Raw genomic sequence first — 288,358 nt, forward strand, 5'->3', positions numbered from 1 at the left:
AAAAATGAACACAACATGATAAATCAACTATATACTCCATTATAAATTTAAAATTAAATTAAAGAAAAGAAAAATGATCACTAAATTTGTTTAGTCGCAGTGAACGTACTAGTGTCACATCCCTGGACACAGACACAATTTGGTCCCAAGGCTGGACTGTTGTGGGCCTGAGGACCTCGGGAGGATATGCCAGCTAATTCGCCCCCCTTGAACATGTAGTACCTGGTCCCCTCTGCATGGGATCACTATCTCCAGATCTAAGTGTGCCCTCATACTACTAAACCAACCCTCTGACACCCAAAGGATGGTGGACTCTCTGGGCTGGATGACATTTGGAAAATCACCTGCTCTCAACATATCCTGGTGTTTGGGTTCCGACCTCCTGACTCCTTCGTAAGGGTCATCCCACTCTACAAGACAGCACCCTCAACAGGTGATTTTGCAGGGGTTTATACTTGTTCGGGGGATGAAGGGTAAGGGGGAAGAAGGAATGGGACAGAAGCCCTTACATGTTTGGTCAGGCACATTCCACTCTAATTTAATACCCAAGAACAGGACTTGCCCTACATCTAAGGTTGTGTCAGTAACCAGAGAGGGACAGTAGAAATCCTGCCGCCTTCTGTTTCCCATAACAACAATTCTAAAACTGGACCTTATACGCACTTCATATTCACAATGCCTGGGGAGCTGTAAATGACAACAGCCCTCAAAAAATGTCTTGGGGTAGGTAATCGAAGTAGACTTCAAAACAAGGCAACCTTTCAATAACCCTTTTTCAAGGGATAAATCTTACTGACACTGTTCAAAAAAAAAAGCACATATGAAGATACTCACCATTGCTTTATGTTAGACAAATGCAAATCAGATGTACAAAGAAGTATCACCTGGAACCACTCAGAATAGCCATCATCACAATGTCTACAAACAAGAAATGCTTCAGAGGGTGTGGAAAAAAGAGAAACCTACTACTTATTTTTTTTTTTTAATCTGCCTTGGGTCTTCGTTGCTGCGCACGGCTTTTCTATAGTTGCAGCAAGCGGGGGCTACTCATCGTTGTGGTACGAAGCCTTCTCTTTGTGGTGGCTTCTCTTGTTGTGGAGCACAAGCTGTAGGCACACAGGCTTCAGTAGTTGTGGCTCGTGGGCTCTAGAGCGCAGACTGAGTAGTTGTGCATGGGCTTACTTGTTCTGTGGCATGTGAGATCTTCCCGGGTCAGGGCTCGAACCTGTGTCCCCTGAACTGGCAGGCAGATTCTTAACCACTGCGCCACCAATTCTATGCTATCGGTGGCAATGCCAATTGGTAACAGCCACTATGGAGCACAGAATGGAGGTTACCAGAGTAAGGGGAGGTGGGAGGGATAAATTGGAAATTGGGATTGACATATACACACCACTATATATAAAAGAGATAACAAATAAGGGCTTACTGTATAGCACAGGGAACTCTACTCAATACTCTGTAATGACCTGTATGGGAAAGGAATCCAAAAAGGATTGGATATATGTATAACTGCTTCACTGTGCTGTGCAGCAGAAAGTAACACAACATTGTAAATCAACTCTATTCCAAAAAAATTGAAATTGAAATGAAATGAAGTAAAATCAAATAAAATAGAGCTACCAGATGATCCAGCAAGTTCACTCCTGTGTGCATATCTGGAGGAAAGCATAAATCGAAAAGACACATCTTCCCCAATGTTCACTGCAACACGCTTTACAATAGCGAAGACATGGAAGCAACCAAAATGTCCATCAACATATGAATATAGGTAAAGAATATGTGATACATACATATAATGGAATATGACTCAGCCATAAAATAGAAGAAAATAATGCCAGTTGCAGTAACATGGATGGACCTAGAGATGATTGTACTAAGTGAAGTAAGTCAGACAGAGTAAGACAAATATTGGATGATATCACTTCTAGGTGGAAGCTAAAAATTGATACAAATGAACTAACTTACAAAAGAGAGGCAGACTCACAGACTTGGAAAACAAACTTATGGTTACCAAAGGGGAGAGGTGGGGGGTAGGGATAAATCAGGAGCTTGGGGTAAATATACGAATACTACTATATATAACAGATAAGCAACAAGGACCTACTGTATAGCACAGGGAGCTCTACTCAGTATTCTGGGAATACCGTTATCAGAAAAGAATCTGAAAAAGAATGAATATATGCATATGTGTAACTGAATCACTTGCTGTGCAGCTGAAATGAACACAACATTGTAAATCAACTATACTCCAATAAGATTTAAATTTCAAAATAAAGAAAATCACCTATATTTCAAAAGAAAATAAAAAGAATTCCCATCTCTTTATATGGCTTGATAGCTTACTTATTTAGTGCTCAATATTATCCCATTCCCAGAATATATTAATACTATATCATTTCATTCACCTATTGGAGGACACCTTAGTTTCATTCACATTTTGGCAATATTGAATTAGGTGCTATAAATATCCATATGCAGGTTTTCCTCTGGAAGTATGTTTTAAACTACTTTCAGTAAATATCCATGAGAACACTTGACGGATTGTACAGTAAGGGAATGCTCAATATTCTAGCAAGTGTCAATCAGACTACCAAAGTAGCTGTATTATTTTTCATTTCCACCAATGACAAATGACATTTCCTATTGTTCCACATCTCCTACAGAATTTGTTCTTGTCATTGTTCACATTTTAGCCATTCTAAGTGTTACATAGTGGTATGTAATTGTATTTTTAATTTGCTTTTTCATGGCAGCATGTAATCTGGATTATTCTTCTGTATACTTATATGCATAGTGTCTATTTTCTTTGGTGAGGTGTCCATAAAGTATATTGGTCCACATTTTATTTAGGTTGCTTTCATTTTTTTCTACCCAATCTGTATTTGTTTTATTTATTTTCGTGCCTTATTGCATTAACAAGGACTTGGAGTAAAATATGGAAAAGGAGTCATGAAAGGGGACATCCTTGCTTTTACCTGAACTTAGTGGAAAAGCTTCATGGTTTTGACCATTAATCATGATGTAAGATAAAAGTTTCCTGTAAATCTTTGTTATCAACTTGAGAAAGCTCCAGTCTATTTCTTTAACTGAGAGTTTTTATGAAGAATGGGTGTTAGATTTTTTCAAAGGTCTTCTGAATCTATTGATATGCTAATGATTGTCTTTAAGGTGTTGATATGATGGATATAATTATTTGATTCTAGAATGTTGAACCAGCCTTTCATACCTGGGATTATTTCCTCTCATTCATGATATAAAATTCTCTCAAAATATTGTTGGATTCGATTTGGTAATATTTTGTTGAGGATTTTTGCATTGATGTTCCTGAGAGATACTGGTCAGTTTTCTTTACTATTCATATGTTCTTCTAAGTTTGGATGTTGTGGATTTAGTGTCAGACATTCATTTGGGGAGATTCTCAGTCATTTTTAAAAAATATTTTCTGTTCTTTATTATCTTTATTCTCCTCCTGCTATACCCATTATGTATAGGTCACAGCATTTTTCATTGTTCCACAATTATTGATTACTCTGTTCTGTTGATTTCTTTCCTGCCCATTTTCTCTTTTCTTTTGAGATTTAAAGGTTTCTCCTGATATGTCTTCAAGCTCACAGATATTTCTCCTCAGCCAGCTCTTTGACTGCTAGAACAAAATACGAGAGACTTGGTATTTTATAAACAACAGAATATTTTTGTTTTCTCATAATTGCTGAGGCTGAAAGGTTCAAGAGCAAGTAACCAGGGGCTTCCCTGGAGGTGCAGTGGTTAAGAATCTGCCTATCAATAAAGGGGACAAGGGTTCGAGCCCTGGTCCAGGAAGATCCCACATGCCATGGAACAACTAAGCCCGTGCACCACAAATACTGAGCCTGTGCTCTAGAGTCCACAGGCCACAACTACTGAGCCTGTGAGCCACAACTACTGAAACCCACACGCCTAGAGCCCGTGCTCCGCAACAAGAGAAGCCACTCAATGAGAAGCCCGCGCACCGCACCAAAGACCCAACACAGCCAAAAAATTAATTAATTAATTATCTAATTAATTTTTTTAAAAAAAGAACAAGTTGCCAGCTGACTTAGTGTCTGGCGAGGGACCAATTTCTGGTTCATAATGTGGGTCTTCTCGCTCGACAATGAAATCCTGGAATGGTCATAAGATCTTCTGTGTGCTACATTTATTAGGTCACTAATCCCATGTTTGAGCTCTCTGGCCTCATAACCTAATCACCTCCCAAAAGCCCCACCTCCTAATACCATCAACATGGGAGCTGGGTTTCAAAATTTTTAAATTAGAGGTACAAAGTATTTACACCATAACAGGGACCACAGAGTTAACTGATTTTTCCTTTCATGTTAAAGGTTTGCACATTTATATTTATTATATAATCCCAAAACCCTTGCTTTTTTTTTATAAGATTCTTTTTCCGTATACGCCAGTACAGACCACTGAGTAGAGTTCCCTGTGCTATAAAGCAGGTCTTTATCTATTTTATATATAGTAGTGTGTATAAGTCAGTCCCAATCTCCCAATTTATCCCTTCCCCACTTATCCCCTGGTAACCATAAGTTTGTTTTCTATATCCATGATTCTATTTCTGTTGTGTAAATAAGTTCATTTGTACCTTTTTTTTTTCTTTTTTAGATTCCTCATATAAGCAATATCATATGATATCTGTCTTTCTGTGTCTGACTTGCTTCACTCAGTATAACAATCTCTAGGTCCATCCATGTTGCTACAAAACCCTTAATTGTTAAGGATAACTCTCAATTTTTCCCAGTATCATCAGCAATTCATTCTGGCAGACACGTGATAACACTTTTTAAACAGGGATATTGAGACCAAGGCTCCTGACCTGCAAACAAACAAAACATCATTCATATAGTGAAAACTTTGCAAATCAAAGGATGAAAGCACTTGGTCTAAATCCCTTTGCACCCACTGCTGACAGAGGGCAGAGGAGTTTGACTCACTAATCTTCCTTACGTGCACTTCTTCCTAATGGGGTATTCCATCTAAAACTTATAAGAAGCGGGGATGTATCATGGAACACACCAATCGCTACTACAGATTCTGAAGCAGCAAAAAAAAAAAAAAAAACATGATGAATCCATCCAAAGGGTTCCGTCCACATTGTTACAATAGTTTCCCTCACACTGTGAACCCTTTTCAAACCCTATCACTTGAACCTATTTTTATTTTTTTCAACAAAAATAATGTTAATCTGCAGTCAGACACTCCAGTAATATTACACTATCCCTTGTGCAAGTATGTAGGGATTTGAGGAGCTATGGGAGGCCACCATGAGAGGTTGCCTAGAGTAATTCAGACATTTCATTTAATGTTGGTTCTTCTCCCTAAGATGTCTGCTATCCTCTTCTTTTTGTAGCTACTAGCATTGAGAAAGTGACCAAGATAAGGCCCTTCTCTTTTACTGCCCATGAATGCAACTGTGATTAACCCCACAGAACTTGGTGTTTCCAGAATCCCCTGAACCTACTGACCCTCCATGCATGGCATGACATAGATAAGGATGGTGACGTGTATCCTTGTATAGAGCATGTTATAAAATGTTTGACTCTTCCCTTCCTCATAATTCCAAAGAATAGATTTATTTGGATTTCTGCTTAATGCTGCTGGAGTTGGTACATAAGTTGAGGGAGGTATCAGGGCACACCAAAAGAGAGGGTAACTGCACAGAAAATACAAGCAGGTACATTTCTGTGTAGTTTCAAGCAGCTTATTTGCTATATCAACCATGGTGACATGTTGACCCTTCCTCTTTCTACTAGTAGTACAACAAACATAAAGGATATTTAGGCTGCTTGTTTTATCCCCACCTCTCACAATTGATCTGCATTAACATATAGGACAAGGAAGGGCCCATTCTACCATCTTAACCAATATTTGAGAACTAGAAAATGTCCAGATTTTGGGGGGTTTATTTTCATATTCCCCAATCAGGCCTATGAAGGAATCTTACCTATTGTGTTTAATGAAGTCATATCTCTGACGGCATCCCATCATCAACAAAACTGGAAAGAAATTTGAAGGGTCTTCGATTTTACCATATTTGAAATAACAATATTTTAGCCTGACACGTTTTTGGATTTTAGAAAAAAATATTTTAAATGAGACAAAAAATCATTTTTATGACACAAAAAGACAGCAATAGTTTTATATTTTTATCTGTTCCACTTGCACACAAGTGTCTCATGGGGTTATGTACAGCTCTCCTGTTGGGTGCTGTGCATGGTGCAAGTATGGATTAAAGCTTAGGAATCTTAAGCTTCAGTCACCTGAAACATTTAAATTAGGATGCAAGCAATCCTGTCCAACATTTGAAAAGAGCAAGACACTCTCTTTATTTTATTTGTTAGGTAATTAATCTGTCTTTTCCCCAAGGAGAGAAACAAGTGGCATCTTCCATCAATGTGTTGCACAAATATCTTTGAACAGAGAGTGCAAGCAGAGGCTGATACAGGATGTGAAAAAAAAATGAGAGACCCTCTTGTGGCATTTTCTCCTAACTTATTGCAATCTCCCATTTAAAATGTGGGAATAATCGATCTTCTGAGGAAAAAGGCCCAAGGAAGGTTTTTGCTTCTGTGGAATAATGGGATTGCTAAAGATTTCAGGAGGCAAGACGAGTTAGTGAGAATGACCATGAGAAATCAGAGAAAAGTCAGATCCATGGATGAAGTGATGTTTACCACTGTGAATCAATGAGAAGTAGGAGCAAATGAAAAGAAAGCTGATACAACATTTTCTGAATAAATGTAACCTTTCAGCTGTCATAGAAAAATTAATACTCACTATGATACAACATATTTACTTTAGAAAGTTAACTTAAATTTAAAGCTTAATAATTACATTTATTGAAGAAATGAAAACATATTTGTGGTTTAGAATAAATAATGTGCTCTGCTACAGGTAAGAAGACTACATAAATCAATAGAAATAAGACTAAATAAATAAAGAGGAAAATAACAAATTAGATGTTATTAACATTGAAAACTGACACTCATCTAATGAAAGAGAAGGAGAGACAGAAAGAGAGAAGAACTCATCTCAAGCATGTATTAAAAACTCCTAAATAAGAAGTCTTCAGATGTTAAAAAAAAAAAAAAAAAAAACAGGAAGTCTTCAATAAGAAGATAATGGAATAGCAAAATGGGGGAAATATACCAAAAGATATTTCAAAAAAGAGAGTACAGAATGTTAAGTAAACATATCAATAGAAGCTTGGCTTCTTAGTAGTCAATTAAATGCAAAAGCGTGATACCTGGAATTATCACTCACCAACCAGAAAGTTCAAATGAAAATGACAGGTATTATCAAGTTTGACAAGAATGTGTATAATCCTTGAATCTCATTCACTGCTGCTGAAGATGAAAAATCATACAAATGTTTTGAAAATATTTAGAAATATCTAAAAAGATAAACACAAGAAAGCTATGACTCGAACATTTTACTACTACGTGTATACTGAACAATAATTTATACACACATCACCAAAGCTCAAGTTCTAGAATTTATATACCAGTGCTGTTCTCAATAGACACAAACTGAAAATCACTCATATTGTAATACATATTGGAATAAATTAATTAATAGTTAAATATTTACATTATGGAATCCTATGCAACAGTGGCAATGCATGATCACAGCAACAGACAACCATATAGGCATATTCACAAACAACATAAAATAAAAAAGCCCAATCCAAAAGTGATTTTACTGTGCCATAACATTTATATCAAATACAAAATACAGGTAAAGTTATCTTTTTGTTAGGTACCAGAACAATATTAAACCTTAAGGGGAGTCACTAGAATGGGACCAGGGGACCTCTGAGTATCTGGCAATTTTCTGTGTCTTTATCTAGAAGCTATGTTTAGAGTGTATTCAGATGCTGAATTTTCTGAAATTTGTCATTTCCTTACAAACCATGCATGTTTTTCGTTGTTTTTTATACATAACAAAAACTAAAAAAGATAGACCAGGGAAGGTAATTGTATTGGCACTTTAATATCCATGCTTTTCAAGGTGGAAGTGAAAAGTATTAAATACTTGACATTGTGATTACTTCTTAAAAGTAAGGTGAAAATTTGAGGTTAATAAATAAGACATACTTCTTCATATATAATCCTCAAAGAGGAGGGGTAGAAAGGAGTATTATTATTTTTTCTTTAATACAGAATCGTTAAGATAGAAAATAATGAAAACAGACTAGGTTTAAAAAAGAGCACACTGGACTTCCCTGGTGGCACAGTGGGTAAGAATTTGCCTGCCAATGCAGGGAACAGGGGATCCATCCCTGGTCTGGGAAGATCCCACATGCCGCAGAGCAACTAAGCCCGTGTGCCACAAGTACTGAGCCTGTGCTCTAGAGCCTGCAAGCAACAACTATTGAGCCTGCATGACACAACTACTGAAGCCCATGCACCTAGAGCCCATACTCCACAACAAGAGAAACCACCGCAAGGAGAAGCCCGTGCACCACAACGATGAGTAACCCCTGCTTCTCTAGTAACAACTGGAGAAACCCTGTGCAGCAACGAAGACCCAACACAACCAAAAATTTAAAAAAATTAAATCTTTTGACTTCTGAGATGACTCACTCACGTGGCTGTAGGTAAGAGGCCTCAGTTCCTTGCCACATGGATCTCTCCTTAGGGCTGCTTGAGTGTCCTCATGACATGGCAGCTGGCTTACCCCAGGATGAGTGATCTAGCAGAAACCAAAGCAGAAGCTGCAATGTCTTTTATAACTTTGGAAGCTGCACTTTGTCATTTCTGCAATTTCTTATTAGTTAAACAGTCAACCCTTTTCAAGTGCGAGGAGCCACACTGGTACATGGAGACTGGGAGATAATTAGGGGATAATTAGGTCCATCTTGGAGGCTGGCTACCAAAGTGGCTGACTAGCCAAAGTCTGAATTTTGTTTTCTTCACTTCTGGAGAGAAAATGGTCAGTGAACCTCATTGGTGGTCTTTGAGATGTACCAAAGCTACCTCTTGCTCTCACCCCCAGCTGTGTGGCTGACAGGGTCTTGGTGCTCCAGCCGGGTGTCAAGCCTGTGCCTCTAAGGTGGGAGAGCCGAGTTCAGGACTTTGGTCTACCAGAGACCTCTGGCACCTTGTAATATCAAATGGCGAAAGCTCTCCCAGAGATATCCGTCTCAACGCTAAGACCCAGCTCCACTCAGAGACCAGCAAGATCCAGTGCTGGACATCCCATGCCAAACAACTAGCAAGACAGGAATGCAGGCCCACCCATTAGCAGAGAGGCTGCCAAAAATCACAATAAGGTCACAGACACCCCAAAACACACCACCAGATGCGGATCTGTCCACCAGAAAGACAAGATCCAGACACACCCACCAGAACACAGGCACCAGTCCCCTCCATCAGAAAGCCTACACAACCCACTGAACCAACCTTAGCCACTGGGGGCAGACACCAAATACAACGGGAACTACGAATCTGCAGCCTCTGAAAAGGAGACCCCAAACACAGTCCCCAAAGCCAAATGAGAAGACACAGAAACACACAGCAGATGAAGGAGCAAGGTAAAAACCCACCAGACCAAACAAATGTGGAGGAAATAGGCAGTCTACCTGAAAAAGAATTCAGAGTAATGATAGTAAAGATGATCCCAAATCTTGGAACTGGAATGGAGAATAGACAAGAAACCTTTAACAAGGACCTAGAAGAACTAAAGAGCAAACAAACAATGATGAACAACACAATAAATGGAATTAAAAATTCTCTAGAAGGAAACAATAGCAGAATAACTGAGGCAGAAGAATGGATGAATGACCTGGAAGATAAAATAGTGGAAATAACTACTGCAAAGCAAAATAAAGAAAAAAGAATGAAAAGAATTGAGGACAATCTGAGACATCTCTGGGAAAACATTAAACGCACCAACATTCGAATATAGGGGTCCCAGAAGTAGAAGAGAAAAAGAAAGACACTGAGAAAATATTTAAAGAGATTATAGTTGAAAACTTCCCTAATATGGGAAAGGAAATCGTTAATCAAGTCCAGGAAGCGCAGGGAGTCCCATACAAGATAAACCCAAGGAGAAACATGCCAAAACATATATTAATCAAACTATCAAAAATTAAATACAAAGAAAAAATATTAAAAGCAGCAAGGGAAAAACAACAAATAACATACAAGGGAATCCCCATAAGGTTAACAGCTGAACTTTCAGCAGAAACTCTGCAAGCCAGAAGGGACTGGCAGGACATATTTAAAGTAATGAAAGGGGAACAGCTACAACCAAGATTACTCGACCCACCAAGGATCTCGTTCAGATTCGACAGAGAAATTAAAACCTTTACAGACAAGCAAAAGCTAAGAGAATTCAGCACCACCAAACCCGCTTTACAACAAATGCTAAAGGAACTTCTCTAGGCAGGAAACACAAGAGAAGGAAAAGACCTACACTAAGAAACCCAAAACAATTAAGAAAATGGTAATAAGAACATACATATCAATAATTACCTTAAATGTAAATGGATCAAATGCTCCAACCGAAAGACATAGACTGGCTGAATGGATCCGAAAACACGACCGGTATGTATGTGGTCTACAAGAGACCCACTTCAGACATAGGGACACATACAGATGGAAAGTGAGGGGATGGAATAAGATATCCCATGCAAATGGAAATCAAAAGAAAGCTAGAGTAGCAATTCTCATATCAGACAAAAAAGACTTTAAAATAAAGACTATTACAGGAGACAAAGAAGGACACTACATAATGATCAAGGGATCAATCCAAGAAGAAGATATAACAATTGCATATATTTAGGCACCCAACATAGGAGCACCTCAATACATAAGGCAAATGCTAACAGCCATAAAAGGGGAAATCGACAGTAACACAATCATAGTAGGGGACTTTAGCACCCCTCTTTCACCAATGAACAGATCATCCACAATGAAAATAAATAAGGAAACACAAGCTTTAAATGATACATTAAACAAGATGGACTTAATTGATATTTATAGGACATTCCATCCAAAAACAACAGAATACACTTTTTCTCAAGTGCTCCTGGAACATTCTCCAGGATAGATCATATCTTGGGTCACAAATCAAGCCTTGGTAAATATAAGAAAATTGAAATCGTATCAAGTATCTTTTCCGACCACAATGCTATCAGACTAGATATCAATTACAGGAAAAAAATCTGTAAAAAATAGAAACACATGGACGCTCAACAATACACTACTTAATAACCAAGACACCACTGAAGAAATCAAAGAGGAAATAAAAAAATACCTAGAAACAAATGACAATGAACACATGAAGACCCAAAACCTATGGGATGCAGCAAGAGCAGTTCTAAGAGAGAAGTTTATAGCAATACAATCCTACCTCAAGAAACAAGAACTATCTCAAATAAGCAAGTTAACCTTACACCTAAAGCAATTAGAGAAAGAAAGAAAAAAAAAAAACAAAGTCAGCAGAGGAAAGACATCATAAAGATCAGACCAGAAATAAATGAAAAAGAAATGAAGGAAACAACAGCAAAGATCAAAAAAACTAAAAGCTGGTTCTTTGAGAAGATAAACAAAATTGATAAACCATTAGCCAGACTCATCAAGAAAAAAAGGGAGACGACTCAAATCAACAGAATTACAAATGAAAAAGGAGAAGTAACAACTGACACTGCAGACATACAAAGGATCATGAGAGATTACTGCAAGCAACTATATGCCAATAAAATGGACAACCTGGAAGAAATGGACAAATTCTTAGAAAAGCACAACCTTCCAAGACTGAACCAGGAAGAAATAGAAACTACAAACAAACCAATCCCAAGCACTGAACTTGAGACTGTGATTAAAAATCTTCCAACAAACAAAAGCCCAGGACCAGATGGCTTCACAGGCAAATTCTATCAAACATTTAGAGAAGAGTTAACACCTATCCTTCTCAAACTCTTCCAAAATATAGCAGAGGGAGGAACTCTCCCAAACTTATTCTATGAGACCACCATCTCCCTGACACCAAAACCAGACAAAGATGTCACAAAGAAAGAAAACTACAGGTCAATATCACTGATGAACATAGCTGCAAAAATCCACTGCACAATACTAGCCAACAGAATGCAACAGCGCCTTAAAAGGATCATACACCATGATCAAGTGGGGTTTATCTCAGGGATGCAAGGATTCTTCAGTACATGCAAATCAATGTGATACACCATATTAAAAAACTGAAGGAGAAAAACCATATGGTCGTCTCAATAGATGCAGAAAATGCTTTCGACAATATTAAACACCCATTTATCATAAAAACCCTCCAGAAAGTAGGCATAGAGGGAACTTTCCTCAACATAATAAAGGCCATATATGACAAACCCACAGCCAGCATCGTTCTCAATGGTGAAAAAGTGAAAACATTTCCACCAAGATCAGGAACAAGACAAGGTTGCCCACTCTCACCACTATTATTCCACACACTTTTGGAATTTTTAGCTACAGCAATCAGAGAAGAAAAAGAAATAAAAGGAATCCAAATCGGAAAAGAAGAAGTTAAGCTCTCACTGTTTGCAGATGACATGATACTATACATAGAGAATCCTAAAGATGCTACCAGAAACCTACTAGAGTTAATCAATGAACTGGTAAGGTTGCAGGATACAAAATTAATGTACAGATATCTCTTTCATTCCTATACACTAAAGATGAAAATTCTGAAAGAAAAATTAGGGAAACACTCCCATTTACCACTGCAACACAAAGAATAAAATACCTAGGAATAAACCTACCTAAGGAGACAAAAGACGTTTACTCAACAAACTATAAGACACAGATGAAAGAAATCAAAGATGACACAAACAGATACAGAGATATACCATGTTCTTGGATTGGAAGAATCAACATTGTGAAAATGACTCTACTACCCAACGCAATCTACAGATTCAATGCAATCCCTATCAAACTACCAATGGAAGTTTTCAGAGAACTAGAACAAAAATATTTCACAATTTGTATGGAAACACAAAAGACCCCGAACAGCCAAAGCAATCTTGAGAAGAAAAACAGAGCTGGAGGAATCAGGCTCCCTGACTTCAGACAATACTACAAAGCTACAGTAGTCAAGACAGTATGGTACTGGCACAAAAACAGAAATATAGAGCAATGGAACAGGAGAGAAAGCCCAGACATAAACCCATACACATATGGTCACCTTATTTTTGATAAAGGAGGCAAGAATATACAATGGAGAAATCACAGCCTCTTCAATAAGTGGTGCTGGGAAAACTGGACAGCTACCGGTAAAAGAATGAAATCAGAAGACTCCCTAACACCATACACAAAAATAAACTCAAAATGGATTAAAGACCTCAATGTAAGGCCAGACACTATCAAACTCTTAGAGGAAAACATAGGCAGAACACTCTATGACATCAATCACAGCAAGATCCTTTTTGACCCACCTCCTAGAAAACGGAAATTAAAAAGAAACATAAACAAATGAGACCTAAGGAGACTTAAAAGCTTTTGCACAGCAAAGGAAAACGTAAACAAGACGAAAAGGCCACCCTCAGAATGGGAGAAAATATTTGCCAACGAAGCAGCTGACCATGGATTAATCTCCAAACTTTACAAGCAGCCCATGCAGCTCAATATCAAAAAACAAACAAACAAACAAACAACCCAATCCATAAATGGGCAGAAGACCTAAATAGACATTTCTCCAAAGAAGATATACAGATTGCCAACAAACACATGAAAGAATGCTCAACATCACTGATCATTAGAGAAATGCAACTCGAAATTACAATGAGGTATCACCACACACAGGTAAGAATGGCCATCATCAAAAAAATCTACAAACAATAAATGCTGCAGAGGTGTGGAAAAAAGGGAACCCTCTTGCACCGTTGGTGGGAGTGTAAATTGATAGAGCCACTATCGAGAACGGTATCGAGGTTCCTTAAAAAACTAAAAATAGAACTACCATATGACACAGCAATCCCACTACTGGGCATATACCTGGAGAAAACCATAATTCAAAAAGAGTCATGTTCCACAATGTTCATTGCAGCTCTATTTGCAATAGCCAGGACATGGAAGCAACCTAAGTGTCCATCAACTGATGAATGGGTAAAAAAGATGTTGCACATCTTCAATATAAAATGGAATATTACTCAGCCATAAAAAGAAATGAAATTGAGTTATTTGTAGTGAGATGGATGGACCTAGAGTCTGTCATACAGAGTGAAGTAAGTCAGAAAGAGAAAAACGAATACTGTATGCTAACACATATATGTGGAATCTAAAAAGAAAAGGAAAAGAAACGGTTGGGAAGAACCTAGGGACAGGACAGGAATAAAGACGCAGACATAGAGAATGGACTTGAGGACATGGGGAGGGGGAAGGGTAAGCTGGGACGAAGTGAGAGAGTGGCATGGACTTATATATACTACCAAATGTAAAATAGCTAGCTAGTAGGAAACAGCTGCATAGAAGAGGGAGATCAGCTCAGTGCTTTATGACCACTTAGAGGGGTGGGATAGGGAGGGCGGGAGGGAGACGCAACAGGGAGGAGATATGGGGATATATGGATATGTATAGCTGATTCACTTTGTTCTAAAGCAGAGACTAACACACCATTGTAAAGCAATTATAGTCCAATAAAGATGTTAAAATTAAATAAATAAATGAATAATTTATGCCCCCCCTCCAAATTAAATCTTTTTTAAAAATAAATAAATAAAAAAGAGCACTCAATGACATGGAACGCTAAACCTAAGTATTTTCAGTACCATAGTAAATGTAAATGGATTAATATCTCCTATTAAAGTGTAATTTTTTATATTATGTGCAATTAAATTTTTTTCACAATATACAGGTAAAATAAAAGAATTACATTAGAAAGGAGAAAACATTCCATGTATTTAAAAACAATAAAACAATAAGCATATAATATGCATCTTAGATATAAGTAGTCTTTAAGTTCAGAACAATTTGTCATTATTGTAATTAGTATTATTATACCAATTTCTTTAAAACATTTCAATACTTGTTGTATTTGAAAAAATATTTTAATATTTTTTCTTCTCTCTTTTGTGGTCTAATCCATGGTAAGTATTTAGCTGCTAACATAACTTAAAAATATATTTTGTTTTTTTACAGCCGAACAAAACTGAATCAAGAAGAAATAGATAACTTGAACATACTGATCACTAAAAGCAAAATAGAGGGCTTCCCTGGTGGCGCGGCGGTTGAGAATCTGCCTGCCAATGCAGGGGACACAGGTTCGAGCCCTGGTCTAGGAAGATACCACATGCCGCGGAGCAACTGGGCCCGTGAGCCACAACTACTGAGCCTGAGCGTCTGGAGCCCGTGCTCCACAACAAGAGAGGTCACGATAGTGAGAGGCCCACGCACCGTGATGAAGAGTGGCCCCCGCTCGCTGCAACTAGAGAAAGCCCTTGCACAGAAACGAAGACCCAACACAGCCAAAATAAATAAATAAATAAATAGAATTTTTTAAAAAATAGAATCGGTAATTTAAAAAAACTCCCTACCAACAGAAGTCCAGGATCAGATGGTTTCACAGGCAAATTCTACCAAATATAAAAAGCAGAACTTACACTGATTCTTCTCAAACTCTTCGAAAAGATTGAAGAGTAAGGAATACTTCCAAAGACATTCTATGAAGCCACTATCACGCTGATATCAAAAACAGATGGGGAGGGGGGACTTCCCTGGTGGCACAGTGGTTAAGAATCTGTCTGCCACTGCAGGGGACATAGGTTCGAGACCTGGTCTGGAAAGATCCCACATGCCATGGAGCAACTAAGCCTGTGTGCCACAACTACTGAGCCTGCGCTCTACAGCCCACGAGCCACAACTACTGAGCCTGATAGCCACAACTGCTGAAGCCCACGCACCTAGAGCCCATGATCTGCAACAAAAGAAGCCACCACAATGAACAGCCTGCACACCACAACGAAGAGTAGTCCCCGCTCACCACAACTAGAGAGAGCCCGAGCACAGCAACGAATGCCCAATGCATCCAGAAATAAAGAAAGAAAGAAATTTACTTAAAAAAAAAAAACAAATAAAACAGATGGGGACTTTTCTGGTGGTCCAGCAGTTAAGATTTCGCCTTCCAGTGCAGGGGGTGCCTGTTCGATCCCTGGTTTTGGAGCTAAGATCCCACATGCCTCACAAACAAGAAACCAAAACATAAAACAGAAGCAATATTGGAACAAATTCAATAAAGACTTTAAAAAAAACACAGAGAAAGACACTACCAAAAAAGAAAACTGCAGGCCAATATCGTTGATAAATATAGATGCAAAAATTCTCAACTGAATATTAGAAAACCGAATCCGACAACACATAAGAGGATCATACACCATGACCAAATTTGATTCACCCCAGTTTCACACAGCTGTTTCAACATATGCAAATCAATCAACATGATACACCCCATCGACAAAGGAAACACAAGAAACAAACGACCATCTCAGTAGATGGCGAAAAAGCATTTGAAAAGCTTCAACATCCATTCATGGTAAAAACACTTACCAACGTGGGTACAGAGGAAACATATCTCAACATAATAAAACCTATTTATGACAAACCCACAGCCAATATAATACTCAACGTTCATAAGCTGAAAGCCTTCCCGCTAAAATCTGGAACAAGACAAGGATGCCCACTCTCACGTCTTCTCTTCAACATAGTATTGGAAGCCCTAGCCACAACAATCAGACAAGAAAAAGAAATAAAATCTAACCAAATTGGAAGGGAAGAGGTAAAGTTGTCATTATATGCAGATGACATGATAATATATATAAAGGAAACCCTAAAAATTCCACACAAACACTACTAGAACTGATAAACAAATTCAGCAAAGTAGCAGGATACAAGATTAACATATATAAATTGGTTGCCTTTCCTGGTTTTTCTTTCTTTTTTTTTTAAATTTTATTTTGGCTGCATTGGGTCTTCATTGCTGTGCACGGGCTTTCTCTAGTTGTGGCCAGTGGGGACTAGACTTTCTTGTGGTGCACAGGCTTCTCATTGCAGTGGCTTCTCTTATTGTGGAGCACGGGCTCTAGGCATGCAGGCTTAAGTAGTTGTGGCACATGGGCTCAGCATTTGTGGCTCACTGGCTCTAGAGTGCAGGCTAAGTAGTTGTGGCACACAGGTTTAGTGGCTCCACGGCATGTGAGATCTTCCTGCATCAGGGCTCAAACCCGTGTCCCCTGTATTGGCAGGCGGATTCTCAACCACGGAGCCACCAGGGAAGTCCCTGGTTGCATTTCTTTACACTAACAATGAAATATCAGAAAGGAAATGTAAACAAGCAATCCTTTTATTAATGGCATCAAAAAAATAAAATGCTTAGGAATAAACCTCACCAAGGAGGTGAAAGACTTATATACTGAGAACTACAAAACATTAGTAAAGGAAGCTGAAGATGATTCAAAGAAATGGAAAGACATCCCACGCTCTTGGATGGGAGGAATTCATACTGTTAAAATGGCTATACTACCCAAAGCAATCTACAGATTTAATGTGATCCTTATCAAATTACCCATGACATTTTCCCCAGAACTAGAACAAATAATCCTAAAATGTATCTGGAACCATAAAAAGTCAGAAATGTGAACACAATCCCCAGGAAAAAGAACAAAGCAGGAGGCATAACCCTCCTAAACTTCAGAAAATACTACAAAGTTACAGTAATCAAAGCCGCATTGTATTGGCACAGAAAGAGATACCTGGATCAATGGAATAGAATAGAGAGCTAAGAAATAAACCCTCACACCTATGGTCAATTAATCTTTGACAAAGGAGGCAAGAATATACAATGGGGAAAAGGCAGTCTCTTCAGCAAGTGGTGTTTTGAAAGTTGGAGAGCCGTATGCAAATCAGTGAAGTCAGAACATACCCTCACACCATACACAAAAATAAACTCAAAACGGCTTATATGCTTAAATATAAGATAGGACACCATATAACTCCTAGAAGAGAACATAAGCAAAACATTCTCTGACATAAGTCATACCAAAATTTTCCTAGGTAGTTCTCCCTAGGCAGTACAAATACAGTAAGTCACCTACATACGAACCTTCAAGTTGCAAACTTTCAAAGATGCAAACGTCCATTCGCGTGTCCAATCATGTAAGTTAGTTCACGTGTCTGGCATACATTGTCACGTGCGTGCTTCCTCTATATGTGGTTGTGCTTTTGTGTACTTTGCAGTACTGTATAGAGTACAGTAGTACAGTACCTTTATTTCAAGCCCAAGATGTCTGGAAGCAAGTGTAAAAGCAGAGGTGATGTAGCTGGTACTGTTAAGAAGCGCCAAGCGATAATGACGGAAACAAAAGTGAAAGTAATTGAGAGAGTGGAGCGAGGCAAAAAGATGTTAGACATCGCTCATTCTTATAATATGAATCATTCAATCATTGGCACGAATCTAAAGAACAAGGACAAGATCATGGAACATGTGAAGTCTGCTGTGCCGACGATGTTGACACAATATCCAAGAAGCATGGAAAAGTGATGGAGGAGATGGAGAAACTTCTCAGTGTGCGGATGCAGGCTCAACATCAGCGCTGAGTCCTTCTCAGCTTAACGCTGATTCAAGAGAAAGCTAAAAGCCTTTATGAAGACTTGAAGAAGAAACATGGCAAAGAATCAGAGGGCACATCTTTTAATGCCAGCCATGGCTGGTTTCATCGGTTCAAGGCTAGAGCCAGCCTTCACAATGTAAAAGTAAGTGGAGAGACAGCAAGTGCAGATAGGATAGCTGTCCAGGAACTTCCAGAAACACTTTGAGAAATTATTGATGATGGTGTGTATTTACCCAACCAGGTTTTTAATGTGGATGAGACACAACTGTAGTGGAAGAGGATGCCAGACCGAAGTTACGTCAGTAAGGAGGAAAAGTTGATGCCGGGCTGTAAAGCAGCAAAGGATAGGCTAACTGTTGTTTGGTGGCAATGCTTCCGGTGAATTGAAGCTGAAACTTCTCTTAGTTTATCATTCACAGAACCCAAGAACCCTTAAAAACATAGCCAAGGGCTCTCTTCCTGTTGTGTGGAAGCGTAACCCCAAATCCCGGATTACACAGGCCACGTTCCAGGACTGGTTTTGCCACCACTTTATCCCAGATGTAGAGAAATATTGCTTGGAGAAGGACGTTCCAGCAAAACATTCTTTTGCTGCTCGACTATGCTCTGGGCCACCCCCCATTCATGGATGACTTTCATCCCAACGTCAAAGTACTGCATCTGTCACCAAATACTACATTGCTCATCCAACCTATGGACCAGGGCCTTATAGCGACTTTCAAGAAATATTATTTATGTCACACTTTTTGTCAGGCAGTAAAGGTAAGTGACAAATCAGGAACAACCTAGGGACAGCTTTGGGAGGACTATAACATCTACAAGACCATAAAAAACATTGACTTTGCATGGTGTGAGGGTATGGCGGTCACGATGAATGGGGTTTGGAAGAACCTTTGCCCACAGTTTGTTCATGATTTTTGTGGATTTGAGAAGGTAGATCAGAAGTCCGAAGAGGTCTTCAGCAACGTAGTGACCCTCAGCGAGAAGCTGGAGCTAGATCTGCAAGAGGACGATTTCGCTGAACTCCTTGCTGTGCAACATGAGGAGCTTACTGATGGAATTGGAGGCCCAGAGAAAGGATGAAGAGGGACAGGAGGAAGAAAAAGTAACTGAAGAACTGAAGAGATTCACGACACAGAAAATGGCAAGGGAATCTTCGTTATTTGAGGAAGCACTGTTAGTTTTTGAGGCACAGGACCCGAACCTAGAATGGGACCCAAAGGTGGCAGCAGCCATTCAGATTGCAATCCAGTGTTACCTTGTCATCTATGATGAGAAAAAAAGAGCTACTACCCAGACATCAATGGATCATTCTTTCAAGAGGGTAGATAGAATTAAATCCAGCAAGGAACCAGAACCTTTGCCATCAACGGCAGGTATGAGTGAAATTGCAGCTTGCCCTCTGTCTCCTACTGTTGATAATCCTTCACCCCTACCATCTCCCACCTCCCCTCCCTCCTCCAATCAGTAACTCTGCTCGCCTGTTCCTTCGATGCCAGCCCGAGTATCCTAGCTGTTGTACTGTATTACTGTACTTTTCAAGTTACTGTACTGTAAGATTAAAAATGCTTTCTTTGTTTTTGTGCTTGTTTTCTATGTATTGTTTGCGTGAAAAGTATTATAAACCTATTACGGTACAATACCATACAGCCGACTGTGTAAGTTGGGTACCTAGGAGAACTTTGTTGGACTTACAAACAAATTGAACTTACAAACGCACTCTTGGAACAGAACTTGTTCATATGTAGGGGACTTACTGTAAAAGCAAAAGAGAAACAGGAACTAATCAAACTTATAAGCTTTTGCACAGCAAAGGAAACCATAATCAAAATGAAAATACAACCTATGGACTGGGAGAAAATATTAGCAAATGATGAGACTGACAAGGGCTTAATTTCCAAACTATACAAACAGCTCATACAACTCAATAACAAAATAACAAATAACTCAATGGAAAAATGGGTAGAAGACCTAAATAAACATTTCTCCAAAGAAGACATACAGAGAGCCAATAGGCACATGAAAAGGGGCTCATCATCACTAATTATTAGATAAATGCAAATCCAAATTACAATGAGGTATCACTTCACACTGATCAGAGTGGCCATCATTAAAAAGAAAATCTACAATTAACAAATGCTGGAGGGGGTATGGAGAAAAGGGAACCCTTCTACACTGTCGGTGGCCATGTAAGTTGGTGCAGCCACTATGGAAAACAGTATGGAGGTTCCTCAAAAAAACTATAAAGAGAGTTGCCATATGATCTAGCAATCCCACTTGTGGACATATATCTAGACAAAACTATAATTCAAAAAGATACATGAAACCCTATGTTCATAGCAGCACTATTTATAACACCCAAGACATGGAAACAACCTAAATGTTCATTGAAAAATGAGTGTATAAAGAAGGTGTGGTATACGTATACAAAAGATATTACTCAGACATAAAAAAGAATGAAATAATGCCATTTGCAGCAACATGGATGGACCTAGAGATAATGATACTAAGTGAAGTAAGTCAGAGAGAGAAAGACAAATACCATATAATATCACTTACATGTGGAATCGAAAACAGGACACAAATGAGCATGTCAGCGAAACAGAAACAAACACACAGATATAGAAAAGAGAGTTGTGGTTGCCAAGGAGAGAGTGAAGGAAAGATTGGGAGTTTTGGAATAGCAGAAGCAAACTATTCTACATAGGATGGACAACCCACCAAGACCTACTGTATAGCACAGGAAACTATATTCAATACCCTGTGATAAACCATAATGGAAAAGAATATATAGAGATATATAGATATAGATATATAGATATAGATAGATACATAGATAGATAGATAGATAGATAGATATAAAACTGAATCACTTTGCTGCACAGCAGAAATTAATACAACAATGTGTAAAGGCTGCAGAGGGTGTGGAGAAAAGGGAACCCTCCTGAACTGTTGGTGGGAATGTAAACTGATAGAGCCACTATGGAGAACAGTATGGAGATTCCTTAAAAGCTAAAAAATAGAACTACCATACGACCCAGCAATCCCACTACTGGGCATATACCCGGAGAAAACCATAATTCAAAAAGATACATGTACCACAATGTTCACTGTAGCACTATTTACAATAGCCAGGACATAGAAGCAACCTAAATGTCCATCGACAGATGAATATATAAAGAAGATGTGGCACATCTATACAATGGAGTATTACTCAGCCATAAAAAGGAACAAAATTGAGTTATTTGCAGTGAGGTGGTTGGACCTAGAGTCTGTCATACAGAGTGAAGTAAGTCAGAAAGAGAAAAAACAAATACCGTACGCTAACACATATATATGGAATCTAGAAAAATGGTACTGACGAACCTAGTGACAGGGCAGGAATAAAGACACAGATGTAGAGAACGGACTTAAGGACACAAGGGGCAAGGGGAGACAGGGACGTAGTGAGAGAGTAGCACTGACATATATACACTACCAAATGTAAAATAGCTAGTGGTAAGCTGCCGCATAGCACAGGGAGATCAGCTCGGTGCTTTATGTCTCCCAGAGGGGTGGGATAGGGAGTGTGGGAGGGAGGCTCAAGGGGGGGGGGATATGGGGAATATATGTATACATATAGCTGATTCACTTTGTTGTAAAGCAGAAACTAATACAGTGTTATAAAGTAAGTATACTCCAATAAACATGTATTTAAAAAAACCCACAACATTGTAAATCAACTACACTTGAAAATATTTCTTAAGTGCAAACAATTTTCTGAATGTAAGTTTTACTGTGTGTGTGTGTACCACAGGTTCAATATATATGAATTATGTCAAATTGATTACATTGCTTTTCAAAATAAAGAGTTTTTGATATTTCACATCAGCCTCATGTTATAAATGCAGAAAAACTATATTATTTTTTTCTAAAGTTCAGAAATAGCCATTTTGCTCATTCGGTATGCTATAAACCATTAACTATTAAAAAGGGATTCGTGACCTCTTCCTTCCAAAGAAATATTTCTCCACTCACACAAGTTTAATAGAATGTTCCACCATGAACTGACTTCCCACCTTAGAGACACGAGATTTGCATCCTGAAATCTCTTTCTTGCAAAAATGTCCAATTATCATCCTAGCATTACAGAAAAGAAATGCTTTTTTCCAGATCTCAAATTCCATACAACTTTAGTCAAGACATCATGTATGTTTTTTTTTTCACACGCACACAGACTGTATTTTATTTTTACAAGAGATAAATCAACTGACACCAAGCACTGTAAATGGATGACCACAACAAAAGCAACAATGGTTGCAATTACCAAACACGAAACACACTCATACTATGTCATAATATTGACATTCAGTCCAGTAATCCTCCACTGTAACAGCTCATTTACTTTGCAGTGAAAGACATCATGCATTTTTAAATAATCAGCACTCACCTGAGGTCTTTAAAAATCAACATAAACATAATGTTGTGTTCTCTTTCATTTACTCTGGTTCTAAGTGGTCATTTCTAAACGAAAGTATTTAAGTATGTTAACGTCATCTTATAACATCATATTTCAAATGACTACCGTGTCTCCAAAGATGAAATATGAGGAACTCACAATTAGGCTCTCCAAAGTTTTGCTCTCTGAATGTGTATGACCCTTCTGCTGAACTCCACACTGTTCATTATTCTCTGAGAATATTCTTTTTCTTGTATGGGCATCTCACATGCTCTTTCATTTCATGAAGTTTTTTCCTACAATGTTATGCCTAGTTTATTTCTGAGAATATGCATTATTTCAGAATGATATTTATAGACACAAAGACTTCTCTATAATTCCCTGAGAGTTTCAAGAACTCCTTCTTTTTTTTTTTTTTTTTAATACCTAGATTCTGAAGCTCTCCACAAAGCATTACTAAACTTGCATTTACATAAGTATCTACATATTAATCACACATTAATGCATTCACAATTGTATTATGATTTATTGCTAATTTTGGAGCTGTCTTATATACCACCCTCTTGGAAATCACTTTAATATTTGCACTTAGGACTTGAAAGAGAATGGATAAATAAAAACCTGAAGAATATGCAAATACAATTTATATATTTCTCATAAAATTAGGTGATTATCTAACCTTTATCCAGAAAAAAAGAAGAGCCCAGATACTCTGCAGGCATGATCCTCGAGAATGTGTGGTCTTCCAGCAGGAAAACATGCAGTAATCCATGTGGCAGAGTTTACCTGTGACCAGCTGGGGTTAGTGACCTATGCATTCCTTACATGCAACATATCAGGAGTGGAAAAAGGGAATTTGTCCGTTGTGGCAATAAGTATAATGAAGATTTGTAGCAGGTCATGCTCATATGTTCAACACAGGTACAATCAAAAGTTTGCTCAATTCTGGTAGATCTAAGTCTGTATCTGTTACCTTGTCTTTAACGAGGAAATGTCAGAACTGACTTACCAAAAAAAAAGTGTTTTGTTTGTTTGTTTGTTTTAATTAGAGTCACGGTGAGTAAGGCAGAGTTCAGAACAGCTAATGTGACTTAGTGATTCTCTCATCAGGAAATACAGTTTCTACTTCCCTGTTTATTCTCCACATCCTGTAGTAAGTCAAGTTTCAATGAAAGATAAATCTACAGCGTGAAAAGAAAAGAAAACTTACAGGTGTTGATAGGGTCATTTTGACAGGTTTTACCACGTATGTCAGTGTTTCTGGGGATGGACACAAGCCAGAGCTCCCTACTCTGACATTTTCACTGATGTCATTCCCCTTGATCCTCAATTTGAAAGTGGATAAAAATGCTTTCTATGCTTTCTTCTTTAAGAAATTAAATAAAGAATGTTTTCTAGACATGATCCTCTAATGATCTGCAGTCAGTGGTCATCAACAGAGGAAAAGCACAGAATCTCATCCCCACAGAAGGGTGACATTCAGTCAGGTAAGAAAATTCTCCCCGAAATCAGAGCTTCATCTTTAACATGCAATCAAAGGCTTTCACAGGTTCTTCATCACTCTGCACTCAGCCCTACCATATGGGATTGGCTCTGAGAATCTCACATCAGATGACTGACAAACATGTCATAGTACACTGATCTGGTACCAGATCCTGCCTCTCTTAATGATCTCCCACAGGGACATTGGAATATTCTAGGATATTTCCTGGAGCCCTCTATTCTACACAGGTACACTTCCAAGTAGAAACAGAAGCTTGGATTCTCACTGGGACCCCTGCTCTGTCCAACCAACCTCTCTAGAAATATGATGTTCTAATCTCTCCTGATTAGAACATTTCAAGGTCTCTCCCTGTGCTAATTTAGTAAAGGTAAAAGAGAAACAAGAAAGAGCAAACTATGCAGGGAGCAATATATAAGATTCCTTTACTTAACGTATTTATCTGATATACCCAAATACTGAGAAATATAGATTCATTTCATAATGTTCAAGAAAAGAGGAGGAGGAACCTCCATGCCAACAGTATATATAAAATGGAATCAATATTGTATAAGCTCCAGCTTAAGCTTAGCTACGAGGTACTAACCCTTCTCATAAAGAAGCAATAGTTCTCCATCATTTGAAGCACACTGAGGACTCAGACAGCTGGACACTGAAGGTGTAGCCTCCTCACTCGAATTCTGTACCTGCATCACAGAGCAGTGAAATATTCCCAAAGAATTATTAAGGATGGGGGGGGGGAGGCGAAATAAAAAAGATGAATCCATCGTCTGTCCTACCGTCTGTTCTGTCGGATATTACCACCATCTTGGCCCAATATGACCTTCCCACTTTTCTCTGGGTCTCCCTACTTTCCACCTCCATCCTCTCATTATATCTTACCTACACTTGGGAACGACTCTAGTTTTTCCACTTATCTTTATCAACAAGTAATCCAAATAGCAACTGTGTATATAACTCCTTAGAAACCTCAGGTCTGACTCAGTAATAATACATGACCTTCAAAGTCCAAAGTTTTCCTAATTCCCTTTATTATTATTTTTTTCTAATTGCCATGTACTTACACTCTTAAGACCTCCACTGTTCTCAGGTTCGTCTTCCCTGCAAAATCTGTCAACCTAGACATAGACTTAAGTACCACCCTCTAATTATCTCCTAGGGAATCCAGTTTTTAAAAAAGCCTCAGCAAGCCTTATGGACTTTATTAAAGACTCTTTAAGATAACCCATGGGAGATAGCAGCACACCCACAGATATCTACCTAATACACCCTCAGAGTAATTTTTTTTTTTCTCTTTTATAAAGTCTCTTCTGGCCAATGAAGACTCTCAGCTCTTCTTCTTCAACATATGCAGTGTCTCACCCTTCTGATTACTCTCTGCTCTATCCCAGGTCCACTCCCTTTCCTGATATTACATTCTTTCCCAATTTTGTATGTTGGTAAAATCAAATAACATAAAATATAACATGTTAGTTATTATAAAGTGCACCGTTCAGTGATATTAAATGCATTCATATTATTGGGCGATCAACATCCCCCTTTATCTTTCTAATTCTTTTCTACGTTTTAAAACTGTAACTCTATATCCTTTAAATATAACTTTCCTTTTTGTTCCATAACCACCTGAAAAGCGTCATTACCCTCCCAATTTCTATGGTTTTGACTACACTAAGTACCCCCATATAATTGAAATAAGTAGTTGTATTGTTATGACTCACTAAAAGTCACAAAAATGGCATTTTTGGTAGCTAAATTTCCTCAAGATTCATCCATGTTGTAGCATATTCCTAGATCTTTTCCTTTTTAACACTGAATAATATTGTATTATATGGGTATACCACACTTTGCTTATCCAGGAACTAGTGGATGAACACTTAGGTTGCTTTCATATTTTAGCTACTGTGATTATTACTGCTCTAAACACTGGAGTACAAATATTTCTTTAAGACCCTGATTTCAATACCTTTGGGTATACCTCATAGTAAAATTCCTGGATCATGTAGTAAGTCTATTTTTCAATATCTGAAAAATTGCCATACTCTTTTGCAAAGCAGCTGTATCATTCTGCATTCCCTCTGACATAGCACAATGGTTCCAACTCCCTCACATCCTCACCAATAGTTGTTTTCTGCTTGTGTATGTGTGTGTGTGCTTGTGTGTATATGCATGCACACAAATATATAAACATGCATTTAGTGATATGGAGCATCTATTCAAGTGCTTAGTCATTTGTACATCTTTGTGAAGAACCATCTATTCAAGTCTTTTATCCATTTTTGAATCAGGGTGTTTGCTTTTTGTTCAGTTGTAGGAGTTCTCTGTATATTCTGAATAGAAATCTCTTGTCAGATAGATGGCTCTGAAATATTTTCTCCCATCTTGTGGGTTGCCATTTTATTCTGTTTACATTTCTTTGATACACATTTTTTTTAACTTATGTACTGAAAATTGTTTATTTTTTTGTTAGCTGTACCTTTGTTGTTCCTTCGTTTCATATGGAGGAAAACACTGCCAAATCCAATATCATGAAGCTCTTGTCCTCTATCTTCTTCTAAGACTTTTTATATTATTAGGTCTTATATTTAGTTTCTTGGTACGTTTTCATTAATTTTTGCATATGATGTTAGGTAAGGGTCCATCCTCTTTCTTTTGCATGTTGCCCACAAGACTTCTCAGCACCATGTGTTGAAAATACTATCCTTTCTACTTTGAAAAGTCTTGGCAACTTGTCAAAAATCATTTGGCCATATATCAGGGTTTACTTCTGGGTGTTGTATTCTATTCTATTCTATTGGTCTTGAATAAGGGAGAAAATAGTATAACCTATCCAGGTTGATGAAGAACATAAAGAAAGACCAGGACTGAGAATTAGGAGGGCAATATAAAACAGCAGGGAGTAAAAGACAGTGTGAGAGAAGATCTTGTATTTGCGAGTTCATGGAAATAGGATCATGCTAAAACCACTAAACGCCTGCCTTTGAACAATACGGTAAATGTGCCAGCAAGAAACATAACACTTACCCATCTCTGGGAAATATAGTATGGGCATAAAGATAAACTACACACAAATATATTAAAAAGGGAAGGGTTTTCATGGTGTGAGAATATTGTGGCATTTGAAATACAATTTACTTCTGTTCTACCATTGTCTCTAAAATTTATCAAAGTGTATATACAAGCAATTCCAATTCTGGTAATGTGCTTGACAGGTTTATATATGAACTTCAGTAGAGCAGTAAATGTACATTCATAGTAGGACTGTTCCCTAAACCAAAAAACAAAACACAAAAACTGCAAAGACTAGAGTTCACTTTGTCAACACACATACAGATGCAATGATGGTTAACGGTCCGAAAACAGAAGGTGAGCATGGGTGCAAGAGGTTAATCCCCAGGCTGGGGTGGGGTGCAGAGTTTGAGGGTAACACAAGTAGAAAAGGCTTTTGTCCTATCCTTGATTTTTGAGGTATGGAAATTCACAGGTCACTACCTTCATTTCAAACTGAATGAATGCACTATTCAATTTTTTTAGACAGGCGAAGTAAACATGAGTGATAATAAATTTCAAACTGTCGCTAATCAAATAAGATACTAAGAAAACTTAAATAATATGATTTAGGAATGAAGTAGAGAGATTGTCCAACATGGTAGCATTCAAAGACCCAGAGCTTGATGCCTCTCATGGGCACACCAAAGTCACAACTGTTTACAGAACAGCAATTGATGAAAAAGGCCGGGACCTACCATAAAAGATGTTTTACAGCTAAAGATATAAGGAAGGCACCTCGACAAGACAGAAAGGAAGGGCAAAATCTCAATAGAGTCAAGACCCATACCACCAAGTGGGTGGCCCACAAATGGGAGGATAATTACAATTTCAGAGGTGCTCCCAGGTAGCAAGGGGTATGAAGCCAACATCAGGCTCCCAAGCCCAGGGATCCTGTTGTGGAAAGAAGAGCTCCTAGAAAGTTGGGCTTTGAAGACCAGTAGTGCTTATTTTCCAGAGAGCCAGAGGGATGTGGGAAATAGAGATTCCACTCTTAAAAGATGCTCACAAAATCCCACATGATCTGAGAATCAGAACAGAAGCAGTCATTTGAAAGGATCCCGGGTCACACCTACCTCCTGATCTTGGAGAGTCTCCCAGAGAGGCAAGAGGCAACTACAGCACAGCCTCAGGGACAGAGACACTGGCAGCAGCCATTCGGGGGAGCTCCTTCTACCTCGTGGACGCTGGTACCAGCAAGCATAATTTCAGAATCCTCCCTGTAGCTTATCAGCCTCAGGACCGAGCCCCACCCATTTCCACCAGACTACAGACGCAAGTACTAGGATGCTGCAGGCCAAGCAACTAACTGAGCAGGGGCATAGCCCCATCCACCAGCAAACAGGCTGCCTTCAGATCCTCTCAGTGCACAGCTGCCCCTGGACATGGGTCCAGCCACCAAAAGCCCCAGGACCAGCCTCCACACCTCAGTGGACAGGCACCAGCCCCAGAGTCCCTGGCCCCTCTGACAAGTGAGCCTGCTCTGGCCTTGGAGTCAGCCTCACCATCGGCAGGTGGTAACTGCACAGGGACTGGATGGAGCTTGGACCTACCCAACAGCAAACCTGCTTTAGCAGTGGGATCAGCCTCATACACCAACAGGCACACACCAGCTCCAGGAATACCACAGCCCAGCAGCCTGTGTAACCAGGCCACTTAATTGCAGGCCAGAAGCAGCCATGGACTCAGCTGGGTCCTGACCCTGCCCATCAGAATGCCAACACAAGATTAGGGATACCCCCGGCCCTGCAGAGAGCTGTGTCAGGAACAGTGATCCAACACCAACTCTGTGGCTCCTGGGCCCTGCAGCCAGAACGCAGAACCTGTCTCTTCCTCCCAGTAGCCAGCATAGCCCCAGAACCAGTGACTGGGCACTAGCCCTGATATCACCTGGACTGCAATTCTACCCATAAGTGAACCAGCACCAGATTTGGTGTCCCCCAGAGTTGTGCAGCCAGCTGCCTTATGATTTAGTCTCACCAAGCAGCACAGACAGCCTCCATACAAGGCAGAGCCTGGCAAACAAGCAGTCTGGGGGCAGCCAAGCCTACCAGACTACCCACAGTAGTCACCGCACCACAGCAGAAGAGCCCAAGCAGCCCACATAGGGGGTACACCTAGAATATATAGCTCTAGTGACCAGGGGAGAGGGGGCTGCTGGGACCCATAGGACAGCTCCTACAAAAGGCCACTTCCCCAAGGTCAGGAAATGTAACGAACCTACTACACACATAGCAATAAAAACAGGAAGTTAAGAAAAATGAGGTGACACAGAAACACGATCCAAATGAAGGACCAAGATAAGAATTCAGAAGAAGATCTAAGTGAAGTGGAGATAGCCAATCTCCTCAACAAAGGGTTCAAGGTAATGACTGTAAAGATGATCAAAGAACTCAGGAGAAGAATGGACGACCAGAGCAAGAAGTTAGAATTTTTTTTTTTTTAAAAAGAGTTAGACCATTAAAGAACAACAAAACAGAGATGAGGAATACAATAACCGAAATGAAAAATACATTAAAGGAAACTACTGTAGACTAAATGATACAGAGGAATGAATCAGAAAACTGAAGGACAGAGTACTGGCAATCACTGAAGATGAATGGTAAAACAATAGATTAAAATGAAATGAGGAAAGTTGAACAGACTTGTGAAACAACATCAAGTGTACTAATATTTGCATTATACTGGTCCCAGAAGCAAAAAAGGAAAGACAAAGCAGTGTAGAACATACCTGAAGACATAAGAGTTGAAAACTTCCCTAACCTGGGAAAGAAAACAGACATCCAAGTCCAGTAAACACAGTAAGGCCAAAACAGGATCAACCCAAAGAGGACCACACCAAGACTCATTGTAATTAAAATGGAAAAAAAAATAAAGATAAAAAGACACTATTAAAAGGAGCAAAGGAAAAGCAACAAGTTACAAACATGGGAAATTGCATAAAGTTATCTGCTGACTTTTCAGGATAACCTCTGCATGCCAGAAGGGAGTGGCATGGTATATTTAAAGTCATGAAAGGGAAAAGCCTATAAGCAAAAATACTCTACCCAGCAAGGCTCTCCTTCAGATTTGATGGTGAGATCTAAAGTTTTACAGAGAAGCAAAACTAAAAGAGCTCAACATCGCCAAACCAGCTTTATGAGAAATCTTAAAGGGGCTTTTCTAAGTGAAAAAGAAAAGGTCACGATTGAAACATAAAAATTAGGAAAGGAAACCTACTAAATGAAAAACCTCATTGGTTAAGGCAAATATTCAACAAAGGTAGTAAATCAACCATGGACACAGCTAATAGGAAGGATGAAAAAAAAAACAGTAATAAAATCATCTATATTCACAATAAGAAGTTAAGGGACACACAAAACAAGTAGATGTAAAATATAAGGTCAAATTCAGTAACTGTGGGGGAGCAGAGTAACAATGCAGGGTTGTTAGTGTCCATGTGAAATTAAGAGCTCAGCAACTTAAATAATCACACACACACACACACACACACACACACACACACATAAACAAAACTGAAAGAAATCCAAACATAATATTAAAGATAGTCCTCACATCACAGATGAAGGGAATAAAAGGGGAAGAAAGGAACACTGAAGAAATTAAAGAGGGATTCTAAAAATACCCAAGACAAATGAAAATGAACACAAAATGATCCAAAATCTATGGGACACAGCCAACGCAGTTCACAGGGGGAAGTTATAGTGATACAAGCTTATTCTTAGGAATCAAGAAAAATATCAAATAAACAACCTAACATTACACCTGAAGGAATTAGAAAAAGAAGAAAAAACAAAACTCAAAGCTGTCAGAAAGAAAAATTAAGAAAACTATACCATATGCAATGACATCAAAAAGAATAAGATACCTAGGAATAAACACACCTAAGCAGGTAAAAGACATGTGCTCAGAAATCTATCAGCCATTGGTGAAAGAAGTTGAAGACAACACAAAAAGATGGAAAAATATAGCATGTGCATCGACTGGAAGAATTAATACTGTTAAAATAACCATACTACCAAAGACAATCTACAGATTTAATGCAATCCCTATCAGAATACCAAAGCATTTTCACAGAACTTGAAAAAGTAATTTTAAAATTTGTATAGAAACACAAAGACCCCAAATAGCCAAACAATCTTGAGAAAGAACACAGCTGGAGGCATCACGCACCTTGACTTCAGACTATACTGCAAAGCGACAGTAATCAAAGAGAAAGGGACCAGAGCAAAAACAGACACAAAGATCACTGGAATAGAATAGAGATCCCAGAAGTAAGCCCACACACTTATATTTAATTGATTTATGACAAAGCAGGCAATATGGAGAAAAAACTGTCTCTTCAATAAGTGGTACTGGGAAAACTGGTCAGCTACATGGAAAAGAATAAAATTAGATTATTTTAGCACACCATATATAAAATAAATGCAAAACTGAATAAAGGCCTAAATGTAGGACCAGAAACCATAAAACCCCTAGAGGAAAATATAGAACATTCTTCAACATAAATGATAGCAACAGTTTTAGGTTCAGTCTACTAAGGCAAATGAAATAAAAGCAAAAATAAACAAATGGGACTTCACTAAACTTAAAAGATTTTGCACAGCAAAGGAAACCAAAGACAAAATGAAAAGACAACCTGCTGAGGGAGAGACAATATTTGCACATGATAAGAGGTTAACATCAAAAAAGATGACCAAGCAAGGGTTCATACCTAAACTACAGAAACAGCACATACAACTCAATATCAAAAAAACACCCAAAATCTTTTTTTAAAAAATGAGAAGCCCTAAATAGACATTTTTTCCAAGGAAAAACTACATACAGACAGCCAGAACTCACAAAGATGCTAAACATAGCTAATCGGCAGTAAAATGCAAATCAAAACTGTGAGATATATCACCTCAGTCTTGTCAGAATGGCTGTCATCCAAAAGATCACAAATAACAAAGGTTAGTGAGGATGTGGAGAAAGGGAAACTCTTGTACACTCTTGATGTGAATGTGAAGTAGTGCAGCTACTGTGGAAAGCAGAATGGAGGTTCCACAAAAAACTAAAAATAGAACTACCATAATATCCAGCAATTTCACTGTTGGGTATATCAGAAGAAAACAAAAACACTATTTCAAAAAAAATAACTGCACACCAATGTTCATAACAGTGTTATTTGCCATAGCCAAGATATAGAGTCAAACTAAGTGTTCATCAATAGCTTAGTGGATAAAAAAGATTTTTTATGATGACTTCAGCAAAAAATGAAATTTTGCCATTTGCAAGAACATGGATGGATTTGGAGGGTATTATGCTTAGTAAAATAAGCCGCAGAGAAAACAAGCATGGCATGTTATGAGAAAAAAAGCATGGTATGGTATGAGAAAACAAGCATGGTATGTTATCACTTACACGTGGCATCTAAAAAATTGAATACAATAACAACAAAAAAACAGACTCACAGATTAAAGAACAGACTAGTGGTTACCAGCAGGGAGAGATAGGGTGGAGGAGCAAAATAGTGGTAGGAGATTTTGAGGTACAATCCACTATGTATAAAATCAATAATCTACAGTGATGTACTGTATAGCATGGGGAATATAGCCACTCTTTTATAATAACTATAAATGGAGAAGAACCTAAACATTTATGAATCACTATGCTGTACCTCTGAAACTAATATAATAATGTAAATTAACTATAGATCAATAAAATATAAAGTAAGAAACAATAAAGGGGAGACACAGATTATTAGATAGAAATCAATTAAATAAACACAAGTTTTGGAAAGCAAGGAATTAAAAAACAACACGTAAGACACAACATTGGCATTTAAAGTGTACAATCTATTCATTTAAAAGAAATCATTTAAGTGGTAAAAAATGGTACCCATTCTCACAATTTTGTATATCTAGGATAAATTATTATCTACAAAAATATGTTACAAATATTCGCTCAAAAAGAAAGAGAAAATTGGGATAAACCCATTTTAGTATCCAAATTTAATATCAAAGTCTCTATGCAAAATTGATTTGAATAAGTTCTGTTAGCCACTTCTAGTTTCTTTGTGATGTAAAATCTTTTAAAGCATAAAAATCAGCCTTTCTACATTATTCCATTAGACATACATAGAAGTTAAAAGAAATGAGAAGACAGAACAATCAACCAGGAAGGTGAATTTACTGAGAAACAGTCATTCGTTCTCCCTCCTCCTTTTCTTTTCCTCCTTTTCCAGGTCTCTTTCGGTTCCGATCAAGAGAAATCTTGAGAGTTCTGAGAATATTTCTTTGAGGGCTTCAAATCACCATACCTACATCCTCTGCCACAACTACACACACGGGAACAAAAATCAACCTCTGCTATCTACTCACGTAGGAGGGATTCATGCAAAATAAACTCCTACATGGAGACCAACAGGTGAGTTTTCTACCTGTTCTTTCTAATGTCCTTCCATTATAGTAAATCCCACACATTATGAGGAAGAAACGGTTATGCGAGCTTTTCCTTGAAGTCAAAAAACTTGCATTCATTTCAAGTACCTGGTGATCATAGGGTACAGCCAGGGAAGGTGCCATCCCCCTTGGGGGGAGGGGCGGTGGATGGGCTCCCGCACCCATGCACCTCCTGATGCACAGATTCTGGAGAAACAAAGGGTGGTCACACCGCAGTCAGCCTGTCAGGCTGTCGGGCCACTGGGCAACCCGACCAGCCTGGAAGTGCCCCATCAGTTTGCTGAAAGCAAAACCCTGTCCCCCCTGTGAAGCCAGGCAATTTGGGTCAGAGAGTCAGAGGAGACCGGTAATCAACTCCTCCTCTCTGCTCACCTCCTTGGGGTTACAGCAACCCCATCTCCAAACCCAAATCTGACCCTGGAGTGCCAAACTGGGAGTGGCAGGTGGGCTCTGCCGGTGCTTCAGCGCCCTCTGGAGGTTGTCTGCTCTAATGGCAACTCTCAGCCCTTCCTCCTCCTCCTTCCCTAGTCCTGGGGGCTGCCTTGGCCTCCTGCAGCTGCTGGCCTGAATTCATTCTTCTTTTTTCTCCAATTACAATGAAGTGTCTTACAGAGGTTTGGAATCTCTTGAAGAAGGAAGATCTTTTAGCCAATACACCTTAACCGTGAGAAGTTGGTTTCAAGAATGAACCTGAAATACTGTATTTTTCTCCTGATGATTCCAAAGAGAGACAGCTCAAGTTTTCTAAATCATAAGAAAAACCAAGGTAAATCTGATATTCTGAGCCAGGGATGAAAAAGCAGTTTTTAGCAGCCCCTCCTCATGTCATATGACCGGGATTTAAATCAATCAACTGCCACTGGTTTTTAAATCAAGTGACCCAACTTTAAATCCATCAGCTGCTTCCCTGTAACTCACGTGACTTGGCTTTGAATAGTAAGAAATGCAGAGGTATAAAAATGATGTTCTGAACAATAAATGGAAAGACAACATTTTAGAAAGTTTTTTTCCTTTTCGAATGGACCATTCATTGCCTACAGAATAAAGGATTCCCTTGTGGATTTCTTGAACTGTAAACACTTACATTGTCTCCGTTGGCTTGATTGACTTAGATTTTGGGTTTTTTTTGTTGTTGTTGTTGTCGTCGTTAACATCTTTATTGGAGTATAATTGCTTTACCTTGTTGTGTTAGCTTCTGCTGTATAACAAAGTGAATCAACTATTCGTATACATATATCCCCATATCCTCTCCCTCTTGTGTCTCCCTCCCACCTTCCCTATCCCACCCCTCTAGGTGGTCACAAAGCACTGAGCTGATGTCCCTGTGCTATATGCAGCTGCTTCCCAATAGCTATCTATTTCACCTTTGGTAGTGTATATATGTCCACGCCACTCTCTCACTTCATCCCAGCTTACCCTTCCCGCTCCCTGTGTCCTCACGTCCGTTCTCTACATCTACGTCTTTATTCCTCTGCAGCGACTCCTGCTAGGGACGGATACTTCCTTTTATGCTCAGGGAAATCCCCTAGTTTGAATATGATTTGAGTTTGATCCTGTGAAACCATCAGAACTTCCCACCAGAGATAAATGAGGAGATTCTGGCCTTTATTAGTATGCATGATGAACACGGGTGTCCTGGCTGTACTTGCCAACCCTCCTATTTTACCCACCTATTTTTATCCACCTTCCTCCCTGTGAGTACCTTTGACCAACCCTGAGTTCAGACTCCTGACCTATTACAGTGACTTTGTCAGCCTTTCTTTAAAAATGGACAGGTAATAAAACGAATTTAACCTAGAAGCAGCAGCTCAGTAAGGGAAATAAAATCATCAGAAGTTACCTAATCACAGCCACAGCCATCCAGGGCTCTGTCTTACCTGCTGGGTCATAAGAATGGGACCTTCCTAAACTTGAAGGGCATCCAATCAAATAAGTAAAGGTCTGCTCACCTCTGGCTCTTGGAGGGATTGCTAGGCACTCTACCCAGTGTATACTAACTGCAAAACACTGTCATGGTTGTGAAACACCTATGTTCCAGGAAAGCTTTTTGGGGTGCATGGGGAAGGCTTCTTTTTGACATCAAGCAAAAAATAAATCACCAAGCTCTTTGAGCACAGGGGTTCTTAAGAGGGCAGTAGAAGGAAGGAATGGGCAGAAAAGACGATCTCCAGTGAAGTGAAGGCCGTTTTTCCAAAAGAGTAGGATTTAGTCTCAGTTTAAGGAGAACACTTTTACATAGCTGGGACAGCGCCAAACTGCAGTTTAGGGAACGAGTGCTTCAAAAGAACAGTGCTTTAAAAGTCCTGGCAAGGCAGCAAGAGGATGAAGAGTTGGTTTTGCATAGTTTTGAACACAGGAGTAAAGAAGCAGAGGCATCTCTGACTAAAAGGCCCTGAGATCCTATGGCATCAATGGGTCAGTTGCAGGGGCAGGGGGTGTGGGGGGCGATATTTCTCTCTCAACGTCTCCCAGGGCAGCCACCCCTCCCGACCCCACACCCCCACTCCCTTCGCCCTTCCTCCCTCCACTGTTGGGTCCCCAGGGACAGCACTTTTCAAGCTGGAGCCCTCAGGCACCATCTCTGCTGTCTGGATTCTTCCTGGAGCCTGGCAAGTTCTGGGACAGGAAGGCGGGTCTGCAAGGCCGCTGCGGTGCAGTCGGACCTGGAGGCCTGGAGGGGAACTGGAGCCCTGAAGCCCACCCACGTCCTTGAAGCCGAGGGAGGAACACATCCTCCTAACAGTACTTCTCAGGGGTCAGCGTGCTCCCCACCCAACGGTGATCCATACTCACTTGAGGCAGCAAGGACTGCCTCTAACTGGCCCCCTCGATTCCGCCTTAAGGGTCCTCGCACATGTGTGATAGCGCAGGCCCCGGATCTCTTTAGTCAGCTGAGGCCAGTGCTGCCGGCATCCCTCCAGTCCCATCCCCCAGCCCCTCCCTCTGGGACTGTATCTAATAGAAGAAAGAGCACAGAGGAATTGGCTGAATCAAGGGACCTGGGAGCCTGGGGATGAGTTTGAAGACCGAGAACCTAAGGCGCAATTACATATTATTGGAAACTCTTGTGGAGTGTGGGGGGGGGAGGTTAGGAGGCTGAGAGGCTGAGTCGACCTGGTGAGTCCAGCCCCAGGACACCACACAGCCCTGTCCCCCTTTCCCTGCCATCAGACAAGCGGTGCCGCAACTCCAGCCGGGACTCTGCACTTCCCCCTCCCTGATTCTCCAGAAGAGCAGGTGGCCCCCCTCTGAGGGCAGGGGCAAGACAACGGACCAAGTCCCCCTGCACTAAGGCGCTACTGGAATCTCTTCCTGAACAGCAGTGCTGGCTTGGAGCGAACCCGTGCACCGCCAAAGTTGGTCTCGTCCTGCAGCTGAGGGACGCAGGCTTTAAGTCAGCTGCCTTGGCTTTAAATCAATCAGTCCCCCCTTTAAGTCAGGTGACCCGACTTTAAATCACTGTGTGCCCCTCAAGCCTGCCACTTCAAAAGTTGGGAACTTCACTTTGATCCCAGCACCTCACACAGCTGAATGCACACTGTAGTCACCCCCAAGCCTGGCTTACAGGCAGGATATAAGGTAAGGGGATGGGCTGCACACATGGTGAGGAGGGTGCACTTCATGTACCAGAAGGGTCCAGGTACTCTGGGTACAGCAAGCAGTGCACGATACAGCAGCTCCCTGGCAAAGCTGGTGATGCACAGGGGGAGCAGGCACACCCAGGCACGCAGAGGTTTCAGGCCGGGAGCTGGGGCACAGCCAGCCGGCAGGGTGTGAAAGCCGAGGATCTGAGCCTTCTTGAGAAAGGCAGACACAGAGGATGGATGAGAAACAAAGAACAGATGAAACATGGATTTGAAAAGCACACCCTGCTCTTGAAATTGGGGTGGGGTCACCCCCGATTTGAGTCTTCTTACGCCCCAGTACCTAGTGCTTTGGCATTTGCCCAATTACTTATAAAATGTGACTGATAATATCTAAACCATAGAATACTGCATTTGGAGTGGTTTTGCGTGTTTATGTTTCTATAGTGGAATAATCTTTTCTACAAGAAAAATGTACACAATCTGAAATAAATTCAAACCCCTCTTTAAAAAGTACTATATCGGACTTCCCTGGTGGCGCAGTGGTTAAGAATCTGCCTGCCAAGGCAGGGGACATGGGTTCGAGCCCTGGTCAGGGAAGATCCCACATGCCGCGGAGTAGCTAAGCCCATGGGCCACAACTACTGAGCCTGCAGACCACAACTACTGAAGCCCGCGTGCCTAGAACCGGTGCTCCACAACAAGCGCAGCAAGAGAAGCCACCGCAATGAGAAGCCCGCGCACCGCAACAAAGAGTAGCCCCCGCTTGCCGCAACTAGAGAAAGCCTGCGCATAGCAACGAAGACTCAACGCAGCCAAAAACAAATTAATTAATTAATTAGTTAACTATTTTAAAAAGGTACTATATCCTTCTGTACAGCTTCTCTGGGAAGAACAGAGAGATGGCGTAGGAGAGTGAGAAAGACCAATATTTAGTGCACATCTCTCATGCAGGTGCTCTGCTGGCTCAGATAGATTTATGCCCACTTTACACAGGAGGAAATAGTCTCAGAGAGGTTTAGTAATTTTCCCAAAGCCAAACAGCTATGGAGTGGCAGAACCAAGATCTGAACCAAGTCTGTTACCTTCAAAGCCTAAGTCCTCATCACAGCAAAACTCAATTAATATTTACATTTATCGAATTACATTGCAACCTGGGGAGTTCTTGGCACAATCCTGAATAAGAGTGAGAAAGAAAGAAATAGCATTGTTCCTACAGTCAACCCAAATTTTTGGAGCAGCTCCTAGATGCCTGGCCCTTTTTGGGGTTCAGCAGTGATGAAGACAGGAAGAGTCCTGCTTTCATGAACCACGTAGTGGGGAGGAGAGACGGGTGCAACTTGGGTGAGGGATTTCACCTTGCTGGACCTCTGTTTTGTCATCTGGAAAATGGGATGGGTGTTCCTCATTTTCTGGGATTGTCCAGCCCTCACATTCTCTGATTCCATAAGAAGCATTTGTTTTCCTGTTTCTTTAAACTTCATTCAGGCCGTGAGCTGTGATGAATGTTGTTAGCTGCTCCCCAAAGCACTCTATTCCCACCCTTTTCCTGTGATCAGGTCTTTCCCGAAACATGACTCACAGTCAGTCAGTCAAGTCACAGAACCTAAGGGGCACCCAGCAGAAAAATTCCAACCCTTGCTTCCCAGGAGCTCTGCGGTCTACCTGCCAGGTAAACTTAACTCACCTGGCACAAGGTGGCCATCCCTGGTTTCACATCAACATGATCTCAGGCACAAACCTCCTTGTTTTTCCATTTTGTCTTTAAGTTACTTGTTGAAACAACTGCACAAATATGACAAAGGTATAAAATCAGGCATCTTCTGCCCCCAGTGTCTACTAATAAATGATTTTCTGCCACTTTAATGATAAAGATAGAACATTTCAACATTCTGCTACCCTTATTATTTGTCATTTTTGTTGATATTTCTATTGACTACATCTTTCAATATTTTAACAATGGAACATTTATTTAGGTTGTTCCAGACCCAGCCTTTAGTGGTAAAGGTTTTGTTGTTATATTTCTATTATGTTTCCTTTAAAAATCATTATCCTATTTAAATGGATTAAGTCAATTCTATAGGCATTTATCTTATGATATTGATGAAATTGATACATAGAGGGCAGTAGTACAAGTTGATTGGACTTGAGAACCTCTATTAGCACAGTTAAGTATAAATATTGTCTATATGTAAACCAAAGTACAGGCCGAGTGAGATTCTCCGACTTTTTTTCACTGTCTGCCCCTCAAGCCGGTGGGAAATGGAATATTTCTTGCCCTATCAGTAAACAAAGGATGTCACAGTCTTCAGCACTTGCAGCCCTCCAATGTGAGCCGGCGGGCCCTGAGGCACTCAGGATATGCAAATACGGAATGCAGGCCCCAGAGAGCTGAGGTGCATATCAAAGGAAGGATTTCAGTGAGCCCAGGCAAAGAAAAGCGCCGCATTCCTCACCTTGGGAGAGCTGGTTTTCCTTAGTTAACAATCACCTTTTGATGTTCCCCATTACCTGCGCCAGTCCCCTGCCCTGTCCCCTCCCCCCGGTACTTTAGCTCAGGGAGGAAGGAGCGCGGAGGGACTCGGCTGAATAAGGGGCCTGCGCGCCTCGGGAGGAGTTTTCAGCCGCTTTCCCCGCAGTCGGGAGGAGGGGCGCTGACGCTGCAGCCGGACCCTGCGCCTCCCTTGCCCCATTTCCCCTCAGGACGCTCAGGCCGACCCCCTCCCCACGCCCACCAGGCCTCGCGAGCCAGGCCGAGGGCAGGGGCGGGAGGAGGGACCGAAGTTCCCGGGGACCAGACGCTGGAGGCCGCTCTTTCTGCACAGCAGCGGCGGGCGGCACAGCGAACCCCTGCCCCTCAGAAGCTGGTGTTGTGCTGCCGCCCGGGCACCAGACCAGGCGGAGGGTCGGCGCCCACTTACCCGGCCCGCCGTCCCCGCGACTGTCACGGCTTCGGCCGCCGGGGCACCTCCAGAGCCGGCAGCCTCAGTGAGGTCGCCCTCCCCTCGGGCTCTGGGGCAGTTCCGTGAAGGCGGAAGGAAGAGACCCCGCCCGAGCCGGGAGTTCCAGCTCTGAGGAAACGCGGGCTCTGTTCAGCGTGCAGTGGGTGGGACCGCTCTGCCCCGAGGCCTTCCGGGAGGGAGCGGGGCGGCGGGGGAGGGAGCCGCCAGGAGCGCAGGGCCCCGTCGGGGGTCCTGGAGGGGCGGCCCGGCCTGGGGGCCACGCCCACTGTGGCCGCAGCCCAGGCCTTTTTCCTGGAATCCTACACAAAAAGTTAGAAAGATACACAGTCTATAGTAAATATTCACAAATGATTGTTGCTGCCGTGCTCACTATTCTATTAAAGGTGTAAAATCCATAAAACACTTTAAGTTCAAAATTAAATATGAATTTTTACCTTTCTAATTATGTCTCTGATATTCACAGTTGTGGTTAATGAATCAGAGACTGTGGCATCACTACTTAAAAATGAGCTTGTTAAAAAAATAGAACTCAGGCCCACCGGACCTACTGAATCACAATCTGCACTTTTACAATCTCCCCAGTGTACTTGTGTACCCATGAATAGTTGAAAGGTACAGTTCTACCTCGACAGGTCTTTTCTCTATGAGAAATACACACATTTTATCCAGTTTGATATAAATAAAACACTCAAAAATGCATATGCCTGTGTTGAAACCATCATTTTATCATTTCTTTTCCAGACAAGTATAGTCTCTATACTGGTTTTGTGGATCACATGCCATACTCTTTTCTTGTAGTTAGAAATAAGGTAGAGAAAGTTACTTTGTAAAAAAAAAAAAAAAATATATATATATATATATATATATATATATATATATATATATATATATATATTAGTGGATAATTGAAGACACTCTTGTAAATTAAAACCTTCTCTTAACTTGCTGTTTTCTTCTTGGGTCATATTATGAACTCTTCCCGTGGCCACATGGCATGTGTACTTTTAATTTCAGGGACTGCTGACATTCCAGGATGTGGCCATAGATTTCTGTCAAGAGGAGTGAGAATGCATGGACCAAGATCAATGGGAATTGTACAGGAATGTGATGTTATAGAAGTATAGGAACCTTCTCTCCTTGGGTGAGGATACCTTCCTTCCAGAATTCCTTATCCAACCACAGGGTTTCGAGTCCTTCATTTGTACAATGTCTCCTGGAATCTTCTGCTTCCTACAATAGGGTTTCAGATTGCAACGTTTCAGGAAAGATTGGGAGTTTGTGGGTATAATTTTTCTTATTCTTTTAAAATTGCAGCCTCCCATTTAATATCCTTTGTAACTGCTTGGGATGTGTCTATATGAACTGTGCACTATATGCTTCTGTTATAGTCCTTACAATATTTTATTGTCTTATTTTCTGTAACCATTTTCCATGGATTTTTTGGGCTTAAGGTATATTAAAAGGGAGACTGCGATTCTCCCTTTAAAAGGGGACTTATTAAAAGGGGACTTCCCTGGTGATGCAGTGATTAAGAATTCGCCTACCAATGCAGGGGACCCGGTTCAATCCCCGGCCCGGGAAGATCTCACGTGCCACGGAACAACTAAGCCAGTGGGCCACAACTACTGAGTCTGCACGCCACAACTACTGAAGCCGGTGTGTCTTGAGCCCGCGCGCCATTTATTTTTTGGAGAATAAAACCACTTCTGAGTGATTAAAATTTAGGCCAGCTAGTCAAAATGCTTTATCACCTGTTCTTCTAAAACACTGATCAATGGAACAAGTTTTACTAGGGATAACAGTGTAATTGTATTCTGGAGTTCATATGGACAATATGGTTTATGACCTTGATGCTGGATCACGACATTTCAATGGTATAACTGCTATTAATTGTCTGTTTGTTCAACGATTAAAGTCTCACGTGATCTGAGTTCAGACTGGAGTCATCCTGGTTGGTTTCTGTCTATTGCAGATTTCTTCCAGTATGAAAGGACAAGAGCAATACGGCTTACTTTACAAAATGTCTTCAAACTAAATGATGATATAATCTACATTCAATTAATTTATACATACCCTACTGTAGAACAGGGTTCGTTACGCTGGCAGAGCCCGGTAATTATGTAAAACTGAAACTTTTTCTGCACTGGTTCAGGTCCTCTTCCTAAGAATATGTTTATAATCAACATTCTTTCACAAATTACCCAATTTAATTCACCATAGCATTCCTCATATTAACTAAATGGAAAATCCTAGGCTATATACAAATCCAGAAAGGGCCAAAAATCATCAACCCCATGGATGATTACAACCCATTGCTGAGACATTCAAATTACTTATTAAACAACCACTGTGTCCATCAACATCATCAATTTATATATTATTGCCCCAATGCTAGCCTTAACCCTGGCTCTCACAACATGAATTCCTCTTCCCATATCTTATCCACTAATTAGTATAAATGTAGGCATATTATTTCTATTAACCATATCACACCTAGGCATTTATTCCATCCTCAGATCTGGATGAACTTCACATTCAAAATACTCACTCACTGGAGCTCTAGGAACAATAACACAGACAATCATCTCATATGAAGTAATGTAGCAGTTATTCTCTTCTCAGTCTTACTGATAAATGGATCATTTACACTTTCAACAGTAATTATTACACAAGAACACCTATGACTAATTTTCTCCTGACCGCTACCCAGAATTTGATTATTTCCGCAGTAGCAGAAATCCAATGAAGCCCCACTTGATTTAACAGAAGTAGCATCAAAACCTGTATATGTCTTCAATGTAGAAAATGTAGCAGGCCCATTCACCCCGTCCCTCCTAGAGAATATGTCAATTTCCCTATAATAAACATTTCCACAGCAATCTATTTTTAGAAGCATTCGACAATCCCTAGGTGCCAGAATTATAGATTCTTTCATCTTGTAAATATATTTTTGAAAAAAAATAATTTTTATAGTTTTACTACCTTTAAACAAAATGTACTCCATAGCTGTGGAATATTCCTTCATAGGAGCGTGCATGGTTCATTTCTGCATCCGCCTGTGATGGCCTTCAGGTTCTTTCAGGTTTGGCTCCTGTGGCTGCGAGTCCATGTCCGTGTGTCCTGGTGCAGGGCTGGTGGGTTTGTGTTCAACTGGGGTGAGCACTGTGGGTCTCTGTGCAGGGACTTCGCTATCTGAGGCCCGATTGTTTCAGAAGTGGTTGCATCCCCCCGTTGCGTATCAGGCTTTCCATTGCTCCACATCCTGCTGATATTTGATACTATGTCTTTCATGTCTGCCATTCTGGTAGGTGTATGCACAGTATTTTTCTTATGGCTTTAATCCCTCTGTTGTTAGTGAAGTTGTGCATCTTGTGGTATTCATGGACTATTTCCTGTTGTTTTTTAAAAAGTTTTAAAAATTGTGGTCAGATATACATAACATAAAATTTACTATCTTAACCATTTTTAAGTGCACATTTCAGGGTCAAGAAGTAATTCACACTGTTGTGCAAACCTGACCACCATCATCCTCCAGAACTTTTTCATCTTGCAAAATTGAAACAGTCCCCATTAAACACTCACTCCCCATTGTCCCTCCCTCAGCCCCTGGCACTCAACATCCTACTTTATGTCTCTATGTTTCCGACTGCTCTAGGGGCCTTGTATGAGTGGATCAAGCACTGTTTGTTTTTGTGTGTGTTTAGCTTACATCACTGAGCATAATGCCCTCAAGGTTCATCCCTGCTGCAGCCTGTGTCAGAATTGCCTTCCTTTTTAGGCTGAATAGCATCCCCTTGTATTGATGGACCGTGTTTTTCTTCTCCATTCATCCATTAGTGGACACATGTAATATCTACATTCATTTCTCCTGTCATAATATTTGTGGAATAACATCAGAAAGTCCTATGAATCAAAAGTCATTTGCCATTAACTTTTTTCTTAAACTTTTTGTTGTGGAAAACATCAAGGCTAAGAAAAGGGAAAAATACATGTCAGCTTCACTTGTGTTCAGGAATTAATGCTTTACGGATTCACTTTATTCCCTGTGTGTGTGCTATGCGTGTGCATGTGCCTGTTTGCATACCTATGCTGTGCATGTGCATAGGTGTGTGCACTTGCACACATTAGTGTGTGCATGGGCATATGCGTGCATGTGTGTTCACATGCTAGTGTGTGAATATATTTGTGCTGTGCACGTGCATATGTTTGTGTGTGTGCTGTGCCTGCCTGTGCGCACACCTGTGTGTTTGCTGGAACCACTTGCAAGTTGGTTGCAGACTGAATTGTGCCCCAGATATATCCGCACGCAGCTGCTCTAACAATCCTGCGTAGCCACGTAAAGGTCACAGATCTCAGGGATTTAAATGGATGGAGCAGGATATCCTGACACAGAGTTTGTCTTCCAATGACTGTCACTGTCTCAGTAACATCCTTCACACCTTCTTTTAGCCCCATTCAGGGTCCAGTTTAGACTCCCATTACATTGAGTCGCCTGCCCCAGCTCCCCTAAAGCAACAATGTCACCGATGGAGAGCCCGGCCAAGGCTGGGGGTGCCCCTCCTGTTGGCCTGGCCTCCAGGCCCTGCCCTTGGCTCCTGTGTTCCCATCTCTCAGCCAGGCCCCGACTTGGATGGGGCCGCCACCTCTTTCCACACAGGGTCCCATCTCCCATCGCCCAGTCAAGGGGGTTCATTCTCCCCAAACACAGCATCAGGAGTGGGGGGGGGGTGCCAGTCCCCACTGGGTCTCCTTCACGTGAGACCCTGTGCTGTTGAAAGAGCAGGCACCCTGCCCTCGGGGGTGGGGGGCTGGGGGGTGACATGCGGCCCACGATGGGCAGGCGGGTCTCCGGGTGGGGCGAGCCAGTGTGCAAGGAGTTCCGCGGTGGGTTCTCCTCTCCAACGGCTTCTGTGCCCCTACCTCTCCCCGTGCCTCCCCTCGAAGACAGCGCGGAGCCCGGGACGGGAGCCATGGGAGCCGTCAGTCACCGCCCCCTCTACACACACACACACACACGCACACGCACACGCACACGCACACGCTGCAGGGAAGCAGGACCTGAGTGCAGGGCTCTCAGCGGCCCTGAGTGCCCCGCCCGGAATCGGCCAGCCGAATGGACAGACCGGGTCTCCCGGCCCGGACCATGCAGGACTCTCCTGCCTGGGCTTCCAGTGTGGCCGCCTCCTTCTGGAAGCCTGGGAGGCTGGAATCAGGCCACTTCTTGTCTGTCCTGGCAGCAGACTGGGCTGCACTCTAAGAAGTTCGTGGCTCGCCCGTGGATCCTGACCATCAGGTGGCCAGAGAAATTGGGAACATTTCTGTTTTGCCTGTTGAAATGTTTAATGACAAAGATTTTGTTCAGTTTCCTGATGTGGGTGTCCAAAGATGAGAGACCCATGTGTGTGATCTGTACCTCCTATGAGATCAGCCCTAAGCTAGTTTAAACATGATCAAGTTGTGTCTACATGGTAGATTTAGACCTCTGCATGTCCTGTCTACTGATTATGTTTGGAGCTGACCATGTGTTGTCTATAATAAGAAGATTTAGACCTGACCATGTTCTGTGTACGCTAGGACTATGGGGACCTGGGTAGAGACCCGGCCTGGCCTCAGTACTGGGAAGCTCCGTGCCTGCATCTGAATGTCAGTGCTTAGATGTCTGGGGTCTGGAGCTGAGGTGGGCTTGTCTACGTAACAGCCTCTCTTCTGAGTGTGGGGACCTGGTCCTCCCAAGGGTCAGTGCTATGGTCGGGGCCTTAGTCTTAATCCCTGCAAGGTTCACCTTCCCTGGGGCTCATGGAGAATCCTCAGGAGGACTACCTGGCAATAATTCCAATTTACCAGCACGTGCATGGTGCATAGGGAAGCAGGTTTAGCTGGTGAATTGATTGCAGGGCACGCAGATCGGGCAAAAGGCCGATGGGTGACAGCTGAGGCTGCTGCTGAGCTCTCCCTCCAGTCTACCGTCCCTACTCAGCAGAGTCCAGAGCTGCCCGTCGGCTTTCAGCCCTGCTGTCCTGTGAGTTTTCTCAACATGTAAGTGAGACGAGAAAGGACTGAGCATGCCAGCACCAGGGTCGTGTGTTCAACTCTAGTATGAAAGCTTTAAAAAGAGTTAAAATCACACAGAACCAAAGTGAGAAGAGGAGGACTCCTCTGGGACAAGTGTGGGGAAAGGAGACCCACCTGACACTTTTTCCCATCCCAGGAGGTCCCAGGGACCCAGCTTGTTTCCACATTGGGGGAGCCCCCTGCAGAGCCATGGTGTCCTGACCAAGGGGACGTGTGACCCCAGGTGCAGGGTCTGGGGAGGTGAGGTCACCCTGGGACTGTGGACATGTGACCCAGGTGGAGGGGTCTGGGGAGGTGGGTCACCCTGGTGAGGGTGGATGTGTGGCCCCAGGTATAGGGTGCGGGGACTGTGTGGGTCTCACCATACCTGCATGGATCAGGATCACATGTATGGGGAGACCGCATATGCGCTCTTTGCCTGCAGTGTGTCCTGTCCCCTTTGAGATTTCCAACCTCTGCATTAAGGGTGTTGTCCTGATTAACCTGTGGTTCCTTTTCTTCTCTTCATCTTGTCACAATCATATGAGGTCAGGCATGTTTGAGTGGGTTGCTGCTCTGTGTTCCGGTGAGTGACAACACTTGGTGGTATCATATTAATACTATAGTATATCATATGTCTAATCTATGGGGGTCACCACTGCCTGGGTCCCCCTGGACAGAGGTCAGGTGAGCACAGACTAGCCCCCCCTAAGAATGGTCTCCCACGTGCTCTGTGAGGGTACCGTGATGGCCCCTAAGGTAGGGGACTGTGTCTGGGCCTCCGACATTTGTGATGAAGGGGAGTCGAAATGGAATCTCAATTAACAAGACATTATTTTAAGAATTTATTTTAAGTGAAATAAAACACACGTCACATACCCTTTACCATCATCACCATTTTAAGTGCACGTTTCTGAGGCCTCAGATATATTCACTTTCTCGTGGAGCCATCACCACCATCCCTAGAACTTTTCATCTTGCAAAACCAAAATTCCACAACCATGAAAGTCTCATTCCCCATTCCCTCCCACTGCCCCTGGCACCGATATCCACTTCAGTCCCTGAGTTGTCGACTCCAGGGCACCCACTGGAGTGGAATCCTGCAGTGTTTGCTGACGGGTCATTTTGGAAGAGCTGACTTTCAATCTGAAGCTCTGCCTGTTTGCATCTGAAGAATCTGCATTTAAGGAGAGGGTGTATGAGGAAGGGGGTGTATGCGGGACAAAGGTGTCCGGGGTGCAGGTGAGCCAGGACCTGACCAGCTGCCTTTTGGGTCCTCTGGTCCCATCTCTTGGTCTGTGCCTCATCTGCATCATCACTGTCCCCGCTGGCACCGCTGGGGTGTTGTCTGAGTGAGAGTCCCCTGGTGCCCCTGCTCTCCTCCCCTCCTCCTGCTGGTTGGGGAGGGAACTGCTTGCTGTGTGGTCTCTACTCCTGAGGCATGAAGGACCCTGTAGCATGGACCTGCAGAGTGTGGGGTGTGGTCCCAAGAGCATGGGGCCCACATAGGACACGACATCGGGGCGTGACAAGTGCTAGGGCTGCCTCATCACTGACAGGGAATGTTGCCCAGATCCTGCTCGAGAGGGCGTGGTGGGTGGCCTGGGACCCTAGAGGCCCCATTCCTATACTGGAGCTTGGAGAGTGCATCCCCATGGGCTCCAGATTCACCCCATATCTCAGCCATGTCCCTCTGTCCTGTCTTTGAACTCAGGAAAACGAGCTCTCTTGTCCACAACATAGGCCTGGTCCTGTTGATATTAGGATTCTTTAAGTTAGGCGTCCTGGGATAGCAGCTCTTTTTAGGCCTGAGAAGGAACAACTCCGGAGTGTACAACAATTTCAGATGAAACTAATATTCAATGACTATCCCTAACTACTCGGTTGTTGACTTCTATTAGTCATTATTCTCCTGGTTTTAGCTCTGATGTGGGGATTACAGAGGAGTCAACATTTAAATCTTCATAATCTGTGTATTTGTAGCTTCAGTATCATTACTGACCCATAGTTTTTTATGGTTTGGGAAGAGTTATTGATTTCATGTATCATGTAAAGGATTCACAATGATGATAGGGCAATTAAGATTACAATAATAGCTAGTAAATTGTTCACATTTTCTCTACCTGTGCATCTATTGTATGCATATGAGTTTAGATGTCAATATTAGTGAAATGATATAGAGGACAAGAGAACTTATTTTAAAAATCACTATTAATGTGTGATGAAGAAAATGTAAAAGTTCTACCATAATCGGTGATGTTGTATCTTGAGAGCCTAGATGAAATTGATATGCCTTAGTGATGTACAGGATTTTAGCCTATCATTTAACTTTGACAAAGCTACATCACTTTTTACTTTTATCTCATTTATTGAGGAAGACATAATTGTTATGGTGTTGGCTTGAAACTGGTTGAAAAGGACTTGAGTCCTTCCTTATTTTACATTTCCATAGGGAGGATCTTGAAACATAGGATATGGTGGAGGACATCCGTGTAACCATTCTAGGTTAGGAGTAGCAATTTCCACTGCTAAGACTTCTTGTTTAGACACAAATGCTTTTCAAAGTATGAAGATTATTAGCATTACTGCTGCTACTGAGATGAATGAGCCTAAAGACAAAATATTTCATGTTGTGTGTGCCTCAGGATACTCAGACTAACGTAGTGACATCCCTGAGAGGCCACGAAAGTGCTGCAGGAAGTCATATTTACTACTACAAATATACTTGTGAAGTGAATTTTTGCTCATGCTGAGTTAACTGTATAACCTGAGAATAGTGGGAATCAGTGTAGGAAGCCTCCTATAATAGTGAGGACTGCTCCCATGGACATTAGGTCATGGAAGTGTGCTACTACATAGTATGTATCCTGGAGGACAATGTCTGGGGATGAGATGGCTAAGATGATTCCTGTCAAACCACCTACTGTAAAAAGAAAAACTAAAGCCTAAAACTCATAATATAGTGGGAGGTCATATAGTATTACCTCCGTGAACAGTTGCTAACCAGGGACTTCCCTGGTGACGCAGTGGTTAAGAATTCGCCTGCCAATGCAGGGGACACGGGGTCGAGCCCTTGTCTGGGAAGATTCCACATGCCGCGGAGCAAAAAGCCCGTGTGCCACAACTACTGAGCCTGCCCTCTAGAGCCCGCAAGCCACAACTACTGAAGCCCACGCGCCTAGAGGCCGTGCTCTGCAACAAGAGAAGCCACTGCAATGAAAGGGCCGCACACCGCAACGAAGAGTAGCTGCCGCTCACCGCAACCAGAGAAAGCCCATGCGCAGCAACCAAGACCCAACTCAGCCACAAAAAAAAAAAGAAAAGAAAAATTAAATAAAGAGTTGCTAATCAGCTAGATACTTTTACTCCTGTAGGGATAGAAGTAATTATGGTAGCTGATGCAAAGTATGCTCCTGAGTCCACAGCTATCCCTATGGTAAACATATGATGGGCCCACAAGAGAACTCCTAAAAAACCAGTGGACATGACTCATACTATTCCCAGATAGCTGAAAGGCAATTTTTGTCCTAAATAGTATGTAATGATATGTGAGTTTATAACAAACCCTGTTAGGCCATGAATACAGACTTCAGGGTGAGCAAAGTATCAACATAGGTGTTGGTATAGGATTCGGTCTCCTCCTGCAGGGTCAAAGAAAGTAGTGTTTAGATTTCTATCTCTTAACAGCATGGCAATTCTGGCTGCTTGGACTGAGATTGGTAATTATAGTAATATGGTTATAGTTGGGGAAGATTAAACAAATAATGGTGTTTGGTATTGGGATATGACTGCTGGTTTTGTGTTAAAGACTATAGTAATAAAAGTAATAATATCAAGAATTGAGGAGACACCTGCTAAATGTAAGGAGAAAACAGTTAGGTCGACAGAGGCTCCTGCATGGGCCAGATTGCAGGCTAGAGCTGAATACACGGTTCCACTGGTACCAGAACCAGCTTCTACTATTGGTGATATGAGTAGGAGTAAGAATGATGGGGGAAGTAGTCAAAAGTTTATATGATTTATTGGGGGAAATGCTACTTCAGGTGTCTGAGTTATTAGTGGCCCAAGTCAGTTTTCAAAGCCTGCAATCATAATGGGTACAGCTATAAAGAAAATTATTACAAGTGCAGGGACTGTTATGACTACCTTACAGATTTAGGCATCTCCAAGTAGCGGTCCAGGTCAGCATAGCTCAGCCTCGATTAATATAATTAAGGTGCTGCCTGCTACTCCAGCTCAAGCACCAAATAGTAAATATAAAATGCCGATATCTTTGTGATTTGTTGAAAATAATCAGCAGTGTATGAACAGAGGTAAAATGACTGAGTTAGCATTAGACTGTAAATCTAAAGACAGAGATTGAGCCCTCTTTCTGGCAAACCCTGTGGTGAATCAACAAATTGAATTGTAACTTCAGAGAAGCAGCTTCAATTCTGCCAGTGATTTTCCTGCTTTTTTTTCTTCTTTTTTTCTTTCTCAAATGAAGGAGAAGTAGACTGAAGCCAGTTGACTAGAGGATTTGCCTGTTAACTAAAGTTTCCTGGGGTTAAAACTCATCAATCTCCTAAAGATTTGGCTTCAATACAGTGTTTGCTTTACATTCAATTGATGTAGAATAAAGTCTTGCAATCCTTATTTTTAGGAATTAAGTAAATTTCACTTGTTTAGGGTTTTGAAAGCTCTTGGTCTGAACTAACCTAAATTCCTAGTCCAGCACCGATAGAATGGGTGTTGTGTGTAGTAATCGTGTGGGTATTATGATTGGTAATGATAGGAAGGTTATTTCTTTGTATGTTCAAATTGTTTTGTGTTTGTGTTGTTTAATGAAGGGAATATAGTTAGTGATGTGGAGTATGTTAGCTGCAAGTAGAAATATATGCTGAGGACTGCTATAATGGCTATTAGTGTTGGTAGAATGATGTTGTCGTTTTTGTTATCTCTTGGATAATTATTCATTTGGGTAGAAACCCTGATAGTGATGGGCGATGTCCTAATGATACTATAATGGTGAGGAAAATGATTGTGATGGGAGGTGTTTTATCTCATGTGTGTGATAATGATACTCTTGTAGTACATGATCTGGGCATAAATAAGAAGAAGGTAGTGTTGTTATGATATAAATTAGTATGTTTTGGATTGTTATAATCTGAATATACATTATAATAGCTGTTATTCATCCTATATGGGCAATTGATGAGGAGCGTGTAATATTTTCCAGGTGAGTATGGCGAAGTCTGCCTCAGCCTCCAGCTATGATTTATAATATCACTATGATTAATAGTATATTTAGGTTGATGGATGGTGACATGTGGTATAAAACTGATAGGGGTGCAATTTTGTCATGTTGATAGCATCAGGTCTGCTGTTCATGGGATGCCTTGTGTGACTTCAGGCACTCAGAAGTGAAATGGGGAAAGTCCTACTTTTGTGACAAGGGCGATTGTCATGAGGGTGGGTGCTGCTGGATTAAAGATTTTTGTTATTCATTGTGCTCTTTGACCAGAGTATATTAGATTAATGATAATAGCCATTATAAGTAGTATTGATGTGGTGGACTGTTTTAGGAAATATTTGTTGGATGCTTCTGTAGCTTATGGGTTCATGTTTTTTATTAGAATGGGGATACCATTAACCAGTGTGAGCTGGTTATACAATTACATTTCCTGAGAAAATGGTCAGTAGAATGATGGTAAAAACAATGAGAGTTTATTTGCACAGGAAGGATATACAAAAATATTTTGGGGGTATGGGCCTGAAGCTTACTTAGAGAACTTTACTATATAGCATGTGGTGTAATGTGGTAGGTAGCATGGAGAATGTAAAATTATTAGGAAGAATTCAATTCCAGGAATAAGAGCATTGAAACCTCTATGATTTACTCTATCAAAGTAACTCTTTTGTCAGACATATTTCTTAAATTTGTGGTGGGTTGCCTGGTATGATGACAAGTAGTGAAAACTCTCATATACATAGGGTTAATGTTAGTCGTAAAAAAAACTTTTTATAAGAGATGTATGCGTTGATCATATCAAAATTGTAGGTAGGAGGCTCAAATTCATAGAAAGGAGATTGTTAGATGTGTTTTAATGATGACTTGGGCTGTATATAATTCTGGCACCTAGGGATTGTCGAATGCTCCTAAAAATAGATTGCTGTGGAAATGTTTATTATAGGGAAATTGACATATTCTCTAGGAGGGACGGGGTGAATGGGCCTGCTACATTTTCTACATTGAAGACATATACAGGTTTTGATGCTACTTCTGTTAAATCAAGTGGGGCTTCATTGGATTTCTGCTACTGTGGAGATAATCAAATTCTGGGTAGGGGTCAGGAGAAAATTAGTCATAGGTGTTCTTGTGTGATAATTACTGTTGAAAGTGTAAATGATCCATTTATCAGTAAGACCGAGAAGAGAATAACTGCTACATTACTTCATATGAGATGATTGTCTGTGTTATTGTTCCTAGAGCTCCAGTGAGTGAGTATTTTGAATGTGAAGTTCATCCAGATCTGAGGATGAAATAAATGGCTAGGTGTGATATGGCTAATAGAAATAATATGCCTACCTTTATACTAATTAGTGGATAAGATATGGGAAGAGGAATTCATGTTGTGAGAGCCAGGGTTAAGGCCAGCATTGGGGCAATAATATATAAATTGATGATGTTGATGGATATAGTGGTTCTTTAATAAGTAATTTGAAAGCCTCAGCAATGGGTTGTAATCATCCATGGGGGCTGATGATTTTTGGCGCTTTCTGGATTTGTATATAGCCTAGGATTTTCCATTTAGTTTATATGAGGAATGCTATGGTGAATTAAATTGGGTAATTTGTGAAAGAATGTTGATTATAAACACATTCTTAGGAAGAGGACTTGAACCAGTGCAGAAAAAGTTTCAGTTTTACATAATTACTGGGCTCTGCCAGCGTAACGAACCCTGTTCTACAGTAGGGTATGTATAAATTAATTGAATGTAGATTATATCATCATTTAGTTTGAAAATATTTTGTAAAGTAAGCCGTATTGCTCTTGTCCTTTCATACTGGAAGAAATCTGCAATAGACAGAAACCAACCAGGATGACTCCAGTCTGAACTCAGATCACGTGAGACTTTAATCGTTGAACAAACAGACAATTAATAGCAGTTATACCATTGAAATGTCGTGATCCAGCATCAAGGTCATAAACCATATTGTCCATATGAACTCCAGAATACAATTACACTGTTATCCCTAGTAAAACTTGTTCCATTGATCAGTGTTTTAGAAGAACAGGTGATAAAGCATTTTGACTAGCTGGCCTAAATTTTAATCACTCAGAAGTGGTTTTATTCTCCAAAAAATAAATGGCGCGCGGGCTCAAGACACACCGGCTTCAGTAGTTGTGGCGTGCAGACTCAGTAGTTGTGGCCCACTGGCTTAGTTGTTCCGTGGCACGTGAGATCTTCCCGGGCCAGGGATTGAACCGGGTCCCCTGCATTGGTAGGCGAATTCTTAATCACTGCATCACCAGGGAAGTCCCCTTTTAATAAGTCCCCTTTTAAAGGGAGAATCGCAGTCTCCCTTTTAATATACCTTAAGCCCAAAGAATCCATGGAAAATGGTTACAGAAAATAAGACAATAAAATATTGTAAGGACTATAACAGAAGCATATAGTGCACAGTTCATATAGACACATCCCAAGCAGTTACAAAGGATATTAAATGGGAGGCTGCAATTTTAAAAGAATAAGAAAAATTATACCCACAAACTCCCAATCTTTCCTGAAACGTTGTAATCTGAAACCCTATTGTAGGAAGCAGAAGATTCCAGGAGACATTGTACAAATGAAGGACTCGAAACCCTGTGGTTGGATAAGGAATTCTGGAAGGAAGGTATCCTCACCCAAGGAGAGAAGGTTCCTATACTTCTATAACATCACATTCCTGTACAATTCCCATTGATCTTGGTCCATGCATTCTCACTCCTCTTGACAGAAATCTATGGCCACATCCTGGAATGTCAGCAGTCCCTGAAATTAAAAGTACACATGCCATGTGGCCACGGGAAGAGTTCATAATATGACCCAAGAAGAAAACAGCAAGTTAAGAGAAGGTTTTAATTTACAAGAGTGTCTTCAATTATCCACTAATATATATATATATATATATATATATATATATATATATATATATATATATATATATATATTTTTACAAAGTAACTTTCTCTACCTTATTTCTAACTACAAGAAAAGAGTATGGCATGTGATCCACAAAACCAGTATAGAGACTATACTTGTCTGGAAAAGAAATGATAAAATGATGGTTTCAACACAGGCATATGCATTTTTGAGTGTTTTATTTATATCAAACTGGATAAAATGTGTGTATTTCTCATAGAGAAAAGACCTGTCGAGGTAGAACTGTACCTTTCAACTATTCATGGGTACACAAGTACACTGGGGAGATTGTAAAAGTGCAGATTGTGATTCAGTAGGTCCGGTGGGCCTGAGTTCTATTTTTTTAACAAGCTCATTTTTAAGTAGTGATGCCACAGTCTCTGATTCATTAACCACAACTGTGAATATCAGAGACATAATTAGAAAGGTAAAAATTCATATTTAATTTTGAACTTAAAGTGTTTTATGGATTTTACACCTTTAATAGAATAGTGAGCACGGCAGCAACAATCATTTGTGAATATTTACTATAGACTGTGTATCTTTCTAACTTTTTGTGTAGGATTCCAGGAAAAAGGCCTGGGCTGCGGCCACAGTGGGCGTGGCCCCCAGGCCGGGCCGCCCCTCCAGGACCCCCGACGGGGCCCTGCGCTCCTGGCGGCTCCCTCCCCCGCCGCCCCGCTCCCTCCCGGAAGGCCTCGGGGCAGAGCGGTCCCACCCACTGCACGCTGAACAGAGCCCGCGTTTCCTCAGAGCTGGAACTCCCGGCTCGGGCGGGGTCTCTTCCTTCCGCCTTCACGGAACTGCCCCAGAGCCCGAGGGGAGGGCGACCTCACTGAGGCTGCCGGCTCTGGAGGTGCCCCGGCGGCCGAAGCCGTGACAGTCGCGGGGACGGCGGGCCGGGTAAGTGGGCGCCGACCCTCCGCCTGGTCTGGTGCCCGGGCGGCAGCACAACACCAGCTTCTGAGGGGCAGGGGTTCGCTGTGCCGCCCGCCGCTGCTGTGCAGAAAGAGCGGCCTCCAGCGTCTGGTCCCCGGGAACTTCGGTCCCTCCTCCCGCCCCTGCCCTCGGCCTGGCTCGCGAGGCCTGGTGGGCGTGGGGAGGGGGTCGGCCTGAGCGTCCTGAGGGGAAACGGGGCAAGGGAGGCGCAGGGTCCGGCTGCAGCGTCAGCGCCCCTCCTCCCGACTGCGGGGAAAGCGGCTGAAAACTCCTCCCGAGGCGCGCAGGCCCCTTATTCAGCCGAGTCCCTCCGCGCTCCTTCCTCCCTGAGCTAAAGTACCGGGGGGAGGGGACAGGGCAGGGGACTGGCGCAGGTAATGGGGAACATCAAAAGGTGATTGTTAACTAAGGAAAACCAGCTCTCCCAAGGTGAGGAATGCGGCGCTTTTCTTTGCCTGGGCTCACTGAAATCCTTCCTTTGATATGCACCTCAGCTCTCTGGGGCCTGCATTCCGTATTTGCATATCCCGAGTGCCTCAGGGCCCGCCGGCTCACATTGGAGGGCTGCAAGTGCTGAAGACTGTGACATCCTTTGTTTACTGATAGGGCAAGAAATATTCCATTTCCCACCGGCTTGAGGGGCAGACAGTGAAAAAAAGTCGGAGAATCTCACTCGGCCTGTACTTTGGTTTACATATAGACAATATTTATACTTAACTGTGCTAATAGAGGTTCTCAAGTCCAATCAACTTGTACTACTGCCCTCTATGTATCAATTTCATCAATATCATAAGATAAATGCCTATAGAATTGACTTAATCCATTTAAATAGGATAATGATTTTTAAAGGAAACATAATAGAAATATAACAACAAAACCTTTACCACTAAAGGCTGGGTCTGGAACAACCTAAATAAATGTTCCATTGTTAAAATATTGAAAGATGTAGTCAATAGAAATATCAACAAAAATGACAAATAATAAGGGTAGCAGAATGTTGAAATGTTCTATCTTTATCATTAAAGTGGCAGAAAATCATTTATTAGTAGACACTGGGGGCAGAAGATGCGTGATTTTATACCTTTGTCATATTTGTGCAGTTGTTTCAACAAGTAACTTAAAGACAAAATGGAAAAACAAGGAGGTTTGTGCCTGAGATCATGTTGATGTGAAACCAGGGATGGCCACCTTGTGCCAGGTGAGTTAAGTTTACCTGGCAGGTAGACCGCAGAGCTCCTGGGAAGCAAGGGTTGGAATTTTTCTGCTGGGTGCCCCTTAGGTTCTGTGACTTGACTGACTGACTGTGAGTCATGTTTCGGGAAAGACCTGATCACAGGAAAAGGGTGGGAATAGAGTGCTTTGGGGAGCAGCTAACAACATTCATCACAGCTCACGGCCTGAATGAAGTTTAAAGAAACAGGAAAACAAATGCTTCTTATGGAATCAGAGAATGTGAGGGCTGGACAATCCCAGAAAATGAGGAACACCCATCCCATTTTCCAGATGACAAAACAGAGGTCCAGCAAGGTGAAATCCCTCACCCAAGTTGCACCCGTCTCTCCTCCCCACTACGTGGTTCATGAAAGCAGGACTCTTCCTGTCTTCATCACTGCTGAACCCCAAAAAGGGCCAGGCATCTAGGAGCTGCTCCAAAAATTTGGGTTGACTGTAGGAACAATGCTATTTCTTTCTTTCTCACTCTTATTCAGGATTGTGCCAAGAACTCCCCAGGTTGCAATGTAATTCGATAAATGTAAATATTAATTGAGTTTTGCTGTGATGAGGACTTAGGCTTTGAAGGTAACAGACTTGGTTCAGATCTTGGTTCTGCCACTCCATAGCTGTTTGGCTTTGGGAAAATTACTAAACCTCTCTGAGACTATTTCCTCCTGTGTAAAGTGGGCATAAATCTATCTGAGCCAGCAGAGCACCTGCATGAGAGATGTGCACTAAATATTGGTCTTTCTCACTCTCCTACGCCATCTCTCTGTTCTTCCCAGAGAAGCTGTACAGAAGGATATAGTACCTTTTTAAAATAGTTAACTAATTAATTAATTAATTTGTTTTTGGCTGCGTTGGGTCTTCGTTGCTATGCGCAGGCTTTCTCTAGTTGCGGCAAGCGGGGGCTACTCTTTGTTGCGGTGCGCGGGCTTCTCATTGCGGTGGCTTCTCTTGCTGCGCTTGTTGTGGAGCACCGGTTCTAGGCACGCGGGCTTCAGTAGTTGTGGTCTGCAGGCTCAGTAGTTGTGGCCCATGGGCTTAGCTACTCCGCGGCATGTGGGATCTTCCCTGACCAGGGCTCGAACCCATGTCCCCTGCCTTGGCAGGCAGATTCTTAACCACTGCGCCACCAGGGAAGTCCGATATAGTACTTTTTAAAGAGGGGTTTGAATTTATTTCAGATTGTGTACATTTTTCTTGTAGAAAAGATTATTCCACTATAGAAACATAAACACGCAAAACCACTCCAAATGCAGTATTCTATGGTTTAGATATTATCAGTCACATTTTATAAGTAATTGGGCAAATGCCAAAGCACTAGGTACTGGGGCGTAAGAAGACTCAAATCGGGGGTGACCCCACCCCAATTTCAAGAGCAGGGTGTGCTTTTCAAATCCATGTTTCATCTGTTCTTTGTTTCTCATCCATCCTCTGTGTCTGCCTTTCTCAAGAAGGCTCAGATCCTCGGCTTTCACACCCTGCCGGCTGGCTGTGCCCCAGCTCCCGGCCTGAAACCTCTGCGTGCCTGGGTGTGCCTGCTCCCCCTGTGCATCACCAGCTTTGCCAGGGAGCTGCTGTATCGTGCACTGCTTGCTGTACCCAGAGTACCTGGACCCTTCTGGTACATGAAGTGCACCCTCCTCACCATGTGTGCAGCCCATCCCCTTACCTTATATCCTGCCTGTAAGCCAGGCTTGGGGGTGACTACAGTGTGCATTCAGCTGTGTGAGGTGCTGGGATCAAAGTGAAGTTCCCAACTTTTGAAGTGGCAGGCTTGAGGGGCACACAGTGATTTAAAGTCGGGTCACCTGACTTAAAGGGGGGACTGATTGATTTAAAGCCAAGGCAGCTGACTTAAAGCCTGCGTCCCTCAGCTGCAGGACGAGACCAACTTTGGCGGTGCACGGGTTCGCTCCAAGCCAGCACTGCTGTTCAGGAAGAGATTCCAGTAGCGCCTTAGTGCAGGGGGACTTGGTCCGTTGTCTTGCCCCTGCCCTCAGAGGGGGGCCACCTGCTCTTCTGGAGAATCAGGGAGGGGGAAGTGCAGAGTCCCGGCTGGAGTTGCGGCACCGCTTGTCTGATGGCAGGGAAAGGGGGACAGGGCTGTGTGGTGTCCTGGGGCTGGACTCACCAGGTCGACTCAGCCTCTCAGCCTCCTAACCTCCCCCCCCCCCACACTCCACAAGAGTTTCCAATAATATGTAATTGCGCCTTAGGTTCTCGGTCTTCAAACTCATCCCCAGGCTCCCAGGTCCCTTGATTCAGCCAATTCCTCTGTGCTCTTTCTTCTATTAGATACAGTCCCAGAGGGAGGGGCTGGGGGATGGGACTGGAGGGATGCCGGCAGCACTGGCCTCAGCTGACTAAAGAGATCCGGGGCCTGCGCTATCACACATGTGCGAGGACCCTTAAGGCGGAATCGAGGGGGCCAGTTAGAGGCAGTCCTTGCTGCCTCAAGTGAGTATGGATCACCGTTGGGTGGGGAGCACGCTGACCCCTGAGAAGTACTGTTAGGAGGATGTGTTCCTCCCTCGGCTTCAAGGACGTGGGTGGGCTTCAGGGCTCCAGTTCCCCTCCAGGCCTCCAGGTCCGACTGCACCGCAGCGGCCTTGCAGACCCGCCTTCCTGTCCCAGAACTTGCCAGGCTCCAGGAAGAATCCAGACAGCAGAGATGGTGCCTGAGGGCTCCAGCTTGAAAAGTGCTGTCCCTGGGGACCCAACAGTGGAGGGAGGAAGGGCGAAGGGAGTGGGGGTGTGGGGTCGGGAGGGGTGGCTGCCCTGGGAGACGTTGAGAGAGAAATATCGCCCCCCACACCCCCTGCCCCTGCAACTGACCCATTGATGCCATAGGATCTCAGGGCCTTTTAGTCAGAGATGCCTCTGCTTCTTTACTCCTGTGTTCAAAACTATGCAAAACCAACTCTTCATCCTCTTGCTGCCTTGCCAGGACTTTTAAAGCACTGTTCTTTTGAAGCACTCGTTCCCTAAACTGCAGTTTGGCGCTGTCCCAGCTATGTAAAAGTGTTCTCCTTAAACTGAGACTAAATCCTACTCTTTTGGAAAAACGGCCTTCACTTCACTGGAGATCGTCTTTTCTGCCCATTCCTTCCTTCTACTGCCCTCTTAAGAACCCCTGTGCTCAAAGAGCTTGGTGATTTATTTTTTGCTTGATGTCAAAAAGAAGCCTTCCCCATGCACCCCAAAAAGCTTTCCTGGAACATAGGTGTTTCACAACCATGACAGTGTTTTGCAGTTAGTATACACTGGGTAGAGTGCCTAGCAATCCCTCCAAGAGCCAGAGGTGAGCAGACCTTTACTTATTTGATTGGATGCCCTTCAAGTTTAGGAAGGTCCCATTCTTATGACCCAGCAGGTAAGACAGAGCCCTGGATGGCTGTGGCTGTGATTAGATAACTTCTGATGATTTTATTTCCCTTACTGAGCTGCTGCTTCTAGGTTAAATTCGTTTTATTACCTGTCCATTTTTAAAGAAAGGCTGACAAAGTCACTGTAATAGGTCAGGAGTCTGAACTCAGGGTTGGTCAAAGGTACTCACAGGGAGGAAGGTGGATAAAAATAGGTGGGTAAAATAGGAGGGTTGGCAAGTACAGCCAGGACACCCGTGTTCATCATGCATACTAATAAAGGCCAGAATCTCCTCATTTATCTCTGGTGGGAAGTTCTGATGGTTTCACAGGATCAAACTCAAATCATATTCAAGCTAGGGGATTTCCCTGAGCATAAAAGGAAGTATCCGTCCCTAGCAGGAGTCGCTGCAGAGGAATAAAGACGTAGATGTAGAGAACGGACGTGAGGACACAGGGAGCGGGAAGGGTAAGCTGGGATGAAGTGAGAGAGTGGCGTGGACATATATACACTACCAAAGGTGAAATAGATAGCTATTGGGAAGCAGCTGCATATAGCACAGGGACATCAGCTCAGTGCTTTGTGACCACCTAGAGGGGTGGGATAGGGAAGGTGGGAGGGAGACACAAGAGGGAGAGGATATGGGGATATATGTATACGAATAGTTGATTCACTTTGTTATACAGCAGAAGCTAACACAACAAGGTAAAGCAATTATACTCCAATAAAGATGTTAACGACGACAACAACAACAACAAAAAAAACCCAAAATCTAAGTCAATCAAGCCAACGGAGACAATGTAAGTGTTTACAGTTCAAGAAATCCACAAGGGAATCCTTTATTCTGTAGGCAATGAATGGTCCATTCGAAAAGGAAAAAAACTTTCTAAAATGTTGTCTTTCCATTTATTGTTCAGAACATCATTTTTATACCTCTGCATTTCTTACTATTCAAAGCCAAGTCACGTGAGTTACAGGGAAGCAGCTGATGGATTTAAAGTTGGGTCACTTGATTTAAAAACCAGTGGCAGTTGATTGATTTAAATCCCGGTCATATGACATGAGGAGGGGCTGCTAAAAACTGCTTTTTCATCCCTGGCTCAGAATATCAGATTTACCTTGGTTTTTCTTATGATTTAGAAAACTTGAGCTGTCTCTCTTTGGAATCATCAGGAGAAAAATACAGTATTTCAGGTTCATTCTTGAAACCAACTTCTCACGGTTAAGGTGTATTGGCTAAAAGATCTTCCTTCTTCAAGAGATTCCAAACCTCTGTAAGACACTTCATTGTAATTGGAGAAAAAAGAAGAATGAATTCAGGCCAGCAGCTGCAGGAGGCCAAGGCAGCCCCCAGGACTAGGGAAGGAGGAGGAGGAAGGGCTGAGAGTTGCCATTAGAGCAGACAACCTCCAGAGGGCGCTGAAGCACCGGCAGAGCCCACCTGCCACTCCCAGTTTGGCACTCCAGGGTCAGATTTGGGTTTGGAGATGGGGTTGCTGTAACCCCAAGGAGGTGAGCAGAGAGGAGGAGTTGATTACCGGTCTCCTCTGACTCTCTGACCCAAATTGCCTGGCTTCACAGGGGGGACAGGGTTTTGCTTTCAGCAAACTGATGGGGCACTTCCAGGCTGGTCGGGTTGCCCAGTGGCCCGACAGCCTGACAGGCTGACTGCGGTGTGACCACCCTTTGTTTCTCCAGAATCTGTGCATCAGGAGGTGCATGGGTGCGGGAGCCCATCCACCGCCCCTCCCCCCAAGGGGGATGGCACCTTCCCTGGCTGTACCCTATGATCACCAGGTACTTGAAATGAATGCAAGTTTTTTGACTTCAAGGAAAAGCTCGCATAACCGTTTCTTCCTCATAATGTGTGGGATTTACTATAATGGAAGGACATTAGAAAGAACAGGTAGAAAACTCACCTGTTGGTCTCCATGTAGGAGTTTATTTTGCATGAATCCCTCCTACGTGAGTAGATAGCAGAGGTTGATTTTTGTTCCCGTGTGTGTAGTTGTGGCAGAGGATGTAGGTATGGTGATTTGAAGCCCTCAAAGAAATATTCTCAGAACTCTCAAGATTTCTCTTGATCGGAACCGAAAGAGACCTGGAAAAGGAGGAAAAGAAAAGGAGGAGGGAGAACGAATGACTGTTTCTCAGTAAATTCACCTTCCTGGTTGATTGTTCTGTCTTCTCATTTCTTTTAACTTCTATGTATGTCTAATGGAATAATGTAGAAAGGCTGATTTTTATGCTTTAAAAGATTTTACATCACAAAGAAACTAGAAGTGGCTAACAGAACTTATTCAAATCAATTTTGCATAGAGACTTTGATATTAAATTTGGATACTAAAATGGGTTTATCCCAATTTTCTCTTTCTTTTTGAGCGAATATTTGTAACATATTTTTGTAGATAATAATTTATCCTAGATATACAAAATTGTGAGAATGGGTACCATTTTTTACCACTTAAATGATTTCTTTTAAATGAATAGATTGTACACTTTAAATGCCAATGTTGTGTCTTACGTGTTGTTTTTTAATTCCTTGCTTTCCAAAACTTGTGTTTATTTAATTGATTTCTATCTAATAATCTGTGTCTCCCCTTTATTGTTTCTTACTTTATATTTTATTGATCTATAGTTAATTTACATTATTATATTAGTTTCAGAGGTACAGCATAGTGATTCATAAATGTTTAGGTTCTTCTCCATTTATAGTTATTATAAAAGAGTGGCTATATTCCCCATGCTATACAGTACATCACTGTAGATTATTGATTTTATACATAGTGGATTGTACCTCAAAATCTCCTACCACTATTTTGCTCCTCCACCCTATCTCTCCCTGCTGGTAACCACTAGTCTGTTCTTTAATCTGTGAGTCTGTTTTTTTGTTGTTATTGTATTCAATTTTTTAGATGCCACGTGTAAGTGATAACATACCATGCTTGTTTTCTCATACCATACCATGCTTTTTTTCTCATAACATGCCATGCTTGTTTTCTCTGCGGCTTATTTTACTAAGCATAATACCCTCCAAATCCATCCATGTTCTTGCAAATGGCAAAATTTCATTTTTTGCTGAAGTCATCATAAAAAATCTTTTTTATCCACTAAGCTATTGATGAACACTTAGTTTGACTCTATATCTTGGCTATGGCAAATAACACTGTTATGAACATTGGTGTGCAGTTATTTTTTTTGAAATAGTGTTTTTGTTTTCTTCTGATATACCCAACAGTGAAATTGCTGGATATTATGGTAGTTCTATTTTTAGTTTTTTGTGGAACCTCCATTCTGCTTTCCACAGTAGCTGCACTACTTCACATTCACATCAAGAGTGTACAAGAGTTTCCCTTTCTCCACATCCTCACTAACCTTTGTTATTTGTGATCTTTTGGATGACAGCCATTCTGACAAGACTGAGGTGATATATCTCACAGTTTTGATTTGCATTTTACTGCCGATTAGCTATGTTTAGCATCTTTGTGAGTTCTGGCTGTCTGTATGTAGTTTTTCCTTGGAAAAAATGTCTATTTAGGGCTTCTCATTTTTTAAAAAAAGATTTTGGGTGTTTTTTTGATATTGAGTTGTATGTGCTGTTTCTGTAGTTTAGGTATGAACCCTTGCTTGGTCATCTTTTTTGATGTTAACCTCTTATCATGTGCAAATATTGTCTCTCCCTCAGCAGGTTGTCTTTTCATTTTGTCTTTGGTTTCCTTTGCTGTGCAAAATCTTTTAAGTTTAGTGAAGTCCCATTTGTTTATTTTTGCTTTTATTTCATTTGCCTTAGTAGACTGAACCTAAAACTGTTGCTATCATTTATGTTGAAGAATGTTCTATATTTTCCTCTAGGGGTTTTATGGTTTCTGGTCCTACATTTAGGCCTTTATTCAGTTTTGCATTTATTTTATATATGGTGTGCTAAAATAATCTAATTTTATTCTTTTCCATGTAGCTGACCAGTTTTCCCAGTACCACTTATTGAAGAGACAGTTTTTTCTCCATATTGCCTGCTTTGTCATAAATCAATTAAATATAAGTGTGTGGGCTTACTTCTGGGATCTCTATTCTATTCCAGTGATCTTTGTGTCTGTTTTTGCTCTGGTCCCTTTCTCTTTGATTACTGTCGCTTTGCAGTATAGTCTGAAGTCAAGGTGCGTGATGCCTCCAGCTGTGTTCTTTCTCAAGATTGTTTGGCTATTTGGGGTCTTTGTGTTTCTATACAAATTTTAAAATTACTTTTTCAAGTTCTGTGAAAATGCTTTGGTATTCTGATAGGGATTGCATTAAATCTGTAGATTGTCTTTGGTAGTATGGTTATTTTAACAGTATTAATTCTTCCAGTCGATGCACATGCTATATTTTTCCATCTTTTTGTGTTGTCTTCAACTTCTTTCACCAATGGCTGATAGATTTCTGAGCACATGTCTTTTACCTGCTTAGGTGTGTTTATTCCTAGGTATCTTATTCTTTTTGATGTCATTGCATATGGTATAGTTTTCTTAATTTTTCTTTCTGACAGCTTTGAGTTTTGTTTTTTCTTCTTTTTCTAATTCCTTCAGGTGTAATGTTAGGTTGTTTATTTGATATTTTTCTTGATTCCTAAGAATAAGCTTGTATCACTATAACTTCCCCCTGTGAACTGCGTTGGCTGTGTCCCATAGATTTTGGATCATTTTGTGTTCATTTTCATTTGTCTTGGGTATTTTTAGAATCCCTCTTTAATTTCTTCAGTGTTCCTTTCTTCCCCTTTTATTCCCTTCATCTGTGATGTGAGGACTATCTTTAATATTATGTTTGGATTTCTTTCAGTTTTGTTTATGTGTGTGTGTGTGTGTGTGTGTGTGTGTGTGTGATTATTTAAGTTGCTGAGCTCTTAATTTCACATGGACACTAACAACCCTGCATTGTTACTCTGCTCCCCCACAGTTACTGAATTTGACCTTATATTTTACATCTACTTGTTTTGTGTGTCCCTTAACTTCTTATTGTGAATATAGATGATTTTATTACTGTTTTTTTTTTCATCCTTCCTATTAGCTGTGTCCATGGTTGATTTACTACCTTTGTTGAATATTTGCCTTAACCAATGAGGTTTTTCATTTAGTAGGTTTCCTTTCCTAATTTTTATGTTTCAATCGTGACCTTTTCTTTTTCACTTAGAAAAGCCCCTTTAAGATTTCTCATAAAGCTGGTTTGGCGATGTTGAGCTCTTTTAGTTTTGCTTCTCTGTAAAACTTTAGATCTCACCATCAAATCTGAAGGAGAGCCTTGCTGGGTAGAGTATTTTTGCTTATAGGCTTTTCCCTTTCATGACTTTAAATATACCATGCCACTCCCTTCTGGCATGCAGAGGTTATCCTGAAAAGTCAGCAGATAACTTTATGCAATTTCCCATGTTTGTAACTTGTTGCTTTTCCTTTGCTCCTTTTAATAGTGTCTTTTTATCTTTATTTTTTTTTTCCATTTTAATTACAATGAGTCTTGGTGTGGTCCTCTTTGGGTTGATCCTGTTTTGGCCTTACTGTGTTTACTGGACTTGGATGTCTGTTTTCTTTCCCAGGTTAGGGAAGTTTTCAACTCTTATGTCTTCAGGTATGTTCTACACTGCTTTGTCTTTCCTTTTTTGCTTCTGGGACCAGTATAATGCAAATATTAGTACACTTGATGTTGTTTCACAAGTCTGTTCAACTTTCCTCATTTCATTTTAATCTATTGTTTTACCGTTCATCTTCAGTGATTGCCAGTACTCTGTCCTTCAGTTTTCTGATTCATTCCTCTGTATCATTTAGTCTACAGTAGTTTCCTTTAATGTATTTTTCATTTCGGTTATTGTATTCCTCATCTCTGTTTTGTTGTTCTTTAATGGTCTAACTCTTTTTAAAAAAAAAAAAATTCTAACTTCTTGCTCTGGTCGTCCATTCTTCTCCTGAGTTCTTTGATCATCTTTACAGTCATTACCTTGAACCCTTTGTTGAGGAGATTGGCTATCTCCACTTCACTTAGATCTTCTTCTGAATTCTTATCTTGGTCCTTCATTTGGATCGTGTTTCTGTGTCACCTCATTTTTCTTAACTTCCTGTTTTTATTGCTATGTGTGTAGTAGGTTCGTTACATTTCCTGACCTTGGGGAAGTGGCCTTTTGTAGGAGCTGTCCTATGGGTCCCAGCAGCCCCCTCTCCCCTGGTCACTAGAGCTATATATTCTAGGTGTACCCCCTATGTGGGCTGCTTGGGCTCTTCTGCTGTGGTGCGCTGACTACTGTGGGTAGTCTGGTAGGCTTGGCTGCCCCCAGACTGCTTGTTTGCCAGGCTCTGCCTTGTATGGAGGCTGTCTGTGCTGCTTGGTGAGACTAAATCATAAGGCAGCTGGCTGCACAACTCTGGGGGACACCAAATCTGGTGCTGGTTCACTTATGGGTAGAATTGCAGTCCAGGTGATATCAGGGCTAGTGCCCAGTCACTGGTTCTGGGGCTATGCTGGCTACTGGGAGGAAGAGACAGGTTCTGCGTTCTGGCTGCAGGGCCCAGGAGCCACAGAGTTGGTGTTGGATCACTGTTCCTGACACAGCTCTCTGCAGGGCCGGGGGTATCCCTAATCTTTTTTTTTTTTTTTTTTTTTTTTTTTTTTTTTTTAAGATTTTTAGAAATTTCATGTAATGTCTGAAACATTTATATTAACATATTTCCATACATATTTCCATACAAATACAAATATGATTTTTAGAAATTTCATGTAATGTCTGAAACATTTATATTAACATATTTCCATACATATTTCCATACAAATACAAATATAAGATTTTTAGAAATTTCATGTAATGTCTGAAACATTTATATTAACATGTTTCCATACAAATAACCCAATGAAAGTTTAGTATTAGTTGTTTTGTTTGTTTTTTTATACTGCAGGTTCTTATTAGGCATCAGTTTTATACACATCAGTGTCCTAATCTTGTGTTGGCATTCTGATGGGCAGGGTCTGGACCCAGCTGAGTCCATGGCTGCTTCTGGCCTGCAATTAAGTGGCCTGGTTACACAGGCTGCTGGGCTGTGGTATTCCTGGAGCTGGTGTGTGCCTGTTGGTGTATGAGGCTGATCCCACTGCTAAAGCAGGTTTGCTGTTGGGTAGGTCCAAGCTCCATCCAGTCCCTGTGCAGTTACCACCTGCCGATGGTGAGGCTGACTCCAAGGCCAGAGCAGGCTCACTTGTCAGAGGGGCCAGGGACTCTGGGGCTGGTGCCTGTCCACTGAGGTGTGGAGGCTGGTCCTGGGGCTTTTGGTGGCTGAACCCATGTCCAGGGGCAGCTGTGCACTGAGAGGATCTGAAGGCAGCCTGTTTGCTGGTGGATGGGGCTATGCCCCTGCTCAGTTAGTTGCTTGGCCTGCAGCATCCTAGTACTTGCGTCTGTAGTCTGGTGGAAATGGGTGGGGCTCGGTCCTGAGGCTGATAAGCTACAGGGAGGATTCTGAAATTATGCTTGCTGGTACCAGCGTCCACGAGGTAGAAGGAGCTCCCCCGAATGGCTGCTGCCAGTGTCTCTGTCCCTGAGGCTGTGCTGTAGTTGCCTCTTGCCTCTCTGGGAGACTCTCCAAGATCAGGAGGTAGGTGTGACCCGGGATCCTTTCAAATGACTGCTTCTGTTCTGATTCTCAGATCATGTGGGATTTTGTGAGCATCTTTTAAGAGTGGAATCTCTATTTCCCACATCCCTCTGGCTCTCTGGAAAATAAGCACTACTGGTCTTCAAAGCCCAACTTTCTAGGAGCTCTTCTTTCCACAACAGGATCCCTGGGCTTGGGAGCCTGATGTTGGCTTCATACCCCTTGCTACCTGGGAGCACCTCTGAAATTGTAATTATCCTCCCATTTGTGGGCCACCCACTTGGTGGTATGGGTCTTGACTCTATTGAGATTTTGCCCTTCCTTTCTGTCTTGTCGAGGTGCCTTCCTTATATCTTTAGCTGTAAAACATCTTTTATGGTAGGTCCCGGCCTTTTTCATCAATTGCTGTTCTGTAAACAGTTGTGACTTTGGTGTGCCCATGAGAGGCATCAAGCTCTGGGTCTTTGAATGCTACCATGTTGGACAATCTCTCTACTTCATTCCTAAATCATATTATTTAAGTTTTCTTAGTATCTTATTTGATTAGCGACAGTTTGAAATTTATTATCACTCATGTTTACTTCGCCTGTCTAAAAAAATTGAATAGTGCATTCATTCAGTTTGAAATGAAGGTAGTGACCTGTGAATTTCCATACCTCAAAAATCAAGGATAGGACAAAAGCCTTTTCTACTTGTGTTACCCTCAAACTCTGCACCCCACCCCAGCCTGGGGATTAACCTCTTGCACCCATGCTCACCTTCTGTTTTCGGACCGTTAACCATCATTGCATCTGTATGTGTGTTGACAAAGTGAACTCTAGTCTTTGCAGTTTTTGTGTTTTGTTTTTTGGTTTAGGGAACAGTCCTACTATGAATGTACATTTACTGCTCTACTGAAGTTCATATATAAACCTGTCAAGCACATTACCAGAATTGGAATTGCTTGTATATACACTTTGATAAATTTTAGAGACAATGGTAGAACAGAAGTAAATTGTATTTCAAATGCCACAATATTCTCACACCATGAAAACCCTTCCCTTTTTAATATATTTGTGTGTAGTTTATCTTTATGCCCATACTATATTTCCCAGAGATGGGTAAGTGTTATGTTTCTTGCTGGCACATTTACCGTATTGTTCAAAGGCAGGCGTTTAGTGGTTTTAGCATGATCCTATTTCCATGAACTCGCAAATACAAGATCTTCTCTCACACTGTCTTTTACTCCCTGCTGTTTTATATTGCCCTCCTAATTCTCAGTCCTGGTCTTTCTTTATGTTCTTCATCAACCTGGATAGGTTATACTATTTTCTCCCTTATTCAAGACCAATAGAATAGAATAGAATACAACACCCAGAAGTAAACCCTGATATATGGCCAAATGATTTTTGACAAGTTGCCAAGACTTTTCAAAGTAGAAAGGATAGTATTTTCAACACATGGTGCTGAGAAGTCTTGTGGGCAACATGCAAAAGAAAGAGGATGGACCCTTACCTAACATCATATGCAAAAATTAATGAAAACGTACCAAGAAACTAAATATAAGACCTAATAATATAAAAAGTCTTAGAAGAAGATAGAGGACAAGAGCTTCATGATATTGGATTTGGCAGTGTTTTCCTCCATATGAAACGAAGGAACAACAAAGGTACAGCTAACAAAAAAATAAACAATTTTCAGTACATAAGTTAAAAAAAATGTGTATCAAAGAAATGTAAACAGAATAAAATGGCAACCCACAAGATGGGAGAAAATATTTCAGAGCCATCTATCTGACAAGAGATTTCTATTCAGAATATACAGAGAACTCCTACAACTGAACAAAAAGCAAACACCCTGATTCAAAAATGGATAAAAGACTTGAATAGATGGTTCTTCACAAAGATGTACAAATGACTAAGCACTTGAATAGATGCTCCATATCACTAAATGCATGTTTATATATTTGTGTGCATGCATATACACACAAGCACACACACACATACACAAGCAGAAAACAACTATTGGTGAGGATGTGAGGGAGTTGGAACCATTGTGCTATGTCAGAGGGAATGCAGAATGATACAGCTGCTTTGCAAAAGAGTATGGCAATTTTTCAGATATTGAAAAATAGACTTACTACATGATCCAGGAATTTTACTATGAGGTATACCCAAAGGTATTGAAATCAGGGTCTTAAAGAAATATTTGTACTCCAGTGTTTAGAGCAGTAATAATCACAGTAGCTAAAATATGAAAGCAACCTAAGTGTTCATCCACTAGTTCCTGGATAAGCAAAGTGTGGTATACCCATATAATACAATATTATTCAGTGTTAAAAAGGAAAAGATCTAGGAATATGCTACAACATGGATGAATCTTGAGGAAATTTAGCTACCAAAAATGCCATTTTTGTGACTTTTAGTGAGTCATAACAATACAACTACTTATTTCAATTATATGGGGGTACTTAGTGTAGTCAAAACCATAGAAATTGGGAGGGTAATGACGCTTTTCAGGTGGTTATGGAACAAAAAGGAAAGTTATATTTAAAGGATATAGAGTTACAGTTTTAAAACGTAGAAAAGAATTAGAAAGATAAAGGGGGATGTTGATCGCCCAATAATATGAATGCATTTAATATCACTGAACGGTGCACTTTATAATAACTAACATGTTATATTTTATGTTATTTGATTTTACCAACATACAAAATTGGGAAAGAATGTAATATCAGGAAAGGGAGTGGACCTGGGATAGAGCAGAGAGTAATCAGAAGGGTGAGACACTGCATATGTTGAAGAAGAGCTGAGAGTCTTCATTGGCCAGAAGAGACTTTATAAAAGAGAAAAAAAAAAATTACTCTGAGGGTGTATTAGGTAGATATCTGTGGGTGTGCTGCTATCTCCCATGGGTTATCTTAAAGAGTCTTTAATAAAGTCCATAAGGCTTGCTGAGGCTTTTTTAAAAACTGGATTCCCTAGGAGATAATTAGAGGGTGGTACTTAAGTCTATGTCTAGGTTGACAGATTTTGCAGGGAAGACGAACCTGAGAACAGTGGAGGTCTTAAGAGTGTAAGTACATGGCAATTAGAAAAAAATAATAATAAAGGGAATTAGGAAAACTTTGGACTTTGAAGGTCATGTATTATTACTGAGTCAGACCTGAGGTTTCTAAGGAGTTATATACACAGTTGCTATTTGGATTACTTGTTGATAAAGATAAGTGGAAAAACTAGAGTCGTTCCCAAGTGTAGGTAAGATATAATGAGAGGATGGAGGTGGAAAGTAGGGAGACCCAGAGAAAAGTGGGAAGGTCATATTGGGCCAAGATGGTGGTAATATCCGACAGAACAGACGGTAGGACAGACGATGGATTCATCTTTTTTATTTCGCCTCCCCCCCCCCCATCCTTAATAATTCTTTGGGAATATTTCACTGCTCTGTGATGCAGGTACAGAATTCGAGTGAGGAGGCTACACCTTCAGTGTCCAGCTGTCTGAGTCCTCAGTGTGCTTCAAATGATGGAGAACTATTGCTTCTTTATGAGAAGGGTTAGTACCTCGTAGCTAAGCTTAAGCTGGAGCTTATACAATATTGATTCCATTTTATATATACTGTTGGCATGGAGGTTCCTCCTCCTCTTTTCTTGAACATTATGAAATGAATCTATATTTCTCAGTATTTGGGTATATCAGATAAATACGTTAAGTAAAGGAATCTTATATATTGCTCCCTGCATAGTTTGCTCTTTCTTGTTTCTCTTTTACCTTTACTAAATTAGCACAGGGAGAGACCTTGAAATGTTCTAATCAGGAGAGATTAGAACATCATATTTCTAGAGAGGTTGGTTGGACAGAGCAGGGGTCCCAGTGAGAATCCAAGCTTCTGTTTCTACTTGGAAGTGTACCTGTGTAGAATAGAGGGCTCCAGGAAATATCCTAGAATATTCCAATGTCCCTGTGGGAGATCATTAAGAGAGGCAGGATCTGGTACCAGATCAGTGTACTATGACATGTTTGTCAGTCATCTGATGTGAGATTCTCAGAGCCAATCCCATATGGTAGGGCTGAGTGCAGAGTGATGAAGAACCTGTGAAAGCCTTTGATTGCATGTTAAAGATGAAGCTCTGATTTCGGGGAGAATTTTCTTACCTGACTGAATGTCACCCTTCTGTGGGGATGAGATTCTGTGCTTTTCCTCTGTTGATGACCACTGACTGCAGATCATTAGAGGATCATGTCTAGAAAACATTCTTTATTTAATTTCTTAAAGAAGAAAGCATAGAAAGCATTTTTATCCACTTTCAAATTGAGGATCAAGGGGAATGACATCAGTGAAAATGTCAGAGTAGGGAGCTCTGGCTTGTGTCCATCCCCAGAAACACTGACATACGTGGTAAAACCTGTCAAAATGACCCTATCAACACCTGTAAGTTTTCTTTTCTTTTCACGCTGTAGATTTATCTTTCATTGAAACTTGACTTACTACAGGATGTGGAGAATAAACAGGGAAGTAGAAACTGTATTTCCTGATGAGAGAATCACTAAGTCACATTAGCTGTTCTGAACTCTGCCTTACTCACCGTGACTCTAATTAAAACAAACAAACAAACAAAACACTTTTTTTTGGTAAGTCAGTTCTGACATTTCCTCGTTAAAGACAAGGTAACAGATACAGACTTAGATCTACCAGAATTGAGCAAACTTTTGATTGTACCTGTGTTGAACATATGAGCATGACCTGCTACAAATCTTCATTATACTTATTGCCACAACGGACAAATTCCCTTTTTCCACTCCTGATATGTTGCATGTAAGGAATGCATAGGTCACTAACCCCAGCTGGTCACAGGTAAACTCTGCCACATGGATTACTGCATGTTTTCCTGCTGGAAGACCACACATTCTCGAGGATCATGCCTGCAGAGTATCTGGGCTCTTCTTTTTTTCTGGATAAAGGTTAGATAATCACCTAATTTTATGAGAAATATATAAATTGTATTTGCATATTCTTCAGGTTTTTATTTATCCATTCTCTTTCAAGTCCTAAGTGCAAATATTAAAGTGATTTCCAAGAGGGTGGTATATAAGACAGCTCCAAAATTAGCAATAAATCATAATACAATTGTGAATGCATTAATGTGTGATTAATATGTAGATACTTATGTAAATGCAAGTTTAGTAATGCTTTGTGGAGAGCTTCAGAATCTAGGTATTAAAAAAAAAAAAAAAAAAGGAGTTCTTGAAACTCTCAGGGAATTATAGAGAAGTCTTTGTGTCTATAAATATCATTCTGAAATAATGCATATTCTCAGAAATAAACTAGGCATAACATTGTAGGAAAAAACTTCATGAAATGAAAGAGCATGTGAGATGGCCATACAAGAAAAAGAATATACTCAGAGAATAATGAACAGTGTGGAGTTCAGCAGAAGGGTCATACACATTCAGAGAGCAAAACTTTGGAGAGCCTAATTGTGAGTTCCTCATATTTCATCTTTGGAGACACGGTAGTCATTTGAAATATGATGTTATAAGATGATGTTAACATACTTAAATACTTTCGTTTAGAAATGACCACTTAGAACCAGAGTAAATGAAAGAGAACACAACATTATGTTTATGTTGATTTTTAAAGACCTCAGGTGAGTGCTGATTATTTAAAAATGCATGATGTCTTTCACTGCAAAGTAAATGAGCTGTTACAGTGGAGGATTACTGGACTGAATGTCAATATTATGACATAGTATGAGTGTGTTTCGTGTTTGGTAATTGCAACCATTGTTGCTTTTGTTGTGGTCATCCATTTACAGTGCTTGGTGTCAGTTGATTTATCTCTTGTAAAAATAAAATACAGTCTGTGTGCGTGTGAAAAAAAAAACATACATGATGTCTTGACTAAAGTTGTATGGAATTTGAGATCTGGAAAAAAGCATTTCTTTTCTGTAATGCTAGGATGATAATTGGACATTTTTGCAAGAAAGAGATTTCAGGATGCAAATCTCGTGTCTCTAAGGTGGGAAGTCAGTTCATGGTGGAACATTCTATTAAACTTGTGTGAGTGGAGAAATATTTCTTTGGAAGGAAGAGGTCACGAATCCCTTTTTAATAGTTAATGGTTTATAGCATACCGAATGAGCAAAATGGCTATTTCTGAACTTTAGAAAAAAATAATATAGTTTTTCTGCATTTATAACATGAGGCTGATGTGAAATATCAAAAACTCTTTATTTTGAAAAGCAATGTAATCAATTTGACATAATTCATATATATTGAACCTGTGGTACACACACACACAGTAAAACTTACATTCAGAGAATTGTTTGCACTTAAGAAATATTTTCAAGTGTAGTTGATTTACAATGTTGTGGGTTTTTTTAAATACATGTTTATTGGAGTATACTTACTTTATAACACTGTATTAGTTTCTGCTTTACAACAAAGTGAATCAGCTATATGTATACATATATTCCCCATATCCCCCCCCCCCTTGAGCCTCCCTCCCACACTCCCTATCCCACCCCTCTGGGAGACATAAAGCACCGAGCTGATCTCCCTGTGCTATGCGGCAGCTTACCACTAGCTATTTTACATTTGGTAGTGTATATATGTCAGTGCTACTCTCTCACTACGTCCCTGTCTCCCCTTGCCCCTTGTGTCCTTAAGTCCGTTCTCTACATCTGTGTCTTTATTCCTGCCCTGTCACTAGGTTCGTCAGTACCATTTTTCTAGATTCCATATATATGTGTTAGCGTACGGTATTTGTTTTTTCTCTTTCTGACTTACTTCACTCTGTATGACAGACTCTAGGTCCAACCACCTCACTGCAAATAACTCAATTTTGTTCCTTTTTATGGCTGAGTAATACTCCATTGTATAGATGTGCCACATCTTCTTTATATATTCATCTGTCGATGGACATTTAGGTTGCTTCTATGTCCTGGCTATTGTAAATAGTGCTACAGTGAACATTGTGGTACATGTATCTTTTTGAATTATGGTTTTCTCCGGGTATATGCCCAGTAGTGGGATTGCTGGGTCGTATGGTAGTTCTATTTTTTAGCTTTTAAGGAATCTCCATACTGTTCTCCATAGTGGCTCTATCAGTTTACATTCCCACCAACAGTTCAGGAGGGTTCCCTTTTCTCCACACCCTCTGCAGCCTTTACACATTGTTGTATTAATTTCTGCTGTGCAGCAAAGTGATTCAGTTTTATATCTATCTATCTATCTATCTATCTATCTATATCTATATATCTCTATATATTCTTTTCCATTATGGTTTATCACAGGGTATTGAATATAGTTTCCTGTGCTATACAGTAGGTCTTGGTGGGTTGTCCATCCTATGTAGAATAGTTTGCTTCTGCTATTCCAAAACTCCCAATCTTTCCTTCACTCTCTCCTTGGCAACCACAACTCTCTTTTCTATATCTGTGTGTTTGTTTCTGTTTCGCTGACATGCTCATTTGTGTCCTGTTTTCGATTCCACATGTAAGTGATATTATATGGTATTTGTCTTTCTCTCTCTGACTTACTTCACTTAGTATCATTATCTCTAGGTCCATCCATGTTGCTGCAAATGGCATTATTTCATTCTTTTTTATGTCTGAGTAATATCTTTTGTATACGTATACCACACCTTCTTTATACACTCATTTTTCAATGAACATTTAGGTTGTTTCCATGTCTTGGCTGTTATAAATAGTGCTGCTATGAACATAGGGTTTCATGTATCTTTTTGAATTATAGTTTTGTCTAGATATATGTCCACAAGTGGGATTGCTAGATCATATGGCAACTCTCTTTATAGTTTTTTTGAGGAACCTCCATACTGTTTTCCATAGTGGCTGCACCAACTTACATGGCCACCGACAGTGTAGAAGGGTTCCCTTTTCTCCATACCCCCTCCAGCATTTGTTAATTGTAGATTTTCTTTTTAATGATGGCCACTCTGATCAGTGTGAAGTGATACCTCATTGTAATTTGGATTTGCATTTATCTAATAATTAGTGATGATGAGCCCCTTTTCATGTGCCTATTGGCTCTCTGTATGTCTTCTTTGGAGAAATGTTTATTTAGGTCTTCTACCCATTTTTCCATTGAGTTATTTGTTATTTTGTTATTGAGTTGTATGAGCTGTTTGTATAGTTTGGAAATTAAGTCCTTGTCAGTCTCATCATTTGCTAATATTTTCTCCCAGTCCATAGGTTGTATTTTCATTTTGATTATGGTTTCCTTTGCTGTGCAAAAGCTTATAAGTTTGATTAGTTCCTGTTTCTCTTTTGCTTTTACAGTAAGTCCCCTACATATGAACAAGTTCTGTTCCAAGAGTGCGTTTGTAAGTTCAATTTGTTTGTAAGTCCAACAAAGTTCTCCTAGGTACCCAACTTACACAGTCGGCTGTATGGTATTGTACCGTAATAGGTTTATAATACTTTTCACGCAAACAATACATAAAAAACAAGCACAAAAACAAAGAAAGCATTTTTAATCTTACAGTACAGTAACTTGAAAAGTACAGTAATACAGTACAACAGCTAGGATACTCGGGCTGGCATCGAAGGAACAGGCGAGCAGAGTTACTGATTGGAGGAGGGAGGGGAGGTGGGAGATGGTAGGGGTGAAGGATTATCAACAGTAGGAGACAGAGGGCAAGCTGCAATTTCACTCATACCTGCCGTTGATGGCAAAGGTTCTGGTTCCTTGCTGGATTTAATTCTATCTACCCTCTTGAAAGAATGATCCATTGATGTCTGGGTAGTAGCTCTTTTTTTCTCATCATAGATGACAAGGTAACACTGGATTGCAATCTGAATGGCTGCTGCCACCTTTGGGTCCCATTCTAGGTTCGGGTCCTGTGCCTCAAAAACTAACAGTGCTTCCTCAAATAACGAAGATTCCCTTGCCATTTTCTGTGTCGTGAATCTCTTCAGTTCTTCAGTTACTTTTTCTTCCTCCTGTCCCTCTTCATCCTTTCTCTGGGCCTCCAATTCCATCAGTAAGCTCCTCATGTTGCACAGCAAGGAGTTCAGCGAAATCGTCCTCTTGCAGATCTAGCTCCAGCTTCTCGCTGAGGGTCACTACGTTGCTGAAGACCTCTTCGGACTTCTGATCTACCTTCTCAAATCCACAAAAATCATGAACAAACTGTGGGCAAAGGTTCTTCCAAACCCCATTCATCGTGACCGCCATACCCTCACACCATGCAAAGTCAATGTTTTTTATGGTCTTGTAGATGTTATAGTCCTCCCAAAGCTGTCCCTAGGTTGTTCCTGATTTGTCACTTACCTTTACTGCCTGACAAAAAGTGTGACATAAATAATATTTCTTGAAAGTCGCTATAAGGCCCTGGTCCATAGGTTGGATGAGCAATGTAGTATTTGGTGACAGATGCAGTACTTTGACGTTGGGATGAAAGTCATCCATGAATGGGGGGTGGCCCAGAGCATAGTCGAGCAGCAAAAGAATGTTTTGCTGGAACGTCCTTCTCCAAGCAATATTTCTCTACATCTGGGATAAAGTGGTGGCAAAACCAGTCCTGGAACGTGGCCTGTGTAATCCGGGATTTGGGGTTACGCTTCCACACAACAGGAAGAGAGCCCTTGGCTATGTTTTTAAGGGTTCTTGGGTTCTGTGAATGATAAACTAAGAGAAGTTTCAGCTTCAATTCACCGGAAGCATTGCCACCAAACAACAGTTAGCCTATCCTTTGCTGCTTTACAGCCCGGCATCAACTTTTCCTCCTTACTGATGTAACTTCGGTCTGGCATCCTCTTCCACTACAGTTGTGTCTCATCCACATTAAAAACCTGGTTGGGTAAATACACACCATCATCAATAATTTCTCAAAGTGTTTCTGGAAGTTCCTGGACAGCTATCCTATCTGCACTTGCTGTCTCTCCACTTACTTTTACATTGTGAAGGCTGGCTCTAGCCTTGAACCGATGAAACCAGCCATGGCTGGCATTAAAAGATGTGCCCTCTGATTCTTTGCCATGTTTCTTCTTCAAGTCTTCATAAAGGCTTTTAGCTTTCTCTTGAATCAGCGTTAAGCTGAGAAGGACTCAGCGCTGATGTTGAGCCTGCATCCGCACACTGAGAAGTTTCTCCATCTCCTCCATCACTTTTCCATGCTTCTTGGATATTGTGTCAACATCGTCGGCACAGCAGACTTCACATGTTCCATGATCTTGTCCTTGTTCTTTAGATTCGTGCCAATGATTGAATGATTCATATTATAAGAATGAGCGATGTCTAACATCTTTTTGCCTCGCTCCACTCTCTCAATTACTTTCACTTTTGTTTCCGTCATTATCGCTTGGCGCTTCTTAACAGTACCAGCTACATCACCTCTGCTTTTACACTTGCTTCCAGACATCTTGGGCTTGAAATAAAGGTACTGTACTACTGTACTCTATACAGTACTGCAAAGTACACAAAAGCACAACCACATATAGAGGAAGCACGCACGTGACAATGTATGCCAGACACGTGAACTAACTTACATGATTGGACACGCGAATGGACGTTTGCATCTTTGAAAGTTTGCAACTTGAAGGTTCGTATGTAGGTGACTTACTGTATTTGTACTGCCTAGGGAGAACTACCTAGGAAAATTTTGGTATGACTTATGTCAGAGAATGTTTTGCTTATGTTCTCTTCTAGGAGTTATATGGTGTCCTATCTTATATTTAAGCATATAAGCCGTTTTGAGTTTATTTTTGTGTATGGTGTGAGGGTATGTTCTGACTTCACTGATTTGCATACGGCTCTCCAACTTTCAAAACACCACTTGCTGAAGAGACTGTCTTTTCCCCATTGTATATTCTTGCCTCCTTTGTCAAAGATTAATTGACCATAGGTGTGAGGGTTTATTTCTTAGCTCTCTATTCTATTCCATTGATCCAGGTATCTCTTTCTGTGCCAATACAATGCGGCTTTGATTACTGTAACTTTGTAGTATTTTCTGAAGTTTAGGAGGGTTATGCCTCCTGCTTTGTTCTTTTTCCTGGGGATTGTGTTCACATTTCTGACTTTTTATGGTTCCAGATACATTTTAGGATTATTTGTTCTAGTTCTGGGGAAAATGTCATGGGTAATTTGATAGGGATCACATTAAATCTGTAGATTGCTTTGGGTAGTATAGCCATTTTAACAGTATGAATTCCTCCCATCCAAGAGCGTGGGATGTCTTTCCATTTCTTTGAATCATCTTCAGCTTCCTTTACTAATGTTTTGTAGTTCTCAGTATATAAGTCTTTCACCTCCTTGGTGAGGTTTATTCCTAAGCATTTTATTTTTTTGATGCCATTAATAAAAGGATTGCTTGTTTACATTTCCTTTCTGATATTTCATTGTTAGTGTAAAGAAATGCAACCAGGGACTTCCCTGGTGGCTCCGTGGTTGAGAATCCGCCTGCCAATACAGGGGACACGGGTTTGAGCCCTGATGCAGGAAGATCTCACATGCCGTGGAGCCACTAAACCTGTGTGCCACAACTACTTAGCCTGCACTCTAGAGCCAGTGAGCCACAAATGCTGAGCCCATGTGCCACAACTACTTAAGCCTGCATGCCTAGAGCCCGTGCTCCACAATAAGAGAAGCCACTGCAATGAGAAGCCTGCACACCACAAGAAAGTCTAGTCCCCACTGGCCACAACTAGAGAAAGCCCGTGCACAGCAATGAAGACCCAATGCAGCCAAAATAAAATTTAAAAAAAAAAGAAAGAAAAACCAGGAAAGGCAACCAATTTATATATGTTAATCTTGTATCCTGCTACTTTGCTGAATTTGTTTATCAGTTCTAGTAGTGTTTGTGTGGAATTTTTAGGGTTTCCTTTATATATATTATCATGTCATCTGCATATAATGACAACTTTACCTCTTCCCTTCCAATTTGGTTAGATTTTATTTCTTTTTCTTGTCTGATTGTTGTGGCTAGGGCTTCCAATACTATGTTGAAGAGAAGACGTGAGAGTGGGCATCCTTGTCTTGTTCCAGATTTTAGCGGGAAGGCTTTCAGCTTATGAACGTTGAGTATTATATTGGCTGTGGGTTTGTCATAAATAGGTTTTATTATGTTGAGATATGTTTCCTCTGTACCCACGTTGGTAAGTGTTTTTACCATGAATGGATGTTGAAGCTTTTCAAATGCTTTTTCGCCATCTACTGAGATGGTCGTTTGTTTCTTGTGTTTCCTTTGTCGATGGGGTGTATCATGTTGATTGATTTGCATATGTTGAAACAGCTGTGTGAAACTGGGGTGAATCAAATTTGGTCATGGTGTATGATCCTCTTATGTGTTGTCGGATTCGGTTTTCTAATATTCAGTTGAGAATTTTTGCATCTATATTTATCAACGATATTGGCCTGCAGTTTTCTTTTTTGGTAGTGTCTTTCTCTGTGTTTTTTTTAAAGTTTTTATTGAATTTGTTCCAATATTGCTTCTGTTTTATGTTTTGGTTTCTTGTTTGTGAGGCATGTGGGATCTTAGCTCCAAAACCAGGGATCGAACAGGCACCCCCTGCACTGGAAGGCGAAATCTTAACTGCTGGACCACCAGAAAAGTCCCCATCTGTTTTATTTGTTTTTTTTTTTTTAAGTAAATTTCTTTCTTTCTTTATTTCTGGATGCATTGGGCATTCGTTGCTGTGCTCGGGCTCTCTCTAGTTGTGGTGAGCGGGGACTACTCTTCGTTGTGGTGTGCAGGCTGTTCATTGTGGTGGCTTCTTTTGTTGCAGATCATGGGCTCTAGGTGCGTGGGCTTCAGCAGTTGTGGCTATCAGGCTCAGTAGTTGTGGCTCGTGGGCTGTAGAGCGCAGGCTCAGTAGTTGTGGCACACAGGCTTAGTTGCTCCATGGCATGTGGGATCTTTCCAGACAAGGTCTCGAACCTATGTCCCCTGCAGTGGCAGACAGATTCTTAACCACTGTGCCACCAGGGAAGTCCCCCCTCCCCATCTGTTTTTGATATCAGCGTGATAGTGGCTTCATAGAATGTCTTTGGAAGTATTCCTTACTCTTCAATCTTTTCGAAGAGTTTGAGAAGAATCAGTGTAAGTTCTGCTTTTTATATTTGGTAGAATTTGCCTGTGAAACCATCTGATCCTGGACTTCTGTTGGTAGGGAGTTTTTTTAAATTACCGATTCTATTTTTTAAAAAATTCTATTTATTTATTTATTTATTTTGGCTGTGTTGGGTCTTCGTTTCTGTGCAAGGGCTTTCTCTAGTTGCAGCGAGCGGGGGCCACTCTTCATCACGGTGCGTGGGCCTCTCACTATCGTGACCTCTCTTGTTGTGGAGCACGGGCTCCAGACGCTCAGGCTCAGTAGTTGTGGCTCACGGGCCCAGTTGCTCCGCGGCATGTGGTATCTTCCTAGACCAGGGCTCGAACCCGTGTCCCCTGCATTGGCAGGCAGATTCTCAACCGCCGCGCCACCAGGGAAGCCCTCTATTTTGCTTTTAGTGATCAGTATGTTCAAGTTATCTATTTCTTCTTGATTCAGTTTTGTTCGGCTGTAAAAAAACAAAATATATTTTTAAGTTATGTTAGCAGCTAAATACTTACCATGGATTAGACCACAAAAGAGAGAAGAAAAAATATTAAAATATTTTTTCAAATACAACAAGTATTGAAATGTTTTAAAGAAATTGGTATAATAATACTAATTACAATAATGACAAATTGTTCTGAACTTAAAGACTACTTATATCTAAGATGCATATTATATGCTTATTGTTTTATTGTTTTTAAATACATGGAATGTTTTCTCCTTTCTAATGTAATTCTTTTATTTTACCTGTATATTGTGAAAAAAATTTAATTGCACATAATATAAAAAATTACACTTTAATAGGAGATATTAATCCATTTACATTTACTATGGTACTGAAAATACTTAGGTTTAGCGTTCCATGTCATTGAGTGCTCTTTTTTATTTATTTATTTTTAAAAAAGATTTAATTTGGAGGGGGGGGCATAAATTATTCATTTATTTATTTAATTTTAACATCTTTATTGGACTATAATTACTTTACAATGGTGTGTTAGTCTCTGCTTTAGAACAAAGTGAATCAGCTATACATATCCATATATCCCCATATCTCCTCCCTGTTGCGTCTCCCTCCCGCCCTCCCTATCCCACCCCTCTAAGTGGTCATAAAGCACTGAGCTGATCTCCCTCTTCTATGCAGCTGTTTCCTACTAGCTAGCTATTTTACATTTGGTAGTATATATAAGTCCATGCCACTCTCTCACTTCGTCCCAGCTTACCCTTCCCCCTCCCCATGTCCTCAAGTCCATTCTCTATGTCTGCGTCTTTATTCCTGTCCTGTCCCTAGGTTCTTCCCAACCGTTTCTTTTCCTTTTCTTTTTAGATTCCACATATATGTGTTAGCATACAGTATTCGTTTTTCTCTTTCTGACTTACTTCACTCTGTATGACAGACTCTAGGTCCATCCATCTCACTACAAATAACTCAATTTCATTTCTTTTTATGGCTGAGTAATATTCCATTTTATATTGAAGATGTGCAACATCTTTTTTACCCATTCATCAGTTGATGGACACTTAGGTTGCTTCCATGTCCTGGCTATTGCAAATAGAGCTGCAATGAACATTGTGGAACATGACTCTTTTTGAATTATGGTTTTCTCCAGGTATATGCCCAGTAGTGGGATTGCTGTGTCATATGGTAGTTCTATTTTTAGTTTTTTAAGGAACCTCGATACCGTTCTCGATAGTGGCTCTATCAATTTACACTCCCACCAACGGTGCAAGAGGGTTCCCTTTTTTCCACACCTCTGCAGCATTTATTGTTTGTAGATTTTTTTGATGATGGCCATTCTTACCTGTGTGTGGTGATACCTCATTGTAATTTCGAGTTGCATTTCTCTAATGATCAGTGATGTTGAGCATTCTTTCATGTGTTTGTTGGCAATCTGTATATCTTCTTTGGAGAAATGTCTATTTAGGTCTTCTGCCCATTTATGGATTGGGTTGTTTGTTTGTTTGTTTGTTTTTTGATATTGAGCTGCATGGGCTGCTTGTAAAGTTTGGAGATTAATCCATGGTCAGCTGCTTCGTTGGCAAATATTTTCTCCCATTCTGAGGGTGGCCTTTTCGTCTTGTTTACGTTTTCCTTTGCTGTGCAAAAGCTTTTAAGTCTCCTTAGGTCTCATTTGTTTATGTTTCTTTTTAATTTCCGTTTTCTAGGAGGTGGGTCAAAAAGGATCTTGCTGTGATTGATGTCATAGAGTGTTCTGCCTATGTTTTCCTCTAAGAGTTTGATAGTGTCTGGCCTTACATTGAGGTCTTTAATCCATTTTGAGTTTATTTTTGTGTATGGTGTTAGGGAGTCTTCTGATTTCATTCTTTTACCGGTAGCTGTCCAGTTTTCCCAGCACCACTTATTGAAGAGGCTGTGATTTCTCCATTGTATATTCTTGCCTCCTTTATCAAAAATAAGGTGACCATATGTGTATGGGTTTATGTCTGGGCTTTCTCTCCTGTTCCATTGCTCTATATTTCTGTTTTTGTGCCAGTACCATACTGTCTTGACTACTGTAGCTTTGTAGTATTGTCTGAAGTCAGGGAGCCTGATTCCTCCAGCTCTGTTTTTCTTCTCAAGATTGCTTTGGCTGTTCGGGGTCTTTTGTGTTTCCATACAAATTGTGAAATATTTTTGTTCTAGTTCTCTGAAAACTTCCATTGGTAGTTTGATAGGGATTGCATTGAATCTGTAGATTGCGTTGGGTAGTAGAGTCATTTTCACAATGTTGATTCTTCCAATCCAAGAACATGGTATATCTCTGTATCTGTTTGTGTCATCTTTGATTTCTTTCATCTGTGTCTTATAGTTTGTTGAGTAAACGTCTTTTGTCTCCTTAGGTAGGTTTATTCCTAGGTATTTTATTCTTTGTGTTGCAGTGGTAAATGGGAGTGTTTCCCTAATTTTTCTTTCAGAATTTTCATCTTTAGTGTATAGGAATGAAAGAGATATCTGTACATTAATTTTGTATCCTGCAACCTTACCAGTTCATTGATTAACTCTAGTAGGTTTCTGGTAGCATCTTTAGGATTCTCTATGTATAGTATCATGTCATCTGCAAACAGTGAGAGCTTAACTTCTTCTTTTCCGATTTGGATTCCTTTTATTTCTTTTTCTTCTCTGATTGCTGTAGCTAAAAATTCCAAAAGTGTGTGGAATAATAGTGGTGAGAGTGGGCAACCTTGTCTTGTTCCTGATCTTGGTGGAAATGTTTTCACTTTTTCACCATTGAGAACGATGCTGGCTGTGGGTTTGTCATATATGGCCTTTATTATGTTGAGGAAAGTTCCCTCTATGCCTACTTTCTGGAGGGTTTTTATGATAAATGGGTGTTTAATATTGTCGAAAGCATTTTCTGCATCTATTGAGACGACCATATGGTTTTTCTCCTTCAGTTTTTTAATATGGTGTATCACATTGATTTGCATGTACTGAAGAATCCTTGCATCCCTGAGATAAACCCCACTTGATCATGGTGTATGATCCTTTTAAGGCGCTGTTGCATTCTGTTGGCTAGTATTGTGCAGTGGATTTTTGCAGCTATGTTCATCAGTGATATTGACCTGTAGTTTTCTTTCTTTGTGACATCTTTGTCTGGTTTTGGTGTCAGGGAGATGGTGGTCTCATAGAATAAGTTTGGGAGAGTTCCTCCCTCTGCTATATTTTGGAAGAGTTTGAGAAGGATAGGTGTTAACTCTTCTCTAAATGTTTGATAGAATTTGCCTGTGAAGCCATCTGGTCCTGGGCTTTTGTTTGTTGGAAGATTTTTAATCACAGTCTCAAGTTCAGTGCTTGGGATTGGTTTGTTTGTAGTTTCTATTTCTTCCTGGTTCAGTCTTGGAAGGTTGTGCTTTTCTAAGAATTTGTCCATTTCTTCCAGGTTGTCCATTTTATTGGCATATAGTTGCTTGCAGTAATCTCTCATGATCCTTTGTATGTCTGCAGTGTCAGTTGTTACTTCTCCTTTTTCATTTGTAATTCTGTTGATTTGAGTCGTCTCCCTTTTTTTCTTGATGAGTCTGGCTAATGGTTTATCAATTTTGTTTATCTTCTCAAAGAACCAGCTTTTAGTTTTTTTGATCTTTGCTGTTGTTTCCTTCATTTCTTTTTCATTTATTTCTGGTCTGATCTTTATGATGTCTTTCCTCTGCTGACTTTGTTTTTTTTTTTTCTTTCTTTCTCTAATTGCTTTAGGTGTAAGGTTAACTTGCTTATTTGAGATAGTTCTTGTTTCTTGAGGTAGGATTGTATTGCTATAAACTTCTCTCTTAGAACTGCTCTTGCTGCATCCCATAGGTTTTGGGTCTTCATGTGTTCATTGTCATTTGTTTCTAGGTATTTTTTTATTTCCTCTTTGATTTCTTCAGTGGTGTCTTGGTTATTAAGTAGTGTATTGTTGAGCGTCCATGTGTTTCTATTTTTTACAGATTTTTTTCCTGTAATTGATATCTAGTCTGATAGCATTGTGGTCGGAAAAGATACTTGATACGATTTCAATTTTCTTATATTTACCAAGGCTTGATTTGTGACCCAAGATATGATCTATCCTGGAGAATGTTCCAGGAGCACTTGAGAAAAAGTGTATTCTGTTGTTTTTGGATGGAATGTCCTATAAATATCAATTAAGTCCATCTTGTTTAATGTATCATTTAAAGCTTGTGTTTCCTTATTTATTTTCATTGTGGATGATCTGTTCATTGGTGAAAGAGGGGTGCTAAAGTCCCCTACTATGATTGTGTTACTGTCGATTTCCCCTTTTATGGCTGTTAGCATTTGCCTTATGTATTGAGGTGCTCCTATGTTGGGTGCCTAAATATATGCAATTGTTATATCTTCTTCTTGGATTGATCCCTTGATCATTATGTAGTGTCCTTCTTTGTCTCCTGTAATAGTCTTTATTTTAAAGTCTTTTTTGTCTGATATGAGAATTGCTACTCTAGCTTTCTTTTGATTTCCATTTGCATGGGATATCTTATTCCATCCCCTCACTTTCCATCTGTATGTGTCCCTATGTCTGAAGTGGGTCTCTTGTAGACCACATACATACCGGTCGTGTTTTCGGATCCATTCAGCCAGTCTATGTCTTTCGGTTGGAGCATTTGATCCATTTACATTTAAGGTAATTATTGATATGTATGTTCTTATTACCATTTTCTTAATTGTTTTGGGTTTCTTAGTGTAGGTCTTTTCCTTCTCTTGTGTTTCCTGCCTAGAGAAGTTCCTTTAGCATTTGTTGTAAAGCGGGTTTGGTGGTGCTGAATTCTCTTAGCTTTTGCTTGTCTGTAAAGGTTTTAATTTCTCTGTCGAATCTGAACGAGATCCTTGGTGGGTCGAGTAATCTTGGTTGTAGCTGTTCCCCTTTCATTACTTTAAATATGTCCTGCCAGTCCCTTCTGGCTTGCAGAGTTTCTGCTGAAAGTTCAGCTGTTAACCTTATGGGGATTCCCTTGTATGTTATTTGTTGTTTTTCCCTTGCTGCTTTTAATATTTTTTCTTTGTATTTAATTTTTGATAGTTTGATTAATATATGTTTTGGCATGTTTCTCCTTGGGTTTATCTTGTATGGGACTCCCTGCGCTTCCTGGACTTGATTAACGATTTCCTTTCCCATATTAGGGAAGTTTTCAACTATAATCTCTTTAAATATTTTCTCAGTGTCTTTCTTTTTCTCTTCTACTTCTGGGACCCCTATATTCGAATGTTGGTGCGTTTAATGTTTTCCCAGAGATGTCTCAGATTGTCCTCAATTCTTTTCATTCTTTTTTCTTTATTTTGCTTTGCAGTAGTTATTTCCACTATTTTATCTTCCAGGTCATTCATCCATTCTTCTGCCTCAGTTATTCTGCTATTGTTTCCTTCTAGAGAATTTTTAATTCCATTTATTGTGTTGTTCATCATTGTTTGTTTGCTCTTTAGTTCTTCTAGGTCCTTGTTAAAGGTTTCTTGTCTATTCTCCATTCCAGTTCCAAGATTTGGGATCATCTTTACTATCATTACTCTGAATTCTTTTTCAGGTAGACTGCCTATTTCCTCCACATTTGTTTGGTCTGGTGGGTTTTTACCTTGCTCCTTCATCTGCTGTGTGTTTCTGTGTCTTCTCATTTGGCTTTGGGGACTGTGTTTGGGGTCTCCTTTTCAGAGGCTGCAGATTCGTAGTTCCCGTTGTATTTGGTGTCTGCCCCCAGTGGCTAAGGTTGGTTCAGTGGGTTGTGTAGGCTTTCTGATGGAGGGGACTGGTGCCTGTGTTCTGGTGGGTGTGTCTGGATCTTGTCTTTCTGGTGGACAGATCCGCATCTGGTGGTGTGTTTTGGGGTGTCTGTGACCTTATTGTGATTTTTGGCAGCCTCTCTGCTAATGGGTGGGCCTGCATTCCTGTCTTGCTAGTTGTTTGGCATGGGATGTCCAGCACTGGATCTTGCTGGTCTCTGAGTGGAGCTGGGTCTTAGCGTTGAGACGGATATCTCTGGGAGAGCTTTCGCCATTTGATATTACAAGGTGCCAGAGGTCTCTGGTAGACCAAAGTCCTGAACTCGGCTCTCCCACCTTAGAGGCACAGGCTTGACACCCGGCTGGAGCACCAAGACCCTGTCAGCCACACAGCTGGGGGTGAGAGCAAGAGGTAGCTTTGGTACATCTCAAAGACCACCAATGAGGTTCACTGACCATTTTCTCTCCAGAAGTGAAGAAAACAAAATTCAGACTTTGGCTAGTCAGCCACTTTGGTAGCCAGCCTCCAAGATGGACCTAATTATCCCCTAATTATCTCCCAGTCTCCATGTACCAGTGTGGCTCCTCGCACTTGAAAAGGGTTGACTGTTTAACTAATAAGAAATTGCAGAAATGACAAAGTGCAGCTTCCAAAGTTATAAAAGACATTGCAGCTTCTGCTTTGGTTTCTGCTAGATCACTCATCCTGGGGTAAGCCAGCTGCCATGTCATGAGGACACTCAAGCAGCCCTAAGGAGAGATCCATGTGGCAAGGAACTGAGGCCTCTTACCTACAGCCACGTGAGTGAGTCATCTCAGAAGTCAAAAGATTTAATTTTTTTAAATTTTTGGTTGTGTTGGGTCTTCGTTGCTGCACAGGGTTTCTCCAGTTGTTACTAGAGAAGCAGGGGTTACTCATCGTTGTGGTGCACGGGCTTCTCCTTGCGGTGGTTTCTCTTGTTGTGGAGTATGGGCTCTAGGTGCATGGGCTTCAGTAGTTGTGTCATGCAGGCTCAATAGTTGTTGCTTGCAGGCTCTAGAGCACAGGCTCAGTACTTGTGGCACACGGGCTTAGTTGCTCTGCGGCATGTGGGATCTTCCCAGACCAGGGATGGATCCCCTGTTCCCTGCATTGGCAGGCAAATTCTTACCCACTGTGCCACCAGGGAAGTCCAGTGTGCTCTTTTTTAAACCTAGTCTGTTTTCATTATTTTCTATCTTAACGATTCTGTATTAAAGAAAAAATAATAATACTCCTTTCTACCCCTCCTCTTTGAGGATTATATATGAAGAAGTATGTCTTATTTATTAACCTCAAATTTTCACCTTACTTTTAAGAAGTAATCACAATGTCAAGTATTTAATACTTTTCACTTCCACCTTGAAAAGCATGGATATTAAAGTGCCAATACAATTACCTTCCCTGGTCTATCTTTTTTAGTTTTTGTTATGTATAAAAAACAACGAAAAACATGCATGGTTTGTAAGGAAATGACAAATTTCAGAAAATTCAGCATCTGAATACACTCTAAACATAGCTTCTAGATAAAGACACAGAAAATTGCCAGATACTCAGAGGTCCCCTGGTCCCATTCTAGTGACTCCCCTTAAGGTTTAATATTGTTCTGGTACCTAACAAAAAGATAACTTTACCTGTATTTTGTATTTGATATAAATGTTATGGCACAGTAAAATCACTTTTGGATTGGGCTTTTTTATTTTATGTTGTTTGTGAATATGCCTATATGGTTGTCTGTTGCTGTGATCATGCATTGCCACTGTTGCATAGGATTCCATAATGTAAATATTTAACTATTAATTAATTTATTCCAATATGTATTACAATATGAGTGATTTTCAGTTTGTGTCTATTGAGAACAGCACTGGTATATAAATTCTAGAACTTGAGCTTTGGTGATGTGTGTATAAATTATTGTTCAGTATACACGTAGTAGTAAAATGTTCGAGTCATAGCTTTCTTGTGTTTATCTTTTTAGATATTTCTAAATATTTTCAAAACATTTGTATGATTTTTCATCTTCAGCAGCAGTGAATGAGATTCAAGGATTATACACATTCTTGTCAAACTTGATAATACCTGTCATTTTCATTTGAACTTTCTGGTTGGTGAGTGATAATTCCAGGTATCACGCTTTTGCATTTAATTGACTACTAAGAAGCCAAGCTTCTATTGATATGTTTACTTAACATTCTGTACTCTCTTTTTTGAAATATCTTTTGGTATATTTCCCCCATTTTGCTATTCCATTATCTTCTTATTGAAGACTTCCTGTTTTTTTTTTTTTTTTTTTTAACATCTGAAGACTTCTTATTTAGGAGTTTTTAATACATGCTTGAGATGAGTTCTTCTCTCTTTCTGTCTCTCCTTCTCTTTCATTAGATGAGTGTCAGTTTTCAATGTTAATAACATCTAATTTGTTATTTTCCTCTTTATTTATTTAGTCTTATTTCTATTGATTTATGTAGTCTTCTTACCTGTAGCAGAGCACATTATTTATTCTAAACCACAAATATGTTTTCATTTCTTCAATAAATGTAATTATTAAGCTTTAAATTTAAGTTAACTTTCTAAAGTAAATATGTTGTATCATAGTGAGTATTAATTTTTCTATGACAGCTGAAAGGTTACATTTATTCAGAAAATGTTGTATCAGCTTTCTTTTCATTTGCTCCTACTTCTCATTGATTCACAGTGGTAAACATCACTTCATCCATGGATCTGACTTTTCTCTGATTTCTCATGGTCATTCTCACTAACTCGTCTTGCCTCCTGAAATCTTTAGCAATCCCATTATTCCACAGAAGCAAAAACCTTCCTTGGGCCTTTTTCCTCAGAAGATCGATTATTCCCACATTTTAAATGGGAGATTGCAATAAGTTAGGAGAAAATGCCACAAGAGGGTCTCTCATTTTTTTTTCACATCCTGTATCAGCCTCTGCTTGCACTCTCTGTTCAAAGATATTTGTGCAACACATTGATGGAAGATGCCACTTGTTTCTCTCCTTGGGGAAAAGACAGATTAATTACCTAACAAATAAAATAAAGAGAGTGTCTTGCTCTTTTCAAATGTTGGACAGGATTGCTTGCATCCTAATTTAAATGTTTCAGGTGACTGAAGCTTAAGATTCCTAAGCTTTAATCCATACTTGCACCATGCACAGCACCCAACAGGAGAGCTGTACATAACCCCATGAGACACTTGTGTGCAAGTGGAACAGATAAAAATATAAAACTATTGCTGTCTTTTTGTGTCATAAAAATGATTTTTTGTCTCATTTAAAATATTTTTTTCTAAAATCCAAAAACGTGTCAGGCTAAAATATTGTTATTTCAAATATGGTAAAATCGAAGACCCTTCAAATTTCTTTCCAGTTTTGTTGATGATGGGATGCCGTCAGAGATATGACTTCATTAAACACAATAGGTAAGATTCCTTCATAGGCCTGATTGGGGAATATGAAAATAAACCCCCCAAAATCTGGACATTTTCTAGTTCTCAAATATTGGTTAAGATGGTAGAATGGGCCCTTCCTTGTCCTATATGTTAATGCAGATCAATTGTGAGAGGTGGGGATAAAACAAGCAGCCTAAATATCCTTTATGTTTGTTGTACTACTAGTAGAAAGAGGAAGGGTCAACATGTCACCATGGTTGATATAGCAAATAAGCTGCTTGAAACTACACAGAAATGTACCTGCTTGTATTTTCTGTGCAGTTACCCTCTCTTTTGGTGTGCCCTGATACCTCCCTCAACTTATGTACCAACTCCAGCAGCATTAAGCAGAAATCCAAATAAATCTATTCTTTGGAATTATGAGGAAGGGAAGAGTCAAACATTTTATAACATGCTCTATACAAGGATACACGTCACCATCCTTATCTATGTCATGCCATGCATGGAGGGTCAGTAGGTTCAGGGGATTCTGGAAACACCAAGTTCTGTGGGGTTAATCACAGTTGCATTCATGGGCAGTAAAAGAGAAGGGCCTTATCTTGGTCACTTTCTCAATGCTAGTAGCTACAAAAAGAAGAGGATAGCAGACATCTTAGGGAGAAGAACCAACATTAAATGAAATGTCTGAATTACTCTAGGCAACCTCTCATGGTGGCCTCCCATAGCTCCTCAAATCCCTACATACTTGCACAAGGGATAGTGTAATATTACTGGAGTGTCTGACTGCAGATTAACATTATTTTTGTTGAAAAAAATAAAAATAGGTTCAAGTGATAGGGTTTGAAAAGGGTTCACAGTGTGAGGGAAACTATTGTAACAATGTGGACGGAACCCTTTGGATGGATTCATCATGTTTTTTTTTTTTTTTTTTTTTTTTTTTTTTGCTGCTTCAGAATCTGTAGTAGCGATTGGTGTGTTCCATGATACATCCCCGCTTCTTATAAGTTTTAGATGGAATACCCCATTAGGAAGAAGTGCACGTAAGGAAGATTAGTGAGTCAAACTCCTCTGCCCTCTGTCAGCAGTGGGTGCAAAGGGATTTAGACCAAGTGCTTTCATCCTTTGATTTGCAAAGTTTTCACTATATGAATGATGTTTTGTTTGTTTGCAGGTCAGGAGCCTTGGTCTCAATATCCCTGTTTAAAAAGTGTTATCACGTGTCTGCCAGAATGAATTGCTGATGATACTGGGAAAAATTGAGAGTTATCCTTAACAATTAAGGGTTTTGTAGCAACATGGATGGACCTAGAGATTGTTATACTGAGTGAAGCAAGTCAGACACAGAAAGACAGATATCATATGATATTGCTTATATGAGGAATCTAAAAAAGAAAAAAAAAAGGTACAAATGAACTTATTTACACAACAGAAATAGAATCATGGATATAGAAAACAAACTTATGGTTACCAGGGGATAAGTGGGGAAGGGATAAATTGGGAGATTGGGACTGACTTATACACACTACTATATATAAAATAGATAAAGACCTGCTTTATAGCACAGGGAACTCTACTCAGTGGTCTGTACTGGCGTATACGGAAAAAGAATCTTATAAAAAAAAGCAAGGGTTTTGGGATTATATAATAAATATAAATGTGCAAACCTTTAACATGAAAGGAAAAATCAGTTAACTCTGTGGTCCCTGTTATGGTGTAAATACTTTGTACCTCTAATTTAAAAATTTTGAAACCCAGCTCCCATGTTGATGGTATTAGGAGGTGGGGCTTTTGGGAGGTGATTAGGTTATGAGGCCAGAGAGCTCAAACATGGGATTAGTGACCTAATAAATGTAGCACACAGAAGATCTTATGACCATTCCAGGATTTCATTGTCGAGCGAGAAGACCCACATTATTTTTTTTTTTTTTTTTTTAATGTCTGAAACATTTATATTAACATATTTCCATACATATTTCCATACAAATACAAATATAAGATTTTTAGAAATTTCATGTAATGTCTGAAACATTTATATTAACATGTTTCCATACAAATAACCCAATGAAAGTTTAGTATTAGTTGTTTTGTTTGTTTTTTTATACTGCAGGTTCTTATTAGGCATCAGTTTTATACACATCAGTGTATACATGTCAATCCCAATCGCCCAATTCAGCACACCACCATCCCCACCCCACCGCAGTTTTCCCCCCTTGGTGTCCATATGTCCATTCTCTACATCTGTGTCTCAACTTCTGCCCTGCAAACTGGCTCATCTGTACCATTCTTCTAGGTTCTGCATACATGCATTAATATACGATATTTGTTTTTCTCTTTCTGACTTACTTCACTCTGTATGACAGTCTCTAGATCCATCCACGTCTCAACAAATGACTCAATTTCGTTCCTTTTTATGGCTGAGTAATATTCCATTGTATATATGTACCACATCTTCTTTATCCATTCGTCTGTTGATGGGCATTTAGGTTGCTTCCATGACCTGGCTATTGTAAATAGTGCTGCAATGAACATTCGGGTGCATGTGTCTTTTTGAATTACGGTTTTCTCTGGGTATATGCCCAGTAGTGGGATTGCTGGGTCATATGGTAATTCTATTTTTAGTTTTTTAAGGAACCTCCATATTGTTCTCCATAGTGGCTGTATCAATTTACATTCCCACCAACAGTGCAAGAGGGTTCCCTTTTCACCACACCCTCTCCAGCATTTGTTGTTTGTAGATTTTCTGATGATGCCCATTCTAACAGGAGTGAGGTGATACCTCATTGTAGTTTTGATTTGCATTTCTCTAATAATTAGTGATGTTGAGCATCTTTTCATGTGCTTCGTGGCCATCTGTATGTCTTCTTTGGAGAAATGTCTATTTAGGTCTTCTGCCCATTTTTGGATTGGGGTGTTTGTTTCTTTGATATTGAGCAGAATGAGCTGTTTATATATTTTGGAGATTAATCCTTTGTCCGTTGATTCATTTGCAAATATTTTCTCCCATTCTGAGGGTTGTCTTTTCGTCTTGTTTATGGTTTCCTTTGCTGTGCAAAAGCTTTGAAGTTTCATTAGGTCCCATTTGTTTATTTTTGTTTTTATTTCCATTACTCTAGGAGGTGGATCAAAAAAGATCTTGCTGTGATTTATGTCAAAGAGTGTTCTTCCTATGTTTTCCTCTAAGAGTTTTATAGTGTCCACTCTTATATTTAGGTCTCTAATCCATTTTGAGTTTATTTTTGTGTATGGTGTTAGAGAGTATTCTAATTTCATTCTTTTACATGTAGCTGTCCAGTTTTCCCAGCACCACTTATTGAAGAGACTGTCTTTTCTCCATTGTATATCTTTGCCTCCTTTGTCATAGATTAGTTGACCATAGGTGCGTGGGTTAATCTCTGGGCTTTCTATCTTGTTCCATTGATCTATGTTTCTGTTTTTGTGCCAGTACCATATTGTCTTGATTACTGTAGCTTTGTAGTATAGTCTGAAGTCAGGGAGTCTGATTCCTCCAGCTCCATTTTTTTGCCTCAAGACTGCTTTGCCTATTCGGGGTCTTTTGTGTCTCCATACAAATTTTAAGATGATTTGTTCTAGCTCCGTAAAAAATGCCATTGGTAATTTGATAGGGATTGCATTGAATCTGTAGATTGCTTTGGGTAGTATACTCATTTTCACAATGTTGATTCTTCCAATCCAAGAACATGGTATATCTCTCCATCTGTTGGTATCATCTTTAATTTCTTTCATCAGTGTCTTATAGTTTTCTGCATACAGGTCTTTTGTCTCCCTAGGTAGGTTTATTCCTAGGTATTTTATTCTTTTTGTTGCAATGGTAAATGGGAGTGTTTCCATAATTTCTCTTTCAGATTTTTCATCATTAGTGTATAGGAATGCAAGAGATTTCTGTGCATTAATTTTGTATCCTGCAACTTTACCATATTCATTAATTAGCTCTAGCAGTTTTCTGGTGGCAGTTTTAGGATTCTCTATGTATAGTATCATGTCATCCGCAAACAGTGACAGTTTTACTTCTTCTTTTCCAATTTGTATTCCTTTTATTTCTTTTTCTTCTCTGATTGCCGTGGCTAGGACTTCCAAAACTATGTTGAATAATAGTGGTGAGAGTGGACATCCTTGTCTCGTTCCTGATCTTAGAGGAAATGCTTTCAGTTTTTCACCATTGAGAATGATGTTTGCTGTGGGTTTGTCATATATGGCCTTTATTATGTTGAGGTAGGTTCCCTCTATGCCCACTTTCTGGAGAGTTTTTATCAGAAATGGGTGTTGAATTTTGTCAAAAGCTTTTTCTGCATCTATTGAGATGATCATATGGTTTTTATTCTTTAATTTGTTAATATGGTGTATCACATTGATTGATTTGCGTATATTGAAGAATCCTTGCATCCCTGGGATAAATCCCACTTGATCGTGGTGTATGATCCTTTTAATGTGTTGTTGGATTCTGTTTGCTAGTATTTTGTTGAGGATTTTTGCATCTATATTCATCAGTGATATTGGTCTGTAATTTTCTTTTTTTGTAGTGTCTTTGTCTGGTTTTGGTATCAGGGTGATGGTGGCCTCATAGAATGAGTTTGGGAGTGTTCCTTCCTCTGCAATTTTTTGGAAGAGTTTGAGAAGGATGGGTGTTAGCTCTTCTCTAAATGTTTGATAGAATTCACCTGTGAAGCCATCTGGTCCTGGACTTTTGTTTGTTGGAAGATTTTTAATCACAGTTTCAATTTCATTACTTGTGATTGGTCTGTTCATATTTTCTATTTCTTCCTGGTTCAGTCTTGGAAGGTTATACCTTTCTAAGAATTTGTCCATTTCTTCCAGGTTGTCCATTTTATTGGCATAAAGTTGCTTGTAGTAGTCTCTTAGGATGCTTTGTATTTCTGCAGTGTCTGTTGTAACTTCTCCTTTTTCATTTCTGATTTTATTGATTTGAGTCCTCTCCCTCTTTTTCTTGATGAGTCTGGCTAATGGTTTATCAATTTTGTTTATCTTCTCAAAGAACCAACTTTTAGTTTTATTGATCTTTGCTATTGTTTTCTTTGTTTCTATTTCATTTATTTCTGCTCTGATCTTTATGATTTCTTTCCTTCTGCTAACTTTGGGTTTTGTTTGTTCTTCTTTCTCTAGTTTCTTTAAGTGTAAGGTTAGATTGTTTACTTGAGCTTTTTCTTGTTTCTTTAGGTAGGCTTGTATAGCTATAAACTTCCCTCTTAGAACTGCTTTTGCTGCATCCCATAAGTTTTGGGTCGTCGTGTTTTCATTGTCATTTGTCTCTAGGTATTTTTTGATTTCCTCTTTGATTTCTTCAGTGATCTCTTGGTTATTTAGTAACGTATTGTTTAGCCTCCATGTGTTTGTCCTTTTTACGTTTTTTTCCCTGTAATTCATTTCTAATCTCATAGCGTTGTGGTCAGAAAAGATGCTTGATATGATTTCAATTTTCTTAAATTTACTGAGGCTTGATTTGTGACCCAAGATGTGATCTATCTTGGAGAATGTTCCGTGCGCACTTGAGAAGAACGTGTAATCTGCTGTTTTTGGATGGAATGTCCGATATATATCAATTAAATCTATCTGGTCTATTGTGTCATTTAAAGCTTCTGTTTCCTTATTTATTTTCATTTTGGATGATCTGTCCATTGGTGTAAGTGAGGTGTTAAAGTCCCCCACTATTATTGTGTTACTGTCGATTTCCTCTTTTATAGCTGTTAGCAGTTGCCTTATGTATTGAGGTGCTCCTATGTTGGGTGCATATATATTTATAATTGTTATATCTTCTTCTTGGATTGATCCCTGGATCATTATGTAGTGTCCTTCCTTGTCTCTTGTAACATTCTTTAATTTAAAGTCTATTTTATCTGATATGAGTATAGCTACTCCAGCTTTCTTTTGATTTCCATTTGCATGGAATATCTTTTTCCATCCCATCACTTTCAGTCTGTATGTGTCCCTAGGTCTAAAGTGGGTCTCTTGTAGACAGCATATATATGGGTCTTGTTTTTGTATCCATTCAGCCAGTCTATGTCTTTTGGTTGGGGCATTTAATCCATTCACGTTTAAGGTAATTATCGATATGTATGTTCCTATGACCATTTTCTTAATTGTTTTGTGTTTGTTTTTGTAGGTCCTTTTCTTCTCTTGTGTTTCCCACTTAGAGAAGTTCCTTTAGCATTTGTTGTAGAGCTGGTTTGGTGGTGCTGAATTCTCTTAGCTTTTGCTTGTCTGTAAAGCTTTTGATTTCTCCATCAAATCTAAATGAGATCCTTGCCGGGTAGAGTAATCTTGGTTGTAGGTTCTTCCCTTTCATCACTTTAAGTATATCATGCCACTCCCTTCTGGCTTGCAGAGTTTCTGCTGAGAAATCAGCTGTTAACCTTATGGGAGTTCCCTTGTATGTTATTTGTCGTTTTTCCCTTGCTGCTTTCAATAACTTTTCTTTGTCTTTAATTTTTGCCACTTTGATTACTATGTGTCTCGGCGTGTTTCTCCTTGGGTTTATCCTGTATGGGACTCTCTGCGCTTCCTGGACTTGGGTGGCTATTTCCTTTCCCATGTTAGGGAAGTTTTCGACTATAATCTCTTCAAATATTTTCTCTGGTCCTTTCTCTCTCTCTTCTCCTTCTGGGACCCCTATAATGCGAATGTTGTTGCGTTTAATGTTATCCCAGAGGTCTCTTAGGCTGTCTTCATTTCTTTTCATTCTTTTTTCTTTAGTCTGTTCCGCAGCAGTGAATTCCATCATTCTGTCTTCCAGGTCACTTATCCGTTCTTCTGCCTCAGTTATTCTGCTATTGATTCCTTCTAGTGTAGTTTTCATTTCAGTTATTGTATTGGTCATCTCTGTTTGTTTGTTCTTTAATTCTTCTAGGTCTTTGTTAATCATTTCTTGCATCTTCTCAATCTTTGCCTCCATTCTTATTCCAAGGTCCTGGATCATCTTCACTATCATTATTCTGAATTCTTTTTCTGGAAGGTTGCCTATCTCCACTTCATTTAGTTGTTTTTCTGGGGTTTTTTCTTGTTCCTTCATCTGGTACATAGCCCTCTGCCTTTTCATCTTCTCTATCTTTCTGTAACTGTGGTTTTTGGTCCACAGGCTGCAGGATTATAGTTTTTCTTGCTTCTGTTGTCTGCCCTCTGGTGGTTGAGGCTATCTAAGAGGCTTGATGGGAGGCTCTGGTGGTGGGTAGAGCTGACTGTTGCTGTGGCGGTCAGAGCTCAGTAAAACCTTAATCCACTTGACTGTTGATGGGTGGGGCTGGGTTCCCTCCCTGTTGCTGTGGCGGTCAGAGCTCAGTAAAACCTTAATCCACTTGACTGTTGATGGGTGGGGCTGGGTTCCCTCCCTGTTGGCTGTTTTGCCTGAGGCAACCCAACACTGGAGCCTACCCGTGCTCTTTGGTGGGGTTAATGGCAGACTCTGGGAGGGCTCACGCCAAGGAGAACTTCCCAGAACCTCTGCTGCCAGTGTCCTTATCCCCACGGTGAAACAGAGCCACCACTCGCCTCTGCAGGAGACCCCCCAACACCAGCAGGTAGGTCTGGTTCAGTCTCCCCCAGGCTCACTGCTCCTTCCCCTGGGTCCTGATGCACACATTACTTTGTGTGTGCCCTCCAAGAGTGGGGTCTCTGTTTCCCCCAGTCCCGTCAAAGTCCTGCAATCCAATTCCCACTAGGCTTCAAAGTCTGATTCTCTAGGAATTCCTCCTCCCGTTGCCTGACCCCCAGGTTGGGAAGCCTGACGTGGGGCTCAGAACCTTTACTCCAGTGGGTGGACTTCTGTGGTATAAGTGTTCGCCAGTCTGTGAGTCACCCACCCAGCAGTTACGGGGTTTGATTTTACTCTGCTTGCGCCCCTCCTACCGTCTCACTGTGGCTTCTCCTCTGTCCTTGGACGTGGGGTATCCTCCTTGGTGAAGTCCAGGGTCTTCCTGTCAATGATGGTCCAGCAGTCAGTTGTGATTCTGGTGCTCTCGCAAGAGGGAGTGACAGCACGTCCTTCTACTCCGCCATCTTGGTTAATCTGAGACCCACATTATGAACCAGAAATTGGTCCCTCGCCAGACACTAAGTCAGCTGGCAACTTGTTCTTTTTTTAAAAAAAATTAATTAGATAATTAATTAATTAATTTTTTGGCTGTGTTGGGTCTTTGGTGCGGTGCGCGGGCTTCTCATTGAGTGGCTTCTCTTGTTGCGGAGCACGGGCTCTAGGCGTGTGGGTTTCAGTAGTTGTGGCTCACAGGCTCAGTAGTTGTGGCCTGTGGACTCTAGAGCACAGGCTCAGTATTTGTGGTGCACGGGCTTAGTTGTTCCATGGCATGTGGGATCTTCCTGGACCAGGGCTCGAACCCTTGTCCCCTTTATTGATAGGCAGATTCTTAACCACTGCACCTCCAGGGAAGCCCCTGGTTACTTGCTCTTGAACCTTTCAGCCTCAGCAATTATGAGAAAACAAAAATATTCTGTTGTTTATAAAATACCAAGTCTCTCGTATTTTGTTCTAGCAGTCAAAGAGCTGGCTGAGGAGAAATATCTGTGAGCTTGAAGACATATCAGGAGAAACCTTTAAATCTCAAAAGAAAAGAGAAAATGGGCAGGAAAGAAATCAACAGAACAGAGTAATCAATAATTGTGGAACAATGAAAAATGCTGTGACCTATACATAATGGGTATAGCAGGAGGAGAATAAAGATAATAAAGAACAGAAAATATTTTTTAAAAATGACTGAGAATCTCCCCAAATGAATGTCTGACACTAAATCCACAACATCCAAACTTAGAAGAACATATGAATAGTAAAGAAAACTGACCAGTATCTCTCAGGAACATCAATGCAAAAATCCTCAACAAAATATTACCAAATCGAATCCAACAATATTTTGAGAGAATTTTATATCATGAATGAGAGGAAATAATCCCAGGTATGAAAGGCTGGTTCAACATTCTAGAATCAAATAATTATATCCATCATATCAACACCTTAAAGACAATCATTAGCATATCAATAGATTCAGAAGACCTTTGAAAAAATCTAACACCCATTCTTCATAAAAACTCTCAGTTAAAGAAATAGACTGGAGCTTTCTCAAGTTGATAACAAAGATTTACAGGAAACTTTTATCTTACATCATGATTAATGGTCAAAACCATGAAGCTTTTCCACTAAGTTCAGGTAAAAGCAAGGATGTCCCCTTTCATGACTCCTTTTCCATATTTTACTCCAAGTCCTTGTTAATGCAATAAGGCACGAAAATAAATAAAACAAATACAGATTGGGTAGAAAAAAATGAAAGCAACCTAAATAAAATGTGGACCAATATACTTTATGGACACCTCACCAAAGAAAATAGACACTATGCATATAAGTATACAGAAGAATAATCCAGATTACATGCTGCCATGAAAAAGCAAATTAAAAATACAATTACATACCACTATGTAACACTTAGAATGGCTAAAATGTGAACAATGACAAGAACAAATTCTGTAGGAGATGTGGAACAATAGGAAATGTCATTTGTCATTGGTGGAAATGAAAAATAATACAGCTACTTTGGTAGTCTGATTGACACTTGCTAGAATATTGAGCATTCCCTTACTGTACAATCCGTCAAGTGTTCTCATGGATATTTACTGAAAGTAGTTTAAAACATACTTCCAGAGGAAAACCTGCATATGGATATTTATAGCACCTAATTCAATATTGCCAAAATGTGAATGAAACTAAGGTGTCCTCCAATAGGTGAATGAAATGATATAGTATTAATATATCCTGGGAATGGGATAATATTGAGCACTAAATAAGTAAGCTATCAAGCCATATAAAGAGATGGGAATTCTTTTTATTTTCTTTTGAAATATAGGTGATTTTCTTTATTTTGAAATTTAAATTTTATTGGAGTATAGTTGATTTACAATGTTGTGTTCATTTCAGCTGCACAGCAAGTGATTCAGTTACACATATGCATATATTCATTCTTTTTCAGATTCTTTTCTGATAACGGTATTCCCAGAATACTGAGTAGAGCTCCCTGTGCTATACAGTAGGTCCTTGTTGCTTATCTGTTATATATAGTAGTATTCGTATATTTACCCCAAGCTCCTGATTTATCCCTACCCCCCACCTCTCCCCTTTGGTAACCATAAGTTTGATTTCCAAGTCTGTGAGTCTGCCTCTCTTTTGTAAGTTAGTTCATTTGTATCAATTTTTAGCTTCCACCTAGAAGTGATATCATCCAATATTTGTCTTACTCTGTCTGACTTACTTCACTTAGTACAATCATCTCTAGGTCCATCCATGTTACTGCAACTGGCATTATTTTCTTCTATTTTATGGCTGAGTCATATTCCATTATATGTATGTATCACATATTCTTTACCTATATTCATATGTTGATGGACATTTTGGTTGCTTCCATGTCTTCGCTATTGTAAAGCGTGTTGCAGTGAACATTGGGGATGATGTGTCTTTTCGATTTATGCTTTCCTCCAGATATGCACACAGGAGTGAACTTGCTGGATCATCTGGTAGCTCTATTTTATTTGATTTTACTTCATTTCATTTCAATTTCATTTTTTTTGGAATAGAGTTGATTTACAATGTTGTGTTACTTTCTGCTGCACAGCACAGTGAAGCAGTTATACATATATCCAATCCTTTTTGGATTCCTTTCCCATACAGGTCATTACAGAGTATTGAGTAGAGTTCCCTGTGCTATACAGTAAGCCCTTATTTGTTATCTCTTTTATATATAGTGGTGTGTATATGTCAATCCCAATTTCCAATTTATCCCTCCCACCTCCCCTTACTCTGGTAACCTCCATTCTGTGCTCCATAGTGGCTGTTACCAATTGGCATTGCCACCGATAGCATAGAATTGGTGGCGCAGTGGTTAAGAATCTGCCTGCCAGTTCAGGGGACACAGGTTCGAGCCCTGGCCCGGGAAGATCCCACATGCCACAGAACAAGTAAGCCCATGCACAACTACTCAGTCTGCGCTCTAGAGCCCACGAGCCACAACTACTGAAGCCTGTGTGCCTACAGCTTGTGCTCCACAACAAGAGAAGCCACCACAAAGAGAAGGCTTCGTACCACAACGATGAGTAGCCCCCGCTTGCTGCAACTATAGAAAAGCCGTGCGCAGCAACGAAGACCCAAGGCAGATTAAAAAAAAAAATAAGTAGTAGGTTTCTCTTTTTTCCACACCCTCTGAAGCATTTCTTGTTTGTAGACATTGTGATGATGGCTATTCTGAGTGGTTCCAGGTGATACTTCTTTGTACATCTGATTTGCATTTGTCTAACATAAAGCAATGGTGAGTATCTTCATATGTGCTTTTTTTTTTGAACAGTGTCAGTAAGATTTATCCCTTGAAAAAGGGTTATTGAAAGGTTGCCTTGTTTTGAAGTCTACTTCGATTACCTACCCCAAGACATTTTTTGAGGGCTGTTGTCATTTACAGCTCCCCAGGCATTGTGAATATGAAGTGCGTATAAGGTCCAGTTTTAGAATTGTTGTTATGGGAAACAGAAGGCGGCAGGATTTCTACTGTCCCTCTCTGGTTACTGACACAACCTTAGATGTAGGGCAAGTCCTGTTCTTGGGTATTAAATTAGAGTGGAATGTGCCTGACCAAACATGTAAGGGCTTCTGTCCCATTCCTTCTTCCCCCTTACCCTTCATCCCCCGAACAAGTATAAACCCCTGCAAAATCACCTGTTGAGGGTGCTGTCTTGTAGAGTGGGATGACCCTTACGAAGGAGTCAGGAGGTCGGAACCCAAACACCAGGATATGTTGAGAGCAGGTGATTTTCCAAATGTCATCCAGCCCAGAGAGTCCACCATCCTTTGGGTGTCAGAGGGTTGGTTTAGTAGTATGAGGGCACACTTAGATCTGGAGATAGTGATCCCATGCAGAGGGGACCAGGTACTACATGTTCAAGGGGGGCGAATTAGCTGGCATATCCTCCCGAGGTCCTCAGGCCCACAACAGTCCAGCCTTGGGACCAAATTGTGTCTGTGTCCAGGGATGTGACACTAGTACGTTCACTGCGACTAAACAAATTTAGTGATCATTTTTCTTTTCTTTAATTTAATTTTAAATTTATAATGGAGTATATAGTTGATTTATCATGTTGTGTTCATTTTTGTCATACACCAACATGATTCATTTATACAGAGATAACTATATATTCTTTTTAGAATTATTTTCCCATTGAGGTTACTAAAGGGTGTTGAGAAGAGCTCCAAGTGCTCTACAGCAGGTCCATGTTGATTACAAGTTTTCTCTCTGTAAATATGTATATACTAACTCCAACCTCATGATTTATGCCTCCAACACACCTTTCCAGTTTGGTAACCATAAGTTTGTGTTCTAAGTCTGGGACTCTGTTTCTGTGTTGTAAGATAGTACCTTTCTATCAATTTTTAGATTCCACCGATAAGTAATATCATATGATATTTTTCATTGCCTGATTTATGACACTTAGTATGAATGTACGTAGGTCCTTCTGAGTGGCCCTAAATGGCCTTATTTCATTCACTTCATAGCTGAGTAATATTCCATTGTACATATCTACCATAATTTCTTTATCCATTCTTCCTTCCAAGGACTTTTAGGTAGCTTCCGAGTAGAGGCTCTTGTAAACAGGGCTGCATAAATTTTAGAGTGCCTGGGTCCTGTCAATTTACGTTTTTTCCAAGATACAGGCCCAGGAGTGGAAGCGCCATATGCTCTGAAGCTCTGGTTTTTAGATTTTTAAGGAATCACCACCCACTTCTCCAGAGTGGCTGTTAGCAATTTACATTCCCACCATCAGCTTGTCAGGGTTCCCTTTTCTCCACGCCCTGTCCTGCATTTCAGGTTTTACAGTTTGTGAGGTTGGCCATTCTGACTGGTGCGAAGTGATATCTCTTTGTAATATTAATTTACATTCCCCGCCTGTTTTGTTGGCCAAAAATGGAGTAAGGGTTTTTCCTGAATAGATTAAGGAATAACGCATACGGCCTTTTTGGCAAACTGCATCATTGGCGATGTTCAGCAGCTTTGCATGTGCTTTAATGACGAGTGCAAACTACCCCTTGAAATCCCTTTCCTGCAATTCTGCCTTGCTTACAAGGCCTTTACGAATACTTGGCTCAAGAAATGACTCCATTAGAGGTGTCAATTACAACCCTGCATGTTTGTGAATCGCAGTGCCCCTGAGCACCGGTTTTCAACTTGTTTAGGGAAGCAGACACAAAGGGGCAGGATTTCTACAGACCCATTCCAGTTACTGGGGCACCTGAAGGATAGGGAAATTCTTCTTCCAGGTAGGAAACTAGAGTAGCATATGCCTGTCCAAACATCTAAGGCTTGTGTCTCATTCCATCCCGCCATTCCCCTTCTTCACCGGAAAATTCCAAGCCGTGCAAAACCGGCTGTTGAGTGTGCTGCCTTCCCAAAGTGGGGAGACTCTAAGGAAAGGAGCTGGGGAACCCGAATACCAGGAGACGTGGAGATGAGGTGACTTTTCCAAACTCTTCCTGATCAGACGGTGTACCATCCTCTGGATGTGCCATGCATGTTTTAGCTGTAGGAAGGGTCCCCTGCACCTGGAGGTATGGGACCCATGGAATGGGGCCAGGCAGTATTACTCTAAAAGTGATGCATTTGCTGTCCCATCCTCACGAAGCCTCTCAGACCAACGAGTGTAGAGCCTTAGATCCCATCCAGCTCTGTGTCTACATATGGTCAGTCCAGGTTGCATCACAGCCCTTGAACAAATTTTGTAAGAATTTCTCTCTCTCTCACTGTCTTTATTTTGTTCTTGTTATTTAATTTTATAATGGGGTATAGCTGATTTTCAATACTGTGTTTCTTCCTGCTCTACATCTATCCACTTGATTCACTTAAAGAGAGACATCAATAAATTCTTTTACAGATTCTTACCAGTCTTATATATCCTTTTCTGGTGACAACAGGGTGCTGAGTCCAGCTCTTTGAGCTATAGAGTAGGTCCTGTCGAATACCTATTTTGTTTATGGAACCGTATCTGTGCTAATTTCAACCTCCTGGTTTATGCATCACCCCGCCCCACCTTTCTCCTTTAGCAGCCATAAGTGTGTTTTCTAAATGTGCGACTCCGTTTCTGTTTTGTAATTGCGTTCATGTGAAGGCATTTTTAGATACTATCTATAAGTGATACCTTATGATAAGTCTCTTTTTATGTCTGACTTATGTCACTTAGAATGATCGTACCTCAGTCTCCACGAGTTGCTGCCACTGGCCTTATTTCATTGATTTAAATGCTGAGTAATATTCCATTGTACATAAGTACCACATCTTCTTTATCCACTTTTTCCTTCCAAGGACATGTAAGTTGTACCCAAATCGAGGCATTTCTAAACAGAGCAGCCCTAAACTTTGGGGTGCCTGTGTCTTGTCGATTTTTTGGTTTTCCCAAGATATACGCCCATGAGGGGAAGTGCTGTATGCTCTGTAGCTCTCTTTTTTAGAAGTTTTAAGTTACAGCATACACTTCTCAAGAGTGGCCAGTGGCAATTGACATCCCGCCGATCAGCATAACAAGGCTCCCTTTACTCCATGGCCTGTCCTGCATTTCTGGGTTTTACACTTTTTCAGCAGGGGCCTTTTGACCAATGCGAAGTGAGACATTTTTGTAAAGCTGATTTGCATTGCCCGCTTGTTTAGTTGGCCAAAAAGAGCATCTGCGTTTTTTCCAAAATTTATTCAGGAAAGAACGCAGACGCCCTTTTTGGCCAAGGGCATCATTGTCGAGGTTTTGCCACTTTTCCTGTGCTTTAAAGGCGATTCGAATCTACCTCCTGAAATCTGTTTCCTGCAATTCTGCCTTGCTTTAAAATCCTCTTCGTTGCCTTCCCTCCATATAATTGTGGACGAGAGTTATCATTTCTAACTCTGCAGGTTTGTGAATTGCAGTGCCCCTGAGCTCCATTTTTCAACTCGGTTTCTTGGGAGCTGGCCGCAAAAGCGCAGGATTGCTTCAGGCCCTATTCTGGCTCGGGGCGGCAGGCTGAGCCTGTGGTTAATTCTTCTTCCTGATGGGAAAATAGAGTGGCCTGTGCCTGTCCCAACACCTAGAGCTAGTCTCTCATTGGTTCCCCCTCTTCCCGTTCATCCTCAGGACAAATTGCAACCTGTACGGAACAGGAGGTTAAAGGTGCTGATTCTCCAAGGAGGGAGATTGCTACAAAAGCGGCTGGAATGGCGAACCGGAGCACAAGGAGATGAGAAATGAGGTGCGTTTTAGAAACCTTTCCCGATCACACGGTGTGCCATCTTCTGGGTTTCTTATGCATGTTTTCGATGTAGGAAGATGCCCTTGAACCTGGAGATTTGGGACCCATGGGATGGGTACCACGCCATATTACTTTAAAGGGTCTGCGTTTGCTCACCCATCCTCACCAAACCTCTCAGCCCCAAGAGTGTCCACCCTTATGTCTCAATCAGCTGTGGGTCTAGATATGGTCAATCCAGGTGGCATCACAGCCCCTGAACGAATTTTGTAAGTATTTCTCTCTCTTTCACTGTCTTTGTTTCACGGGTTTTTAAAAGTAATTGATTTTCATAATGGGGTTTAGCTGCTTTTCACTGCTGTGTTTATGCCGCTTTACACCCACTTGACGCACTTACTGAGAGATAGCAATACATAGGTTTTAAGATTCTTACTAGTCAGATATATTCTTGGGCGGTGAATAAGGGTTGTTGACTCCAGTTCACTGAGCAAGGAGTAGGTCTTGTCTATTACATATTGGGTTTATGGAACGGTATGTGAGCTAATTTGAAACCCTTGTTTTATGCATCACCCCACCTCACCTTTCCCGTTAAGCAGCCATAGTGTGTTTTCTAAACGTGCGACTCTGTTCTGTTTTGTAATTCAGTTCAAGGGTAGCGGTTTTTACATTCCCTCTATAAGTGATATCTTATGATAAGTGTCTTTTTCTGTGTGACTTATTTCACTTAGAATCGTCGTACCTAAATCCACTCATCATGCTGCTACTAGCCTTATGACGTTGATATCATGGCTGAGTGATATTCCATTGTACATAAGGACCACAACTTCTTTATCCATTCTTCTCTTTCCTGGGATGTTTAAGGTGTAACGAAGTGCAGGTTCTTGTCAACAGAGCAGCCCTATATTTTGGGGTGCCTGTGTCTTGCTGATTTTTAGTTTTCCCAATTTATACGCCCATGAGTGGAAGTGCCCTATGCTCTCTAAGCTGAGTTTTTTAGATGTTTCAGGACACACCGTACACTTCTCCAGAGTGGCTGTTGGCAATTTACATCCCGCCCATCAGCGTAGCAAGGCTCCCATTTCTCCATGGCCTGTCCTGCATTTCTGGTTTTGACACTTTATTCAGCATGGCCCTTTTGACCGATGGGAAGCGAGACTTCTTTGTAGCGCTGATTTGCCTTTCCAGGTTGCTTGGTTGGCCAAAAAGGGCGTATGCGTCTTTTCCTGAATATATTCAGGAAAAGCCGCATACGCCCTTTTTGGCCAAGGGCATCATTGTCGAGGTTTTGCCGCTTTTCCTGTGCTTTAAAGGCGATTCGAATCTACCTCCTGAAATCTGTTTCCTGCAATTCTGCCTTGCTTTCAAATCCTCTTCGTTGCCTTCCCTCCATATATTTGTGGACGAGAGTTATCATTTCTAATTCTGCAGGTTTGTGAATTGCAGTGCTCCTGAGCTCCATTTTTCAACTCGCTTTCTTGGGAGCTGGCCGCAAAAGCGCAGGAATGCTTCAGGCTCTATTTTGGCTCCGGGTGGCAGGCTGAGCCTGTGGTTAATTCTTCTTCCTGATGGGAAAATAGAGTGACCTGTGCCTGTCCCAACACCTAGAGCTAGTCTCTCATTGGCTCCCCCTCTTCCCGTTCATCCTCAGGACAAATTGCAACCTGTACGGAACAGGAGGTTAAAGGTGCTGATTCTCCAAGGAGGGAGATTGCTAGTAAAGCGGCTGGAATGGCGAACCGGAGCACAAGGAGATGAGAAATGAGGTGCGTTTTAGAAACCTTTCCTGATCACACGGTGTACCATTTTCTGGGTTTCTCATGCATGTTTTCGATGTAGGAAGATGCCCTTGAACCTGCAGATTTGGGACCCATGGGATGGGTACCACGCCGTATTACTTTAAAGGGTCTGCGTTAGCTCACCCAACCTCACCAAACCTCTCAGCCCCAAGAGTGTCCACCCTTATGTCTCAGTCAGCTGTGGGTCTAGATATGGTCAATCCAGGTGGCATCACAGACCCTGAACGAATTTTGTTAGCATTTCTCTCTCTTTCACTGTCTTTGTTTCTCGGGTTTTTAAAAGTAATTGATTTTTAGAATGGGGTTTAGCTGCTTTTCGCTGCTGTGTTTATGCCGCTTTACACCCATTTAACTCACTTACAGAGAGATATCAATACATAGGTTTTAAGATTCTTACTAGTGAGATATATTCTTGGGCGGTGAATAGGGGGTGTTGAGTCCAGTTCACTGAGCAAGGAGTAGGTCTTGTCTATTACATATTGGGTTTATGGAACGGTATCTGAGCTAATTTGAAACCCTTTTTTTATGCATCACCCCACCTCACCTTTCCCGTTAAGCAGCCATAGTTTGTTTTCTAAACGTGCGACTCTGTTCTGTTTTGTAATTCAGTTCAAGGGTAGCGGTTTTTACATTCCCTCGATAAGTGATATCTTATGGTAAGTGTCTTTTTCTGTGTGACTTATTTCACTTAGAATCGTCGTACCTAAATCCACTCTTCATGCTGCTCCTAGCCTCATGACGTTGATTTCATGGCTGAGTGATATTCTATTGTACATAAGGACCACAACTTCTTTATCCATTCTTCTCTTTCTTGGGATGTTTAAGGTGTAACGAAGTGGAGGTTCTTGTCAACAGAGCAGCCCTAAACTTTGGGGTGCCTGTGTCTTGCTGATTTTTAGATTTCCCAATTTATATGCCCATGAGTGGAAGTGCCCTATGCTCTCTAAGCTGAGTTTTTTAGATGTTTCAGGACGCACCGTACAGTTCTCCAGAGTGGCTGTTGGCAATTTACAGCCCGCCCATCAGCGTAGCAAGGCTCCCATTTCTCCATGGCCTGTCCTGCATTTCTGCTTCTGACACTTTATTCAGCATGGCCCTTTTGACCAATGGAAGCGAGACTTCTTTGTAGCGCTGATTTGCCTTTCCAGGTTGCTTGGTTGGCCAAAAAGGGCGTATGCGTTTTTTCCTGAATATATTCAGGAAAAAACGCATACGCCCTTTTTGGCCAAGGGCATCATTGTCGAGGTTGTGCCGCTTTTCCTGTGCTTTAAAGGCAATTCGAATCTACCTCCTTAAATCTGTTTCCTGCAATTCTGCCTTGCTTTCAAATCCTCTTTTTTGCCTTCCCTCCATATATTTGTGGACGAGAGTTATCATTTCTAACTCTGCAGGTTTGTGAATTGCAGTGCCCCTGAGCTCCATTTTTCAACTCGCTTTCTTGGGAGCTGGCCGCAAAAGCGCAGGATTGCTTCAGGCCCTATTGTGGCTCCGGGCGGCAGGCTGAGCCTGTGGTTAATTCTTCTTCCTGATGGGAAAATAGAGTGACCTGTGCCTGTCCCAACACATAGAGCTAGTCTCTCATTGGTTCTCCCTCTTCCCGTTCATCCTCAGGACAAATTGCAACCTGTACGGAACAGGAGGTTAAAGGTGCTGATTCTCCAAGGAGGGAGATTGCTAGTAAAGCGGCTGGAATGGCGAACCGGAGCACAAGGAGATGAGAAATGAGGTGCGTTTTAGAAACCTTTCCCGATCACACGGTGTACCATCTTCTGGGTTTCTCATGCATGTTTTCGATGTAGGAAGATGCCCTTGAACCTTGAGATTTGGGACCCATGGGATGGGTACCACGCCGTATTACTTTAAAGGGTCTGCGTTAGCTCACCCAACCTCACCAAACCTCTCAGCCCCAAGAGTGTCCACCCTTATGTCTCAATCAGCTGTGGGTCTAGATATGGTCATTCCAGGTGGAATCACAGACCCTGAACGAATTTTGTAAGCATTTCTCTCTCTTTTACTGTATTTGTTTCACGGGATTTTAAAAGTAATTGATTTTTAGAATGGGGTTTAGCTGCTTTTCGCTGCTGTGTTTATGCCGTTTTACACCCACTTGACTCACTTACAGAGAGATATCAATACATAGGTTTTAAGATTCTTACTAGTCAGATATATTCTTGGGCGTTGAATAGGGGGTGTTGAGTCCAATTCATTGAGCAAGGAGTAGGTCTTGTCTATTACATATTGAGTGTATGGAACGGTATCTGAGCTTACATATTGGGTTTATGGAACGGTATCTGAGCTAATTTGAAACCCTTGTTTTATGCATCACCCCACCTCACCTTTCCCGTTAAGCAGCCATGGTGTGTTTTCTAAGCGTGTGACTCTGTTCTGTTTTGTAATTCAGTTCAAGGGTAGCGGTTTTTACATTTCCTCTATAAGTGCTATCTTATGATAAGTGTCTTTTTCTGTGTGACTTATTTCACTTAGAATCGTCGTACCTAAATCCACTCATCATGCTGCTACTAGCCTTATGACGTTGATTTCATGGCTGAGTGATATTCCATTGTACATAAGGACCACAACTTCTTTATCCATTCTTCTCTTTCTTGGGATGTTTAAGGTGTAACCAAGTGGAGGTTCTTGTCAACAGAGCAGTCCTAAACTTTGGGGTGCCTGTGTCTTGCTGATTTTTAGTTTTCCCAATTTATCCGCCCATGAGTGGAAGTTCCCTATGCTCTCTCAGCTGAGTTTTTTAGATGTTTCAGGACACACCATACACTTCTCCAGAGTGGCTGTTGGCAATTTACATCCCGCCCATCAGCGTAGCAAGGCTCCCATTTCTGCATGGCCTGTCCTGCATTTCTCGTTTTGACACTTTATTCAGCATGGCCCTTTTGATCGATGGGAAGCGAGAGTTCTTTGTAGCGCTGATTTGCCTTTCCAAGTTGCTTGGTTGGCCAAAAAGGGCGTATGCGTTTTTTCCTGAATATATTCAGGAAAAAACGCATACGCCCTTTTTGGCCAAGGGCATCATTGTCGAGGTTTTGCCGCTTCTCCTGTGCTTTAAAGGCGATTCGAATCTACCTCCTGAAATCTGTTTCCTGCAATTCTGCCTTGCTTTCAAATCCTCTTCGTAGCCTTCCCTCCATATATTTGTGGACGAGAGTTATCATTTCTAACTCTGCAGGTTTGTGAATTGCAGTGCCGCTGAGCTCCATTTTTCAACTCGCTTTCTTGGGAGCTGGCCGCAAAAGCGCAGGATTGCTTCAGGCCCTATTCTGGCTCCAGGCGGCAGGCTGAACCTGTGGTTCATTCTTCTTCCTAATGGGAAAATAGAGTGACCTGTGCCTGTCCCAACACCTAGAGCTAGTCTCTCATTGGTTCCCCCTCTTCCCGTTCATCCTCAGGACAAATTGCAACCTGTACGGAACAGGAGGTTAAAGGTGCTGATTCTCCAAGGAGGGAGATTGCTAGTAAAGCGGCTGGAATGGCGAACCGGAGCACAAGGAGATGAGAAATGAGGTGCGTTTTAGAAACCTTTCCCGATCACACGGTGTACCATCTTCTGAGTTTCTCATGCATGTTTTCGATGTAGGAAGATGCCCTTGAACCTGGAGATTTGGGACCCATGGGATGGGTACCACGCCGTATTACTTTAAAGGGTCTGCGTTAGCTCACCCAACCTCAGCAAGCCTCTCAGCCCCAAGAGTGTCCACCCTTATGTCTCAATCAGCTGTGGGTCTAGATATGGTCAATCCAGGTGGCATCGCAACCCCTGAATGAATTTTGTAAGAATTTCTCTCTCTTTCACTGTCTTAGTTTCACGGGGTTTTAAAAGTAATTGATTTTTATAATGGGGTTTAGCTGCTTTGCACTGCTGTGTTTATGCCGCTTTACACCCACTTGACTCACTTACAGAGAGATAGCAATACATAGGTTTTAAGATTCTTACTAGTCAGATATATTCTTGGGCGGTGAATAGGGGGTGTTGAGTCCAGTTCACTGAGCAAGGAGTAGGTCTTGTCTATTACATATTGGGTTTATGGAACGGTATCTGAGCTAATTTGAAACCCTTGTTTTATGCATCACCCCACCTCACCTTTCCCGTTAAGCAGCCATAGTGTGTTTTCTAAACGTGCGACTCTGTTCTGTTTTGTAATTCAGTTCAAGGGTAGCGGTTTTTACATTCCCTCTATAAGTGATATCTTATGATAAGTGTCTTTTTCTGTGTGACTTATTTCACTTAGAATCGTCGTACCTAAATCCACTCATCATGCTGCTCCTAGCCTTATGAGTTTGATTTCATGGCTGAGTGATATTCCATTGTACATAAGGACCACAACTTCTTTATCCATTCTTCTTTTTCCTGGGATGTTTCAGGTGTAACGAAGTGGAGGTTCTTGTGAACAGAGCAGCCCTAAACTTTGGGGTGCCTGTGTCTTGCTGATTTTTAGTTTTCCCAATTTATACGCCCATGAGTGGAAGTGCCCTATGCTCTCTAAGCTGAGTTTTTTAGATGTTTCAGGACACACCGTACACTTCTCCAGAGTGGCTGTTGGCCATTTACAGCCCGCCCATCAGCGTAGCAAGGCTCCCATTTCTGCATGGCCTATCCTGCATTTCTGGTTTTGACACTTTATTCAGCATGGCCCTTTTGACCGATGGGAAGCGAGACTTCTTTGTAGCGCTGATTTGCCTTTCCAGGTTGCTTGGTTGGCCAAAAAGGGCGTATGCGTTTTTTCCTGAATATATTCAGGAAAAAACGCATACGCCCTTTTTGGCCAAGGGCATCATTGTCGAGGTTTTGCCGCTTTTCCTGTGCTTTAAAGGCGATTCGAATCTACCTCCTGAAATCTGTTTCCTGCAATTCTGCCTTGCTTTCAAATCCTCTTCGTTGCCTTCCCTCCATATATTTGTGGACGAGGGTTATCATTTCTAACTCTGCAGGTTTGTGAATTGCAATGCCCCTGAGCTCCATTTTTCAACTCGCTTTCTTGGGAGCTGGCCGCAAAAGCGCAGGATTGCTTCAGGCCCTATTCTGGCTCCGGGAGGCAGGCTGAGCCTGTGGTTAATTCTTCTTCCTGATGGGAAAATAGAGTGACCTGTGGCTGTCCCAACACCTAGAGCTAGTCTCTCATTGCCTCCCCCTCTTCCCGTTCATCCTCAGGACAAATTGCAACCTGTACGGAACAGGAGGTTAAAGGTGCTGATTCTCCAAGGAGGGAGATTGCTAGTAAAGCGGCTGGAATGGCGAACCGGAGCACAAGGAGATGAGAAATGAGGTGCGTTTTAGAAACCTTTCCCGATCACACGGTGTACCATCTTCTGGGTTTCTCATGCATGTTTTCGATGTAGGAAGATGCCCTTGAACCTGGAGATTTGGGACCCATGGGATGGGTACCACGCCGTATTACTTTAAAGGGTCTGCGTTAGCTCACCCAACCTCACCAAACCTCTCAGCCCCAAGAGTGTCCACCCTTATGTCTCAATCAGCTGTGGGTCGAGATATGGTCAATCCAGGTGGCATCACAGCCCTTGAACGAATTTTGTAAGTATTTCTCTCTCTTTCACTGTCTTTGTTTCACGGGTTTTTAAAAGTAATTGAGTTTTAGAACGGGGTTTACCTGCTTTTCACTGCTGTGTTTATGCTGCTTTACACCCAGTTAACTCACTTACAGAGAGATATCAATACATAGGTTTTAAGATTCTTACTAGTCAGATACATTCTGGGGCGGTGAATAGGGGGCGTTGAGTCCAGTTCACTGAGCAAGGAGTAGGTCTTGTCTATTACATATTGGGTTTATGGAACGGTATCTGAGCTAATTTGAAACCCTTGTTTTATGCATCACCCCACCTCACCTTTCCCGTTAAGCAGCCATAGTGTGTTTTCTAAACGTGCGACTCTGTTCTGTTTTGTAATTCAGTTCAAGGGTAGCGGTTTTTACTTTCCCTCTATAAGTGATATCTTATGATAAGTGTCTTTTTCTGTGTGACTTATTTCACTTAGAATCGTCGTACCTAAATCCACTCATCATGCGGCTCCTAGCCTTATGACGTTGATTTCATGGCTGAGTGATATTCCATTGTACATAAGGACCACAACTTCTTTATCCATTCTTCTCTTTCCTGGGATATTTCAGGTGTAACGAAGTGGAGGTTCTTGTCAACAGAGCAGCCCTAAACTTTGGGGTGCCTGTGTCTTGCTGATTTTTAGTTTTCCCAATTTATACGCCCATGAGTGGAAGTGCCCTATGCTCTCTAAGCTGAGTTTTTTAGATGTTTCAGGACACACCGTACACTTCTCCAGAGTGGCTCTTGGTAATTTACATCCCGCCCATCAGCGTAGCAAGGCTCCCATTTCTGCATGGCCTGTCCTGCATTTCTGGTTTTGACACTTTATTCAGCATGGCCCTTTTGACCGATGGGAAGCGAGACTACTTTGTAGCGCTGATTTGCCTTTCCAGGTTGCTGGGTTGGCCAAAAAGGGCGTATGCGTTTTTTCTTGAATATATTCAGGAAAAACTCCTACGCCCTTTTTGGCCAAGGGCATCATTCTCGAGGTTTTGCCGCTTTTCCTGTGCTTTAAAGGCGATTCGAATCTACCTCCTGAAATCTGTTTCCTGCAATTCTGCCTTGCTTTCAAATCCTCTGCGTTGTCTTTCCTCCATATATTTGTGGACGAGAGTTATCATTTCTAACTCTGCAGGTTTGTGAATTGCAGTGCCCCCGAGCTCCATTTTTCAACTCGCTTTCTTGGGAGCTGGCCGCAAAAGCGCAGGATTGCTTCAGGCCCTATTCTGGCTCCGGGCGGCAGGCTGAGCCTGTGGTTAATTCTTCTTCCTGATGGGAAAATAGAGTGCCCTGTGCCTGTCCCAACACCTAGAGCTATTCTCTCATTGGTTCTCCCTTTTCCCGTTCATCCTCAGGACAAATTGCAACCTGTACGGAACAGGAGGTTAAAGGTGCTGATTCTCCAAGGAGGGAGATTGCTACTAAAGCGCCTGGAATGGCGAACCGGAGCGCAAGGAGATGAGAAATGAGGTGCGTTTTAGAAACCTTTCCCGATCACACGGTGTACCATCTTCGGGGTTTCTCATGCATGTTTTCGATGTAGGAAGATGCCCTTGAACCTTGAGATTTGGGACCCATGGGATGGGTACCACGCCGTATTACTGTAAAGGGTCTGCGTTAGCTCACCCAACCTCACCAAACCTCTCAGCCCCAAGAGTGTCCACCCTTATGTCTCAATCAGCTGTGGGTCTAGATATGGTCAATCCAGGTGGCATCACAGACCCTGAACGAATTTTGTAAGCATTCCTCTCTCTTTCACTGTATTTGTTTCACGGGTTTTTAAAGGTAATTGATTTTTATAATGGGGTTTAGCTGCTTTGCACTGCTGTGTTTATGCCGCTTTACACCCACTAGACTCACTTAGAGATAGATATCAATACATAGGTTTTAAGATTCTTACTAATCAGATATATTCCTGGGCGGTGAATAGGGGGTGTTGAGTCCAGTTCACTGAGCAAGGAGTAGGTCTTGTCTATTACATATTGGGTTTATGGAACGGTATCTGAGCTAATTTGAAACCCTTGTTTTATGCATCACCCCACCTCACCTTTCCCGTTAAGCAGCCATAGTGTGTTTTCTAAACGTGTGACTCTGTTCTGTTTTGCAATTCAGTTCAAGGGTAGCGGTTTTTACATTCCCTCTATAAGTGATATCTTATGATAAGTGTCTTTTTCTGTGTGACTTATTTCACTTAGAATCGTCGTACCTAAATCCACTCATCATGCTGCTACTAGCCTTATGATGTTGATTTCATGGCTGAGTGATATTCCATTGTACATAAGGACCACAACTTCTTTATCCATTCTTCCCTTTCCTGGGATATTTCAGGTGTAACGAAGTGGAGGTTCTTGTCATCAGAGCAGCCCTAAACTTTGGGGTGCCTGTGTCTTGCTGATTTTTAGTTTTCCCAATTTATACGCCCATGAGTGGAAGTGCCCTATGCTCTCTAAGCTGAGTTTTTTAGATGTTTCAGGACACACCGTACACTTCTCCAGAGTGGCTGTTGGCAATTTACAGCCCGCCCATCAGCGTAGCAAGGCTCCCATTTCTCCATGGCCTGTCCTGCATTTCTGGTTTTGACACTTTATTCAGCATGGCCCTTTTGACCGATGGGAAGCGAGACTTCTTTGTAGCGCTGATTTGCCTTTCCAGGTTGCTTGGTTGGCCAAAAAGGGCGTATGCGTTTTTTCCTGAATATATTCAGGAAAAGACGCATACGCCCTTTTTGGCCAAGGGCATCATTGTCGAGGTTGTGCCGCTTTTCCTGTGCTTTAAAGGCGATTCGAATCTACCTCCTTAAATCTGTTTCCTGCAATTCTGCCTTGCTTTCAAATCCTCTTTGTTGCCTTCCCTCCATATATTTGTGGACGAGAGTTATCATTTCTAACTCTGCAGGTTTGTGAATTGCAGTGCCCCTGAGCTCCATTTTTCAACTCGCTTTCTTGGGAGCTGGCCGCAAAAGCGCAGGATTGCTTCAGGCCCTATTGTGGCTCCGGGCGGCAGGCTGAGCCTGTGGTTAATTCTTCTTCCTGATGGGAAAATAGAGTGACCTGTGCCTGTCCCAACACCTAGAGCTAGTCTCTCATTGGTTCCCCCTCTTCCCGTTCATCCTCAGGACAAATTGCAACCTGTACGGAACAGGAGGTTAAAGGTGCTGATTCTCCAAGGAGGGAGATTGCTAGTAAAGCGGCTGGAATGGCGAACCGGAGCACAAGGAGATGAGAAATGAGGTGCGTTTTAGAAACCTTTCCCGATCACACGGTGTACCATCTTCTGGGTTTCTCATGCATGTTTTCGATGTAGGAAGATGCCCTTGAACCTTGAGATTTGGGACCCATGGGATGGGTACCACGCCGTATTACTTTAAAGGGTCTGCGTTAGCTCACCCAACCTCACCAAACCTCTCAGCCCCAAGAGTGTCCACCCTTATGTCTCAATCAGCTGTGGGTCTAGATATGGTCATTCCAGGTGGAATCACAGACCCTGAACGAATTTTGTAAGCATTTCTCTCTCTTTTACTGTATTTGTTTCACGGGATTTTAAAAGTAATTGATTTTTAGAATGGGGTTTAGCTGCTTTTCGCTGCTGTGTTTATGCCGTTTTACACCCACTTGACTCACTTACAGAGAGATATCAATACATAGGTTTTAAGATTCTTACTAGTCAGATATATTCTTGGGCGTTGAATAGGGGGTGTTGAGTCCAATTCATTGAGCAAGGAGTAGGTCTTGTCTATTACATATTGAGTGTATGGAACGGTATCTGAGCTTACATATTGGGTTTATGGAACGGTATCTGAGCTAATTTGAAACCCTTGTTTTATGCATCACCCCACCTCACCTTTCCCGTTAAGCAGCCATGGTGTGTTTTCTAAGCGTGTGACTCTGTTCTGTTTTGTAATTCAGTTCAAGGGTAGCGGTTTTTACATTTCCTCTATAAGTGCTATCTTATGATAAGTGTCTTTTTCTGTGTGACTTATTTCACTTAGAATCGTCGTACCTAAATCCACTCATCATGCTGCTACTAGCCTTATGACGTTGATTTCATGGCTGAGTGATATTCCATTGTACATAAGGACCACAACTTCTTTATCCATTCTTCCCTTTCCTGGGATATTTCAGGTGTAACGAAGTGGAGGTTCTTGTCATCAGAGCAGCCCTAAACTTTGGGGTGCCTGTGTCTTGCTGAGTTTTAGTTTTCCCAATTTATACGCCCATGAGTGGAAGTGCCCTATGCTCTCTAAGCTGAGTTTTTTAGATGTTTCAGGACACACCGTACACTTCTCCAGAGTGGCTGTTGGCAATTTACAGCCCGCCCATCAGCGTAGCAAGGCTCCCATTTCTCCATGGCCTGTCCTGCATTTCTGGTTTTGACACTTTATTCAGCATGGCCCTTTTGACCGATGGGAAGCGAGACTTCTTTGTAGCGCTGATTTGCCTTTCCAGGTTGCTTGGTTGGCCAAAAAGGGCGTATGCGTGTTTTCCTGAATATATTCAGGAAAAGACGCATACGCCCTTTTTGGCCAAGGGCATCATTGTCGAGGTTGTGCCGCTTTTCCTGTGCTTTAGAGGCGATTCGAATCTACCTCCTTAAATCTGTTTCCTGCAATTCTGCCTTGCTTTCAAATCCTCTTTGTTGCCTTCCCTCCATATATTTGTGGACGAGAGTTATCATTTCTAACTCTGCAGGTTTGTGAATTGCAGTGCCCCTGAGCTCCATTTTTCAACTCGCTTTCTTGGGAGCTGGCCGCAAAAGCGCAGGATTGCTTCAGGCCCTATTGTGGCTCCGGGCGGCAGGCTGAGCCTGTGGTTAATTCTTCTTCCTGATGGGAAAATAGAGTGACCTGTGCCTGTCCCAACACCTAGAGCTAGTCTCTCATTGGTTCCCCCTCTTCCCGTTCATCCTCAGGACAAATTGCAACCTGTACGGAACAGGAGGTTAAAGGTGCTGATTCTCCAAGGAGGGAGATTGCTAGTAAAGCGGCTGGAATGGCGAACCGGAGCACAAGGAGATGAGAAATGAGGTGCGTTTTAGAAACCTTTCCCGATCACACGGTGTACCATCTTCTGGGTTTCTCATGCATGTTTTCGATGTAGGAAGATGCCCTTGAACCTTGAGATTTGGGACCCATGGGATGGGTACCACGCCGTATTACTTTAAAGGGTCTGCGTTAGCTCACCCAACCTCACCAAACCTCTCAGCCCCAAGAGTGTCCACCCTTATGTCTCAATCAGCTGTGGGTCTAGATATGGTCATTCCAGGTGGAATCACAGACGCTGAACGAATTTTGTAAGCATTTCTCTCTCTTTTACTGTATTTGTTTCACGGGATTTTAAAAGTAATTGATTTTTAGAATGGGGTTTAGCTGCTTTTCGCTGCTGTGTTTATGCCGTTTTACACCCACTTGACTCACTTACAGAGAGATATCAATACATAGGTTTTAAGATTCTTACTAGTCAGATATATTCTTGGGCGTTGAATAGGGGGTGTTGAGTCCAATTCATTGAGCAAGGAGTAGGTCTTGTCTATTACATATTGAGTGTATGGAACGGTATCTGAGCTTACATATTGGGTTTATGGAACGGTATCTGAGCTAATTTGAAACCCTTGTTTTATGCATCACCCCACCTCACCTTTCCCGTTAAGCAGCCATGGTGTGTTTTCTAAGCGTGTGACTCTGTTCTGTTTTGTAATTCAGTTCAAGGGTAGCGGTTTTTACATTTCCTCTATAAGTGCTATCTTATGATAAGTGTCTTTTTCTGTGTGACTTATTTCACTTAGAATCGTCGTACCTAAATCCACTCATCATGCTGCTACTAGCCTTATGACGTTGATTTCATGGCTGAGTGATATTCCATTGTACATAAGGACCACAACTTCTTTATCCATTCTTCTCTTTCTTGGGATGTTTAAGGTGTAACCAAGTGGAGGTTCTTGTCAACAGAGCAGTCCTAAACTTTGGGGTGCCTGTGTCTTGCTGATTTTTAGTTTTCCCAATTTATCCGCCCATGAGTGGAAGTTCCCTATGCTCTCTCAGCTGAGTTTTTTAGATGTTTCAGGACACACCATACACTTCTCCAGAGTGGCTGTTGGCAATTTACATCCCGCCCATCAGCGTAGCAAGGCTCCCATTTCTGCATGGCCTGTCCTGCATTTCTCGTTTTGACACTTTATTCAGCATGGCCCTTTTGATCGATGGGAAGCGAGAGTTCTTTGTAGCGCTGATTTGCCTTTCCAAGTTGCTTGGTTGGCCAAAAAGGGCGTATGCGTTTTTTCCTGAATATATTCAGGAAAAAACGCATACGCCCTTTTTGGCCAAGGGCATCATTGTCGAGGTTTTGCCGCTTCTCCTGTGCTTTAAAGGCGATTCGAATCTACCTCCTGAAATCTGTTTCCTGCAATTCTGCCTTGCTTTCAAATCCTCTTCGTAGCCTTCCCTCCATATATTTGTGGACGAGAGTTATCATTTCTAACTCTGCAGGTTTGTGAATTGCAGTGCCGCTGAGCTCCATTTTTCAACTCGCTTTCTTGGGAGCTGGCCGCAAAAGCGCAGGATTGCTTCAGGCCCTATTCTGGCTCCAGGCGGCAGGCTGAACCTGTGGTTCATTCTTCTTCCTAATGGGAAAATAGAGTGACCTGTGCCTGTCCCAACACCTAGAGCTAGTCTCTCATTGGTTCCCCCTCTTCCCGTTCATCCTCAGGACAAATTGCAACCTGTACGGAACAGGAGGTTAAAGGTGCTGATTCTCCAAGGAGGGAGATTGCTAGTAAAGCGGCTGGAATGGCGAACCGGAGCACAAGGAGATGAGAAATGAGGTGCGTTTTAGAAACCTTTCCCGATCACACGGTGTACCATCTTCTGGGTTTCTCATGCATGTTTTCGATGTAGGAAGATGCCCTTGAACCTGGAGATTTGGGACCCATGGGATGGGTACCACGCCGTATTACTTTAAAGGGTCTGCGTTAGCTCACCCAACCTCAGCAAGCCTCTCAGCCCCAAGAGTGTCCACCCTTATGTCTCAATCAGCTGTGGGTCTAGATATGGTCAATCCAGGTGGCATCGCAACCCCTGAATGAATTTTGTAAGAATTTCTCTCTCTTTCACTGTCTTAGTTTCACGGGGTTTTAAAAGTAATTGATTTTTATAATGGGGTTTAGCTGCTTTGCACTGCTGTGTTTATGCCGCTTTACACCCACTTGACTCACTTACAGAGAGATAGCAATACATAGGTTTTAAGATTTTTACTAGTCAGATATATTCTTGGGCGGTGAATAGGGGGCGTTGAGTCCAGTTCACTGAGCAAGGAGTAGGTCTTGTCTATTACATATTGGGTTTATGGAACGGTATCTGAGCTAATTTGAAACCCTTGTTTTATGCATCACCCCACCTCACCTTTCCCGTTAAGCAGCCATAGTGTGTTTTCTAAACGTGCGACTCTGTTCTGTTTTGTAATTCAGTTCAAGGGTAGCGGTTTTTACATTCCCTCTATAAGTGATATCTTATGATAAGTGTCTTTTTCTGTGTGACTTATTTCACTTAGAATCGTCGTACCTAAATCCACTCATCATGCTGCTCCTAGCCTTATGAGTTTGATTTCATGGCTGAGTGATATTCCATTGTACATAAGGACCACAACTTCTTTATCCATTCCTCTTTTTCCTGGGATGTTTCAGGTGTAACGAAGTGGAGGTTCTTGTGAACAGAGCAGCCCTAAACTTTGGGGTGCCTCTGTCTTGCTGATTTTTAGTTTTCCCAATTTATACGCCCATGAGTGGAAGTGCCCTATGCTCTCTAAGCTGAGTTTTTTAGATGTTTCAGGACACACCGTACACTTCTCCAGAGTGGCTGTTGGCCATTTACAGCCCGCCCATCAGCGTAGCAAGGCTCCCATTTCTGCATGGCCTGTCCTGCATTTCTGGTTTTGACACTTTATTCAGCATGGCCCATTTGACCGATGGGAAGCGAGACTTCTTTGTAGCGCTGATTTGCCTTTCCAGGTTGCTTGGTTGGCCAAAAAGGGCGTATGCGTTTTTTCCTGAATATATTCAGGAAAAAACGCATACGCCCTTTTTGGCCAAGGGCATCATTGTCGAGGTTTTGCCGCTTTTCCTGTGCTTTAAAGGCGATTCGAATCTACCTCCTGAAATCTGTTTCCTGCAATTCTGCCTTGCTTTCAAATCCTCTTCGTTGCCTTCCCTCCATATATTTGTGGACGAGGGTTATCATTTCTAACTCTGCAGGTTTGTGAATTGCAATGCCCCTGACCTCCATTTTTCAACTCGCTTTCTTGGGAGCTGGCCGCAAAAGCGCAGGATTGCTTCAGGCCCTATTCTGGCTCCGGGAGGCAGGCTGAGCCTGTGGTTAATTCTTCTTCCTGATGGGAAAATAGAGTGACCTGTGGCTGTCCCAACACCTAGAGCTAGTCTCTCATTGCCTCCCCCTCTTCCCGTTCATCCTCAGGACAAATTGCAACCTGTACGGAACAGGAGGTTAAAGGTGCTGATTCTCCAAGGAGGGAGATTGCTAGTAAAGCGGCTGGAATGGCGAACCGGAGCACAAGGAGATGAGAAATGAGGTGCGTTTTAGAAACCTTTCCCGATCACACGGTGTACCATATTCGGGGTTTCTCATGCATGTTTTCGATGTAGGAAGATGCCCTTGAACCTGGAGATTTGGGACCCATGGGATGGGTACCACGCCGTATTACTTTAAAGGGTCTGCGTTAGCTCACCCAACCTCACCAAACCTCTCAGCCCCAAGAGTGTCCACCCTTATGTCTCAATCAGCTGTGGGTCGAGATATGGTCAATCCAGGTGGCATCACAGCCCTTGAACGAATTTTGTAAGTATTTCTCTCTCTTTCACTGTCTTTGTTTCACGGGTTTTTAAAAGTAATTGAGTTTTAGAACGGGGTTTACCTGCTTTTCACTGCTGTGTTTATGCTGCTTTACACCCAGTTAACTCACTTACAGAGAGATATCAATACATAGGTTTTAAGATTCTTACTAGTCAGATACATTCTGGGGCGGTGAATAGGGGGCGTTGAGTCCAGTTCACTGAGCAAGGAGTAGGTCTTGTCTATTACATATTGGGTTTATGGAACGGTATCTGAGCTAATTTGAAACCCTTGTTTTATGCATCACCCCACCTCACCTTTCCCGTTAAGCAGCCATAGTGTGTTTTCTAAACGTGCGACTCTGTTCTGTTTTGTAATTCAGTTCAAGGGTAGCGGTTTTTACTTTCCCTCTATAAGTGATATCTTATGATAAGTGTCTTTTTCTGTGTGACTTATTTCACTTAGAATCGTCGTACCTAAATCCACTCATCATGCGGCTCCTAGCCTTATGACGTTGATTTCATGGCTGAGTGATATTCCATTGTACATAAGGACCACAACTTCTTTATCCATTCTTCTCTTTCCTGGGATATTTCAGGTGTAACGAAGTGGAGGTTCTTGTCAACAGAGCAGCCCTAAACTTTGGGGTGCCTGTGTCTTGCTGATTTTTAGTTTTCCCAATTTATACGCCCATGAGTGGAAGTGCCCTATGCTCTCTAAGCTGAGTTTTTTAGATGTTTCAGGACACACCGTACACTTCTCCAGAGTGGCTCTTGGTAATTTACATCCCGCCCATCAGCGTAGCAAGGCTCCCATTTCTGCATGGCCTGTCCTGCATTTCTGGTTTTGACACTTTATTCAGCATGGCCCTTTTGACCGACGGGAAGCGAGACTACTTTGTAGCGCTGATTTGCCTTTCCAGGTTGCTGGGTTGGCCAAAAAGGGCGTATGCGTTTTTTCTTGAATATATTCAGGAAAAACTCCTACGCCCTTTTTGGCCAAGGGCATCATTCTCGAGGTTTTGCCGCTTTTCCTGTGCTTTAAAGGCGATTCGAATCTACCTCCTGAAATCTGTTTCCTGCAATTCTGCCTTGCTTTCAAATCCTCTGCGTTGTCTTTCCTCCATATATTTGTGGACGAGAGTTATCATTTCTAACTCTGCAGGTTTGTGAATTGCAGTGCCCCCGAGCTCCATTTTTCAACTCGCTTTCTTGGGAGCTGGCCGCAAAAGCGCAGGATTGCTTCAGGCCCTATTCTGGCTCCGGGCGGCAGGCTGAGCCTGTGGTTAATTCTTCTTCCTGATGGGAAAATAGAGTGACCTGTGCCTGTCCCAACACCTAGAGCTATTCTCTCATTGGTTCTCCCTCTTCCCGTTCATCCTCAGGACAAATTGCAACCTGTACGGAACAGGAGGTTAAAGGTGCTGATTCTCCAAGGAGGGAGATTGCTACTAAAGCGCCTGGAATGGCGAACCGGAGCGCAAGGAGATGAGAAATGAGGTGCGTTTTAGAAATCTTTCCCGATCACACGGTGTACCATCTTCGGGGTTTCTCATGCATGTTTTCGATGTAGGAAGATGCCCTTGAACCTTGAGATTTGGGACCCATGGGATGGGTACCACGCCGTATTACTGTAAAGGGTCTGCGTTAGCTCACCCAACCTCACCAAACCTCTCAGCCCCAAGAGTGTCCACCCTTATGTCTCAATCAGCTGTGGGTCTAGATATGGTCAATCCAGGTGGCATCACAGACCCTGAACGAATTTTGTAAGCATTTCTCTCTCTTTCACTGTATTTGTTTCACGGGTTTTTAAAGGTAATTGATTTTTATAATGGGGTTTAGCTGCTTTGCACTGCTGTGTTTATGCCGCTTTACACCCACTAGACTCACTTACAGATAGATATCAATACATAGGTTTTAAGATTCTTACTAATCAGATATATTCCTGGGCGGTGAATAGGGGGTGTTGAGTCCAGTTCACTGAGCAAGGAGTAGGTCTTGTCTATTACATATTGGGTTTATGGAACGGTATCTGAGCTAATTTGAAACCCTTGTTTTATGCATCACCCCACCTCACCTTTCCCGTTAAGCAGCCATAGTGTGTTTTCTAAATGTGCGACTCTGTTCTGTTTTGCAATTCAGTTCAAGGGTAGCGGTTTTTACATTCCCTGTATAAGTGATATCTTATGATAAGTGTCTTTTTCTGTGTGACTTATTTCACTTAGAATCGTCGTACCTAAATCCACTCATCATGCTGCTACTAGCCTTATGACGTTGATTTCATGGCTGAGTGATATTCCATTGTACATAAGGACCACAACTTCTTTATCCATTCTTCCCTTTCCTGGGATATTTCAGGTGTAACGAAGTGGAGGTTCTTGTCATCAGAGCAGCCCTAAACTTTGGGGTGCCTGTGTCTTGCTGATTTTTAGTTTTCCCAATTTATACGCCCATGAGTGGAAGTGCCCTATGCTCTCTAAGCTGAGTTTTTTAGATGTTTCAGGACACACCGTACACTTCTCCAGAGTGGCTGTTGGCAATTTACAGCCCGCCCATCAGCGTAGCAAGGCTCCCATTTCTCCATGGCCTGTCCTGCATTTCTGGTTGTGACACTTTATTCAGCATGGCCCTTTTGACCGATGGGAAGCGAGACTTCTTTGTAGCGCTGATTTGCCTTTCCAGGTTGCTTGGTTGGCCAAAAAGGGCGTAGGCGTTTTTTCCTGAATATATTCAGGAAAAGACGCATACGCCCTTTTTGGCCAAGGGCATCATTGTCGAGGTTGTGCCGCTTTTCCTGTGCTTTAAAGGCGATTCGAATCTACCTCCTTAAATCTGTTTCCTGCAATTCTGCCTTGCTTTCAGATCCTCTTTGTTGCCTTCCCTCCATATATTTGTGGACGAGAGTTATCATTTCTAACTCTGCAGGTTTGTGAATTGCAGTGCCCCTGAGCTCCATTTTTCAACTCGCTTTCTTGGGAGCTGGCCGCAAAAGCGCAGGATTGCTTCAGGCCCTATTGTGGCTCCGGGCGGCAGGCTGAGCCTGTGGTTAATTCTTCTTCCTGATGGGAAAATAGAGTGACCTGTGCCTGTCCCAACACCTAGAGCTAGTCTCTCATTGGTTCCCCCTCTTCCCGTTCATCCTCAGGACAAATTGCAACCTGTACGGAACAGGAGGTTAAAGGTGCTGATTCTCCAAGGAGGGAGATTGCTAGTAAAGCGGCTGGAATGGCGAACCGGAGCACAAGGAGATGAGAAATGAGGTGCGTTTTAGAAACCTTTCCCGATCACACGGTGTACCATCTTCTGGGTTTCTCATGCATGTTTTCGATGTAGGAAGATGCCCTTGAACCTTGAGATTTGGGACCCATGGGATGGGTACCACGCCGTATTACTTTAAAGGGTCTGCGTTAGCTCACCCAACCTCACCAAACCTCTCAGCCCCAAGAGTGTCCACCCTTATGTCTCAATCAGCTGTGGGTCTAGATATGGTCATTCCAGGTGGAATCACAGACCCTGAACGAATTTTGTAAGCATTTCTCTCTCTTTTACTGTATTTGTTTCACGGGATTTTAAAAGTAATTGATTTTTAGAATGGGGTTTAGCTGCTTTTCGCTGCTGTGTTTATGCCGTTTTACACCCACTTGACTCACTTACAGAGAGATATCAATACATAGGTTTTAAGATTCTTACTAGTCAGATATATTCTTGGGCGTTGAATAGGGGGTGTTGAGTCCAATTCATTGAGCAAGGAGTAGGTCTTGTCTATTACATATTGAGTGTATGGAACGGTATCTGAGCTTACATATTGGGTTTATGGAACGGTATCTGAGCTAATTTGAAACCCTTGTTTTATGCATCACCCCACCTCACCTTTCCCGTTAAGCAGCCATGGTGTGTTTTCTAAGCGTGTGACTCTGTTCTGTTTTGTAATTCAGTTCAAGGGTAGCGGTTTTTACATTTCCTCTATAAGTGCTATCTTATGATAAGTGTCTTTTTCTGTGTGACTTATTTCACTTAGAATCGTCGTACCTAAATCCACTCATCATGCTGCTACTAGCCTTATGACGTTGATTTCATGGCTGAGTGATATTCCATTGTACATAAGGACCACAACTTCTTTATCCATTCTTCTCTTTCTTGGGATGTTTAAGGTGTAACCAAGTGGAGGTTCTTGTCAACAGAGCAGTCCTAAACTTTGGGGTGCCTGTGTCTTGCTGATTTTTAGTTTTCCCAATTTATCCGCCCATGAGTGGAAGTTCCCTATGCTCTCTCAGCTGAGTTTTTTAGATGTTTCAGGACACACCATACACTTCTCCAGAGTGGCTGTTGGCAATTTACATCCCGCCCATCAGCGTAGCAAGGCTCCCATTTCTGCATGGCCTGTCCTGCATTTCTCGTTTTGACACTTTATTCAGCATGGCCCTTTTGATCGATGGGAAGCGAGAGTTCTTTGTAGCGCTGATTTGCCTTTCCAAGTTGCTTGGTTGGCCAAAAAGGGCGTATGCGTTTTTTCCTGAATATATTCAGGAAAAAACGCATACGCCCTTTTTGGCCAAGGGCATCATTGTCGAGGTTTTGCCGCTTCTCCTGTGCTTTAAAGGCGATTCGAATCTACCTCCTGAAATCTGTTTCCTGCAATTCTGCCTTGCTTTCAAATCCTCTTCGTAGCCTTCCCTCCATATATTTGTGGACGAGAGTTATCATTTCTAACTCTGCAGGTTTGTGAATTGCAGTGCCCCTGAGCTCCATTTTTCAACTCGCTTTCTTGGGAGCTGGCCGCAAAAGCGCAGGATTGCTTCAGGCCCTATTCTGGCTCCAGGCGGCAGGCTGAACCTGTGGTTCATTCTTCTTCCTAATGGGAAAATAGAGTGACCTGTGCCTGTCCCAACACCTAGAGCTAGTCTCTCATTGGTTCCCCCTCTTCCCGTTCATCCTCAGGACAAATTGCAACCTGTACGGAACAGGAGGTTAAAGGTGCTGATTCTCCAAGGAGGGAGATTGCTAGTAAAGCGGCTGGAATGGCGAACCGGAGCACAAGGAGATGAGAAATGAGGTGCGTTTTAGAAACCTTTCCCGATCACACGGTGTACCATCTTCTGAGTTTCTCATGCATGTTTTCGATGTAGGAAGATGCCCTTGAACCTGGAGATTTGGGACCCATGGGATGGGTGCCACGCCGTATTACTTTAAAGGGTCTGCGTTAGCTCACCCAACCTCAGCAAGCCTCTCAGCCCCAAGAGTGTCCACCCTTATGTCTCAATCAGCTGTGGGTCTAGATATGGTCAATCCAGGTGGCATCGCAACCCCTGAATGAATTTTGTAAGAATTTCTCTCTCTTTCACTGTCTTTGTTTCACGGGGTTTTAAAAGTAATTGATTTTTATAATGGGGTTTAGCTGCTTTGCACTGCTGTGTTTATGCCGCTTTACACCCACTTGACTCACTTACAGAGAGATAGCAATACATAGGTTTTAAGATTTTTACTAGTCAGATATATTCTTGGGCGGTGAATAGGGGGCGTTGAGTCCAGTTCACTGAGCAAGGAGTAGGTCTTGTCTATTACATATTGGGTTTATGGAACGGTATCTGAGCTAATTTGAAACCCTTGTTTTATGCATCACCCCACCTCACCTTTCCCGTTAAGCAGCCATAGTGTGTTTTCTAAACGTGCGACTCTGTTCTGTTTTGTAATTCAGTTCAAGGGTAGCGGTTTTTACATTCCCTCTATAAGTGATATCTTATGATAAGTGTCTTTTTCTGTGTGACTTATTTCACTTAGAATCGTCGTACCTAAATCCACTCATCATGCTGCTCCTAGCCTTATGACGTTGATTTGATGGCTGAGTGATATTCCATTGTACATAAGGACCACAACTTCTTTATCCATTCTTCTTTTTCCTGGGATGTTTCAGGTGTAACGAAGTGGAGGTTCTTGTCAACAGAGCAGCCCTAAACTTTGGGGTGCCTGTGTCTTGCTGATTTTTAGTTTTCCCAATTTATACGCCCATGAGTGGAAGTGCCCTATGCTCTCTAAGCTGAGTTTTTTAGATGTTTCAGGACACACCGTACACTTCTCCAGAGTGGCTGTTGGCCATTTACAGCCCGCCCATCAGCGTAGCAAGGCTCCCATTTCTGCATGGCCTGTCCTGCATTTCTGGTTTTGACACTTTATTCAGCATGGCCCTTTTGACCGATGGGAAGCGAGACTTCTTTGTAGCGCTGATTTGCCTTTCCAGGTTGCTTGGTTGGCCAAAAACGGCGTATGCGTTTTTTCCTGAATATATTCAGGAAAAAACGCATACGCCCTTTTTGGCCAAGGGCATCATTGTCGAGGTTTTGCCGCTTTTCCTGTGCTTTAAAGGCGATTCGAATCTACCTCCTGAAATCTGTTTCCTGCAATTCTGCCTTGCTTTCAAATCCTCTTCGTTGCCTTCCCTCCATATATTTGTGGACGAGGGTTATCATTTCTAACTCTGCAGGTTTGTGAATTGCAATGCCCCTGAGCTCCATTTTTCAACTCGCTTTCTTGGGAGCTGGCCGCAAAAGCGCAGGATTGCTTCAGGCCCTATTCTGGCTCCGGGAGGCAGGCTGAGCCTGTGGTTAATTCTTCTTCCTGATGGGAAAATAGAGTGACCTGTGGCTGTCCCAACACCTAGAGCTAGTCTCTCATTGCCTCCCCCTCTTCCCGTTCATCCTCAGGACAAATTGCAACCTGTACGGAACAGGAGGTTAAAGGTGCTGATTCTCCAAGGAGGGAGATTGCTAGTAAAGCGGCTGGAATGGCGAACCGGAGCACAAGGAGATGAGAAATGAGGTGCGTTTTAGAAACCTTTCCCGATCACACGGTGTACCATATTCGGGGTTTCTCATGCATGTTTTCGATGTAGGAAGATGCCCTTGAACCTGGAGATTTGGGACCCATGGGATGGGTACCACGCCGTATTACTTTAAAGGGTCTGCGTTAGCTCACCCAACCTCACCAAACCTCTCAGCCCCAAGAGTGTCCACCCTTATGTCTCAATCAGCTGTGGGTCGAGATATGGTCAATCCAGGTGGCATCACAGCCCTTGAACGAATTTTGTAAGTATTTCTCTCTCTTTCACTGTCTTTGTTTCACGGGTTTTTAAAAGTAATTGAGTTTTAGAACGGGGTTTACCTGCTTTTCACTGCTGTGTTTATGCTGCTTTACACCCAGTTAACTCACTTACAGAGAGATATCAATACATAGGTTTTAAGATTCTTACTAGTCAGATACATTCTGGGGCGGTGAATAGGGGGCGTTGAGTCCAGTTCACTGAGCAAGGAGTAGGTCTTGTCTATTACATATTGGGTTTATGGAACGGTATCTGAGCTAATTTGAAACCCTTGTTTTATGCATCACCCCACCTCACCTTTCCCGTTAAGCAGCCATAGTGTGTTTTCTAAACGTGCGACTCTGTTCTGTTTTGTAATTCAGTTCAAGGGTAGCGGTTTTTACTTTCCCTCTATAAGTGATATCTTATGATAAGTGTCTTTTTCTGTGTGACTTATTTCACTTAGAATCGTCGTACCTAAATCCACTCATCATGCGGCTCCTAGCCTTATGACGTTAATTTCATGGCTGAGTGATATTCCATTGTACATAAGGACCACAACTTCTTTATCCATTCTTCTCTTTCCTGGGATATTTCAGGTGTAACGAAGTGGAGGTTCTTGTCAACAGAGCAGCCCTAAACTTTGGGGTGCCTGTGTCTTGCTGATTTTTAGTTTTCCCAATTTATACGCCCATGAGTGGAAGTGCCCTATGCTCTCTAAGCTGAGTTTTTTAGATGTTTCAGGACACACCGTACACTTCTCCAGAGTGGCTGTTGGCAATTTACAGCCCGCCCATCAGCGTAGCAAGGCTCCCATTTCTCCATGGCCTGTCCTGCATTTCTGGTTGTGACACTTTATTCAGCATGGCCCTTTTGACCGATGGGAAGCGAGACTTCTTTGTAGCGCTGATTTGCCTTTCCAGGTTGCTTGGTTGGCCAAAAAGGGCGTAGGCGTTTTTTCCTGAATATATTCAGGAAAAGACGCATACGCCCTTTTTGGCCAAGGGCATCATTGTCGAGGTTGTGCCGCTTTTCCTGTGCTTTAAAGGCGATTCGAATCTACCTCCTTAAATCTGTTTCCTGCAATTCTGCCTTGCTTTCAAATCCTCTTTGTTGCCTTCCCTCCATATATTTGTGGACGAGAGTTATCATTTCTAACTCTGCAGGTTTGTGAATTGCAGTGCCCCTGAGCTCCATTTTTCAACTCGCTTTCTTGGGAGCTGGCCGCAAAAGCGCAGGATTGCTTCAGGCCCTATTGTGGCTCCGGGCGGCAGGCTGAGCCTGTGGTTAATTCTTCTTCCTGATGGGAAAATAGAGTGACCTGTGCCTGTCCCAACACCTAGAGCTAGTCTCTCATTGGTTCCCCCTCTTCCCGTTCATCCTCAGGACAAATTGCAACCTGTACGGAACAGGAGGTTAAAGGTGCTGATTCTCCAAGGAGGGAGATTGCTAGTAAAGCGGCTGGAATGGCGAACCGGAGCACAAGGAGATGAGAAATGAGGTGCGTTTTAGAAACCTTTCCCGATCACACGGTGTACCATCTTCTGGGTTTCTCATGCATGTTTTCGATGTAGGAAGATGCCCTTGAACCTTGAGATTTGGGACCCATGGGATGGGTACCACGCCGTATTACTTTAAAGGGTCTGCGTTAGCTCACCCAACCTCACCAAACCTCTCAGCCCCAAGAGTGTCCACCCTTATGTCTCAATCAGCTGTGGGTCTAGATATGGTCATTCCAGGTGGAATCACAGACCCTGAACGAATTTTGTAAGCATTTCTCTCTCTTTTACTGTATTTGTTTCACGGGATTTTAAAAGTAATTGATTTTTAGAATGGGGTTTAGCTGCTTTTCGCTGCTGTGTTTATGCCGTTTTACACCCACTTGACTCACTTACAGAGAGATATCAATACATAGGTTTTAAGATTCTTACTAGTCAGATATATTCTTGGGCGTTGAATAGGGGGTGTTGAGTCCAATTCATTGAGCAAGGAGTAGGTCTTGTCTATTACATATTGAGTGTATGGAACGGTATCTGAGCTTACATATTGGGTTTATGGAACGGTATCTGAGCTAATTTGAAACCCTTGTTTTATGCATCACCCCACCTCACCTTTCCCGTTAAGCAGCCATGGTGTGTTTTCTAAGCGTGTGACTCTGTTCTGTTTTGTAATTCAGTTCAAGGGTAGCGGTTTTTACATTTCCTCTATAAGTGCTATCTTATGATAAGTGTCTTTTTCTGTGTGACTTATTTAACTTAGAATCGTCGTACCTAAATCCACTCATCATGCTGCTACTAGCCTTATGACGTTGATTTCATGGCTGAGTGATATTCCATTGTACATAAGGACCACAACTTCTTTATCCATTCTTCTCTTTCTTGGGATGTTTAAGGTGTAACCAAGTGGAGGTTCTTGTCAACAGAGCAGTCCTAAACTTTGGGGTGCCTGTGTCTTGCTGATTTTTAGTTTTCCCAATTTATCCGCCCATGAGTGGAAGTTCCCTATGCTCTCTCAGCTGAGTTTTTTAGATGTTTCAGGACACACCATACACTTCTCCAGAGTGGCTGTTGGCAATTTACATCCCGCCCATCAGCGTAGCAAGGCTCCCATTTCTGCATGGCCTGTCCTGCATTTCTCGTTTTGACACTTTATTCAGCATGGCCCTTTTGATCGATGGGAAGCGAGAGTTCTTTGTAGCGCTGATTTGCCTTTCCAAGTTGCTTGGTTGGCCAAAAAGGGCGTAGGCGTTTTTTCCTGAATATATTCAGGAAAAAACGCCTACGCCCTTTTTGGCCAAGGGCATCATTGTCGAGGTTTTGCCGCTTCTCCTGTGCTTTAAAGGCGATTCGAATCTACCTCCTGAAATCTGTTTCCTGCAATTCTGCCTTGCTTTCAAATCCTCTTCGTAGCCTTCCCTCCATATATTTGTGGACGAGAGTTATCATTTCTAACTCTGCAGGTTTGTGAATTGCAGTGCCCCTGAGCTCCATTTTTCAACTCGCTTTCTTGGGAGCTGGCCGCAAAAGCGCAGGATTGCTTCAGGCCCTATTCTGGCTCCAGGCGGCAGGCTGAACCTGTGGTTCATTCTTCTTCCTAATGGGAAAATAGAGTGACCTGTGCCTGTCCCAACACCTAGAGCTAGTCTCTCATTGGTTCCCCCTCTTCCCGTTCATCCTCAGGACAAATTGCAACCTGTACGGAACAGGAGGTTAAAGGTGCTGATTCTCCAAGGAGGGAGATTGCTAGTAAAGCGGCTGGAATGGCGAACCGGAGCACAAGGAGATGAGAAATGAGGTGCGTTTTAGAAACCTTTCCCGATCACACGGTGTACCATCTTCTGAGTTTCTCATGCATGTTTTCGATGTAGGAAGATGCCCTTGAACCTGGAGATTTGGGACCCATGGGATGGGTGCCACGCCGTATTACTTTAAAGGGTCTGCGTTAGCTCACCCAACCTCAGCAAGCCTCTCAGCCCCAAGAGTGTCCACCCTTATGTCTCAATCAGCTGTGGGTCTAGATATGGTCAATCCAGGTGGCATCGCAACCCCTGAATGAATTTTGTAAGAATTTCTCTCTCTTTCACTGTCTTTGTTTCACGGGGTTTTAAAAGTAATTGATTTTTATAATGGGGTTTAGCTGCTTTGCACTGCTGTGTTTATGCCGCTTTACACCCACTTGACTCACTTACAGAGAGATAGCAATACATAGGTTTTAAGATTTTTACTAGTCAGATATATTCTTGGGCGGTGAATAGGGGGCGTTGAGTCCAGTTCACTGAGCAAGGAGTAGGTCTTGTCTATTACATATTGGGTTTATGGAACGGTATCTGAGCTAATTTGAAACCCTTGTTTTATGCATCACCCCACCTCACCTTTCCCGTTAAGCAGCCATAGTGTGTTTTCTAAACGTGCGACTCTGTTCTGTTTTGTAATTCAGTTCAAGGGTAGCGGTTTTTACATTCCCTCTATAAGTGATATCTTATGATAAGTGTCTTTTTCTGTGTGACTTATTTCACTTAGAATCGTCGTACCTAAATCCACTCATCATGCTGCTCCTAGCCTTATGACGTTGATTTGATGTCTGAGTGATATTCCATTGTACATAAGGACCACAACTTCTTTATCCATTCTTCTTTTTCCTGGGATGTTTCAGGTGTAACGAAGTGGAGGTTCTTGTCAACAGAGCAGCCCTAAACTTTGGGGTGCCTGTGTCTTGCTGATTTTTAGTTTTCCCAATTTATACGCCCATGAGTGGAAGTGCCCTATGCTCTCTAAGCTGAGTTTTTTAGATGTTTCAGGACACACCGTACACTTCTCCAGAGTGGCTGTTGGCCATTTACAGCCCGCCCATCAGCGTAGCAAGGCTCCCATTTCTGCATGGCCTGTCCTGCATTTCTGGTTTTGACACTTTATTCAGCATGGCCCTTTTGACCGATGGGAAGCGAGACTTCTTTGTAGCGCTGATTTGCCTTTCCAGGTTGCTTGGTTGGCCAAAAACGGCGTATGCGTTTTTTCCTGAATATATTCAGGAAAAAACGCATACGCCCTTTTTGGCCAAGGGCATCATTGTCGAGGTTTTGCCGCTTTTCCTGTGCTTTAAAGGCGATTCGAATCTACCTCCTGAAATCTGTTTCCTGCAATTCTGCCTTGCTTTCAAATCCTCTTCGTTGCCTTCCCTCCATATATTTGTGGACGAGGGTTATCATTTCTAACTCTGCAGGTTTGTGAATTGCAATGCCCCTGAGCTCCATTTTTCAACTCGCTTTCTTGGGAGCTGGCCGCAAAAGCGCAGGATTGCTTCAGGCCCTATTCTGGCTCCGGGAGGCAGGCTGAGCCTGTGGTTAATTCTTCTTCCTGATGGGAAAATAGAGTGACCTGTGGCTGTCCCAACACCTAGAGCTAGTCTCTCATTGCCTCCCTCTCTTCCCGTTCATCCTCAGGACAAATTGCAACCTGTACGGAACAGGAGGTTAAAGGTGCTGATTCTCCAAGGAGGGAGATTGCTAGTAAAGCGGCTGGAATGGCGAACCGGAGCACAAGGAGATGAGAAATGAGGTGCGTTTTAGAAACCTTTCCCGATCACACGGTGTACCATATTCGGGGTTTCTCATGCATGTTTTCGATGTAGGAAGATGCCCTTGAACCTGGAGATTTGGGACCCATGGGATGGGTACCACGCCGTATTACTTTAAAGGGTCTGCGTTAGCTCACCCAACCTCACCAAACCTCTCAGCCCCAAGAGTGTCCACCCTTATGTCTCAATCAGCTGTGGGTCGAGATATGGTCAATCCAGGTGGCATCACAGCCCTTGAACGAATTTTGTAAGTATTTCTCTCTCTTTCACTGTCTTTGTTTCACGGGTTTTTAAAAGTAATTGAGTTTTAGAACGGGGTTTACCTGCTTTTCACTGCTGTGTTTATGCTGCTTTACACCCAGTTAACTCACTTACAGAGAGATATCAATACATAGGTTTTAAGATTCTTACTAGTCAGATACATTCTGGGGCGGTGAATAGGGGGCGTTGAGTCCAGTTCACTGAGCAAGGAGTAGGTCTTGTCTATTACATATTGGGTTTATGGAACGGTATCTGAGCTAATTTGAAACCCTTGTTTTATGCATCACCCCACCTCACCTTTCCCGTTAAGCAGCCATAGTGTGTTTTCTAAACGTGCGACTCTGTTCTGTTTTGTAATTCAGTTCAAGGGTAGCGGTTTTTACTTTCCCTCTATAAGTGATATCTTATGATAAGTGTCTTTTTCTGTGTGACTTATTTCACTTAGAATCGTCGTACCTAAATCCACTCATCATGCGGCTCCTAGCCTTATGACGTTAATTTCATGGCTGAGTGATATTCCATTGTACATAAGGACCACAACTTCTTTATCCATTCTTCTCTTTCCTGGGATATTTCAGGTGTAACGAAGTGGAGGTTCTTGTCAACAGAGCAGCCCTAAACTTTGGGGTGCCTGTGTCTTGCTGATTTTTAGTTTTCCCAATTTATACGCCCATGAGTGGAAGTGCCCTATGCTCTCTAAGCTGAGTTTTTTAGATGTTTCAGGACACACCGTACACTTCTCCAGAGTGGCTCTTGGTAATTTACATCCCGCCCATCAGCGTAGCAAGGCTCCCATTTCTGCATGGCCTGTCCTGCATTTCTGGTTTTGACACTTTATTCAGCATGGCCCTTTTGACCGATGGGAAGCGAGACTTCTTTGTAGCGCTGATTTGCCTTTCCAGGTTGCTGGGTTGTCCAAAAAGGGCGTATGCGTTTTTTCTTGAATATATTCAGGAAAAACTCCTACGCCCTTTTTGGCCAAGGGCATCATTCTCGAGGTTTTGCCGCTTTTCCTGTGCTTTAAAGGCGATTCGAATCTACCTCCTTAAATCTGTTTCCTGCAATTCTGCCTTGCTTTCAAATCCTCTGCGTTGTCTTTCCTCCATATATTTGTGGACGAGAGTTATCATTTCTAACTCTGCAGGTTTGTGAATTGCAGTGCCCCCGAGCTCCATTTTTCAACTCGCTTTCTTGGGAGCTGGCCGCAAAAGCGCAGGATTGCTTCAGGCCCTATTCTGGCTCCGGGCGGCAGGCTGAGCCTGTGGTTAATTCTTCTTCCTGATGGGAAAATAGAGTGACCTGTGCCTGTCCCAACACCTAGAGCTATTCTCTCATTGGTTCTCCCTCTTCCCGTTCATCCTCAGGACAAATTGCAACCTGTACGGAACAGGAGGTTAAAGGTGCTGATTCTCCAAGGAGGGAGATTGCTACTAAAGCGCCTGGAATGGCGAACCGGAGCGCAAGGAGATGAGAAATGAGGTGCGTTTTAGAAACCTTTCCCGATCACACGGTGTACCATCTTCGGGGTTTCTCATGCATGTTTTCGATGTAGGAAGATGCCCTTGAACCTTGAGATTTGGGACCCATGGGATGGGTACCACGCCGTATTACTGTAAAGGGTCTGCGTTAGCTCACCCAACCTCACCAAACCTCTCAGCCCCAAGAGTGTCCACCCTTATGTCTCAATCAGCTGTGGGTCTAGATATGGTCAATCCAGGTGGCATCACAGACCCTGAACGAATTTTGTAAGCATTTCTCTCTCTTTCACTGTATTTGTTTCACGGGTTTTTAAAGGTAATTGATTTTTATAATGGGGTTTAGCTGCTTTGCACTGCTGTGTTTATGCCGCTTTACACCCACTAGACTCACTTACAGATAGATATCAATACATAGGTTTTAAGATTCTTACTAATCAGATATATTCCTGGGCGGTGAATAGGGGGTGTTGAGTCCAGTTCACTGAGCAAGGAGTAGGTCTTGTCTATTACATATTGGGTTTATGGAACGGTATCTGAGCTAATTTGAAACCCTTGTTTTATGCATCACCCCACCTCACCTTTCCCGTTAAGCAGCCATAGTGTGTTTTCTAAATGTGCGACTCTGTTCTGTTTTGCAATTCAGTTCAAGGGTAGCGGTTTTTACATTCCCTGTATAAGTGATATCTTATGATAAGTGTCTTTTTCTGTGTGACTTATTTCACTTAGAATCGTCGTACCTAAATCCACTCATCATGCTGCTACTAGCCTTATGACGTTGATTTCATGGCTGAGTGATATTCCATTGTACATAAGGACCACAACTTCTTTATCCATTCTTCCCTTTCCTGGGATATTTCAGGTGTAACGAAGTGGAGGTTCTTGTCATCAGAGCAGCCCTAAACTTTGGGGTGCCTGTGTCTTGCTGATTTTTAGTTTTCCCAATTTATACGCCCATGAGTGGAAGTGCCCTATGCTCTCTAAGCTGAGTTTTTTAGATGTTTCAGGACACACCGTACACTTCTCCAGAGTGGCTGTTGGCAATTTACAGCCCGCCCATCAGCGTAGCAAGGCTCCCATTTCTCCATGGCCTGTCCTGCATTTCTGGTTGTGACACTTTATTCAGCATGGCCCTTTTGACCGATGGGAAGCGAGACTTCTTTGTAGCGCTGATTTGCCTTTCCAGGTTGCTTGGTTGGCCAAAAAGGGCGTAGGCGTTTTTTCCTGAATATATTCAGGAAAAGACGCATACGCCCTTTTTGGCCAAGGGCATCATTGTCGAGGTTGTGCCGCTTTTCCTGTGCTTTAAAGGCGATTCGAATCTACCTCCTTAAATCTGTTTCCTGCAATTCTGCCTTGCTTTCAAATCCTCTTTGTTGCCTTCCCTCCATATATTTGTGGACGAGAGTTATCATTTCTAACTCTGCAGGTTTGTGAATTGCAGTGCCCCTGAGCTCCATTTTTCAACTCGCTTTCTTGGGAGCTGGCCGCAAAAGCGCAGGATTGCTTCAGGCCCTATTGTGGCTCCGGGCGGCAGGCTGAGCCTGTGGTTAATTCTTCTTCCTGATGGGAAAATAGAGTGACCTGTGCCTGTCCCAACACCTAGAGCTAGTCTCTCATTGGTTCCCCCTCTTCCCGTTCATCCTCAGGACAAATTGCAACCTGTACGGAACAGGAGGTTAAAGGTGCTGATTCTCCAAGGAGGGAGATTGCTAGTAAAGCGGCTGGAATGGCGAACCGGAGCACAAGGAGATGAGAAATGAGGTGCGTTTTAGAAACCTTTCCCGATCACACGGTGTACCATCTTCTGGGTTTCTCATGCATGTTTTCGATGTAGGAAGATGCCCTTGAACCTTGAGATTTGGGACCCATGGGATGGGTACCACGCCGTATTACTTTAAAGGGTCTGCGTTAGCTCACCCAACCTCACCAAACCTCTCAGCCCCAAGAGTGTCCACCCTTATGTCTCAATCAGCTGTGGGTCTAGATATGGTCATTCCAGGTGGAATCACAGACCCTGAACGAATTTTGTAAGCATTTCTCTCTCTTTTACTGTATTTGTTTCACGGGATTTTAAAAGTAATTGATTTTTAGAATGGGGTTTAGCTGCTTTTCGCTGCTGTGTTTATGCCGTTTTACACCCACTTGACTCACTTACAGAGAGATATCAATACATAGGTTTTAAGATTCTTACTAGTCAGATATATTCTTGGGCGTTGAATAGGGGGTGTTGAGTCCAATTCATTGAGCAAGGAGTAGGTCTTGTCTATTACATATTGAGTGTATGGAACGGTATCTGAGCTTACATATTGGGTTTATGGAACGGTATCTGAGCTAATTTGAAACCCTTGTTTTATGCATCACCCCACCTCACCTTTCCCGTTAAGCAGCCATGGTGTGTTTTCTAAGCGTGTGACTCTGTTCTGTTTTGTAATTCAGTTCAAGGGTAGCGGTTTTTACATTTCCTCTATAAGTGCTATCTTATGATAAGTGTCTTTTTCTGTGTGACTTATTTAACTTAGAATCGTCGTACCTAAATCCACTCATCATGCTGCTACTAGCCTTATGACGTTGATTTCATGGCTGAGTGATATTCCATTGTACATAAGGACCACAACTTCTTTATCCATTCTTCTCTTTCTTGGGATGTTTAAGGTGTAACCAAGTGGAGGTTCTTGTCAACAGAGCAGTCCTAAACTTTGGGGTGCCTGTGTCTTGCTGATTTTTAGTTTTCCCAATTTATCCGCCCATGAGTGGAAGTTCCCTATGCTCTCTCAGCTGAGTTTTTTAGATGTTTCAGGACACACCATACACTTCTCCAGAGTGGCTGTTGGCAATTTACATCCCGCCCATCAGCGTAGCAAGGCTCCCATTTCTGCATGGCCTGTCCTGCATTTCTCGTTTTGACACTTTATTCAGCATGGCCCTTTTGATCGATGGGAAGCGAGAGTTCTTTGTAGCGCTGATTTGCCTTTCCAAGTTGCTTGGTTGGCCAAAAAGGGCGTAGGCGTTTTTTCCTGAATATATTCAGGAAAAAACGCCTACGCCCTTTTTGGCCAAGGGCATCATTGTCGAGGTTTTGCCGCTTCTCCTGTGCTTTAAAGGCGATTCGAATCTACCTCCTGAAATCTGTTTCCTGCAATTCTGCCTTGCTTTCAAATCCTCTTCGTAGCCTTCCCTCCATATATTTGTGGACGAGAGTTATCATTTCTAACTCTGCAGGTTTGTGAATTGCAGTGCCCCTGAGCTCCATTTTTCAACTCGCTTTCTTGGGAGCTGGCCGCAAAAGCGCAGGATTGCTTCAGGCCCTATTCTGGCTCCAGGCGGCAGGCTGAACCTGTGGTTCATTCTTCTTCCTAATGGGAAAATAGAGTGACCTGTGCCTGTCCCAACACCTAGAGCTAGTCTCTCATTGGTTCCCCCTCTTCCCGTTCATCCTCAGGACAAATTGCAACCTGTACGGAACAGGAGGTTAAAGGTGCTGATTCTCCAAGGAGGGAGATTGCTAGTAAAGCGGCTGGAATGGCGAACCGGAGCACAAGGAGATGAGAAATGAGGTGCGTTTTAGAAACCTTTCCCGATCACACGGTGTACCATCTTCTGAGTTTCTCATGCATGTTTTCGATGTAGGAAGATGCCCTTGAACCTGGAGATTTGGGACCCATGGGATGGGTGCCACGCCGTATTACTTTAAAGGGTCTGCGTTAGCTCACCCAACCTCAGCAAGCCTCTCAGCCCCAAGAGTGTCCACCCTTATGTCTCAATCAGCTGTGGGTCTAGATATGGTCAATCCAGGTGGCATCGCAACCCCTGAATGAATTTTGTAAGAATTTCTCTCTCTTTCACTGTCTTTGTTTCACGGGGTTTTAAAAGTAATTGATTTTTATAATGGGGTTTAGCTGCTTTGCACTGCTGTGTTTATGCCGCTTTACACCCACTTGACTCACTTACAGAGAGATAGCAATACATAGGTTTTAAGATTTTTACTAGTCAGATATATTCTTGGGCGGTGAATAGGGGGCGTTGAGTCCAGTTCACTGAGCAAGGAGTAGGTCTTGTCTATTACATATTGGGTTTATGGAACGGTATCTGAGCTAATTTGAAACCCTTGTTTTATGCATCACCCCACCTCACCTTTCCCGTTAAGCAGCCATAGTGTGTTTTCTAAACGTGCGACTCTGTTCTGTTTTGTAATTCAGTTCAAGGGTAGCGGTTTTTACATTCCCTCTATAAGTGATATCTTATGATAAGTGTCTTTTTCTGTGTGACTTATTTCACTTAGAATCGTCGTACCTAAATCCACTCATCATGCTGCTCCTAGCCTTATGACGTTGATTTGATGTCTGAGTGATATTCCATTGTACATAAGGACCACAACTTCTTTATCCATTCTTCTTTTTCCTGGGATGTTTCAGGTGTAACGAAGTGGAGGTTCTTGTCAACAGAGCAGCCCTAAACTTTGGGGTGCCTGTGTCTTGCTGATTTTTAGTTTTCCCAATTTATACGCCCATGAGTGGAAGTGCCCTATGCTCTCTAAGCTGAGTTTTTTAGATGTTTCAGGACACACCGTACACTTCTCCAGAGTGGCTGTTGGCCATTTACAGCCCGCCCATCAGCGTAGCAAGGCTCCCATTTCTGCATGGCCTGTCCTGCATTTCTGGTTTTGACACTTTATTCAGCATGGCCCTTTTGACCGATGGGAAGCGAGACTTCTTTGTAGCGCTGATTTGCCTTTCCAGGTTGCTTGGTTGGCCAAAAACGGCGTATGCGTTTTTTCCTGAATATATTCAGGAAAAAACGCATACGCCCTTTTTGGCCAAGGGCATCATTGTCGAGGTTTTGCCGCTTTTCCTGTGCTTTAAAGGCGATTCGAATCTACCTCCTGAAATCTGTTTCCTGCAATTCTGCCTTGCTTTCAAATCCTCTTCGTTGCCTTCCCTCCATATATTTGTGGACGAGGGTTATCATTTCTAACTCTGCAGGTTTGTGAATTGCAATGCCCCTGAGCTCCATTTTTCAACTCGCTTTCTTGGGAGCTGGCCGCAAAAGCGCAGGATTGCTTCAGGCCCTATTCTGGCTCCGGGAGGCAGGCTGAGCCTGTGGTTAATTCTTCTTCCTGATGGGAAAATAGAGTGACCTGTGGCTGTCCCAACACCTAGAGCTAGTCTCTCATTGCCTCCCCCTCTTCCCGTTCATCCTCAGGACAAATTGCAACCTGTACGGAACAGGAGGTTAAAGGTGCTGATTCTCCAAGGAGGGAGATTGCTAGTAAAGCGGCTGGAATGGCGAACCGGAGCACAAGGAGATGAGAAATGAGGTGCGTTTTAGAAACCTTTCCCGATCACACGGTGTACCATATTCGGGGTTTCTCATGCATGTTTTCGATGTAGGAAGATGCCCTTGAACCTGGAGATTTGGGACCCATGGGATGGGTACCACGCCGTATTACTTTAAAGGGTCTGCGTTAGCTCACCCAACCTCACCAAACCTCTCAGCCCCAAGAGTGTCCACCCTTATGTCTCAATCAGCTGTGGGTCGAGATATGGTCAATCCAGGTGGCATCACAGCCCTTGAACGAATTTTGTAAGTATTTCTCTCTCTTTCACTGTCTTTGTTTCACGGGTTTTTAAAAGTAATTGAGTTTTAGAACGGGGTTTACCTGCTTTTCACTGCTGTGTTTATGCTGCTTTACACCCAGTTAACTCACTTACAGAGAGATATCAATACATAGGTTTTAAGATTCTTACTAGTCAGATACATTCTGGGGCGGTGAATAGGGGGCGTTGAGTCCAGTTCACTGAGCAAGGAGTAGGTCTTGTCTATTACATATTGGGTTTATGGAACGGTATCTGAGCTAATTTGAAACCCTTGTTTTATGCATCACCCCACCTCACCTTTCCCGTTAAGCAGCCATAGTGTGTTTTCTAAACGTGCGACTCTGTTCTGTTTTGTAATTCAGTTCAAGGGTAGCGGTTTTTACTTTCCCTCTATAAGTGATATCTTATGATAAGTGTCTTTTTCTGTGTGACTTATTTCACTTAGAATCGTCGTACCTAAATCCACTCATCATGCGGCTCCTAGCCTTATGACGTTAATTTCATGGCTGAGTGATATTCCATTGTACATAAGGACCACAACTTCTTTATCCATTCTTCTCTTTCCTGGGATATTTCAGGTGTAACGAAGTGGAGGTTCTTGTCAACAGAGCAGCCCTAAACTTTGGGGTGCCTGTGTCTTGCTGATTTTTAGTTTTCCCAATTTATACGCCCATGAGTGGAAGTGCCCTATGCTCTCTAAGCTGAGTTTTTTAGATGTTTCAGGACACACCGTACACTTCTCCAGAGTGGCTGTTGGCAATTTACAGCCCGCCCATCAGCGTAGCAAGGCTCCCATTTCTCCATGGCCTGTCCTGCATTTCTGGTTGTGACACTTTATTCAGCATGGCCCTTTTGACCGATGGGAAGCGAGACTTCTTTGTAGCGCTGATTTGCCTTTCCAGGTTGCTGGGTTGGCCAAAAAGGGCGTAGGCGTTTTTTCCTGAATATATTCAGGAAAAGACGCATACGCCCTTTTTGGCCAAGGGCATCATTGTCGAGGTTGTGCCGCTTTTCCTGTGCTTTAAAGGCGATTCGAATCTACCTCCTTAAATCTGTTTCCTGCAATTCTGCCTTGCTTTCAAATCCTCTTTGTTGCCTTCCCTCCATATATTTGTGGACGAGAGTTATCATTTCTAACTCTGCAGGTTTGTGAATTGCAGTGCCCCTGAGCTCCATTTTTCAACTCGCTTTCTTGGGAGCTGGCCGCAAAAGCGCAGGATTGCTTCAGGCCCTATTGTGGCTCCGGGCGGCAGGCTGAGCCTGTGGTTAATTCTTCTTCCTGATGGGAAAATAGAGTGACCTGTGCCTGTCCCAACACCTAGAGCTAGTCTCTCATTGGTTCCCCCTCTTCCCGTTCATCCTCAGGACAAATTGCAACCTGTACGGAACAGGAGGTTAAAGGTGCTGATTCTCCAAGGAGGGAGATTGCTAGTAAAGCGGCTGGAATGGCGAACCGGAGCACAAGGAGATGAGAAATGAGGTGCGTTTTAGAAACCTTTCCCGATCACACGGTGTACCATCTTCTGGGTTTCTCATGCATGTTTTCGATGTAGGAAGATGCCCTTGAACCTTGAGATTTGGGACCCATGGGATGGGTACCACGCCGTATTACTTTAAAGGGTCTGCGTTAGCTCACCCAACCTCACCAAACCTCTCAGCCCCAAGAGTGTCCACCCTTATGTCTCAATCAGCTGTGGGTCTAGATATGGTCATTCCAGGTGGAATCACAGACCCTGAACGAATTTTGTAAGCATTTCTCTCTCTTTTACTGTATTTGTTTCACGGGATTTTAAAAGTAATTGATTTTTAGAATGGGGTTTAGCTGCTTTTCGCTGCTGTGTTTATGCCGTTTTACACCCACTTGACTCACTTACAGAGAGATATCAATACATAGGTTTTAAGATTCTTACTAGTCAGATATATTCTTGGGCGTTGAATAGGGGGTGTTGAGTCCAATTCATTGAGCAAGGAGTAGGTCTTGTCTATTACATATTGAGTGTATGGAACGGTATCTGAGCTTACATATTGGGTTTATGGAACGGTATCTGAGCTAATTTGAAACCCTTGTTTTATGCATCACCCCACCTCACCTTTCCCGTTAAGCAGCCATGGTGTGTTTTCTAAGCGTGTGACTCTGTTCTGTTTTGTAATTCAGTTCAAGGGTAGCGGTTTTTACATTTCCTCTATAAGTGCTATCTTATGATAAGTGTCTTTTTCTGTGTGACTTATTTAACTTAGAATCGTCGTACCTAAATCCACTCATCATGCTGCTACTAGCCTTATGACGTTGATTTCATGGCTGAGTGATATTCCATTGTACATAAGGACCACAACTTCTTTATCCATTCTTCTCTTTCTTGGGATGTTTAAGGTGTAACCAAGTGGAGGTTCTTGTCAACAGAGCAGTCCTAAACTTTGGGGTGCCTGTGTCTTGCTGATTTTTAGTTTTCCCAATTTATCCGCCCATGAGTGGAAGTTCCCTATGCTCTCTCAGCTGAGTTTTTTAGATGTTTCAGGACACACCATACACTTCTCCAGAGTGGCTGTTGGCAATTTACATCCCGCCCATCAGCGTAGCAAGGCTCCCATTTCTGCATGGCCTGTCCTGCATTTCTCGTTTTGACACTTTATTCAGCATGGCCCTTTTGATCGATGGGAAGCGAGAGTTCTTTGTAGCGCTGATTTGCCTTTCCAAGTTGCTTGGTTGGCCAAAAAGGGCGTAGGCGTTTTTTCCTGAATATATTCAGGAAAAAACGCCTACGCCCTTTTTGGCCAAGGGCATCATTGTCGAGGTTTTGCCGCTTCTCCTGTGCTTTAAAGGCGATTCGAATCTACCTCCTGAAATCTGTTTCCTGCAATTCTGCCTTGCTTTCAAATCCTCTTCGTAGCCTTCCCTCCATATATTTGTGGACGAGAGTTATCATTTCTAACTCTGCAGGTTTGTGAATTGCAGTGCCCCTGAGCTCCATTTTTCAACTCGCTTTCTTGGGAGCTGGCCGCAAAAGCGCAGGATTGCTTCAGGCCCTATTCTGGCTCCAGGCGGCAGGCTGAACCTGTGGTTCATTCTTCTTCCTAATGGGAAAATAGAGTGACCTGTGCCTGTCCCAACACCTAGAGCTAGTCTCTCATTGGTTCCCCCTCTTCCCGTTCATCCTCAGGACAAATTGCAACCTGTACGGAACAGGAGGTTAAAGGTGCTGATTCTCCAAGGAGGGAGATTGCTAGTAAAGCGGCTGGAATGGCGAACCGGAGCACAAGGAGATGAGAAATGAGGTGCGTTTTAGAAACCTTTCCCGATCACACAGTGTACCATCTTCTGAGTTTCTCATGCATGTTTTCGATGTAGGAAGATGCCCTTGAACCTGGAGATTTGGGACCCATGGGATGGGTGCCACGCCGTATTACTTTAAAGGGTCTGCGTTAGCTCACCCAACCTCAGCAAGCCTCTCAGCCCCAAGAGTGTCCACCCTTATGTCTCAATCAGCTGTGGGTCTAGATATGGTCAATCCAGGTGGCATCGCAACCCCTGAATGAATTTTGTAAGAATTTCTCTCTCTTTCACTGTCTTTGTTTCACGGGGTTTTAAAAGTAATTGATTTTTATAATGGGGTTTAGCTGCTTTGCACTGCTGTGTTTATGCCGCTTTACACCCACTTGACTCACTTACAGAGAGATAGCAATACATAGGTTTTAAGATTTTTACTAGTCAGATATATTCTTGGGCGGTGAATAGGGGGCGTTGAGTCCAGTTCACTGAGCAAGGAGTAGGTCTTGTCTATTACATATTGGGTTTATGGAACGGTATCTGAGCTAATTTGAAACCCTTGTTTTATGCATCACCCCACCTCACCTTTCCCGTTAAGCAGCCATAGTGTGTTTTCTAAACGTGCGACTCTGTTCTGTTTTGTAATTCAGTTCAAGGGTAGCGGTTTTTACATTCCCTCTATAAGTGATATCTTATGATAAGTGTCTTTTTCTGTGTGACTTATTTCACTTAGAATCGTCGTACCTAAATCCACTCATCATGCTGCTCCTAGCCTTATGACGTTGATTTGATGTCTGAGTGATATTCCATTGTACATAAGGACCACAACTTCTTTATCCATTCTTCTTTTTCCTGGGATGTTTCAGGTGTAACGAAGTGGAGGTTCTTGTCAACAGAGCAGCCCTAAACTTTGGGGTGCCTGTGTCTTGCTGATTTTTAGTTTTCCCAATTTATACGCCCATGAGTGGAAGTGCCCTATGCTCTCTAAGCTGAGTTTTTTAGATGTTTCAGGACACACCGTACACTTCTCCAGAGTGGCTGTTGGCCATTTACAGCCCGCCCATCAGCGTAGCAAGGCTCCCATTTCTGCATGGCCTGTCCTGCATTTCTGGTTTTGACACTTTATTCAGCATGGCCCTTTTGACCGATGGGAAGCGAGACTTCTTTGTAGCGCTGATTTGCCTTTCCAGGTTGCTTGGTTGGCCAAAAACGGCGTATGCGTTTTTTCCTGAATATATTCAGGAAAAAACGCATACGCCCTTTTTGGCCAAGGGCATCATTGTCGAGGTTTTGCCGCTTTTCCTGTGCTTTAAAGGCGATTCGAATCTACCTCCTGAAATCTGTTTCCTGCAATTCTGCCTTGCTTTCAAATCCTCTTCGTTGCCTTCCCTCCATATATTTGTGGACGAGGGTTATCATTTCTAACTCTGCAGGTTTGTGAATTGCAATGCCCCTGAGCTCCATTTTTCAACTCGCTTTCTTGGGAGCTGGCCGCAAAAGCGCAGGATTGCTTCAGGCCCTATTGTGGCTCCGGGCGGCAGGCTGAGCCTGTGGTTAATTCTTCTTCCTGATGGGAAAATAGAGTGACCTGTGCCTGTCCCAACACCTAGAGCTAGTCTCTCATTGGTTCCCCCTCTTCCCGTTCATCCTCAGGACAAATTGCAACCTGTACGGAACAGGAGGTTAAAGGTGCTGATTCTCCAAGGAGGGAGATTGCTAGTAAAGCGGCTGGAATGGCGAACCGGAGCACAAGGAGATGAGAAATGAGGTGCGTTTTAGAAACCTTTCCCGATCACACGGTGTACCATATTCGGGGTTTCTCATGCATGTTTTCGATGTAGGAAGATGCCCTTGAACCTGGAGATTTGGGACCCATGGGATGGGTACCACGCCGTATTACTTTAAAGGGTCTGCGTTAGCTCACCCAACCTCACCAAACCTCTCAGCCCCAAGAGTGTCCACCCTTATGTCTCAATCAGCTGTGGGTCGAGATATGGTCAATCCAGGTGGCATCACAGCCCTTGAACGAATTTTGTAAGTATTTCTCTCTCTTTCACTGTCTTTGTTTCACGGGTTTTTAAAATTAATTGAGTTTTAGAACGGGGTTTACCTGCTTTTCACTGCTGTGTTTATGCTGCTTTACACCCAGTTAACTCACTTACAGAGAGATATCAATACATAGGTTTTAAGATTCTTACTAGTCAGATACATTCTGGGGCGGTGAATAGGGGGCGTTGAGTCCAGTTCACTGAGCAAGGAGTAGGTCTTGTCTATTACATATTGGGTTTATGGAACGGTATCTGAGCTAATTTGAAACCCTTGTTTTATGCATCACCCCACCTCACCTTTCCCGTTAAGCAGCCATAGTGTGTTTTCTAAACGTGCGACTCTGTTCTGTTTTGTAATTCAGTTCAAGGGTAGCGGTTTTTACTTTCCCTCTATAAGTGATATCTTATGATAAGTGTCTTTTTCTGTGTGACTTATTTCACTTAGAATCGTCGTACCTAAATCCACTCATCATGCGGCTCCTAGCCTTATGACGTTAATTTCATGGCTGAGTGATATTCCATTGTACATAAGGACCACAACTTCTTTATCCATTCTTCTCTTTCCTGGGATATTTCAGGTGTAACGAAGTGGAGGTTCTTGTCAACAGAGCAGCCCTAAACTTTGGGGTGCCTGTGTCTTGCTGATTTTTAGTTTTCCCAATTTATACGCCCATGAGTGGAAGTGCCCTATGCTCTCTAAGCTGAGTTTTTTAGATGTTTCAGGACACACCGTACACTTCTCCAGAGTGGCTCTTGGTAATTTACATCCCGCCCATCAGCGTAGCAAGGCTCCCATTTCTGCATGGCCTGTCCTGCATTTCTGGTTTTGACACTTTATTCAGCATGGCCCTTTTGACCGATGGGAAGCGAGACTTCTTTGTAGCGCTGATTTGCCTTTCCAGGTTGCTGGGTTGGCCAAAAAGGGCGTATGCGTTTTTTCTTGAATATATTCAGGAAAAACTCCTACGCCCTTTTTGGCCAAGGGCATCATTCTCGAGGTTTTGCCGCTTTTCCTGTGCTTTAAAGGCGATTCGAATCTACCTCCTTAAATCTGTTTCCTGCAATTCTGCCTTGCTTTCAAATCCTCTGCGTTGTCTTTCCTCCATATATTTGTGGACGAGAGTTATCATTTCTAACTCTGCAGGTTTGTGAATTGCAGTGCCCCCGAGCTCCATTTTTCAACTCGCTTTCTTGGGAGCTGGCCGCAAAAGCGCAGGATTGCTTCAGGCCCTATTCTGGCTCCGGGCGGCAGGCTGAGCCTGTGGTTAATTCTTCTTCCTGATGGGAAAATAGAGTGACCTGTGCCTGTCCCAACACCTAGAGCTATTCTCTCATTGGTTCTCCCTCTTCCCGTTCATCCTCAGGACAAATTGCAACCTGTACGGAACAGGAGGTTAAAGGTGCTGATTCTCCAAGGAGGGAGATTGCTACTAAAGCGCCTGGAATGGCGAACCGGAGCGCAAGGAGATGAGAAATGAGGTGCGTTTTAGAAACCTTTCCCGATCACACGGTGTACCATCTTCGGGGTTTCTCATGCATGTTTTCGATGTAGGAAGATGCCCTTGAACCTTGAGATTTGGGACCCATGGGATGGGTACCACGCCGTATTACTGTAAAGGGTCTGCGTTAGCTCACCCAACCTCACCAAACCTCTCAGCCCCAAGAGTGTCCACCCTTATGTCTCAATCAGCTGTGGGTCTAGATATGGTCAATCCAGGTGGCATCACAGACCCTGAACGAATTTTGTAAGCATTTCTCTCTCTTTCACTGTATTTGTTTCACGGGTTTTTAAAGGTAATTGATTTTTATAATGGGGTTTAGCTGCTTTGCACTGCTGTGTTTATGCCGCTTTACACCCACTAGACTCACTGACAGATAGATATCAATACATAGGTTTTAAGATTCTTACTAATCAGATATATTCCTGGGCGGTGAATAGGGGGTGTTGAGTCCAGTTCACTGAGCAAGGAGTAGGTCTTGTCTATTACATATTGGGTTTATGGAACGGTATCTGAGCTAATTTGAAACCCTTGTTTTATGCATCACCCCACCTCACCTTTCCCGTTAAGCAGCCATAGTGTGTTTTCTAAATGTGCGACTCTGTTCTGTTTTGCAATTCAGTTCAAGGGTAGCGGTTTTTACATTCCCTGTATAAGTGATATCTTATGATAAGTGTCTTTTTCTGTGTGACTTATTTCACTTAGAATCGTCGTACCTAAATCCACTCATCATGCTGCTACTAGCCTTATGACGTTGATTTCATGGCTGAGTGATATTCCATTGTACATAAGGACCACAACTTCTTTATCCATTCTTCCCTTTCCTGGGATATTTCAGGTGTAACGAAGTGGAGGTTCTTGTCATCAGAGCAGCCCTAAACTTTGGGGTGCCTGTGTCTTGCTGATTTTTAGTTTTCCCAATTTATACGCCCATGAGTGGAAGTGCCCTATGCTCTCTAAGCTGAGTTTTTTAGATGTTTCAGGACACACCGTACACTTCTCCAGAGTGGCTGTTGGCAATTTACAGCCCGCCCATCAGCGTAGCAAGGCTCCCATTTCTCCATGGCCTGTCCTGCATTTCTGGTTGTGACACTTTATTCAGCATGGCCCTTTTGACCGATGGGAAGCGAGACTTCTTTGTAGCGCTGATTTGCCTTTCCAGGTTGCTTGGTTGGCCAAAAAGGGCGTAGGCGTTTTTTCCTGAATATATTCAGGAAAAGACGCATACGCCCTTTTTGGCCAAGGGCATCATTGTCGAGGTTGTGCCGCTTTTCCTGTGCTTTAAAGGCGATTCGAATCTACCTCCTTAAATCTGTTTCCTGCAATTCTGCCTTGCTTTCAAATCCTCTTTGTTGCCTTCCCTCCATATATTTGTGGACGAGAGTTATCATTTCTAACTCTGCAGGTTTGTGAATTGCAGTGCCCCTGAGCTCCATTTTTCAACTCGCTTTCTTGGGAGCTGGCCGCAAAAGCGCAGGATTGCTTCAGGCCCTATTGTGGCTCCGGGCGGCAGGCTGAGCCTGTGGTTAATTCTTCTTCCTGATGGGAAAATAGAGTGACCTGTGCCTGTCCCAACACCTAGAGCTAGTCTCTCATTGGTTCCCCCTCTTCCCGTTCATCCTCAGGACAAATTGCAACCTGTACGGAACAGGAGGTTAAAGGTGCTGATTCTCCAAGGAGGGAGATTGCTAGTAAAGCGGCTGGAATGGCGAACCGGAGCACAAGGAGATGAGAAATGAGGTGCGTTTTAGAAACCTTTCCCGATCACACGGTGTACCATCTTCTGGGTTTCTCATGCATGTTTTCGATGTAGGAAGATGCCCTTGAACCTTGAGATTTGGGACCCATGGGATGGGTACCACGCCGTATTACTTTAAAGGGTCTGCGTTAGCTCACCCAACCTCACCAAACCTCTCAGCCCCAAGAGTGTCCACCCTTATGTCTCAATCAGCTGTGGGTCTAGATATGGTCATTCCAGGTGGAATCACAGACCCTGAACGAATTTTGTAAGCATTTCTCTCTCTTTTACTGTATTTGTTTCACGGGATTTTAAAAGTAATTGATTTTTAGAATGGGGTTTAGCTGCTTTTCGCTGCTGTGTTTATGCCGTTTTACACCCACTTGACTCACTTACAGAGAGATATCAATACATAGGTTTTAAGATTCTTACCAGTCAGATATATTCTTGGGCGTTGAATAGGGGGTGTTGAGTCCAATTCATTGAGCAAGGAGTAGGTCTTGTCTATTACATATTGAGTGTATGGAACGGTATCTGAGCTTACATATTGGGTTTATGGAACGGTATCTGAGCTAATTTGAAACCCTTGTTTTATGCATCACCCCACCTCACCTTTCCCGTTAAGCAGCCATGGTGTGTTTTCTAAGCGTGTGACTCTGTTCTGTTTTGTAATTCAGTTCAAGGGTAGCGGTTTTTACATTTCCTCTATAAGTGCTATCTTATGATAAGTGTCTTTTTCTGTGTGACTTATTTAACTTAGAATCGTCGTACCTAAATCCACTCATCATGCTGCTACTAGCCTTATGACGTTGATTTCATGGCTGAGTGATATTCCATTGTACATAAGGACCACAACTTCTTTATCCATTCTTCTCTTTCTTGGGATGTTTAAGGTGTAACCAAGTGGAGGTTCTTGTCAACAGAGCAGTCCTAAACTTTGGGGTGCCTGTGTCTTGCTGATTTTTAGTTTTCCCAATTTATCCGCCCATGAGTGGAAGTTCCCTATGCTCTCTCAGCTGAGTTTTTTAGATGTTTCAGGACACACCATACACTTCTCCAGAGTGGCTGTTGGCAATTTACATCCCGCCCATCAGCGTAGCAAGGCTCCCATTTCTGCATGGCCTGTCCTGCATTTCTCGTTTTGACACTTTATTCAGCATGGCCCTTTTGATCGATGGGAAGCGAGAGTTCTTTGTAGCGCTGATTTGCCTTTCCAAGTTGCTTGGTTGGCCAAAAAGGGCGTATGCGTTTTTTCCTGAATATATTCAGGAAAAAACGCATACGCCCTTTTTGGCCAAGGGCATCATTGTCGAGGTTTTGCCGCTTCTCCTGTGCTTTAAAGGCGATTCGAATCTACCTCCTGAAATCTGTTTCCTGCAATTCTGCCTTGCTTTCAAATCCTCTTCGTAGCCTTCCCTCCATATATTTGTGGACGAGAGTTATCATTTCTAACTCTGCAGGTTTGTGAATTGCAGTGCCCCTGAGCTCCATTTTTCAACTCGCTTTCTTGGGAGCTGGCCGCAAAAGCGCAGGATTGCTTCAGGCCCTATTCTGGCTCCAGGCGGCAGGCTGAACCTGTGGTTCATTCTTCTTCCTGATGGGAAAATAGAGTGACCTGTGCCTGTCCCAACACCTAGAGCTAGTCTCTCATTGGTTCCCCCTCTTCCCGTTCATCCTCAGGACAAATTGCAACCTGTACGGAACAGGAGGTTAAAGGTGCTGATTCTCCAAGGAGGGAGATTGCTAGTAAAGCGGCTGGAATGGCGAACCGGAGCACAAGGAGATGAGAAATGAGGTGCGTTTTAGAAACCTTTCCCGATCACACGGTGTACCATCTTCTGAGTTTCTCATGCATGTTTTCGATGTAGGAAGATGCCCTTGAACCTGGAGATTTGGGACCCATGGGATGGGTGCCACGCCGTATTACTTTAAAGGGTCTGCGTTAGCTCACCCAACCTCAGCAAGCCTCTCAGCCCCAAGAGTGTCCACCCTTATGTCTCAATCAGCTGTGGGTCTAGATATGGTCAATCCAGGTGGCATCGCAACCCCTGAATGAATTTTGTAAGAATTTCTCTCTCTTTCACTGTCTTTGTTTCACGGGGTTTTAAAAGTAATTGATTTTTATAATGGGGTTTAGCTGCTTTGCACTGCTGTGTTTATGCCGCTTTACACCCACTTGACTCACTTACAGAGAGATAGCAATACATAGGTTTTAAGATTTTTACTAGTCAGATATATTCTTGGGCGGTGAATAGGGGGCGTTGAGTCCAGTTCACTGAGCAAGGAGTAGGTCTTGTCTATTACATATTGGGTTTATGGAACGGTATCTGAGCTAATTTGAAACCCTTGTTTTATGCATCACCCCACCTCACCTTTCCCGTTAAGCAGCCATAGTGTGTTTTCTAAACGTGCGACTCTGTTCTGTTTTGTAATTCAGTTCAAGGGTAGCGGTTTTTACATTCCCTCTATAAGTGATATCTTATGATAAGTGTCTTTTTCTGTGTGACTTATTTCACTTAGAATCGTCGTACCTAAATCCACTCATCATGCTGCTCCTAGCCTTATGACGTTGATTTGATGGCTGAGTGATATTCCATTGTACATAAGGACCACAACTTCTTTATCCATTCTTCTTTTTCCTGGGATGTTTCAGGTGTAACGAAGTGGAGGTTCTTGTGAACAGAGCAGCCCTAAACTTTGGGGTGCCTGTGTCTTGCTGATTTTTAGTTTTCCCAATTTATACGCCCATGAGTGGAAGTGCCCTATGCTCTCTAAGCTGAGTTTTTTAGATGTTTCAGGACACACCGTACACTTCTCCAGAGTGGCTCTTGGTAATTTACATCCCGCCCATCAGCGTAGCAAGGCTCCCATTTCTGCATGGCCTGTCCTGCATTTCTGGTTTTGACACTTTATTCAGCATGGCCCTTTTGACCGATGGGAAGCGAGACTTCTTTGTAGCGCTGATTTGCCTTTCCAGGTTGCTGGGTTGGCCAAAAAGGGCGTATGCGTTTTTTCTTGAATATATTCAGGAAAAACTCCTACGCCCTTTTTGGCCAAGGGCATCATTCTCGAGGTTTTGCCGCTTTTCCTGTGCTTTAAAGGCGATTCGAATCTACCTCCTTAAATCTGTTTCCTGCAATTCTGCCTTGCTTTCAAATCCTCTGCGTTGTCTTTCCTCCATATATTTGTGGACGAGAGTTATCATTTCTAACTCTGCAGGTTTGTGAATTGCAGTGCCCCCGAGCTCCATTTTTCAACTCGCTTTCTTGGGAGCTGGCCGCAAAAGCGCAGGATTGCTTCAGGCCCTATTCTGGCTCCGGGCGGCAGGCTGAGCCTGTGGTTAATTCTTCTTCCTGATGGGAAAATAGAGTGACCTGTGCCTGTCCCAACACCTAGAGCTATTCTCTCATTGGTTCTCCCTCTTCCCGTTCATCCTCAGGACAAATTGCAACCTGTACGGAACAGGAGGTTAAAGGTGCTGATTCTCCAAGGAGGGAGATTGCTACTAAAGCGCCTGGAATGGCGAACCGGAGCGCAAGGAGATGAGAAATGAGGTGCGTTTTAGAAACCTTTCCCGATCACACGGTGTACCATCTTCGGGGTTTCTCATGCATGTTTTCGATGTAGGAAGATGCCCTTGAACCTTGAGATTTGGGACCCATGGGATGGGTACCACGCCGTATTACTGTAAAGGGTCTGCGTTAGCTCACCCAACCTCACCAAACCTCTCAGCCCCAAGAGTGTCCACCCTTATGTCTCAATCAGCTGTGGGTCTAGATATGGTCAATCCAGGTGGCATCACAGACCCTGAACGAATTTTGTAAGCATTTCTCTCTCTTTCACTGTATTTGTTTCACGGGTTTTTAAAGGTAATTGATTTTTATAATGGGGTTTAGCTGCTTTGCACTGCTGTGTTTATGCCGCTTTACACCCACTAGACTCACTTACAGATAGATATCAATACATAGGTTTTAAGATTCTTACTAATCAGATATATTCCTGGGCGGTGAATAGGGGGTGTTGAGTCCAGTTCACTGAGCAAGGAGTAGGTCTTGTCTATTACATATTGGGTTTATGGAACGGTATCTGAGCTAATTTGAAACCCTTGTTTTATGCATCACCCCACCTCACCTTTCCCGTTAAGCAGCCATAGTGTGTTTTCTAAATGTGCGACTCTGTTCTGTTTTGCAATTCAGTTCAAGGGTAGCGGTTTTTACATTCCCTGTATAAGTGATATCTTATGATAAGTGTCTTTTTCTGTGTGACTTATTTCACTTAGAATCGTCGTACCTAAATCCACTCATCATGCTGCTACTAGCCTTATGACGTTGATTTCATGGCTGAGTGATATTCCATTGTACATAAGGACCACAACTTCTTTATCCATTCTTCCCTTTCCTGGGATATTTCAGGTGTAACGAAGTGGAGGTTCTTGTCATCAGAGCAGCCCTAAACTTTGGGGTGCCTGTGTCTTGCTGATTTTTAGTTTTCCCAATTTATACGCCCATGAGTGGAAGTGCCCTATGCTCTCTAAGCTGAGTTTTTTAGATGTTTCAGGACACACCGTACACTTCTCCAGAGTGGCTGTTGGCAATTTACAGCCCGCCCATCAGCGTAGCAAGGCTCGCATTTCTCCATGGCCTGTCCTGCATTTCTGGTTGTGACACTTTATTCAGCATGGCCCTTTTGACCGATGGGAAGCGAGACTTCTTTGTAGCGCTGATTTGCCTTTCCAGGTTGCTTGGTTGGCCAAAAAGGGCGTAGGCGTTTTTTCCTGAATATATTCAGGAAAAGACGCATACGCCCTTTTTGGCCAAGGGCATCATTGTCGAGGTTGTGCCGCTTTTCCTGTGCTTTAAAGGCGATTCGAATCTACCTCCTTAAATCTGTTTCCTGCAATTCTGCCTTGCTTTCAAATCCTCTTTGTTGCCTTCCCTCCATATATTTGTGGACGAGAGTTATCATTTCTAACTCTGCAGGTTTGTGAATTGCAGTGCCCCTGAGCTCCATTTTTCAACTCGCTTTCTTGGGAGCTGGCCGCAAAAGCGCAGGATTGCTTCAGGCCCTATTGTGGCTCCGGGCGGCAGGCTGAGCCTGTGGTTAATTCTTCTTCCTGATGGGAAAATAGAGTGACCTGTGCCTGTCCCAACACCTAGAGCTAGTCTCTCATTGGTTCCCCCTCTTCCCGTTCATCCTCAGGACAAATTGCAACCTGTACGGAACAGGAGGTTAAAGGTGCTGATTCTCCAAGGAGGGAGATTGCTAGTAAAGCGGCTGGAATGGCGAACCGGAGCACAAGGAGATGAGAAATGAGGTGCGTTTTAGAAACCTTTCCCGATCACACGGTGTACCATCTTCTGGGTTTCTCATGCATGTTTTCGATGTAGGAAGATGCCCTTGAACCTTGAGATTTGGGACCCATGGGATGGGTACCACGCCGTATTACTTTAAAGGGTCTGCGTTAGCTCACCCAACCTCACCAAACCTCTCAGCCCCAAGAGTGTCCACCCTTATGTCTCAATCAGCTGTGGGTCTAGATATGGTCATTCCAGGTGGAATCACAGACCCTGAACGAATTTTGTAAGCATTTCTCTCTCTTTTACTGTATTTGTTTCACGGGATTTTAAAAGTAATTGATTTTTAGAATGGGGTTTAGCTGCTTTTCGCTGCTGTGTTTATGCCGTTTTACACCCACTTGACTCACTTACAGAGAGATATCAATACATAGGTTTTAAGATTCTTACTAGTCAGATATATTCTTGGGCGTTGAATAGGGGGTGTTGAGTCCAATTCATTGAGCAAGGAGTAGGTCTTGTCTATTACATATTGAGTGTATGGAACGGTATCTGAGCTTACATATTGGGTTTATGGAACGGTATCTGAGCTAATTTGAAACCCTTGTTTTATGCATCACCCCACCTCACCTTTCCCGTTAAGCAGCCATGGTGTGTTTTCTAAGCGTGTGACTCTGTTCTGTTTTGTAATTCAGTTCAAGGGTAGCGGTTTTTACATTTCCTCTATAAGTGCTATCTTATGATAAGTGTCTTTTTCTGTGTGACTTATTTCACTTAGAATCGTCGTACCTAAATCCACTCATCATGCTGCTACTAGCCTTATGACGTTGATTTCATGGCTGAGTGATATTCCATTGTACATAAGGACCACAACTTCTTTATCCATTCTTCTCTTTCTTGGGATGTTTAAGGTGTAACCAAGTGGAGGTTCTTGTCAACAGAGCAGTCCTAAACTTTGGGGTGCCTGTGTCTTGCTGATTTTTAGTTTTCCCAATTTATCCGCCCATGAGTGGAAGTTCCCTATGCTCTCTCAGCTGAGTTTTTTAGATGTTTCAGGACACACCATACACTTCTCCAGAGTGGCTGTTGGCAATTTACATCCCGCCCATCAGCGTAGCAAGGCTCCCATTTCTGCATGGCCTGTCCTGCATTTCTCGTTTTGACACTTTATTCAGCATGGCCCTTTTGATCGATGGGAAGCGAGAGTTCTTTGTAGCGCTGATTTGCCTTTCCAAGTTGCTTGGTTGGCCAAAAAGGGCGTATGCGTTTTTTCCTGAATATATTCAGGAAAAAACGCATACGCCCTTTTTGGCCAAGGGCATCATTGTCGAGGTTTTGCCGCTTCTCCTGTGCTTTAAAGGCGATTCGAATCTACCTCCTGAAATCTGTTTCCTGCAATTCTGCCTTGCTTTCAAATCCTCTTCGTAGCCTTCCCTCCATATATTTGTGGACGAGAGTTATCATTTCTAACTCTGCAGGTTTGTGAATTGCAGTGCCCCTGAGCTCCATTTTTCAACTCGCTTTCTTGGGAGCTGGCCGCAAAAGCGCAGGATTGCTTCAGGCCCTATTCTGGCTCCAGGCGGCAGGCTGAACCTGTGGTTCATTCTTCTTCCTAATGGGAAAATAGAGTGACCTGTGCCTGTCCCAACACCTAGAGCTAGTCTCTCATTGGTTCCCCCTCTTCCCGTTCATCCTCAGGACAAATTGCAACCTGTACGGAACAGGAGGTTAAAGGTGCTGATTCTCCAAGGAGGGAGATTGCTAGTAAAGCGGCTGGAATGGCGAACCGGAGCACAAGGAGATGAGAAATGAGGTGCGTTTTAGAAACCTTTCCCGATCACACGGTGTACCATCTTCTGAGTTTCTCATGCATGTTTTCGATGTAGGAAGATGCCCTTGAACCTGGAGATTTGGGACCCATGGGATGGGTGCCACGCCGTATTACTTTAAAGGGTCTGCGTTAGCTCACCCAACCTCAGCAAGCCTCTCAGCCCCAAGAGTGTCCACCCTTATGTCTCAATCAGCTGTGGGTCTAGATATGGTCAATCCAGGTGGCATCGCAACCCCTGAATGAATTTTGTAAGAATTTCTCTCTCTTTCACTGTCTTTGTTTCACGGGGTTTTAAAAGTAATTGATTTTTATAATGGGGTTTAGCTGCTTTGCACTGCTGTGTTTATGCCGCTTTACACCCACTTGACTCACTTACAGAGAGATAGCAATACATAGGTTTTAAGATTTTTACTAGTCAGATATATTCTTGGGCGGTGAATAGGGGGCGTTGAGTCCAGTTCACTGAGCAAGGAGTAGGTATTGTCTATTACATATTGGGTTTATGGAACGGTATCTGAGCTAATTTGAAACCCTTGTTTTATGCATCACCCCACCTCACCTTTCCCGTTAAGCAGCCATAGTGTGTTTTCTAAACGTGCGACTCTGTTCTGTTTTGTAATTCAGTTCAAGGGTAGCGGTTTTTACATTCCCTCTATAAGTGATATCTTATGATAAGTGTCTTTTTCTGTGTGACTTATTTCACTTAGAATCGTCGTACCTAAATCCACTCATCATGCTGCTCCTAGCCTTATGACGTTGATTTGATGGCTGAGTGATATTCCATTGTACATAAGGACCACAACTTCTTTATCCATTCTTCCCTTTCCTGGGATATTTCAGGTGTAACGAAGTGGAGGTTCTTGTCATCAGAGCAGCCCTAAACTTTGGGGTGCCTGTGTCTTGCTGATTTTTAGTTTTCCCAATTTATACGCCCATGAGTGGAAGTGCCCTATGCTCTCTAAGCTGAGTTTTTTAGATATTTCAGGACACACCGTACACTTCTCCAGAGTGGCTGTTGGCAATTTACAGCCCGCCCATCAGCGTAGCAAGGCTCCCATTTCTCCATGGCCTGTCCTGCATTTCTGGTTGTGACACTTTATTCAGCATGGCCCTTTTGACCGATGGGAAGCGAGACTTCTTTGTAGCGCTGATTTGCCTTTCCAGGTTGCTTGGTTGGCCAAAAAGGGCGTATGCGTTTTTTCCTGAATATATTCAGGAAAAGACGCATACGCCCTTTTTGGCCAAGGGCATCATTGTCGAGGTTGTGCTGCTTTTCCTGTGCTTTAAAGGCGATTCGAATCTACCTCCTTAAATCTGTTTCCTGCAATTCTGCCTTGCTTTCAAATCCTCTTTGTTGCCTTCCCTCCATATATTTGTGGACGAGAGTTATCATTTCTAACTCTGCAGGTTTGTGAATTGCAGTGCCCCTGAGCTCCATTTTTCAACTCGCTTTCTTGGGAGCTGGCCGCAAAAGCGCAGGATTGCTTCAGGCCCTATTGTGGCTCCGGGCGGCAGGCTGAGCCTGTGGTTAATTCTTCTTCCTGATGGGAAAATAGAGTGACCTGTGCCTGTCCCAACACCTAGAGCTAGTCTCTCATTGGTTCCCCCTCTTCCCGTTCATCCTCAGGACAAATTGCAACCTGTACGGAACAGGAGGTTAAAGGTGCTGATTCTCCAAGGAGGGAGATTGCTAGTAAAGCGGCTGGAATGGCGAACCGGAGCACAAGGAGATGAGAAATGAGGTGCGTTTTAGAAACCTTTCCCGATCACACGGTGTACCATCTTCTGGGTTTCTCATGCATGTTTTCGATGTAGGAAGATGCCCTTGAACCTTGAGATTTGGGACCCATGGGATGGGTACCACGCCGTATTACTTTAAAGGGTCTGCGTTAGCTCACCCAACCTCACCAAACCTCTCAGCCCCAAGAGTGTCCACCCTTATGTCTCAATCAGCTGTGGGTCTAGATATGGTCATTCCAGGTGGAATCACAGACCCTGAACGAATTTTGTAAGCATTTCTCTCTCTTTTACTGTATTTGTTTCACGGGATTTTAAAAGTAATTGATTTTTAGAATGGGGTTTAGCTGCTTTTCGCTGCTGTGTTTATGCCGTTTTACACCCACTTGACTCACTTACAGAGAGATATCAATACATAGGTTTTAAGATTCTTACTAGTCAGATATATTCTTGGGCGTTGAATAGGGGGTGTTGAGTCCAATTCATTGAGCAAGGAGTAGGTCTTGTCTATTACATATTGAGTGTATGGAACGGTATCTGAGCTTACATATTGGGTTTATGGAACGGTATCTGAGCTAATTTGAAACCCTTGTTTTATGCATCACCCCACCTCACCTTTCCCGTTAAGCAGCCATGGTGTGTTTTCTAAGCGTGTGACTCTGTTCTGTTTTGTAATTCAGTTCAAGGGTAGCGGTTTTTACATTTCCTCTATAAGTGCTATCTTATGATAAGTGTCTTTTTCTGTGTGACTTATTTCACTTAGAATCGTCGTACCTAAATCCACTCATCATGCTGCTACTAGCCTTATGACGTTGATTTCATGGCTGAGTGATATTCCATTGTACATAAGGACCACAACTTCTTTATCCATTCTTCCCTTTCCTGGGATATTTCAGGTGTAACGAAGTGGAGGTTCTTGTCATCAGAGCAGCCCTAAACTTTGGGGTGCCTGTGTCTTGCTGATTTTTAGTTTTCCCAATTTATACGCCCATGAGTGGAAGTGCCCTATGCTCTCTAAGCTGAGTTTTTTAGATGTTTCAGGACACACCGTACACTTCTCCAGAGTGGCTGTTGGCAATTTACAGCCCGCCCATCAGCGTAGCAAGGCTCCCATTTCTCCATGGCCTGTCCTGCATTTCTGGTTGTGACACTTTATTCAGCATGGCCCTTTTGACCGATGGGAAGCGAGACTTCTTTGTAGCGCTGATTTGCCTTTCCAGGTTGCTTGGTTGGCCAAAAAGGGCGTAGGCGTTTTTTCCTGAATATATTCAGGAAAAGACGCATACGCCCTTTTTGGCCAAGGGCATCATTGTCGAGGTTGTGCCGCTTTTCCTGTGCTTTAAAGGCGATTCGAATCTACCTCCTTAAATCTGTTTCCTGCAATTCTGCCTTGCTTTCAAATCCTCTTTGTTGCCTTCCCTCCATATATTTGTGGACGAGAGTTATCATTTCTAACTCTGCAGGTTTGTGAATTGCAGTGCCCCTGAGCTCCATTTTTCAACTCGCTTTCTTGGGAGCTGGCCGCAAAAGCGCAGGATTGCTTCAGGCCCTATTGTGGCTCCGGGCGGCAGGCTGAGCCTGTGGTTAATTCTTCTTCCTGATGGGAAAATAGAGTGACCTGTGGCTGTCCCAACACCTAGAGCTAGTCTCTCATTGGTTCCCCCTCTTCCCGTTCATCCTCAGGACAAATTGCAACCTGTACGGAACAGGAGGTTAAAGGTGCTGATTCTCCAAGGAGGGAGATTGCTAGTAAAGCGGCTGGAATGGCGAACCGGAGCACAAGGAGATGAGAAATGAGGTGCGTTTTAGAAACCTTTCCCGATCACACGGTGTACCATCTTCTGGGTTTCTCATGCATGTTTTCGATGTAGGAAGATGCCCTTGAACCTTGAGATTTGGGACCCATGGGATGGGTACCACGCCGTATTACTTTAAAGGGTCTGCGTTAGCTCACCCAACCTCACCAAACCTCTCAGCCCCAAGAGTGTCCACCCTTATGTCTCAATCAGCTGTGGGTCTAGATATGGTCAATCCAGGTGGCATCACAGACCCTGAACGAATTTTGTAAGCATTTCTCTATCTTTCACTGTATTTGTTTCACGGGTTTTTAAAGGTAATTGATTTTTATAATGGGGTTTAGCTGCTTTGCACTGCTGTGTTTATGCCGATTTACACCCACTAGACTCACTTACAGATAGATATCAATACATAGGTTTTAAGATTCTTACTAATCAGATATATTCCTGCGCGGTGAATAGGGGGTGTTGAGTCCAGTTCACTGAGCAAGGAGTAGGTCTTGTCTATTACATATTGGGTTTATGGAACGGTATCTGAGCTAATTTGAAACCCTTGTTTTATGCATCACCCCACCTCACCTTTCCCGTTAAGCAGCCATAGTGTGTTTTCTAAACGTGCGACTCTGTTCTGTTTTGCAATTCAGTTCAAGGGTAGCGGTTTTTACATTCCCTCTATAAGTGATATCTTATGATAAGTGTCTTTTTCTGTGTGACTTATTTCACTTAGAATCGTCGTACCTAAATCCACTCATCATGCTGCTACTAGCCTTATGACGTTGATTTCATGGCTGAGTGATATTCCATTGTACATAAGGACCACAACTTCTTTATCCATTCTTCCCTTTCCTGGGATATTTCAGGTGTAACGAAGTGGAGGTTCTTGTCATCAGAGCAGCCCTAAACTTTGGGGTGCCTGTGTCTTGCTGATTTTTAGTTTTCCCAATTTATACGCCCATGAGTGGAAGTGCCCTATGCTCTCTAAGCTGAGTTTTTTAGATGTTTCAGGACACACCGTACACTTCTCCAGAGTGGCTGTTGGCAATTTACAGCCCGCCCATCAGCGTAGCAAGGCTCCCATTTCTGCATGGCCTGTCCTGCATTTCTGGTTTTGACACTTTATTCAGCATGGCCCTTTTGACCGATGGGAAGCGAGACTTCTTTGTAGCGCTGATTTGCCTTTCCAGGTTGCTTGGTTGGCCAAAAAGGGCGTATGCGTTTTTTCCTGAATATATTCAGGAAAAGACGCATACGCCCTTTTTGGCCAAGGGCATCATTGTCGAGGTTGTGCTGCTTTTCCTGTGCTTTAAAGGCGATTCGAATCTACCTCCTTAAATCTGTTTCCTGCAATTCTGCCTTGCTTTCAAATCCTCTTTGTTGCCTTCCCTCCATATATTTGTGGACGAGAGTTATCATTTCTAACTCTGCAGGTTTGTGAATTGCAGTGCCCCTGAGCTCCATTTTTCAACTCGCTTTCTTGGGAGCTGGCCGCAAAAGCGCAGGATTGCTTCAGGCCCTATTGTGGCTCCGGGCGGCAGGCTGAGCCTGTGGTTAATTCTTCTTCCTGATGGGAAAATAGAGTGACCTGTGCCTGTCCCAACACCTAGAGCTAGTCTCTCATTGGTTCCCCCTCTTCCCGTTCATCCTCAGGACAAATTGCAACCTGTACGGAACAGGAGGTTAAAGGTGCTGATTCTCCAAGGAGGGAGATTGCTAGTAAAGCGGCTGGAATGGCGAACCGGAGCACAAGGAGATGAGAAATGAGGTGCGTTTTAGAAACCTTTCCCGATCACACGGTTTACCATCTTCTGGGTTTCTCATGCATGTTTTCGATGTAGGAAGATGCCCTTGAACCTTGAGATTTGGGACCCATGGGATGGGTACCACGCCGTATTACTTTAAAGGGTCTGCGTTAGCTCACCCAACCTCACCAAACCTCTCAGCCCCAAGAGTGTCCACCCTTATGTCTCAATCAGCTGTGGGTCTAGATATGGTCATTCCAGGTGGAATCACAGACCCTGAACGAATTTTGTAAGCATTTCTCTCTCTTTTACTGTATTTGTTTCACGGGATTTTAAAAGTAATTGATTTTTAGAATGGGGTTTAGCTGCTTTTCGCTGCTGTGTTTATGCCGTTTTACACCCACTTGACTCACTTACAGAGAGATATCAATACATAGGTTTTAAGATTCTTACTAGTCAGATATATTCTTGGGCGTTGAATAGGGGGTGTTGAGTCCAATTCATTGAGCAAGGAGTAGGTCTTGTCTATTACATATTGAGTGTATGGAACGGTATCTGAGCTTACATATTGGGTTTATGGAACGGTATCTGAGCTAATTTGAAACCCTTGTTTTATGCATCACCCCACCTCACCTTTCCCGTTAAGCAGCCATGGTGTGTTTTCTAAGCGTGTGACTCTGTTCTGTTTTGTAATTCAGTTCAAGGGTAGCGGTTTTTACATTTCCTCTATAAGTGCTATCTTATGATAAGTGTCTTTTTCTGTGTGACTTATTTCACTTAGAATCGTCGTACCTAAATCCACTCATCATGCTGCTACTAGCCTTATGACGTTGATTTCATGGCTGAGTGATATTCCATTGTACATAAGGACCACAACTTCTTTATCCATTCTTCCCTTTCCTGGGATATTTCAGGTGTAACGAAGTGGAGGTTCTTGTCATCAGAGCAGCCCTAAACTTTGGGGTGCCTGTGTCTTGCTGATTTTTAGTTTTCCCAATTTATACGCCCATGAGTGGAAGTGCCCTATGCTCTCTAAGCTGAGTTTTTTAGATGTTTCAGGACACACCGTACACTTCTCCAGAGTGGCTGTTGGCAATTTACAGCCCGCCCATCAGCGTAGCAAGGCTCCCATTTCTCCATGGCCTGTCCTGCATTTCTGGTTGTGACACTTTATTCAGCATGGCCCTTTTGACCGATGGGAAGCGAGACTTCTTTGTAGCGCTGATTTGCCTTTCCAGGTTGCTTGGTTGGCCAAAAAGGGCGTAGGCGTTTTTTCCTGAATATATTCAGGAAAAGACGCATACGCCCTTTTTGGCCAAGGGCATCATTGTCGAGGTTGTGCCGCTTTTCCTGTGCTTTAAAGGCGATTCGAATCTACCTCCTTAAATCTGTTTCCTGCAATTCTGCCTTGCTTTCAAATCCTCTTTGTTGCCTTCCCTCCATATATTTGTGGACGAGAGTTATCATTTCTAACTCTGCAGGTTTGTGAATTGCAGTGCCCCTGAGCTCCATTTTTCAACTCGCTTTCTTGGGAGCTGGCCGCAAAAGCGCAGGATTGCTTCAGGCCCTATTGTGGCTCCGGGCGGCAGGCTGAGCCTGTGGTTAATTCTTCTTCCTGATGGGAAAATAGAGTGACCTGTGGCTGTCCCAACACCTAGAGCTAGTCTCTCATTGGTTCCCCCTCTTCCCGTTCATCCTCAGGACAAATTGCAACCTGTACGGAACAGGAGGTTAAAGGTGCTGATTCTCCAAGGAGGGAGATTGCTAGTAAAGCGGCTGGAATGGCGAACCGGAGCACAAGGAGATGAGAAATGAGGTGCGTTTTAGAAACCTTTCCCGATCACACGGTGTACCATCTTCTGGGTTTCTCATGCATGTTTTCGATGTAGGAAGATGCCCTTGAACCTTGAGATTTGGGACCCATGGGATGGGTACCACGCCGTATTACTTTAAAGGGTCTGCGTTAGCTCACCCAACCTCACCAAACCTCTCAGCCCCAAGAGTGTCCACCCTTATGTCTCAATCAGCTGTGGGTCTAGATATGGTCAATCCAGGTGGCATCACAGACCCTGAACGAATTTTGTAAGCATTTCTCTATCTTTCACTGTATTTGTTTCACGGGTTTTTAAAGGTAATTGATTTTTATAATGGGGTTTAGCTGCTTTGCACTGCTGTGTTTATGCCGATTTACACCCACTAGACTCACTTACAGATAGATATCAATACATAGGTTTTAAGATTCTTACTAATCAGATATATTCCTGCGCGGTGAATAGGGGGTGTTGAGTCCAGTTCACTGAGCAAGGAGTAGGTCTTGTCTATTACATATTGGGTTTATGGAACGGTATCTGAGCTAATTTGAAACCCTTGTTTTATGCATCACCCCACCTCACCTTTCCCGTTAAGCAGCCATAGTGTGTTTTCTAAACGTGCGACTCTGTTCTGTTTTGCAATTCAGTTCAAGGGTAGCGGTTTTTACATTCCCTCTATAAGTGATATCTTATGATAAGTGTCTTTTTCTGTGTGACTTATTTCACTTAGAATCGTCGTACCTAAATCCACTCATCATGCTGCTACTAGCCTTATGACGTTGATTTCATGGCTGAGTGATATTCCATTGTACATAAGGACCACAACTTCTTTATCCATTCTTCCCTTTCCTGGGATATTTCAGGTGTAACGAAGTGGAGGTTCTTGTCATCAGAGCAGCCCTAAACTTTGGGGTGCCTGTGTCTTGCTGATTTTTAGTTTTCCCAATTTATACGCCCATGAGTGGAAGTGCCCTATGCTCTCTAAGCTGAGTTTTTTAGATGTTTCAGGACACACCGTACACTTCTCCAGAGTGGCTGTTGGCAATTTACAGCCCGCCCATCAGCGTAGCAAGGCTCCCATTTCTGCATGGCCTGTCCTGCATTTCTGGTTTTGACACTTTATTCAGCATGGCCCTTTTGACCGATGGGAAGCGAGACTTCTTTGTAGCGCTGATTTGCCTTTCCAGGTTGCTTGGTTGGCCAAAAAGGGCGTATGCGTTTTTTCCTGAATATATTCAGGAAAAGACGCATACGCCCTTTTTGGCCAAGGGCATCATTGTCGAGGTTGTGCTGCTTTTCCTGTGCTTTAAAGGCGATTCGAATCTACCTCCTTAAATCTGTTTCCTGCAATTCTGCCTTGCTTTCAAATCCTCTTTGTTGCCTTCCCTCCATATATTTGTGGACGAGAGTTATCATTTCTAACTCTGCAGGTTTGTGAATTGCAGTGCCCCTGAGCTCCATTTTTCAACTCGCTTTCTTGGGAGCTGGCCGCAAAAGCGCAGGATTGCTTCAGGCCCTATTGTGGCTCCGGGCGGCAGGCTGAGCCTGTGGTTAATTCTTCTTCCTGATGGGAAAATAGAGTGACCTGTGCCTGTCCCAACACCTAGAGCTAGTCTCTCATTGGTTCCCCCTCTTCCCGTTCATCCTCAGGACAAATTGCAACCTGTACGGAACAGGAGGTTAAAGGTGCTGATTCTCCAAGGAGGGAGATTGCTAGTAAAGCGGCTGGAATGGCGAACCGGAGCACAAGGAGATGAGAAATGAGGTGCGTTTTAGAAACCTTTCCCGATCACACGGTGTACCATCTTCTGGGTTTCTCATGCATGTTTTCGATGTAGGAAGATGCCCTTGAACCTTGAGATTTGGGACCCATGGGATGGGTACCACGCCGTATTACTTTAAAGGGTCTGCGTTAGCTCACCCAACCTCACCAAACCTCTCAGCCCCAAGAGTGTCCACCCTTATGTCTCAATCAGCTGTGGGTCTAGATATGGTCATTCCAGGTGGAATCACAGACCCTGAACGAATTTTGTAAGCATTTCTCTCTCTTTTACTGTATTTGTTTCACGGGATTTTAAAAGTAATTGATTTTTAGAATGGGGTTTAGCTGCTTTTCGCTGCTGTGTTTATGCCGTTTTACACCCACTTGACTCACTTACAGAGAGATATCAATACATAGGTTTTAAGATTCTTACTAGTCAGATATATTCTTGGGCGTTGAATAGGGGGTGTTGAGTCCAATTCATTGAGCAAGGAGTAGGTCTTGTCTATTACATATTGAGTGTATGGAACGGTATCTGAGCTTACATATTGGGTTTATGGAACGGTATCTGAGCTAATTTGAAACCCTTGTTTTATGCATCACCCCACCTCACCTTTCCCGTTAAGCAGCCATGGTGTGTTTTCTAAGCGTGTGACTCTGTTCTGTTTTGTAATTCAGTTCAAGGGTAGCGGTTTTTACATTTCCTCTATAAGTGCTATCTTATGATAAGTGTCTTTTTCTGTGTGACTTATTTCACTTAGAATCGTCGTACCTAAATCCACTCATCATGCTGCTACTAGCCTTATGACGTTGATTTCATGGCTGAGTGATATTCCATTGTACATAAGGACCACAACTTCTTTATCCATTCTTCCCTTTCCTGGGATATTTCAGGTGTAACGAAGTGGAGGTTCTTGTCATCAGAGCAGCCCTAAACTTTGGGGTGCCTGTGTCTTGCTGATTTTTAGTTTTCCCAATTTATACGCCCATGAGTGGAAGTGCCCTATGCTCTCTAAGCTGAGTTTTTTAGATGTTTCAGGACACACCGTACACTTCTCCAGAGTGGCTGTTGGCAATTTACAGCCCGCCCATCAGCGTAGCAAGGCTCCCATTTCTCCATGGCCTGTCCTGCATTTCTGGTTTTGACACTTTATTCAGCATGGCCCTTTTGACCGATGGGAAGCGAGACTTCTTTGTAGCGCTGATTTGCCTTTCCAGGTTGCTTGGTTGGCCAAAAAGGGCGTATGCGTTTTTTCCTGAATATATTCAGGAAAAGACGCATACGCCCTTTTTGGCCAAGGGCATCATTGTCGAGGTTGTGCCGCTTTTCCTGTGCTTTAAAGGCGATTCGAATCTACCTCCTTAAATCTGTTTCCTGCAATTCTGCCTTGCTTTCAAATCCTCTTTGTTGCCTTCCCTCCATATATTTGTGGACGAGAGTTATCATTTCTAACTCTGCAGGTTTGTGAATTGCAGTGCCCCTGAGCTCCATTTTTCAACTCGCTTTCTTGGGAGCTGGCCGCAAAAGCGCAGGATTGCTTCAGGCCCTATTGTGGCTCCGGGCGGCAGGCTGAGCCTGTGGTTAATTCTTCTTCCTGATGGGAAAATAGAGTGACCTGTGCCTGTCCCAACACCTAGAGCTAGTCTCTCATTGGTTCCCCCTCTTCCCGTTCATCCTCAGGACAAATTGCAACCTGTACGGAACAGGAGGTTAAAGGTGCTGATTCTCCAAGGAGGGAGATTGCTAGTAAAGCGGCTGGAATGGCGAACCGGAGCACAAGGAGATGAGAAATGAGGTGCGTTTTAGAAACCTTTCCCGATCACACGGTGTACCATCTTCTGGGTTTCTCATGCATGTTTTCGATGTAGGAAGATGCCCTTGAACCTTGAGATTTGGGACCCATGGGATGGGTACCACGCCGTATTACTTTAAAGGGTCTACGTTAGCTCACCCAACCTCACCAAACCTCTCAGCCCCAAGAGTGTCCACCCTTATGTCTCAATCAGCTGTGGGTCTAGATATGGTCATTCCAGGTGGAATCACAGACCCTGAACGAATTTTGTAAGCATTTCTCTCTCTTTTACTGTATTTGTTTCACGGGATTTTAAAAGTAATTGATTTTTAGAATGGGGTTTAGCTGCTTTTCGCTGCTGTGTTTATGCCGTTTTACACCCACTTGACTCACTTACAGAGAGATATCAATACATAGGTTTTAAGATTCTTACTAGTCAGATATATTCTTGGGCGTTGAATAGGGGGTGTTGAGTCCAATTCATTGAGCAAGGAGTAGGTCTTGTCTATTACATATTGAGTGTATGGAACGGTATCTGAGCTTACATATTGGGTTTATGGAACGGTATCTGAGCTAATTTGAAACCCTTGTTTTATGCATCACCCCACCTCACCTTTCCCGTTAAGCAGCCATGGTGTGTTTTCTAAGCGTGTGACTCTGTTCTGTTTTGTAATTCAGTTCAAGGGTAGCGGTTTTTACATTTCCTCTATAAGTGCTATCTTATGATAAGTGTCTTTTTCTGTGTGACTTATTTCACTTAGAATCGTCGTACCTAAATCCACTCATCATGCTGCTACTAGCCTTATGACGTTGATTTCATGGCTGAGTGATATTCCATTGTACATAAGGACCACAACTTCTTTATCCATTCTTCCCTTTCCTGGGATATTTCAGGTGTAACGAAGTGGAGGTTCTTGTCATCAGAGCAGCCCTAAACTTTGGGGTGCCTGTGTCTTGCTGATTTTTAGTTTTCCCAATTTATACGCCCATGAGTGGAAGTGCCCTATGCTCTCTAAGCTGAGTTTTTTAGATGTTTCAGGACACACCGTACACTTCTCCAGAGTGGCTGTTGGCAATTTACAGCCCGCCCATCAGCGTAGCAAGGCTCCCATTTCTCCATGGCCTGTCCTGCATTACTGGTTTTGACACTTTATTCAGCATGGCCCTTTTGACCGATGGGAAGCGAGACTTCTTTGTAGCGCTGATTTGCCTTTCCAGGTTGCTTGGTTGGCCAAAAAGGGCGTATGCGTTTTTTCCTGAATATATTCAGGAAAAGACGCATACGCCCTTTTTGGCCAAGGGCATCATTGTCGAGGTTGTGCCGCTTTTCCTGTGCTTTAAAGGCGATTCGAATCTACCTCCTTAAATCTGTTTCCTGCAATTCTGCCTTGCTTTCAAATCCTCTTTGTTGCCTTCCCTCCATATATTTGTGGACGAGAGTTATCATTTCTAACTCTGCAGGTTTGTGAATTGCAGTGCCCCTGAGCTCCATTTTTCAACTCGCTTTCTTGGGAGCTGGCCGCAAAAGCGCAGGATTGCTTCAGGCCCTATTGTGGCTCCGGGCGGCAGGCTGAGCCTGTGGTTAATTCTTCTTCCTGATGGGAAAATAGAGTGACCTGTGCCTGTCCCAACACCTAGAGCTAGTCTCTCATTGGTTCCCCCTCTTCCCGTTCATCCTCAGGACAAATTGCAACCTGTACGGAACAGGAGGTTAAAGGTGCTGATTCTCCAAGGAGGGAGATTGCTAGTAAAGCGGCTGGAATGGCGAACCGGAGCACAAGGAGATGAGAAATGAGGTGCGTTTTAGAAACCTTTCCCGATCACACGGTGTACCATCTTCTGGGTTTCTCATGCATGTTTTCGATGTAGGAAGATGCCCTTGAACCTTGAGATTTGGGACCCATGGGATGGGTACCACGCCGTATTACTTTAAAGGGTCTGCGTTAGCTCACCCAACCTCACCAAACCTCTCAGCCCCAAGAGTGTCCACCCTTATGTCTCAATCAGCTGTGGGTCTAGATATGGTCATTCCAGGTGGAATCACAGACCCTGAACGAATTTTGTAAGCATTTCTCTCTCTTTTACTGTATTTGTTTCACGGGATTTTAAAAGTAATTGATTTTTAGAATGGGGTTTAGCTGCTTTTCGCTGCTGTGTTTATGCCGTTTTACACCCACTTGACTCACTTACAGAGAGATATCAATACATAGGTTTTAAGATTCTTACTAGTCAGATATATTCTTGGGCGTTGAATAGGGGGTGTTGAGTCCAATTCATTGAGCAAGGAGTAGGTCTTGTCTATTACATATTGAGTGTATGGAACGGTATCTGAGTTTACATATTGGGTTTATGGAACGGTATCTGAGCTAATTTGAAACCCTTGTTTTATGCATCACCCCACCTCACCTTTCCCGTTAAGCAGCCATGGTGTGTTTTCTAAGCGTGTGACTCTGTTCTGTTTTGTAATTCAGTTCAAGGGTAGCGGTTTTTACATTTCCTCTATAAGTGCTATCTTATGATAAGTGTCTTTTTCTGTGTGACTTATTTAACTTAGAATCGTCGTACCTAAATCCACTCATCATGCTGCTACTAGCCTTATGACGTTGATTTCATGGCTGAGTGATATTCCATTGTACATAAGGACCACAACTTCTTTATCCATTCTTCTCTTTCTTGGGATGTTTAAGGTGTAACCAAGTGGAGGTTCTTGTCAACAGAGCAGTCCTAAACTTTGGGGTGCCTGTGTCTTGCTGATTTTTAGTTTTCCCAATTTATCCGCCCATGAGTGGAAGTTCCCTATGCTCTCTAAGCTGAGTTTTTTAGATGTTTCAGGACACACCATACACTTCTCCAGAGTGGCTGTTGGCAATTTACATCCCGCCCATCAGCGTAGCAAGGCTCCCATTTCTGCATGGCCTGTCCTGCATTTCTCGTTTTGACACTTTATTCAGCATGGCCCTTTTGATCGATGGGTAGCGAGAGTTCTTTGTAGCGCTGATTTGCCTTTCCAAGTTGCTTGGTTGGCCAAAAAGGGCGTATGCGTTTTTTCCTGAATATATTCAGGAAAAAACGCATACGCCCTTTTTGGCCAAGGGCATCATTGTCGAGGTTTTGCCGCTTCTCCTGTGCTTTAAAGGCGATTCGAATCTACCTCCTGAAATCTGTTTCCTGCAATTCTGCCTTGCTTTCAAATCCTCTTCGTAGCCTTCCCTCCATATATTTGTGGACGAGAGTTATCATTTCTAACTCTGCAGGTTTGTGAATTGCAGTGCCCCTGAGCTCCATTTTTCAACTCGCTTTCTTGGGAGCTGGCCGCAAAAGCGCAGGATTGCTTCAGGCCGTATTCTGGCTCCAGGCGGCAGGCTGAACCTGTGGTTCATTCTTCTTCCTAATGGGAAAATAGAGTGACCTGTGCCTGTCCCAACACCTAGAGCTAGTCTCTCATTGGTTCCCCCTCTTCCCGTTCATCCTCAGGACAAATTGCAACCTGTACGGAACAGGAGGTTAAAGGTGCTGATTCTCCAAGGAGGGAGATTGCTAGTAAAGCGGCTGGAATGGCGAACCGGAGCACAAGGAGATGAGAAATGAGGTGCGTTTTAGAAACCTTTCCCGATCACACGGTGTACCATCTTCTGGGTTTCTCATGCATGTTTTCGATGTAGGAAGATGCCCTTGAACCTGGAGATTTGGGACCCATGGGATGGGTACCACGCCGTATTACTTTAAAGGGTCTGCGTTAGCTCACCCAACCTCAGCAAGCCTCTCAGCCCCAAGAGTGTCCACCCTTATGTCTCAATCAGCTGTGGGTCTAGATATGGTCAATCCAGGTGGCATCGCAACCCCTGAATGAATTTTGTAAGAATTTCTCTCTCTTTCACTGTCTTAGTTTCACGGGGTTTTAAAAGTAATTGATTTTTATAATGGGGTTTAGCTGCTTTGCACTGCTGTGTTTATGCCGCTTTACACCCACTTGACTCACTTACAGAGAGATAGCAATACATAGGTTTTAAGATTTTTACTAGTCAGATATATTCTTGGGCGGTGAATAGGGGGCGTTGAGTCCAGTTCACTGAGCAAGGAGTAGGTCTTGTCTATTACATATTGGGTTTATGGAACGGTATCTGAGCTAATTTGAAACCCTTGTTTTATGCATCACCCCACCTCACCTTTCCCGTTAAGCAGCCATAGTGTGTTTTCTAAACGTGCGACTCTGTTCTGTTTTGTAATTCAGTTCAAGGGTAGCGGTTTTTACATTCCCTCTATAAGTGATATCTTATGATAAGTGTCTTTTTCTGTGTGACTTATTTCACTTAGAATCGTCGTACCTAAATCCACTCATCATGCTGCTCCTAGCCTTATGAGTTTGATTTCATGGCTGAGTGATATTCCATTGTACATAAGGACCACAACTTCTTTATCCATTCTTCTTTTTCCTGGGATGTTTCAGGTGTAACGAAGTGGAGGTTCTTGTGAACAGAGCAGCCCTAAACTTTGGGGTGCCTGTGTCTTGCTGATTTTTAGTTTTCCCAATTTATACGCCCATGAGTGGAAGTGCCCTATGCTCTCTAAGCTGAGTTTTTTAGATGTTTCAGGACACACCGTACACTTCTCCAGAGTGGCTGTTGGCCATTTACAGCCCGCCCATCAGCGTAGCAAGGCTCCCATTTCTGCATGGCCTGTCCTGCATTTCTGGTTTTGACACTTTATTCAGCATGGCCCTTTTGACCGATGGGAAGCGAGACTTCTTTGTAGCGCTGATTTGCCTTTCCAGGTTGCTTGGTTGGCCAAAAACGGCGTATGCGTTTTTTCCTGAATATATTCAGGAAAAAACGCATACGCCCTTTTTGGCCAAGGGCATCATTGTCGAGGTTTTGCCGCTTTTCCTGTGCTTTAAAGGCGATTCGAATCTACCTCCTGAAATCTGTTTCCTGCAATTCTGCCTTGCTTTCAAATCCTCTTCGTTGCCTTCCCTCCATATATTTGTGGACGAGGGTTATCATTTCTAACTCTGCAGGTTTGTGAATTGCAATGCCCCTGAGCTCCATTTTTCAACTCGCTTTCTTGGGAGCTGGCCGCAAAAGCGCAGGATTGCTTCAGGCCCTATTCTGGCTCCGGGAGGCAGGCTGAGCCTGTGGTTAATTCTTCTTCCTGATGGGAAAATAGAGTGACCTGTGGCTGTCCCAACACCTAGAGCTAGTCTCTCATTGCCTCCCCCTCTTCCCGTTCATCCTCAGGACAAATTGCAACCTGTACGGAACAGGAGGTTAAAGGTGCTGATTCTCCAAGGAGGGAGATTGCTAGTAAAGCGGCTGGAATGGCGAACCGGAGCACAAGGAGATGAGAAATGAGGTGCGTTTTAGAAACCTTTCCCGATCACACGGTGTACCATATTCGGGGTTTCTCATGCATGTTTTCGATGTAGGAAGATGCCCTTGAACCTGGAGATTTGGGACCCATGGGATGGGTACCACGCCGTATTACTTTATTTTTTTTTTTTTTTTTTTTTTTTTTTTTTTTTTTTCATGCATAAGTTAATTTATTAATATTAGAGTTCATTAGTGAATAACAGAATTAATTAATGCAACAGAGATTATGAACTTGTACCAAATTTTGTTTGGTTTTGTTTTATAAGATATGCAATAAATCAGATCTTCTACCAGTTAACATTTTGTTGCTGATCTTCCTTGCAATACTGGCTAATGAAAAACAGCTAATTAATATGCTTCTAATAATTTACTGAACCATATCCTTGGCATTTAAAAACAACACTTAAAAATAGCTGGAACCATGAGGCATGGGCATGCCTGTGACTTCCAATCTTCAGGAAAGATTGTGAGTTACATATAGTGTCTAGTGAATTATTTATAATGGTAAGAAATGAGCTGAAACATGCATACCAGCCACGGGGAAGAGTGATCTGTGATAGCACTTGAAGCAATGGGCAAAATTATTTTACTCTGAAGTTCTTTGTAAGCAATTTGTGGCTTATTCAGGCTTCAATCTTTTATCAAAAAAAATTAAGATCACCCTTCTCAATTTCCTCTGGGTCTGTGATGGTCGATATTTTGTGAAAAAGAATACCATCTTGCCCAATGTTCTCCACTTATTCTATCCATCATATTTCTTTTTTTTTTTTTTTTTTTTTTTTTTTTTTAGAAATTTCATGTAATGTCTGAAACATTTATATTAACATATTTCCATACATATTTCCATACAAGTACAAATATAAGATTTTTAGAAATTTCATGTAATGTCTGAAACATTTATATTAACATATTTCCATACATATTTCCATACAAATACAAATATGATTTTTAGAAATTTCATGTAATGTCTGAAACATTTATATTAACATATTTCCATACATATTTCCATACAAATACAAATATAAGATTTTTAGAAATTTCATGTAATGTCTGAAACATTTATATTAACATGTTTCCATACAAATAACCCAATGAAAGTTTAGTATTAGTTGTTTGTTTTTTTATACTGCAGGTTCTTATTAGGCATCAGTTTTATACACATCAGTGTATACATGTCAATCCCAATCGCCCAATTCAGCACACCACCATCCCCACCTCACTGCAGTTTTCCCCCCTTGGTGTCCATATGTCCATTCTCTACATCTGTGTCTCAACTTCTGCCCTGCAAACTGGCTCATCTGTACCATTTTTCTAGGTTCCGCATACATGCATTAATAGACGATATTTGTTTTTCTCTTTCTGACTTACTTCACTCTGTATGACAGTCTCTAGATCCATCCACGTCTCAACAAATGACTCAATTTCGTTCCTTTTTATGGCTGAGTAATATTCCATTGTATATATGTACCACATCTTCTTTATCCATTCGTCTGTTGATGGGCATTTAGGTTGCTTCCATGACCTGGCTATTGTAAATAGTGCTGCAATGAACATTCGGGTGCATGTGTCTTTTTGAATTACGGTTTTCTCTGGGTATATGCCCAGTAGTGGGATTGCTGGGTCATATGGTAATTCTATTTTTAGTTTTTTAAGGAACCTCCATATTGTTCTCCATAGTGGCTGTATCAATTTACATTCCCACCAACAGTGCAAGAGGGTTCCCTTTTCACCACACCCTCTCCAGCATTTGTTGTTTGTAGATTTTCTGATGATGCCCATTCTAACAGGAGTGAGGTGATACCTCATTGTAGTTTTGATTTGCATTTCTCTAATAATTAGTGATGTTGAGCATCTTTTCATGTGCTTCGTGGCCATCTGTATGTCTTCTTTGGAGAAATGTCTATTTAGGTCTTCTGCCCATTTTTGGATTGGGGTGTTTGTTTCTTTGATATTGAGCTGAATGAGCTGTTTATATATTTTGGAGATTAATCCTTTGTCCGTTGATTCATTTGCAAATATTTTCTCCCATTCTGAGGGTTGTCTTTTCGTCTTGTTTATGGTTTCCTTTGCTGTGCAAAAGCTTTGAAGTTTCATTAGGTCCCATTTGTTTATTTTTGTTTTTATTTCCATTACTCTAGGAGGTGGATCAAAAAAGATCTTGCTGTGATTTATGTCAAAGAGTGTTCTTCCTATGTTTTCCTCTAAGAGTTTTATAGTGTCCAGTCTTATATTTAGGTCTCTAATCCATTTTGAGTTTATTTTTGTGTATGGTGTTAGGGAGTATTCTAATTTCATTCTTTTACATGTAGCTGTCCAGTTTTCCCAGCACCACTTATTGAAGAGACTGTCTTTTCTCCATTGTATATCTTTGCCTCCTTTGTCGTAGATTAGTTGACCATAGGTGCGTGGGTTAATCTCTGGGCTTTCTATCTTGTTCCATTGATCTATGTTTCTGTTTTTGTGCCAGTACCATATTGTCTTGATTACTGTAGCTTTGTAGTATAGTCTGAAGTCAGGGAGTCTGATTCCTCCAGCTCCATTTTTTTGCCTCAAGACTGCTTTGGCTATTCGGGGTCTTTTGTGTCTCCATACAAATTTTAAGATGATTTGTTCTAGCTCCGTAAAAAATGCCATTGGTAATTTGATAGGGATTGCATTGAATCTGTAGATTGCTTTGGGTAGTATACTCATTTTCACAATGTTGATTCTTCCAATCCAAGAACATGGTATATCTCTCCATCTGTTGGTATCATCTTTAATTTCTTTCATCAGTGTCTTATAGTTTTCTGCATACAGGTCTTTTGTCTCCCTAGGTAGGTTTATTCCTAGGTATTTTATTCTTTTTGTTGCAATGGTAAATGGGAGTGTTTCCATAATTTCTCTTTCAGATTTTTCATCATTAGTGTATAGGAATGCAAGAGATTTCTGTGCATTAATTTTGTATCCTGCAACTTTACCATATTCATTAATTAGCTCTAGCAGTTTTCTGGTGGCAGTTTTAGGATTCTCTATGTATAGTATCATGTCATCCGCAAACAGTGACAGTTTTACTTCTTCTTTTCCAATTTGTATTCCTTTTATTTCTTTTTCTTCTCTGATTGCCGTGGCTAGGACTTCCAAAACTATGTTGAATAATAGTGGTGAGAGTGGACATCCTTGTCTCGTTCCTGATCTTAGAGGAAATGCTTTCAGTTTTTCACCATTGAGAATGATGTTTGCTGTGGGTTTGTCATATATGGCCTTTATTATGTTGAGGTAGGTTCCCTCTATGCCCACTTTCTGGAGAGTTTTTATCAGAAATGGGTGTTGAATTTTGTCAAAAGCTTTTTCTGCATCTATTGAGATGATCATATGGTTTTTATTCCTCAATTTGTTAATATGGTGTATCACATTGATTGATTTGCGTATATTGAAGAATCCTTGCATCCCTGGGATAAATCCCACTTGATCGTGGTGTATGATCCTTTTAATGTGTTGTTGGATTCTGTTTGCTAGTATTTTGTTGAGGATTTTTGCATCTATATTCATCAGTGATATTGGTCTGTAATTTTCTTTTTTTGTAGTGTCTTTGTCTGGTTTTGGTATCAGGGTGATGGTGGCCTCATAGAATGAGTTTGGGAGTGTTCCTTCCTCTGCAATTTTTTGGAAGAGTTTGAGAAGGATGGGTGTTAGCTCTTCTCTAAATGTTTGATAGAATTCACCTGTGAAGCCATCTGGTCCTGGACTTTTGTTTGTTGGAAGATTTTTAATCACAGTTTCAATTTCATTACTTGTGATTGGTCTGTTCATATTTTCTATTTCTTCCTGGTTCAGTCTTGGAAGGTTATACCTTTCTAAGAATTTGTCCATTTCTTCCAGGTTGTCCATTTTATTGGCATAAAGTTGCTTGTAGTAGTCTCTTAGGATGCTTTGTATTTCTGCAGTGTCTGTTGTAACTTCTCCTTTTTCATTTCTGATTTTATTGATTTGAGTCCTCTCCCTCTTTTTCTTGATGAGTCTGGCTAATGGCTTATCAATTTTGTTTATCTTCTCAAAGAACCAACTTTTAGTTTTATTGATCTTTGCTATTGTTTTCTTTGTTTCTATTTCATTTATTTCTGCTCTGATCTTTATGATTTCTTTCCTTCTGCTAACTTTGGGTTTTGTTTGTTCTTCTTTCTCTAGTTTCTTTAAGTGTAAGGTTAGATTGTTTACTTGAGCTTTTTCTTGTTTCTTTAGGTAGGCTTGTATAGCTATAAACTTCCCTCTTAGAACTGCTTTTGCTGCATCCCATAGGTTTTGGGTCGTCGTGTTTTCATTGTCATTTGTCTCTAGGTATTTTTTGATTTCCTCTTTGATTTCTTCAGTGATCTCTTGGTTATTTAGTAACGTATTGTTTAGCCTCCATGTGTTTGTCCTTTTTACGTTTTTTTCCCTGTAATTCATTTCTAATCTCATAGCGTTGTGGTCAGAAAAGATGCTTGATATGATTTCAATTTTCTTAAATTTACTGAGGCTTGATTTGTGACCCAAGATGTGATCTATCTTGGAGAATGTTCCGTGCGCACTTGAGAAGAACGTGTAATCTGCTGTTTTTGGATGGAATGTCCGATATATATCAATTAAATCTATCTGGTCTATTGTGTCATTTAAAGCTTCTGTTTCCTTATTTATTTTCATTTTGGATGATCTGTCCATTGGTGTAAGTGAGGTGTTAAAGTCCCCCACTATTATTGTGTTACTGTCGATTTCCTCTTTTATAGCTGTTAGCAGTTGCCTTATGTATTGAGGTGCTCCTATGTTGGGTGCATATATATTTATAATTGTTATATCTTCTTCTTGGATTGATCCCTGGATCATTATGTAGTGTCCTTCCTTGTCTCTTGTAACATTCTTTAATTTAAAGTCTATTTTATCTGATATGAGTATAGCTACTCCAGCTTTCTTTTGATTTCCATTTGCATGGAATATCTTTTTCCATCCCATCACTTTCAGTCTGTATGTGTCCCTAGGTCTAAAGTGGGTCTCTTGTAGACAGCATATATATGGGTCTTGTTTTTGTATCCATTCAGCCAGTCTATGTCTTTTGGTTGGGGCATTTAATCCATTCACGTTTAAGGTAATTATCGATATGTATGTTCCTATGACCATTTTCTTAATTGTTTTGTGTTTGTTTTTGTAGGTCCTTTTCTTCTCTTGTGTTTCCCACTTAGAGAAGTTCCTTTAGCATTTGTTGTAGAGCTGGTTTGGTGGTGCTGAATTCTCTTAGCTTTTGCTTGTCTGTAAAGCTTTTGATTTCTCCATCAAATCTAAATGAGATCCTTGCCGGGTAGAGTAATCTTGGTTGTAGGTTCTTCCCTTTCATCACTTTAAGTATATCATGCCACTCCCTTCTGGCTTGCAGAGTTTCTGCTGAGAAATCAGCTGTTAACCTTATGGGAGTTCCCTTGTATGTTATTTGTCGTTTTTCCCTTGCTGCTTTCAATAATTTTTCTTTGTCTTTAATTTTTGCCACTTTGATTACTATGTGTCTCGGCGTGTTTCTCCTTGGGTTTATCCTGTATGGGACTCTCTGCGCTTCCTGGACTTGGGTGGCTATTTCCTTTCCCATGTTAGGGAAGTTTTCGACTATAATCTCTTCAAATATTTTCTCTGGTCCTTTCTCTCTCTCTTCTCCTTCTGGGACCCCTATAATGCAAATGTTGTTGCGTTTAATGTTGTCCCAGAGGTCTCTTAGGCTGTCTTCATTTCTTTTCATTCTTTTTTCTTTAGTCTGTTCCGCAGCAGTGAATTCCATCATTCTGTCTTCCAGGTCACTTATCCGTTCTTCTGCCTCAGTTATTCTGCTATTGATTCCTTCTAGTGTAGTTTTCATTTCAGTTATTGTATTGGTCATCTCTGTTTGTTTGTTCTTTAATTCTTCTAGGTCTTTGTTAATCATTTCTTGCATCTTCTCAATCTTTGCCTCCATTCTTATTCCAAGGTCCTGGATCATCTTCACTATCATTATTCTGAATTCTTTTTCTGGAAGGTTGCCTATCTCCACTTCATTTAGTTGTTTTTCTGGGGTTTTTTCTTGTTCCTTCATCTGGTACATAGCCCTCTGCCTTTTCATCTTCTCTATCTTTCTGTAACTGTGGTTTTTGGTCCACAGGCTGCAGGATTATAGTTTTTCTTGCTTCTGTTGTCTGCCCTCTGGTGGTTGAGGCTATCTAAGAGGCTTGATGGGAGGCTCTGGTGGTGGGTAGAGCTGACTGTTGCTGTGGTGGTCAGAGCTCAGTAAAGCCTTAATCCACTTGACTGTTGATGGGTGGGGCTGGGTTCCCTCCCTGTTGCTGTGGCGGTCAGAGCTCAGTAAAACCTTAATCCACTTGACTGTTGATGGGTGGGGCTGGGTTCCCTCCCTGTTGGCTGTTTTGCCTGAGGCAACCCAACACTGGAGCCTACCGGTGCTCTTTGGTGGGGTTAATGGCAGACTCTGGGAGGGCTCACGCCAAGGAGAACTTCCCAGAACCTCTGCTCCCAGTGTCCTTATCCCCACGGTGAAACAGAGCCACCACTCGCCTCTGCAGGAGACCCCCCAACACCAGCAGGTAGGTCTGGTTCAGTCTCCCCCTGGCTCACTGCTCCTTCCCCTGGGTCCTGATGCACACATTACTTTGTGTGTGCCCTCCAAGAGTGGGGTCTCTGTTTCCCCCAGTCCCGTCAAAGTCCTGCAATCCAATTCCCACTAGGCTTCAAAGTCTGATTCTCTAGGAATTCCTCCTCCCGTTGCCTGACCCCCAGGTTGGGAAGCCTGACGTGGGGCTCAGAACCTTTACTCCAGTGGGTGGACTTCTGTGGTATAAGTGTTCGCCAGTCTGTGAGTCACCCACCCAGCAGTTACGGGGTTTGATTTTACTCTGCTTGCGCCCCTCCTACCGTCTCACTGTGGCTTCTCCTCTGTCCTTGGACGTGGGGTATCCTCCTTGGTGAAGTCCAGGGTCTTCCTGTCAATGATGGTCCAGCAGTCAGTTGTGATTCTGGTGCTCTTGCAAGAGGGAGTGACAGCACGTCCTTCTACTCTGCCATCTTGGTTAAATCTCCATCATATTTCTTTATCTCAATATATTTGACATGATTCATTCCTTCCTTCAGCATATAAAAGAAGGGTAGATCCACAGCTAGGGTGTTCATCAAGACTTTTGCCCAGCACTGGCATCTCAAATTCACCGTCTAGAAGGTAAAAGGCTAGGGGTATTTATGGGCTAAAGAAGCATGGTGGTCTGAGGGGGTGAAGAACGTGGAGAACGAGCCACGCCGTATTACTTTAAAGGGTCTGCGTTAGCTCACCCAACCTCACCAAACCTCTCAGCCCCAAGAGTGTCCACCCTTATGTCTCAATCAGCTGTGGGTCGAGATATGGTCAATCCAGGTGGCATCACAGCCCTTGAACGAATTTTGTAAGTATTTCTCTCTCTTTCACTGTCTTTGTTTCACGGGTTTTTAAAAGTAATTGAGTTTTAGAACGGGGTTTACCTGCTTTTCACTGCTGTGTTTATGCTGCTTTACACCCAGTTAACTCACTTACAGAGAGATATCAATACATAGGTTTTAAGATTCTTACTAGTCAGATACATTCTGGGGCGGTGAATAGGGGGCGTTGAGTCCAGTTCACTGAGCAAGGAGTAGGTCTTGTCTATTACATATTGGGTTTATGGAACGGTATCTGAGCTAATTTGAAACCCTTGTTTTATGCATCACCCCACCTCACCTTTCCCGTTAAGCAGCCATAGTGTGTTTTCTAAACGTGCGACTCTGTTCTGTTTTGTAATTCAGTTCAAGGGTAGCGGTTTTTACTTTCCCTCTATAAGTGATATCTTATGATAAGTGTCTTTTTCTGTGTGACTTATTTCACTTAGAATCGTCGTACCTAAATCCACTCATCATGCGGCTCCTAGCCTTATGACGTTGATTTCATGGCTGAGTGATATTCCATTGTACATAAGGACCACAACTTCTTTATCCATTCTTCTCTTTCCTGGGATATTTCAGGTGTAACGAAGTGGAGGTTCTTCTCAACAGAGCAGCCCTAAACTTTGGGGTGCCTGTGTCTTGCTGATTTTTAGTTTTCCCAATTTATACGCCCATGAGTGGAAGTGCCCTATGCTCTCTAAGCTGAGTTTTTTAGATGTTTCAGGACACACCGTACACTTCTCCAGAGTGGCTCTTGGTAATTTACATCCCGCCCATCAGCGTAGCAAGGCTCCCATTTCTGCATGGCCTGTCCTGCATTTCTGGTTTTGACACTTTATTCAGCATGGCCCTTTTGACCGATGGGAAGCGAGACTACTTTGTAGCGCTGATTTGCCTTTCCAGGTTGCTTGGTTGGCCAAAAAGGGCGTATGCGTTTTTTCCTGAATATATTCAGGAAAAACTCCTACGCCCTTTTTGGCCAAGGGCATCATTCTCGAGGTTTTGCCGCTTTTCCTGTGCTTTAAAGGCGATTCGAATCTACCTCCTGAAATCTGTTTCCTGCAATTCTGCCTTGCTTTCAAATCCTCTGCGTTGTCTTTCCTCCATATATTTGTGGACGAGAGTTATCATTTCTAACTCTGCAGGTTTGTGAATTGCAGTGCCCCTGAGCTCCATTTTTCAACTCGCTTTCTTGGGAGCTGGCCGCAAAAGCGCAGGATTGCTTCAGGCCCTATTGTGGCTCCGGGCGGCAGGCTGAGCCTGTGGTTAATTCTTCTTCCTGATGGGAAAATAGAGTGACCTGTGCCTGTCCCAACACCTAGAGCTAGTCTCTCATTGGTTCCCCCTCTTCCCGTTCATCCTCAGGACAAATTGCAACCTGTACGGAACAGGAGGTTAAAGGTGCTGATTCTCCAAGGAGGGAGATTGCTAGTAAAGCGGCTGGAATGGCGAACCGGAGCACAAGGAGATGAGAAATGAGGTGCGTTTTAGAAACCTTTCCCGATCACACGGTGTACCATCTTCTGAGTTTCTCATGCATGTTTTCGATGTAGGAAGATGCCCTTGAACCTGGAGATTTGGGACCCATGGGATGGGTACCACGCCGTATTACTTTAAAGGGTCTGCGTTAGCTCACCCAACCTCAGCAAGCCTCTCAGCCCCAAGAGTGTCCACCCTTATGTCTCAATCAGCTGTGGGTCTAGATATGGTCAATCCAGGTGGCATCGCAACCCCTGAATGAATTTTGTAAGAATTTCTCTCTCTTTCACTGTCTTAGTTTCACGGGGTTTTAAAAGTAATTGATTTTTATAATGGGGTTTAGCTGCTTTGCACTGCTGTGTTTATGCCGCTTTACACCCACTTGACTCACTTACAGAGAGATATCAATACATAGGTTTTAAGATTTTTACTAGTCAGATATATTCTTGGGCGGTGAATAGGGGGCGTTGAGTCCAGTTCACTGAGCAAGGAGTAGGTCTTGTCTATTACATATTGGGTTTATGGAACGGTATCTGAGCTAATTTGAAACCCTTGTTTTATGCATCACCCCACCTCACCTTTCCCGTTAAGCAGCCATAGTGTGTTTTCTAAACGTGCGACTCTGTTCTGTTTTGTAATTCAGTTCAAGGGTAGCGGTTTTTACATTCCCTCTATAAGTGATATCTTATGATAAGTGTCTTTTTCTGTGTGACTTATTTCACTTAGAATCGTCGTACCTAAATCCACTCATCATGCTGCTCCTAGCCTTATGAGTTTGATTTCATGGCTGAGTGATATTCCATTGTACATAAGGACCACAACTTCTTTATCCATTCTTCTTTTTCCTGGGATGTTTCAGGTGTAACGAAGTGGAGGTTCTTGTGAACAGAGCAGCCCTAAACTTTGGGGTGCCTGTGTCTTGCTGATTTTTAGTTTTCCCAATTTATACGCCCATGAGTGGAAGTGCCCTATGCTCTCTAAGCTGAGTTTTTTAGATGTTTCAGGACACACCGTACACTTCTCCAGAGTGGCTGTTGGCCATGTACAGCCCGCCCATCAGCGTAGCAAGGCTCCCATTTCTGCATGGCCTGTCCTGCATTTCTGGTTTTGACACTTTATTCAGCATGGCCCTTTTGACCGATGGGAAGCGAGACTTCTTTGTAGCGCTGATTTGCCTTTCCAGGTTGCTTGGTTGGCCAAAAAGGGCGTATGCGTTTTTTCCTGAATATATTCAGGAAAAAACGCATACGCCCTTTTTGGCCAAGGGCATCATTGTCGAGGTTTTGCCGCTTTTCCTGTGCTTTAAAGGCGATTCGAATCTACCTCCTGAAATCTGTTTCCTGCAATTCTGCCTTGCTTTCAAATCCTCTTCGTTGCCTTCCCTCCATATATTTGTGGACGAGGGTTATCATTTCTAACTCTGCAGGTTTGTGAATTGCAATGCCCCTGAGCTCCATTTTTCAACTCGCTTTCTTGGGAGCTGGCCGCAAAAGCGCAGGATTGCTTCAGGCCCTATTCTGGCTCCGGGAGGCAGGCTGAGCCTGTGGTTAATTCTTCTTCCTGATGGGAAAATAGAGTGACCTGTGGCTGTCCCAACACCTAGAGCTAGTCTCTCATTGCCTCCCCCTCTTCCCGTTCATCCTCAGGACAAATTGCAACCTGTACGGAACAGGAGGTTAAAGGTGCTGATTCTCCAAGGAGGGAGATTGCTAGTAAAGCGGCTGGAATGGCGAACCGGAGCACAAGGAGATGAGAAATGAGGTGCGTTTTAGAAACCTTTCCCGATCACACGGTGTACCATATTCGGGGTTTCTCATGCATGTTTTCGATGTAGGAAGATGCCCTTGAACCTGGAGATTTGGGACCCATGGGATGGGTACCACGCCGTATTACTTTAAAGGGTCTGCGTTAGCTCACCCAACCTCACCAAACCTCTCAGCCCCAAGAGTGTCCACCCTTATGTCTCAATCAGCTGTGGGTCGAGATATGGTCAATCCAGGTGGCATCACAGCCCTTGAACGAATTTTGTAAGTATTTCTCTCTCTTTCACTGTCTTTGTTTCACGGGTTTTTAAAAGTAATTGAGTTTTAGAACGGGGTTTACCTGCTTTTCACTGCTGTGTTTATGCTGCTTTACACCCAGTTAACTCACTTACAGAGAGATATCAATACATAGGTTTTAAGATTCTTACTAGTCAGATACATTCTGGGGCGGTGAATAGGGGGCGTTGAGTCCAGTTCACTGAGCAAGGAGTAGGTCTTGTCTATTACATATTGGGTTTATGGAACGGTATCTGAGCTAATTTGAAACCCTTGTTTTATGCATCACCCCACCTCACCTTTCCCGTTAAGCAGCCATAGTGTGTTTTCTAAACGTGCGACTCTGTTCTGTTTTGTAATTCAGTTCAAGGGTAGCGGTTTTTACTTTCCCTCTATAAGTGATATCTTATGATAAGTGTCTTTTTCTGTGTGACTTATTTCACTTAGAATCGTCGTACCTAAATCCACTCATCATGCGGCTCCTAGCCTTATGACGTTGATTTCATGGCTGAGTGATATTCCATTGTACATAAGGACCACAACTTCTTTATCCATTCTTCTCTTTCCTGGGATATTTCAGGTGTAACGAAGTGGAGGTTCTTCTCAACAGAGCAGCCCTAAACTTTGGGGTGCCTGTGTCTTGCTGATTTTTAGTTTTCCCAATTTATACGCCCATGAGTGGAAGTGCCCTATGCTCTCTAAGCTGAGTTTTTTAGATGTTTCAGGACACACCGTACACTTCTCCAGAGTGGCTGTTGGCAATTTACAGCCCGCCCATCAGCGTAGCAAGGCTCCCATTTCTCCATGGCCTGTCCTGCATTTCTGGTTGTGACACTTTATTCAGCATGGCCCTTTTGACCGATGGGAAGCGAGACTTCTTTGTAGCGCTGATTTGCCTTTCCAGGTTGCTTGGTTGGCCAAAAAGGGCGTAGGCGTTTTTTCCTGAATATATTCAGGAAAAGACGCATACGCCCTTTTTGGCCAAGGGCATCATTGTCGAGGTTGTGCCGCTTTTCCTGTGCTTTAAAGGCGATTCGAATCTACCTCCTTAAATCTGTTTCCTGCAATTCTGCCTTGCTTTCAAATCCTCTTTGTTGCCTTCCCTCCATATATTTGTGGACGAGAGTTATCATTTCTAACTCTGCAGGTTTGTGAATTGCAGTGCCCCTGAGCTCCATTTTTCAACTCGCTTTCTTGGGAGCTGGCCGCAAAAGCGCAGGATTGCTTCAGGCCCTATTGTGGCTCCGGGCGGCAGGCTGAGCCTGTGGTTTATTGTTCTTCCTGATGGGAAAATAGAGTGACCTGTGCCTGTCCCAACACCTAGAGCTAGTCTCTCATTGGTTCCCCCTCTTCCCGTTCATCCTCAGGACAAATTGCAACCTGTACGGAACAGGAGGTTAAAGGTGCTGATTCTCCAAGGAGGGAGATTGCTAGTAAAGCGGCTGGAATGGCGAACCGGAGCACAAGGAGATGAGAAATGAGGTGCGTTTTAGAAACCTTTCCCGATCACACGGTGTACCATCTTCTGGGTTTCTCATGCATGTTTTCGATGTAGGAAGATGCCCTTGAACCTTGAGATTTGGGACCCATGGGATGGGTACCACGCCGTATTACTTTAAAGGGTCTGCGTTAGCTCACCCAACCTCACCAAACCTCTCAGCCCCAAGAGTGTCCACCCTTATGTCTCAATCAGCTGTGGGTCTAGATATGGTCATTCCAGGTGGAATCACAGACCCTGAACGAATTTTGTAAGCATTTCTCTCTCTTTTACTGTATTTGTTTCACGGGATTTTAAAAGTAATTGATTTTTAGAATGGGGTTTAGCTGCTTTTCGCTGCTGTGTTTATGCCGTTTTACACCCACTTGACTCACTTACAGAGAGATATCAATACATAGGTTTTAAGATTCTTACTAGTCAGATATATTCTTGGGCGTTGAATAGGGGGTGTTGAGTCCAATTCATTGAGCAAGGAGTAGGTCTTGTCTATTACATATTGAGTGTATGGAACGGTATCTGAGCTTACATATTGGGTTTATGGAACGGTATCTGAGCTAATTTGAAACCCTTGTTTTATGCATCACCCCACCTCACCTTTCCCGTTAAGCAGCCATGGTGTGTTTTCTAAGCGTGTGACTCTGTTCTGTTTTGTAATTCAGTTCAAGGGTAGCGGTTTTTACATTTCCTCTATAAGTGCTATCTTATGATAAGTGTCTTTTTCTGTGTGACTTATTTCACTTAGAATCGTCGTACCTAAATCCACTCATCATGCTGCTACTAGCCTTATGACGTTGATTTCATGGCTGAGTGATATTCCATTGTACATAAGGACCACAACTTCTTTATCCATTCTTCTCTTTCTTGGGATGTTTAAGGTGTAACCAAGTGGAGGTTCTTGTCAACAGAGCAGTCCTAAACTTTGGGGTGCCTGTGTCTTGCTGATTTTTAGTTTTCCCAATTTATCCGCCCATGAGTGGAAGTTCCCTATGCTCTCTCAGCTGAGTTTTTTAGATGTTTCAGGACACACCATACACTTCTCCAGAGTGGCTGTTGGCAATTTACATCCCGCCCATCAGCGTAGCAAGGCTCCCATTTCTGCATGGCCTGTCCTGCATTTCTCGTTTTGACACTTTATTCAGCATGGCCCTTTTGATCGATGGGAAGCGAGAGTTCTTTGTAGCGCTGATTTGCCTTTCCAAGTTGCTTGGTTGGCCAAAAAGGGCGTATGCGTTTTTTCCTGAATATATTCAGGAAAAAACGCATACGCCCTTTTTGGCCAAGGGCATCATTGTCGAGGTTTTGCCGCTTCTCCTGTGCTTTAAAGGCGATTCGAATCTACCTCCTGAAATCTGTTTCCTGCAATTCTGCCTTGCTTTCAAATCCTCTTCGTAGCCTTCCCTCCATATATTTGTGGACGAGAGTTATCATTTCTAACTCTGCAGGTTTGTGAATTGCAGTGCCCCTGAGCTCCATTTTTCAACTCGCTTTCTTGGGAGCTGGCCGCAAAAGCGCAGGATTGCTTCAGGCCCTATTCTGGCTCCAGGCGGCAGGCTGAACCTGTGGTTCATTCTTCTTCCTAATGGGAAAATAGAGTGACCTGTGGCTGTCCCAACACCTAGAGCTAGTCTCTCATTGGTTCCCCCTCTTCCCGTTCATCCTCAGGACAAATTGCAACCTGTACGGAACAGGAGGTTAAAGGTGCTGATTCTCCAAGGAGGGAGATTGCTAGTGAAGCGGCTGGAATGGCGAACCGGAGCACAAGGAGATGAGAAATGAGGTGCGTTTTAGAAACCTTTCCCGATCACACGGTGTACCATCTTCTGAGTTTCTCATGCATGTTTTCGATGTAGGAAGATGCCCTTGAACCTGGAGATTTGGGACCCATGGGATGGGTACCACGCCGTATTACTTTAAAGGGTCTGCGTTAGCTCACCCAACCTCAGCAAGCCTCTCAGCCCCAAGAGTGTCCACCCTTATGTCTCAATCAGCTGTGGGTCTAGATATGGTCAATCCAGGTGGCATCGCAACCCCTGAATGAATTTTGTAAGAATTTCTCTCTCTTTCACTGTCTTAGTTTCACGGGGTTTTGAAAGTAATTGATTTTTATAATGGGATTTAGCTGCTTTGCACTGCTGTGTTTATGCCGCTTTACACCCACTTGACTCACTTACAGAGAGATAGCAATACATAGGTTTTAAGATTTTTACTAGTCAGATATATTCTTGGGCGGTGAATAGGGGGCGTTGAGTCCAGTTCACTGAGCAAGGAGTAGGTCTTGTCTATTACATATTGGGTTTATGGAACGGTATCTGAGCTAATTTGAAACCCTTGTTTTATGCATCACCCCACCTCACCTTTCCCGTTAAGCAGCCATAGTGTGTTTTCTAAACGTGCGACTCTGTTCTGTTTTGTAATTCAGTTCAAGGGTAGCGGTTTTTACATTCCCTCTATAAGTGATATCTTATGATAAGTGTCTTTTTCTGTGTGACTTATTTCACTTAGAATCGTCGTACCTAACTCCACTCATCATGCTGCTCCTAGCCTTATGACGTTGATTTGATGGCTGAGTGATATTCCATTGTACATAAGGACCACAACTTCTTTATCCATTCTTCTTTTTCCTGGGATATTTCAGGTGTAACGAAGTGGAGGTTCTTGTGAACAGAGCAGCCCTAAACTTTGGGGTGCCTGTGTCTTGCTGATTTTTAGTTTTCCCAATTTATACGCCCATGAGTGGAAGTGCCCTATGCTCTCTAAGCTGAGTTTTTTAGATGTTTCAGGACACACCGTACACTTCTCCAGAGTGGCTGTTGGCCATTTACAGCCCGCCCATCAGCGTAGCAAGGCTCCCATTTCTGCATGGCCTGTCCTGCATTTCTGGTTTTGACACTTTATTCAGCATGGCCCTTTTGACCGATGGGAAGCGAGACTTCTTTGTAGCGCTGATTTGCCTTTCCAGGTTGCTTGGTTGGCCAAAAAGGGCGTATGCGTTTTTTCCTGAATATATTCAGGAAAAAACGCATACGCCCTTTTTGACCAAGGGCATCATTGTCGAGGTTTTGCCGCTTTTCCTGTGCTTTAAAGGCGATTCGAATCTACCTCCTGAAATCTGTTTCCTGCAATTCTGCCTTGCTTTCAAATCCTCTTCGTTGCCTTCCCTCCATATATTTGTGGACGAGGGTTATCATTTCTAACTCTGCAGGTTTGTGAATTGCAATGCCCCTGAGCTCCATTTTTCAAGTCGCTTTCTTGGGAGCTGGCCGCAAAAGCGCAGGATTGCTTCAGGCCCTATTCTGGCTCCGGGAGGCAGGCTGAGCCTGTGGTTAATTCTTCTTCCTGATGGGAAAATAGAGTGACCTGTGGCTGTCCCAACACCTAGAGCTAGTCTCTCATTGCCTCCCCCTCTTCCCGTTCATCCTCAGGACAAATTGCAACCTGTACGGAACAGGAGGTTAAAGGTGCTGATTCTCCAAGGAGGGAGATTGCTAGTAAAGCGGCTGGAATGGCGAACCGGAGCACAAGGAGATGAGAAATGAGGTGCGTTTTAGAAACCTTTCCCGATCACACGGTGTACCATATTCGGGGTTTCTCATGCATGTTTTCGGTGTAGGAAGATGCCCTTGAACCTGGAGATTTGGGACCCATGGGATGGGTACCACGCCGTATTACTTTAAAGGGTCTGCGTTAGCTCACCCAACCTCACCAAACCTCTCAGCCCCAAGAGTGTCCACCCTTATGTCTCAATCAGCTGTGGGTCGAGATATGGTCAATCCAGGTGGCATCACAGCCCTTGAACGAATTTTGTAAGTATTTCTCTCTCTTTCACTGTCTTTGTTTCACGGGTTTTTAAAAGTAATTGAGTTTTAGAACGGGGTTTACCTGCTTTTCACTGCTGTGTTTATGCTGCTTTACACCCAGTTAACTCACTTACAGAGAGATATCAATACATAGGTTTTAAGATTCTTACTAGTCAGATACATTCTGGGGCGGTGAATAGGGGGCGTTGAGTCCAGTTCACTGAGCAAGGAGTAGGTCTTGTCTATTACATATTGGGTTTATGGAACGGTATCTGAGCTAATTTGAAACCCTTGTTTTATGCATCACCCCACCTCACCTTTCCCGTTAAGCAGCCATAGTGTGTTTTCTAAACGTGCGACTCTGTTCTGTTTTGTAATTCAGTTCAAGGGTAGCGGTTTTTACTTTCCCTCTATAAGTGATATCTTATGATAAGTGTCTTTTTCTGTGTGACTTATTTCACTTAGAATCGTCGTACCTAAATCCACTCATCATGCGGCTCCTAGCCTTATGACGTTGATTTCATGGCTGAGTGATATTCCATTGTACATAAGGACCACAACTTCTTTATCCATTCTTCTCTTTCCTGGGATATTTCAGGTGTAACGAAGTGGAGGTTCTTGTCAACAGAGCAGCCCTAAACTTTGGGGTGCCTGTGTCTTGATGATTTTTAGTTTTCCCAATTTATACGCCCATGAGTGGAAGTGCCCTATGCTCTCTAAGCTGAGTTTTTTAGATGTTTCAGGACACACCGTACACTTCTCCAGAGTGGCTCTTGGTAATTTACATCCCGCCCATCAGCGTAGCAAGGCTCCCATTTCTGCATGGCCTGTCCTGCATTTCTGGTTTTGACACTTTATTCAGCATGGCCCTTTTGACCGATGGGAAGCGAGACTACTTTGTAGCGCTGATTTGCCTTTCCAGGTTGCTGGGTTGGCCAAAAAGGGCGTATGCGTTTTTTCTTGAATATATTCAGGAAAAACTCCTACGCCCTTTTTGGCCAAGGGCATCATTCTCGAGGTTTTGCCGCTTTTCCTGTGCTTTAAAGGCGATTCGAATCTACCTCCTGAAATCTGTTTCCTGCAATTCTGCCTTGCTTTCAAATCCTCTTCGTAGCCTTCCCTCCATATATTTGTGGACGAGAGTTATCATTTCTAACTCTGCAGGTTTGTGAATTGCAGTGCCCCCGAGCTCCATTTTTCAACTCGCTTTCTTGGGAGCTGGCCGCAAAAGCGCAGGATTGCTTCAGGCCCTATTCTGGCTCCGGGCGGCAGGCTGAGCCTGTGGTTAATTCTTCTTCCTGATGGGAAAATAGAGTGACCTGTGCCTGTCCCAACACCTAGAGCTATTCTCTCATTGGTTCTCCCTCTTCCCGTTCATCCTCAGGACAAATTGCAACCTGTACGGAACAGGAGGTTAAAGGTGCTGATTCTCCAAGGAGGGAGATTGCTACTAAAGCGCCTGGAATGGCGAACCGGAGCGCAAGGAGATGAGAAATGAGGTGCGTTTTAGAAACCTTTCCCGATCACACGGTGTACCATCTTCGGGGTTTCTCATGCATGTTTTCGATGTAGGAAGATGCCCTTGAACATTGAGATTTGGGACCCATGGGATGGGTACCACGCCGTATTACTGTAAAGGGTCTGCGTTAGCTCACCCAACCTCACCAAACCTCTCAGCCCCAAGAGTGTCCACCCTTATGTCTCAATCAGCTGTGGGTCTAGATATGGTCAATCCAGGTGGCATCACAGACCCTGAACGAATTTTGTAAGCATTTCTCTCTCTTTCACTTTATTTGTTTCACGGGTTTTTAAAGGTAATTGATTTTTATAATGGGGTTTAGCTGCTTTGCACTGCTGTGTTTATGCCGCTTTACACCCACTAGACTCACTTACAGATAGATATCAATACATAGGTTTTAAGATCCTTACTAATCAGATATATTCCTGGGCGGTGAATAGGGGGTGTTGAGTCCAGTTCACTGAGCAAGGAGTAGGTCTTGTCTATTACATATTGGGTTTATGGAACGGTATCTGAGCTAATTTGAAACCCTTGTTTTATGCATCACCCCACCTCACCTTTCCCGTTAAGCAGCCATAGTGTGTTTTCTAAATGTGCGACTCTGTTCTGTTTTGCAATTCAGTTCAAGGGTAGCGGTTTTTACATTCCCTGTATAAGTGATATCTTATGATAAGTGTCTTTTTCTGTGTGACTTATTTCACTTAGAATCGTCGTACCTAAATCCACTCATCATGCTGCTACTAGCCTTATGACGTTGATTTCATGGCTGAGTGATATTCCATTGTACATAAGGACCACAACTTCTTTATCCATTCTTCCCTTTCCTGGGATATTTCAGGTGTAACGAAGTGGAGGTTCTTGTCATCAGAGCAGCCCTAAACTTTGGGGTGCCTGTGTCTTGCTGATTTTTAGTTTTCCCAATTTATACGCCCATGAGTGGAAGTGCCCTATGCTCTCTAAGCTGAGTTTTTTAGATGTTTCAGGACACACCGTACACTTCTCCAGAGTGGCTGTTGGCAATTTACAGCCCGCCCATCAGCGTAGCAAGGCTCCCATTTCTCCATGGCCTGTCCTGCATTTCTGGTTTTGACACTTTATTCAGCATGGCCCTTTTGACCGATGGGAAGCGAGACTTATTTGTAGCGCTGATTTGCCTTTCCAGGTTGCTTGGTTGGCCAAAAAGGGCGTAGGCGTTTTTTCCTGAATATATTCAGGAAAAAACGCCTACGCCCTTTTTGGCCAAGGGCATCATTCTCGAGGTTTTGCCGCTTTTCCTGTGCTTTAAAGGCGATTCGAATCTACCTCCTGAAATCTGTTTCCTGCAATTCTGCCTTGCTTTCAAATCCTCTTCGTAGCCTTCCCTCCATATATTTGTGGACGAGAGTTATCATTTCTAACCGTGCAGGTTTGTGAATTGCAGTGCCCCTGAGCTCCATTTTTCAACTCGCTTTCTTGGGAGCTGGCCGCAAAAGCGCAGGATTGCTTCAGGCCCTATTCTGGCTGCGGGCGGCAGGCTGAGCCGGTGGTTGATCCTTCTTCCTGATGGGAAAATTGAGTGACCTGTGCCTGTCCCAAGACCTAGAGATAGTCTCTCATTGGTTCCCCCTCTTCCCGTTCATCCTCAGGACAAATTGCAACCTGTACGGAACAGGAGGTTAAAGGTGCTGATTCTCCAAGGAGGGAGATTGCTAGTAAAGCGGCTGGAATGGCGAACCGGAGCACAAGGAGATGAGAAATGAGGTGCGTTTTAGAAACCTTTCCCGATCACACGGTGTACCATCTTCTGGGTTTCTCATGCATGTTTTCGATGTAGGAAGATGCCCTTGAACCTTGAGATTTGGGACCCATGGGATGGGTACCACGCCGTATTACTTTAAAGGGTCTGCGTTAGCTCACCCAACCTCACCAAACCTCTCAGCCCCAAGAGTGTCCACCCTTATGTCTCAATCAGCTGTGGGTCTAGATATGGTCATTCCAGGTGGAATCACAGACCCTGAACGAATTTTGTAAGCATTTCTCTCTCTTTTACTGTATTTGTTTCACGGGATTTTAAAAGTAATTGATTTTTAGAATGGGGTTTAGCTGCTTTTCGCTGCTGTGTTTATGCCGTTTTACACCCACTTGACTCACTTACAGAGAGATATCAATACATAGGTTTTAAGATTCTTACCAGTCAGATATATTCTTGGGCGTTGAATAGGGGGTGTTGAGTCCAATTCATTGAGCAAGGAGTAGGTCTTGTCTATTACATATTGAGTGTATGGAACGGTATCTGAGCTTACATATTGGGTTTATGGAACGGTATCTGAGCTAATTTGAAACCCTTGTTTTATGCATCACCCCACCTCACCTTTCCCGTTAAGCAGCCATGGTGTGTTTTCTAAGCGTGTGACTGTTCTGTTTTGTAATTCAGTTCAAGGGTAGCGGTTTTTACATTTCCTCTATAAGTGCTATCTTATGATAAGTGTCTTTTTCTGTGTGACTTATTTAACTTAGAATCGTCGTACCTAAATCCACTCATCATGCTGCTACTAGCCTTATGACGTTGATTTCATGGCTGAGTGATATTCCATTGTACATAAGGACCACAACTTCTTTATCCATTCTTCTCTTTCTTGGGATGTTTAAGGTGTAACCAAGTGGAGGTTCTTGTCAACAGAGCAGTCCTAAACTTTGGGGTGCCTGTGTCTTGCTGATTTTTAGTTTTCCCAATTTATCCGCCCATGAGTGGAAGTGCCCTATGCTCTCTCAGCTGAGTTGTTTAGATGTTTCAGGACACACCATACACTTCTCCAGAGTGGCTGTTGGCAATTTACATCCCGCCCATCAGCGTAGCAAGGCTCCCATTTCTGCATGGCCTGTCCTGCATTTCTCGTTTTGACACTTTATTCAGCATGGCCCTTTTGATCGATGGGAAGCGAGAGTTCTTTGTAGCGCTGATTTGCCTTTCCAAGTTGCTTGGTTGGCCAAAAAGGGCGTATGCGTTTTTTCCTGAATATATTCAGGAAAAAACGCATACGCCCTTTTTGGCCAAGGGCATCATTGTCGAGGTTTTGCCGCTTCTCCTGTGCTTTAAAGGCGATTCGAATCTACCTCCTGAAATCTGTTTCCTGCAATTCTGCCTTGCTTTCAAATCCTCTTCGTAGCCTTCCCTCCATATATTTGTGGACGAGAGTTATCATTTCTAACTCTGCAGGTTTGTGAATTGCAGTGCCCCTGAGCTCCATTTTTCAACTCGCTTTCTTGGGAGCTGGCCGCAAAAGCGCAGGATTGCTTCAGGCCCTATTCTGGCTCCAGGCGGCAGGCTGAACCTGTGGTTCATTCTTCTTCCTAATGGGAAAATAGAGTGACCTGTGCCTGTCCCAACACCTAGAGCTAGTCTCTCATTGGTTCCCCCTCTTCCCGTTCATCCTCAGGACAAATTGCAACCTGTACGGAACAGGAGGTTAAAGGTGCTGATTCTCCAAGGAGGGAGATTGCTAGTGAAGCGGCTGGAATGGCGAACCGGAGCACAAGGAGATGAGAAATGAGGTGCGTTTTAGAAACCTTTCCCGATCACACGGTGTACCATCTTCTGAGTTTCTCATGCATGTTTTCGATGTAGGAAGATGCCCTTGAACCTTGAGATTTGGGACCCATGGGATGGGTACCACGCCGTATTACTTTAAAGGGTCTGCGTTAGCTCACCCAACCTCAGCAAGCCTCTCAGCCCCAAGAGTGTCCACCCTTATGTCTCAATCAGCTGTGGGTCTAGATATGGTCAATCCAGGTGGCATCACAACCCCTGAATGAATTTTGTAAGAATTTCTCTCTCTTTCACTGTCTTAGTTTCACGGGGTTTTAAAAGTAATTGATTTTTATAATGGGGTTTAGCTGCTTTGCACTGCTGTGTTTATGCCGCTTTACACCCACTTGACTCACTTACAGAGAGATAGCAATACATAGGTTTTAAGATTTTTACTAGTCAGATATATTCTTGGGCGGTGAATAGGGGGCGTTGAGTCCAGTTCACTGAGCAAGGAGTAGGTCTTGTCTATTACATATTGGGTTTATGGAACGGTATCTGAGCTAATTTGAAACCCTTGTTTTATGCATCACCCCACCTCACCTTTCCCGTTAAGCAGCCATAGTGTGTTTTCTAAACGTGCGACTCTGTTCTGTTTTGTAATTCAGTTCAACGGTAGCGGTTTTTACATTCCCTCTATAAGTGATATCTTATGATAAGTGTCTTTTTCTGTGTGACTTATTTCACTTAGAATCGTCGTACCTAAATCCACTCATCATGCTGCTCCTAGCCTTATGAGTTTGATTTCATGGCTGAGTGATATTCCATTGTACATAAGGACCACAACTTCTTTATCCATTCTTCTATTTCCTGGGATGTTTCAGGTGTAACGAAGTGGAGGTTCTTGTGAACAGAGCAGCCCTAAACTTTGGGGTGCCTGTGTCTTGCTGATTTTTAGTTTTCCCAATTTATACGCCCATGAGTGGAAGTGCCCTATGCTCTCTAAGCTGAGTTTTTTAGATGTTTCAGGACACACCGTACACTTCTCCAGAGTGGCTGTTGGCCATTTACAGCCCGCCCATCAGCGTAGCAAGGCTCCCATTTCTGCATGGCCTGTCCTGCATTTCTGGTTTTGACACTTTATTCAGCATGGCCCTTTTGACCGATGGGAAGCGAGACTTCTTTGTAGCGCTGATTTGCCTTTCCAGGTTGCTTGGTTGGCCAAAAAGGGCGTATGCGTTTTTTCCTGAATATATTCAGGAAAAAACGCATACGCCCTTTTTGGCCAAGGGCATCATTGTCGAGGTTTTGCCGCTTTTCCTGTGCTTTAAAGGCGATTCGAATCTACCTCCTGAAATCTGTTTCCTGCAATTCTGCCTTGCTTTCAAATCCTCTGCGTTGTCTTTCCTCCATATATTTGTGGACGAGAGTTATCATTTCTAACTCTGCTGGTTTGTGAATTGCAGTGCCCCTGAGCTCCATTTTTCAACTCGCTTTCTTGGGAGCTGGCCGCAAAAGCGCAGGATTGCTTCAGGCCCTATTCTGGCTCCGGGAGGCAGGCTGAGCCTGTGGTTAATTCTTCTTCCTGATGGGAAAATAGAGTGACCTGTGGCTGTCCCAACACCTAGAGCTAGTCTCTCATTGCCTCCCCCTCTTCCCGTTCATCCTCAGGACAAATTGCAACCTGTACGGAACAGGAGGTTAAAGGTGCTGATTCTCCAAGGAGGGAGATTGCTAGTAAAGCGGCTGGAATGGCGAACCGGAGCACAAGGAGATGAGAAATGAGGTGCGTTTTAGAAACCTTTCCCGATCACACGGTGTACCATATTCGGGGTTTCTCATGCATGTTTTCGATGTAGGAAGATGCCCTTGAACCTGGAGATTTGGGACCCATGGGATGGGTACCACGCCGTATTACTTTAAAGGGTCTGCGTTAGCTCACCCAACCTCACCAAACCTCTCAGCCCCAAGAGTGTCCACCCTTATGTCTCAATCAGCTGTGGGTCGAGATATGGTCAATCCAGGTGGCATCACAGCCCTTGAACGAATTTTGTAAGTATTTCTCTCTCTTTCACTGTCTTTGTTTCACGGGTTTTTAAAAGTAATTGAGTTTTAGAACGGGGTTTACCTGCTTTTCACTGCTGTGTTTATGCTGCTTTACACCCAGTTAACTCACTTACAGAGAGATATCAATACATAGGTTTTAAGATTCTTACTAGTCAGATACATTCTGGGGCGGTGAATAGGGGGCGTTGAGTCCAGTTCACTGAGCAAGGAGTAGGTCTTTTCTATTACATATTGGGTTTATGGAACGGTATCTGAGCTAATTTGAAACCCTTGTTTTATGCATCACCCCACCTCACCTTTCCCGTTAAGCAGCCATAGTGTGTTTTCTAAACGTGCGACTCTGTTCTGTTTTGTAATTCAGTTCAAGGGTAGCGGTTTTTACATTCCCTCTATAAGTGATATCTTATGATAAGTGTCTTTTTCTGTGTGACTTATTTCACTTAGAATCGTCGTACCTAAATCCACTCATCATGCTGCTCCTAGCCTTATGAGTTTGATTTCATGGCTGAGTGATATTCCATTGTACATAAGGACCACAACTTCTTTATCCATTCTTCTTTTTCCTGGGATGTTTCAGGTGTAACGAAGTGGAGGTTCTTGTGAACAGAGCAGCCCTAAACTTTGGGGTGCCTGTGTCTTGCTGATTTTTAGTTTTCCCAATTTATACGCCCATGAGTGGAAGTGCCCTATGCTCTCTAAGCTGAGTTTTTTAGATGTTTCAGGACACACCGTACACTTCTCCAGAGTGGCTGTTGGCCATGTACAGCCCGCCCATCAGCGTAGCAAGGCTCCCACTTCTGCATGGCCTGTCCTGCATTTCTGGTTTTGACACTATATTCAGCATGGCCCTTTTGACCGATGGGAAGCGAGACTTCTTTGTAGCGCTGATTTGCCTTTCCAGGTTGCTTGGTTGGCCAAAAAGAGCGTAGGCGTTTTTTCCTGAATATATTCAGGAAAAGACGCATACGCCCTTTTTGGCCAAGGGCATCATTGTCGAGGTTGTGCCGCTTTTCCTGTGCTTTAAAGGCGATTCGAATCTACCTCCTTAAATCTGTTTCCTGCAATTCTGCCTTGCTTTCAAATCCTCTTTGTTGCCTTCCCTCCATATATTTGTGGACGAGAGTTATCATTTCTAACTCTGCAGGTTTGTGAATTGCAGTGCCCCTGAGCTCCATTTTTCAACTCGCTTTCTTGGGAGCTGGCCGCAAAAGCGCAGGATTGCTTCAGGCCCTATTGTGGCTCCGGGCGGCAGGCTGAGCCTGTGGTTAATTCTTCTTCCTGATGGGAAAATAGAGTGACCTGTGCCTGTCCCAACACCTAGAGCTAGTCTCTCATTGGTTCCCCCTCTTCCCGTTCATCCTCAGGACAAATTGCAACCTGTACGGAACAGGAGGTTAAAGGTGCTGATTCTCCAAGGAGGGAGATTGCTAGTAAAGCGGCTGGAATGGCGAACCGGAGCACAAGGAGATGAGAAATGAGGTGCGTTTTAGAAACCTTTCCCGATCACACGGTGTACCATCTTCTGGGTTTCTCATGCATGTTTTCGATGTAGGAAGATGCCCTTGAACCTTGAGATTTGGGACCCATGGGATGGGTACCACGCCGTATTACTTTAAAGGGTCTGCGTTAGCTCACCCAACCTCACCAAACCTCTCAGCCCCAAGAGTGTCCACCCTTATGTCTCAATCAGCTGTGGGTCTAGATATGGTCATTCCAGGTGGAATCACAGACCCTGAACGAATTTTGTAAGCATTTCTCTCTCTTTTACTGTATTTGTTTCACGGGATTTTAAAAGTAATTGATTTTTAGAATGGGGTTTAGCTGCTTTTCGCTGCTGTGTTTATGCCGTTTTACACCCACTTGACTCACTTACAGAGAGATATCAATACATAGGTTTTAAGATTCTTACTAGTCAGATATATTCTTGGGCGTTGAATAGGGGGTGTTGAGTCCAATTCATTGAGCAAGGAGTAGGTCTTGTCTATTACATATTGAGTGTATGGAACGGTATCTGAGCTTACATATTGGGTTTATGGAACGGTATCTGAGCTAATTTGAAACCCTTGTTTTATGCATCACCCCACCTCACCTTTCCCGTTAAGCAGCCATGGTGTGTTTTCTAAGCGTGTGACTCTGTTCTGTTTTGTAATTCAGTTCAAGGGTAGCGGTTTTTACATTTCCTCTATAAGTGCTATCTTATGATAAGTGTCTTTTTCTGTGTGACTTATTTAACTTAGAATCGTCGTACCTAAATCCACTCATCATGCTGCTACTAGCCTTATGACGTTGATTTCATGGCTGAGTGATATTCCATTGTACATAAGGACCACAACTTCTTTATCCATTCTTCTCTTTCTTGGGATGTTTAAGGTGTAACCAAGTGGAGGTTCTTGTCAACAGAGCAGTCCTAAACTTTGGGGTGCCTGTGTCTTGCTGATTTTTAGTTTTCCCAATTTATCCGCCCATGAGTGGAAGTTCCCTATGCTCTCTCAGCTGAGTTTTTTAGATGTTTCAGGACACACCATACACTTCTCCAGAGTGGCTGTTGGCAATTTACATCCCGCCCATCAGCGTAGCAAGGCTCCCATTTCTGCATGGCCTGTCCTGCATTTCTCGTTTTGACACTTTATTCAGCATGGCCCTTTTGATCGATGGGAAGCGAGAGTTCTTTGTAGCGCTGATTTGCCTTTCCAAGTTGCTTGGTTGGCCAAAAAGGGCGTATGCGTTTTTTCCTGAATATATTCAGGAAAAAACGCATACGCCCTTTTTGGCCAAGGGCATCATTGTCGAGGTTTTGCCGCTTCTCCTGTGCTTTAAAGGCGATTCGAATCTACCTCCTGAAATCTGTTTCCTGCAATTCTGCCTTGCTTTCAAATCCTCTTCGTAGCCTTCCCTCCATATATTTGTGGACGAGAGTTATCATTTCTAACTCTGCAGGTTTGTGAATTGCAGTGCCCCTGAGCTCCATTTTTCAACTCGCTTTCTTGGGAGCTGGCCGCAAAAGCGCAGGATTGCTTCAGGCCCTATTCTGGCTCCAGGCGGCAGGCTGAACCTGTGGTTCATTCTTCTTCCTAATGGGAAAATAGAGTGACCTGTGCCTGTCCCAACACCTAGAGCTAGTCTCTCATTGGTTCCCCTTCTTCCCGTTCATCCTCAGGACAAATTGCAACCTGTACGGAACAGGAGGTTAAAGGTGCTGATTCTCCAAGGAGGGAGATTGCTAGTAAAGCGGCTGGAATGGCGAACCGGAGCACAAGGAGATGAGAAATGAGGTGCGTTTTAGAAACCTTTCCCGATCACACGGTGTACCATCTTCTGAGTTTCTCATGCATGTTTTCGATGTAGGAAGATGCCCTTGAACCTGGAGATTTGGGACCCATGGGATGGGTACCACGCCGTATTACTTTAAAGGGTCTGCGTTAGCTCACCCAACCTCAGCAAGCCTCTCAGCCCCAAGAGTGTCCACCCTTATGTCTCAATCAGCTGTGGGTCTAGATATGGTCAATCCAGGTGGCATCGCAACCCCTGAATGAATTTTGTAAGAATTTCTCTCTCTTTCACTGTCTTAGTTTCACGGGGTTTTAAAAGTAATTGATTTTTATAATGGGGTTTAGCTGCTTTGCACTGCTGTGTTTATGCCGCTTTACACCCACTTGACTCACTTACAGAGAGATAGCAATACATAGGTTTTAAGATTTTTACTAGTCAGATATATTCTTGGGCGGTGAATAGGGGGCGTTGAGTCCAGTTCACTGAGCAAGGAGTAGGTCTTGTCTATTACATATTGGGTTTATGGAACGGTATCTGAGCTAATTTGAAACCCTTGTTTTATGCATCACCCCACCTCACCTTTCCCGTTAAGCAGCCATAGTGTGTTTTCTAAACGTGCGACTCTGTTCTGTTTTGTAATTCAGTTCAAGGGTAGCGGTTTTTACATTCCCTCTATAAGTGATATCTTATGATAAGTGTCTTTTTCTGTGTGACTTATTTCACTTAGAATCGTCGTACCTAAATCCACTCATCATGCTGCTCCTAGCCTTATGAGTTTGATTTCATGGCTGAGTGATATTCCATTGTACATAAGGACCACAACTTCTTTATCCATTCTTCTATTTCCTGGGATGTTTCAGGTGTAACGAAGTGGAGGTTCTTGTGAACAGAGCAGCCCTAAACTTTGGGGTGCCTGTGTCTTGCTGATTTTTAGTTTTCCCAATTTATACGCCCATGAGTGGAAGTGCCCTATGCTCTCTAAGCTGAGTTTTTTAGATGTTTCAGGACACACCGTACACTTCTCCAGAGTGGCTGTTGGCCATGTACAGCCCGCCCATCAGCGTAGCAAGGCTCCCATTTCTGCATGGCCTGTCCTGCATTTCTGGTTTTGACACTATATTCAGCATGGCCCTTTTGACCGATGGGAAGCGAGACTTCTTTGTAGCGCTGATTTGCCTTTCCAGGTTGCTTGGTTGGCCAAAAAGGGCGTAGGCGTTTTTTCCTGAATATATTCAGGAAAAGACGCATACGCCCTTTTTGGCCAAGGGCATCATTGTCGAGGTTGTGCCGCTTTTCCTGTGCTTTAAAGGCGATTCGAATCTACCTCCTTAAATCTGTTTCCTGCAATTCTGCCTTGCTTTCAAATCCTCTTTGTTGCCTTCCCTCCATATATTTGTGGACGAGAGTTATCATTTCTAACTCTGCAGGTTTGTGAATTGCAGTGCCCCTGAGCTCCATTTTTCAACTCGCTTTCTTGGGAGCTGGCCGCAAAAGCGCAGGATTGCTTCAGGCCCTATTGTGGCTCCGGGCGGCAGGCTGAGCCTGTGGTTAATTCTTCTTCCTGATGGGAAAATAGAGTGACCTGTGCCTGTCCCAACACCTAGAGCTAGTCTCTCATTGGTTCCCCCTCTTCCCGTTCATCCTCAGGACAAATTGCAACCTGTACGGAACAGGAGGTTAAAGGTGCTGATTCTCCAAGGAGGGAGATTGCTAGTAAAGCGGCTGGAATGGCGAACCGGAGCACAAGGAGATGAGAAATGAGGTGCGTTTTAGAAACCTTTCCCGATCACACGGTGTACCATCTTCTGGGTTTCTCATGCATGTTTTCGATGTAGGAAGATGCCCTTGAACCTTGAGATTTGGGACCCATGGGATGGGTACCACGCCGTATTACTTTAAAGGGTCTGCGTTAGCTCACCCAACCTCACCAAACCTCTCAGCCCCAAGAGTGTCCACCCTTATGTCTCAATCAGCTGTGGGTCTAGATATGGTCATTCCAGGTGGAATCACAGACCCTGAACGAATTTTGTAAGCATTTCTCTCTCTTTTACTGTATTTGTTTCACGGGATTTTAAAAGTAATTGATTTTTAGAATGGGGTTTAGCTGCTTTTCGCTGCTGTGTTTATGCCGTTTTACACCCACTTGACTCACTTACAGAGAGATATCAATACATAGGTTTTAAGATTCTTACTAGTCAGATATATTCTTGGGCGTTGAATAGGGGGTGTTGAGTCCAATTCATTGAGCAAGGAGTAGGTCTTGTCTATTACATATTGAGTGTATGGAACGGTATCTGAGCTTACATATTGGGTTTATGGAACGGTATCTGAGCTAATTTGAAACCCTTGTTTTATGCATCACCCCACCTCACCTTTCCCGTTAAGCAGCCATGGTGTGTTTTCTAAGCGTGTGACTCTGTTCTGTTTTGTAATTCAGTTCAAGGGTAGCGGTTTTTACATTTCCTCTATAAGTGCTATCTTATGATAAGTGTCTTTTTCTGTGTGACTTATTTAACTTAGAATCGTCGTACCTAAATCCACTCATCATGCTGCTACTAGCCTTATGACGTTGATTTCATGGCTGAGTGATATTCCATTGTACATAAGGACCACAACTTCTTTATCCATTCTTCTCTTTCTTGGGATGTTTAAGGTGTAACCAAGTGGAGGTTCTTGTCAACAGAGCAGTCCTAAACTTTGGGGTGCCTGTGTCTTGCTGATTTTTAGTTTTCCCAATTTATCCGCCCATGAGTGGAAGTGCCCTATGCTCTCTCAGCTGAGTTGTTTAGATGTTTCAGGACACACCATACACTTCTCCAGAGTGGCTGTTGGCAATTTACATCCCGCCCATCAGCGTAGCAAGGCTCCCATTTCTGCATGGCCTGTCCTGCATTTCTCGTTTTGACACTTTATTCAGCATGGCCCTTTTGATCGATGGGAAGCGAGAGTTCTTTGTAGCGCTGATTTGCCTTTCCAAGTTGCTTGGTTGGCCAAAAAGGGCGTATGCGTTTTTTCCTGAATATATTCAGGAAAAAACGCATACGCCCTTTTTGGCCAAGGGCATCATTGTCGAGGTTTTGCCGCTTCTCCTGTGCTTTAAAGGCGATTCGAATCTACCTCCTGAAATCTGTTTCCTGCAATTCTGCCTTGCTTTCAAATCCTCTTCGTAGCCTTCCCTCCATATATTTGTGGACGAGAGTTATCATTTCTAACTCTGCAGGTTTGTGAATTGCAGTGCCCCTGAGCTCCATTTTTCAACTCGCTTTCTTGGGAGCTGGCCGCAAAAGCGCAGGATTGCTTCAGGCCCTATTCTGGCTCCAGGCGGCAGGCTGAACCTGTGGTTCATTCTTCTTCCTAATGGGAAAATAGAGTGACCTGTGCCTGTCCCAACACCTAGAGCTAGTCTCTCATTGGTTCCCCCTCTTCCCGTTCATCCTCAGGACAAATTGCAACCTGTACGGAACAGGAGGTTAAAGGTGCTGATTCTCCAAGGAGGGAGATTGCTAGTAAAGCGGCTGGAATGGCGAACCGGAGCACAAGGAGATGAGAAATGAGGTGCGTTTTAGAAACCTTTCCCGATCACACGGTGTACCATCTTCTGAGTTTCTCATGCATGTTTTCGATGTAGGAAGATGCCCTTGAACCTGGAGATTTGGGACCCATGGGATGGGTACCACGCCGTATTACTTTAAAGGGTCTGCGTTAGCTCACCCAACCTCAGCAAGCCTCTCAGCCCCAAGAGTGTCCACCCTTATGTCTCAATCAGCTGTGGGTCTAGATATGGTCAATCCAGGTGGCATCGCAACCCCTGAATGAATTTTGTAAGAATTTCTCTCTCTTTCACTGTCTTAGTTTCACGGGGTTTTAAAAGTAATTGATTTTTATAATGGGGTTTAGCTGCTTTGCACTGCTGTGTTTATGCCGCTTTACACCCACTTGACTCACTTACAGAGAGATAGCAATACATAGGTTTTAAGATTTTTACTAGTCAGATATATTCTTGGGCGGTGAATAGGGGGTGTTGAGTCCAGTTCATTGAGCAAGGAGTAGGTCTTGTCTATTACATATTGGGTTTATGGAACGGTATCTGAGCTAATTTGAAACCCTTGTTTTATGCATCACCCCACCTCACCTTTCCCGTTAAGCAGCCATAGTGTGTTTTCTAAACGTGCGACTCTGTTCTGTTTTGTAATTCAGTTCAAGGGTAGCGGTTTTTACATTCCCTCTATAAGTGATATCTTATGATAAGTGTCTTTTTCTGTGTGACTTATTTCACTTAGAATCGTCGTACCTAAATCCACTCATCATGCTGCTCCTAGCCTTATGAGTTTGATTTCATGGCTGAGTGATATTCCATTGTACATAAGGACCACAACTTCTTTATCCATTCTTCTTTTTCCTGGGATGTTTCAGGTGTAACGAAGTGGAGGTTCTTGTGAACAGAGCAGCCCTAAACTTTGGGGTGCCTGTGTCTTGCTGATTTTTAGTTTTCCCAATTTATACGCCCATGAGTGGAAGTGCCCTATGCTCTCTAAGCTGAGTTTTTTAGATGTTTCAGGACACACCGTACACTTCTCCAGAGTGGCTGTTGGCCATGTACAGCCCGCCCATCAGCGTAGCAAGGCTCCCATTTCTGCATGGCCTGTCCTGCATTTCTGGTTTTGACACTTTATTCAGCATGGCCCTTTTGACCGATGGGAAGCGAGACTTCTTTGTAGCGCTGATTTGCCTTTCCAGGTTGCTTGGTTGGCCAAAAAGGGCGTAGGCGTTTTTTCCTGAATATATTCAGGAAAAGACGCATACGCCCTTTTTGGCCAAGGGCATCATTGTCGAGGTTGTGCCGCTTTTCCTGTGCTTTAAAGGCGATTCGAATCTACCTCCTTAAATCTGTTTCCTGCAATTCTGCCTTGCTTTCAAATCCTCTTTGTTGCCTTCCCTCCATATATTTGTGGACGAGAGTTATCATTTCTAACTCTGCAGGTTTGTGAATTGCAGTGCCCCTGAGCTCCATTTTTCAACTCGCTTTCTTGGGAGCTGGCCGCAAAAGCGCAGGATTGCTTCAGGCCCTATTGTGGCTCCGGGCGGCAGGCTGAGCCTGTGGTTAATTCTTCTTCCTGATGGGAAAATAGAGTGACCTGTGCCTGTCCCAACACCTAGAGCTAGTCTCTCATTGGTTCCCCCTCTTCCCGTTCATCCTCAGGACAAATTGCAACCTGTACGGAACAGGAGGTTAAAGGTGCTGATTCTCCAAGGAGGGAGATTGCTAGTAAAGCGGCTGGAATGGCGAACCGGAGCACAAGGAGATGAGAAATGAGGTGCGTTTTAGAAACCTTTCCCGATCACACGGTGTACCATCTTCTGGGTTTCTCATGCATGTTTTCGATGTAGGAAGATGCCCTTGAACCTTGAGATTTGGGACCCATGGGATGGGTACCACGCCGTATTACTTTAAAGGGTCTGCGTTAGCTCACCCAACCTCACCAAACCTCTCAGCCCCAAGAGTGTCCACCCTTATGTCTCAATCAGCTGTGGGTCTAGATATGGTCATTCCAGGTGGAATCACAGACCCTGAACGAATTTTGTAAGCATTTCTCTCTCTTTTACTGTATTTGTTTCACGGGATTTTAAAAGTAATTGATTTTTAGAATGGGGTTTAGCTGCTTTTCGCTGCTGTGTTTATGCCGTTTTACACCCACTTGACTCACTTACAGAGAGATATCAATACATAGGTTTTAAGATTCTTACTAGTCAGATATATTCTTGGGCGTTGAATAGGGGGTGTTGAGTCCAATTCATTGAGCAAGGAGTAGGTCTTGTCTATTACATATTGAGTGTATGGAACGGTATCTGAGCTTACATATTGGGTTTATGGAACGGTATCTGAGCTAATTTGAAACCCTTGTTTTATGCATCACCCCACCTCACCTTTCCCGTTAAGCAGCCATGGTGTGTTTTCTAAGCGTGTGACTCTGTTCTGTTTTGTAATTCAGTTCAAGGGTAGCGGTTTTTACATTTCCTCTATAAGTGCTATCTTATGATAAGTGTCTTTTTCTGTGTGACTTATTTAACTTAGAATCGTCGTACCTAAATCCACTCATCATGCTGCTACTAGCCTTATGACGTTGATTTCATGGCTGAGTGATATTCCATTGTACATAAGGACCACAACTTCTTTATCCATTCTTCTCTTTCTTGGGATGTTTAAGGTGTAACCAAGTGGAGGTTCTTGTCAACAGAGCAGTCCTAAACTTTGGGGTGCCTGTGTCTTGCTGATTTTTAGTTTTCCCAATTTATCCGCCCATGAGTGGAAGTTCCCTATGCTCTCTCAGCTGAGTTTTTTAGATGTTTCAGGACACACCATACACTTCTCCAGAGTGGCTGTTGGCAATTTACATCCCGCCCATCAGCGTAGCAAGGCTCCCATTTCTGCATGGCCTGTCCTGCATTTCTCGTTTTGACACTTTATTCAGCATGGCCCTTTTGATCGATGGGAAGCGAGAGTTCTTTGTAGCGCTGATTTGCCTTTCCAAGTTGCTTGGTTGGCCAAAAAGGGCGTATGCGTTTTTTCCTGAATATATTCAGGAAAAAACGCATACGCCCTTTTTGGCCAAGGGCATCATTGTCGAGGTTTTGCCGCTTCTCCTGTGCTTTAAAGGCGATTCGAATCTACCTCCTGAAATCTGTTTCCTGCAATTCTGCCTTGCTTTCAAATCCTCTTCGTAGCCTTCCCTCCATATATTTGTGGACGAGAGTTATCATTTCTAACTCTGCAGGTTTGTGAATTGCAGTGCCCCTGAGCTCCATTTTTCAACTCGCTTTCTTGGGAGCTGGCCGCAAAAGCGCAGGATTGCTTCAGGCCCTATTCTGGCTCCAGGCGGCAGGCTGAACCTGTGGTTCATTCTTCTTCCTAATGGGAAAATAGAGTGACCTGTGCCTGTCCCAACACCTAGAGCTAGTCTCTCATTGGTTCCCCCTCTTCCCGTTCATCCTCAGGACAAATTGCAACCTGTACGGAACAGGAGGTTAAAGGTGCTGATTCTCCAAGGAGGGAGATTGCTAGTAAAGCGGCTGGAATGGCGAACCGGAGCACAAGGAGATGAGAAATGAGGTGCGTTTTAGAAACCTTTCCCGATCACACGGTGTACCATCTTCTGAGTTTCTCATGCATGTTTTCGATGTAGGAAGATGCCCTTGAACCTGGAGATTTGGGACCCATGGGATGGGTGCCACGCCGTATTACTTTAAAGGGTCTGCGTTAGCTCACCCAACCTCAGCAAGCCTCTCAGCCCCAAGAGTGTCCACCCTTATGTCTCAATCAGCTGTGGGTCTAGATATGGTCAATCCAGGTGGCATCGCAACCCCTGAATGAATTTTGTAAGAATTTCTCTCTCTTTCACTGTCTTTGTTTCACGGGGTTTTAAAAGTAATTGATTTTTATAATGGGGTTTAGCTGCTTTGCACTGCTGTGTTTATGCCGCTTTACACCCACTTGACTCACTTACAGAGAGATAGCAATACATAGGTTTTAAGATTTTTACTAGTCAGATATATTCTTGGGCGGTGAATAGGGGGCGTTGAGTCCAGTTCACTGAGCAAGGAGTAGGTCTTGTCTATTACATATTGGGTTTATGGAACGGTATCTGAGCTAATTTGAAACCCTTGTTTTATGCATCACCCCACCTCACCTTTCCCGTTAAGCAGCCATAGTGTGTTTTCTAAACGTGCGACTCTGTTCTGTTTTGTAATTCAGTTCAAGGGTAGCGGTTTTTACATTCCCTCTATAAGTGATATCTTATGATAAGTGTCTTTTTCTGTGTGACTTATTTCACTTAGAATCGTCGTACCTAAATCCACTCATCATGCTGCTCCTAGCCTTATGACGTTGATTTGATGGCTGAGTGATATTCCATTGTACATAAGGACCACAACTTCTTTATCCATTCTTCTTTTTCCTGGGATGTTTCAGGTGTAACGAAGTGGAGGTTCTTGTCAACAGAGCAGCCCTAAACTTTGGGGTGCCTGTGTCTTGCTGATTTTTAGTTTTCCCAATTTATACGCCCATGAGTGGAAGTGCCCTATGCTCTCTAAGCTGAGTTTTTTAGATGTTTCAGGACACACCGTACACTTCTCCAGAGTGGCTGTTGGCCATTTACAGCCCGCCCATCAGCGTAGCAAGGCTCCCATTTCTGCATGGCCTGTCCTGCATTTCTGGTTTTGACACTTTATTCAGCATGGCCCTTTTGACCGATGGGAAGCGAGACTTCTTTGTAGCGCTGATTTGCCTTTCCAGGTTGCTTGGTTGGCCAAAAACGGCGTATGCGTTTTTTCCTGAATATATTCAGGAAAAAACGCATACGCCCTTTTTGGCCAAGGGCATCATTGTCGAGGTTTTGCCGCTTTTCCTGTGCTTTAAAGGCGATTCGAATCTACCTCCTGAAATCTGTTTCCTGCAATTCTGCCTTGCTTTCAAATCCTCTTCGTTGCCTTCCCTCCATATATTTGTGGACGAGGGTTATCATTTCTAACTCTGCAGGTTTGTGAATTTCAATGCCCCTGAGCTCCATTTTTCAACTCGCTTTCTTGGGAGCTGGCCGCAAAAGCGCAGGATTGCTTCAGGCCCTATTCTGGCTCCGGGAGGCAGGCTGAGCCTGTGGTTAATTCTTCTTCCTGATGGGAAAATAGAGTGACCTGTGGCTGTCCCAACACCTAGAGCTAGTCTCTCATTGCCTCCCCCTCTTCCCGTTCATCCTCAGGACAAATTGCAACCTGTACGGAACAGGAGGTTAAAGGTGCTGATTCTCCAAGGAGGGAGATTGCTAGTAAAGCGGCTGGAATGGCGAACCGGAGCACAAGGAGATGAGAAATGAGGTGCGTTTTAGAAACCTTTCCCGATCACACGGTGTACCATCTTCTGAGTTTCTCATGCATGTTTTCGATGTAGGAAGATGCCCTTGAACCTGGAGATTTGGGACCCATGGGATGGGTGCCACGCCGTATTACTTTAAAGGGTCTGCGTTAGCTCACCCAACCTCAGCAAGCCTCTCAGCCCCAAGAGTGTCCACCCTTATGTCTCAATCAGCTGTGGGTCTAGATATGGTCAATCCAGGTGGCATCGCAACCCCTGAATGAATTTTGTAAGAATTTCTCTCTCTTTCACTGTCTTTGTTTCACGGGGTTTTAAAAGTAATTGATTTTTATAATGGGGTTTAGCTGCTTTGCACTGCTGTGTTTATGCCGCTTTACACCCACTTGACTCACTTACAGAGAGATAGCAATACATAGGTTTTAAGATTTTTACTAGTCAGATATATTCTTGGGCGGTGAATAGGGGGCGTTGAGTCCAGTTCACTGAGCAAGGAGTAGGTCTTGTCTATTACATATTGGGTTTATGGAACGGTATCTGAGCTAATTTGAAACCCTTGTTTTATGCATCACCCCACCTCACCTTTCCCGTTAAGCAGCCATAGTGTGTTTTCTAAACGTGCGACTCTGTTCTGTTTTGTAATTCAGTTCAAGGGTAGCGGTTTTTACATTCCCTCTATAAGTGATATCTTATGATAAGTGTCTTTTTCTGTGTGACTTATTTCACTTAGAATCGTCGTACCTAAATCCACTCATCATGCTGCTCCTAGCCTTATGACGTTGATTTGATGGCTGAGTGATATTCCATTGTACATAAGGACCACAACTTCTTTATCCATTCTTCTTTTTCCTGGGATGTTTCAGGTGTAACGAAGTGGAGGTTCTTGTCAACAGAGCAGCCCTAAACTTTGGGGTGCCTGTGTCTTGCTGATTTTTAGTTTTCCCAATTTATACGCCCATGAGTGGAAGTGCCCTATGCTCTCTAAGCTGAGTTTTTTAGATGTTTCAGGACACACCGTACACTTCTCCAGAGTGGCTGTTGGCAATTTACATCCCGCCCATCAGCGTAGCAAGGCTCCCATTTCTGCATGGCCTGTCCTGCATTTCTCGTTTTGACACTTTATTCAGCATGGCCCTTTTGACCGATGGGAAGCGAGACTTCTTTGTAGCGCTGATTTGCCTTTCCAAGTTGCTTGGTTGGCCAAAAAGGGCGTATGCGTTTTTTCCTGAATATATTCAGGAAAAAACGCATACGCCCTTTTTGGCCAAGGGCATCATTGTCGAGGTTTTGCCGCTTCTCCTGTGCTTTAAAGGCGATTCGAATCTACCTCCTGAAATCTGTTTCCTGCAATTCTGCCTTGCTTTCAAATCCTCTTCGTAGCCTTCCCTCCATATATTTGTGGACGAGAGTTATCATTTCTAACTCTGCAGGTTTGTGAATTGCAGTGCCCCTGAGCTCCATTTTTCAACTCGCTTTCTTGGGAGCTGGCCGCAAAAGCGCAGGATTGCTTCAGGCCCTATTCTGGCTCCAGGCGGCAGGCTGAACCTGTGGTTCATTCTTCTTCCTAATGGGAAAATAGAGTGACCTGTGCCTGTCCCAACACCTAGAGCTAGTCTCTCATTGGTTCCCCCTCTTCCCGTTCATCCTCAGGACAAATTGCAACCTGTACGGAACAGGAGGTTAAAGGTGCTGATTCTCCAAGGAGGGAGATTGCTAGTAAAGCGGCTGGAATGGCGAACCGGAGCACAAGGAGATGAGAAATGAGGTGCGTTTTAGAAACCTTTCCCGATCACACGGTGTACCATCTTCTGAGTTTCTCATGCATGTTTTCGATGTAGGAAGATGCCCTTGAACCTGGAGATTTGGGACCCATGGGATGGGTGCCACGCCGTATTACTTTAAAGGGTCTGCGTTAGCTCACCCAACCTCAGCAAGCCTCTCAGCCCCAAGAGTGTCCACCCTTATGTCTCAATCAGCTGTGGGTCTAGATATGGTCAATCCAGGTGGCATCGCAACCCCTGAATGAATTTTGTAAGAATTTCTCTCTCTTTCACTGTCTTTGTTTCACGGGGTTTTAAAAGTAATTGATTTTTATAATGGGGTTTAGCTGCTTTGCACTGCTGTGTTTATGCCGCTTTACACCCACTTGACTCACTTACAGAGAGATAGCAATACATAGGTTTTAAGATTTTTACTAGTCAGATATATTCTTGGGCGGTGAATAGGGGGCGTTGAGTCCAGTTCACTGAGCAAGGAGTAGGTCTTGTCTATTACATATTGGGTTTATGGAACGGTATCTGAGCTAATTTGAAACCCTTGTTTTATGCATCACCCCACCTCACCTTTCCCGTTAAGCAGCCATAGTGTGTTTTCTAAACGTGCGACTCTGTTCTGTTTTGTAATTCAGTTCAAGGGTAGCGGTTTTTACATTCCCTCTATAAGTGATATCTTATGATAAGTGTCTTTTTCTGTGTGACTTATTTCACTTAGAATCGTCGTACCTAAATCCACTCATCATGCTGCTCCTAGCCTTATGACGTTGATTTGATGGCTGAGTGATATTCCATTGTACATAAGGACCACAACTTCTTTATCCATTCTTCTTTTTCCTGGGATGTTTCAGGTGTAACGAAGTGGAGGTTCTTGTCAACAGAGCAGCCCTAAACTTTGGGGTGCCTGTGTCTTGCTGATTTTTAGTTTTCCCAATTTATACGCCCATGAGTGGAAGTGCCCTATGCTCTCTAAGCTGAGTTTTTTAGATGTTTCAGGACACACCGTACACTTCTCCAGAGTGGCTGTTGGCCATTTACAGCCCGCCCATCAGCGTAGCAAGGCTCCCATTTCTGCATGGCCTGTCCTGCATTTCTGGTTTTGACACTTTATTCAGCATGGCCCTTTTGACCGATGGGAAGCGAGACTTCTTTGTAGCGCTGATTTGCCTTTCCAGGTTGCTTGGTTGGCCAAAAACGGCGTATGCGTTTTTTCCTGAATATATTCAGGAAAAAACGCATACGCCCTTTTTGGCCAAGGGCATCATTGTCGAGGTTTTGCCGCTTCTCCTGTGCTTTAAAGGCGATTCGAATCTACCTCCTGAAATCTGTTTCCTGCAATTCTGCCTTGCTTTCAAATCCTCTTCGTTGCCTTCCCTCCATATATTTGTGGACGAGGGTTATCATTTCTAACTCTGCAGGTTTGTGAATTTCAATGCCCCTGAGCTCCATTTTTCAACTCGCTTTCTTGGGAGCTGGCCGCAAAAGCGCAGGATTGCTTCAGGCCCTATTCTGGCTCCGGGAGGCAGGCTGAGCCTGTGGTTAATTCTTCTTCCTAATGGGAAAATAGAGTGACCTGTGCCTGTCCCAACACCTAGAGCTAGTCTCTCATTGGTTCCCCCTCTTCCCGTTCATCCTCAGGACAAATTGCAACCTGTACGGAACAGGAGGTTAAAGGTGCTGATTCTCCAAGGAGGGAGATTGCTAGTAAAGCGGCTGGAATGGCGAACCGGAGCACAAGGAGATGAGAAATGAGGTGCGTTTTAGAAACCTTTCCCGATCACACGGTGTACCATCTTCTGAGTTTCTCATGCATGTTTTCGATGTAGGAAGATGCCCTTGAACCTGGAGATTTGGGACCCATGGGATGGGTGCCACGCCGTATTACTTTAAAGGGTCTGCGTTAGCTCACCCAACCTCAGCAAGCCTCTCAGCCCCAAGAGTGTCCACCCTTATGTCTCAATCAGCTGTGGGTCTAGATATGGTCAATCCAGGTGGCATCGCAACCCCTGAATGAATTTTGTAAGAATTTCTCTCTCTTTCACTGTCTTTGTTTCACGGGGTTTTAAAAGTAATTGATTTTTATAATGGGGTTTAGCTGCTTTGCACTGCTGTGTTTATGCCGCTTTACACCCACTTGACTCACTTACAGAGAGATAGCAATACATAGGTTTTAAGATTTTTACTAGTCAGATATATTCTTGGGCGGTGAATAGGGGGCGTTGAGTCCAGTTCACTGAGCAAGGAGTAGGTCTTGTCTATTACATATTGGGTTTATGGAACGGTATCTGAGCTAATTTGAAACCCTTGTTTTATGCATCACCCCACCTCACCTTTCCCGTTAAGCAGCCATAGTGTGTTTTCTAAACGTGCGACTCTGTTCTGTTTTGTAATTCAGTTCAAGGGTAGCGGTTTTTACATTCCCTCTATAAGTGATATCTTATGATAAGTGTCTTTTTCTGTGTGACTTATTTCACTTAGAATCGTCGTACCTAAATCCACTCATCATGCTGCTCCTAGCCTTATGACGTTGATTTGATGGCTGAGTGATATTCCATTGTACATAAGGACCACAACTTCTTTATCCATTCTTCTTTTTCCTGGGATGTTTCAGGTGTAACGAAGTGGAGGTTCTTGTCAACAGAGCAGCCCTAAACTTTGGGGTGCCTGTGTCTTGCTGATTTTTAGTTTTCCCAATTTATACGCCCATGAGTGGAAGTGCCCTATGCTCTCTAAGCTGAGTTTTTTAGATGTTTCAGGACACACCGTACACTTCTCCAGAGTGGCTGTTGGCCATTTACAGCCCGCCCATCAGCGTAGCAAGGCTCCCATTTCTGCATGGCCTGTCCTGCATTTCTGGTTTTGACACTTTATTCAGCATGGCCCTTTTGACCGATGGGAAGCGAGACTTCTTTGTAGCGCTGATTTGCCTTTCCAGGTTGCTTGGTTGGCCAAAAACGGCGTATGCGTTTTTTCCTGAATATATTCAGGAAAAAACGCATACGCCCTTTTTGGCCAAGGGCATCATTGTCGAGGTTTTCCCGCTTCTCCTGTGCTTTAAAGGCGATTCGAATCTACCTCCTGAAATCTGTTTCCTGCAATTCTGCCTTGCTTTCAAATCCTCTTCGTAGCCTTCCCTCCATATATTTGTGGACGAGAGTTATCATTTCTAACTCTGCAGGTTTGTGAATTGCAGTGCCCCTGAGCTCCATTTTTCAACTCGCTTTCTTGGGAGCTGGCCGCAAAAGCGCAGGATTGCTTCAGGCCCTATTCTGGCTCCAGGCGGCAGGCTGAACCTGTGGTTCATTCTTCTTCCTAATGGGAAAATAGAGTGACCTGTGCCTGTCCCAACACCTAGAGCTAGTCTCTCATTGGTTCCCCCTCTTCCCGTTCATCCTCAGGACAAATTGCAACCTGTACGGAACAGGAGGTTAAAGGTGCTGATTCTCCAAGGAGGGAGATTGCTAGTAAAGCGGCTGGAATGGCGAACCGGAGCACAAGGAGATGAGAAATGAGGTGCGTTTTAGAAACCTTTCCCGATCACACGGTGTACCATCTTCTGGGTTTCTCATGCATGTTTTCGATGTAGGAAGATGCCCTTGAACCTTGAGATTTGGGACCCATGGGATGGGTACCACGCCGTATTACTTTAAAGGGTCTGCGTTAGCTCACCCAACCTCACCAAACCTCTCAGCCCCAAGAGTGTCCACCCTTATGTCTCAATCAGCTGTGGGTCTAGATATGGTCATTCCAGGTGGAATCACAGACCCTGAACGAATTTTGTAAGCATTTCTCTCTCTTTTACTGTATTTGTTTCACGGGATTTTAAAAGTAATTGATTTTTAGAATGGGGTTTAGCTGCTTTTCGCTGCTGTGTTTATGCCGTTTTACACCCACTTGACTCACTTACAGAGAGATATCAATACATAGGTTTTAAGATTCTTACTAGTCAGATATATTCTTGGGCGTTGAATAGGGGGTGTTGAGTCCAATTCATTGAGCAAGGAGTAGGTCTTGTCTATTACATATTGAGTGTATGGAACGGTATCTGAGCTTACATATTGGGTTTATGGAACGGTATCTGAGCTAATTTGAAACCCTTGTTTTATGCATCACCCCACCTCACCTTTCCCGTTAAGCAGCCATAGTGTGTTTTCTAAACGTGCGACTCTGTTCTGTTTTGTAATTCAGTTCAAGGGTAGCGGTTTTTACATTCCCTCTATAAGTGATATCTTATGATAAGTGTCTTTTTCTGTGTGACTTATTTCACTTAGAATCGTCGTACCTAAATCCACTCATCATGCTGCTCCTAGCCTTATGAGTTTGATTTCATGGCTGAGTGATATTCCATTGTACATAAGGACCACAACTTCTTTATCCATTCTTCTTTTTCCTGGGATGTTTCAGGTGTAACGAAGTGGAGGTTCTTGTGAACAGAGCAGCCCTAAACTTTGGGGTGCCTGTGTCTTGCTGATTTTTAGTTTTCCCAATTTATACGCCCATGAGTGGAAGTGCCCTATGCTCTCTAAGCTGAGTTTTTTAGATGTTTCAGGACACACCGTACACTTCTCCAGAGTGGCTGTTGGCCATGTACAGCCCGCCCATCAGCGTAGCAAGGCTCCCATTTCTGCATGGCCTGTCCTGCATTTCTGGTTTTGACACTTTATTCAGCATGGCCCTTTTGACCGATGGGAAGCGAGACTTCTTTGTAGCGCTGATTTGCCTTTCCAGGTTGCTTGGTTGGCCAAAAAGGGCGTAGGCGTTTTTTCCTGAATATATTCAGGAAAAGACGCATACGCCCTTTTTGGCCAAGGGCATCATTGTCGAGGTTGTGCCGCTTTTCCTGTGCTTTAAAGGCGATTCGAATCTACCTCCTTAAATCTGTTTCCTGCAATTCTGCCTTGCTTTCAAATCCTCTTTGTTGCCTTCCCTCCATATATTTGTGGACGAGAGTTATCATTTCTAACTCTGCAGGTTTGTGAATTGCAGTGCCCCTGAGCTCCATTTTTCAACTCGCTTTCTTGGGAGCTGGCCGCAAAAGCGCAGGATTGCTTCAGGCCCTATTGTGGCTCCGGGCGGCAGGCTGAGCCTGTGGTTAATTCTTCTTCCTGATGGGAAAATAGAGTGACCTGTGCCTGTCCCAACACCTAGAGCTAGTCTCTCATTGGTTCCCCCTCTTCCCGTTCATCCTCAGGACAAATTGCAACCTGTACGGAACAGGAGGTTAAAGGTGCTGATTCTCCAAGGAGGGAGATTGCTAGTAAAGCGGCTGGAATGGCGAACCGGAGCACAAGGAGATGAGAAATGAGGTGCGTTTTAGAAACCTTTCCCGATCACACGGTGTACCATCTTCTGGGTTTCTCATGCATGTTTTCGATGTAGGAAGATGCCCTTGAACCTTGAGATTTGGGACCCATGGGATGGGTACCACGCCGTATTACTTTAAAGGGTCTGCGTTAGCTCACCCAACCTCACCAAACCTCTCAGCCCCAAGAGTGTCCACCCTTATGTCTCAATCAGCTGTGGGTCTAGATATGGTCATTCCAGGTGGAATCACAGACCCTGAACGAATTTTGTAAGCATTTCTCTCTCTTTTACTGTATTTGTTTCACGGGATTTTAAAAGTAATTGATTTTTAGAATGGGGTTTAGCTGCTTTTCGCTGCTGTGTTTATGCCGTTTTACACCCACTTGACTCACTTACAGAGAGATATCAATACATAGGTTTTAAGATTCTTACTAGTCAGATATATTCTTGGGCGTTGAATAGGGGGTGTTGAGTCCAATTCATTGAGCAAGGAGTAGGTCTTGTCTATTACATATTGAGTGTATGGAACGGTATCTGAGCTTACATATTGGGTTTATGGAACGGTATCTGAGCTAATTTGAAACCCTTGTTTTATGCATCACCCCACCTCACCTTTCCCGTTAAGCAGCCATGGTGTGTTTTCTAAGCGTGTGACTCTGTTCTGTTTTGTAATTCAGTTCAAGGGTAGCGGTTTTTACATTTCCTCTATAAGTGCTATCTTATGATAAGTGTCTTTTTCTGTGTGACTTATTTAACTTAGAATCGTCGTACCTAAATCCACTCATCATGCTGCTACTAGCCTTATGACGTTGATTTCATGGCTGAGTGATATTCCATTGTACATAAGGACCACAACTTCTTTATCCATTCTTCTCTTTCTTGGGATGTTTAAGGTGTAACCAAGTGGAGGTTCTTGTCAACAGAGCAGTCCTAAACTTTGGGGTGCCTGTGTCTTGCTGATTTTTAGTTTTCCCAATTTATCCGCCCATGAGTGGAAGTGCCCTATGCTCTCTCAGCTGAGTTGTTTAGATGTTTCAGGACACACCATACACTTCTCCAGAGTGGCTGTTGGCAATTTACATCCCGCCCATCAGCGTAGCAAGGCTCCCATTTCTGCATGGCCTGTCCTGCATTTCTCGTTTTGACACTTTATTCAGCATGGCCCTTTTGATCGATGGGAAGCGAGAGTTCTTTGTAGCGCTGATTTGCCTTTCCAAGTTGCTTGGTTGGCCAAAAAGGGCGTATGCGTTTTTTCCTGAATATATTCAGGAAAAAACGCATACGCCCTTTTTGGCCAAGGGCATCATTGTCGAGGTTTTGCCGCTTCTCCTGTGCTTTAAAGGCGATTCGAATCTACCTCCTGAAATCTGTTTCCTGCAATTCTGCCTTGCTTTCAAATCCTCTTCGTAGCCTTCCCTCCATATATTTGTGGACGAGAGTTATCATTTCTAACTCTGCAGGTTTGTGAATTGCAGTGCCCCTGAGCTCCATTTTTCAACTCGCTTTCTTGGGAGCTGGCCGCAAAAGCGCAGGATTGCTTCAGGCCCTATTCTGGCTCCAGGCGGCAGGCTGAACCTGTGGTTCATTCTTCTTCCTAATGGGAAAATAGAGTGACCTGTGCCTGTCCCAACACCTAGAGCTAGTCTCTCATTGGTTCCCCCTCTTCCCGTTCATCCTCAGGACAAATTGCAACCTGTACGGAACAGGAGGTTAAAGGTGCTGATTCTCCAAGGAGGGAGATTGCTAGTAAAGCGGCTGGAATGGCGAACCGGAGCACAAGGAGATGAGAAATGAGGTGCGTTTTAGAAACCTTTCCCGATCACACGGTGTACCATCTTCTGAGTTTCTCATGCATGTTTTCGATGTAGGAAGATGCCCTTGAACCTGGAGATTTGAGACCCATGGGATGGGTACCACGCCGTATTACTTTAAAGGGTCTGCGTTAGCTCACCCAACCTCAGCAAGCCTCTCAGCCCCAAGAGTGTCCACCCTTATGTCTCAATCAGCTGTGGGTCTAGATATGGTCAATCCAGGTGGCATCGCAACCCCTGAATGAATTTTGTAAGAATTTCTCTCTCTTTCACTGTCTTAGTTTCACGGGGTTTTAAAAGTAATTGATTTTTATAATGGGGTTTAGCTGCTTTGCACTGCTGTGTTTATGCCGCTTTACACCCACTTGACTCACTTACAGAGAGATAGCAATACATAGGTTTTAAGATTTTTACTAGTCAGATATATTCTTGGGCGGTGAATAGGGGGTGTTGAGTCCAGTTCATTGAGCAAGGAGTAGGTCTTGTCTATTACATATTGGGTTTATGGAACGGTATCTGAGCTAATTTGAAACCCTTGTTTTATGCATCACCCCACCTCACCTTTCCCGTTAAGCAGCCATAGTGTGTTTTCTAAACGTGCGACTCTGTTCTGTTTTGTAATTCAGTTCAAGGGTAGCGGTTTTTACATTCCCTCTATAAGTGATATCTTATGATAAGTGTCTTTTTCTGTGTGACTTATTTCACTTAGAATCGTCGTACCTAAATCCACTCATCATGCTGCTCCTAGCCTTATGAGTTTGATTTCATGGCTGAGTGATATTCCATTGTACATAAGGACCACAACTTCTTTATCCATTCTTCTTTTTCCTGGGATGTTTCAGGTGTAACGAAGTGGAGGTTCTTGTGAACAGAGCAGCCCTAAACTTTGGGGTGCCTGTGTCTTGCTGATTTTTAGTTTTCCCAATTTATACGCCCATGAGTGGAAGTGCCCTATGCTCTCTAAGCTGAGTTTTTTAGATGTTTCAGGACACACCGTACACTTCTCCAGAGTGGCTGTTGGCCATGTACAGCCCGCCCATCAGCGTAGCAAGGCTCCCATTTCTGCATGGCCTGTCCTGCATTTCTGGTTTTGACACTTTATTCAGCATGGCCCTTTTGACCGATGGGAAGCGAGACTTCTTTGTAGCGCTGATTTGCCTTTCCAGGTTGCTTGGTTGGCCAAAAAGGGCGTAGGCGTTTTTTCCTGAATATATTCAGGAAAAGACGCATACGCCCTTTTTGGCCAAGGGCATCATTGTCGAGGTTGTGCCGCTTTTCCTGTGCTTTAAAGGCGATTCGAATCTACCTCCTTAAATCTGTTTCCTGCAATTCTGCCTTGCTTTCAAATCCTCTTTGTTGCCTTCCCTCCATATATTTGTGGACGAGAGTTATCATTTCTAACTCTGCAGGTTTGTGAATTGCAGTGCCCCTGAGCTCCATTTTTCAACTCGCTTTCTTGGGAGCTGGCCGCAAAAGCGCAGGATTGCTTCAGGCCCTATTGTGGCTCCGGGCGGCAGGCTGAGCCTGTGGTTTATTGTTCTTCCTGATGGGAAAATAGAGTGACCTGTGCCTGTCCCAACACCTAGAGCTAGTCTCTCATTGGTTCCCCCTCTTCCCGTTCATCCTCAGGACAAATTGCAACCTGTACGGAACAGGAGGTTAAAGGTGCTGATTCTCCAAGGAGGGAGATTGCTAGTAAAGCGGCTGGAATGGCGAACCGGAGCACAAGGAGATGAGAAATGAGGTGCGTTTTAGAAACCTTTCCCGATCACACGGTGTACCATCTTCTGGGTTTCTCATGCATGTTTTCGATGTAGGAAGATGCCCTTGAACCTTGAGATTTGGGACCCATGGGATGGGTACCACGCCGTATTACTTTAAAGGGTCTGCGTTAGCTCACCCAACCTCACCAAACCTCTCAGCCCCAAGAGTGTCCACCCTTATGTCTCAATCAGCTGTGGGTCTAGATATGGTCATTCCAGGTGGAATCACAGACCCTGAACGAATTTTGTAAGCATTTCTCTCTCTTTTACTGTATTTGTTTCACGAGATTTTAAAAGTAATTGATTTTTAGAATGGGGTTTAGCTGCTTTTCGCTGCTGTGTTTATGCCGTTTTACACCCACTTGACTCACTTACAGAGAGATATCAATACATAGGTTTTAAGATTCTTACTAGTCAGATATATTCTTGGGCGTTGAATAGGGGGTGTTGAGTCCAATTCATTGAGCAAGGAGTAGGTCTTGTCTATTACATATTGAGTGTATGGAACGGTATCTGAGCTTACATATTGGGTTTATGGAACGGTATCTGAGCTAATTTGAAACCCTTGTTTTATGCATCACCCCACCTCACCTTTCCCGTTAAGCAGCCATGGTGTGTTTTCTAAGCGTGTGACTCTGTTCTGTTTTGTAATTCAGTTCAAGGGTAGCGGTTTTTACATTTCCTCTATAAGTGCTATCTTATGATAAGTGTCTTTTTCTGTGTGACTTATTTAACTTAGAATCGTCGTACCTAAATCCACTCATCATGCTGCTACTAGCCTTATGACGTTGATTTCATGGCTGAGTGATATTCCATTGTACATAAGGACCACAACTTCTTTATCCATTCTTCTCTTTCTTGGGATGTTTAAGGTGTAACCAAGTGGAGGTTCTTGTCAACAGAGCAGTCCTAAACTTTGGGGTGCCTGTGTCTTGCTGATTTTTAGTTTTCCCAATTTATCCGCCCATGAGTGGAAGTTCCCTATGCTCTCTCAGCTGAGTTTTTTAGATGTTTCAGGACACACCATACACTTCTCCAGAGTGGCTGTTGGCAATTTACATCCCGCCCATCAGCGTAGCAAGGCTCCCATTTCTGCATGGCCTGTCCTGCATTTCTCGTTTTGACACTTTATTCAGCATGGCCCTTTTGATCGATGGGAAGCGAGAGTTCTTTGTAGCGCTGATTTGCCTTTCCAAGTTGCTTGGTTGGCCAAAAAGGGCGTATGCGTTTTTTCCTGAATATATTCAGGAAAAAACGCATACGCCCTTTTTGGCCAAGGGCATCATTGTCGAGGTTTTGCCGCTTCTCCTGTGCTTTAAAGGCGATTCGAATCTACCTCCTGAAATCTGTTTCCTGCAATTCTGCCTTGCTTTCAAATCCTCTTCGTAGCCTTCCCTCCATATATTTGTGGACGAGAGTTATCATTTCTAACTCTGCAGGTTTGTGAATTGCAGTGCCCCTGAGCTCCATTTTTCAACTCGCTTTCTTGGGAGCTGGCCGCAAAAGCGCAGGATTGCTTCAGGCCCTATTCTGGCTCCAGGCGGCAGGCTGAACCTGTGGTTCATTCTTCTTCCTAATGGGAAAATAGAGTGACCTGTGCCTGTCCCAACACCTAGAGCTAGTCTCTCATTGGTTCCCCCTCTTCCCGTTCATCCTCAGGACAAATTGCAACCTGTACGGAACAGGAGGTTAAAGGTGCTGATTCTCCAAGGAGGGAGATTGCTAGTAAAGCGGCTGGAATGGCGAACCGGAGCACAAGGAGATGAGAAATGAGGTGCGTTTTAGAAACCTTTCCCGATCACACGGTGTACCATCTTCTGAGTTTCTCATGCATGTTTTCGATGTAGGAAGATGCCCTTGAACCTGGAGATTTGGGACCCATGGGATGGGTACCACGCCGTATTACTTTAAAGGGTCTGCGTTAGCTCACCCAACCTCAGCAAGCCTCTCAGCCCCAAGAGTGTCCACCCTTATGTCTCAATCAGCTGTGGGTCTAGATATGGTCAATCCAGGTGGCATCGCAACCCCTGAATGAATTTTGTAAGAATTTCTCTCTCTTTCACTGTCTTAGTTTCACGGGGTTTTAAAAGTAATTGATTTTTATAATGGGGTTTAGCTGCTTTGCACTGCTGTGTTTATGCCGCTTTACACCCACTTGACTCACTTACAGAGAGATAGCAATACATAGGTTTTAAGATTTTTACTAGTCAGATATATTCTTGGGCGGTGAATAGGGGGCGTTGAGTCCAGTTCATTGAGCAAGGAGTAGGTCTTGTCTATTACATATTGGGTTTATGGAACGGTATCTGAGCTAATTTGAAACCCTTGTTTTATGCATCACCCCACCTCACCTTTCCCGTTAAGCAGCCATAGTGTGTTTTCTAAACGTGCGACTCTGTTCTGTTTTGTAATTCAGTTCAAGGGTAGCGGTTTTTACATTCCCTCTATAAGTGATATCTTATGATAAGTGTCTTTTTCTGTGTGACTTATTTCACTTAGAATCGTCGTACCTAAATCCACTCATCATGCTGCTCCTAGCCTTATGAGTTTGATTTCATGGCTGAGTGATATTCCATTGTACATAAGGACCACAACTTCTTTATCCATTCTTCTTTTTCCTGGGATGTTTCAGGTGTAACGAAGTGGAGGTTCTTGTGAACAGAGCAGCCCTAAACTTTGGGGTGCCTGTGTCTTGCTGATTTTTAGTTTTCCCAATTTATACGCCCATGAGTGGAAGTGCCCTATGCTCTCTAAGCTGAGTTTTTTAGATGTTTCAGGACACACCGTACACTTCTCCAGAGTGGCTGTTGGCCATGTACAGCCCGCCCATCAGCGTAGCAAGGCTCCCATTTCTGCATGGCCTGTCCTGCATTTCTGGTTTTGACACTTTATTCAGCATGGCCCTTTTGACCGATGGGAAGCGAGACTTCTTTGTAGCGCTGATTTGCCTTTCCAGGTTGCTTGGTTGGCCAAAAAGGGCGTAGGCGTTTTTTCCTGAATATATTCAGGAAAAGACGCATACGCCCTTTTTGGCCAAGGGCATCATTGTCGAGGTTGTGCCGCTTTTCCTGTGCTTTAAAGGCGATTCGAATCTACCTCCTTAAATCTGTTTCCTGCAATTCTGCCTTGCTTTCAAATCCTCTTTGTTGCCTTCCCTCCATATATTTGTGGACGAGAGTTATCATTTCTAACTCTGCAGGTTTGTGAATTGCAGTGCCCCTGAGCTCCATTTTTCAACTCGCTTTCTTGGGAGCTGGCCGCAAAAGCGCAGGATTGCTTCAGGCCCTATTGTGGCTCCGGGCGGCAGGCTGAGCCTGTGGTTTATTGTTCTTCCTGATGGGAAAATAGAGTGACCTGTGCCTGTCCCAACACCTAGAGCTAGTCTCTCATTGGTTCCCCCTCTTCCCGTTCATCCTCAGGACAAATTGCAACCTGTACGGAACAGGAGGTTAAAGGTGCTGATTCTCCAAGGAGGGAGATTGCTAGTAAAGCGGCTGGAATGGCGAACCGGAGCACAAGGAGATGAGAAATGAGGTGCGTTTTAGAAACCTTTCCCGATCACACGGTGTACCATCTTCTGGGTTTCTCATGCATGTTTTCGATGTAGGAAGATGCCCTTGAACCTTGAGATTTGGGACCCATGGGATGGGTACCACGCCGTATTACTTTAAAGGGTCTGCGTTAGCTCACCCAACCTCACCAAACCTCTCAGCCCCAAGAGTGTCCACCCTTATGTCTCAATCAGCTGTGGGTCTAGATATGGTCATTCCAGGTGGAATCACAGACCCTGAACGAATTTTGTAAGCATTTCTCTCTCTTTTACTGTATTTGTTTCACGAGATTTTAAAAGTAATTGATTTTTAGAATGGGGTTTAGCTGCTTTTCGCTGCTGTGTTTATGCCGTTTTACACCCACTTGACTCACTTACAGAGAGATATCAATACATAGGTTTTAAGATTCTTACTAGTCAGATATATTCTTGGGCGTTGAATAGGGGGTGTTGAGTCCAATTCATTGAGCAAGGAGTAGGTCTTGTCTATTACATATTGAGTGTATGGAACGGTATCTGAGCTTACATATTGGGTTTATGGAACGGTATCTGAGCTAATTTGAAACCCTTGTTTTATGCATCACCCCACCTCACCTTTCCCGTTAAGCAGCCATGGTGTGTTTTCTAAGCGTGTGACTCTGTTCTGTTTTGTAATTCAGTTCAAGGGTAGCGGTTTTTACATTTCCTCTATAAGTGCTATCTTATGATAAGTGTCTTTTTCTGTGTGACTTATTTAACTTAGAATCGTCGTACCTAAATCCACTCATCATGCTGCTACTAGCCTTATGACGTTGATTTCATGGCTGAGTGATATTCCATTGTACATAAGGACCACAACTTCTTTATCCATTCTTCTCTTTCTTGGGATGTTTAAGGTGTAACCAAGTGGAGGTTCTTGTCAACAGAGCAGTCCTAAACTTTGGGGTGCCTGTGTCTTGCTGATTTTTAGTTTTCCCAATTTATCCGCCCATGAGTGGAAGTTCCCTATGCTCTCTCAGCTGAGTTTTTTAGATGTTTCAGGACACACCATACACTTCTCCAGAGTGGCTGTTGGCAATTTACATCCCGCCCATCAGCGTAGCAAGGCTCCCATTTCTGCATGGCCTGTCCTGCATTTCTCGTTTTGACACTTTATTCAGCATGGCCCTTTTGATCGATGGGAAGCGAGAGTTCTTTGTAGCGCTGATTTGCCTTTCCAAGTTGCTTGGTTGGCCAAAAAGGGCGTATGCGTTTTTTCCTGAATATATTCAGGAAAAAACGCATACGCCCTTTTTGGCCAAGGGCATCATTGTCGAGGTTTTGCCGCTTCTCCTGTGCTTTAAAGGCGATTCGAATCTACCTCCTGAAATCTGTTTCCTGCAATTCTGCCTTGCTTTCAAATCCTCTTCGTAGCCTTCCCTCCATATATTTGTGGACGAGAGTTATCATTTCTAACTCTGCAGGTTTGTGAATTGCAGTGCCCCTGAGCTCCATTTTTCAACTCGCTTTCTTGGGAGCTGGCCGCAAAAGCGCAGGATTGCTTCAGGCCCTATTCTGGCTCCAGGCGGCAGGCTGAACCTGTGGTTCATTCTTCTTCCTAATGGGAAAATAGAGTGACCTGTGCCTGTCCCAACACCTAGAGCTAGTCTCTCATTGGTTCCCCCTCTTCCCGTTCATCCTCAGGACAAATTGCAACCTGTACGGAACAGGAGGTTAAAGGTGCTGATTCTCCAAGGAGGGAGATTGCTAGTAAAGCGGCTGGAATGGCGAACCGGAGCACAAGGAGATGAGAAATGAGGTGCGTTTTAGAAACCTTTCCCGGTCACACGGTGTACCATCTTCTGGGTTTCTCATGCATGTTTTCGATGTAGGAAGATGCCCTTGAACCTGGAGATTTGGGACCCATGGGATGGGTACCACGCCGTATTACTTTAAAGGGTCTGCGTTAGCTCACCCAACCTCAGCAAGCCTCTCAGCCCCAAGAGTGTCCACCCTTATGTCTCAATCAGCTGTGGGTCTAGATATGGTCAATCCAGGTGGCATCGCAACCCCTGAATGAATTTTGTAAGAATTTCTCTCTCTTTCACTGTCTTAGTTTCACGGGGTTTTAAAAGTAATTGATTTTTATAATGGGGTTTAGCTGCTTTGCACTGCTGTGTTTATGCCGCTTTACACCCACTTGACTCACTTACAGAGAGATAGCAATACATAGGTTTTAAGATTTTTACTAGTCAGATATATTCTTGGGCGGTGAATAGGGGGCGTTGAGTCCAGTTCACTGAGCAAGGAGTAGGTCTTGTCTATTACATATTGGGTTTATGGAACGGTATCTGAGCTAATTTGAAACCCTTGTTTTATGCATCACCCCACCTCACCTTTCCCGTTAAGCAGCCATAGTGTGTTTTCTAAACGTGCGACTCTGTTCTGTTTTGTAATTCAGTTCAAGGGTAGCGGTTTTTACATTCCCTCTATAAGTGATATCTTATGATAAGTGTCTTTTTCTGTGTGACTTATTTCACTTAGAATCGTCGTACCTAAATCCACTCATCATGCTGCTCCTAGCCTTATGAGTTTGATTTCATGGCTGAGTGATATTCCATTGTACATAAGGACCACAACTTCTTTATCCATTCTTCTTTTTCCTGGGATGTTTCAGGTGTAACGAAGTGGAGGTTCTTGTGAACAGAGCAGCCCTAAACTTTGGGGTGCCTGTGTCTTGCTGATTTTTAGTTTTCCCAATTTATACGCCCATGAGTGGAAGTGCCCTATGCTCTCTAAGCTGAGTTTTTTAGATGTTTCAGGACACACCGTACACTTCTCCAGAGTGGCTGTTGGCCATGTACAGCCCGCCCATCAGCGTAGCAAGGCTCCCATTTCTGCATGGCCTGTCCTGCATTTCTGGTTTTGACACTTTATTCAGCATGGCCCTTTTGACCGATGGGAAGCGAGACTTCTTTGTAGCGCTGATTTGCCTTTCCAGGTTGCTTGGTTGGCCAAAAAGGGCGTAGGCGTTTTTTCCTGAATATATTCAGGAAAAGACGCATACGCCCTTTTTGGCCAAGGGCATCATTGTCGAGGTTGTGCCGCTTTTCCTGTGCTTTAAAGGCGATTCGAATCTACCTCCTTAAATCTGTTTCCTGCAATTCTGCCTTGCTTTCAAATCCTCTTTGTTGCCTTCCCTCCATATATTTGTGGACGAGAGTTATCATTTCTAACTCTGCAGGTTTGTGAATTGCAGTGCCCCTGAGCTCCATTTTTCAACTCGCTTTCTTGGGAGCTGGCCGCAAAAGCGCAGGATTGCTTCAGGCCCTATTGTGGCTCCGGGCGGCAGGCTGAGCCTGTGGTTAATTCTTCTTCCTGATGGGAAAATAGAGTGACCTGTGCCTGTCCCAACACCTAGTGCTAGTCTCTCATTGGTTCCCCCTCTTCCCGTTCATCCTCAGGTCAAATTGCAACCTGTACGGAACAGGAGGTTAAAGGTGCTGATTCTCCAAGGAGGGAGATTGCTAGTAAAGCGGCTGGAATGGCGAACCGGAGCACAAGGAGATGAGAAATGAGGTGCGTTTTAGAAACCTTTCCCGATCACACGGTGTACCATCTTCTGGGTTTCTCATGCATGTTTTCGATGTAGGAAGATGCCCTTGAACCTTGAGATTTGGGACCCATGGGATGGGTACCACGCCGTATTACTTTAAAGGGTCTGCGTTAGCTCACCCAACCTCACCAAACCTCTCAGCCCCAAGAGTGTCCACCCTTATGTCTCAATCAGCTGTGGGTCTAGATATGGTCATTCCAGGTGGAATCACAGACCCTGAACGAATTTTGTAAGCATTTCTCTCTCTTTTACTGTATTTGTTTCACGGGATTTTAAAAGTAATTGATTTTTAGAATGGGGTTTAGCTGCTTTTCGCTGCTGTGTTTATGCCGTTTTACACCCACTTGACTCACTTACAGAGAGATATCAATACATAGGTTTTAAGATTCTTACTAGTCAGATATATTCTTGGGCGTTGAATAGGGGGTGTTGAGTCCAATTCATTGAGCAAGGAGTAGGTCTTGTCTATTACATATTGAGTGTATGGAACGGTATCTGAGCTTACATATTGGGTTTATGGAACGGTATCTGAGCTAATTTGAAACCCTTGTTTTATGCATCACCCCACCTCACCTTTCCCGTTAATCAGCCATGGTGTGTTTTCTAAGCGTGTGACTCTGTTCTGTTTTGTAATTCAGTTCAAGGGTAGCGGTTTTTACATTTCCTCTATAAGTGCTATCTTATGATAAGTGTCTTTTTCTGTGTGACTTATTTAACTTAGAATCGTCGTACCTAAATCCACTCATCATGCTGCTACTAGCCTTATGACGTTGATTTCATGGCTGAGTGATATTCCATTGTACATAAGGACCACAACTTCTTTATCCATTCTTCTCTTTCTTGGGATGTTTAAGGTGTAACCAAGTGGAGGTTCTTGTCAACAGAGCAGTCCTAAACTTTGGGGTGCCTGTGTCTTGCTGATTTTTAGTTTTCCCAATTTATCCGCCCATGAGTGGAAGTGCCCTATGCTCTCTCAGCTGAGTTTTTTAGATGTTTCAGGACACACCATACACTTCTCCAGAGTGGCTGTTGGCAATTTACATCCCGCCCATCAGCGTAGCAAGGCTCCCATTTCTGCATGGCCTGTCCTGCATTTCTCGTTTTGACACTTTATTCAGCATGGCCCTTTTGATCGATGGGAAGCGAGAGTTCTTTGTAGCGCTGATTTGCCTTTCCAAGTTGCTTGGTTGGCCAAAAAGGGCGTATGCGTTTTTTCCTGAATATATTCAGGAAAAAACGCATACGCCCTTTTTGGCCAAGGGCATCATTGTCGAGGTTTTGCCGCTTCTCCTGTGCTTTAAAGGCGATTCGAATCTACCTCCTGAAATCTGTTTCCTGCAATTCTGCCTTGCTTTCAAATCCTCTTCGTAGCCTTCCCTCCATATATTTGTGGACGAGAGTTATCATTTCTAACTCTGCAGGTTTGTGAATTGCAGTGCCCCTGAGCTCCATTTTTCAACTCGCTTTCTTGGGAGCTGGCCGCAAAAGCGCAGGATTGCTTCAGGCCCTATTCTGGCTCCAGGCGGCAGGCTGAACCTGTGGTTCATTCTTCTTCCTAATGGGAAAATAGAGTGACCTGTGCCTGTCCCAACACCTAGAGCTAGTCTCTCATTGGTTCCCCCTCTTCCCGTTCATCCTCAGGACAAATTGCAACCTGTACGGAACAGGAGGTTAAAGGTGCTGATTCTCCAAGGAGGGAGATTGCTAGTAAAGCGGCTGGAATGGCGAACCGGAGCACAAGGAGATGAGAAATGAGGTGCGTTTTAGAAACCTTTCCCGATCACACGGTGTACCATCTTCTGAGTTTCTCATGCATGTTTTCGATGTAGGAAGATGCCCTTGAACCTGGAGATTTGGGACCCATGGGATGGGTACCACGCCGTATTACTTTAAAGGGTCTGCGTTAGCTCACCCAACCTCAGCAAGCCTCTCAGCCCCAAGAGTGTCCACCCTTATGTCTCAATCAGCTGTGGGTCTAGATATGGTCAATCCAGGTGGCATCGCAACCCCTGAATGAATTTTGTAAGAATTTCTCTCTCTTTCACTGTCTTAGTTTCACGGGGTTTTAAAAGTAATTGATTTTTATAATGGGGTTTAGCTGCTTTGCACTGCTGTGTTTATGCCGCTTTACACCCACTTGACTCACTTACAGAGAGATAGCAATACATAGGTTTTAAGATTTTTACTAGTCAGATATATTCTTGGGCGGTGAATAGGGGGTGTTGAGTCCAGTTCATTGAGCAAGGAGTAGGTCTTGTCTATTACATATTGGGTTTATGGAACGGTATCTGAGCTAATTTGAAACCCTTGTTTTATGCATCACCCCACCTCACCTTTCCCGTTAAGCAGCCATAGTGTGTTTTCTAAACGTGCGACTCTGTTCTGTTTTGTAATTCAGTTCAAGGGTAGCGGTTTTTACATTCCCTCTATAAGTGATATCTTATGATAAGTGTCTTTTTCTGTGTGACTTATTTCACTTAGAATCGTCGTACCTAAATCCACTCATCATGCTGCTCCTAGCCTTATGAGTTTGATTTCATGGCTGAGTGATATTCCATTGTACATAAGGACCACAACTTCTTTATCCATTCTTCTTTTTCCTGGGATGTTTCAGGTGTAACGAAGTGGAGGTTCTTGTGAACAGAGCAGCCCTAAACTTTGGGGTGCCTGTGTCTTGCTGATTTTTAGTTTTCCCAATTTATACGCCCATGAGTGGAAGTGCCCTATGCTCTCTAAGCTGAGTTTTTTAGATGTTTCAGGACACACCGTACACTTCTCCAGAGTGGCTGTTGGCCATGTACAGCCCGCCCATCAGCGTAGCAAGGCTCCCATTTCTGCATGGCCTGTCCTGCATTTCTGGTTTTGACACTTTATTCAGCATGGCCCTTTTGACCGATGGGAAGCGAGACTTCTTTGTAGCGCTGATTTGCCTTTCCAGGTTGCTTGGTTGGCCAAAAAGGGCGTAGGCGTTTTTTCCTGAATATATTCAGGAAAAGACGCATACGCCCTTTTTGGCCAAGGGCATCATTGTCGAGGTTGTGCCGCTTTTCCTGTGCTTTAAAGGCGATTCGAATCTACCTCCTTAAATCTGTTTCCTGCAATTCTGCCTTGCTTTCAAATCCTCTTTGTTGCCTTCCCTCCATATATTTGTGGACGAGAGTTATCATTTCTAACTCTGCAGGTTTGTGAATTGCAGTGCCCCTGAGCTCCATTTTTCAACTCGCTTTCTTGGGAGCTGGCCGCAAAAGCGCAGGATTGCTTCAGGCCCTATTGTGGCTCCGGGCGGCAGGCTGAGCCTGTGGTTAATTCTTCTTCCTGATGGGAAAATAGAGTGACCTGTGCCTGTCCCAACACCTAGAGCTAGTCTCTCATTGGTTCCCCCTCTTCCCGTTCATCCTCAGGACAAATTGCAACCTGTACGGAACAGGAGGTTAAAGGTGCTGATTCTCCAAGGAGGGAGATTGCTAGTAAAGCGGCTGGAATGGCGAACCGGAGCACAAGGAGATGAGAAATGAGGTGCGTTTTAGAAACCTTTCCCGATCACACGGTGTACCATCTTCTGGGTTTCTCATGCATGTTTTCGATGTAGGAAGATGCCCTTGAACCTTGAGATTTGGGACCCATGGGATGGGTACCACGCCGTATTACTTTAAAGGGTCTGCGTTAGCTCACCCAACCTCACCAAACCTCTCAGCCCCAAGAGTGTCCACCCTTATGTCTCAATCAGCTGTGGGTCTAGATATGGTCATTCCAGGTGGAATCACAGACCCTGAACGAATTTTGTAAGCATTTCTCTCTCTTTTACTGTATTTGTTTCACGGGATTTTAAAAGTAATTGATTTTTAGAATGGGGTTTAGCTGCTTTTCGCTGCTGTGTTTATGCCGTTTTACACCCACTTGACTCACTTACAGAGAGATATCAATACATAGGTTTTAAGATTCTTACTAGTCAGATATATTCTTGGGCGTTGAATAGGGGGTGTTGAGTCCAATTCATTGAGCAAGGAGTAGGTCTTGTCTATTACATATTGAGTGTATGGAACGGTATCTGAGCTTACATATTGGGTTTATGGAACGGTATCTGAGCTAATTTGAAACCCTTGTTTTATGCATCACCCCACCTCACCTTTCCCGTTAATCAGCCATGGTGTGTTTTCTAAGCGTGTGACTCTGTTCTGTTTTGTAATTCAGTTCAAGGGTAGCGGTTTTTACATTTCCTCTATAAGTGCTATCTTATGATAAGTGTCTTTTTCTGTGTGACTTATTTAACTTAGAATCGTCGTACCTAAATCCACTCATCATGCTGCTACTAGCCTTATGACGTTGATTTCATGGCTGAGTGATATTCCATTGTACATAAGGACCACAACTTCTTTATCCATTCTTCTCTTTCTTGGGATGTTTAAGGTGTAACCAAGTGGAGGTTCTTGTCAACAGAGCAGTCCTAAACTTTGGGGTGCCTGTGTCTTGCTGATTTTTAGTTTTCCCAATTTATCCGCCCATGAGTGGAAGTGCCCTATGCTCTCTCAGCTGAGTTTTTTAGATGTTTCAGGACACACCATACACTTCTCCAGAGTGGCTGTTGGCAATTTACATCCCGCCCATCAGCGTAGCAAGGCTCCCATTTCTGCATGGCCTGTCCTGCATTTCTCGTTTTGACACTTTATTCAGCATGGCCCTTTTGATCGATGGGAAGCGAGAGTTCTTTGTAGCGCTGATTTGCCTTTCCAAGTTGCTTGGTTGGCCAAAAAGGGCGTATGCGTTTTTTCCTGAATATATTCAGGAAAAAACGCATACGCCCTTTTTGGCCAAGGGCATCATTGTCGAGGTTTTGCCGCTTCTCCTGTGCTTTAAAGGCGATTCGAATCTACCTCCTGAAATCTGTTTCCTGCAATTCTGCCTTGCTTTCAAATCCTCTTCGTAGCCTTCCCTCCATATATTTGTGGACGAGAGTTATCATTTCTAACTCTGCAGGTTTGTGAATTGCAGTGCCCCTGAGCTCCATTTTTCAACTCGCTTTCTTGGGAGCTGGCCGCAAAAGCGCAGGATTGCTTCAGGCCCTATTCTGGCTCCAGGCGGCAGGCTGAACCTGTGGTTCATTCTTCTTCCTAATGGGAAAATAGAGTGACCTGTGCCTGTCCCAACACCTAGAGCTAGTCTCTCATTGGTTCCCCCTCTTCCCGTTCATCCTCAGGACAAATTGCAACCTGTACGGAACAGGAGGTTAAAGGTGCTGATTCTCCAAGGAGGGAGATTGCTAGTAAAGCGGCTGGAATGGCGAACCGGAGCACAAGGAGATGAGAAATGAGGTGCGTTTTAGAAACCTTTCCCGATCACACGGTGTACCATCTTCTGAGTTTCTCATGCATGTTTTCGATGTAGGAAGATGCCCTTGAACCTGGAGATTTGGGACCCATGGGATGGGTACCACGCCGTATTACTTTAAAGGGTCTGCGTTAGCTCACCCAACCTCAGCAAGCCTCTCAGCCCCAAGAGTGTCCACCATTATGTCTCAATCAGCTGTGGGTCTAGATATGGTCAATCCAGGTGGCATCGCAACCCCTGAATGAATTTTGTAAGAATTTCTCTCTCTTTCACTGTCTTAGTTTCACGGGGTTTTAAAAGTAATTGATTTTTATAATGGGGTTTAGCTGCTTTGCACTGCTGTGTTTATGCCGCTTTACACCCACTTGACTCACTTACAGAGAGATAGCAATACATAGGTTTTAAGATTTTTACTAGTCAGATATATTCTTGGGCGGTGAATAGGGGGTGTTGAGTCCAGTTCATTGAGCAAGGAGTAGGTCTTGTCTATTACATATTGGGTTTATGGAACGGTATCTGAGCTAATTTGAAACCCTTGTTTTATGCATCACCCCACCTCACCTTTCCCGTTAAGCAGCCATAGTGTGTTTTCTAAACGTGCGACTCTGTTCTGTTTTGTAATTCAGTTCAAGGGTAGCGGTTTTTACATTCCCTCTATAAGTGATATCTTATGATAAGTGTCTTTTTCTGTGTGACTTATTTCACTTAGAATCGTCGTACCTAAATCCACTCATCATGCTGCTCCTAGCCTTATGAGTTTGATTTCATGGCTGAGTGATATTCCATTGTACATAAGGACCACAACTTCTTTATCCATTCTTCTTTTTCCTGGGATGTTTCAGGTGTAACGAAGTGGAGGTTCTTGTGAACAGAGCAGCCCTAAACTTTGGGGTGCCTGTGTCTTGCTGATTTTTAGTTTTCCCAATTTATACGCCCATGAGTGGAAGTGCCCTATGCTCTCTAAGCTGAGTTTTTTAGATGTTTCAGGACACACCGTACACTTCTCCAGAGTGGCTGTTGGCCATGTACAGCCCGCCCATCAGCGTAGCAAGGCTCCCATTTCTGCATGGCCTGTCCTGCATTTCTGGTTTTGACACTTTATTCAGCATGGCCCTTTTGACCGATGGGAAGCGAGACTTCTTTGTAGCGCTGATTTGCCTTTCCAGGTTGCTTGGTTGGCCAAAAAGGGCGTAGGCGTTTTTTCCTGAATATATTCAGGAAAAGACGCATACGCCCTTTTTGGCCAAGGGCATCATTGTCGAGGTTGTGCCGCTTTTCCTGTGCTTTAAAGGCGATTCGAATCTACCTCCTTAAATCTGTTTCCTGCAATTCTGCCTTGCTTTCAAATCCTCTTTGTTGCCTTCCCTCCATATATTTGTGGACGAGAGTTATCATTTCTAACTCTGCAGGTTTGTGAATTGCAGTGCCCCTGAGCTCCATTTTTCAACTCGCTTTCTTGGGAGCTGGCCGCAAAAGCGCAGGATTGCTTCAGGCCCTATTGTGGCTCCGGGCGGCAGGCTGAGCCTGTGGTTAATTCTTCTTCCTGATGGGAAAATAGAGTGACCTGTGCCTGTCCCAACACCTAGAGCTAGTCTCTCATTGGTTCCCCCTCTTCCCGTTCATCCTCAGGACAAATTGCAACCTGTACGGAACAGGAGGTTAAAGGTGCTGATTCTCCAAGGAGGGAGATTGCTAGTAAAGCGGCTGGAATGGCGAACCGGAGCACAAGGAGATGAGAAATGAGGTGCGTTTTAGAAACCTTTCCCGATCACACGGTGTACCATCTTCTGGGTTTCTCATGCATGTTTTCGATGTAGGAAGATGCCCTTGAACCTTGAGATTTGGGACCCATGGGATGGGTACCACGCCGTATTACTTTAAAGGGTCTGCGTTAGCTCACCCAACCTCACCAAACCTCTCAGCCCCAAGAGTGTCCACCCTTATGTCTCAATCAGCTGTGGGTCTAGATATGGTCATTCCAGGTGGAATCACAGACCCTGAACGAATTTTGTAAGCATTTCTCTCTCTTTTACTGTATTTGTTTCACGGGATTTTAAAAGTAATTGATTTTTAGAATGGGGTTTAGCTGCTTTTCGCTGCTGTGTTTATGCCGTTTTACACCCACTTGACTCACTTACAGAGAGATATCAATACATAGGTTTTAAGATTCTTACTAGTCAGATATATTCTTGGGCGTTGAATAGGGGGTGTTGAGTCCAATTCATTGAGCAAGGAGTAGGTCTTGTCTATTACATATTGAGTGTATGGAACGGTATCTGAGCTTACATATTGGGTTTATGGAACGGTATCTGAGCTAATTTGAAACCCTTGTTTTATGCATCACCCCACCTCACCTTTCCCGTTAAGCAGCCATGGTGTGTTTTCTAAGCGTGTGACTCTGTTCTGTTTTGTACTTCAGTTCAAGGGTAGCGGTTTTTACATTTCCTCTATAAGTGCTATCTTATGATAAGTGTCTTTTTCTGTGTGACTTATTTAACTTAGAATCGTCGTACCTAAATCCACTCATCATGCTGCTACTAGCCTTATGACGTTGATTTCATGGCTGAGTGATATTCCATTGTACATAAGGACCACAACTTCTTTATCCATTCTTCTCTTTCTTGGGATGTTTAAGGTGTAACCAAGTGGAGGTTCTTGTCAACAGAGCAGTCCTAAACTTTGGGGTGCCTGTGTCTTGCTGATTTTTAGTTTTCCCAATTTATCCGCCCATGAGTGGAAGTTCCCTATGCTCTCTCAGCTGAGTTTTTTAGATGTTTCAGGACACACCATACACTTCTCCAGAGTGGCTGTTGGCAATTTACATCCCGCCCATCAGCGTAGCAAGGCTCCCATTTCTGCATGGCCTGTCCTGCATTTCTCGTTTTGACACTTTATTCAGCATGGCCCTTTTGATCGATGGGAAGCGAGAGTTCTTTGTAGCGCTGATTTGCCTTTCCAAGTTGCTTGGTTGGCCAAAAAGGGCGTATGCGTTTTTTCCTGAATATATTCAGGAAAAAACGCATACGCCCTTTTTGGCCAAGGGCATCATTGTCGAGGTTTTGCCGCTTCTCCTGTGCTTTAAAGGCGATTCGAATCTACCTCCTGAAATCTGTTTCCTGCAATTCTGCCTTGCTTTCAAATCCTCTTCGTAGCCTTCCCTCCATATATTTGTGGACGAGAGTTATCATTTCTAACTCTGCAGGTTTGTGAATTGCAGTGCCCCTGAGCTCCATTTTTCAACTCGCTTTCTTGGGAGCTGGCCGCAAAAGCGCAGGATTGCTTCAGGCCCTATTCTGGCTCCAGGCGGCAGGCTGAACCTGTGGTTCATTCTTCTTCCTAATGGGAAAATAGAGTGACCTGTGCCTGTCCCAACACCTAGAGCTAGTCTCTCATTGGTTCCCCCTCTTCCCGTTCATCCTCAGGACAAATTGCAACCTGTACGGAACAGGAGGTTAAAGGTGCTGATTCTCCAAGGAGGGAGATTGCTAGTAAAGCGGCTGGAATGGCGAACCGGAGCACAAGGAGATGAGAAATGAGGTGCGTTTTAGAAACCTTTCCCGATCACACGGTGTACCATCTTCTGAGTTTCTCATGCATGTTTTCGATGTAGGAAGATGCCCTTGAACCTGGAGATTTGGGACCCATGGGATGGGTACCACGCCGTATTACTTTAAAGGGTCTGCGTTAGCTCACCCAACCTCAGCAAGCCTCTCAGCCCCAAAAGTGTCCACCCTTATGTCTCAATCAGCTGTGGGTCTAGATATGGTCAATCCAGGTGGCATCGCAACCCCTGAATGAATTTTGTAAGAATTTCTCTCTCTTTCACTGTCTTAGTTTCACGGGGTTTTAAAAGTAATTGATTTTTATAATGGGGTTTAGCTGCTTTGCACTGCTGTGTTTATGCCGCTTTACACCCACTTGACTCACTTACAGAGAGATAGCAATACATAGGTTTTAAGATTTTTACTAGTCAGATATATTCTTGGGCGGTGAATAGGGGGTGTTGAGTCCAGTTCATTGAGCAAGGAGTAGGTCTTGTCTATTACATATTGGGTTTATGGAACGGTATCTGAGCTAATTTGAAACCCTTGTTTTATGCATCACCCCACCTCACCTTTCCCGTTAAGCAGCCATAGTGTGTTTTCTAAACGTGCGACTCTGTTCTGTTTTGTAATTCAGTTCAAGGGTAGCGGTTTTTACATTCCCTCTATAAGTGATATCTTATGATAAGTGTCTTTTTCTGTGTGACTTATTTCACTTAGAATCGTCGTACCTAAATCCACTCATCATGCTGCTCCTAGCCTTATGAGTTTGATTTCATGGCTGAGTGATATTCCATTGTACATAAGGACCACAACTTCTTTATCCATTCTTCTTTTTCCTGGGATGTTTCAGGTGTAACGAAGTGGAGGTTCTTGTGAACAGAGCAGCCCTAAACTTTGGGGTGCCTGTGTCTTGCTGATTTTTAGTTTTCCCAATTTATACGCCCATGAGTGGAAGTGCCCTATGCTCTCTAAGCTGAGTTTTTTAGATGTTTCAGGACACACCGTACACTTCTCCAGAGTGGCTGTTGGCCATGTACAGCCCGCCCATCAGCGTAGCAAGGCTCCCATTTCTGCATGGCCTGTCCTGCATTTCTGGTTTTGACACTTTATTCAGCATGGCCCTTTTGACCGATGGGAAGCGAGACTTCTTTGTAGCGCTGATTTGCCTTTCCAGGTTGCTTGGTTGGCCAAAAAGGGCGTAGGCGTTTTTTCCTGAATATATTCAGGAAAAGACGCATACGCCCTTTTTGGCCAAGGGCATCATTGTCGAGGTTGTGCCGCTTTTCCTGTGCTTTAAAGGCGATTCGAATCTACCTCCTTAAATCTGTTTCCTGCAATTCTGCCTTGCTTTCAAATCCTCTTTGTTGCCTTCCCTCCATATATTTGTGGACGAGAGTTATCATTTCTAACTCTGCAGGTTTGTGAATTGCAGTGCCCCTGAGCTCCATTTTTCAACTCGCTTTCTTGGGAGCTGGCCGCAAAAGCGCAGGATTGCTTCAGGCCCTATTGTGGCTCCGGGCGGCAGGCTGAGCCTGTGGTTAATTCTTCTTCCTGATGGGAAAATAGAGTGACCTGTGCCTGTCCCAACACCTAGAGCTAGTCTCTCATTGGTTCCCCCTCTTCCCGTTCATCCTCAGGACAAATTGCAACCTGTACGGAACAGGAGGTTAAAGGTGCTGATTCTCCAAGGAGGGAGATTGCTAGTAAAGCGGCTGGAATGGCGAACCGGAGCACAAGGAGATGAGAAATGAGGTGCGTTTTAGAAACCTTTCCCGATCACACGGTGTACCATCTTCTGGGTTTCTCATGCATGTTTTCGATGTAGGAAGATGCCCTTGAACCTTGAGATTTGGGACCCATGGGATGGGTACCACGCCGTATTACTTTAAAGGGTCTGCGTTAGCTCACCCAACCTCACCAAACCTCTCAGCCCCAAGAGTGTCCACCCTTATGTCTCAATCAGCTGTGGGTCTAGATATGGTCATTCCAGGTGGAATCACAGACCCTGAACGAATTTTGTAAGCATTTCTCTCTCTTTTACTGTATTTGTTTCACGGGATTTTAAAAGTAATTGATTTTTAGAATGGGGTTTAGCTGCTTTTCGCTGCTGTGTTTATGCCGTTTTACACCCACTTGACTCACTTACAGAGAGATATCAATACATAGGTTTTAAGATTCTTACTAGTCAGATATATTCTTGGGCGTTGAATAGGGGGTGTTGAGTCCAATTCATTGAGCAAGGAGTAGGTCTTGTCTATTACATATTGAGTGTATGGAACGGTATCTGAGCTTACATATTGGGTTTATGGAACGGTATCTGAGCTAATTTGAAACCCTTGTTTTATGCATCACCCCACCTCACCTTTCCCGTTAAGCAGCCATGGTGTGTTTTCTAAGCGTGTGACTCTGTTCTGTTTTGTAATTCAGTTCAAGGGTAGCGGTTTTTACATTTCCTCTATAAGTGCTATCTTATGATAAGTGTCTTTTTCTGTGTGACTTATTTAACTTAGAATCGTCGTACCTAAATCCACTCATCATGCTGCTACTAGCCTTATGACGTTGATTTCATGGCTGAGTGATATTCCATTGTACATAAGGACCACAACTTCTTTATCCATTCTTCTCTTTCTTGGGATGTTTAAGGTGTAACCAAGTGGAGGTTCTTGTCAACAGAGCAGTCCTAAACTTTGGGGTGCCTGTGTCTTGCTGATTTTTAGTTTTCCCAATTTATCCGCCCATGAGTGGAAGTTCCCTATGCTCTCTCAGCTGAGTTTTTTAGATGTTTCAGGACACACCATACACTTCTCCAGAGTGGCTGTTGGCAATTTACATCCCGCCCATCAGCGTAGCAAGGCTCCCATTTCTGCATGGCCTGTCCTGCATTTCTCGTTTTGACACTTTATTCAGCATGGCCCTTTTGATCGATGGGAAGCGAGAGTTCTTTGTAGCGCTGATTTGCCTTTCCAAGTTGCTTGGTTGGCCAAAAAGGGCGTATGCGTTTTTTCCTGAATATATTCAGGAAAAAACGCATACGCCCTTTTTGGCCAAGGGCATCATTGTCGAGGTTTTGCCGCTTCTCCTGTGCTTTAAAGGCGATTCGAATCTACCTCCTGAAATCTGTTTCCTGCAATTCTGCCTTGCTTTCAAATCCTCTTCGTAGCCTTCCCTCCATATATTTGTGGACGAGAGTTATCATTTCTAACTCTGCAGGTTTGTGAATTGCAGTGCCCCTGAGCTCCATTTTTCAACTCGCTTTCTTGGGAGCTGGCCGCAAAAGCGCAGGATTGCTTCAGGCCCTATTCTGGCTCCAGGCGGCAGGCTGAACCTGTGGTTCATTCTTCTTCCTAATGGGAAAATAGAGTGACCTGTGCCTGTCCCAACACCTAGAGCTAGTCTCTCATTGGTTCCCCCTCTTCCCGTTCATCCTCAGGACAAATTGCAACCTGTACGGAACAGGAGGTTAAAGGTGCTGATTCTCCAAGGAGGGAGATTGCTAGTGAAGCGGCTGGAATGGCGAACCGGAGCACAAGGAGATGAGAAATGAGGTGCGTTTTAGAAACCTTTCCCGATCACACGGTGTACCATCTTCTGAGTTTCTCATGCATGTTTTCGATGTAGGAAGATGCCCTTGAACCTGGAGATTTGGGACCCATGGGATGGGTACCACGCCGTATTACTTTAAAGGGTCTGCGTTAGCTCACCCAACCTCAGCAAGCCTCTCAGCCCCAAGAGTGTCCACCCTTATGTCTCAATCAGCTGTGGGTCTAGATATGGTCAATCCAGGTGGCATCACAACCCCTGAATGAATTTTGTAAGAATTTCTCTCTCTTTCACTGTCTTAGTTTCACGGGGTTTTAAAAGTAATTGATTTTTATAATGGGGTTTAGCTGCTTTGCACTGCTGTGTTTATGCCGCTTTACACCCACTTGACTCACTTACAGAGAGATAGCAATACATAGGTTTTAAGATTTTTACTAGTCAGATATATTCTTGGGCGGTGAATAGGGGGCGTTGAGTCCAGTTCACTGAGCAAGGAGTAGGTCTTGTCTATTACATATTGGGTTTATGGAACGGTATCTGAGCTAATTTGAAACCCTTGTTTTATGCATCACCCCACCTCACCTTTCCCGTTAAGCAGCCATAGTGTGTTTTCTAAACGTGCGACTCTGTTCTGTTTTGTAATTCAGTTCAAGGGTAGCGGTTTTTACATTCCCTCTATAAGTGATATCTTATGATAAGTGTCTTTTTCTGTGTGACTTATTTCACTTAGAATCGTCGTACCTAAATCCACTCATCATGCTGCTCCTAGCCTTATGAGTTTGATTTCATGGCTGAGTGATATTCCATTGTACATAAGGACCACAACTTCTTTATCCATTCTTCTATTTCCTGGGATGTTTCAGGTGTAACGAAGTGGAGGTTCTTGTGAACAGAGCAGCCCTAAACTTTGGGGTGCCTGTGTCTTGCTGATTTTTAGTTTTCCCAATTTATACGCCCATGAGTGGAAGTGCCCTATGCTCTCTAAGCTGAGTTTTTTAGATGTTTCAGGACACAGCGTACACTTCTCCAGAGTGGCTGTTGGCCATTTACAGCCCGTCCATCAGCGTAGCAAGGCTCCCATTTCTGCATGGCCTGTCCTGCATTTCTGGTTTTGACACTTTATTCAGCATGGCCCTTTTGACCGATGGGAAGCGAGACTTCTTTGTAGCGCTGATTTGCCTTTCCAGGTTGCTTGGTTGGCCAAAAAGGGCGTATGCGTTTTTTCCTGAATATATTCAGGAAAAAACGCATACGCCCTTTTTGGCCAAGGGCATCATTGTCGAGGTTTTGCCGCTTTTCCTGTGCTTTAAAGGCGATTCGAATCTACCTCCTGAAATCTGTTTCCTGCAATTCTGCCTTGCTTTCAAATCCTCTGCGTTGTCTTTCCTCCATATATTTGTGGACGAGAGTTATCATTTCTAACTCTGCAGGTTTGTGAATTGCAGTGCCCCTGAGCTCCATTTTTCAACTCGCTTTCTTGGGAGCTGGCCGCAAAAGCGCAGGATTGCTTCAGGCCCTATTCTGGCTCCGGGAGGCAGGCTGAGCCTGTGGTTAATTCTTCTTCCTGATGGGAAAATAGAGTGACCTGTGGCTGTCCCAACACCTAGAGCTAGTCTCTCATTGCCTCCCCCTCTTCCCGTTCATCCTCAGGACAAATTGCAACCTGTACGGAACAGGAGGTTAAAGGTGCTGATTCTCCAAGGAGGGAGATTGCTAGTAAAGCGGCTGGAATGGCGAACCGGAGCACAAGGAGATGAGAAATGAGGTGCGTTTTAGAAACCTTTCCCGATCACACGGTGTACCATATTCGGGGTTTCTCATGCATGTTTTCGATGTAGGAAGATGCCCTTGAACCTGGAGATTTGGGACCCATGGGATGGGTACCACGCCGTATTACTTTAAAGGGTCTGCGTTAGCTCACCCAACCTCACCAAACCTCTCAGCCCCAAGAGTGTCCACCCTTATGTCTCAATCAGCTGTGGGTCGAGATATGGTCAATCCAGGTGGCATCACAGCCCTTGAACGAATTTTGTAAGTATTTCTCTCTCTTTCACTGTCTTTGTTTCACGGGTTTTTAAAAGTAATTGAGTTTTAGAACGGGGTTTACCTGCTTTTCACTGCTGTGTTTATGCTGCTTTACATCCAGTTAACTCACTTACAGAGAGATATCAATACATAGGTTTTAAGATTCTTACTAGTCAGATACATTCTGGGGCGGTGAATAGGGGGCGTTGAGTCCAGTTCACTGAGCAAGGAGTAGGTCTTGTCTATTACATATTGGGTTTATGGAACGGTATCTGAGCTAATTTGAAACCCTTGTTTTATGCATCACCCCACCTCACCTTTCCCGTTAAGCAGCCATAGTGTGTTTTCTAAACGTGCGACTCTGTTCTGTTTTGCAATTCAGTTCAAGGGTAGCGGTTTTTACATTCCCTCTATAAGTGATATCTTATGATAAGTGTCTTTTTCTGTGTGACTTATTTCACTTAGAATCGTCGTACCTAAATCCACTCATCATGCTGCTACTAGCCTTATGACGTTGATTTCATGGCTGAGTGATATTCCATTGTACATAAGGACCACAACTTCTTTATCCATTCTTCCCTTTCCTGGGATATTTCAGGTGTAACGAAGTGGAGGTTCTTGTCATCAGAGCAGCCCTAAACTTTGGGGTGCCTGTGTCTTGCTGATTTTTAGTTTTCCCAATTTATACGCCCATGAGTGGAAGTGCCCTATGCTCTCTAAGCTGAGTTTTTTAGATGTTTCAGGACACACCGTACACTTCTCCAGAGTGGCTGTTGGCAATTTACAGCCCACACATCAGCGTAGCTAGGCTCCCATTTCTGCATGGCCTGTCCTGCATTTCTGGTTTTGACACTTTATTCAGCATGGCCCTTTTGACCGATGGGAAGCGAGACTTCTTTGTAGCGCTGATTTGCATTTCCAGGTTGCTTGGTTGGCCAAAAAGGGCGTAGGCGTTTTTTCCTGAATATATTCAGGAAAAGACGCATACGCCCTTTTTGGCCAAGGGCATCATTGTCGAGGTTGTGCCGCTTTTCCTGTGCTTTAAAGGCGATTCGAATCTACCTCCTTAAATCTGTTTCCTGCAATTCTGCCTTGCTTTCAAATCCTCTTTGTTGCCTTCCCTCCATATATTTGTGGACGAGAGTTATGATTTCTAACTCTGCAGGTTTGTGAATAGCAGTGCCCCTGAGCTCCATTTTTCAACTCGCTTTCTTGGGAGCTGGCCGCAAAAGCGCAGGATTGCTTCAGGCCCTATTGTGGCTCCGGGCGGCAGGCTGAGCCTGTGGTTAATTCTTCTTCCTGATGGGAAAATAGAGTGACCTGTGCCTTTCCCGACACCTAGAGCTAGTCTCTCATTGGTTCCCCCTCTTCCCGTTCATCCTCAGGACAAATTGCAACCTGTACGGAACAGGAGGTTAAAGGTGCTGATTCTCCAAGGAGGGAGATTGCTAGTAAAGCGGCTGGAATGGTGAACCGGAGCACAAGGAGATGAGAAATGAGGTGCGTTTTAGAAACCTTTCCCGATCACACGGTGTACCATCTTCTGGGTTTCTCATGCATGTTTTCGATGTAGGAAGATGCCCTTGAACCTTGAGATTTGGGACCCATGGGATGGGTACCACGCCGTATTACTTTAAAGGGTCTGCGTTAGCTCACCCAACCTCATCAAACCTCTCAGCCCCAAGAGTGTCCACCCTTATGTCTCAATCAGCTGTGGGTCTAGATATGGTCATTCCAGGTGGAATCACAGACCCTGAACGAATTTTGTAAGCATTTCTCTCTCTTTTACTGTATTTGTTTCACGGGATTTTAAAAGTAATTGATTTTTAGAATGGGGTTTAGCTGCTTTTCGCTGCTGTGCTTATGCCGTTTTACACCCACTTGACTCACTTACAGAGAGATATCAATACATAGGTTTTAAGATTCTTACTAGTCAGATATATTCTTGGGCGTTGAATAGGGGGTGTTGAGTCCAATTCATTGAGCAAGGAGTAGGTCTTGTCTATTACATATTGAGTGTATGGAACGGTATCTGAGCTTACATATTGGGTTTATGGAACGGTATCTGAGCTAATTTTTTTTTTTTTTTTTTTTTTTTATAAATTTATTTATTTATTTATTTTGAGCTAATTTGAAACCCTTGTTTTATGCATCACCCCACCTCACCTTTCCCGTTAAGCAGCCATGGTGTGTTTTCTAAGCGTGTGACTCTGTTCTGTTTTGTAATTCAGTTCAAGGGTAGCGGTTTTTACATTTCCTCTATAAGTGCTATCTTATGATAAGTGTCTTTTTCTGTGTGACTTATTTAACTTAGAATCGTCGTACCTAAATCCACTCATCATGCTGCTACTAGCCTTATGACGTTGATTTCATGGCTGAGTGATATTCCATTGTACATAAGGACCACAACTTCTTTATCCATTCTTCTCTTTCTTGGGATGTTTAAGGTGTAACCAAGTGGAGGTTCTTGTCAACAGAGCAGTCCTAAACTTTGGGGTGCCTGTGTCTTGCTGATTTTTAGTTTTCCCAATTTATCCGCCCATGAGTGGAAGTTCCCTATGCTCTCTCAGCTGAGTTTTTTAGATGTTTCAGGACACACCATACACTTCTCCAGAGTGGCTGTTGGCAATTTACATCCCGCCCATCAGCGTAGCAAGGCTCCCATTTCTGCATGGCCTGTCCTGCATTTCTCGTTTTGACACTTTATTCAGCATGGCCCTTTTGATCGATGGGAAGCGAGAGTTCTTTGTAGCGCTGATTTGCCTTTCCAAGTTGCTTGGTTGGCCAAAAAGGGCGTATGCGTTTTTTCCTGAATATATTCAGGAAAAAACGCATACGCCCTTTTTGGCCAAGGGCATCATTGTCGAGGTTTTGCCGCTTCTCCTGTGCTTTAAAGGCGATTCGAATCTACCTCCTGAAATCTGTTTCCTGCAATTCTGCCTTGCTTTCAAATCCTCTTCGTAGCCTTCCCTCCATATATTTGTGGACGAGAGTTATCATTTCTAACTCTGCAGGTTTGTGAATTGCAGTGCCCCTGAGCTCCATTTTTCAACTCGCTTTCTTGGGAGCTGGCCGCAAAAGCGCAGGATTGCTTCAGGCCCTATTCTGGCTCCAGGCGGCAGGCTGAACCTGTGGTTCATTCTTCTTCCTAATGGGAAAATAGAGTGACCTGTGCCTGTCCCAACACCTAGAGCTAGTCTCTCATTGGTTCCCCTTCTTCCCGTTCATCCTCAGGACAAATTGCAACCTGTACGGAACAGGAGGTTAAAGGTGCTGATTCTCCAAGGAGGGAGATTGCTAGTAAAGCGGCTGGAATGGCGAACCGGAGCACAAGGAGATGAGAAATGAGGTGCGTTTTAGAAACCTTTCCCGATCACACGGTGTACCATCTTCTGAGTTTCTCATGCATGTTTTCGATGTAGGAAGATGCCCTTGAACCTGGAGATTTGGGACCCATGGGATGGGTACCACGCCGTATTACTTTAAAGGGTCTGCGTTAGCTCACCCAACCTCAGCAAGCCTCTCAGCCCCAAGAGTGTCCACCCTTATGTCTCAATCAGCTGTGGGTCTAGATATGGTCAATCCAGGTGGCATCGCAACCCCTGAATGAATTTTGTAAGAATTTCTCTCTCTTTCACTGTCTTAGTTTCACGGGGTTTTAAAAGTAATTGATTTTTATAATGGGGTTTAGCTGCTTTGCACTGCTGTGTTTATGCCGCTTTACACCCACTTGACTCACTTACAGAGAGATAGCAATACATAGGTTTTAAGATTTTTACTAGTCAGATATATTCTTGGGCGGTGAATAGGGGGCGTTGAGTCCAGTTCATTGAGCAAGGAGTAGGTCTTGTCTATTACATATTGGGTTTATGGAACGGTATCTGAGCTAATTTGAAACCCTTGTTTTATGCATCACCCCACCTCACCTTTCCCGTTAAGCAGCCATAGTGTGTTTTCTAAACGTGCGACTCTGTTCTGTTTTGTAATTCAGTTCAAGGGTAGCGGTTTTTACATTCCCTCTATAAGTGATATCTTATGATAAGTGTCTTTTTCTGTGTGACTTATTTCACTTAGAATCGTCGTACCTAAATCCACTCATCATGCTGCTCCTAGCCTTATGAGTTTGATTTCATGGCTGAGTGATATTCCATTGTACATAAGGACCACAACTTCTTTATCCATTCTTCTTTTTCCTGGGATGTTTCAGGTGTAACGAAGTGGAGGTTCTTGTGAACAGAGCAGCCCTAAACTTTGGGGTGCCTGTGTCTTGCTGATTTTTAGTTTTCCCAATTTATACGCCCATGAGTGGAAGTGCCCTATGCTCTCTAAGCTGAGTTTTTTAGATGTTTCAGGACACACCGTACACTTCTCCAGAGTGGCTGTTGGCCATGTACAGCCCGCCCATCAGCGTAGCAAGGCTCCCATTTCTGCATGGCCTGTCCTGCATTTCTGGTTTTGACACTATATTCAGCATGGCCCTTTTGACCGATGGGAAGCGAGACTTCTTTGTAGCGCTGATTTGCCTTTCCAGGTTGCTTGGTTGGCCAAAAAGGGCGTAGGCGTTTTTTCCTGAATATATTCAGGAAAAGACGCATACGCCCTTTTTGGCCAAGGGCATCATTGTCGAGGTTGTGCCGCTTTTCCTGTGCTTTAAAGGCGATTCGAATCTACCTCCTTAAATCTGTTTCCTGCAATTCTGCCTTGCTTTCAAATCCTCTTTGTTGCCTTCCCTCCATATATTTGTGGACGAGAGTTATCATTTCTAACTCTGCAGGTTTGTGAATTGCAGTGCCCCTGAGCTCCATTTTTCAACTCGCTTTCTTGGGAGCTGGCCGCAAAAGCGCAGGATTGCTTCAGGCCCTATTCTGGCTCCAGGCGGCAGGCTGAACCTGTGGTTCATTCTTCTTCCTAATGGGAAAATAGAGTGACCTGGGCCTGTCCCAACACCTAGAGCTAGTCTCTCATTGGTTCCCCCTCTTCCCGTTCATCCTCAGGACAAATTGCAACCTGTACGGAACAGGAGGTTAAAGGTGCTGATTCTCCAAGGAGGGAGATTGCTAGTGAAGCGGCTGGAATGGCGAACCGGAGCACAAGGAGATGAGAAATGAGGTGCGTTTTAGAAACCTTTCCCGATCACACGGTGTACCATCTTCTGAGTTTCTCATGCATGTTTTCGATGTAGGAAGATGCCCTTGAACCTGGAGATTTGGGACCCATGGGATGGGTACCACGCCGTATTACTTTAAAGGGTCTGCGTTAGCTCACCCAACCTCAGCAAGCCTCTCAGCCCCAAGAGTGTCCACCCTTATGTCTCAATCAGCTGTGGGTCTAGATATGGTCAATCCAGGTGGCATCACAACCCCTGAATGAATTTTGTAAGAATTTCTCTCTCTTTCACTGTCTTAGTTTCACGGGGTTTTAAAAGTAATTGATTTTTATAATGGGGTTTAGCTGCTTTGCACTGCTGTGTTTATGCCGCTTTACACCCACTTGACTCACTTACAGAGAGATAGCAATACATAGGTTTTAAGATTTTTACTAGTCAGATATATTCTTGGGCGGTGAATAGGGGGCGTTGAGTCCAGTTCACTGAGCAAGGAGTAGGTCTTGTCTATTACATATTGGGTTTATGGAACGGTATCTGAGCTAATTTGAAACCCTTGTTTTATGCATCACCCCACCTCACCTTTCCCGTTAAGCAGCCATAGTGTGTTTTCTAAACGTGCGACTCTGTTCTGTTTTGTAATTCAGTTCAAGGGTAGCGGTTTTTACTTTCCCTCTATAAGTGATATCTTATGATAAGTGTCTTTTTCTGTGTGACTTATTTCACTTAGAATCGTCGTACCTAAATCCACTCATCATGCGGCTCCTAGCCTTATGACGTTGATTTCATGGCTGAGTGATATTCCATTGTACATAAGGACCACAACTTCTTTATCCATTCTTCTTTTTCCTGGGATATTTCAGGTGTAACGAAGTGGAGGTTCTTGTCAACAGAGCAGCCCTAAACTTTGGGGTGCCTGTGTCTTGCTGATTTTTAGTTTTCCCAATTTATACGCCCATGAGTGGAAGTGCCCTGTGCTCTCTAAGCTGAGTTTTTTAGATGTTTCAGGACACACCGTACACTTCTCCAGAGTGGCTGTTGGCAATTTACAGCCCGCCCATCAGCGTAGCAAGGCTCCCATTTCTCCATGGCCTGTCCTGCATTTCTGGTTTTGACACTTTATTCAGCATGGCCCTTTTGACCGATGGGAAGCGAGACTACTTTGTAGCGCTGATTTGCCTTTCCAGGTTGCTGGGTTGGCCAAAAAGGGCGTATGCGTTTTTTCTTGAATATATTCAGGAAAAACTCCTACGCCCTTTTTGGCCAAGGGCATCATTCTCGAGGTTTTGCCGCTTTTCCTGTGCTTTAAAGGCGATTCGAATCTACCTCCTGAAATCTGTTTCCTGCAATTCTGCCTTGCTTTCAAATCCTCTGCGTTGTCTTTCCTCCATATATTTGTGGACGAGAGTTATCATTTCTAACTCTGCAGGTTTGTGAATTGCAGTGCCCCCGAGCTCCATTTTTCAACTCGCTTTCTTGGGAGCTGGCCGCAAAAGCGCAGGATTGCTTCAGGCCCTATTCTGGCTCCGGGCGGCAGGCTGAGCCTGTGGTTAATTCTTCTTCCTGATGGGAAAATAGAGTGACCTGTGCCTGTCCCAACACCTAGAGCTATTCTCTCATTGGTTCTCCCTCTTCCCGTTCATCCTCAGGACAAATTGCAACCTGTACGGAACAGGAGGTTAAAGGTGCTGATTCTCCAAGGAGGGAGATTGCTACTAAAGCGCCTGGAATGGCGAACCGGAGCGCAAGGAGATGAGAAATGAGGTGCGTTTTAGAAACCTTTCCCGATCACACGGTGTACCATCTTCGGGGTTTCTCATGCATGTTTTCGATGTAGGAAGATGCCCTTGAACCTTGAGATTTGGGACCCATGGGATAGGTACCACGCCGTATTACTGTAAAGGGTCTGCGTTAGCTCACCCAACCTCACCAAACCTCTCAGCCCCAAGAGTGTCCACCCTTATGTCTCAATCAGCTGTGGGTCTAGATATGGTCAATCCAGGTGGCATCACAGACCCTGAACGAATTTTGTAAGCATTTCTCTCTCTTTCACTGTATTTGTTTCACGGGTTTTTAAAGGTAATTGATTTTTATAATGGGGTTTAGCTGCTTTGCACTGCTGTGTTTATGCCGCTTTACACCCACTAGACACTTACAGATAGATATCAATACATAGGTTTTAAGATTCTTACTAATCAGATATATTCCTGGGCGGTGAATAGGGGGTGTTGAGTCCAGTTCACTGAGCAAGGAGTAGGTCTTGTCTATTACATATTGGGTTTATGGAACGGTATCTGAGCTAATTTGAAACCCTTGTTTTATGCATCACCCCACCTCACCTTTCCCGTTAAGCAGCCATAGTGTGTTTTCTAAACGTGCGACTCTGTTCTGTTTTGCAATTCAGTTCAAGGGTAGCGGTTTTTACATTCCCTCTATAAGTGATATCTTATGATAAGTGTCTTTTTCTGTGTGACTTATTTCACTTAGAATCGTCGTACCTAAATCCACTCATCATGCTGCTACTAGCCTTATGACGTTGATTTCATGGCTGAGTGATATTCCATTGTACATAAGGACCACAACTTCTTTATCCATTCTTCCCTTTCCTGGGATATTTCAGGTGTAACGAAGTGGAGGTTCTTGTCATCAGAGCAGCCCTAAACTTTGGGGTGCCTGTGTCTTGCTGATTTTTAGTTTTCCCAATTTATACGCCCATGAGTGGAAGTGCCCTATGCTCTCTAAGCTGAGTTTTTTAGATGTTTCAGGACACACCGTACACTTCTCCAGAGTGGCTGTTGGCAATTTACAGCCCGCCCATCAGCGTAGCAAGGCTCCCATTTCTCCATGGCCTGTCCTGCATTTCTGGTTTTGACACTTTATTCAGCATGGCCCTTTTGACCGATGGGAAGCGAGACTTATTTGTAGCGCTGATTTGCCTTTCCAGGTTGCTTGGTTGGCCAAAAAGGGCGTAGGCGTTTTTTCCTGAATATATTCAGGAAAAAACGCCTACGCCCTTTTTGGCCAAGGGCATCATTCTCGAGGTTTTGCCGCTTTTCCTGTGCTTTAAAGGCGATTCGAATCTACCTCCTGAAATCTGTTTCCTGCAATTCTGCCTTGCTTTCAAATCCTCTTCGTTGCCTTCCCTCCATATATTTGTGGACGAGAGTTATCATTTCTAACCGTGCAGGTTTGTGAATTGCAGTGCCCCTGAGCTCCATTTTTCAACTCGCTTTCTTGGGAGCTGGCCGCAAAAGCGCAGGATTGCTTCAGGCCCTATTCTGGCTGCGGGCGGCAGGCTGAGCCGGTGGTTGATCCTTCTTCCTGATGGGAAAATTGAGTGACCTGTGCCTGTCCCAACACCTAGAGCTAGTCTCTCATTGGTTCCCCCTCTTCCCGTTCATCCTCAGGACAAATTGCAACCTGTACGGAACAGGAGGTTAAAGGTGCTGATTCTCCAAGGAGGGAGATTGCTAGTAAAGCGGCTGGAATGGCGAACCGGAGCACAAGGAGATGAGAAATGAGGTGCGTTTTAGAAACCTTTCCCGATCACACGGTGTACCATCTTCTGGGTTTCTCATGCATGTTTTCGATGTAGGAAGATGCCCTTGAACCTTGAGATTTGGGACCCATGGGATGGGTACCACGCCGTATTACTTTAAAGGGTCTGCGTTAGCTCACCCAACCTCACCAAACCTCTCAGCCCCAAGAGTGTCCACCCTTATGTCTCAATCAGCTGTGGGTCTAGATATGGTCATTCCAGGTGGAATCACAGACCCTGAACGAATTTTGTAAGCATTTCTCTCTCTTTTACTGTATTTGTTTCACGGGATTTTAAAAGTAATTGATTTTTAGAATGGGGTTTAGCTGCTTTTCGCTGCTGTGTTTATGCCGTTTTACACCCACTTGACTCACTTACAGAGAGATATCAATACATAGGTTTTAAGATTCTTACTAGTCAGATATATTCTTGGGCGTTGAATAGGGGGTGTTGAGTCCAATTCATTGAGCAAGGAGTAGGTCTTGTCTATTACATATTGAGTGTATGGAACGGTATCTGAGCTTACATATTGGGTTTATGGAACGGTATCTGAGCTAATTTGAAACCCTTGTTTTATGCATCACCCCACCTCACCTTTCCCGTTAAGCAGCCATGGTGTGTTTTCTAAGCGTGTGACTCTGTTCTGTTTTGTAATTCAGTTCAAGGGTAGCGGTTTTTACATTTCCTCTATAAGTGCTATCTTATGATAAGTGTCTTTTTCTGTGTGACTTATTTAACTTAGAATCGTCGTACCTAAATCCACTCATCATGCTGCTACTAGCCTTATGACGTTGATTTCATGGCTGAGTGATATTCCATTGTACATAAGGACCACAACTTCTTTATCCATTCTTCTCTTTCTTGGGATGTTTAAGGTGTAACCAAGTGGAGGTTCTTGTCAACAGAGCAGTCCTAAACTTTGGGGTGCCTGTGTCTTGCTGATTTTTAGTTTTCCCAATTTATCCGCCCATGAGTGGAAGTTCCCTATGCTCTCTCAGCTGAGTTTTTTAGATGTTTCAGGACACACCATACACTTCTCCAGAGTGGCTGTTGGCAATTTACATCCCGCCCATCAGCGTAGCAAGGCTCCCATTTCTGCATGGCCTGTCCTGCATTTCTCGTTTTGACACTTTATTCAGCATGGCCCTTTTGATCGATGGGAAGCGAGAGTTCTTTGTAGCGCTGATTTGCCTTTCCAAGTTGCTTGGTTGGCCAAAAAGGGCGTATGCGTTTTTTCCTGAATATATTCAGGAAAAAACGCATACGCCCTTTTTGGCCAAGGGCATCATTGTCGAGGTTTTGCCGCTTCTCCTGTGCTTTAAAGGCGATTCGAATCTACCTCCTGAAATCTGTTTCCTGCAATTCTGCCTTGCTTTCAAATCCTCTTCGTAGCCTTCCCTCCATATATTTGTGGACGAGAGTTATCATTTCTAACTCTGCAGGTTTGTGAATTGCAGTGCCCCTGAGCTCCATTTTTCAACTCGCTTTCTTGGGAGCTGGCCGCAAAAGCGCAGGATTGCTTCAGGCCCTATTCTGGCTCCAGGCGGCAGGCTGAACCTGTGGTTCATTCTTCTTCCTAATGGGAAAATAGAGTGACCTGTGCCTGTCCCAACACCTAGAGCTAGTCTCTCATTGGTTCCCCCTCTTCCCGTTCATCCTCAGGACAAATTGCAACCTGTACGGAACAGGAGGTTAAAGGTGCTGATTCTCCAAGGAGGGAGATTGCTAGTGAAGCGGCTGGAATGGCGAACCGGAGCACAAGGAGATGAGAAATGAGGTGCGTTTTAGAAACCTTTCCCGATCACACGGTGTACCATCTTCTGAGTTTCTCATGCATGTTTTCGATGTAGGAAGATGCCCTTGAACCTGGAGATTTGGGACCCATGGGATGGGTACCACGCCGTATTACTTTAAAGGGTCTGCGTTAGCTCACCCAACCTCAGCAAGCCTCTCAGCCCCAAGAGTGTCCACCCTTATGTCTCAATCAGCTGTGGGTCTAGATATGGTCAATCCAGGTGGCATCACAACCCCTGAATGAATTTTGTAAGAATTTCTCTCTCTTTCACTGTCTTAGTTTCACGGGGTTTTAAAAGTAATTGATTTTTATAATGGGGTTTAGCTGCTTTGCACTGCTGTGTTTATGCCGCTTTACACCCACTTGACTCACTTACAGAGAGATAGCAATACATAGGTTTTAAGATTTTTACTAGTCAGATATATTCTTGGGCGGTGAATAGGGGGCGTTGAGTCCAGTTCACTGAGCAAGGAGTAGGTCTTGTCTATTACATATTGGGTTTATGGAACGGTATCTGAGCTAATTTGAAACCCTTGTTTTATGCATCACCCCACCTCACCTTTCCCGTTAAGCAGCCATAGTGTGTTTTCTAAACGTGCGACTCTGTTCTGTTTTGTAATTCAGTTCAAGGGTAGCGGTTTTTACTTTCCCTCTATAAGTGATATCTTATGATAAGTGTCTTTTTCTGTGTGACTTATTTCACTTAGAATCGTCGTACCTAAATCCACTCATCATGCGGCTCCTAGCCTTATGACGTTGATTTCATGGCTGAGTGATATTCCATTGTACATAAGGACCACAACTTCTTTATCCATTCTTCTCTTTCCTGGGATATTTCAGGTGTAACGAAGTGGAGGTTCTTGTCAACAGAGCAGCCCTAAACTTTGGGGTGCCTGTGTCTTGCTGATTTTTAGTTTTCCCAATTTATACGCCCATGAGTGGAAGTGCCCTGTGCTCTCTAAGCTGAGTTTTTTAGATGTTTCAGGACACACCGTACACTTCTCCAGAGTGGCTGTTGGCAATTTACAGCCCGCCCATCAGCGTAGCAAGGCTCCCATTTCTCCATGGCCTGTCCTGCATTTCTGGTTTTGACACTTTATTCAGCATGGCCCTTTTGACCGATGGGAAGCGAGACTACTTTGTAGCGCTGATTTGCCTTTCCAGGTTGCTGGGTTGGCCAAAAAGGGCGTATGCGTTTTTTCTTGAATATATTCAGGAAAAACTCCTACGCCCTTTTTGGCCAAGGGCATCATTCTCGAGGTTTTGCCGCTTTTCCTGTGCTTTAAAGGCGATTCGAATCTACCTCCTGAAATCTGTTTCCTGCAATTCTGCCTTGCTTTCAAATCCTCTGCGTTGTCTTTCCTCCATATATTTGTGGACGAGAGTTATCATTTCTAACTCTGCAGGTTTGTGAATTGCAGTGCCCCCGAGCTCCATTTTTCAACTCGCTTTCTTGGGAGCTGGCCGCAAAAGCGCAGGATTGCTTCAGGCCCTATTCTGGCTCCGGGCGGCAGGCTGAGCCTGTGGTTAATTCTTCTTCCTGATGGGAAAATAGAGTGACCTGTGCCTGTCCCAACACCTAGAGCTATTCTCTCATTGGTTCTCCCTCTTCCCGTTCATCCTCAGGACAAATTGCAACCTGTACGGAACAGGAGGTTAAAGGTGCTGATTCTCCAAGGAGGGAGATTGCTACTAAAGCGCCTGGAATGGCGAACCGGAGCGCAAGGAGATGAGAAATGAGGTGCGTTTTAGAAACCTTTCCCGATCACACGGTGTACCATCTTCGGGGTTTCTCATGCATGTTTTCGATGTAGGAAGATGCCCTTGAACCTTGAGATTTGGGACCCATGGGATAGGTACCACGCCGTATTACTGTAAAGGGTCTGCGTTAGCTCACCCAACCTCACCAAACCTCTCAGCCCCAAGAGTGTCCACCCTTATGTCTCAATCAGCTGTGGGTCTAGATATGGTCAATCCAGGTGGCATCACAGACCCTGAACGAATTTTGTAAGCATTTCTCTCTCTTTCACTGTATTTGTTTCACGGGTTTTTAAAGGTAATTGATTTTTATAATGGGGTTTAGCTGCTTTGCACTGCTGTGTTTATGCCGCTTTACACCCACTAGACACTTACAGATAGATATCAATACATAGGTTTTAAGATTCTTACTAATCAGATATATTCCTGGGCGGTGAATAGGGGGTGTTGAGTCCAGTTCACTGAGCAAGGAGTAGGTCTTGTCTATTACATATTGGGTTTATGGAACGGTATCTGAGCTAATTTGAAACCCTTGTTTTATGCATCACCCCACCTCACCTTTCCCGTTAAGCAGCCATAGTGTGTTTTCTAAACGTGCGACTCTGTTCTGTTTTGCAATTCAGTTCAAGGGTAGCGGTTTTTACATTCCCTCTATAAGTGATATCTTATGATAAGTGTCTTTTTCTGTGTGACTTATTTCACTTAGAATCGTCGTACCTAAATCCACTCATCATGCTGCTACTAGCCTTATGACGTTGATTTCATGGCTGAGTGATATTCCATTGTACATAAGGACCACAACTTCTTTATCCATTCTTCCCTTTCCTGGGATATTTCAGGTGTAACGAAGTGGAGGTTCTTGTCATCAGAGCAGCCCTAAACTTTGGGGTGCCTGTGTCTTGCTGATTTTTAGTTTTCCCAATTTATACGCCCATGAGTGGAAGTGCCCTATGCTCTCTAAGCTGAGTTTTTTAGATGTTTCAGGACACACCGTACACTTCTCCAGAGTGGCTGTTGGCAATTTACAGCCCGCCCATCAGCGTAGCAAGGCTCCCATTTCTCCATGGCCTGTCCTGCATTTCTGGTTTTGACACTTTATTCAGCATGGCCCTTTTGACCGATGGGAAGCGAGACTTATTTGTAGCGCTGATTTGCCTTTCCAGGTTGCTTGGTTGGCCAAAAAGGGCGTATGCGTTTTTTCCTGAATATATTCAGGAAAAAACGCCTACGCCCTTTTTGGCCAAGGGCATCATTCTCGAGGTTTTGCCGCTTTTCCTGTGCTTTAAAGGCGATTCGAATCTACCTCCTGAAATCTGTTTCCTGCAATTCTGCCTTGCTTTCAAATCCTCTTCGTTGCCTTCCCTCCATATATTTGTGGACGAGAGTTATCATTTCTAACCGTGCAGGTTTGTGAATTGCAGTGCCCCTGAGCTCCATTTTTCAACTCGCTTTCTTGGGAGCTGGCCGCAAAAGCGCAGGATTGCTTCAGGCCCTATTCTGGCTGCGGGCGGCAGGCTGAGCCGGTGGTTGATCCTTCTTCCTGATGGGAAAATTGAGTGACCTGTGCCTGTCCCAACACCTAGAGCTAGTCTCTCATTGGTTCCCCCTCTTCCCGTTCATCCTCAGGACAAATTGCAACCTGTACGGAACAGGAGGTTAAAGGTGCTGATTCTCCAAGGAGGGAGATTGCTAGTAAAGCGGCTGGAATGGCGAACCGGAGCACAAGGAGATGAGAAATGAGGTGCGTTTTAGAAACCTTTCCCGATCACACGGTGTACCATCTTCTGGGTTTCTCATGCATGTTTTCGATGTAGGAAGATGCCCTTGAACCTTGAGATTTGGGACCCATGGGATGGGTACCACGCCGTATTACTTTAAAGGGTCTGCGTTAGCTCACCCAACCTCACCAAACCTCTCAGCCCCAAGAGTGTCCACCCTTATGTCTCAATCAGCTGTGGGTCTAGATATGGTCATTCCAGGTGGAATCACAGACCCTGAACGAATTTTGTAAGCATTTCTCTCTCTTTTACTGTATTTGTTTCACGGGATTTTAAAAGTAATTGATTTTTAGAATGGGGTTTAGCTGCTTTTCGCTGCTGTGTTTATGCCGTTTTACACCCACTTGACTCACTTACAGAGAGATATCAATACATAGGTTTTAAGATTCTTACTAGTCAGATATATTCTTGGGCGTTGAATAGGGGGTGTTGAGTCCAATTCATTGAGCAAGGAGTAGGTCTTGTCTATTACATATTGAGTGTATGGAACGGTATCTGAGCTTACATATTGGGTTTATGGAACGGTATCTGAGCTAATTTGAAACCCTTGTTTTATGCATCACCCCACCTCACCTTTCCCGTTAAGCAGCCATGGTGTGTTTTCTAAGCGTGTGACTCTGTTCTGTTTTGTAATTCAGTTCAAGGGTAGCGGTTTTTACATTTCCTCTATAAGTGCTATCTTATGATAAGTGTCTTTTTCTGTGTGACTTATTTAACTTAGAATCGTCGTACCTAAATCCACTCATCATGCTGCTACTAGCCTTATGACGTTGATTTCATGGCTGAGTGATATTCCATTGTACATAAGGACCACAACTTCTTTATCCATTCTTCTCTTTCTTGGGATGTTTAAGGTGTAACCAAGTGGAGGTTCTTGTCAACAGAGCAGTCCTAAACTTTGGGGTGCCTGTGTCTTGCTGATTTTTAGTTTTCCCAATTTATCCGCCCATGAGTGGAAGTTCCCTATGCTCTCTCAGCTGAGTTTTTTAGATGTTTCAGGACACACCATACACTTCTCCAGAGTGGCTGTTGGCAATTTACATCCCGCCCATCAGCGTAGCAAGGCTCCCATTTCTGCATGGCCTGTCCTGCATTTCTCGTTTTGACACTTTATTCAGCATGGCCCTTTTGATCGATGGGAAGCGAGAGTTCTTTGTAGCGCTGATTTGCCTTTCCAAGTTGCTTGGTTGGCCAAAAAGGGCGTATGCGTTTTTTCCTGAATATATTCAGGAAAAAACGCATACGCCCTTTTTGGCCAAGGGCATCATTGTCGAGGTTTTGCCGCTTCTCCTGTGCTTTAAAGGCGATTCGAATCTACCTCCTGAAATCTGTTTCCTGCAATTCTGCCTTGCTTTCAAATCCTCTTCGTAGCCTTCCCTCCATATATTTGTGGACGAGAGTTATCATTTCTAACTCTGCAGGTTTGTGAATTGCAGTGCCCCTGAGCTCCATTTTTCAACTCGCTTTCTTGGGAGCTGGCCGCAAAAGCGCAGGATTGCTTCAGGCCCTATTCTGGCTCCAGGCGGCAGGCTGAACCTGTGGTTCATTCTTCTTCCTAATGGGAAAATAGAGTGACCTGTGCCTGTCCCAACACCTAGAGCTAGTCTCTCATTGGTTCCCCCTCTTCCCGTTCATCCTCAGGACAAATTGCAACCTGTACGGAACAGGAGGTTAAAGGTGCTGATTCTCCAAGGAGGGAGATTGCTAGTGAAGCGGCTGGAATGGCGAACCGGAGCACAAGGAGATGAGAAATGAGGTGCGTTTTAGAAACCTTTCCCGATCACACGGTGTACCATCTTCTGAGTTTCTCATGCATGTTTTCGATGTAGGAAGATGCCCTTGAACCTGGAGATTTGGGACCCATGGGATGGGTACCACGCCGTATTACTTTAAAGGGTCTGCGTTAGCTCACCCAACCTCAGCAAGCCTCTCAGCCCCAAGAGTGTCCACCCTTATGTCTCAATCAGCTGTGGGTCTAGATATGGTCAATCCAGGTGGCATCACAACCCCTGAATGAATTTTGTAAGAATTTCTCTCTCTTTCACTGTCTTAGTTTCACGGGGTTTTAAAAGTAATTGATTTTTATAATGGGGTTTAGCTGCTTTGCACTGCTGTGTTTATGCCGCTTTACACCCACTTGACTCACTTACAGAGAGATAGCAATACATAGGTTTTAAGATTTTTACTAGTCAGATATATTCTTGGGCGGTGAATAGGGGGCGTTGAGTCCAGTTCACTGAGCAAGGAGTAGGTCTTGTCTATTACATATTGGGTTTATGGAACGGTATCTGAGCTAATTTGAAACCCTTGTTTTATGCATCACCCCACCTCACCTTTCCCGTTAAGCAGCCATAGTGTGTTTTCTAAACGTGCGACTCTGTTCTGTTTTGTAATTCAGTTCAAGGGTAGCGGTTTTTACATTCCCTCTATAAGTGATATCTTATGATAAGTGTCTTTTTCTGTGTGACTTATTTCACTTAGAATCGTCGTACCTAAATCCACTCATCATGCTGCTCCTAGCCTTATGAGTTTGATTTCATGGCTGAGTGATATTCCATTGTACATAAGGACCACAACTTCTTTATCCATTCTTCTATTTCCTGGGATGTTTCAGGTGTAACGAAGTGGAGGTTCTTGTGAACAGAGCAGCCCTAAACTTTGGGGTGCCTGTGTCTTGCTGATTTTTAGTTTTCCCAATTTATACGCCCATGAGTGGAAGTGCCCTATGCTCTCTAAGCTGAGTTTTTTAGATGTTTCAGGACACACCGTACACTTCTCCAGAGTGGCTGTTGGCCATTTACAGCCCGCCCATCAGCGTAGCAAGGCTCCCATTTCTGCATGGCCTGTCCTGCATTTCTGGTTTTGACACTTTATTCAGCATGGCCCTTTTGACCGATGGGAAGCGAGACTTCTTTGTAGCGCTGATTTGCCTTTCCAGGTTGCTTGGTTGGCCAAAAAGGGCGTATGCGTTTTTTCCTGAATATATTCAGGAAAAAACGCATACGCCCTTTTTGGCCAAGGGCATCATTGTCGAGGTTTTGCCGCTTTTCCTGTGCTTTAAAGGCGATTCGAATCTACCTCCTGAAATCTGTTTCCTGCAATTCTGCCTTGCTTTCAAATCCTCTGCGTTGTCTTTCCTCCATATATTTGTGGACGAGAGTTATCATTTCTAACTCTGCAGGTTTGTGAATTGCAGTGCCCCCGAGCTCCATTTTTCAACTCGCTTTCTTGGGAGCTGGCCGCAAAAGCGCAGGATTGCTTCAGGCCCTATTCTGGCTCCGGGCGGCAGGCTGAGCCTGTGGTTAATTCTTCTTCCTGATGGGAAAATAGAGTGACCTGTGCCTGTCCCAACACCTAGAGCTATTCTCTCATTGGTTCTCCCTCTTCCCGTTCATCCTCAGGACAAATTGCAACCTGTACGGAACAGGAGGTTAAAGGTGCTGATTCTCCAAGGAGGGAGATTGCTACTAAAGCGCCTGGAATGGCGAACCGGAGCGCAAGGAGATGAGAAATGAGGTGCGTTTTAGAAACCTTTCCCGATCACACGGTGTACCATCTTCGGGGTTTCTCATGCATGTTTTCGATGTAGGAAGATGCCCTTGAACCTTGAGATTTGGGACCCATGGGATAGGTACCACGCCGTATTACTGTAAAGGGTCTGCGTTAGCTCACCCAACCTCACCAAACCTCTCAGCCCCAAGAGTGTCCACCCTTATGTCTCAATCAGCTGTGGGTCTAGATATGGTCAATCCAGGTGGCATCACAGACCCTGAACGAATTTTGTAAGCATTTGTCTCTCTTTCACTGTATTTGTTTCACGGGTTTTTAAAGGTAATTGATTTTTATAATGGGGTTTAGCTGCTTTGCACTGCTGTGTTTATGCCGCTTTACACCCACTAGACACTTACAGATAGATATCAATACATAGGTTTTAAGATTCTTACTAATCAGATATATTCCTGGGCGGTGAATAGGGGGTGTTGAGTCCAGTTCACTGAGCAAGGAGTAGGTCTTGTCTATTACATATTGGGTTTATGGAACGGTATCTGAGCTAATTTGAAACCCTTGTTTTATGCATCACCCCACCTCACCTTTCCCGTTAAGCAGCCATAGTGTGTTTTCTAAACGTGCGACTCTGTTCTGTTTTGCAATTCAGTTCAAGGGTAGCGGTTTTTACATTCCCTCTATAAGTGATATCTTATGATAAGTGTCTTTTTCTGTGTGACTTATTTCACTTAGAATCGTCGTACCTAAATCCACTCATCATGCTGCTACTAGCCTTATGACGTTGATTTCATGGCTGAGTGATATTCCATTGTACATAAGGACCACAACTTCTTTATCCATTCTTCCCTTTCCTGGGATATTTCAGGTGTAACGAAGTGGAGGTTCTTGTCATCAGAGCAGCCCTAAACTTTGGGGTGCCTGTGTCTTGCTGATTTTTAGTTTTCCCAATTTATACGCCCATGAGTGGAAGTGCCCTATGCTCTCTAAGCTGAGTTTTTTAGATGTTTCAGGACACACCGTACACTTCTCCAGAGTGGCTGTTGGCAATTTACAGCCCGCCCATCAGCGTAGCAAGGCTCCCATTTCTCCATGGCCTGTCCTGCATTTCTGGTTTTGACACTTTATTCAGCATGGCCCTTTTGACCGATGGGAAGCGAGACTTATTTGTAGCGCTGATTTGCCTTTCCAGGTTGCTTGGTTGGCCAAAAAGGGCGTAGGCGTTTTTTCCTGAATATATTCAGGAAAAAACGCATACGCCCTTTTTGGCCAAGGGCATCATTCTCGAGGTTTTGCCGCTTTTCCTGTGCTTTAAAGGCGATTCGAATCTACCTCCTGAAATCTGTTTCCTGCAATTCTGCCTTGCTTTCAAATCCTCTTCGTTGCCTTCCCTCCATATATTTGTGGACGAGAGTTATCATTTCTAACCGTGCAGGTTTGTGAATTGCAGTGCCCCTGAGCTCCATTTTTCAACTCGCTTTCTTGGGAGCTGGCCGCAAAAGCGCAGGATTGCTTCAGGCCCTATTCTGGCTGCGGGCGGCAGGCTGAGCCGGTGGTTGATCCTTCTTCCTGATGGGAAAATTGAGTGACCTGTGCCTGTCCCAACACCTAGAGCTAGTCTCTCATTGGTTCCCCCTCTTCCCGTTCATCCTCAGGACAAATTGCAACCTGTACGGAACAGGAGGTTAAAGGTGCTGATTCTCCAAGGAGGGAGATTGCTAGTGAAGCGGCTGGAATGGCGAACCGGAGCACAAGGAGATGAGAAATGAGGTGCGTTTTAGAAACCTTTCCCGATCACACGGTGTACCATCTTCTGAGTTTCTCATGCATGTTTTCGATGTAGGAAGATGCCCTTGAACCTGGAGATTTGGGACCCATGGGATGGGTACCACGCCGTATTACTTTAAAGGGTCTGCGTTAGCTCACCCAACCTCAGCAAGCCTCTCAGCCCCAAGAGTGTCCACCCTTATGTCTCAATCAGCTGTGGGTCTAGATATGGTCAATCCAGGTGGCATCACAACCCCTGAATGAATTTTGTAAGAATTTCTCTCTCTTTCACTGTCTTAGTTTCACGGGGTTTTAAAAGTAATTGATTTTTATAATGGGGTTTAGCTGCTTTGCACTGCTGTGTTTATGCCGCTTTACACCCACTTGACTCACTTACAGAGAGATAGCAATACATAGGTTTTAAGATTTTTACTAGTCAGATATATTCTTGGGCGGTGAATAGGGGGCGTTGAGTCCAGTTCACTGAGCAAGGAGTAGGTCTTGTCTATTACATATTGGGTTTATGGAACGGTATCTGAGCTAATTTGAAACCCTTGTTTTATGCATCACCCCACCTCACCTTTCCCGTTAAGCAGCCATAGTGTGTTTTCTAAACGTGCGACTCTGTTCTGTTTTGTAATTCAGTTCAAGGGTAGCGGTTTTTACATTCCCTCTATAAGTGATATCTTATGATAAGTGTCTTTTTCTGTGTGACTTATTTCACTTAGAATCGTCGTACCTAAATCCACTCATCATGCTGCTCCTAGCCTTATGAGTTTGATTTCATGGCTGAGTGATATTCCATTGTACATAAGGACCACAACTTCTTTATCCATTCTTCTATTTCCTGGGATGTTTCAGGTGTAACGAAGTGGAGGTTCTTGTGAACAGAGCAGCCCTAAACTTTGGGGTGCCTGTGTCTTGCTGATTTTTAGTTTTCCCAATTTATACGCCCATGAGTGGAAGTGCCCTATGCTCTCTAAGCTGAGTTTTTTAGATGTTTCAGGACACACCGTACACTTCTCCAGAGTGGCTGTTGGCCATTTACAGCCCGCCCATCAGCGTAGCAAGGCTCCCATTTCTGCATGGCCTGTCCTGCATTTCTGGTTTTGACACTTTATTCAGCATGGCCCTTTTGACCGATGGGAAGCGAGACTTCTTTGTAGCGCTGATTTGCCTTTCCAGGTTGCTTGGTTGGCCAAAAAGGGCGTATGCGTTTTTTCCTGAATATATTCAGGAAAAAACGCATACGCCCTTTTTGGCCAAGGGCATCATTGTCGAGGTTTTGCCGCTTTTCCTGTGCTTTAAAGGAGATTCGAATCTACCTCCTGAAATCTGTTTCCTGCAATTCTGCCTTGCTTTCAAATCCTCTGCGTTGTCTTTCCTCCATATATTTGTGGACGAGAGTTATCATTTCTAACTCTGCAGGTTTGTGAATTGCAGTGCCCCTGAGCTCCATTTTTCAACTCGCTTTCTTGGGAGCTGGCCGCAAAAGCGCAGGATTGCTTCAGGCCCTATTCTGGCTCCGGGAGGCAGGCTGAGCCTGTGGTTAATTCTTCTTCCTGATGGGAAAATAGAGTGACCTGTGGCTGTCCCAACACCTAGAGCTAGTCTCTCATTGCCTCCCCCTCTTCCCGTTCATCCTCAGGACAAATTGCAACCTGTACGGAACAGGAGGTTAAAGGTGCTGATTCTCCAAGGAGGGAGATTGCTAGTAAAGCGGCTGGAATGGCGAACCGGAGCACAAGGAGATGAGAAATGAGGTGCGTTTTAGAAACCTTTCCCGATCACACGGTGTACCATATTCGGGGTTTCTCATGCATGTTTTCGATGTAGGAAGATGCCCTTGAACCTGGAGATTTGGGACCCATGGGATGGGTACCACGCCGTATTACTTTAAAGGGTCTGCGTTAGCTCACCCAACCTCACCAAACCTCTCAGCCCCAAGAGTGTCCACCCTTATGTCTCAATCAGCTGTGGGTCGAGATATGGTCAATCCAGGTGGCATCACAGCCCTTGAACGAATTTTGTAAGTATTTCTCTCTCTTTCACTGTCTTTGTTTCACGGGTTTTTAAAAGTAATTGAGTTTTAGAACGGGGTTTACCTGCTTTTCACTGCTGTGTTTATGCTGCTTTACACCCAGTTAACTCACTTACAGAGAGATATCAATACATAGGTTTTAAGATTCTTACTAGTCAGATACATTCTGGGGCGGTGAATAGGGGGCGTTGAGTCCAGTTCACTGAGCAAGGAGTAGGTCTTGTCTATTACATATTGGGTTTATGGAACGGTATCTGAGCTAATTTGAAACCCTTGTTTTATGCATCACCCCACCTCACCTTTCCCGTTAAGCAGCCATAGTGTGTTTTCTAAACGTGCGACTCTGTTCTGTTTTGCAATTCAGTTCAAGGGTAGCGGTTTTTACATTCCCTCTATAAGTGATATCTTATGATAAGTGTCTTTTTCTGTGTGACTTATTTCACTTAGAATCGTCGTACCTAAATCCACTCATCATGCTGCTACTAGCCTTATGACGTTGATTTCATGGCTGAGTGATATTCCATTGTACATAAGGACCACAACTTCTTTATCCATTCTTCCCTTTCCTGGGATATTTCAGGTGTAACGAAGTGGAGGTTCTTGTCATCAGAGCAGCCCTAAACTTTGGGGTGCCTGTGTCTTGCTGATTTTTAGTTTTCCCAATTTATACGCCCATGAGTGGAAGTGCCCTATGCTCTCTAAGCTGAGTTTTTTAGATGTTTCAGGACACACCGTACACTTCTCCAGAGTGGCTGTTGGCAATTTACAGCCCGCCCATCAGCGTAGCAAGGCTCCCATTTCTCCATGGCCTGTCCTGCATTTCTGGTTTTGACACTTTATTCAGCATGGCCCTTTTGACCGATGGGAAGCGAGACTTCTTTGTAGCGCTGATTTGCCTTTCCAGGTTGCTTGGTTGGCCAAAAAGGGCGTATGCGTTTTTTCCTGAATATATTCAGGAAAAAACGCATACGCCCTTTTTGGCCAAGGGCATCATTGTCGAGGTTGTGCCGCTTTTCCTGTGCTTTAAAGGCGATTCGAATCTACCTCCTTAAATCTGTTTCCTGCAATTCTGCCTTGCTTTCAAATCCTCTTTGTTGCCTTCCCTCCATATATTTGTGGACGAGAGTTATCATTTCTAACTCTGCAGGTTTGTGAATTGCAGTGCCCCTGAGCTCCATTTTTCAACTCGCTTTCTTGGGAGCTGGCCGCAAAAGCGCAGGATTGCTTCAGGCCCTATTGTGGCTCCGGGCGGCAGGCTGAGCCTGTGGTTAATTCTTCTTCCTGATGGGAAAATAGAGTGACCTGTGCCTTTCCCGACACCTAGAGCTAGTCTCTCATTGGTTCCCCCTCTTCCCGTTCATCCTCAGGACAAATTGCAACCTGTACGGAACAGGAGGTTAAAGGTGCTGATTCTCCAAGGAGGGAGATTGCTAGTAAAGCGGCTGGAATGGCGAACCGGAGCACAAGGAGATGAGAAATGAGGTGCGTTTTAGAAACCTTTCCCGATCACACGGTGTACCATCTTCTGGGTTTCTCATGCATGTTTTCGATGTAGGAAGATGCCCTTGAACCTTGAGATTTGGGACCCATGGGATGGGTACCACACCGTATTACTTTAAAGGGTCTGCGTTAGCTCACCCAACCTCACCAAACCTCTCAGCCCCAAGAGTGTCCACCCTTATGTCTCAATCAGCTGTGGGTCTAGATATGGTCATTCCAGGTGGAATCACAGACCCTGAACGAATTTTGTAAGCATTTCTCTCTCTTTTACTGTATTTGTTTCACGGGATTTTAAAAGTAATTGATTTTTAGAATGGGGTTTAGCTGCTTTTCGCTGCTGTGTTTATGCCGTTTTACACCCACTTGACTCACTTACAGAGAGATATCAGTACATAGGTTTTAAGATTCTTACTAGTCAGATATATTCTTGGGCGTTGAGTAGGGGGTGTTGAGTCCAATTCATTGAGCAAGGAGTAGGTCTTGTCTATTACATATTGAGTGTATGGAACGGTATCTGAGCTTACATATTGGGTTTATGGAACGGTATCTGAGCTAATTTGAAACCCTTGTTTTATGCATCACCCCACCTCACCTTTCCCGTTAAGCAGCCATGGTGTGTTTTCTAAGCGTGTGACTCTGTTCTGTTTTGTAATTCAGTTCAAGGGTAGCGGTTTTTACATTTCCTCTATAAGTGCTATCTTATGATAAGTGTCTTTTTCTGTGTGACTTATTTAACTTAGAATCGTCGTACCTAAATCCACTCATCATGCTGCTACTAGCCTTATGACGTTGATTTCATGGCTGAGTGATATTCCATTGTACATAAGGACCACAACTTCTTTATCCATTCTTCTCTTTCTTGGGATGTTTAAGGTGTAACCAAGTGGAGGTTCTTGTCAACAGAGCAGTCCTAAACTTTGGGGTGCCTGTGTCTTGCTGATTTTTAGTTTTCCCAATTTATCCGCCCATGAGTGGAAGTTCCCTATGCTCTCTCAGCTGAGTTTTTTAGATGTTTCAGGACACACCATACACTTCTCCAGAGTGGCTGTTGGCAATTTACATCCCGCCCATCAGCGTAGCAAGGCTCCCATTTCTGCATGGCCTGTCCTGCATTTCTCGTTTTGACACTTTATTCAGCATGGCCCTTTTGATCGATGGGAAGCGAGAGTTCTTTGTAGCGCTGATTTGCCTTTCCAAGTTGCTTGGTTGGCCAAAAAGGGCGTATGCGTTTTTTCCTGAATATATTCAGGAAAAAACGCATACGCCCTTTTTGGCCAAGGGCATCATTGTCGAGGTTTTGCCGCTTCTCCTGTGCTTTAAAGGCGATTCGAATCTACCTCCTGAAATCTGTTTCCTGCAATTCTGCCTTGCTTTCAAATCCTCTTCGTAGCCTTCCCTCCATATATTTGTGGACGAGAGTTATCATTTCTAACTCTGCAGGTTTGTGAATTGCAGTGCCCCTGAGCTCCATTTTTCAACTCGCTTTCTTGGGAGCTGGCCGCAAAAGCGCAGGATTGCTTCAGGCCCTATTCTGGCTCCAGGCGGCAGGCTGAACCTGTGGTTCATTCTTCTTCCTAATGGGAAAATAGAGTGACCTGTGCCTGTCCCAACACCTAGAGCTAGTCTCTCATTGGTTCCCCCTCTTCCCGTTCATCCTCAGGACAAATTGCAACCTGTACGGAACAGGAGGTTAAAGGTGCTGATTCTCCAAGGAGGGAGATTGCTAGTGAAGCGGCTGGAATGGCGAACCGGAGCACAAGGAGATGAGAAATGAGGTGCGTTTTAGAAACCTTTCCCGATCACACGGTGTACCATCTTCTGAGTTTCTCATGCATGTTTTCGATGTAGGAAGATGCCCTTGAACCTGGAGATTTGGGACCCATGGGATGGGTACCACGCCGTATTACTTTAAAGGGTCTGCGTTAGCTCACCCAACCTCAGCAAGCCTCTCAGCCCCAAGAGTGTCCACCCTTATGTCTCAATCAGCTGTGGGTCTAGATATGGTCAATCCAGGTGGCATCACAACCCCTGAATGAATTTTGTAAGAATTTCTCTCTCTTTCACTGTCTTAGTTTCACGGGGTTTTAAAAGTAATTGATTTTTATAATGGGGTTTAGCTGCTTTGCACTGCTGTGTTTATGCCGCTTTACACCCACTTGACTCACTTACAGAGAGATAGCAATACATAGGTTTTAAGATTTTTACTAGTCAGATATATTCTTGGGCGGTGAATAGGGGGCGTTGAGTCCAGTTCACTGAGCAAGGAGTAGGTCTTGTCTATTACATATTGGGTTTATGGAACGGTATCTGAGCTAATTTGAAACCCTTGTTTTATGCATCACCCCACCTCACCTTTCCCGTTAAGCAGCCATAGTGTGTTTTCTAAACGTGCGACTCTGTTCTGTTTTGTAATTCAGTTCAAGGGTAGCGGTTTTTACATTCCCTCTATAAGTGATATCTTATGATAAGTGTCTTTTTCTGTGTGACTTATTTCACTTAGAATCGTCGTACCTAAACCCACTCATCATGCTGCTCCTAGCCTTATGAGTTTGATTTCATGGCTGAGTGATATTCCATTGTACATAAGGACCACAACTTCTTTATCCATTCTTCTATTTCCTGGGATGTTTCAGGTGTAACGAAGTGGAGGTTCTTGTGAACAGAGCAGCCCTAAACTTTGGGGTGCCTGTGTCTTGCTGATTTTTAGTTTTCCCAATTTATACGCCCATGAGTGGAAGTGCCCTATGCTCTCTAAGCTGAGTTTTTTAGATGTTTCAGGACACACCGTACACTTCTCCAGAGTGGCTGTTGGCCATTTACAGCCCGCCCATCAGCGTAGCAAGGCTCCCATTTCTGCATGGCCTGTCCTGCATTTCTGGTTTTGACACTTTATTCAGCATGGCCCTTTTGACCGATGGGAAGCGAGACTTCTTTGTAGCGCTGATTTGCCTTTCCAGGTTGCTTGGTTGGCCAAAAAGGGCGTATGCGTTTTTTCCTGAATATATTCAGGAAAAAACGCATACGCCCTTTTTGGCCAAGGGCATCATTGTCGAGGTTTTGCCGCTTTTCCTGTGCTTTAAAGGAGATTCGAATCTACCTCCTGAAATCTGTTTCCTGCAATTCTGCCTTGCTTTCAAATCCTCTGCGTTGTCTTTCCTCCATATATTTGTGGACGAGAGTTATCATTTCTAACTCTGCAGGTTTGTGAATTGCAGTGCCCCTGAGCTCCATTTTTCAACTCGCTTTCTTGGGAGCTGGCCGCAAAAGCGCAGGATTGCTTCAGGCCCTATTCTGGCTCCGGGAGGCAGGCTGAGCCTGTGGTTAATTCTTCTTCCTGATGGGAAAATAGAGTGACCTGTGGCTGTCCCAACACCTAGAGCTAGTCTCTCATTGCCTCCCCCTCTTCCCGTTCATCCTCAGGACAAATTGCAACCTGTACGGAACAGGAGGTTAAAGGTGCTGATTCTCCAAGGAGGGAGATTGCTAGTAAAGCGGCTGGAATGGCGAACCGGAGCACAAGGAGATGAGAAATGAGGTGCGTTTTAGAAACCTTTCCCGATCACACGGTGTACCATCTTCTGGGTTTCTCATGCATGTTTTCGATGTAGGAAGATGCCCTTGAACCTGGAGATTTGGGACCCATGGGATGGGTACCACGCCGTATTACTTTAAAGGGTCTGCGTTAGCTCACCCAACCTCACCAAACCTCTCAGCCCCAAGAGTGTCCACCCTTATGTCTCAATCAGCTGTGGGTCGAGATATGGTCAATCCAGGTGGCATCACAGCCCTTGAACGAATTTTGTAAGTATTTCTCTCTCTTTCACTGTCTTTGTTTCACGGGTTTTTAAAAGTAATTGAGTTTTAGAACGGGGTTTACCTGCTTTTCACTGCTGTGTTTATGCTGCTTTACACCCAGTTAACTCACTTACAGAGAGATATCAATACATAGGTTTTAAGATTCTTACTAGTCAGATACATTCTGGGGCGGTGAATAGGGGGCGTTGAGTCCAGTTCACTGAGCAAGGAGTAGGTCTTGTCTATTACATATTGGGTTTATGGAACGGTATCTGAGCTAATTTGAAACCCTTGTTTTATGCATCACCCCACCTCACCTTTCCCGTTAAGCAGCCATAGTGTGTTTTCTAAACGTGCGACTCTGTTCTGTTTTGCAATTCAGTTCAAGGGTAGCGGTTTTTACATTCCCTCTATAAGTGATATCTTATGATAAGTGTCTTTTTCTGTGTGACTTATTTCACTTAGAATCGTCGTACCTAAATCCACTCATCATGCTGCTACTAGCCTTATGACGTTGATTTCATGGCTGAGTGATATTCCATTGTACATAAGGACCACAACTTCTTTATCCATTCTTCCCTTTCCTGGGATATTTCAGGTGTAACGAAGTGGAGGTTCTTGTCATCAGAGCAGCCCTAAACTTTGGGGTGCCTGTGTCTTGCTGATTTTTAGTTTTCCCAATTTATACGCCCATGAGTGGAAGTGCCCTATGCTCTCTAAGCTGAGTTTTTTAGATGTTTCAGGACACACCGTACACTTCTCCAGAGTGGCTGTTGGCAATTTACAGCCCGCCCATCAGCGTAGCAAGGCTCCCATTTCTCCATGGCCTGTCCTGCATTTCTGGTTTTGACACTTTATTCAGCATGGCCCTTTTGACCGATGGGAAGCGAGACTTCTTTGTAGCGCTGATTTGCCTTTCCAGGTTGCTTGGTTGGCCAAAAAGGGCGTATGCGTTTTTTCCTGAATATATTCAGGAAAAAACGCATACGCCCTTTTTGGCCAAGGGCATCATTGTCGAGGTTGTGCCGCTTTTCCTGTGCTTTAAAGGCGATTCGAATCTACCTCCTTAAATCTGTTTCCTGCAATTCTGCCTTGCTTTCAAATCCTCTTTGTTGCCTTCCCTCCATATATTTGTGGACGAGAGTTATCATTTCTAACTCTGCAGGTTTGTGAATTGCAGTGCCCCTGAGCTCCATTTTTCAACTCGCTTTCTTGGGAGCTGGCCGCAAAAGCGCAGGATTGCTTCAGGCCCTATTGTGGCTCCGGGCGGCAGGCTGAGCCTGTGGTTAATTCTTCTTCCTGATGGGAAAATAGAGTGACCTGTGCCTTTCCCGACACCTAGAGCTAGTCTCTCATTGGTTCCCCCTCTTCCCGTTCATCCTCAGGACAAATTGCAACCTGTACGGAACAGGAGGTTAAAGGTGCTGATTCTCCAAGGAGGGAGATTGCTAGTAAAGCGGCTGGAATGGCGAACCGGAGCACAAGGAGATGAGAAATGAGGTGCGTTTTAGAAACCTTTCCCGATCACACGGTGTACCATCTTCTGGGTTTCTCATGCATGTTTTCGATGTAGGAAGATGCCCTTGAACCTTGAGATTTGGGACCCATGGGATGGGTACCACACCGTATTACTTTAAAGGGTCTGCGTTAGCTCACCCAACCTCACCAAACCTCTCAGCCCCAAGAGTGTCCACCCTTATGTCTCAATCAGCTGTGGGTCTAGATATGGTCATTCCAGGTGGAATCACAGACCCTGAACGAATTTTGTAAGCATTTCTCTCTCTTTTACTGTATTTGTTTCACGGGATTTTAAAAGTAATTGATTTTTAGAATGGGGTTTAGCTGCTTTTCGCTGCTGTGTTTATGCCGTTTTACACCCACTTGACTCACTTACAGAGAGATATCAGTACATAGGTTTTAAGATTCTTACTAGTCAGATATATTCTTGGGCGTTGAATAGGGGGTGTTGAGTCCAATTCATTGAGCAAGGAGTAGGTCTTGTCTATTACATATTGAGTGTATGGAACGGTATCTGAGCTTACATATTGGGTTTATGGAACGGTATCTGAGCTAATTTGAAACCCTTGTTTTATGCATCACCCCACCTCACCTTTCCCGTTAAGCAGCCATGGTGTGTTTTCTAAGCGTGTGACTCTGTTCTGTTTTGTAATTCAGTTCAAGGGTAGCGGTTTTTACATTTCCTCTATAAGTGCTATCTTATGATAAGTGTCTTTTTCTGTGTGACTTATTTAACTTAGAATCGTCGTACCTAAATCCACTCATCATGCTGCTACTAGCCTTATGACGTTGATTTCATGGCTGAGTGATATTCCATTGTACATAAGGACCACAACTTCTTTATCCATTCTTCTCTTTCTTGGGATGTTTAAGGTGTAACCAAGTGGAGGTTCTTGTCAACAGAGCAGTCCTAAACTTTGGGGTGCCTGTGTCTTGCTGATTTTTAGTTTTCCCAATTTATCCGCCCATGAGTGGAAGTTCCCTATGCTCTCTCAGCTGAGTTTTTTAGATGTTTCAGGACACACCATACACTTCTCCAGAGTGGCTGTTGGCAATTTACATCCCGCCCATCAGCGTAGCAAGGCTCCCATTTCTGCATGGCCTGTCCTGCATTTCTCGTTTTGACACTTTATTCAGCATGGCCCTTTTGATCGATGGGAAGCGAGAGTTCTTTGTAGCGCTGATTTGCCTTTCCAAGTTGCTTGGTTGGCCAAAAAGGGCGTATGCGTTTTTTCCTGAATATATTCAGGAAAAAACGCATACGCCCTTTTTGGCCAAGGGCATCATTGTCGAGGTTTTGCCGCTTCTCCTGTGCTTTAAAGGCGATTCGAATCTACCTCCTGAAATCTGTTTCCTGCAATTCTGCCTTGCTTTCAAATCCTCTTCGTAGCCTTCCCTCCATATATTTGTGGACGAGAGTTATCATTTCTAACTCTGCAGGTTTGTGAATTGCAGTGCCCCTGAGCTCCATTTTTCAACTCGCTTTCTTGGGAGCTGGCCGCAAAAGCGCAGGATTGCTTCAGGCCCTATTCTGGCTCCAGGCGGCAGGCTGAACCTGTGGTTCATTCTTCTTCCTAATGGGAAAATAGAGTGACCTGTGCCTGTCCCAACACCTAGAGCTAGTCTCTCATTGGTTCCCCCTCTTCCCGTTCATCCTCAGGACAAATTGCAACCTGTACGGAACAGGAGGTTAAAGGTGCTGATTCTCCAAGGAGGGAGATTGCTAGTGAAGCGGCTGGAATGGCGAACCGGAGCACAAGGAGATGAGAAATGAGGTGCGTTTTAGAAACCTTTCCCGATCACACGGTGTACCATCTTCTGAGTTTCTCATGCATGTTTTCGATGTAGGAAGATGCCCTTGAACCTGGAGATTTGGGACCCATGGGATGGGTACCACGCCGTATTACTTTAAAGGGTCTGCGTTAGCTCACCCAACCTCAGCAAGCCTCTCAGCCCCAAGAGTGTCCACCCTTATGTCTCAATCAGCTGTGGGTCTAGATATGGTCAATCCAGGTGGCATCACAACCCCTGAATGAATTTTGTAAGAATTTCTCTCTCTTTCACTGTCTTAGTTTCACGGGGTTTTAAAAGTAATTGATTTTTATAATGGGGTTTAGCTGCTTTGCACTGCTGTGTTTATGCCGCTTTACACCCACTTGACTCACTTACAGAGAGATAGCAATACATAGGTTTTAAGATTTTTACTAGTCAGATATATTCTTGGGCGGTGAATAGGGGGCGTTGAGTCCAGTTCACTGAGCAAGGAGTAGGTCTTGTCTATTACATATTGGGTTTATGGAACGGTATCTGAGCTAATTTGAAACCCTTGTTTTATGCATCACCCCACCTCACCTTTCCCGTTAAGCAGCCATAGTGTGTTTTCTAAACGTGCGACTCTGTTCTGTTTTGCAATTCAGTTCAAGGGTAGCGGTTTTTACATTCCCTCTATAAGTGATATCTTATGATAAGTGTCTTTTTCTGTGTGACTTATTTCACTTAGAATCGTCGTACCTAAATCCACTCATCATGCTGCTACTAGCCTTATGACGTTGATTTCATGGCTGAGTGATATTCCATTGTACATAAGGACCACAACTTCTTTATCCATTCTTCCCTTTCCTGGGATATTTCAGGTGTAACGAAGTGGAGGTTCTTGTCATCAGAGCAGCCCTAAACTTTGGGGTGCCTGTGTCTTGCTGATTTTTAGTTTTCCCAATTTATACGCCCATGAGTGGAAGTGCCCTATGCTCTCTAAGCTGAGTTTTTTAGATGTTTCAGGACGCACCGTACACTTCTCCAGAGTGGCTGTTGGCAATTTACAGCCCGCCCATCAGCGTAGCAAGGCTCCCATTTCTCCATGGCCTGTCCTGCATTTCTGGTTTTGACACTTTATTCAGCATGGCCCTTTTGACCGATGGGAAGCGAGACTTATTTGTAGCGCTGATTTGCCTTTCCAGGTTGCTTGGTTGGCCAAAAAGGGCGTAGGCGTTTTTTCCTGAATATATTCAGGAAAAAACGCCTACGCCCTTTTTGGCCAAGGGCATCATTCTCGAGGTTTTGCCGCTTTTCCTGTGCTTTAAAGGCGATTCGAATCTACCTCCTGAAATCTGTTTCCTGCAATTCTGCCTTGCTTTCAAATCCTCTTCGTTGCCTTCCCTCCATATATTTGTGGACGAGAGTTATCATTTCTAACCGTGCAGGTTTGTGAATTGCAGTGCCCCTGAGCTCCATTTTTCAACTCGCTTTCTTGGGAGCTGGCCGCAAAAGCGCAGGATTGCTTCAGGCCCTATTCTGGCTGCGGGCGGCAGGCTGAGCCGGTGGTTGATCCTTCTTCCTGATGGGAAAATTGAGTGACCTGTGCCTGTCCCAACACCTAGAGCTAGTCTCTCATTGGTTCCCCCTCTTCCCGTTCATCCTCAGGACAAATTGCAACCTGTACGGAACAGGAGGTTAAAGGTGCTGATTCTCCAAGGAGGGAGATTGCTAGTAAAGCGGCTGGAATGGCGAACCGGAGCACAAGGAGATGAGAAATGAGGTGCGTTTTAGAAACCTTTCCCGATCACACGGTGTACCATCTTCTGGGTTTCTCATGCATGTTTTCGATGTAGGAAGATGCCCTTGAACCTTGAGATTTGGGACCCATGGGATGGGTACCACGCCGTATTACTTTAAAGGGTCTGCGTTAGCTCACCCAACCTCACCAAACCTCTCAGCCCCAAGAGTGTCCACCCTTATGTCTCAATCAGCTGTGGGTCTAGATATGGTCATTCCAGGTGGAATCACAGACCCTGAACGAATTTTGTAAGCATTTCTCTCTCTTTTACTGTATTTGTTTCACGGGATTTTAAAAGTAATTGATTTTTAGAATGGGGTTTAGCTGCTTTTCGCTGCTGTGTTTATGCCGTTTTACACCCACTTGACTCACTTACAGAGAGATATCAATACATAGGTTTTAAGATTCTTACTAGTCAGATATATTCTTGGGCGTTGAATAGGGGGTGTTGAGTCCAATTCATTGAGCAAGGAGTAGGTCTTGTCTATTACATATTGAGTGTATGGAACGGTATCTGAGCTTACATATTGGGTTTATGGAACGGTATCTGAGCTAATTTGAAACCCTTGTTTTATGCATCACCCCACCTCACCTTTCCCGTTAAGCAGCCATGGTGTGTTTTCTAAGCGTGTGACTCTGTTCTGTTTTGTAATTCAGTTCAAGGGTAGCGGTTTTTACATTTCCTCTATAAGTGCTATCTTATGATAAGTGTCTTTTTCTGTGTGACTTATTTAACTTAGAATCGTCGTACCTAAATCCACTCATCATGCTGCTACTAGCCTTATGACGTTGATTTCATGGCTGAGTGATATTCCATTGTACATAAGGACCACAACTTCTTTATCCATTCTTCTCTTTCTTGGGATGTTTAAGGTGTAACCAAGTGGAGGTTCTTGTCAACAGAGCAGTCCTAAACTTTGGGGTGCCTGTGTCTTGCTGATTTTTAGTTTTCCCAATTTATCCGCCCATGAGTGGAAGTTCCCTATGCTCTCTCAGCTGAGTTTTTTAGATGTTTCAGGACACACCATACACTTCTCCAGAGTGGCTGTTGGCAATTTACATCCCGCCCATCAGCGTAGCAAGGCTCCCATTTCTGCATGGCCTGTCCTGCATTTCTCGTTTTGACACTTTATTCAGCATGGCCCTTTTGATCGATGGGAAGCGAGAGTTCTTTGTAGCGCTGATTTGCCTTTCCAAGTTGCTTGGTTGGCCAAAAAGGGCGTATGCGTTTTTTCCTGAATATATTCAGGAAAAAACGCATACGCCCTTTTTGGCCAAGGGCATCATTGTCGAGGTTTTGCCGCTTCTCCTGTGCTTTAAAGGCGATTCGAATCTACCTCCTGAAATCTGTTTCCTGCAATTCTGCCTTGCTTTCAAATCCTCTTCGTAGCCTTCCCTCCATATATTTGTGGACGAGAGTTATCATTTCTAACTCTGCAGGTTTGTGAATTGCAGTGCCCCTGAGCTCCATTTTTCAACTCGCTTTCTTGGGAGCTGGCCGCAAAAGCGCAGGATTGCTTCAGGCCCTATTCTGGCTCCAGGCGGCAGGCTGAACCTGTGGTTCATTCTTCTTCCTAATGGGAAAATAGAGTGACCTGTGCCTGTCCCAACACCTAGAGCTAGTCTCTCATTGGTTCCCCCTCTTCCCGTTCATCCTCAGGACAAATTGCAACCTGTACGGAACAGGAGGTTAAAGGTGCTGATTCTCCAAGGAGGGAGATTGCTAGTGAAGCGGCTGGAATGGCGAACCGGAGCACAAGGAGATGAGAAATGAGGTGCGTTTTAGAAACCTTTCCCGATCACACGGTGTACCATCTTCTGAGTTTCTCATGCATGTTTTCGATGTAGGAAGATGCCCTTGAACCTGGAGATTTGGGACCCATGGGATGGGTACCACGCCGTATTACTTTAAAGGGTCTGCGTTAGCTCACCCAACCTCAGCAAGCCTCTCAGCCCCAAGAGTGTCCACCCTTATGTCTCAATCAGCTGTGGGTCTAGATATGGTCAATCCAGGTGGCATCACAACCCCTGAATGAATTTTGTAAGAATTTCTCTCTCTTTCACTGTCTTAGTTTCACGGGGTTTTAAAAGTAATTGATTTTTATAATGGGGTTTAGCTGCTTTGCACTGCTGTGTTTATGCCGCTTTACACCCACTTGACTCACTTACAGAGAGATAGCAATACATAGGTTTTAAGATTTTTACTAGTCAGATATATTCTTGGGCGGTGAATAGGGGGCGTTGAGTCCAGTTCACTGAGCAAGGAGTAGGTCTTGTCTATTACATATTGGGTTTATGGAACGGTATCTGAGCTAATTTGAAACCCTTGTTTTATGCATCACCCCACCTCACCTTTCCCGTTAAGCAGCCATAGTGTGTTTTCTAAACGTGCGACTCTGTTCTGTTTTGTAATTCAGTTCAAGGGTAGCGGTTTTTACATTCCCTCTATAAGTGATATCTTATGATAAGTGTCTTTTTCTGTGTGACTTATTTCACTTAGAATCGTCGTACCTAAACCCACTCATCATGCTGCTCCTAGCCTTATGAGTTTGATTTCATGGCTGAGTGATATTCCATTGTACATAAGGACCACAACTTCTTTATCCATTCTTCTATTTCCTGGGATGTTTCAGGTGTAACGAAGTGGAGGTTCTTGTGAACAGAGCAGCCCTAAACTTTGGGGTGCCTGTGTCTTGCTGATTTTTAGTTTTCCCAATTTATACGCCCATGAGTGGAAGTGCCCTATGCTCTCTAAGCTGAGTTTTTTAGATGTTTCAGGACACACCGTACACTTCTCCAGAGTGGCTGTTGGCCATTTACAGCCCGCCCATCAGCGTAGCAAGGCTCCCATTTCTGCATGGCCTGTCCTGCATTTCTGGTTTTGACACTTTATTCAGCATGGCCCTTTTGACCGATGGGAAGCGAGACTTCTTTGTAGCGCTGATTTGCCTTTCCAGGTTGCTTGGTTGGCCAAAAAGGGCGTATGCGTTTTTTCCTGAATATATTCAGGAAAAAACGCATACGCCCTTTTTGGCCAAGGGCATCATTGTCGAGGTTTTGCCGCTTTTCCTGTGCTTTAAAGGCGATTCGAATCTACCTCCTGAAATCTGTTTCCTGCAATTCTGCCTTGCTTTCAAATCCTCTGCGTTGTCTTTCCTCCATATATTTGTGGACGAGAGTTATCATTTCTAACTCTGCAGGTTTGTGAATTGCAGTGCCCCTGAGCTCCATTTTTCAACTCGCTTTCTTGGGAGCTGGCCGCAAAAGCGCAGGATTGCTTCAGGCCCTATTCTGGCTCCGGGAGGCAGGCTGAGCCTGTGGTTAATTCTTCTTCCTGATGGGAAAATAGAGTGACCTGTGGCTGTCCCAACACCTAGAGCTAGTCTCTCATTGCCTCCCCCTCTTCCCGTTCATCCTCAGGACAAATTGCAACCTGTACGGAACAGGAGGTTAAAGGTGCTGATTCTCCAAGGAGGGAGATTGCTAGTAAAGCGGCTGGAATGGCGAACCGGAGCACAAGGAGATGAGAAATGAGGTGCGTTTTAGAAACCTTTCCCGATCACACGGTGTACCATATTCGGGGTTTCTCATGCATGTTTTCGATGTAGGAAGATGCCCTTGAACCTGGAGATTTGGGACCCATGGGATGGGTACCACGCCGTATTACTTTAAAGGGTCTGCGTTAGCTCACCCAACCTCACCAAACCTCTCAGCCCCAAGAGTGTCCACCCTTATGTCTCAATCAGCTGTGGGTCGAGATATGGTCAATCCAGGTGGCATCACAGCCCTTGAACGAATTTTGTAAGTATTTCTCTCTCTTTCACTGTCTTTGTTTCACGGGTTTTTAAAAGTAATTGAGTTTTAGAACGGGGTTTACCTGCTTTTCACTGCTGTGTTTATGCTGCTTTACACCCAGTTAACTCACTTACAGAGAGATATCAATACATAGGTTTTAAGATTCTTACTAGTCAGATACATTCTGGGGCGGTGAATAGGGGGCGTTGAGTCCAGTTCACTGAGCAAGGAGTAGGTCTTGTCTATTACATATTGGGTTTATGGAACGGTATCTGAGCTAATTTGAAACCCTTGTTTTATGCATCACCCCACCTCACCTTTCCCGTTAAGCAGCCATAGTGTGTTTTCTAAACGTGCGACTCTGTTCTGTTTTGCAATTCAGTTCAAGGGTAGCGGTTTTTACATTCCCTCTATAAGTGATATCTTATGATAAGTGTCTTTTTCTGTGTGACTTATTTCACTTAGAATCGTCGTACCTAAATCCACTCATCATGCTGCTACTAGCCTTATGACGTTGATTTCATGGCTGAGTGATATTCCATTGTACATAAGGACCACAACTTCTTTATCCATTCTTCCCTTTCCTGGGATATTTCAGGTGTAATGAAGTGGAGGTTCTTGTCATCAGAGCAGCCCTAAACTTTGGGGTGCCTGTGTCTTGCTGATTTTTAGTTTTCCCAATTTATACGCCCATGAGTGGAAGTGCCCTATGCTCTCTAAGCTGAGTTTTTTAGATGTTTCAGGACACACCGTACACTTCTCCAGAGTGGCTGTTGGCAATTTACAGCCCGCCCATCAGCGTAGCAAGGCTCCCATTTCTCCATGGCCTGTCCTGCATTTCTGGTTTTGACACTTTATTCAGCATGGCCCTTTTGACCGATGGGAAGCGAGACTTCTTTGTAGCGCTGATTTGCCTTTCCAGGTTGCTTGGTTGGCCAAAAAGGGCGTATGCGTTTTTTCCTGAATATATTCAGGAAAAAACGCATACGCCCTTTTTGGCCAAGGGCATCATTGTCGAGGTTGTGCCGCTTTTCCTGTGCTTTAAAGGCGATTCGAATCTACCTCCTTAAATCTGTTTCCTGCAATTCTGCCTTGCTTTCAAATCCTCTTTGTTGCCTTCCCTCCATATATTTGTGGACGAGAGTTATCATTTCTAACTCTGCAGGTTTGTGAATTGCAGTGCCCCTGAGCTCCATTTTTCAACTCGCTTTCTTGGGAGCTGGCCGCAAAAGCGCAGGATTGCTTCAGGCCCTATTGTGGCTCCGGGCGGCAGGCTGAGCCTGTGGTTAATTCTTCTTCCTGATGGGAAAATAGAGTGACCTGTGCCTTTCCCGACACCTAGAGCTAGTCTCTCATTGGTTCCCCCTCTTCCCGTTCATCCTCAGGACAAATTGCAACCTGTACGGAACAGGAGGTTAAAGGTGCTGATTCTCCAAGGAGGGAGATTGCTAGTAAAGCGGCTGGAATGGCGAACCGGAGCACAAGGAGATGAGAAATGAGGTGCGTTTTAGAAACCTTTCCCGATCACACGGTGTACCATCTTCTGGGTTTCTCATGCATGTTTTCGATGTAGGAAGATGCCCTTGAACCTTGAGATTTGGGACCCATGGGATGGGTACCACGCCGTATTACTTTAAAGGGTCTGCGTTAGCTCACCCAACCTCACCAAACCTCTCAGCCCCAAGAGTGTCCACCCTTATGTCTCAATCAGCTGTGGGTCTAGATATGGTCATTCCAGGTGGAATCACAGACCCTGAACGAATTTTGTAAGCATTTCTCTCTCTTTTACTGTATTTGTTTCACGGGATTTTAAAAGTAATTGATTTTTAGAATGGGGTTTAGCTGCTTTTCGCTGCTGTGTTTATGCCGTTTTACACCCACTTGACTCACTTACAGAGAGATATCAGTACATAGGTTTTAAGATTCTTACTAGTCAGATATATTCTTGGGCGTTGAATAGGGGGTGTTGAGTCCAATTCATTGAGCAAGGAGTAGGTCTTGTCTATTACATATTGAGTGTATGGAACGGTATCTGAGCTTACATATTGGGTTTATGGAACGGTATCTGAGCTAATTTGAAACCCTTGTTTTATGCATCACCCCACCTCACCTTTCCCGTTAAGCAGCCATGGTGTGTTTTCTAAGCGTGTGACTCTGTTCTGTTTTGTAATTCAGTTCAAGGGTAGCGGTTTTTACATTTCCTCTATAAGTGCTATCTTATGATAAGTGTCTTTTTCTGTGTGACTTATTTAACTTAGAATCGTCGTACCTAAATCCACTCATCATGCTGCTACTAGCCTTATGACGTTGATTTCATGGCTGAGTGATATTCCATTGTACATAAGGACCACAACTTCTTTATCCATTCTTCTCTTTCTTGGGATGTTTAAGGTGTAACCAAGTGGAGGTTCTTGTCAACAGAGCAGTCCTAAACTTTGGGGTGCCTGTGTCTTGCTGATTTTTAGTTTTCCCAATTTATCCGCCCATGAGTGGAAGTTCCCTATGCTCTCTCAGCTGAGTTTTTTAGATGTTTCAGGACACACCATACACTTCTCCAGAGTGGCTGTTGGCAATTTACATCCCGCCCATCAGCGTAGCAAGGCTCCCATTTCTGCATGGCCTGTCCTGCATTTCTCGTTTTGACACTTTATTCAGCATGGCCCTTTTGATCGATGGGAAGCGAGAGTTCTTTGTAGCGCTGATTTGCCTTTCCAAGTTGCTTGGTTGGCCAAAAAGGGCGTATGCGTTTTTTCCTGAATATATTCAGGAAAAAACGCATACGCCCTTTTTGGCCAAGGGCATCATTGTCGAGGTTTTGCCGCTTCTCCTGTGCTTTAAAGGCGATTCGAATCTACCTCCTGAAATCTGTTTCCTGCAATTCTGCCTTGCTTTCAAATCCTCTTCGTAGCCTTCCCTCCATATATTTGTGGACGAGAGTTATCATTTCTAACTCTGCAGGTTTGTGAATTGCAGTGCCCCTGAGCTCCATTTTTCAACTCGCTTTCTTGGGAGCTGGCCGCAAAAGCGCAGGATTGCTTCAGGCCCTATTCTGGCTCCAGGCGGCAGGCTGAACCTGTGGTTCATTCTTCTTCCTAATGGGAAAATAGAGTGACCTGTGCCTGTCCCAACACCTAGAGCTAGTCTCTCATTGGTTCCCCCTCTTCCCGTTCATCCTCAGGACAAATTGCAACCTGTACGGAACAGGAGGTTAAAGGTGCTGATTCTCCAAGGAGGGAGATTGCTAGTGAAGCGGCTGGAATGGCGAACCGGAGCACAAGGAGATGAGAAATGAGGTGCGTTTTAGAAACCTTTCCCGATCACACGGTGTACCATCTTCTGAGTTTCTCATGCATGTTTTCGATGTAGGAAGATGCCCTTGAACCTGGAGATTTGGGACCCATGGGATGGGTACCACGCCGTATTACTTTAAAGGGTCTGCGTTAGCTCACCCAACCTCACCAAACCTCTCAGCCCCAAGAGTGTCCACCCTTATGTCTCAATCAGCTGTGGGTCGAGATATGGTCAATCCAGGTGGCATCACAGCCCTTGAACGAATTTTGTAAGTATTTCTCTCTCTTTCACTGTCTTTGTTTCACGGGTTTTTAAAAGTAATTGAGTTTTAGAACGGGGTTTACCTGCTTTTCACTGCTGTGTTTATGCTGCTTTACACCCAGTTAACTCACTTACAGAGAGATATCAATACATAGGTTTTAAGATTCTTACTAGTCAGATACATTCTGGGGCGGTGAATAGGGGGCGTTGAGTCCAGTTCACTGAGCAAGGAGTAGGTCTTGTCTATTACATATTGGGTTTATGGAACGGTATCTGAGCTAATTTGAAACCCTTGTTTTATGCATCACCCCACCTCACCTTTCCCGTTAAGCAGCCATAGTGTGTTTTCTAAACGTGCGACTCTGTTCTGTTTTGCAATTCAGTTCAAGGGTAGCGGTTTTTACATTCCCTCTATAAGTGATATCTTATGATAAGTGTCTTTTTCTGTGTGACTTATTTCACTTAGAATCGTCGTACCTAAATCCACTCATCATGCTGCTACTAGCCTTATGACGTTGATTTCATGGCTGAGTGATATTCCATTGTACATAAGGACCACAACTTCTTTATCCATTCTTCCCTTTCCTGGGATATTTCAGGTGTAACGAAGTGGAGGTTCTTGTCATCAGAGCAGCCCTAAACTTTGGGGTGCCTGTGTCTTGCTGATTTTTAGTTTTCCCAATTTATACGCCCATGAGTGGAAGTGCCCTATGCTCTCTAAGCTGAGTTTTTTAGATGTTTCAGGACACACCGTACACTTCTCCAGAGTGGCTGTTGGCAATTTACAGCCCGCCCATCAGCGTAGCAAGGCTCCCATTTCTCCATGGCCTGTCCTGCATTTCTGGTTTTGACACTTTATTCAGCATGGCCCTTTTGACCGATGGGAAGCGAGACTTATTTGTAGCGCTGATTTGCCTTTCCAGGTTGCTTGGTTGGCCAAAAAGGGCGTAGGCGTTTTTTCCTGAATATATTCAGGAAAAGACGCATACGCCCTTTTTGGCCAAGGGCATCATTGTCGAGGTTGTGCCGCTTTTCCTGTGCTTTAAAGGCGATTCGAATCTACCTCCTTAAATCTGTTTCCTGCAATTCTGCCTTGCTTTCAAATCCTCTTTGTTGCCTTCCCTCCATATATTTGTGGACGAGAGTTATCATTTCTAACTCTGCAGGTTTGTGAATTGCAGTGCCCCTGAGCTCCATTTTTCAACTCGCTTTCTTGGGAGCTGGCCGCAAAAGCGCAGGATTGCTTCAGGCCCTATTGTGGCTCCGGGCGGCAGGCTGAGCCTGTGGTTAATTCTTCTTCCTGATGGGAAAATAGAGTGACCTGTGCCTTTCCCGACACCTAGAGCTAGTCTCTCATTGGTTCCCCCTCTTCCTGTTCATCCTCAGGACAAATTGCAACCTGTACGGAACAGGAGGTTAAAGGTGCTGATTCTCCAAGGAGGGAGATTGCTAGTAAAGCGGCTGGAATGGCGAACCGGAGCACAAGGAGATGAGAAATGAGGTGCGTTTTAGAAACCTTTCCCGATCACACGGTGTACCATCTTCTGGGTTTCTCATGCATGTTTTCGATGTAGGAAGATGCCCTTGAACCTGGAGATTTGGGACCCATGGGATGGGTACCACGCCGTATTACTTTAAAGGGTCTGCGTTAGCTCACCCAACCTCAGCAAGCCTCTCAGCCCCAAGAGTGTCCACCCTTATGTCTCAATCAGCTGTGGGTCTAGATATGGTCAATCCAGGTGGCATCACAACCCCTGAACGAATTTTGTAAGCATTTCTCTCTCTTTCACTGTATTTGTTTCACGGGTTTTTAAAGGTAATTGATTTTTATAATGGGGTTTAGCTGCTTTGCACTGCTGTGTTTATGCCGCTTTACACCCACTAGACACTTACAGAGAGATATCAATACATAGGTTTTAAGATTCTTACTAATCAGATATATTCCTGGGCGGTGAATAGGGGGTGTTGAGTCCAGTTCACTGAGCAAGGAGTAGGTCTTGTCTATTACATATTGGGTTTATGGAACGGTATCTGAGCTAATTTGAAACCCTTGTTTTATGCATCACCCCACCTCACCTTTCCCGTTAAGCAGCCATAGTGTGTTTTCTAAACGTGCGACTCTGTTCTGTTTTGCAATTCAGTTCAAGGGTAGCGGTTTTTACATTCCCTCTATAAGTGATATCTTATGATAAGTGTCTTTTTCTGTGTGACTTATTTCACTTAGAATCGTCGTACCTAAATCCACTCATCATGCTGCTACTAGCCTTATGACGTTGATTTCATGGCTGAGTGATATTCCATTGTACATAAGGACCACAACTTCTTTATCCATTCTTCCCTTTCCTGGGATATTTCAGGTGTAACGAAGTGGAGGTTCTTGTCATCAGAGCAGCCCTAAACTTTGGGGTGCCTGTGTCTTGCTGATTTTTAGTTTTCCCAATTTATACGCCCATGAGTGGAAGTGCCCTATGCTCTCTAAGCTGAGTTTTTTAGATGTTTCAGGACACACCGTACACTTCTCCAGAGTGGCTGTTGGCAATTTACAGCCCGCCCATCAGCGTAGCAAGGCTCCCATTTCTCCATGGCCTGTCCTGCATTTCTGGTTTTGACACTTTATTCAGCATGGCCCTTTTGACCGATGGGAAGCGAGACTACTTTGTAGCGCTGATTTGCCTTTCCAGGTTGCTGGGTTGGCCAAAAAGGGCGTATGCGTTTTTTCTTGAATATATTCTGGAAAAACTCCTACGCCCTTTTTGGCCAAGGGCATCATTCTCGAGGTTTTGCCGCTTTTCCTGTGCTTTAAAGGCGATTCGAATCTACCTCCTGAAATCTGTTTCCTGCAATTCTGCCTTGCTTTCAAATCCTCTGCGTTGTCTTTCCTCCATATATTTGTGGACGAGAGTTATCATTTCTAACTCTGCAGGTTTGTGAATTGCAGTGCCCCCGAGCTCCATTTTTCAACTCGCTTTCTTGGGAGCTGGCCGCAAAAGCGCAGGATTGCTTCAGGCCCTATTCTGGCTCCGGGCGGCAGGCTGAGCCTGTGGTTAATTCTTCTTCCTGATGGGAAAATAGAGTGACCTGTGCCTGTCCCAACACCTAGAGCTATTCTCTCATTGGTTCTCCCTCTTCCCGTTCATCCTCAGGACAAATTGCAACCTGTACGGAACAGGAGGTTAAAGGTGCTGATTCTCCAAGGAGGGAGATTGCTACTAAAGCGCCTGGAATGGCGAACCGGAGCGCAAGGAGATGAGAAATGAGGTGCGTTTTAGAAACCTTTCCCGATCACACGGTGTACCATCTTCGGGGTTTCTCATGCATGTTTTCGATGTAGGAAGATGCCCTTGAACCTTGAGATTTGGGACCCATGGGATAGGTACCACGCCGTATTACTGTAAAGGGTCTGCGTTAGCTGACCCAACCTCACCAAACCTCTCAGCCCCAAGAGTGTCCACCCTTATGTCTCAATCAGCTGTGGGTCTAGATATGGTCAATCCAGGTGGCATCACAGACCCTGAACGAATTTTGTAAGCATTTCTCTCTCTTTCACTGTATTTGTTTCACGGGTTTTTAAAGGTAATTGATTTTTATAATGGGGTTTAGCTGCTTTGCACTGCTGTGTTTATGCCGCTTTACACCCACTAGACACTTACAGATAGATATCAATACATAGGTTTTAAGATTCTTACTAATCAGATATATTCCTGGGCGGTGAATAGGGGGTGTTGAGTCCAGTTCACTGAGCAAGGAGTAGGTCTTGTCTATTACATATTGGGTTTATGGAACGGTATCTGAGCTAATTTGAAACCCTTGTTTTATGCATCACCCCACCTCACCTTTCCCGTTAAGCAGCCATAGTGTGTTTTCTAAACGTGCGACTCTGTTCTGTTTTGCAATTCAGTTCAAGGGTAGCGGTTTTTACATTCCCTCTATAAGTGATATCTTATGATAAGTGTCTTTTTCTGTGTGACTTATTTCACTTAGAATCGTCGTACCTAAATCCACTCATCATGCTGCTACTAGCCTTATGACGTTGATTTCATGGCTGAGTGATATTCCATTGTACATAAGGACCACAACTTCTTTATCCATTCTTCCCTTTCCTGGGATATTTCAGGTGTAACGAAGTGGAGGTTCTTGTCATCAGAGCAGCCCTAAACTTTGGGGTGCCTGTGTCTTGCTGATTTTTAGTTTTCCCAATTTATACGCCCATGAGTGGAAGTGCCCTATGCTCTCTAAGCTGAGTTTTTTAGATGTTTCAGGACACACCGTACACTTCTCCAGAGTGGCTGTTGGCAATTTACAGCCCGCCCATCAGCGTAGCAAGGCTCCCATTTCTCCATGGCCTGTCCTGCATTTCTGGTTTTGACACTTTATTCAGCATGGCCCTTTTGACCGATGGGAAGCGAGACTTCTTTGTAGCGCTGATTTGCCTTTCCAGGTTGCTTGGTTGGCCAAAAAGGGCGTAGGCGTTTTTTCCTGAATATATTCAGGAAAAAACGCCTACGCCCTTTTTGGCCAAGGGCATCATTCTCGAGGTTTTGCCGCTTTTCCTGTGCTTTAAAGGCGATTCGAATCTACCTCCTGAAATCTGTTTCCTGCAATTCTGCCTTGCTTTCAAATCCTCTTCGTTGCCTTCCCTCCATATATTTGTGGACGAGAGTTATCATTTCTAACCGTGCAGGTTTGTGAATTGCAGTGCCCCTGAGCTCCATTTTTCAACTCGCTTTCTTGGGAGCTGGCCGCAAAAGCGCAGGATTGCTTCAGGCCCTATTCTGGCTGCGGGCGGCAGGCTGAGCCGGTGGTTGATCCTTCTTCCTGATGGGAAAATTGAGTGACCTGTGCCTGTCCCAACACCTAGAGCTAGTCTCTCATTGGTTCCCCCTCTTCCCGTTCATCCTCAGGACAAATTGCAACCTGTACGGAACAGGAGGTTAAAGGTGCTGATTCTCCAAGGAGGGACATTGCTAGTAAAGCGGCTGGAATGGCAAACCGGAGCACAAGGAGACGAGAAATGAGGTGCATTTTAGAAACCTTTCCCGATCACACGGTGTACCATCTTCTGGGTTTCTCATGCATGTTTTTGATGTAGGAACATGCCCTTGAACCTGGAGATTTGGGACCCATGGGATGGGTGCCACGCCGTATTAATTTAAAGGGTCTGCGTTAGCTCACCCAACCTCACCAAACTTCTCAGCCCCAAGAGTGTCCACCCTTATGTCTCAATCAGCTGTGGGTCTAGATATGGTCAATCCAGCTGGCATCGCAGCCCCTGAACGAATTTTGTAAGCATTTCTCTCTCTTTTACTGTCTTTGTTTCACGGGTTTTTAAAAGTAAATGATTTTTATAATGGGGTTTAGCTGCTTTGCAGTGCTGTGTTTGTGCCGCTTTACACCCACTTGACTCACTTACAGAGAGATATCAATACATAGGTTTTAAGATTCTTACTAGTCAGATATATTCTTGGGGGGTGAATAGGGGGTATTGAGTCCAGTTCACTGAGCAAGGAGTAGGTCTTGTCTATTACATATTGAGTGTATGGAACGGTATCTGAGCTTACATATTGGGTTTATGGAACGGTATCTGAGCTAATTTGAAACCCTTGTTTTATGCATCACCCCACCTCACCTTTCCCGTTAAGCAGCCATGGTGTGTTTTCTAAGCGTGTGACTCTGTTCTGTTTTGTAATTCAGTTCAAGGGTAGCGGTTTTTACATTTCCTCTATAAGTGCTATCTTATGATAAGTGTCTTTTTCTGTGTGACTTATTTAACTTAGAATCGGCGTACCTAAATCCACTCATCATGCTGCTACTAGCCTTATGACGTTGATTTCATGGCTGAGTGATATTCCATTGTACATAAGGACCACAACTTCTTTATCCATTCTTCTCTTTCTTGGGATGTTTAAGGTGTAACCAAGTGGAGGTTCTTGTCAACAGAGCAGTCCTAAACTTTGGGGTGCCTGTGTCTTGCTGATTTTTAGTTTTCCCAATTTATACGCCCATGAGTGGAAGTGCCCTATGCTCTCTCAGCTGAGTTTTTTAGATGTTTCAGGACACACCATACACTTCTCCAGAGTGGCTGTTGGCAATTTACATCCCGCCCATCAGCGTAGCAAGGCTCCCATTTCTGCATGGCCTGTCCTGCATTTCTCGTTTTGGCACTTTATTCAGCATGGCCCTTTTGATCGATGGGAAGCGAGAGTTCTTTGTAGTGCTGATTTGCCTTTCCAAGTTGCTTGGTTGGCCAAAAAGGGCGTATGCGTTTTTTCCTGAATATATTCAGGAAAAAACGCATACGCCCTTTTTGGCCAAGGGCATCATTGTCGAGGTTTTGCCGCTTCTCCTGTGCTTTAAAGGCGATTCGAATCTACCTCCTGAAATCTGTTTCCTGCAATTCTGCCTTGCTTTCAAATCCTCTTCGTAGCCTTCCCTCCATATATTTGTGGACGAGAGTTATCATTTCTAACTCTGCAGGTTTGTGAATTGCAGTGCCCCTGAGCTCCATTTTTCAACTCGCTTTCTTGGGAGCTGGCCGCAAAAGCGCAGGATTGCTTCAGGCCCTATTCTGGCTCCAGGCGGCAGGCTGAACCTGTGGTTCATTCTTCTTCCTAATGGGAAAATAGAGTGACCTGTGCCTGTCCCAACACCTAGAGCTAGTCTCTCATTGGTTCCCCCTCTTCCCGTTCATCCTCAGGACAAATTGCAACCTGTACGGAACAGGAGGTTAAAGGTGCTGATTCTCCAAGGAGGGAGATTGCTAGTAAAGCGGCTGGAATGGCGAACCGGAGCACAAGGAGATGAGAAATGAGGTGCGTTTTAGAAACCTTTCCCGATCACACGGTGTACCATCTTCTGAGTTTCTCATGCATGTTTTCGATGTAGGAAGATGCCCTTGAACCTGGAGATTTGGGACCCATGGGATGGGTACCACGCCGTATTACTTTAAAGGGTCTGCGTTAGCTCACCCAACCTCAGCAAGCCTCTCAGCCCCAAGAGTGTCCACCCTTATGTCTCAATCAGCTGTGGGTCTAGATATGGTCAATCCAGGTGGCATCGCAACCCCTGAATGAATTTTGTAAGAATTTCTCTCTCTTTCACTGTCTTAGTTTCACGGGGTTTTAAAAGTAATTGATTTTTATAATGGGGTTTAGCTGCTTTGCACTGCTGTGTTTATGCCGCTTTACACCCACTTGACTCACTTACAGAGAGATAGCAATACATAGGTTTTAAGATTTTTACTAGTCAGATATATTCTTGGGCGGTGAATAGGGGGCGTTGAGTCCAGTTCACTGAGCAAGGAGTAGGTCTTGTCTATTACATATTGGGTTTATGGAACGGTATCTGAGCTAATTTGAAACCCTTGTTTTATGCATCACCCCACCTCACCTTTCCCGTTAAGCAGCCATAGTGTGTTTTCTAAACGTGCGACTCTGTTCTGTTTTGTAATTCAGTTCAAGGGTAGCGGTTTTTACATTCCCTCTATAAGTGATATCTTATGATAAGTGTCTTTTTCTGTGTGACTTATTTCACTTAGAATCGTCGTACCTAAATCCACTCATCATGCTGCTCCTAGCCTTATGAGTTTGATTTCATGGCTGAGTGATATTCCATTGTACATAAGGACCACAACTTCTTTATCCATTCTTCTTTTTCCTGGGATGTTTCAGGTGTAACGAAGTGGAGGTTCTTGTGAACAGAGCAGCCCTAAACTTTGGGGTGCCTGTGTCTTGCTGATTTTTAGTTTTCCCAATTTATACGCCCATGAGTGGAAGTGCCCTATGCTCTCTAAGCTGAGTTTTTTAGATGTTTCAGGACACACCGTACACTTCTCCAGAGTGGCTGTTGGCCATTTACAGCCCGCCCATCAGCGTAGCAAGGCTCCCATTTCTGCATGGCCTGTCCTGCATTTCTGGTTTTGACACTTTATTCAGCATGGCCCTTTTGACCGATGGGAAGCGAGACTTCTTTGTAGCGCTGATTTGCCTTTCCAGGTTGCTTGGTTGGCCAAAAAGGGCGTAGGCGTTTTTTCCTGAATATATTCAGGAAAAAACGCCTACGCCCTTTTTGGCCAAGGGCATCATTCTCGAGGTTTTGCCGCTTTTCCTGTGCTTTAAAGGCGATTCGAATCTACCTCCTGAAATCTGTTTCCTGCAATTCTGCCTTGCTTTCAAATCCTCTTCGTTGCCTTCCCTCCATATATTTGTGGACGAGAGTTATCATTTCTAACCGTGCAGGTTTGTGAATTGCAGTGCCCCTGAGCTCCATTTTTCAACTCGCTTTCTTGGGAGCTGGCCGCAAAAGCGCAGGATTGCTTCAGGCCCTATTCTGGCTGCGGGCGGCAGGCTGAGCCGGTGGTTGATCCTTCTTCCTGATGGGAAAATTGAGTGACCTGTGCCTGTCCCAACACCTAGAGCTAGTCTCTCATTGGTTCCCCCTCTTCCC

This window comes from Balaenoptera ricei, chromosome 16 (genome assembly GCF_028023285.1).
Source record: "Balaenoptera ricei isolate mBalRic1 chromosome 16, mBalRic1.hap2, whole genome shotgun sequence".
Lineage (NCBI taxonomy): Eukaryota > Metazoa > Chordata > Mammalia > Artiodactyla > Balaenopteridae > Balaenoptera > Balaenoptera ricei.